Source organism: Euprymna scolopes, chromosome 43 (assembly GCF_053919585.1).
Source record: "Euprymna scolopes isolate OS-2025 chromosome 43, ASM5391958v1, whole genome shotgun sequence".
Classification (NCBI taxonomy): domain Eukaryota; kingdom Metazoa; phylum Mollusca; class Cephalopoda; order Sepiida; family Sepiolidae; genus Euprymna; species Euprymna scolopes.
Window position 1 is genome coordinate 11,023,561 of NC_136524.1, and position 285,025 is coordinate 11,308,585.

Below are 285,025 nucleotides of genomic sequence, written 5' to 3' on the forward strand. Positions count from 1 at the left end.
AGCAAAGACACTGAAATAAAGAACAAGATAGAAAAAAAAAGAGGGGCAAACGATAATATGAGAAAAGAAAGATGGAAAGAGAAACAGCTACGCAGACGATTCATACAAACGACAAAAGATGAGACTACCGAAAACACTTGGATATAACTACAAAACGGAAACCTAAACAAAGAAATTAATCCCTCATAACAGCTGCACAAGATAGCGTGACTAAAACAAACCCCATCAAAGCAAGGATTGACAAAACACACACAAAAAAACCCCAATAAATACAGACTCTGTAGACATAGGCAAAACAGTAAACCACAATAAGCGAATGTAACAAATTAACCTTCCAAAAATATAACAATGGACACGATTAAATGAGGAAAGCAGTACACTAGGAATTATGCAAACAAATGGTACAAGCACAAACCGGCAGCAGTACTTGAAAATGAAAGTCACAAAATCCTACGTAACATTCATAAATAAACTCATCCAAGCAAGAAAACTAAATGTTATAATAGTTAACAAGAAGGAAAAGTCCTACCAGATCACAGATTTTACCATTCAAACAGACAAGTGAATATCAAGGAGACAGAGAAGTGGAGCAAATAACCCGAACTGCCGAGAAAGAGCTGAAAGGGATATGAAGAAAGTCAAGATAACACTAATAATGGTACTCATGCACTTATTGATCCGTGCTGAAATAATAACGTTATTATTTAAAAAGCCATCCTTAACATGGGGAGGGGAGGGTGTTTTGTACCTATTCTGTACTTTAACCTTACAATTGAATAAAAAAAAACATATCATAAAACTTTAATTAAACTTGGAAATACGATTTAAAAAATAGCGCGGATCAGTAAGTGCATTAGCACCCCAAGGAGAACTACAAACAAAACTTTGAAAAACCAATGGGAGAGATTGGAATTAGAGTGATGGCTGAGAAGATACGACGGATGACAATGATGAAAACTATTGAAACATTAAGAAAACCCTTTAAATGTGGAGACTAATACATATGGACTGCAACAGGAGCAAGCCGGACATATAGAAACTGCTACAGATGGAAAATTCAAAGAAATACCACATAGAATCATATAATCCGAAACCTTGTAATTGTACATTACCATCCCTGCTTCTAATTTTTCTTTTGTGATGTCACCATAATCTGGCCCTACACCAAATAATTGAAGAGGGTCAAGGAGGATGGAAAGACCGAGGAGAGAGAGCACTAACCAGACCACTGGATGAGGGCGAAGAGGATTGTGACTTTGAGGAGGTTTATTGCCACTCAAATTCCAATGAAGGCCAATAGTTTCTACCAACGAGAAATCAATGATAAACAGCCATTGCAAATTAATTTGCAAAGGTTATTATAAGAAATACTGAGTATTGGAACTCTGGAGAGACTTGTTGTCACTCCGACTCCATGAACACCACAGGTTGGTTTCAAAAAATTCTTTAATGATGGCCTATGTTAAAACTCCTAGGCCTAGGTAGTAGTAGTAGTAGTAGTAGTAGTAGTAGTAGTAATTAAATGAATGAATGAATAATGGCGGCCATGCTCTAATAACCTGTTGACTCGACTCTTCATTCTATATTCTTCATTTCAAGCCATCCATGTGTAACACGTGAAAAAAAAATGGAACATGGCGTTAGAATTACAGAACTAAGACCACAAATCTAAAACAAAATGAAAATCACGGTAAGAAATGATATTTTAATCTATATATATAAAAGCGAAAATGTGTGTATGTATGTATGTATGTGTGTTCGCTTTTTGTGTATGTCTGTAAAAGGCTTTTTTTTTCTTCTACACCTCCAAACACCCGGCCAACGTTTTTTTTTTTTTTAAACAGGGTTGTTTTGATCACCCCCCCCCCTCAACACACACACCTACAAACACCCGGGCCATGAAATAACAAACTTTAGATCAATAACTTGCCTTTAAGTTATGTGGAAACTTTTTACTAGCATATTGTCTGACAATGTCTATGGTCATTTGGATCAAAACAATTTGATGCCTGAGGAACAAAAATTGGAAATTAAGGGAAGGATTTTCCAGGCGATAGTTTTCCCCTTTTTTTTTTTTGTCATCAGATTAATCCTTCTTTTACAGAATGTAAAAGCAGGATATAAACTTGGAAAAGAATTTCCTGCCATCAACCATCTACTATTCATGGATAACCTTAAAGTTTTTGGAAGGAATAAGAATCAGCTTGAGACCCTAATAAAATCGTTTAGTGATGATTAGGGCCATGACAAGAGAATATTCTTATCATTGTTTTGACTCTCAAATATATATCCAACACAGTTAGACACAGTTAATCAATTTAGAACCAAATCACTCTATATAAAAACATATAAGATATTAACTAAACGATTAAGCCCAGGTCTCCAACTTCCAACATAGACCCCCCCCCCATATCATATCTCATCAGGGGTCTACGTTCCAACCTTCCAGAGGTTGAAACCCAATTACAGAAGACTAAACCAGATCTATTATTCCTAAGCAAAACTGGCATTGGGCCGACTATTTTCCTAGGCAAGACAGATGATGAGGGGGGATTCTGTCATGATTTCTCCATTGCTTATGACCTCACTCAGATTGTTCACAAATCCACTCGTGTGCCTGATATTGATGGTCAATATGCAAGTCTCCTAGACCTTTTTCTCACAACTTGCTCTGAGCTATGTTCATCTTCGTTTTTGACTCCACTGGGATCTTCCGACCACTCAGTTATATGAGTTAAGATAAAAATGAAATGTAATAAGTAATTTGTGGCTGACTGGAATAGCTTCCGTACATTTATATTAGATCTACCTCTGTGTTCCATGTTTAAAAAGAATGTGTTCTCTATAGTATCAGATCTGACAGAATGGTTAATTGTAGGTATAGACTGTTTCATACCATCCAAAAATTCCAACAAAAACCTAACAGCCAGCCATGGTTCTCTCTGGAATGTGTTGCTGCCATTGCACATAGAAATCACTTTTTCCATTGCTTCCAACATAATAGATGTACTGGGACTAAAGCCGCTTTCAGGACTGCCAGCAACCACTGAAAAAGAATAATAAAGAACACAAGAGAGTTGTATATTCAGTATGTCAAGTCCAAAGTAGCTGAGCAGCGGCTTGGTTCCCACCAGTTTTGGCAAATAGTGAACAGGATCCTGAACAGAAGCATGTGCTCTATCCCAACTATCATCAATGGACCTGAGGTAATCTGGTGAGCATCAGACAAAGCCAAACTCTTTGCCAAGAACTTTGGAACTAATTCTACACAATGCGACCAAGGCTGCCAACCCCCTGCATTTCCCCCTGTATCAGAAAACATGCTATGCGACATACAAATATCTGTGCATGATGTTGCCAAGCAAATTAAACACCTTGATTCCAATAAAGCAACTGGCCCAGAAGGTATTTCAATTATAGTACTGAAAAAGCTTCAACCAGAACTAACTCCCATACTTACAAAGCTGTTTAAGCGTTGTCTGAAGGGGAATTGCTTCCCTGGAAAATCTCATCAGTATGCCCTGTATTTAAGAATTCAGGTGATCGCTCATCTCCCTCTCAGTACAGGCCAATAAGTCTTCTGTGCATCATGAGTAAGTTACTGGAATCTGTGTTAAATAGAGCAGTAGTCAACCATCTCAGCAAAAATAACCTTCTTAGTTGCATGCAATAATGTTTTCGTTCTGCTAGATCTACAGCAGATGTGCTTACAGTTATATCTCATAGGATTAGTGAATCTCTCGACAGAGGCTACCTTTCTATTTTTAGGGCAATTGCTTTTGACATATAAAAGGTCTTTGAGAGGGTATGGCATAAAGGTCTACTTCACAAGATCTCCAGCTATGGTATAACTGGAAATGTCTTCTCAATTATTAAATCATTTCTCTCTGATAGGTTCATAAGAGTAGTGGTTGATGGGCAAAAATCAGAAGCTTATAGTATTAATGCTGGAGTTTCTCAGGGGTTCATCCTGGGTCCAACTCTCTTCCTGATCTACATTAATGATCTTCTAAATCATATCCTTAGATCATTCATAGACGTTTATGCTGACAACACTACCATCCATGACAACACATAAAATGACCAATTTCTCTCTCATTCTCTCTCCTCTAGTTTTGAGCACGTGGTACAATGGGGAAAGAAGTGACTGGTTACTTTTAATACATCTAAAACCAAGCTTCTATCTTTACATCATCAACTTTCTGATCCTCATCTGGCATCAATTGAAATGAAGTCTTGGGGAGGCTCCAGGTTTTGACAAGCTTCTGGGTTTGACCTTTACTCCTAATCTGAAATGGAATACATACATCAAGTCCGTTGCTAAGGTTGCTGGAAAAATGGCGGGATCCTTCTATCGATCCAGTAGATATCTCACTGCTGATGCAATTCTTTATCTATATAAGAGCCAGGTATTTCCAAGGATGGAGTACTGTTGTCACATCTGCTTGAAAGACATTATCCTACCTTGATAGAGTTCAAAGTAGATTTCGTAGCCTTGTAGGGGGGTGTCCTTTTCTCTTCCCTGCAACCTCTTTCTCACAGAAGAGACATTGTGAGCTTGTCTCTGCTTTATCGTTTTTTTCATGGCAAGTGCTCATCTAAGCCCCATTCTATGGTTCCCCTTTGGCAAAAGTTTCATGAGAAACACTCATCTAGCTGAAAACACTATCAACAATTTCTCTGACTCTTTATCGGTACCTAAACCTAAACGTAGATTCCATAAACAAAGCTTCTTTCTTAGAAGTGCACACCTGTGGAACTGTCTTCCATTTGGCTATTCTCCACCTGACTACAATATGGTTGTCTTCAAGTTCAATGTGAACAAATTCTTGATGAGTCATTCCCCTTTAATAATCCAATTTACCAAATTTGCACTCATAATGCTTACTATGATATTGTCCCATTAACTACTGTACACTCTTTAACCCTTATCCTTGAGTGACCTCTGGGCCTTGATAAGTGGTGACTCCTATGTAAAAAAAAAACCCAACTGATATATACTTGAAAGTCAAAATAATGAAAAGAATATTCTGCTGTCATAGCCCTATGTGATGATGGAATTTGGCATCATCTTGTGATAAAAAGAGACAAGCTCGTCCATTAAGATGGCCTTGAACTTCCAACAGATCTGATAAATAATGTTGACAGCGAGAGAGGCTACAAATATTTGGGGATGCTGGAAGTTGATGAGATTAAGAATATGAAAATGAAAACCAGGTCATAGCGAATACAAAAAAAGATAAAAGGTTATTCTTAATCACACCTCCACAGTCAAAATATACTTGATTGGAATGTAAATAAAAAAAAATGTTTGGACGTAAAACACATAAAATGCTTATAATTTATCAGGCTTAGAAAGGAGATATATATTGATTGTATCTATCTGGAAAAGAAGGTGTTGAAGCAGGAAGTTTAACTAAATGTATTTCTGAAAGTAATGAAATTATTTTTAATGAAATGAAAAGGGAAAAGATACTAAGACCTGGCATTAAAATAAGTCAGAAGTTTCACAAGGTAAGGGAAAAATTATTTCAAAAGAAATTGCACAGGATATTCTTTAAAAATACTAACTTTAGAGATAATGACAGCTGGAATTGGTTGGTCAAGGGTAATCTTAAAAAATCTACTGAGAGCACTTTACTAGCAGTCCAAGAACAAGCCACTGGGTCCATCAAACACTACATTGACAAAACTGCACAATCACCGATGCACAGATTTTATATTGAAAGGGAAGAAACATTAGCACATATTATATCAGAATGCCCTATGCTAGTTCAACATCAATATAAAAAAAATGAAACAAAGAATGCTCATAAAAATTGCGCAAGTGAAGAGATATAAAGAGAAAAGTGAACAATTGAGAGAGAATAGGTTATTTAATCTGGACAAAAAGAAGGAATAGACGATCGAATTACGTAAATGAAGTAGCAAAGTCAGAAGAGTGCACACCGTTTTGGAGGGTAAAAAACATAATGGAAGTGTTTTGTGGCTGGAAGATGTGATGAATGAAATACAAATTAAATTAAAGCAACTTTAAGATGTTGTAAAAGTGAGCAAGGAGAAAGTGAATAAACAGAAAATTCCAAATCTCAGACCAAATGATGTAGAGGAGTATTGTTTAAAAAAAACTCTCACAACTTGCATGGAAGGATTGCATCTCAAATTGATGTTGCGAGGAGATGCAATTTCTGAATGAAACATGCGTAAAAGAACAGTGCTCTGCCAGAAGGATATTTCCAAAGACACTGCGGTTGATAACTATCAGCCTATCACCTGATTTCCACTGATGTGAAAACTACTGACAGGCATTTTGGTAGATGCGATTTACAAATATCGGAAACAGCAAGAAATCTTACTAAAGGCACAAAAGGGATGTAGACGAGGTATTAGAGTGACCAAGGATCAATTGCTTATTGATAGGACAATACTTTGGGATTGTAAGAAAAGATGCACAAATCTATACATGTGATGGATAGATTTGCGCAAAGCATATGATCTAGTTCTACGTAGCTGGTCTAAGGAATGTATGGAAATATTTGGAATAGCAACGAATGTGCGGGATTTATTAGAAAGAAGCATGAAACAATGGAAAGTGTCATTAACATCAAAAGATCTTGAAGAAGTTCATGTGAAGAGAGGTATTTTACAGGGGACAGCTGATCACCATTGTTGGTTGTTTTGAGTATGGTACCCTTGTCGTTCATATTATGAAAGGTAAATGCGCGTTATGAAAGGAGGAGTACCGGATAAACCATTTGTTATTTATGGGTCACAAATACCACCTAAATATACTTGTAAGAACTGTTCAAATGGTACCCTTGTCATTCATATTATGAAAGGTAAATGCGCGTTATGAGTGGGGGAAGGAGTACCGGATAAACCATTTGTTATTTATGGGTCACAAATACCACCTAAATATACTTGTAAGAACTGTTCAAATGGTACTCTTGTCGTTCATATTATGAAAGGTAAATGCGCGTTATGAGTGGGGGAAGGAGTATCGGATAAACCATTTGTTATTTATGGGTCACAAATACAACCTAAATATACTTGTAAGAACTGTTCAAATGGTACCCTTGTCATTCATATTATGAAAGGTAAATGCGCGTTATGAGTGGGGGAAGGAGTACCGGATAAACCATTTGTTATTTATGGGTCACAAATACCACCTAAATATACTTGTAAGAACTGTTCAAATGGTACTCTTGTCGTTCATATTATGAAAGGTAAATGCACGTTATGAGTGGGGGAAGGAGTATCGGATAAACCATTTGTTATTTATGGGTCACAAATACCACCTAAATATACTTGTAAGAACTGTTCAAATGGTACCCTTGTCGTTCATATTATGAAAGGTAAATGCGCGTTATGAGTGGGGGAAGGAGTACCGGATAAACCATTTGTTATTTATGGGTCACAAATACCACCTAAATATACTTGTAAGAACTGTTCAAATGGTACCCTTGTCATTCATATTATGAAAGGTAAATGCGCGTTATGAGTGGGGGAAGGAGTACCGGATAAACCATTTGTTATTTATGGGTCACAAATACCACCTAAATATACTTGTAAGAACTGTTCAAATGGTACTCTTGTCGTTCATATTATGAAAGGTAAATGCGCGTTATGAGTGGGGGAAGGAGTATCGGATAAACCATTTGTTATTTATGGATCACAAATACCACCTAAATATACTTGTAAGAACTGTTCAAATGGTACCCTTGTCGTTCATATTATGAAAGGTAAATGCGCGTTATGAGTGGGGGAAGAGGTATCGGATAAACCATTTGTTATTTATGGGTCACAAATACCACCTAAATATACTTGTAAGAACTGTTCAAATGGTACCCTTGTCATTCATATTATGAAAGGTAAATGCGCGTTATGAGTGGGGGAAGGAGTACTGGATAAACCATTTGTTATTTATGGGTCACAAATACCACCTAAATATACTTGTAAGAACTGTTCAAATGGTACTCTTGTCGTTCATATTATGAAAGGTAAATGCGCGTTATGAGTGGGGGAAGGAGTATCGGATAAACCATTTGTTATTTATGGGTCACAAATACCACCTAAATATACTTGTAAGAACTGTTCAAATGGTACTCTTGTCGTTCATATTATGAAAGATAAATGCACGTTATGAGTGGGGGAAGGAGTATCGGATAAACCATTTGTTATTTATGGGTCACAAATACCACCTAAATATACTTGTAAGAACTGTTCAAATGGTACCCTTGTCATTCATATTATGAAAGGTAAATGCGCGTTATGAGTGGGGGAAGGAGTACCGGATAAACCATTTGTTATTTATGGGTCACAAATACCACCTAAATATACTTGTAAGAACTGTTCAAATGGTACTCTTGTCGTTCATATTATGAAAGGTAAATGCGCGTTATGAGTGGGGGAAGGAGTATCGGATAAACCATTTGTTATTTATGGGTCACAAATACCACCTAAATATACTTGTAAGAACTGTTCAAATGGTACCCTTGTCGTTCATATTATGAAAGGTAAATGCGCGTTATGAGTGGGGGAAGGAGTACCGGATAAACCATTTGTTATTTATGGGTCACAAATACCACCTAAATATACTTGTAAGAACTGTTCAAATGGTACTCTTGTCGTTCATATTATGAAAGGTAAATGCGCGTTATGAGTGGGGGAAGGAGTATCGGATAAACCATTTGTTATTTATGGGTCACAAATACCACCTAAATATACTTGTAAGAACTGTTCAAATGGTACCCTTGTCGTTCATATTATGAAAGGTAAATGCGCGTTATGAGTGGGGGAAGGAGTATCGGATAAACCATTTGTTATTTATGGGTCACAAATACCACCTAAATATACTTGTAAGAACTGTTCAAATGGTACCCTTGTCGTTCATATTATGAAAGGTAAATGCGCGTTATGAGTGGGGGAAGGAGTACCGGATAAACCATTTGTTATTTATGGGTCACAAATACCACCTAAATATACTTGTAAGAACTGTTCAAATGGTACTCTTGTCGTTCATATTATGAAAGGTAAATGCGCGTTATGAGTGGGGGAAGGAGTACCGGATAAACCATTTGTTATTTATGGGTCACAAATACCACCTAAATATACTTGTAAGAACTGTTCAAATGGTACCCTTGTCGTTCATATTATGAAAGGTAAATGCGCGTTATGAGTGGGGGAAGGAGTACCGGATAAACCATTTGTTATTTATGGGTCACAAATACCACCTAAATATACTTGTAAGAACTGTTCAAATGGTACTCTTGTCGTTCATATTATGAAAGGTAAATGCGCGTTATGAGTAGGGGAAGGAGTATCGGATAAACCATTTGTTATTTATGGGTCACAAATACCACCTAAATATACTTGTAAGAACTGTTCAAATGGTACTCTTGTCGTTCATATTATGAAAGGTAAATGCGCGTTATGAGTGGGGGAAGGAGTATCGGATAAACCATTTGTTATTTATGGGTCACAAATACCACCTAAATATACTTGTAAGAACTGTTCAAATGGTACCCTTGTCGTTCATATTATGAAAGGTAAATGCGCGTTATGAGTGGGGGAAGGAGTACCGGATAAACCATTTGTTATTTATGGGTCACAAATACCACCTAAATATACTTGTAAGAACTGTTCAAATGGTACTCTTGTCGTTCATATTATGAAAGGTAAATGCGCGTTATGAGTGGGGGAAGGAGTACCGGATAAACCATTTGTTATTTATGGGTCACAAATACCACCTAAATATACTTGTAAGAACTGTTCAAATGGTACCCTTGTCGTTCATATTATGAAAGGTAAATGCGCGTTATGAGTGGGGGAAGGAGTACCGGATAAACCATTTGTTATTTATGGGTCACAAATACCACCTAAATATACTTGTAAGAACTGTTCAAATGGTACTCTTGTCGTTCATATTATGAAAGGTAAATGCGCCTTATGAGTGGGGGAAGGAGTATCGGATAAACCATTTGTTATTTATGGGTCACAAATACCACCTAAATATACTTGTAAGAACTGTTCAAATGGTACCCTTGTCGTTCATATTATGAAAGGTAAATGCGCGTTATGAGTGGGGGAAGGAGTATCGGATAAACCATTTGTTATTTATGGGTCACAAATACCACCTAAATATACTTGTAAGAACTGTTCAAATGGTACTCTTGTCGTTCATATTATGAAAGGTAAATGCGCGTTATGAGTGGGGTAAGGAGTACCGGATAAACCATTTGTTATTTATGGGTCACAAATACCACCTAAATATACTTGTAAGAACTGTTCAAATGGTACCCTTGTCGTTCATATTATGAAAGGTAAATGCGCGTTATGAGTGGGGGAAGGAGTACCGGATAAACCATTTGTTATTTATGGGTCACAAATACCACCTAAATATACTTGTAAGAACTGTTCAAATGGTACTCTTGTCGTTCATATTATGAAAGGTAAATGCGCGTTATGAGTGGGGGAAGGAGTATCGGATAAACCATTTGTTATTTATGGGTCACAAATACCACCTAAATATACTTGTAAGAACTGTTCAAATGGTACTCTTGTCGTTCATATTATGAAAGGTAAATGCGCGTTATGAGTGGGGGAAGGAGTACCGGATAAACCATTTGTTATTTATGGGTCACAAATACTACCTAAATATACTTGTAAGAACTGTTCAAATGGTACCCTTGTCGTTCATATTATGAAAGGTAAATGCGCGTTATGAGTGGGGGAAGGAGTATCGGATAAACCATTTGTTATTTATGGGTCACAAATACCACCTAAATATACTTGTAAGAACTGTTCAAATGGTACTCTTGTCGTTCATATTATGAAAGGTTAATGTGCGTTATGAGTGGGGGAAGGAGTATCGGATAAACCATTTGTTATTTATGGGTCACAAATACCACCTAAATATACTTGTAAGAACTGTTCAAATGGTACCCTTGTCATTCATATTATGAAAGGTAAATGCGCGTTATGAGTGGGGGAAGGAGTACCGGATAAACCATTTGTTATGTATGGGTCACAAATACCACCTAAATATACTTGTAAGAACTGTTCAAATGGTACCCTTGTCGTTCATATTATGAAAGGTAAATGCGCGTTATGAGTGGGGGAAGGAGTACCGGATAAACCATTTGTTATTTATAGCTCACAAATACCACCTAAATATACTTGTAAGAACTGTTCAAATGGTACTCTTGTCGTTCATATTATGAAAGGTAAATGCGCGTTATGAGTGGGGGAAGGAGTACCGGATAAACCATTTGTTATTTATGGGTCACAAATACCACCTAAATATACTTGTAAGAACTGTTCAAATGGTACCCTTGTCATTCATATTATGAAAGGTAAATGCGCGTTATGAGTGGGGGAAGGAGTACCGGATAAACCATTTGTTATTTATGAGTCACAAATACCACCTAAATATACTTGTAAGAACTGTTCAAATGGTACCCTTGTCGTTCATATTATGAAAGGTAAATGCGCGTTATGAGTGGGGGAAGGAGTATCGGATAAACCATTTGTTATTTATGGGTCACAAATACCACCTAAATATACTTGTAAGAACTGTTCAAATGGTACTCTTGTCGTTCATATTATGAAAGGTAAATGCGCGTTATGAGTGGGGGAAGGAGTACCGGATAAACCATTTGTTATTTATGGGTCACAAATACCACCTAAATATACTTGTAAGAACTGTTCAAATGGTACCCTTGTCATTCATATTATGAAAGGTAAATGCGCGTTATGAGTGGGGGAAGGAGTACCGGATAAACCATTTGTTATTTATGGGTCACAACTACCACCTAAATATACTTGTAAGAACTGTTCAAATGGTACCCTTGTCATTCATATTATGAAAGGTAAATGCGCGTTATGAGTGGGGGAAGGAGTACCGGATAAACCATTTGTTATTTATGGGTCACAAATACCACCTAAATATACTTGTAAGAACTGTTCAAATGGTACCCTTGTCGTTCATATTATGAAAGGTAAATGCGCGTTATGAGTGGGGGAAGGAGTACCGGATAAACCATTTGTTATTTATGGGTCACAAATACCACCTAAATATACTTGTAAGAACTGTTCAAATGGTACTCTTGTCGTTCATATTATGAAAGGTAAATGCGCGTTATGAGTGGGGGAAGGAGTACCGGATAAACCATTTGTTATTTATGGGTCACAAATACCACCTAAATATACTTGTAAGAACTGTTCAAATGGTACTCTTGTCGTTCATATTATGAAAGGTAAATGCGCGTTATGAGTGGGGGAAGGAGTACCGGATAAACCATTTGTTATTTATGGGTCACAAATACCACCTAAATATACTTGTAAGAACTGTTCAAATGGTACCCTTGTCATTCATATTATGAAAGGTAAATGCGCGTTATGAGTGGGGGAAGGAGTACCGGATAAACCATTTGTTATTTATGGGTCACAAATACCACCTAAATATACTTGTAAGAACTGTTCAAATGGTACCCTTGTCGTTCATATTATGAAAGGTAAATGCGCGTTATGAGTGGGGGAAGGAGTACCGGATAAACCATTTGTTATTTATGGGTCACAAATACCACCTAAATATACTTGTAAGAACTGTTCAAATGGTACCCTTGTCATTCATATTATGAAAGGTAAATGCGCGTTATGAGTGGGGGAAGGAGTACCGGATAAACCATTTGTTATTTATGGGTCACAAATACCACCTAAATATACTTGTAAGAACTGTTCAAATGGTACCCTTGTCGTTCATATTATGAAAGGTAAATGCGCGTTATGAGTGGGGGAAGGAGTACCGGATAAACCATTTGTTATTTATGGGTCACAAATACCACCTCAATATACTTGTAAGAACTGTTCAAATGGTACCCTTGTCATTCATATTATGAAAGGTAAATGCGCGTTATGAGTGGGGGAAGGAGTACCGGATAAACCATTTGTTATTTATGGGTCACAAATACCACCTAAATATACTTGTAAGAACTGTTCAAATGGTACTCTTGTCGTTCATATTATGAAAGGTAAATGCGCGTTATGAGTGGGGGAAGGAGTACCGGATAAACCATTTGTTATTTATGGGTCACAAATACCACCTAAATATACTTGTAAGAACTGTTCAAATGGTACCCTTGTCATTCATATTATGAAAGGTAAATGCGCGTTATGAGTGGGGGAAGGAGTACCGGATAAACCATTTGTTATTTATGGGTCACAAATACCACCTAAATATACTTGTAAGAACTGTTCAAATGGTACTCTTGTCGTTCATATTATGAAAGGTAAATGCGCGTTATGAGTGGGGGAAGGAGTACCGGATAAACCATTTGTTATTTATGGGTCACAAATACCACCTAAATATACTTGTAAGAACTGTTCAAATGGTACCCTTGTCGTTCATATTATGAAAGGTAAATGCGCGTTATGAGTGGGGGAAGGAGTACCGGATAAACCATTTGTTATTTATGGGTCACAAATACCACCTAAATATACTTGTAAGAACTGTTCAAATGGTACTCTTGTCGTTCATATTATGAAAGGTAAATGCGCGTTATGAGTAGGGGAAGGAGTATCGGATAAACCATTTGTTATTTATGGGTCACAAATACCACCTAAATATACTTGTAAGAACTGTTCAAATGGTACTCTTGTCGTTCATATTATGAAAGGTAAATGCGCGTTATGAGTGGGGGAAGGAGTATCGGATAAACCATTTGTTATTTATGGGTCACAAATACCACCTAAATATACTTGTAAGAACTGTTCAAATGGTACCCTTGTCGTTCATATTATGAAAGGTAAATGCGCGTTATGAGTGGGGGAAGGAGTACCGGATAAACCATTTGTTATTTATGGGTCACAAATACCACCTAAATATACTTGTAAGAACTGTTCAAATGGTACTCTTGTCGTTCATATTATGAAAGGTAAATGCGCCTTATGAGTGGGGGAAGGAGTATCGGATAAACCATTTGTTATTTATGGGTCACAAATACCACCTAAATATACTTGTAAGAACTGTTCAAATGGTACCCTTGTCGTTCATATTATGAAAGGTAAATGCGCGTTATGAGTGGGGGAAGGAGTACCGGATAAACCATTTGTTATTTATGGGTCACAAATACCACCTAAATATACTTGTAAGAACTGTTCAAATGGTACTCTTGTCGTTCATATTATGAAAGGTAAATGCGCCTTATGAGTGGGGGAAGGAGTATCGGATAAACCATTTGTTATTTATGGGTCACAAATACCACCTTAATATACTTGTAAGAACTGTTCAAATGGTACCCTTGTCGTTCATATTATGAAAGGTAAATGCGCGTTATGAGTGGGGGAAGGAGTATCGGATAAACCATTTGTTATTTATGGGTCACAAATACCACCTAAATATACTTGTAAGAACTGTTCAAATGGTACTCTTGTTGTTCATATTATGAAAGGTAAATGCGCGTTATGAGTGGGGTAAGGAGTACCGGATAAACCATTTGTTATTTATGGGTCACAAATACCACCTAAATATACTTGTAAGAACTGTTCAAATGGTACCCTTGTCGTTCATATTATGAAAGGTAAATGCGCGTTATGAGTGGGGGAAGGAGTACCGGATAAACCATTTGTTATTTATGGGTCACAAATACCACCTAAATATACTTGTAAGAACTGTTCAAATGGTACTCTTGTCGTTCATATTATGAAAGGTAAATGCGCGTTATGAGTGGGGGAAGGAATATCGGATAAACCATTTGTTATTTATGGGTCACAAATACCACCTAAATATACTTGTAAGAACTGTTCAAATGGTACTCTTGTCGTTCATATTATGAAAGGTAAATGCGCGTTATGAGTGGGGGAAGGAGTACCGGATAAACCATTTGTTATTTATGGGTCACAAATACTACCTAAATATACTTGTAAGAACTGTTCAAATGGTACCCTTGTCGTTCATATTATGAAAGGTAAATGCGCGTTATGAGTGGGGGAAGGAGTATCGGATAAACCATTTGTTATTTATGGGTCACAAATACCACCTAAATATACTTGTAAGAACTGTTCAAATGGTACTCTTGTCGTTCATATTATGAAAGGTAAATGTGTGTTATGAGTGGGGGAAGGAGTATCGGATAAACCATTTGTTATTTATGGGTCACAAATACCACCTAAATATACTTGTAAGAACTGTTCAAATGGTACCCTTGTCATTCATATTATGAAAGGTAAATGCGCGTTATGAGTGGGGGAAGGAGTACCGGATAAACCATTTGTTATGTATGGGTCACAAATACCACCTAAATATACTTGTAAGAACTGTTCAAATGGTACCCTTGTCGTTCATATTATGAAAGGTAAATGCGCGTTATGAGTGGGGGAAGGAGTACCGGATAAACCATTTGTTATTTATGGGTCACAAATACCACCTAAATATACTTGTAAGAACTGTTCAAATGGTACTCTTGTCGTTCATATTATGAAAGGTAAATGCGCGTTATGAGTGGGGGAAGGAGTACCGGATAAACCATTTGTTATTTATGGGTCACAAATACCACCTAAATATACTTGTAAGAACTGTTCAAATGGTACCCTTGTCATTCATATTATGAAAGGTAAATGCGCGTTATGAGTGGGGGAAGGAGTACCGGATAAACCATTTGTTATTTATGGGTCACAAATACCACCTAAATATACTTGTAAGAACTGTTCAAATGGTACCCTTGTCGTTCATATTATGAAAGGTAAATGCGCGTTATGAGTGGGGGAAGGAGTATCGGATAAACCATTTGTTATTTATGGGTCACAAATACCACCTAAATATACTTGTAAGAACTGTTCAAATGGTACTCTTGTCGTTCATATTATGAAAGGTAAATGCGCGTTATGAGTGGGGGAAGGAGTACCGGATAAACCATTTGTTATTTATGGGTCACAAATACCACCTAAATATACTTGTAAGAACTGTTCAAATGGTACCCTTGTCATTCATATTATGAAAGGTAAATGCGCGTTATGAGTGGGGGAAGGAGTACCGGATAAACCATTTGTTATTTATGGGTCACAAATACCACCTAAATATACTTGTAAGAACTGTTCAAATGGTACCCTTGTCATTCATATTATGAAAGGTAAATGCGCGTTATGAGTGGGGGAAGGAGTACCGGATAAACCATTTGTTATTTATGGGTCACAAATACCACCTAAATATACTTGTAAGAACTGTTCAAATGGTACCCTTGTCGTTCATATTATGAAAGTTAAATGCGCGTTATGAGTGGGGGAAGGAGTACCGGATAAACCATTTGTTATTTATGGGTCACAAATACCACCTAAATATACTTGTAAGAACTGTTCAAATGGTACCCTTGTCATTCATATTATGAAAGGTAAATGCGCGTTATGAGTGGGGGAAGGAGTACCGGATAAACCATTTGTTATTTATGGGTCACAAATACCACCTAAATATACTTGTAAGAACTGTTCAAATGGTACCCTTGTCGTTCATATTATGAAAGGTAAATGCGCGTTATGAGTGGGGGAAGGAGTACCGGATAAACCATTTGTTATTTATGGGTCACAAATACCACCTAAATATACTTGTAAGAACTGTTCAAATGGTACTCTTGTCGTTCATATTATGAAAGGTAAATGCGCGTTATGAGTGGGGGAAGGAGTATCGGATAAACCATTTGTTATTTATGGGTCACAAATACCACCTAAATATACTTGTAAGAACTGTTCAAATGGTACTCTTGTCGTTCATATTATGAAAGGTAAATGCGCGTTATGAGTGGGGGAAGGAGTATCGGATAAACCATTTGTTATTTATGGGTCACAAATACCACCTCAATATACTTGTAAGAACTGTTCAAATGGTACCCTTGTCATTCATATTATGAAAGGTAAATGCGCGTTATGAGTGGGGGAAGGAGTACCGGATAAACCATTTGTTATTTATGGGTCACAAATACCACCTAAATATACTTGTAAGAACTGTTCAAATGGTACCCTTGTCGTTCATATTATGACAGGTAAATGCGCGTTATCAGTGGGGGAAGGAGTACCGGATAAACCATTTGTTATTTATGGGTCACAAATACCACCTAAATATACTTGTAAGAACTGTTCAAATGGTACTCTTGTCGTTCATATTATGAAAGGTAAATGCGCGTTATGAGTGGGGGAAGGAGTATCGGATAAACCATTTGTTATTTATGGGTCACAAATACCACCTAAATATACTTGTAAGAACTGTTCAAATGGTACCCTTGTCGTTCATATTATGAAAGGTAAATGCACGTTATGAGTGGGGGAAGAAGTATCGGATAAACCATTTGTTATTTATGGGTCACAAATACCACCTAAATATACTTGTAAGAACTGTTCAAATGGTACTCTTGTCGTTCATATTATGAAAGGTAAATGCGCGTTATGAGTGGGGGAAGGAGTACCGGATAAACCATTTGTTATTTATGGGTCACAAATACCACCTAAATATACTTGTAAGAACTGTTCAAATGGTACCCTGGTCATTCATATTATGAAAGGTAAATGCGCGTTATGAGTGGGGGAAGGAGTACCGGATAAACCATTTGTTATTTATGGGTCACAAATACCACCTAAATATACTTGTAAGAACTGTTCAAATGGTACCCTTGTCATTCATATTATGAAAGGTAAATGCGCGTTATGAGTGGGGGAAGGAGTACCGGATAAACCATTTGTTATTTATGGGTCACAAATACCACCTAAATATACTTGTAAGAACTGTTCAAATGGTACCCTTGTCATTCATATTATGAAAGGTAAATGCGCGTTATGAGTGGGGGAAGGAGTATCGGATAAACCATTTGTTATTTATGGATCACAAATACCACCTAAATATACTTGTAAGAACTGTTCAAATGGTACCCTTGTCATTCATATTATGAAAGGTAAATGCGTGTTATGAGTGGGGGAAGGAGTACCGGATAAACCATTTGTTATTTATGGGTCACAAATACCACCTAAATATACTTGTAAGAACTGTTCAAATGGTACCCTTGTCATTCATATTATGAAAGGTAAATGCGCGTTATGAGTGGGGGAAGGAGTACCGGATAAACCATTTGTTATTTATGGGTCACAAATACCACCTAAATATACTTGTAAGAACTGTTCAAATGGTACTCTTGTCGTTCATATTATGAAAGGTAAATGCGCGTTATGAGTGGGGGAAGGAGTACCGGATAAACCATTTGTTATTTATGGGTCACAAATACCACCTAAATATACTTGTAAGAACTGTTCAAATAGTACTCTTGTCGTTCATATTATGAAAGGTAAATGCGCGTTATGAGTGGGGGAAGGAGTACCGGATAAACCATTTGTTATTTATGGGTCACAAATACCACCTAAATATACTTGTAAGAATTGTTCAAATGGTACCCTTGTCATTCATATTATGAAAGGTAAATGCGCGTTATGAGTGGGGGAAGGAGTACCGGATAAAACATTTGTTATTTATGGGTCACAAATACCACCTAAATATACTTGTAAGAACTGTTCAAATGGTACCCTTGTCATTCATATTATGAAAGGTAAATGCGCGTTATGAGTGGGGGAAGGAGTACCGGATAAACCATTTGTTATTTATGGGTCACAAATACCACCTAAATATACTTGTAAGAACTGTTCAAATGGTACCCTTGTCATTCATATTATGAAAGGTAAATGCGCGTTATGAGTGGGGGAAGGAGTATCGGATAAACCATTTGTTATTTATGGGTCACAAATACCACCTAAATATACTTGTAAGAACTGTTCAAATGGTACCCTTGTCGTTCATATTATGAAAGGTAAATGCGCGTTATGAGTGGGGGAAGGAGTATCGGATAAACCATTTGTTATTTATGGGTCACAAATACCACCTAAATATACTTGTAAGAACTGTTCAAATGGTACTCTTGTCGTTCATATTATGAAAGGTAAATGCGCGTTATCAGTGGGGGAAGGAGTATCGGATAAACCATTTGTTATTTATGGGTCACAAATACCACCTAAATATACTTGTAAGAACTGTTCAAATGGTACCCTTGTCATTCATATTATGAAAGGTAAATGCGCGTTATGAGTGGGGGAAGGAGTACCGGATAAACCATTTGTTATTTATGGGTCACAAATACCACCTAAATATACTTGTAAGAACTGTTCAAATGGTACCCTTGTCATTCATATTATGAAAGGTAAATGCGCGTTATGAGTGGGGGAAGGAGTACCGGATAAACCATTTGTTATTTATGGGTCAGAAATACCACCTAAATATACTTGTAAGAACTGTTCAAATGGTACCCTTGTCGTTCATATTATGAAAGGTAAATGCACGTTATGAGTGGGGGAAGGAGTATCAGGCAAACCATTTATTATTTATGGGTGACTTAAAGTTGCATGTAAAGAATGAAGATCAGCTACATATGACTGTTTAAATGTTTAGTAATGACATAAGTATGGAATTTGGCATAAAGAAGTCTGGTGCCTGGAAATTGAAAAAGTGAAAAGATTATTGAATTGTGGAATTAGATAAAATAAAAGAAACTGAAATGAAGGAAATAATAAGAAAAGAATACAGTTATTTCTTAGGTCAAGATTCTATGTGAAAAACAAAATATCTGCAGTAACATGGGCAGTTACTATATTTTGATATGGGGCACGTATTATTCAATGGAATGAAAATGAACTAAAAGATATGGTGTAGAATGAAGGAGAACGAAATAGTCTGAAAGTTTACATCTGCAACTGTAAGGAGAAGCTTTAAAAGGACGTGGAATAACTTCAAAAATTGCAAGAGAGCAAACTAGTAAGAAACAAGGAATTTAAGGCACTAAATGAACAAAAAATGAAAGATAAACGGATTGAGAATAAAATGCCATTTTAGTAGAGATCTACCAAAGGCAGTGAACAAGGGAAAAACCTGGCGATGGTTGTCAAAATGTGACTTGAAGGTTCAGACAGAAGCCCTAATATGTGCCGCACAGGAGCAAGTGCTCAGGATAAATTACGTGAAGTATCATATTGATAAAACGGCTGAAAATCCTCTTTTGTGTGGACAGAAATGTGAGAATGCACAACATTTCATCAATAGTTGTGAGAAATTAGCTCAAAAGGAATACAAGAGACAACATGACAGTATTGCGAGAAAGGTCCATTGGGATATATGCAAGAAAAGAAAGTTTGAATGCAGTGAAAAATGGTACAAGCATATTTCAAAAGAGGTAGCGAAGAGTGATAATGTGAAATTATCGTGGAATATGAATATCCAATGTGATAATGAGATATATGAATATCCAATGTGATAATGTGATATATGAATATTCAATGTGATTATGTGATTCAAGCAAAGAGACCAGATTTAGTTTTGTTGATAAAAAGACCACAAGACAATAATCATTGATATAACAGGACCAGTTGATGTGAATGAGAAGGAAAAAGAAAAAGAAGGGAGATAAAAAGATTGTGGAAATTGAAGAAGGTAGAAATTGTATCTATTGTAATCCCATCACAAAAAAGCCTTGGGGAGTTTAACAACAATATTTGATAAGCGGATTGAAAAAATTGGGATGTTCAAAAGCCTGTCTTGTTGGAAACCGCCAGAATCTTGCAGAAAGTTCTGAAAGACTGAGAGAAGAAGATGTTGATAGTCTATGTTCATTTGTTATGATCCACTTATCAGTATAAAATCGGCAATAACAATAGCAAGACACAAAATGTGAATCATAATAATAATAATAATAAATGTTGCAATATTTTAAATATAATATATAATTATATATAATTTAAAGGGTATTATTTTAACTTGCATCGCAGTATAACCTTAACATGCTTCAAGTGGATGTAAAAAATGCTTATTTAAATGTCTAATATGCTGAAATTGATATTACCTCTCCAAAAGGATTCAAAATGAAAAAATAAAATTGGGTATAGAAACTAAACAAATAGTTGTATGGATTAAAGCAACGTGGTAAAAATTGGAATCAAATATTTCATAATTATTTAATAGAACAACAATTAAAACAATGCCCAGTAGATTCCTGTTTGTACATTCAAAATTTAAACAATAAATTATGGATCATGGGTTGATGACATTTTAGTCAAATCTAATTTTAACACAGTGTTAATGGACTTTAAGAATGGATTAAATAAAAATTCAAAATGGCCGATTTCAGTCAGATATGGTTTCTGGCCATATAGTTTACTTATAAAAAGGGAATTAAGATGAATCAATTGCGGTTCTTTAACAACATCCTATTAAAGTTTGGAATGCAAAATGCCCAGAAGCACACTACACAGGTTTAAAAGGATATAAATAAAAATACAAATTCGGAATATGAAATAATTGATGATAAATTATGTCAAGAGATCATAGGAAGTCATGTGTATCTAATGGCAGCCTTATATATGTAACAAACCATTGCAAAAAGTATCAAGACTAACAATTAAGGATTTAAACAAGTCCTTCGTTATCTAAAAAGGGACTCAGGAACAATCTTTAGAAACTCTACATATCCCTAAAATTAGAAAGGTTTCTGAATTCAGATTCGAGAAACAATGTAGATTGAAAAGTACTCAGACGATCAAAAGATAGGCGTATTATTATCTCATGGAAGCAAAAGATTGCGGCACTTTTTACTCGTGATTCCAAATTTGTTGCACTCTCATATTCTGCTCATGAAGCGCTATTCCAAAGGACATAAACTAAAGACTATTTTAAAATCAGAATTAACTAAAGATCACATAGTAGTTAATTATGATAATGAATGACACAAAATTAAAATGGCTTCGTTTTTTAAAGTATAAATAAAATAAAACTGATTTCTTTTTACTTTTACTTTTTCACGAATACATACTTTCTTTTACACTTAAACAAAATTAATACAAAAAGAGCTTTCTTGTTTTATTCTTATTTTGTTTGTTTAATTTTGTTTATTTCTACCAAATTAAAACTGAAAGGACTTTTGTCATTATACTAAAAATGATGTTGTTGATATATATTAGTAGAATTAAAAGGGCATGATTACAAAAAATTTAAAAGTTCTATTTATAGACAGAGGTGATAAGACCTGACCAATCAGATAAAACCACACCCTTTTACCAACCAATCAGAAACCAAAATAACCCCATAGAATATGCTTAACCTCTTATAATTTCTGCACAAAACTTTTCGCCTGGACATGGGAAGGAACACTGCTATTTGTCTCAGGATGTGGAATTTTGTATGGAACAATATTTCTTTTCTCTTCTAAGCCTAAACCTCGATGATGGTGGTGATGATGATGATGGCGACGATCATCATCATCATCATCATCATCATCATCATCATCATCATCATCGTCATCGGCGTCGTCGTCATCATCATCATCATCGTCGTCGTCGTCGTCATCGTCATCATCATCATCATAATCATCGTCGTCACGTGCTTACCCACTATGTGGAAAATACTGACAGCACAATTATGGGAACAAATCTACCATTCTCTGTATAATAGTGGACTCATCCCCGAGGGCAGGAAGGATGCCAGAAAGGAAAAAGAGGAACACATGACACCTGCTATACATCAATCAAAATATCCTAAAGGAGGTAAAAAGAAGAAAGAATTTAACCATGGCATGGATCAACTACAAAAAGGCGTACAACAGGATCCCTCAACCATGGATGCTTAAAAATGTATAAAATACCAAGCAGGATCATCAATGTGATTGAAAATGCGATGAGAACATGGAGACTGGAATTGATAGCTAGTGGATAACACATAACAGAAATCAACATACAAAGAGGTATCTTCCAAGGAGATTCACTATCGCCATTACTGTTCATCATTGCCATGATGCCCCTGAACAATATACTGAGAAAGTGTCAAGCTGGATACAAGTTCTCTAACATGGAGGAGAAAATGAACCACCTGATGTACATGGACGATCTGAAACTTTTTGCAAGGACTAATAATGAACTAGAGACATTAATAAATACCACCAGGATCTTTAGCCAGGATATCCAAATGGATTTTGGTATGGAAAAGTGCACACTACTATTTATAAGAAAGGGAAAACTAAAGATGAGAGAAGGCATGGAATTACCAAACCAAAGGGAGATGAGGGCGCTAGGGGAACAAGACGCCTATAAATACCTAGGAGTACTGGAAACAGACACCATTAAAGCAACAGAAATAAAATAGAGAATTGGAAAGGAATATCTCAGGAGAACAAGAAAACTTCTTGAAACGAAATTATATAGCAGAAACCTAATAAAAAGCATAAATATATGGGCAGTATCACTAGTAAGATACTCTGGACCATTCATAGGATGGACTAAAGAAGAACTGAGACAACTCAATCAGAAGACCAGGAAACTCATGACCATGCACAATGCTCTACACCTAAAGGATAATGTTGACCGACTATGTAAAAAGGAAAGACGCTGGGAGGGGACTGGTTAATATAGAAGACTGTGTGAATGACAGCAAAAAAGAACTAGAAAAATACTTAATGCAAAACACTGAAAGAATAATCATAGCAGCAAGAGGCACGGAAAAAATCAATAAAATGGAAAACAGAGAGACAAAGGATAAGACAAGAAAAGAAAAGTGGGAAGAGAAACAACTACACAGAAAATTCATAAGGATGATAAAAGATGAAAATAACGAAAACACTTGAACATGGATGCAAAAAGGACACATAAGCTGAGAAATTGAATCCCTAATAACTGCAGCACAAGACAACTTGATAAGTGGACAAAGAGACGAGATGATAAACCATATAATAAGTGAATGCAGCAAACTGGCCCAAAAGGAATACAAGAACAGACACGACCAATTGGGAAGGGTAGCACACTGGGAATTATGCAAACAACTGCATCTCAAAAGCACAGACAAGTGGTACAAACATAAGCCAGCAACAGTACTTGAAAACGAGAATCACAAAATCCTATGGGACATGGACATACAAACTGATAAACCCATCCAAGCAAGAAGACCAGATGTTGTAATAATACCCAAAAAAGAAAAACCCTGCCAAATCATATACTTTGCTGTTCCAGCTGACCACAGGGTAAATATCAAAGAAAAGGAGAAACAGAGCTAGCCAGAGAACTGAAAGGGAAATGGAAGATGATGAAAATCAAAATAGTACCTATAATAGTAGGAGCACTAGGAACAATCTCGAAAAACTTTGAAAAAAGAATGGGAGAAATTAGAATCAGAGGAATAACTGGAAAAATACAACGAACAACAATAATGAAAACAGCTGAAATATTAAGGAAAACTCTTGAATGTGGAGACTAACACACGAACCATAAGCGCAGACCAGACAAACATAAAACACTACACGGAACCAAGAACATTGAAGTTGCATATCTCTAAGTTCTCTAACCCCACCCCTATCCCCCATAATCACATCACTGTTACCCCCCCCAAAAAAAAAAGAGTGAAACCAAATAGCCAAGTATTTAAAGAGGAAGGAAAGACTGAGGAGTGAGCACTGACCAGACCTCCACTGTATAAGTGCAAAGAGAACTGAGACTTTGGGAAGGCTCATTGCCACTCAAATTCCAGTAAGGACCAATAGGCACTGTCAATGAGAAATCAATGGCAAGCAGCTGTTGCGATAATGCAAATTTATTTGCAAATGTTATCGAAAGAGGTGGGGAGTGGAAAATCTGGGGAGACTTGTTGTCACTCAGCTTCCAGGGAACCCAACAGCAACAATTCAAGGACATTTTTGATGACCTATGTAAAAGCTCCTTGTGAGCCAATAATAATAATAATAATAATAATCACCACCACAATCATGATGATGATGATGATGATGATGAATAGGCATTGGTAGGATGTCGGTGAACTGCAGAGAGTGAGCCGGAGGCTGCAGAAGTAGGCTTCGGAGCTGCCGGAGTGAACTGGAAGTGCCGGTCATTGCAGAAGTGAGCTGGACTCGTTGGAAGCTGCAAGAATAACTGGAAACTGCAGAAATATGCTGGAGGGTCACTGGAGTTGCTGGAAATGGAGCAGGTTCAGGAACTGGAGTGGAAGGCTGTGAGGAGTTCCAGGAGGCAGGCAACAATAGAAAGTGGGGGGGGGGGCATCTCATTTTTCTGTCCTTGATCCCCACAGCAACTACTGACTTAATGAGAAGATAGAAATGCTCCTAAACCCCCCTCCCCCCGAGCTGAACTCAGTAACAATGCCTGAAGAACGAATATTGGCCATATTTGTAAAACAATTACTGAATATTACACAGTGGATCCCGGTAATTTATAAAGACTCTCAGAGGATAGATCTCTGCAGTTTTTACCTTTTGTGAATGAGTAAAATACTTTTTATAGATTGTCTTATAAACAGAAATGTTTTATTTATGTTTTTTTTTTGTTTTTTTTTTTTTGTTTTTTTTTTAATAAAACGTCTGTCTAAATTTGAAAGGGGAGATTAATCTCTTAAGTCCCAACCAACTAGTTTACAATTATCCGCTCCTGACTGTCGGAATTTCCTATATGTGTGGCTGTGGAGATCATTAAACAGCCTCATGGTTTTATTACATAGCTTTCCGAGCCATCTTGGCAAATTAACTCCAAAATATGATAATAAGGTCAAGATTCAATGTAGAGCAGGTTATTGTCACACGACTGGTCAGAAACAATTTAGAAAACTATTCAATTGGACACTTGCTTCAAGAAAGAAATATTTATTTAGTTGAAAATAGATGATGTCACAAAAGAGTTTTATTTTTCAAAAAATACCAAATGCTACTACTTATGGCGTCATTCGTTTTCAAGTAAATAATTTTTTTTTCTTGTATGTGTTTTTAATTTTTACTCATTAATTATAGAGGTATGTTTTAATTTCAATAACCAATCTATAAATAGTGAAATATAAAAATAAAAACAAGCAATAACCTACGTCACACAGAAACGCAATTACACATGAAAAGTTTTGGACGTTTTCAACAGTATTTTAATCTTGGTTAAACAGGAAGCTAGATTAGTTGTTTTTTGTTTGTTTGTTTGTTTGTTTGTTTGTTTGTTTGTTTGTTTGTTTTTTGGGTTTTTTTTTTAGCTAAGTTGGTTTAGATAAATTTGATCCGCCCTTGACCGTTCCAGTCCACTCTCCTCGTTTCTAGGCAATATTTTATATTTTTATGCAAATAAATTATTTTTGTGTATAATAATTTAACTAACCCAGGGAGTCACAATCAACAAATCGATTTTTAAATATATTGTTTTAAGCAAAAGCAATATTACGTACTTAATTGTCATGTCGAAATTAGTAAAATATCCAAAAATTACGAAAATTCATCATGTACAACTGCTGAAAAAAAAAGGTTATCGCTATTGCAGCCATGACACAAGGAATCTAAAATATTCTTTTCAGAGTTATGTCCCCTGCGTTTAGCATCCTCCTGCCTACTTTATAATGTCTAGGAATAATGCGATTTTACCCAATTTTCCGTAAAAATTACTTTGAACTATAAATTTCTACTCGATATTTTTTAATAATTTTTGTATATAATACTATTTTCGGCATGGCAATTAAGTACGTAATATTGTTTGTGCAAAAAAAAAAAAAGAAAAAAAGAAATCGATCTGTAGTGCACATACACCACACACCACTCACCACGGCCACCCACCGGTGATGATGTGATCTTACAGTTTATTTTAAAGGGTTGAAACTACGACTATATCTTGGTAGCTGTGTTGAAACCCACCTTCAAATGTAGACTACGACGTAAACATCGTGTGGGGCATTATGGTCGCTACGGCGGTTTCTTTGTGACTGTAGAAATTTTGAAAGTGATTTTGACGAAATTTTAGAAGCGGGGGCAAAACTATAGTTGGGTGTAATTGTTGATACTTTAGATCGTAGACAAACAGTAGTTTTTGAATGGGCGGTAAAAGGGAATCACCAACATTCAAGAAAAGAACTCAACAGGGCGTGTTACTGTTGTCATCTGACAACAAACGTTTCTTTTTTATAAACCGCCCAGTGTGTGTATGTACGTGCATGTGTGTGTGTATGTACGCGTATGTATATGTGTGTATATACGCGTATATGTGTTTCTGTGTATGATTCTTTTTACTTGTGATAAAAAAAATAAAAAACGATTATAACCAACTATGAAGCAAGTTTTAAATATCTTCACAGTGATAATTAAATGAAAAAAGAAAAAAAAAGAAAGAAATATAAGCACTAGCACTGGACCAATATTCTCTATAAAAAAATAGAATTATTCTTTAGAAAAAAAAAATTATAAGCAATGATGGAACGAGTTATTTTGATTAAAAAAATAAATTTGTTGGGTCTTTATTTTTTATTTATTTAATTTTTTTGCATGAAAAATTGGATTTTAGAGTTATCTCCTACTGGCAAGAAAAAGCGTCATCACGTGACTGTGTCCATGGCCGTTGTTGTTGTTGTTGTGTGTGTACATATGTGTGTGTATGTGTGTTTTCGTGTGTGATAGTGCGTGTATATTTCGTGTGTGTATGTTTGTATTTGTTTTGTATGTGTGTGTGTGTGTGTGTGTGTTTTCGTGTGTGATGGTATATGTGTATATTTTCGTGCATCTATTTATTTTTCATGTGTGTCTCGTCTCACTGTCTCGTTTGTGTATGTGTCTGCGCGCTTGCGCGTGTGTGTTTGTCGCCATCTTCATCGACGTTGTTATCTGGTCGTCATGCGTCCGTCGTCCAATCTTGTGTATTTACATCCACAGATTGGATAAGATGTCGCTATCGGTAAAAAAAAATAAATAAAAGAATAAAAATAAAGACCATGTCGTTCAGATTAAATATTTATTCTTATTAAGAACGAAAATGACACAAAATACTCACATAAAAAGAACACGCGCCTATAAACACACACGCTCACATATACCCATTTACAAATATATGCGCGCGTACACGGACACTATGAATGGGAGTGCGAGATATGGGGAAGGGGGGGTGGAAGCGATAACAACGGATTACCATCGACGTTTTTTAAATAAAAATTGGGAGGTGATAATTCTAAAATTCGACTTAAATAAATTACCGGTAAAAGGAAATTATTTTAACAGAAAGATAAAATTTTAAAGGCTTTCCTGCTTTTTTTTTTTTTTAAGAAACTGGGGGGAAAAAAGTACGTAGTAAATAATGCCAACCTGTTAACGTTGTTGACATTAGCAACGCATTAACGTTCGGAAAAGGAGAGAACACCTCCTTTGGTTCTTAATATTCGTTTTGCGTTCAGATTTCAAGTTCAAATATGAACTTTCAAAGACCTTCATACATCAACCTGCTTATTCGACAGCAAATGATTGTTATACCCTAAATGTAAGTGATATTAATTAAGTTTTATTAATCTTTAAAAAGAATAATATTAGAGAGGAAAGGTATTTTGTAACTTTTGTTCTTATATATATATATATATATATATATATATATATATATATATATATATATATATATATATATATATATATATATAATTTGACACCAAGGTTTATGTAATAGCTCAATAGTGTACCGTACCAGTAGAGCTCTAATTTGAACATTACATAAACCTTAGTTATTCAGAGAAATATTCCATGTTTCATACAAAAACACTTTATTGAAAAACAATTATTTTTGCTAAGTTTAGGAACATATATTTTTTAGGATATGCAAAATATCACAAATATTCATAAAGAGGCTCCATCAGTGTATAAATTTTCTACAACCAGAATGAAAAATTAAAATGTATTAGAATCACTAAATTTATAACTTTGATTTTTCATTCTGCCTTGAAGATGGGTGAAAAAGAAACATGCCACATATTATTATTATTATTATTATTATTATTATTATTATTATTATTATTATTATTATTATTATTATTGTAGTTGTAGTATTAATAATATATATATCATTATTATTATTATCATTATTATTATTATTATTCTAGTTGTAGCATTAATAATATATATATCATTATTATTATTATTATTATTATTATTATTATTATGATTATGATTATTATCATTATTATTTTTTATTATTATTGTAGTAGTAATAATAATAATAATAATTATATATATATATATATATATATATATATATATATATATATATATATATATATATATATATATATATATATATATATATATATATATATATATATATATATATATATATATATACCCAAAACCTCTTGATGGAGGAGAGACTAAAACTTGCTGCTATGGTTTCAAATGATCTGAAATAACAGCAAGAGGAGACTTGATTCCAAATATCTTTTAAATGTTATATCACCCCTCTTTTGGAAATAATGTACGATTATGAATATCTCCAGTATCAAATAATCCTTATACACTGTGAAATTTACTTTACATATGAAAACCAAAGGGTGATATAAGATATGAGAAATATTTGGAATCAAGTCTCCCTTTGCTGTTATTTCAGATCATTTGAAACCATAACAGCAAGTTTTAGTCTCCCCTCCATCAAGGCCAGAGATTTGGGGGAAATATCAGATATTTTGTAATTCATATGCCAAACTAAGAAAACAAATGACTATGATTGAAACACTTTATGGCTGTAAAAAAGTGCCAAAAATAGGCTCTGGATGATCGATTATCCCCTTATGGGTAAATATCACATAGCCCAATACACAATTATCTTTCCAACGAGCCTTCATTTGTTAAATTCTGATCAATAGTCGCTGAGATTTGAAACTTATATTATTACCTAAAAAGGTGTTGTAAGTGAAAGAAAATTAAAACTGTAAGTTGAACTTTACGAACAAAATTTATTGTTTGACTAAATACTCCAAAAAACAATTTACAAAATCCTCATTCTGCAGAGTTTCAAAGAATGCTATTCTTGTTATTCTTCTCACCAGAGGACATAAAAGAAATCAGCAAATTATATTCGTAGCAATGCTAGAATTTGCTAGTTAAGGCATTAAGTGAAACCACAATTAATTGTAGTTATAAATTGCCAAATAAAAAAGTGAAAAAATGTTGGATATGTAAAAAAATATATATAAAAACAAACTGCGCATAATATTTCAGCTTGCATGAAACTCCTCTCAAGTTTATCTGAACTGCAAAATAGTTCTTTAGATAGAATGTATTCCAAAATAAGTCCAGCATGACGATGCATATAATCTGATTGGAAAGTTTTCAAAACAGCTGAAATAATGAAAATTGTTTTTTTTCCAGGGAGTGCAGTAGCCCAAAGAGAATTTTTTAATTTTTGATTGTAAAGTTCAACTTAATAAGTTCTACTCTCCATTTTGTATTGAGTTTTTTAATTCAGTTGGGATTAAATTTTCTATATATGAATACTGTTATTTATATTAGTTTGAGATTTACCATTGCATATATCAGGTAAAGACTACATCCCTTTGTTTTCATTAATATATATATATATATATATATATATATATATATATATATATATATATATATATATTTCATTAATATATATATATATATATATATATATATATATATATATATATATATATATATATATATATATATATATATACATTCATAGCCAAATTGAATATTAAAATGCTCATATCTTTAATTCTATGGGACGAATCTACATGAAAATTTGCTGGCTTTTTGAAGATTATAATGCTATTCTATAGTAAAAATTTTATGACAATTGATTAAAAAACTATATTTTCAAACCAATAAAATATGCCCAAATTTGCCTACATTTGTATATATAGTGTTCTGCAAGTCAGCTTAGTTTTGCTACTTTAGGATGAATTTTGCTTAGGGGTGTTTTTTTTTTGTTTTCTTAGTTGTCTCCTCTGTGGCTTTCCCAGGCCACTAGATATATGAAATAATATATGTGTATGTGTGTGTGTGTGTGTGTGTGTGCACACACACACACATATATATATATATATATATACTTTTTGTATCTATTGTCAGTATTTATTCAACAGTGCTCAATATATTGTAGCTAGTTAGTATTAGATTGGTGCAAAAATAATGTCGTTTTATATATATATATATATATATACGAACGCAAAAAAACGACATTATTTTTGCACCAACCTAATAAGTTTAGAAAATATATTTATGGCAATTAAGCTATGCAATATTTTCTGTATTTCATCCTTATGAGGATTCATCAGGCTATGACATCCTCACGAGGATGAAATGTGAAAAATCCTGCATAGCTTAATTGCCATAAATATATTTGTCATCACTGTCTACGTCTGATTTACCTGTTAAACTAAAAGAAAAGAAAAATTATTTTTTTTTTCTCTCTAACTAAGCTTTACTTGACACTCAAAATTCTACTGTATTCTGTAAGTCTAATCCTCTTCTGAAAACTAACAATCTGCTCTACTCCCCAAGCTACCACTAACGCATACATTACACACGACTTGGATGGGGGTCATCAGCTATCAGCCCTTAACCTTCACATGCTGTCCGATTGGAAGTCATGATCACTAAACATCTATACATTTCTACTCCTAAGGCATGCAGTAGGTTATTCTTAACGAGGTAGATACTTACTAGCTACAGTCTGTATTTAGACTTACAGCTATCTATATTACATAGCAATAGCTGTCTCTTCCTTAGCTTTGCAATGTTAAATGTAAAAACTGAACCCATACTCTGTAATGAAAAATACAACCTCCTGATTTTTAAACGAAAGCTGAAGATATCTTCATTAGAAATGGAAACATACTTAATACCTACAACCTCCATATATTCGCATCTACTGGAAATCTGCCCATATATTTATTTACTTTATTATACATACTGAATACGCCATAGCTTATAATTTACTTCCTATTATACCTGTACTGTATTGTACTTCATATAAAAAAAATGACGTTACTTGTATCTATTGAATATACATCTTAATCCCTTCTGCCATCTAAAATATCCTGAGCTTGTACAACAAATTTTTTAGTTAATTCGTAATATCAAGCCATTCTGTAACGCATTAAGCCAACATAAAAAATAAGAAAAGGAAAAAAAAAAATTTTTTTTTCTCTTCTTTAATTAGGGAGTGCTTTGAATGCCGTATGCCAGTGCAAGTAGATTGGGTTGACCATCGTCTGATGGGTTGAGGGTACCAAATAGACAGTTCCTGGCTGCTGTTCCCGATTGGTAGTACAGGAGCTCCAACTCTTTGGTAACGCTTAGAGCGGCTGCTCCATCAACAGTTGTATAATATCGGGATGTTTGTAGTGCCATGTCGTGCATGGAAAGGGACCCTGCACTCATCCCGGTGGGCTATCCTGAGGCCACAATCCTAGTAGATAGAAGGTCAAGTGATGATCTGCTTGTGTTGCATGTCTAGTATTCTGCATAACCACTTGTTCAGCACCCCTTACCTAAACTGAAACTATTAAAAAAAACAAAATCACAGTACAATGACTACAATAAAAAATTACGCTAAAACCAGGCCAAACTCAAACAAAACCAACGTGCCTTCTACCTTGAAGCTTGCATTTACGAACATCCGTGGGCTTCGAACTAATTTAAATGATGGTGAAGCATTTCTCCTAACAAACACTGAGACTAAGCTACACTCCTTCATCCCCTCTAGCTACTTTAACATGCCCGGATATCTGCCACTCTGCCGTAAGGACTCTGACAGACATATGTAATCAATAGTTTTTAAAAATAAATCTATAGTTTTTATATAAAAATACTTTATATTTACATTTATAGAATATGATTTAGCATTGTATTCGTTTATTTTCAACAATTTATATATATATATATATATACACAAACATATATATACATGTATATATATATGTGATGTATATGTATATATGTAAATATATATATATGTATATATGTGTGTGTATCATCTCAGTAGCTTAATTGCCATCGATATATTTTAAAAACTTACTACCTAGCTCTACGCACGTATTAGGCACTGTTGAAGTAAAGACTGAAAATTAATACATAAAATATATTTCCTTATATCACTTTGTACATTTTATATGAATACATGAAACAATAATAATGATAATAATATATAATGTCAGCACCTTTAAGAAACTCGTTTTTTATCGTTGGGCACTTTCAATTGAAATAAAACATCGCAGAACATCATATAATGATTAGATCACTCTGACAGACATTCTTTTTGGCTCCTTACATTAAGTTGCTTCATGCCTTGTCTCAAGCGATTTACATAAAATAGAAAAATTAGACTCACAAGTGTTATTTTTGTTGTTATTATTATTAGTAGTAGTAGTATTAGTAGTAGTATAATAATAATAATAATAATAATAATAATAATAATAATAATAATAATAATAATAATAATAATAATATGTTGTTGTAAATTATTATTAGCATCAAACAACATGTTTATTATTTACTGCAATCTGTACTGGTGCTATCAGATCCAAAGATATCGGCTTCTTCACCAAAAATGCACTAAACTTTCTGTCTATTGTTTATTTCCTTCCCTTTAAAAAGCTTAATTATGATCTGCAAAACCAACTACAAAACAACAAAAAACAACTTGAAGCAAAGAACCTTTTGCCAAAATGGTCTTTTTCAATATAAAATAACCTGTAAAGGACTGATATGTTGTGTAAATAAAACAACCAAACCAAACTAGAACCTGTTGTCATGTATTTGAATAAATATATAATTTCCTTTGATATTGGTTGCTATTCATATTTTTACTATTTGCACGTATTTATTTGAAAATATGATGTTGCTTTCTTCACATTGAGAGTATCACATCTTTGGGAGCAGGATACTCTTTCATTAACTACTTTAAACTTACTTTGTGTCGCATTCGATCCTCATGGGGAGATAATAACAAGCATATTTATACCGGATGAATAACTTTCGTCAATTTTTGAAAAAAAAAAATAATAAAGCTGATTTTGTGAGGTTATTATTTTTTTAAATAAATATTTATATTTCTTTTTTGGTAATAACCACTCGTTTTATCCATTATCCCTCCCCCTCTCTCTCTCTCTCTCTCTCTCTCTCTCTCTCTCTCCACTCCCCTCTCCTCTTCTGTTTTCCTCTATTTCCACCCCATATAAACAGCTAAAAAATGTGCAGTGACAAATGAACAAACAACGTAACAAATAGACTTTGAAATTCCCTCCCTGTTTCCTGCTACATAACAAATATCATCATAATATTGGTATTATAGAGATTATTTTTGTTCTGTTTTTAACATGATGTTGTTAATGTAATGTTTTATTATGGTATGTGTTCTTCAGGATTGCCTGATCTTTCCCCTTTTTCCTTTGTTTCAGCTCGTTGATCTACTAGTCTTCATTAATTCATTGTTTTAACACTTCATTCTAATACAGTTTCCTTTTCTAGTAGCTTCTTTCCTAGAACTGCAATCTTGTGGAACTCTTTTCCTGTTTACTGTTTTCCTCCTACCTATAACCTTGATCTTTTCAAGACCAATGCGCATCTCCTGTCTTTGTAATAATCATCTTTTACTCTTATTAGCTCCTCATTAGTGGCTTCATGCCTTGTCTCAAGCAATTTCGATAAAAACATGATATAAAGAGGAATACAGATTACACTAGTGCAAGATAAAAATAAAAATAAAATCTCTAGACAGGCTCATTTCCTCAGATAGAAAAGCTTGAAATGAAAGGCCCCAAATACTGGAAAGTCACCTACTCTAAAAGTTTCTTCTTCTCTCAGACTTCTAGACTTTGAAATTCCCTCCCTGTTTCCTGCTTCCCTGATTGTACTAAACTGCTGAAGTTTGAATGTAATGTGAAGAGACATCTGGCTGCTCAACTCTCCACAGTTCCCTGTCAGACATGATCCAAATAATATGCCTTGTTTTCTTGGTGAAAATGAGTAAAAGGTTTGGACTCAGGATACCACATCAGCATCATCATTTATCATTTCTTCTCATGCTTTTTTTTTGCTTTTCTCTGTGAACTGAACCTGCTGCCTCAACTGTTCTATAACTGCTAAATCTGAGAACTCTCATCCATTCTTTCAATGTGACCATACCATCAAAGCCTCCTCTGTTCTGCACTCGTTTCTCTACACTTCAAATAAGAAGTTGCTAGTGACATGTAACAAATAAGCTGATCATATCTTGCTCTTTTTTTGTAGACTGTGAAGAAACAGCAGTTGTGGTTTGAGACATTTACTGTGTTTTTAATTAAGTGCATAATAATTTCTTCACTGTTGTATAACAAAAACTAAAAACGATTTATACTGTAAGTTGTTTTTAAAATTATTTTGTAAACAAAATAATTTTAACTGTCTAATAATCATAATGTTGTTGAAACGTTTGCATTTGATGAGATTTTCTATGAATTACTATTGTACAATTGAAGCTGTTAGCACTTGACAAGATATTCCAATGGTGCAATTAAACCACTTAACTTTGTACAAAGAGCAAGACATTCCAACCGTTTCTATAATACAATTGAACCTCTTAACTTAGTAGTGTATAGGGCAAGATATTCAAACTTTTCTCATAGTACAACTAAACCTGTTAACAGTAGTGCGATATTCCAATGTTCTTTATAGTACAATTGAACTCAACTTTAAGAAACAATATTTTGTTTGTCTATACAACCAATTTTTAGTATGATTAATTTTCTTAAGACTTTTTTCTGTTTTTAAATTTTTTAGATGATGCTTGATAATTTAATTTTTTTACATTCTTTCTACTACTGTTCTCACCTTGGATATTATTTTCACAGTGTAACTTCTGACTTTCTTTAGGTGTATCTTATAGAACTTACAAATCTTTTAATCACACTATATTGTGTGCTCATTGTCGAGTTTGATAGAAAGATTCCAGAGTGCGACGAAATACACCTGGAGAAGGTTGAAGGTTACATCAACCAAAACATTGTGAAAATAACACTCAAGATGAGGACTGTAGCCTAAATAAATCAAATAATACAATTACATCGGCCAAAACTTTGTGAAAATCAGGACAGTAGTCTAAATAATCCAAATAATCCAATTGTATATAATATGGTATGCTATGAATAATACCACTACACTATGGTTGGTTTGGCTAATGCAGCAATTAGCAAAGTCTTGGCTTTATTGTCTGTACACAATAATCTACCTCCCCCTTGATAGTGTGCTGCTATGCTTACTAAGTGAACTGTGTACTTTGTATATGGTAACAAAATAGTATCACTGATAAGATTTGTGTTAAATATGGACGGACCTGAAATAGTAGAGAATGAGAGAATGGCAAAATCATAGATCTGCATAAAGCATGAGACCAGATGTAATATGGTTGGCTTGGCTAATACAGTAATTCACTGAACTTGATGCTGTTTTTATTATTTTTATTCTTTTATTACAACAAAGCAATATTAGACGACACAGAAATGGAATGTGGATAATTCCATGACATTTTATTGTTTTTGTGTTTTGTAATAATTTTTTTACTTTTGTTTTTTGATGAAGATTAATAATTTGGATCAATTAATGGCTTAGATTACTGTTCACATGTTGGACATTTTTCTCACAACATTTTGATCTGTGTAACCATCGACCTTCTTCAAGTGCATCCTGTCAAACTCGGGAATCTTTCTGTTGAATCTGTACAAAATTTCAAATTTAATCCGGAGAGGTAACTTGCTCTCATTCCATCAGCTTTGATAAGGCAGAAGTCTTAAGTCGTAATTGTATTGTCAGATATTCTCTCCAGAAGACTGTCACTTAAAACTGATTATTATTTAACACTTTTATCTGGTGCACAATATTCCTTGCAACATGATGCACCTGAAAAAGGTTGGAGGTTACATCAGCGGAAACAGTAATCCAAATAATCCAAATAGTCTATTTTATTGATTCAGTTTTTAATTATATTTGAGTAATTGAAAAATTGTGTTTGTTTTATTTTCTAGAAATGTGTTCATTTTTCAATTAATGGGCTGACGACACTGGTTTCGTTATGAAGAACATGGAACAAGATGAAGTATTGCATCATTTAAATGATGAGAATTCTCTCAAGAAACTGGAGACTTTGAAACAACTTCAACTAACTGTAAAAAGAAATGGAGGTCATTTACCATGGGATGATCCATGGACAATTTTTAAAGGATTGGATGGCGCCTTATTGGATACAGCTTGGGAAGTTAGACTAAAATGCCTTCACTTAATTATTGATTTGATACCACAATTTGGCGCTAACTTGGATTCTTGTATGTTCTTGATTCTGAAGAATTTGATTCCTGCTCTTGGAGATCATAAACTCCCAGTTCGACGCTCGTCCATCCAAGCAATGCATTTATATTTGACTCACACAAAGAGATTTGAGAAACTGTCAAACGCAATTAAATTATATGGTCTTGAAAATGTTAGTGAGTCTATTCAAAGAGACTGCGTTTTGGCATTGCCAATTATACTTACGAAAGATTTCAGTGATCGTAACTTCTTTCCTCTCGTCCAGTGTCTAGCTAAAAAAATTTGTAAAGGCTACAATGAAACTGTTCAGAAACCAGCCTTCTTGGCACTGAAGAAACTTTGTGAGTTGGTTGGTTCTACGGAATTTAACAACTATCTTCAGCAACTGCCTGAAGACGTCAGGAAGGCATACTTGAGGGAACTTAATCCGGAAGCTAAAGAGCTTTATTCAGATTTGAATGACAGCATGGAATTCCCAACAATTCAAACAAATTTCCAGAAGATTGGTGGGCTAAGCGGCTATCACCAATGCCACGAGTACCACCATCATACACATCACCACAATCTGGGCTATAACGAAGGACTGTCCGACGTCCACATGAGCGGAGACTTAGAATTTGGTGTGTTCCCACAGCAACTAATTGTTCAAATAAACCGTGTCGAAGACGGATACAAACTACGTGCACCAGCAGTTGAAAACCTCCGGACGACTCTTTCTTCGTTATCAAAACATGAAATATCATATAACATGGGCTCACATATGTTATCGTTTATAGACTTTCTCGACAGCCTGTTAGATGATGCTAACTTTAAAATCACAACAATCGCCCTGGAAATTCTAGGTATATTCGTTGAAAAGCTTCAGGAAGATGTGCAACGCTTTTTGAAGCCGTTAGTCTTGATTTTAGCCAGACGGTTAAGCAACAATAAAATTGTGATCCGACAAAGACTGATGAGTGTGACGATGAAGTTGATGCAAAACACTTCACCAAAACTTGTACTCTCTGTGATGCTTGAGAATCTCCGGCACAAAGCATCGCGTGTGCGCCAAGAAATGATAAACGTAGTGATAGCGGCACTGCTGCTATTTCCGAGTGAAGAATTTGATCTCTGTTCCCTTTGTAAGGAAATTGTACCTTTGCTTAATGATCCAAAGAGAAATGTCCGACGTGCTGCCTTGGAATGCGTTGCTGTTATCGCACATGCCATGGGTCAAGGGAGATACCAACCTCTCATACAGGTATCAATATGTGTTCAATATATTCTTTGCTTGTATATTTGATTTTGTAAAATAAATATAAGCTGCATTATATATTATATTACAATATGGCAGCTTAAAGCCCAATGTAAACAAGTTCTTGTTGAGCCAACTCCTTAAATAATCCAAATTCTACTCAATCTCCACCATTAACGATTACTACTCTACCACATAACATTCATTAAGCCTTATCCTCGAATGGCGTTAGGGCTTTGATAAGTGGTGAATCCCTTGTAAATACACACGCACACACACACACAAACACACACACACACACAGAGAAATTTATGAATTATAATATGTAAAAATGTACGATTTTCCATATATTTTCTATTTGTTCTGTAAAGGAATCGTTTTACTCTAAAGCTCAATGTTTGTTAAGATATAACAATAGAGCATATATAAATTAACAACAATTTTGCTATATTTCAATGGCCAAGATTTTCATTTATTCATTGCAGACTATTATCCTCATCTTTCTTTTTAGTTGTTGTTTCATGACATTTCGGCCAACTATTCTTCTGGGCTTCGTAAGATGGTAAATGCGACTGCATAGGAACTCCGAATCTCCTGACTGCATCCTCAGCAATTACTGCCATCCATAGTTGCTTTGAGTTAGGAGATTGGGAGTTACCACCTGATGAAGGTCAGAGGAATAGTTAGCCGAAACGTCGTGAAACAACAACTAAAAATAAAGATGAGGATAATAGTCCGCAATAAAATCAATAAATAAATTAATGAATAATACTCATCTCAATGAATTCCAATTAATTAAATAATATGCCCAAGATTTTATTTATCATTCGTCATGTAGGCTGTATAAAAGCAAAAATCAAATATATTTTTCAAGATTGAACATATTTATTTGCATATTTTCTTATTATGTTCAGCTAAGAATTACTTGAATAATATATTTTTCATTCATCGTATATTAATACTCTATTTCTAAGATTAAGCATCTATTATTTTAGTAGGAACTTGTATCAGATATTCTTGGATATCCTTGAAAATAATATAATAAACATAATATATATATATATATATATATATATATATATATATATATATATATATATATATATATATATATATGTTTTTTATTATCATTTGGGGTAAACAGTTACATATGGTCGCTACAAATAGCCATCTGTTTCAGTCAAAGAGACTTCATCAGGCGGCCTGGAACCTCTCGATGCCAAAAAGAAAAATGAAAAAGGTATATATATATATATATATATATATATATATATATATATATATATATATATCAAATACTTATCTATTTATAGAGATCTCCAACACACGACACAGAGATTAAACCTCCTATATGTAACACAATGTAACTATAATTTAATTTAATATTATGATCATAACTTTTGTACCATTTAAAAGAAGAAGTGTCAAATAAACTAGTAATATTCTTTTTAAATTTTTACAGCATGCAAAAATAATGAAAATGCGAGACCAAAATCGTGTTTACATTATCGACGCTTTAAAACAACGTTCCTATGTAGCGATCATTTCGAAGATGTAAATACACCTATGTTTAAAAAATTTAGCAAAAATCAATTAATGGTCAGATTTTTATGAAATTCTCGATATTTATTTATTTTTAAATTAACTTATATTTTAAAAGCAGTTTTCGTTAAATATGAGGGGAAATATTCTTTTTAGGTGCTTCCTCCCATATTTCATGTTACAAAAACCAAACAAAATAAATAGTTTTTAAATTCGTTCAAATTTACTTATAGGTAAATGCATATTTTTTTTCTATCTTTATTTTTTTTATTGTTTGGAAAACATATAAACATTCGCCTATAAGTAAAATAATTTGAAAATATTTTTTTCAATAATGAAATAAATAAACAAAAGTCATAATTGTGGACTGGTACTGTTTTTGGTCATTGGAATGTAATATATATATATATATATATATATATATATATATATATATATATATATATATATATATATATATATATATATATATATATCCAGTAGAAGTTTACATCTACGGGGTTAAAAAAATCCAAAGAATCTTTACTGTATTAATATATGAGTGCTCATTAATAAATATAGGTTGGTTGGTTGGTTGGTTGGTTGGTTGGTTTGTTGGTTGGTTGGTTGGTTGGTTGGTTGGTTTTGTTTTACGGCATATCAACCCTTTTCGGGTTGCCGAATCCAAAGATTTTGAAGGAAAAAATTTTTTAATAGAATATATTTGTTATTTTCACATCGGTTTCTATTCAACCCATAGTTGGGACCCTAACAGGTACTACCACTCCGGGTCAGAGTGGATCTAGGAGCAATGGTAATTAAAGGGTGGCTCCACACTCCCCAAAGCCCACAAGCTGGGGCCTCACCACTGGATATAGTTTAAGGTCATATCTAGGACCCCCATTGAGGGACTTTTACCCTCTGCAGGGGGGGCAGTCGACGTATTCTAATGCCCTACCGACAGGGCCATTAATAAATATAGCTATTTAATCGCAATAATAAAGTTTTATTAAAACAAACATAATTTGGCTACACATTTGTTAAAAATGTTTCAGTCACAGCTATAATAAATCAGGATGTCCTTTTTATGCTTTAATTTCATGAAAACATGTTTTTAAATGTGTACACAATTTGTTTGCTTTCTTATTATTTTGTTCTAGATGAGAATCCGGCATCCTACCGAATGCCAGGCATTTAGATTTCTGCATGTTAGTACAGTCAGGGAAGCAGGAAACAGGCAGGAAATTCCAAAATCTAGTAGTTCATGGAAAGAAACTATAAGAGTAGGTTTACCGGAAATTAAGAACCTAAGAAATTAAGAACCTAAGAAATTAAGAATAAGTGTAGGTTTTCTGGAAATTAAGAATGGATGTGATTTTGTTGTTTGTTGGGTTAGTTGGGAATATTAAAGTAGAAGTGAGCACAAGTGCAAAGAGTTCATCAGAGCATTTCCTATTAAAGTACTTGTAAAGCAAGTAAAAAGGATACAACGTTGTGCTCATGAGACACAGGTTGGAGGTTTGTTTATAGTGTGAGGCCAACTAGATTGGAGATTCTGTTTTATTTAAGAGGAAGATATTAGTGGTAGATGAATCAGCCCAGATTTGGCAGCAATACTTTATGCATGGACGAATGATGGCTTTGTAGAGATGCAGAATATTGTCAGGTGTTAATAGTTGTAGTATGGTAAAGGGAGCCCAACTTCTTTGCTGCAGTGTTGGTAATGTCTTTGATATGTTTGTTAAATTTTGATGTCAAGGCGAGGGGTTTGAATGAAAAAGCATGTTCCTCCTTTTGATATTGTTTTTCCCTCTAGAGTATATTTGTGGTAAAAAAGTCACAAGACGACCAAAAATCATAGAAAAAAGTCCCACTTTTGTCTGGAACAAACGTTATAATTAATTTATAGTAACGGTTAATAAAATCAGATATTCATAATCAGCAGCAGCATATTCGGCTTAATGTACATTTTATATGGTGGCATGTGTTGGAGAGCTTTTACAAATTGACTTTCAAGTTAAACTATCTCTGACCAGGTCTTCATTTATTCCTCTTTCTCGTCCATCCTTATCACTTCTTTTTGTATTTTTTGTCTTCTTCTATGAGTTGATCCTACTACTTTAACTGTTCTTGGCTTAGGAAATCAATGTGGCATACACACGGAAGGGGGTAATATAGAAAGCTATTAAGAGGAAAAGTCAAGTCTAGAAAATAGAGTATCTATTATAAGAGTTATAGGTAGAAAGACTAAACTGAAAAAAAACAAAAGAAAGGAGCAAACTTTAGGCATGAGTTTTCTATGTATAAACTTATTAATGCTGGAAAGTTTTGAGTGAAAAAATAGGGGTTAAATTTTTAAATTACTTAGAGGCTAGAAAATTAATAGAATAATTATTTATAAATGCTTATTTATGCTGTTTATGGGTTGTTAAGTTTGACAAAGTGATTTCGAACCGAATTTGAATTTTTTCATATGTTTGCATTGCAAAATCAGTTCATTTTTTTTAGTTAATTATATTTTTGTCCTGAGGAGAAGTAATTATCTTAAAAACCTCCTAGATGTAAAGGTTTAAGAATTTGAAGAAATGGGGTGTATGATTTTAATTTATTTAGTATAGTTCAATTAATGGTGAAAAGAATGTTCTTCAATCTAAGATTTCTTATTAAAGTTATGAGAGGTGTTTATCTATACTATTAATAAAATTCTAAATGTTTATTTATCTATTTATGTGTGTATGTATATACCAATAAAACTTTCAGACGCATGCACCGAATTGAAAAATTCTTTTTCCCCTGAAAGGTGTGAGACCCTCCATTGTCCTTATCTATATATGGTTCGTAATGAACAACGCCATGTCACACAAAAAGCTCGAAATAAGGGTTTTTGGGCCATTTTGTGCAATTGTCGAAAAAGTTACCTGCCCATGTCAATGGAATTTCGCACTGTCTGTATACAGTCGTGGTAACATCTTTTGGCATATGGACAGAACTTGTCGTGCAATGGATAACACATCTGACTATGGATCAGAAGATTCCAGGTTCGGATCCTGGCAAGTTCGTAATAATTTTAACCATCATTTTATCCAATATTTACTCATTATCCTTACCCTTAGTTAGGGTATTTTTGTTTTTTCAATGATTTTGTTTTGTGCATATGGGAATTTCCCATACTCCGAGTTCACAGGGTAAGCGTTGATGGTAAGATGATGTTCAGTGTACACAATTTTGTGTTTGACTCAGCGTTGTGTGTGCTGACATGGCACAGCTGCTAGTTATTAATATTTGTTAAAAAAATATATGCAATATAGAAATGCATACCTTAATTAGTGTAGATGTGTTGCCAACATAAGTGTGGGATTTGAAAGGAGCCTGACTAACTTAGTGTGGAAGTTTCTGTTATGGTTAGAAGCAGGGTGAATATTTCAATTAGAGTGATTTTTAATAAGTGGATGTGGGTCAATAATCGGGGTGGGAGGATCATAGAGATCGCTATTGTTTGGATTATTAGGTAGATTGCTGATATTAATGTTTGAAGAATTTGATTCATTTACTGAAACTGATTAGAATTATTTGGGATTATCATAAGTGAATGAGTGGTTTGGTCTATTAGATAGGTACTTGCTAGTAACTTCATTACGGTACATGAATATATAACATCTTTATGGATGCAGTCATTTTTAATGGGCAATACTGCTTATTTTGGCAGTTGCAATTAGCTGTAAGATATACAGAAGAAGGGAATTGTTTGAGTTGTTTTAATTTTCCTATTATTATATGCAATAATTGTCTGTACCAGATTAGATATAGTTGAGTAAGAGATCTAAATCGATTTTTTTAATTTAGGTGTTATACCTATGTAGATATTTAAAAGATTTTTCAATAATCTAAAAAAATTCCTTAGATATGTTTGCTGTAAATTTTAATTTACAGAATTTAAATCCAATTATCCCTTGTACTGTGATCGTGGGGTCTTCGTTAAAACCAATACTAGTGTTTACTCGACCTATGTTCTTTCTGTTTTACTTTACCTATAAGAATGCTGGACAACATAGTGTTAGCACTTAAAGCAACTTGGCAGATTCCATCAGAAATGCCTCAGGTGAATTCATAATGTAAAATAGTGGTCACTGATACTTGACAGATACTAAAGAAAGCTGAGTGTTTGTGCATTGAAGCGATGGTGATGAGGAATCAGTTGCGCTGGTCATGTTGTTTCGATGGAAGATGCGAGGCTACCTAAACAGTTGCTTTATGGCAAGCTTAAAACTGGGAAACGTCCTTAGCATGGTCCAAAGAGCCGCTTAAAGGATTGCATAAAAGGCGATCTTAAAGTCTTCAAGATTCCTGTTCAGAACTGAGAAACTAGTGAAATGCCGGCCCGAATGGAGAAGACTAGTAAAACGTGGATGTGAAGTTTTTGAATGGAAAAGAATTGATCATGCTGAGCTCAAGAGAAACCCGAGGAAAGCCAATGTGTCAGTTTTACTTGATGTGTTGAACAGTTGGAAATGTGAGGCATATGATTGGATGCTTCTCGCAGAAATTGCTTACATTAACCACAAAAAACACATGCTGTAGACAGAGAGAGCAGAAAAGCTGAGGCAGAAGTAAAAGTTTCAATACTCAACCTTGTCTGCCACATATGTGGCAGACTGTGCAAATAAACCGCTGGCCTGAAAAATCACTTTTGATCCCATGGACATGGTTTGGGTGTCAGACAATTCACTCGGGAACTGCAGTGAAGATGGTCATGAACATTGGGATAGCTAGCATCTGTTAAGATGAAGTTACCATATATATATATATATATATATTATGGATAAAAAGATTATCCATGGACACGTGTTTTGATATATTTATGGCTCATCAACATGGCTGGCTATACTGAGGACAACTTCTTTTAAAAAGTCCCAGTGGAAGTAACTCATACAAAAATGCAAATATCAGCAGAAAAAACAGAAAAACTCAACACACACACACACACACATACACACACATATATATATATATAACTCTTACTTTTTACTTTTTAATACCTTTACACACACACACACACAAACACACATATACATATATATATATATATATATATATATATATAACTATTACTTTTTTTTACTTTTTAATACCTTTGCACACACACACACACCCAGACACACACACACACACACACACACACACATATATGCACATATATATAATTCTTACTTTTTAAAAAAATTTTATATCTTTATTAGATTATATCATAATCTTATTTGGATCAGTGCACACTGATGAAAGTTCCATATAATATATTTTAGAAACAATTCCTTTCGTCATGTATTCAGCCTCAATTCAAATGTGCGTATGTTGTGGCTCACAAGAGATATTCGGCAGAAACTGAAATGGATTTGAAAATAAATTAAATTTTTAAAAAATTGCTTTAAATCCATTGTTCTTAGTATTGATATTTTTAAATTTTTACATTTTTATTCATACATTTTTTTACATTTTTATTCATAAATTTTTTTACTTTAAACTTTTGTAATTTTTTTTATTTTACTTATTTCTGTATTTATTTTTGTTAAATTTCTCTAGTTGAATGTTTTCTAGAGAGGCATTGGATACCTGTAGGAGGGACTACGTAAAGGTTGCCAACATTCTACGTGAAAGTGTTTCTGTGGAAAGAACTGTATTTAAACTTGGCACTTGTTAGTCGATGTTGTTAACCACTGAGCCATGATTATCTTTCATATAGTTTTATGAACGCATTCAATCACGAGAAACAGCAGGTATTTGTGCTAGTTTATGATTAAAAAAAGAAACAAGGCATTGAAAGCTACAAGTATTAAGTATTAATCAGTTATACTAACAGTCTTTTGGAGAACAAAGGTTCAATTCTCAATATAGCATTACCAAGACTACAATTATGAATTACTTAAGACTTTTACTAAGTCATGGTTGATGGAACAAGATATCCCCATGGATTAAATAAAAGGTTCTGTACAAATTACTGTGTTTGACAAGATGCACCTGAAGAAGGTCAAAGGTTACATCAGGTTAAATGGAAGAATAGCATCCAAGATGAGGACAGTAGTCTGAATTATACAAATTCTTAAAAAATACCTATCTCAAAAATTCCGAAACATAACATATTTTGTCCCTTCAAAAACAGAAATGCTTCTTGTTAAACACTGCATTGGTAAAAGAGGTCAGTCTTATATAACATGTATCACAACAAGAGCTCTAATGGTGTCCAGGTGATGCCTGGCAGGGCCAACTCTTCAATTATAGGCCTTCAAAACTCAAGTACAATTTGTGGGAAATATGATGAGGAAGAAATACTTTTAATATTATTGGATGGCTCTTTCCAATTTTGATGTCAGGAGATGCTCCCGTCACCCACAATCCCTCTGTATGCCACTGATAGCTAGGAAAGGTAAATTTTCAATTGGTATCCCCATGGCAAAATACAGGCATCATCATAGGTATGTTCTATTTTTATTTATACTCTCATAGCTTCTTTAAGGATAAATCTAGAGATGCAAGAACACTTGCATCGTTTTCTCTGATAAATTTTACATAAGAATGCACTTTTAGATTTTATAATCTTTCTTTTTACAGGATCCGCACAAACATCATGCACATACACACAGACATTGAATTATATATATATATATATATATATATATATATATATATATATATATATATATATATATATATATATATATATATATATATATATATTATATATAGCTAGCATTTCAGCCCGCCATTGTCCGGGTGTTTGGAGTTGTATGCTGAGCAAAAAAAAAAAAAAAACTGTGAATTTTTTAAATTTTGACCCTATCATGACCCCTTAAAATTTATTGTTTTCGGCTCAAATCAAGTTATTAAGTTAGATCCATGTCCAAGGAACCAATATCTAAAATTTCAAGTGTTTAGACCTAAAATTGTCGAAGGAGTTTGGTAGAGTTCTCAAAGGTCAAATCGTTGAACTTTGACCTCTTAACAGCAAACTTTCTGGCCGAAACCCAAACACATAGATTTTCCCAAATCTCAGTACCCTGTATATCAAATTTCCAGTCTGTAGACTAAAAATTGACAGAGTTATTGCGTAGAGAAATGTACACAGACAAACAGACAGACAGACACACATTCACTTTTATATATATATATAGATTATATATTTATATATATATATATATATATATATATATATATATATATGATATAAAGCTGAACGTGTGTGTGTGTGTGTGTGTGTGTGTGTGTGTGTGTGTGTGTGTGTGTGTGTGTGTGGTCATGAATAGGCTCCTATATGGTTGACTATTTTAAAAAAACTGATTACATATAATGATAGAAGATGTATCGAGGATCAGGAATGGGTATGCTTGATCTGGCAGAACGGTGTTTCATAAAAATTGTGGGGTCTGCGTTCGCACCTGGCCCCCAAAGTATGGAAATAAAAAATGAAAAAAAAAACGTTTACAAGGGTTTTTGATATAAATGTACATAAGAATACTTTGATAAGTATGTTTTAACTTCAATAGGGATGGTTTAATAAAATTGTGGGGTCTGCGCTCGCGCCTGTACTCCATGGAAATATTGCACAAACTTTAACAAAGACTTTTCATATCTATTTGCGTAAGTATACTTTGATAATTATGTTTCAGTTTGAAGAAATATGGTATAATAAAATTATTGGGTGTTCGTTCGCGCCTGACCTCCATAGAATGTAAATATGTCACAAAGTTTAACAAGGTTTTTTAAAAGGGGTGAGGGTCCACAATAACACCTTAACTTTAATCTTAATTCACGTTAGCTTTTATTTATTTCTTTGAGTTGAATCATATTTTGTCGAATAAATTCACCTCATAAATTCACGTTCTTATTAAAGTGAAAGCCCCCCAAAAAAAGTCGGAACTTTAGACAATTCTCGACACAAATATCACATAACTCTATTTTTTTCCTTCTCCACTTGCACGTGGCACTCTTTCGAAAATAGATAAATACATAAATAATAAAAAATAAGAACGTTACTTGTTATCATGTCAAAAGAAGGAAAAAATCCTGCTCAAAAAAAAATTTACATAACCTTTTGATTTTTATTTATTATTTTAGCTTATTTTTGTTAGTGTACTAGAAGGAATTCAGTTGATTACAACCCTTTCTGCGTGTTCTTTACATTATAATAGTACAACCTTGAATCCAACGGCGCAATACTACACCGTTCAATACTGTAAAACTGAAATGAAGCTGTCCTGCTTGAAAAGGGCGCCATTTTCTTCTTATTCATATTTATATCGATTCTTTGCTTAAAAAAAACTAAAGTAATTACGTGTTTACTTTTTTGATATCCCATTTTGCTGTTTCGGATTATTTTACTAAAGTAAGCAAAGCTTCATTATTTTTCAAAACTGTTTTTGTTTCTTTGTTTTTCGATATTTCATCGATATTATTTAGTAAGAGTATTTAGCAGAAAAGCCAACAAATGACTATCCGAAAAAATAAATGTACAAGAAATAAACGTTACCATAGTCAATAAAAGTTCAGTTCATGTTTTTTTTTTGTTTTGAAATAGTTTTTAATGCTCTTTACTTGAAATAATTTCAGCGAACCGAAATTAAAACAAAATTTGAGGCGATAACTACTTAAATGAATTTTTATATAAACTACACATGCCATAATCAAATATTCCTCAAGCACAAAATAACGGAAAACATTAAAATATGTTTATAAATATTCCTTACGTTGATGGAACTCTCTTAAATTGTTAACACAGAATGCTCAGGTGCCCCTCCTTCAAATTGAAAACGGGGCTCTCCATTTCAAAGTCGCAGCCATTTTGATTGTTTTTAAACCGGTTTGTGAATTAAAAAAAAGATTTTTTACAAACTACTTAAAAATACAAACCAATGAACTTTTCTACTATAAAAGTAACTTTTATTGACTATGGTAACATTTATTTCTTGTATATTTATATTATTATATATATAATATTTTCTCTTTGTAAGGAAACATCATTTTGTTGGTCACTCTTGGCTACGAATGGAAACAAAGTTGATATAAAAAATATATGTTCGCAAAAATTATCTTTACTTTCATCATATTTTGCTTAGGGTAACATTTTTGAGTATCAAAACATATCTCTTTACAACACCCTCCTTTTCATAACCTATCATACTTTTATTAATCACAGTCCATTTTCTGTAGGCTTTTTTTGAACCCAGTCAACAACGGGTACATCTGCTAGTGTATATATATATATAAGATCTTATATTGAGATATATATATATATATATATAAAAGATCTTTTATATATATATATATATATATATATATATATATATATATATATATATAAATAAAATCTTATTATTGAAAATTAATTCAAATTTTCAAATAAAAACTTATAAACCTGTAAAAGAAGTATACAAAATTTTTAATTATCCAAAAAAGAGTACAAATAAACTTGAAAGCCCTTATTCCATGGAGTTTTGAAAAATGCAATTCTTTTCATCAGAGAAAAGAGGTTTGCAAAATATACAATAAATTTTGCAGGTTAATGTATTAAAAGACTAAAAATAAGCAGTAAATTTTGCAAAGAATAAAATCTGTCTTTGAGAAGTTGTTTAGTGGTCTTCTGCTATTCAATGAAACACATGTAAGTTGTATTTTATAATAAAAATAATAAGATCTTATAATGTGGATTAAATATATCTTCTGGTCTTGGAATAAATATACATGCTCTGAAAGTGAAAATTCACTTTTATTGAGCTTAATATTTGTTACAATTTGAAATATTATCTATAGAATACATACTTCAATAATATTATACTCTTATAACCATTATATATATATATATATATATATATATATATATATATATATATATATATATATATATATATATATATATATATATATATATATATATAAGAAAACTCTGTTGGTGAATTAAGTCAAATTTTGCCTAAATGTTGTTTCATTGGTTAGACCCAATATTTATTGAGCAATTTGTTATAAATGATTTTAGTTTTATTAATATAACTTATGATGTAAAAAGCCATGTTAAAAAATAGGACACGTTTACAAAATGAATATATTACAGGAATAGTAAACAGTGTTTAAATATTATTTATAGGCACTAGTATGATAGGTCTTCTCTGCAACCTTTCTCTCAGATGTGATGTTGCTATTCTCAGTTATTTCTACAAATACTATAATTGCATGTTTTCTTCAGAATCGTCTCAGCTATTCCCTGCTTCCTTTGTTTATTTGACTCGTTGGTCTAGTGGTCTCTATTAATTCACTCTTTTGATATTTCATTGTAATAAAACTTCCTATTCCAGTAATTTCTTGTCAAGAATTGCAGGCTTGTGGAACTCTGATAGTTTTTCTCCCATCTACGACCTTCCTCTTTTCAATGCATCTACTGTTTTTGCGATAATCATTTTTCGTTCTTGTTAGTTCCCTACATCAAGTGGCATCATGCTTTGTCTCTAGCGATTTCTATAAAATAAAGAATATGTATATATGGGAGTGATGAATGCAAAAATATTTTTGTATTCAATCATTTAGATATATTCCTTCTGAACTTATATTAATTTTACAACAGTCAGTCATGGCGAGAATTGTTTCCAGATTCTCCTAATGCGTTTCATCTAACCACCTCTGTCGAACATCATTACCAGAAGGTCGTCCAGATGAAATACAAGTAAATTAATATAGTTGAGATTTTTGAAATGATCTTTTGTCGTCTAATGAATTATTAGTTCTGACTTCCTTCCCCAGAAATGACCAGCAAGTTGAAGTCTTATCTCTCTTAGGAAAGTGTCCATATAGATATTCCTTCGTTGGGTCTTCCTTTCAGCTCATACCCAGTGCAACTCGTAACATCTTTGTATATGTTTTGTGAATAATGCCTCTTGCTGTTTCGGCACTGTCTAAATTGTTGAACCAAAGGAAAAACATAATAAATAGTTCTGACGATGTAACTGTTGGGATACAGTGTTTTTTTTTACAGTCCCATAATAAACACATATCCCAAACATATCTATCATTAGAACAATTAGTAGACAAAGTTAAGATCAAGTATTAAATATGTATTTACAGTTGACAGCATATAAAGGACAGCAATGTAGTATCATGCAAAATATGAAGTAGTGGTAGTTCTTTACTTATCAACGTAGGTTATAGATATTTGGTCAGGCCAGATATCCTCCATTCTGTATGTAGTTCATAGGATACAAATGATGTGGTGAATTCGTTTTACTCTCTGACCTTTGATGGGTATGACCACCGGTAACAACCCAGCAATGGCACTGAACTGGGCCACCTGAAAGAGATCGGTTCTAAGGCAAACTTAATCAAAACACCGACCATTCAATGGGGCATATAATGAAAAGGGGAAATAACCCAGTTGTGCACTTTCATTTTAAGCAATCTCTTTGCCATTTCTGATTTAGTTATATCTTCTCAGGTAAGAATGGACGATCCTTACCTTAATTAGAGGATTATCGTTAAGGCTTTGTGAGCCACAAGAAAATTACTTAAATGTTATTTATTGTTTTCCCCTTACAATTTTCATATCTGTTGCAACTTGCTTTTTTCTTTGTTTTCCTATGACATCTTTTATGCAAACCCGATTTCATATTCGCATTCTTTTCTCTTTTCTTCCTCTTTTCTTTTGTATATTTTCTTTGCTTTCACTTTTTCCTTTCATTCTTTGTTTTTCTTTTTTCTCTTTTTTTCTTTCACTCTGTTTCATTCTTTTTGCTCACATTTTCTTTCTTAACGCTTATCATTGTAACAATCCTTTCTTTTTGTTTCTCATATTTTCCTTTTCTTTCTTCCTCTCTCTCTCTCCCTCTCCCTCTCTCTCTCTCTCTCTCTCTCTCTCTCTCTCTCTCTCCTACTATTTCTCTCTTCATTTTTATAATCTATCTCATCATTTCGGTTGCCCTACACACAAAACAATATCCATTACTAAAGTATAAGGGGGAGGATTTGTGAGAATGGGTTTATGTTTTTATTTATTTTTCACATTTCAAGCAACATCAATTCTTATTTGCAGTCAAGAAGGACGTATTTAGCAGATAAGTTGTGAATTTGTAATTTCTTTTTTCTTTTCTAGATGCAAATGCTAATATTATATTTATTTCAATTTTTAATCGTTATCTTTATTTCATTGTTTTATTAATTGTGTGATAGGTTTTCTCATGCAAAATGTGCCGATTCTATCTGGCAAGTTCATTTTGAATATATATTATTGTTTTTTTTTATAATAGATTTTTCCCATCCATAAATGTTGTTTATTATATTTCCCAAGTTGATAGCATCAATAGATTAGGCAATTGTATTCATTTTCAGTTGGTGAGAGAGGAATCTTTCACAATACCTTCCCTCAAACACACCAAATGAACTTTTATTAAGTACAATACTTAATATTTTATTTTTTTACATTTTTATTTTTTATTTTTTTTAATGGAGAGTAGACAATGCATTGTGGATGCGTTATCGGCAGCTCCCATGACTGTTGCTTCTCTTTATCTGTCATTCAGTCCTCATTTTTTAATGAGTGATTTTTCTGACAAAGGGAGAAGAAAAAGCTGTATTCTAGGTTGGCAGTATTTTGCATGAACATCCGTCAGAAATCTTGGATGTCTATCCTTGTAGCCATGTCACTAGTAAGGGTGCTGGAGGTAAACGTTTTATCTGGGCCGACGTTATCCGCCTAATAGTCAGGGACCTGAACCTTGGATTAACCACTAAGGAGGCTGTCCTATCAGCAGGTGCAAAGTACTGGGACTCTATATTGCCATTTAGTGAATGGATTCTGGATCATGCAGTAGCTTCTGGTGGGGCTTCTTGATGCCATATTAGTGAGTAATTGTCATGGCTTTACCTTATCATGTTCTACAAAAAGAATATTTCTTTGTTTCTTTTTCTCTCTTACTTTCCCTCTCTGCCCTGTTCTAAGCAAGTCTATCGACCTAGTCCACAAACCACAAAATTCCATCATGAAAAGTTTCAAGAAAAAATACACGATAAAACCCGGATCTCCAACTTCTAACATAGACCCCCACTACCATATCTCCTTCTCGGACATCAGGGATTCACATTCTAACCTTCCAGAGGTTGAAACCCAATTACAGGAGACTAAACCAGACATATTATTCCTAAGCAAAACTGGCATTGGAATGACTATTTCCCTAAATGAGTTCGTAATTAAAGGATACTCTAATTTAACTTCCAAATCTGACCCCCAGGAGCACCATGGGCATGGAATATGTGCCTATATTAAAGATGGCTTTCCATGTGGTAAGGGCATTTCCAGATCAGAGAAGATCCTAACTTACACTGTATGTGCTTCTGGATTGCATTTGCGAAAACTACTGCATTTATATTTGCTCTCTATCGCCCCCACAACAGCGGAGTTACTATCTTTAAAAGCATATCTGAGAAAATTGACCACATCCTATCTGCTTATCCTTCAGCTAATATTCATGTCTGTGGAGACTTCAATGTTTACAATCTGGAATGGTTAACTCACTCAAACAAGACCGATGATGAGGGGAGGTTCTGACATGATTTCTCCACATACCTTACTTAGATTGTTCATTAACCCACCCGTTTGTATACTGAGGGCCAGTATGCAAGTCTCCTAGACGTTTTTCTCACAACTTGCCCCGAACTGTGTTCAGCTTCTGTTCTGTCTCCACTTGGATCTTCCGACCACTCTGTTATATCAGTTAAGATAAAAATGAAATGTAATAAATCTTCAGATGTACCTCTCCATCATACAGTATATTGATACGCTATGGCTGACTGGGATAGCTGCCGTACATTTATATCAGATCTACCTCTGCATTCCATGTTTAAAAAGGATGTGTCCTTTATAGTATCAGACCTGACAGAATGGTTAATTGTAGGTATATACCGTTTCATACCCTCGAAAAAGTTCTAGCCAAAACCTAATAGCCAGCCGTGGTTCTCTTCAGAATGTGCTGCTACCATTGTGCACAGAAATCACCTTTTCCATTGCTTCCAACGTAATAGATGTACTGAGACTAAAGCCGCTTTCAGAACTGCCAGCAACTATTATAAAAAAGTAATAAAGAACGCAAGAGAGTTGTATGCTCAGTCCGTTAAGTCCAAAGTAACTGAGCAGTGGCTTAGTTCCCACCAGTTTTGGCAAATATCAAACAGAATCCTGAACAGAAGCGTGTGCTCTATCCCAACTATTATCAATGCATCTGAGGTAATCTTGTCAGCATCAGACAAAGCCAAACTTTTTGCCAAGAACTTTGCAGCCAATTCTACCCTTTGTGACCAAGGCTGCCAACCCCCAATATTTCTTCCTGTATCAGAAAACACACTATGTGATATACAAATATCTGTACGTGATGTTGCCAAGCTAATCAAAAACCTTGATTCCAGTAAAGCAACCGACCCTGACGGTATTCCAATTATAGTACTCAAAAAACTTCAACTTTTTTTTTTTTTTTACTATTGTTGTTGTTGTTGGTGTTTTTTTGTTTGCTTGTCTCTAGTACATCTGAGGTTCTTAAGTCCTATGATCCCCAATATGGTCGACAAGTCATTTTCTTGTGCTCACAAAGCCATAAAGATAACTCTCTGATCCACTCTATAATAAAGATAAATGTGCATTTATTGCATTGTATATACTATAATGCAAAAGTTAACGCGTAAAACACATACGTTTTTCAGACAGACAGACAGACAGACACGTTCACTTTTATAGATATATAGATAGATAGATTACTAACTTAATTGTCAAGGACGTCATAGTTAATTATATCATGGGTTTATAGGTGTGTTATTGTCTATTTATCATATAATATCATGTTATACACATTAATTAGTATTGCATGGAGCTCAAATGTAGTTTCATGTGTTTGGCTGATATTACCAAATACTAGTAGTTTATCATAAATGAGGTTTGTTATTATAAGTAGCGAATGCATGTTAAGAGTGGTGTAGCTGTTCATGTGGTTATATAAAGAAGCTGCAATTTAGCTCCATTCCAGTTTATTTTAGAGTTGAATTTCTTTATTAGCACTGATTCTTTAAGTCTCAGATTACCTTGGTCTTTTTCTATGGCTAGTACTTTTATTTGTATGTCTTTTGTAGTATTGTGATTGTGAGGCAGGTGTTTATGTAATGAGGATATTTTGGTTGTAGTGGGTTCTTTTATGCATATTTTCAATGGCCTAACAATTCTAGCAATGTAAAATTCATTGCATATTTGATATATGGAATACATGCACCTGCATAATCCTTTATTATTGATGGGGCAATTTGGTAGAGTGCAAGAGCCGTTATTGGTTGTCTCAGTGTTGGTTTGGAATGTGTGTGTTGGAATGTGTGTTCTGGCGGTTCTTGCATCCCACCTGGCCTCCAGCTGTGTTGACCCTGTTCTGGCACTAGATCAGGCTGGTTGAGATGAGCGAGTGAGGCTGGCTTTGTGTAAACCAGATTTACTTTAAACAAACTTCCAATGCATGTCATCTGCCACAGGATGATCAGATTATGTTTCAGGCAGCATGAATGAATGCTGACTTTTTCTGATGAGATGAAAGTAATACATTCTCTTCAAGTGGGATGTAATTATCCAAAAATCAGGCGCAAGGATAGATCCAGCATTGCTGTAAAATACTGCAGCTCACGCAAACTATGAAAGATGCAGATCCAAATCGAAGACAGGCGATGTTCTATTGATGAGCCCAAAAGGAGGGTGAAACTCGCTTTGGACTTCTGATCTACATTTTTCATGGTTTTTGTGAACTGCAGCATTATTTGATTGTGGAAATATATATATATACCATCTCATATTAAAAGACTAATATATATATATATATATATATATATATATATATATATATATATATATATATATATATATATATATATTGTAACATTATTTCTTGTCTTTTTTTCTGTTAGGTGGTCAATCATACTGAAATCAATGAGAAATCAGAGAAAGGCCTGATGGCAGCTGTTCAAGCTCGACTGGGAAGACGGCACCTCCCCCGCCTGGATAAAGACGGGCTAGTTGAATATGCACTATCTGTACCTTCATCGGCAAGCCAAAGAAAAATGAGTGGATGTTCGCAGAATGCAGATATTGAGTGGATCGACGCTGTAAGTGGAAGAAGCAGCTCTGCTCGATATGAATCCACGGAGGATTCCACGTCTATCAACGAGAGCATAATGCACACTTCCCTTTCTGATGACAGGCAAAGAAGGTTTCTTAGTGCAGGTAAAGGTAAAAATAAATTACCTTGGGATGGAGATGAAGATGATATACAACATAACAGAGTATATGATGACTTACCTGGTTCCGCTCCTACACAGGTAATTTTTCTTTCATGCACCTATATTTCTTTATAGTCACATTTTTTCCCCCTCTAATTCATTTCAAATATGGCACATTTGCCACTGAGCTACTGTGAATTAGAAGCCATATCCATAAGGGAATTCTAAGTTAAGCAATGAGATGTTTGTTCACATTACATTTAAATTTCTGCATCTTAAACAGGGAAACAGGAAACAAGGAGAGAGTTTCAGAGCAGTTTAAGGAAAGAAGCCTTCTGGCATCTGGGGACCTTTACAATGAAGGTGTTGGATTTAGCTGATTGTCTATTTAGTCGAAGGTAATTACATTAAAAGGGGTACCAGAGCAATGATTTGATTGGAGCATATTCCATTATGCACAGAGATGCAACACTGCAGTGATGGGACAGGCGTTGGAACTTGGTCGACAGTGTGGGACCTATTAGATTGGAGGTTCTTTTTTAGACCCTGTCTCAGAGGGAAAGACTAGTGATTGGTGTACCAAAACATGTGTGACAGCAGTATAAGCAGGCCTCTGTGTATCTGGGGGGGGGGTGCAATACAATGTAGGGAATGAAAATAGAATAGGAATAATTTTCTGATTTTCTGAGTTTCACTCTATATTTGGGAGATTCTCTGTGGAACTCAAAGCTGAGGAAGTCAGTTGCTGTTTCTTTCAGTTGACTCTTTCTCACCTACCTGCTTTAATAAATCCTACTGTCCTAGAAACGTAAAATATGATAATAACTAGCATGGGTACCCTGCATTTCCCAGGTGGAGAAACGTGGTATACTAAGGCTACTGAGCAACCAGTCCCCAGCCCTAAAAAAACAACTTTTCTTCAATCAAAATAGCAGCAAGTACCCGTGCATGCACAAAAAAATAAATTAGCCGCAATAGCAAGGCTCAAACCTGTAGTGCAAAAGATGAAAAAGAGGTGAAAAAAGCAATGGCTACGGCAACTTATGACTTCATGGGTGCTCAGAATAAGGTTTTATAAAGGTTGAGATTGGTAGGTATATGACTTGCAAAAATGTCAACACAAAAACTGAACCCTCCTTGCAGTTGACCAGGACAGACTTATTCTTTTTGCCTAATGTTTACTTATTTTTTATCTAACGATACTGATTTTGTCATGGTCTGATGTGTTTGCCAAAAGTTTTAGGTAGACATAAAAACACCACACACACACACACACACACACACACAAACTAACATTTTTTATATAATAGACTAGCCTGGTGTTGACCGGGTTTTTGTAGATGTGTGTTGAGGGGAAAAAAAAAAAAAGTGGTAGTAGGAAGGCAGGCAGGCTTGAACCTGTGATGCGAAGGCGGAAAAGAAAGTGACAGAAAATCTGACGTCTTACCGCTACTCCATGATGTGACCAGAAGTGTAAAGCGTTCAAATTTAATGTAGTCAATCAAAAAGATGACTTGCAGAAATGGTGTTACTTTTAAACCTCCCACAAAGGTTGATTTGAATGTGGGGTGAAGAGCAGCTCCTCTAAAAAGGGGCGGGGGCACTCTGGCAGTTTCCAAATAAATAATAATTGTCTTAGTATGAAGAGTTTCCCCTACATTGACCAAGGACCAATTACAGAACAGATCTTACCCAGGTGAAGGCCAGGCATTGGCGTTTGTGTTCCAATAATTTTGCTTTATTTATACGAAACAGACAAACAAACACCTCAGAGAAAGGCATGGTGGGAATTTTGTTTAACTCGATCAAAAAAAAAGATAGAAACGACGTCCGTTTGCAAATCTGAGATAATACAATCTGAAGTATGCGAAAACTTCTACCGGAATCTAACCGACGTGAGAACCCCCACACGAAAAGCCTTTCGTGGACATACACAAATGCTTGCACCCATTTTGCTTTTTATATATTAGACTAGCGTGGGTGCCCGGCGTTGCCCAGGTGTTTGTCGGTGTAAAAGAAAAAAGTTTTGGGAGGCAGGTCAACTCGAACCCAAAACTTTGAAATGAAGGTGGAAAAAAAGTGGGAAAAAACCTGGCATCTTACAGCTCAGCCACGACGGGACAGGAAGTGAAAAGCGTTTTAATTTAACAATTAAAAAGTTAAGTGTTAGGTGCACAAATTTAATCATTCCAAAAATGCAAATTGTCACTGAAATGTAAACGACAATTATCTTCCAATGGCAGTCATCAGTAGTGACAGGTATAATTGTAGAATAATAATTCACTGCTCATTGGAGGATGACTGCATCTTAAACGCTGTATATGAAGCAACTATTTTTTTTCCAAAAGAGGATAAGAATAAAAGGAAGATTTGTATTGGAATTTCCTCTTGTAAATGGCAGCAACGCACATACTTTTCTTAAAATCCGAATTGAAGAATCAAATGGATTTGTCTAAGTAGCATTGATCAATAAAGTGGGATAATAATTGGCCGGTCCTATGTAAATTCAAGACTCCTAATACTTTCAATCAAAGATGTAACCTGTGTCTAGAGGAGAAGATCAGAATTTTAGAATATGAATGCAATAATATATTGAACAAGAGAAGAATTTGGTGGCATTCACACAGAAACAGGTTCAAAATAACAGATCATTAAGTGCCCTAAATACTTCCTCTGCCAAGTCAAAATAGTATTAGGCATATAACACGGTTTAATTATAATTGTTAAATCAGATTCAGAATAAATCCTAAATACGGTTAAACTTGAGTTTTGTCAATGTTATATCGCATATCCCTTCATATTTACGGATAATCCAGGAAGCAGCAGCAGCAGCTGCAACAGTCAATAAAACAAACACAATTAAAAAAAGCAAAATATAAGCTAATTTTAAATTTGCCCTTTTGTCTTCAACTACATCCGCATCACCATTATAAAAATGTGTGCAACAGTCAACACTGTCTGCTCGCTTTATCAACAACAAGTAGTCATCGCCGCCATCGCCACCTTCACCACCAACTACTATGAACCACGTTGTGAACACCACTCTATCAGCAACAAGTAGTCATCGTCGCCGCCGCCACCAACTACTGTGAACCGTGTTGTGAACACCGCTCTATCTACAAGAAGTAATCATCGCCACCACCGTCATCACCAACATCCTGACATGCCAGCAGTCTTTTCATGATCATTTAACTTTAAATTAACGTTTAAACTTAATCCCATTCGTTTTTCAATTTCTAGCTTATCATATGCTCAGTTCTGTTTATAACAACAGGTGTCAGAGCGTTTAGCAAGAAGAACATGAATAACTACGCTGATTTTACACGGTCTGAACTGTTCACGTTGATTAAGAAACAGCGGCAGCTTATTTTCAACTTGATCACCGGACCCACACAGCCTTTTGAAGATGCGCTTCGAGTTATTCAACTTGAGATAGACGACATGACAGCTGCTCTGAAATCAGCGGTGATAACAACCACCACTGTTCAGGCTAATGGCGATTACAGACTGCTCATGCATCAACAAATAATTCGAGATGCCATGCGACAGCAAAATACCTTCCACCCAGGAAACGACGTAAGTCAGTTTATCACTATGCTAAACAAAATATATATGATTCACGTCGCACCAGAACTACCATTTTACCTCAGCCTGGAAGACGAATTCATTAAGTCAGCAAAGGACTTGTTAGACCAAGGCATATTCCAGCAGATGCTCAACTCTGAGCATGATACAGCCACCTTCACCCTCTTAAAGGAGTATCTCCTGGTTACCCATGGCAGCCAGATGACCACGTTTCAACACGAGCTGAGCCTGGGACCTAGAGTGGCGAGAGGATGAAAAATTGACAGATTTTGCGGGCCAGCTTGAAAATATGCTTAGAGAAGCGGCCGTGCACATCAAGAGAAAATTTAAGAAGGACAAGAATTCTGAGCTATCTGTCAACGGGCTCTTTTCAATCATAGGTGCAATGCTTATGAGTGAAAAGGTCAAGGTATGGAACTATAACATCTACCCCCACCTTGTCAAAACAATGGACAGCCACTACAATGCAACGGGCATAGCATCGGAGGTCCAGAGATACCTGGATTGTGGCGTAAAATCCGACTCTGCAACTCTCCAGGACACTGCATTCCTCTCTCAGAAACACCACTTGAGTCAGAAAAGCCCAACAAACAAACACACCAGGCCCAACAGACACCCTCGCTCGAACCGTATGAGCACTAGCAAACAAATCAACCCACTTCGGCAACAGAATCGGGAGGCTGATCAACAACCGAAAAGTCCCCCCGTGTGCCAGAAATACCTCAAAGGCCGCTGTTTCAGATACAACAGCAGATATCGGTACCTGCCCCACAAACAGGCACAAGCCTTTGTCGCAACTATGAACGATGGCACACTGGAAGAGGAGGACCAGGATTTTCACTTCGGTCTGGTCGAGATGTGATGCCTCATCCGACCCAACTGAATAGCAGTCATCACATTTGCAACCTCCAAGGACACATTCTTCGTTCTCCTTTGGTCCATTCCACCTTCACCATCGGTGATACAAGCTTTTCCAATGTCGCGATGTTGGACTCGGGATGCTCAACCTGCATCATACCAATATCACAGATACCAGATGGGGCCAGGAAGTACGTAACCCATTCAAACTCCCAAATAAGAGGCATCAGTGGCAATGTCACTGTCCTTGGAGAACTCACCTGCGACATAGCAATTGGTGACCGGAATTTTTCTGCATTCAGAGGTGTTGCCATGCTAGTAACAGCCCAGATGACACCAATCCTAATTGGGCAGGGCAGAACGTGATAGGCCATGAGACGCTTAGTTCATATGCTATTAACAACAGACAAGCAACGGTGGAGTTCAGTTGCACACCCGCCCGGGGTGGTAAAACACACACAGCCACCATCATACAGACACTGTTACCAACCCACATCCCCGCCTACAACACCCACTTTGGAAGTGTGCAGGCTCACTAAGCTGTCGGATCACATCCTTAACCTTGCAGCGTGGAAGAAAAGCTATGACTGAAAGTCAACACAGGTTTTTTGCTGCCGGACCATCCAAACCATGAGGAGTTAGATGCCACTGCTAGCCTATTGATCCGGTATGCCAATATCATCGGTACTGAAAAGAATGACAAGGGCACATTCATCCGACGTGTCCGAATACTGACCAATGGCCAGTCACGTAGTCAAAAACAGCATCCAATCGCTCAAGCCCTGGAAGCGGAGGTTGACTCCAAGATCAGTCACCTGGAGGATAAGGTCGTCAAAGAAACCTGCTATGACCCCAATGGCTCCAACAGCCCGGTATTTGCCGTCTGCAAGAAGAATGGGTCAATTCGTATTGTTGCCAACTTCAAGAGGACACTAAACAAGGTGCTAATCGACCTGGACCCCTACCCAATACCCAGGATCAATCACCTATTTAACAAAATCAGCAAAGGCAACAGATACTTTGCCTCCCTTGATCTACGCAGCAGATACTGGCAGATCGAAATTGACGAGCAGGACAGGCATAAAACGGCGTTCACCTGGAAAGACCGCTGCTACCAATACACACACCTAGCATTTGGCCTTACATCAGCGGGACAAATCTTTTCTCATTGTGTAGCAGAGGCCTTGGATACAGTCTCGTTGCGCGACAACTTGGTGCACGCCAAGACATTCGACGACTACATCCTCACACTCGAACAGCTATTCTCTGTCCTCCAGAAGTTTGAACTCAAGCTGAACCCAGAGAAATGCTCATTCCTCACACCCAAGGCCAAATTTCTTGGCCGTATGATAACCAGTGTGGGGTTCAAAACTGACCCCGGATACGTTCAGGCCATTAGAGAAATGAAGCCCCCAACTACAAGAAAAGAACTCCAAAGCCTCATCGGCCATCTGGTATTGATCAGACAATTTCTCGAGACGCGCCTACATGAACAAGTCAAGTCGAGCATGTTCTCGAAGCTAATGGCCCCCATACACGAATTCAACAAGGCCAGGCCATTCCACTGGACAGAGAATGCTGACAGGGCTTTTAGAAGAATCAAGGACCGGTTGTCCTCTCACTGGTCATCTTGTTTCCTGAATTCTCTAAACCATTCACACTGACTACAAATGCCAGTGAAGTTGCATGTGGGGCAATTTTAATGCAGGAGAACGACAACGGGAGGAAAAACATCATCGGAGTCGCATCTCATACATTCAGCCCCACCGAACAGAATTGGTCCACAACGGAACGTGAAGTGGGCGATACTGAAATTCGACAATTTTCTACACAGCCGCCCCTTCATCATTTTCACAGACCACAAATCACTCACATACTTGGACCAACGGGAATTTAATAATGCCAAAATACGCAGATGGCAGGAGGAGATATCGTATTATTAGTTCGTCCTAGAGTATGTGGAGGGCGAGTCCAATATATGGGCTGATATGCTCAGCAGAGGTTGCAGAAAGAAGAAAACCAAGGCTCTGAGCAACCCCGAGCCAGCAGGGAAAACATTCACGCTAAACGATTCCAACCCATCATGATGCGTTGGTGACATCAACAGCCTACAACTCGTCCCCAACACACACACACACACTGCAGAACGTTAGCACACAGAAACGTATCAGTGATGCATTCTTTGCCTACCATGCCAACGCCATCATCCCTGCCGAAGAAATCTGCAACCACTTGGACATCGCAGCCGAACAACAAAAAGATGAGGCTCTAGCCAAGATTATACGTGCTCTTCAATCTTCCCAACTAAGATGCCCACAAATCGACTCTGATGATCATCGGGCCAAGCTGTTCAAAAGAAAGTTCCATCAGTTCTTCCTCCTCAAGCCTGGAACTGCCGTCTTAATGATAAGGGACCAAAAACATCCCCAAACTCCGACCCAAATATCTCAACTTGGCACACGACGCCAACAACCATCCGGGAATAACTCGGATGCAGGAACTCCTTTCTAGTTATTGATGGGAGTCCAAAAATAGCAACGTTCAAGCCTATGCCGACTCTTGCATGACATGTGCAAAGTGCAAGGGAAACTATGGCAGACACACTCGCTGGCACATGAGCCATTGTAAACGTGGTAAGAGACCATTTGACCTCATCTTCATAGACTTTGTCTCAATGCCCAACTCTAAGGGAAAGCGCTACATACTCACAATATTAGACAGCTTCAGCCGGTACTTCAAGAGATTGCGCTATCGATGCCGCCCGTGGATTATATCAATTTTTCCTGCGACACAGAGAGATACCATGCACGCACATCACAGGAGAAGTCTACCGATAATTCTGCGACCAGATGTCCATCACACAGGAGCTCCATTGCCCACCACACCCATAGAGCTTGGGGAACATAGAAAGACGGCACCAAACAATGAAAAATGCCCTTTACTGATGTATTATGTGAGGACAAAAACTGCGAATGGACGGACATCCTTCAATCCGTCATTTCGTCCATGAACGCCACAACCAACAAAGCCTCGGGTGTCTCCCCACACAATCTCAGGCCATCACCACAACATCAGACTCCCGACTCCTCACAAAAAGGAAATTAGGAGCGATGATCCAGGAGCATATAGCATGCAAATTAATGCACTATTGAGACAGGTTCACCAGCGTGTTGCTCTGGCTAGGGATGAGGCCGATCACAAAATGGAGAGCAACAAAAACCAGCCCTCTTACATGAACTCGCTCGAAGTAGGGGACAAGGTACTACTTCATCAGCCACAATCAGCCACTGCACAATGATTCCATATCCATTGGATAGAGATCTTTTCGATTACCAAAACAAACAACATGATGTATCAAGTGCAGGACGAGAACGGCGCCACGGCCTGGGTACACCGTGCACATATTCGGCGCATAGCCCCACGCCCTCCCCACCTTTCTACTAATGCTTTTCCGCCCCCACATTGCAACGTCAGTGGGCAACAGCCATCGCACAGCATTACACATAACGTCGAGGAGATTCTGGTGCCCGACTCACAAATGGATCAACCTAAGCAAGTCCCAGCAAGGACAACAAGGGAACAACTCCCCGCACAGTTCAGAGACTTTATCATGTAAATATGGTCGGGATCTGGGGGGGGGCATTGTTATATTCGCATATCCCTCTATATTTACATGATAAACCAGAAAGCAGCAGCAGCTGCGACAGTCAATAATGGTGACGGCAAGACAAAGATGTTCGTCGAGTGAATACAAATGAACTCAATAAATACACACATCAATTTCAAAGCCCATTCTCTCACATACACACATCAATAGAATAGCTTGCACATCACTTCAACCAAGAAAACCGCCAGATAATGATGCACAACAAAAGAGAAAACCAAAATGTAAAACACAAGCATCGCAGTAAACGCAACTTAGACAGCATATTAATGCAAATAAGTATTACACAAAACATTGCAACAATTTAACACCAACTAGGTTACATTCACAACTTTTTCAGCTTTAAATCAATATAACACATACATACATACACCAAACAGACGATTCCCTAAAACGCATCAAGACACAATAAATAAACACAATTAAAAAAAGCAAAATGCAAGCTAATTTTAAATTTGCTCTTTTGTTTTCAACTACGTCCATGCCACCATTATAATAATGTGTGCAACACTGTCTGCTCACTTTATCAACAACAAATAGTCATCACCGCCGTCACCGCTGTCACCACCAACTACTGTGAACCGTGTTGTGAACACCGCTCTATCAACAACAAATAGTCATCGCCACTGCCGTCGCCACCAACTACTGTGAACCGCGTTGTGAACACCGCTCTAACCAACAACAATAATCATCGCTGCCGCCGTCGCCACCAACTACTGTGAACCGCATTGTGAATACCGCTCTAACCAACAACAATAATCATCGCTGCCGCCGTCGCCACCAACTACTGTGAACCGCGTTGTGAATACCGCTCTAACCAACAACAATAATCATCGCTGCCGCCGTCGCCACCAACTACTGTGAACCGTGTTGTGAATACCGCTCTAACCAACAACAATAATCATCGCTGCCGCCGTCGCCACCAACTACTGTGAACCGCGTTGTGAACACTGCTCTATCAAAAGCAAGTAGTCATCGCCGCCGTCGCCACCAACTACTGTGAACCATGTTGTGGACACATTCTATCAACAACAAGTAGTCATCGCCGCTGTCACCAACATCCTGACACACTAGCAGTCTTTTCACGATCATTTAACTTTAAATAAATGTTTGAACTTAACTCCATTCGTTTGTCAATTTCTTGCTTACCATGCGCTCAGTTCTGTTTATAACATCATGGATGTGGATGCATATAATGATGGTGTTTGTAGAAAACTAGTATATATAAATCCTAATCCCATTACAAAAGAAAAATAATGAAATGAATGGAATGAAGGAAACAAAACTCAATTGCTGGAATAGATAAACGTGTCGTTTATTTACTGTTGAAAGAATGAATGTTTTAGATATAACACGTGTTCATGTCCACGCGGGTGTAACCATCATTTGTTGCGGGATTGGTAGTATAGAAGGAAAAAGGAAATGTGTGTTCATCTCACGTTCGGGTCACTATCGTTTGTTTGTGCGTGGGAAGAGAAGTGAGTGATGTAGTGGAAAATGGGAATGATAGTCCAGCGTGTAGACAAAGAAAAGGATAGAGGGTTGACATCAGTTAAACTGCGCGCCATATTAGCAGTCAGCTACGCGGTGGTGTTCTCTGGCACAAGTAGTAGATAGAGAGAGAAAGAGTGAGAATGTAAATCCAGTTCATGGAGAGAGAAAGTGTATAAAGTGTACATACTGTCTGTTGGCTTTTTGTCCCACATAGTAGCAAGTGGCGTGAGGCATGGTGCGCCGACCACTCACCTCGGAAAGCGAGTTGGAAAAGGGCTGGAAACAGCTTGTCTCTTGCTTTTATAGGTGTTTCCGGTGGTCTTTTGCGCATGTGTGGATTTTCTTTGAAAGGGGGAAGTGACGTTACCCATGTGTGTGTACATGTGTGTACGTTAGCGTGTGTGTATATACACGTGAATGTGAGTGTATGTACGCGAACGTGAATATATGTACGTGTGTGGACGTGGGCGCATATGCTTGTGTGCGCGTATGTATATGACAAGTAATATAGCTTGAAATGTGAACACGTGTTTTTGTGTGAGATTAGAAAAGGCTTGTGTAACTTTAATGGCCAATTCACCAATTATGAAAGCATAACAAATGCGCTGCTCTAACAAAAATAAGATATGAAGGAATAATAATAATTTTAACAGTATTAAGCAAAACAAAAACTAAACAAAGAAACAATGATCTACAAGTTTTTGGTTTTATTTTTTGTAAAAAGTTCAAAATAAACAAATAAGCAAAGTTTTCTTTTTAGTTTTTATGTAACAAAGAAACTTTTTTTTTTAAGGAAAAGATAAATTGATTACGTTTTTTTTTTGGTAATGGTGGTTCTTAACATGTACAGTTGAGGAGGAGTGTCTATTCAGAAAGCCGTTCTTAACATGGGGAGGTTGGGGAGGGGTGTCTATACGAAAAAAGCTGTTCTTAACATGGGGAGGTTAGGGAGGGGTGTTTATTTTGAAAGCCGTTCTTAACATGGGGAGGTTGAGGGTGTTTATTCCAGAAGCCGTTCTTAACATGGGAAGGTTGGGGGTGCACTGCATGCGCGTGCATCTCCATTCTTCTCATATCTTATTTTAGCGATGACGCACTTCGCTTCTCACCTCAGGAAACGCAGGGTTTTTTGGGTTTTTTTTAGCAATTAATTTTTTCTTTTTGTTTGACAATATGAGACTGCTTGTTCCGGCGTCATCAAATATTTTTCCAAACTGGAGATATTCACTTTTTGTTTACACAGTTTTCAGAAAAAGCTGTTACAGGTGTTTGCTGCTTAATGAATTTAATGAATTTTATTTCTTTCCAATTTTTGTTTCGATAAGTTCATCTGCTACTTTGCAGTGCATTGATTGGTTGATCGACGTCTTACATCACATTACAATCGAACCCGAGCACATGACATCAGGTTACGAGCAAAGCCGATTAGATGCTGAATTACATCTGCTTCAAATTATGCAACAGTACCAAAAAAGAAATTCTTTTCTTTCTCCTAACAAGATGATGGCACTAACCCAAACAGAATATCCTTTAAAAATCCATTGTTAAATCTTTAATTCTTACATTAAAAGTAAAGTTTAATAAGCATCTTTTGTCTTTTTTTTGTCTGTTTTTTGCATATTTTAGCATATTCATAATTTAGCATATTTCATATTTTTTAGCATAATTTAGCAGATTCATATTTTTTATATCACAGCATATTTTATTTTAGCATATTTTAGCATATTAATATTTTACCAAATTTTCGCATATACATTTTTATTCGTCTATATATATAAAAGCGAAAATGTGTGTTTGTATGTATGTATGTATGTGTGTTTGTATGTATGTATGTATGTGTGTTTGTATGTATGTATGTATATGTGTATGTATGTATGTATGTATGTATGTGTGTTTGTTTGTATGTATGTATGTATGTGTGTTTGTATGACTCACAAAAGCTTTCCACACGGGTCACGGATTTTTTCCAGATCGGTATCATTTTAAACTTCCAACCTTCGCCTGATAAATATCGAAAAATTGGCCAAAAATGTTAATTCCTTCACCCTGAAATCAACAGTTTTCTACAGGGAGGGGGGGGGGTCAGCAAAAACCGTCCTCTCATGACGAGTTTGCTTCTACGCATGCGTCATATGACGTCGTTACTTGATTTACTTTAAATATTTGAAAAAGCAACAGAATATCATGGATGTCATCTTAGCTCAGTTGCTTAGAGCGCAGCCTCATTATCTAAACGTTTTGGGTTCAAATCGTGGTGTGAGATGTCTTTTTTTTTTTCGATTTTTTAAATTTGAATATTGAAGCAGGGTTATTTAAGCCATTTTTCACGTGTTTTTCAGATTTTTTAAAATGTTCGTTTTTCTGTTTTTTTTACTTCGCTTATTCTTAGGTTTTCATTAATACCCCCACCCTCTCCGACCACACACACACAAAAACACCCGGGCAACGCCGGGTACCCCCCGCTAGTATTTTTATATTTTAGCATATTCATACTTTTTTGGAGATTTTAGTTCATTCATATTTAAGCATTCATTTTTAGCATATATTAACATATTTATATTTTTAGCCTATTTTTTTTTTACATAGGCATAACCACTTATCAAGGCCAGAGACCACTCGAGGATAAGGGTTAAGAGTGTACAGTAGTCAATTAGACAATATAGTAATCGTTAGTAATGGAAATTCGGTAAATTTCTTAACTTAAGTGGAATGGCTCATCCAGAACTTGTTTACATTAGACTTGAAGACAACCATATTGTAGTCAGCTGGAAAGCAGGAAAATGGAAGGCAATTCCACAGGCGTGCAGTTCTAAGAAAGAAGCTTTGTTCATTTAATCAATTATTGATAGTGTTTTCAGCTAGACAAGTGTTTCTTGTGAAAGTTTGGCGAGGGGGGACCATAGATTGAAGCTCAGTCGAGCACTTGCCATGAAAATAACACTAAAGCAGAGACAAACTCGCAACATCTCTTCTGTGAGATAGAGGTTGCATGGAAGAGAAAAGGACATCTCCTACAAGGCTACGAAATCTATTTTGAACTTTATCAAGGCAGGATGTCCTTTCTAGTAGCTCCTGCCCAGATGTGGCAACAATACTCCATCCTTGTACGTACCTGGCTCTTATATAGACAAAGAATTGCATCAGCAATGAGATATCTATTGGATCGATAGAAGGATCCCACCATTTTTCCAGTGGCCTTGGCAACAGATTTGATGTACATGTTCTATTTCAGATCAGGAGTAAAGGTCAAGCTCAGAAGCTTGTCAAAACATGAGGCCTCCCCAAGACGAGAGCCATTCATTTCAATTGATGCCAGATGGGGATCAGAACGTTGATGATGTAAAGATAAAAGCTTGGTTTTAGATGCATTAAAAGTAACTAGCCACCTCTTTCCCCATTGTACCACTTGCTCAAGATCAGAGGAGAGAGAATTGGAGAGAACTTGGTCGTTTACTGTCTTAGATGTGCTACCATAGATTGTAGTGTCATCACATAAATGTCTACGAATGATGTAAGGATGTGATTTGGAAGATCATTAATGTTGATCAGGAAAAGAGTTGGGTCCAGGATGGACCCCTGAGAGACTCCAGCATTAATACTGTAAGCTTCTGATTTTTGCCCATCAACTACTACTCTTATGAACCTATCAGAGAGAAAGAATTTAATAATTGAGAAGACATTTCCAGCTATACCATAGCTGGAGATCTTGTGAAGCATAGCATATTCATAATTTTTAGCATATTCTAGCATATTTTAACATATTCATATTTTTGGGGATATATTGGCATATTTATATTTGCACATATTTATATTTTCGCATATTTTAGCATTCATTGTTAGCATATATTAGCATATTTACATTCATAGCATATTTTAACATATTCATATTTTTTAGCATATTTGTATTTTTTGCATATCATAGCATATTTATCATTTTAAACATGTATTTAAACATTCATATTTTTAGCATATTTTAGCATATTCATACATTCTAGCATATATTAGCAAATTTACATTTAAAGCATATTTTAACACGTGTTAGCATATTTTAGCATATTCATATTTTAACACGTGTTAGCATATTTTAGCATATTCATATTTTAACACGTGTTAGCATATTTTAGCATATTCATATTTTAACACGTGTTAGCATATTTTAGCATATTCATATTTTAACACATGTTAGCATATTTTAGCATATTCATATTTTAACACGTGTTAGCATATTTTAGCATATTCATATTTTAACACGTGTTAGCATATTTTAGCATATTCATATTTTAACACGTGTTAGCATATTTTAGCATATTCATATTTTAACACATGTTAGCATATTTTAGCATATTCATATTTTAACACGTGTTAGCATATTTTAGCATATGCATATTTTTACTATTACCATATTTACATTTTTAGCATATTTTAACATACTCATTTAGCATATTCATATTTTTAGCATATATTTGCATATTTATATTTATAGCACATTTTAACATATTAATATATTTAGCATATTTTAACATATTTATATTTTTAGCATATTTTAACATACTCATTTAGCATATTCATATTTTTAGCATATATTTGCATATTTATATTTATAGCATATTTTAACATATGAATATATTTAGCATATTTTAACATATTTATATTTTTAGCATATTTTAGCGTATTTATATGGCATATTTCAGCTGATTTTAGCATATTCATCTTTTTTAGCATATTTTAGGTCATTCATATTTTAGCATAATTATATTTTTAGCATGTTTTAGGATTAATATTTTAGCATATTCATATAAGTATAATTTAGCATATGCATTTTGAAGCAGATTTTAGCATGTTAATATTTTTTATATTTTAGTATATTAGAGATTTTGGCATATTTATATGCTTTAGCATAATTTAGCATAATTTAGCATATTGATTTTTAGTGTACTACTATTTTTTGCATATATAAGCATATTCATATTTTTTAGCATATTTGTATTGTTTTATTTTTTTATATTCATATTCTATTTCATTTTATATTCATATTTATACCATATTTTAGCATTTATATTGGCAGATTTTTAAAATATCTATCTTTTACCATATTTTTGCATATACATTTTTATTCATATTTTTATGTTTTAGTATATTCATATTTTTACATATTTATCATATATTTTTGCATATTTTTGCATATTCATATTTTGGCCTATTTTAGCATTCATTTTTAGCATATATTAGCATATTTATATTTATTATATATTTTGGCATATTCAAATATTTTAGCATATTTTAGAATATTTATATCTTTAGCATATTCTAGCATATTTATTTTTATAGCATATTTTAATATATTCATATTTTTTGCATACATTGACAAATTTATATTTATAGCATAGTTAAGCATATTTATATTTTAGCATATATTAGCATTATTATAATGTAGCATATTCATATTTATTACATATTAGAATATTTATAGCATATTTTAGCATATTTATATTTATATCATATTTTTGCATTCATCCGATGTAAGCTCTGATCTTTTTCAAATGTGTTGTCAAACTCAGAGGTCTTTATATCAAAATTGGGGATCTGTACGGAATTTCAAAAGGTAGTTTATTTACTCATTCTCTCTGTTCTCTGTTTTCAATTTCTCTGAATAATCAAAACAAAACAAATTACCAATCCTCATGAAAAAATCAACAAAATAATCAGGATACAAGTAAAATATTATTTAATTTAAAATAGATCATTCTTTGATTTTTCAGAAGGTCACAAGTAACAAACCTTCACCTTTACCATTAACTGCAGGAGATACTGAAAAGTTTAAACCAAAGAAGTCAGGCTTTTTAGTTGGTTCCAAAGATGAAGAGAACGATGCAGGTAATAATCAAAAGTTTTACTGTATTTTTATTCAGTCGTACTTTAAAATAATATTTTGCATTTTTATAATAGAAGCTTCATTGTATTTTTATTTGATCGCCACTAAAAAAATGTTCCTTAAAATAATATTACAAGTTTTATTGCACTTAAACTCGCTTCAAATGGCAATATTAAGTTGCTGCCGCTGTTGCCAAGTGCTGCATACAGAAAGTGGTTGCACCAAACACATACATATGGCTTCAGGAAGGTGCAGCGTGTGTCACATCTTCAGGAAAATATTGATGACTTCATCAATCGCAACATCTGTTTCCTAACTCTCCTGATTGCAACTCCATAGACCATTGTGTGAAGTGCAGTCAAGAAAGTCACCAACCGTATCACCTGCAACACCAAGGATTATCTGTTTGATAGGATCAAACTAATCTCTTAAATGACACCGTGATGACAGAATGTTTAAGGTTCAATTCCTAGCTGGAGGCCATAGTGGAAACTCAGGACAGCTTCTTAGAGTGAACTGTATTCGACAAAGGATCCTCTAAGGTATACATTTTGATTTTGAAGATACATTAATTATTAGCCAAGATATATTTTTTTTCTTTCCTATCCAAAAAGTGACAAATTTGTACTGAGCACTATATAAGTCATATATAGCAGTATCACAAGTGAACTAAAAAAAACCAATAAAGTGCTCAATCATAGATTCTACAAGAGAATATAAAGTAACTAGGGAGGGGCGCTCAACTTTGCCTGGTCATAAAATACGCTTAAATATGATGTTTTAATTTGTTCAGATTTCATATAAATTATTATAGAGTCGTGACTTCAAAAGTAAAAAAAAAATAAAGTATTTGGGTGCCATCAGCTAGAATCGAAACCAAAAGCAAAACTGTAGCATTCAAAGCTGGTGATGTTACCACTGTACCAACGTGACATGCATATGAACTGATTAAAAATAAACTAAAATTAATGTACAAAATGTATAACGATTTTTTCAATTTTAACCTTGACCCCTTTTAAAACTATTTTAACCAGCTAAAGACCCATAAAAGAATGGTCTATAAAAAAATAAAAAAATCCAATCCTTTGAGGCCTCTATCGCCACTCTGCGACTTTTAGTTTCGGAAGAGATAGAGTTTGAAAATATGGAGGCAGACAGACTGACGGACAGACAGACAGACATATAGCCTTCTATATATTATACATATATATAATAGTGTGTGTGCATGCATATATGTGTATACACACACACACATATATATATATATACATATAAATACACACATATATATTTAGTATAATTTTTTTATTATATACATTTTTTTGCTACATATGTGCATAAATGTTTCAGCTACAGCCTTTTTTAAGCTGAGCCTCCTCAGGTCAAATTGATAAGAGGAAAATAAACTTAATATTGAGCACTACAATACAATAAGAATTACTCAAAATACTATATATATGTTTTGGTGCATTAGACAGCCATAGAACTCATTCGTCTTTTTTGCATTGCGTTTCATATGCTCTCATCATTCATATATTATTTTTTTAACAATTGAAGAAAAATGGTGGGATCCTTCTACCGCTCTAGTAGATATCTCACTTCTGATGCAATTCTTTACCTATATGAAAGCCAGGTACAGCCAGCGATGGAGTACTGTTGCCACATTTGGGCAGGAGGTACTAGAAGCAGCTTATCCTGCCTTGGCAGAGTTCAAAATAGACTTTGTAGCTTAGTGGGGGATACCTTTTTCTCTTCCTTGCAACCTCTTTCCCACAGAAGAGATGTTGCGAACTTGTCTCTGCTTTATCATAATTTTCATGGCAAGTGCTTGTCTGAGCTATAATCTATGCCCCCCCCCTTCACCAAACTTTCACGAAAAACACTTGTATATCAATAATTTCCCACACTCTGCCTAAACATGTAGATTTCATGAACAAAGCTTCTTTCTGGAACTCTCTTCTGTTTGCCTGCTTTCCAGCTGACTACAATTTGTCAGTGAGCAACTACTAATGATGGTTTGTGTGAAAACTCATAGTAAGTTGATAATAACTCGCAGGATCCATGGAAATTCCACAGTTCCATTCTTCATCTGTTGTACATTGCTGCTGTGCATTCTATTAATGTCCAGTGCAAATGTAGACCCCACAATATTATTGTACCACCTTTATTCAAACTAAAACATAACTTAAACTCAAACTAAAACATACTTTGGCCAATGCAGTTTTAGATTATATCTGATTATGGGGTCTATCTCCAAAATCTTTGTTGGTGACAGATTTTTATTCTATGGACATCTGACACGAACAGATACTGTGTCAATCTTAGCTGAAAGTGTATTTTAATTCTGGTTTCACTTTGACAAAAGAGCAACATCAAATGAATTTTTTTTTTTTATATATATATATTTTTTCTTTGCATCTTCAGCGAATTAGGTAATGCTACCTTTTATAAAAGGTAGCATTACCTAGTGTAATATGTACAAACATAAAATTGCTATAGCATGTTATTAAGAAAATAAGAGATTATAATGTTTTTACAACATTAGTTGTCCAAACATCTTGACTACATTTAAACGCTGTATATTTGATAATAGATATTTTTCATTTCATTAGAAGAGTTTCTCAATAAAATATGTCTAAAGCAAAGTTTGCTGTCTAAATATACGTGACTAAAATAAAATATTCCAAAATGTATTTTTCTTTTCATGTATTTCAGGATCTTATAAACAAATATATCGAAATGACAAACTGAAACGAGAATATGCATATCCAACGTTATCCAATTCAGATGCTAAAGGTGAGCCCAGGCAATTTTTTTAAATGTTCAATATGGCTTTCTTAGTTTACAGAAGAATTATAATGATATTGTAGAGATTAGTAGCGAGGTTGAGATGTTTGTTGAAGATGGCCATTTTGTAGTAGCGTCTCTATTCATTTGAGAAGAAGAAGAAGAAGAAGAAGAAGAAGAAGAAGAAGAAAAGTGGTCACTAGAGTTCCATTTAGAAAAACAAACACTTCTACATTTTATATTATTTTATACTAGTAAAGATAGCCACGCTTTGTGCAGAACTTTACACTTGTAGTAAATGGACGTCCTAAGAGCCGCACCAAATACAACTTTAACCTTTGATCTTGATCTTGAAAAATGGTGTGCACTATCGCTATGTTGGAGACCATCATCATGTCAGGTTTAGTCATGATCACTCCAGTAATGTGGGTTGTCAGAGTATATATGTACATATAGGCCATAACTTTGACCTTTACCTTGGAAAATGGTGTGATGCATCCCTAGATGGGGGACCATCATCATGCCAGGTTTGGTCATGATCGGTCCAGTGGTGTGGGCTGTAGGAGTGTATATATACATAATCCATGACCTTGACCTTTGAGTTTCATCTTGAAAAATGGTGTGTATCATCCCTATGTGGGGGACTATCATCATGCCAGGTTTGGTTATGATCAGTCCAAGGGTGTGAGCTGTAGGAGAGTTGTACACACAGACACACGAATGCAACTACTTTATATATAGAAATTATTTTCAGATGCTAATGCTAAAGATAAGTTAGGACTTTTTTTAATAATGTTAAATATAGCCTTCATGGTTTACAGAAGAGCTAACGTTAATATCTTTCTTGTGGTCAATTTTCTTTGGGATGGTCACTAATTCTGGACAATAACAACAAATTAGTTGGCCATATCGATTTATGACCATATCTGATAAACAGATATCAACAAAATTATATATTAAAATACTAAAAAAATTAAAACAGTTTCCGAACTTTGAACTTATGCAGATCGGTAAAAAATAAATTTTAATGCATTTTGTAAAAGTTATCTACTTTATATTTTATTTGTTCTAAATTTCTAAGCTGTTAACTATATTGCATGATTGTCGATCTTTGTAGATCTTTTTCAAATCCTTAATCTACTAATTTGAGATTAAAATAATACCTGTTCAACCCAGAACTAAATTTATACTTATTATTTGTTCAATTTAACAAATGATGCTTTATTTATTGTAAATATATTTAATCTTTGAAAAACGTAACAAATGATAAAATTTCCTTTTTTCTTTCTTCTTTTTTTAGAATTATTTAGAATAATTTTTTATTAAAATTAACTCTAAAAAGAATCTTCTTTTTTTAGAATTATTTAGAAGAATTTTTTTATTGAAATTAACTCTAAAAGAATCTTCTTTCTGCAAAAGTGCAGCTTAGTTTTATAACAAAATAAATCATTGTTGCTAAAACCGTTTCTGCACTAAAAGATATGTATAGTATATATTTTTAAAAGAAAGATATGTATAATATATATTTTTAAAAAGAAAGATATGTATAGTATATATTTTTAAAAGATATGTATAGTATATATTTTTAAAAGATATGTATAGTATATATTTTTAATAAGAAAGATATGTATAGTATATATTTTTAAAAAGAAAGATATGTATAGTATATATTTTTAATAAGATATGTATAGTATATATTTTTAAAAGATATGTATAGTATATATTTTTAATAAGAAAGATATGTATAGTATATATTTTTAAAAAGAAAGATATGTATAGTATATATTTTTAAAAGATATGTATAGTATATATTTTTAATAAGAAAGATATGTATAGTATATATTTTTAATAAGAAAGATATGTATAGTATATATTTTTAAAAAGAAAGATATGTATAGTATATATTTTTAAAAAGAAAGATATGTATAGTATATATTTTTAATAAGAAAGATATGTATAGTATATATTTTTAAAAAGAAAGATATGTATAGTATATATTTTTAAAAAGAAAGATATGTATAGTATATATTTTTAATAAGAAAGATATGTATAGTATATATTTTTAATAAGAAAGATATGTATAGTATATATTTTTAATAAGAAAGATATGTATAGTATATATTTTTAATAAGAAAGATATGTATAGTATATATTTTTAAAAGATATGTATAGTATATATTTTTAAAAGATATGTATAGTATATATTTTTAAAAAGAAAGATATGTATAGTATATATTTTTAAAAAGAAAGATATGTATAGTATATATTTTTAAAAGATATGTATAGTATATATTTTTAAAAAGAAAGATATGTATAGTATATATTTTTAATAAGAAAGATATGTATAGTATATATTTTTAATAAGAAAGATATGTATAGTATATATTTTTAATAAGAAAGATATGTATAGTATATATTTTTAAAAGATATGTATAGTATATATTTTTAAAAGATATGTATAGTATATATTTTTAAAAGATATGTATAATATATATTTTTAAAAGATATGTATAGTATATATTTTTAAAAGATATGTATAATATATATTTTTAATAAGAAAGAATTACGATCCATGTTTGCTGATGAATGCATTATAGATTTGCTTGATTTTATTATTTTATATTTTACTTTAAACAAATTTTTACACCTTTGGGCCGGGATCAAAGTGTAGTATCTGTTCTGCAGATGCTGCACTTAAGATAATTTGTACCAGTCAATGGAGAGGAAACCCTCTATACTGGGACAATTATTATTTTTGGTAACCAGAGTGCCCCCTTTTTGCCTACTTTTAGGGCAGCTGGTTTTTACCCCACATTAAAAACGGCCTTGTGCCTAATTTGCTTTGGTGGGGAAGCAAATAGATACATTAAACAAATTTTTACACAAAACAACCTACCAAATATTTTTATACAAAAAAATAAACGTTTAAAACCTTTAGCGAATATCAGAATATAGTATCTGTTCTATTTTCCAAAAGTAATAAAAAGTATGAAAAAAAGTAGAGCCCATAAGGCCTTCCTCAGAAAGTAACCCAAACACTTTCATTTTGAATTACAAACATGGATTGTTGTTGTTTAAATTAAATTATATTAAAATAAATTCCTAATATCTGTTGGTCAAAAATAATGATTTTATGAAATAATAATTATTTGCATTATTTGAATTATTTAGATTACTGTTCTCATCTTGACCTTATTCTCACAACTTTTCAATTGCTGTAACCTTGATTTTCTTCAAGTGCTTCTTGTCGAACTCAGGAATGTTTATGTCGAACTTGAACATCTGTGCATAATTTCGAATGATATTTAATCAACAGAGGTAGATTTCTCTCGATATTTCATCCATGTTCGGGTACAAGTTAACTGTTAATGATATTCTTTAAATCGCTTTTAACTGAAGGTTGATCCTTTGAACTTCAGAAGATAGTCGCTTAGAACTGATTAACTTAGCACTTTTATCCGTTGTTCCATGCATCAATGGGTTGTGCAATATGTAAACTGCAATGTAATAATTAATTCTAAATGACAGTTCAAGAATATAATAAAAGTTAATTGAGACTTATACACGATCATGACTACTGGAATGAGAAAAATCTATCCCTATAAGGTAAATAATGGCTCTGGTTCAAAATTCCACACAGGTTCTCGAGTTCAATATAACAATTCCAAAGTTTGATAAGATGCACTTGAAAAAATCAGAGGTTACATTGATTAAAACGTTGTGAGAAAAACATCTGAAATGAAAACAATAGTTTGAATAATGCAAATAATCTAAATTATCAATCCTCATTTAAAAAATTCAGAACATAAATAATAAAGTTGTTTTCAAATAGAGCTAAACGAATTTCTCTGTAGTTAATATTGACAATATGTTTCGCAATCTTTCAATGATATTGCCTTAAATTAATTGAATGTCAACATTTTCAGATTCCAAAGAGAACAGCACTGCATTATGGTCTACAAATAAGAATCAGGAGGATGGAAAACCAATGAGATCCAAACTTTTCCCGCTTAGCAGTAAGTTAAAACAACACATTTATTTTATAAAATCAATGAAGAGTTGATCCCTATTTATAATACAATTATCAAAATATTATCATTTCATTCTTGCGTTTATATAAATAAAATTGCATGATCATTTCTCGTGTGTCTGTATCGGGTGTTTATCACCTTTATGTGGCATATATACTAATTTGATTATAATAAAAAATACAAGGGCACAAAATACCAAAACAAACTCTTTAAACATCCCATTTGAACAAATATAATTTAATTACGAAAGTAAATCATTAGATTGCATTTCTTTATTTTCCAAACAAGTCAACCATTATATTTTGTTGTTAGTTAAAAAGAAACAAAAAGAATGCATTACTTTGTGGCCTTCTGAAATTTGAAAGGAATTTAAAAGCGTGTAAATTGTTAAAAAGATATTTAAGAATTTTTTTTTTTTTTTTGTTATATGCTGACTGCAAAGAATGGTGGATTAATTAAAAGGCAGAGATTAGGAATGATTGACAATTGTGGGGTCAGGAGGTGACTCCAGCAATTGAACAGAAGTTGGGATTCTGATGTCAGTTTCCCAAAGTACATTGTAGACTTTTTTTCTTGGCAGATAGCGAGCAGACATAAAAAGCTGGGGCTCATTCTAAAATAACAAGTGAACAATGTCATAACCTCTCTCTCTCTCTCTCTCTCTCTCTCTCTCTCTCTCTCTCTCTCTCTCTCTCTCTCTCTCTTTCTTGGTTGTGATGATAAATTCATAATGAATCACTCAATAAATATTGATCCTAACCAATAAAACAACTTTTAAGCAAAATTTTACTTTATTCATCAACAGTTTCCTTCTAGGGTGATGAATACTAATTTGTGCACTTTTTTAACAGTTAAATGCCCTTTTTTTAGAACGCTTTGTCTTTGGCTTCAAAGTACACCTCAGTTTCCAATATCATTTTTCATTGGAGTTAAATATTTTCCCTTGAAAGATTAATTTAAGATCCACAGTCGTTGGGGATGAGATCTAAAGAGACAACAGGGTAGCTGCAGAAGTGCAATTCATGTGATGTTGCCATCATTGCATCATCCACATTGATACACCTGGATTTTGGTTTTGATAATCAGATGTTTATTTTTCCAAACACATTTGGTTTTGATAATCAGATGTTTATTTTTCCAAACACATTTGGTTTTGATAATCAGATGTTTATTTTTCCAAACACATTTGGTCAGAGTTGTGGTCTATCCAATCCTCTTATTGATTTCATTTTCTGGTGAGAAGGTGTTTGTTATTGTTGAACCCAGGTACTGGAATTGATTTACAACTTCCAGGTTTTCTCTGTTGATGGATATAAGAGGCAGCGCTGGTGTTGCTTGGTCCAAAACCTGTGTCTTCTTTTGGATTATAGTCAGATTAAACAGATTAAATGCATTTATAAATCTATCCATTAAACTCAATTGTATCAAGCATGTGTCATCTGTACCTGGCAGAGAATCTTAGGTGACGTTTATCATCAGGAAAAGAAAACTATATGTTCTCCACATGAGATACCTGCACAAATTTGTTACACGGTTGTGTTTGTAAAACCTAACGTTCAATGCATGCTGATAGTTGGAAGTGGGTGTTATTGAAAATTGATGTTTGGGATTAGGGTTAGGGTTTGGGAATATCATTTGTTCAACTCTGGATAGCACCCTGCTCGTCCATTTTGTGACAACATGACAGAGATGCCAACGGCGATGGCAGCGAAATATATCTTAATGTGTTTGTTCAAATCAAAGTAAGCAAATGAGCATGCTTTGCTCAGGGCATCCTCGAGATTTTTTTTAGATATTCAGTGTGGTATTCAGTTCAGGATCACTGTTTGTTTTTTTTTTGTTTTTGTTTTTTGTTTTTTTATTAATTGATGTAGTTCATGGGTCAGGGCTGCATAGTTTGCAATAAATCATGCACCACAAAAGTTAGTCATCCCCAACAAGCTTCTGATTTCTGATGCATTTTTAAGGTTGGGTACTCTAAAGATTGTTTTTATTTTAAGGTTGCTTGAACTGATGTTTCTAAGGAATTCTAATGACTTCTTGTTATACTCACATTTGCCACCATTTCTGCAAAGTCACTGGAATATTGCATGGAGGTTTTGGTCATGGTCCTGCTGGTCTGATCTAAAACAAAGGATGGCATCACTGAAGTTGATGGCTGCTTAATCTCTGCAAGTGCTTGACTGATTTTTTCTTGGAAAATCTCACTGGCAGGGTTGATACCAAAGAATAGCTTATTGTACCTGTACAGACAGAGGTGTGTTGCAAATGTAGTTATGTGTCGAGAGTCTTCAGCTCGTTCCAATTGGTTGTAACCTTGATTGAGGTTTAATTTGCTGAAGCTGCTCCTGATAGAATGGTTTTCAACTCATCAAGTGTAGGAATTGGATGTCGTTCCCTTTTGATAGCCTTGTTCGCTGCTCTTATGTCGATGCAAACTCTGATTTTATTTTGATCTTTTTTTGGTACAACTACAATAAGAGATACCCATAGGGTCGATCCTTCCACTTTTTCAATCACATCCAGTTTCTCGTTTTTGTCTATTGATTTTTCTATATCTTTCTGCACATGTCAAGGGCCACCGTGGTATCACTGAGTGATGAGCAGCATGTTTTCATCTATGTGTCGGCAAACCTTTTTCCCTTTGAGGTTACCTAAGCACATGAATAGATTTGCATAGTCCTCCAAGAGGAGGAGGAGGAGGAGGAGAAGAAGGAGGAGGAGGAGGATCTCACGAAGAAACAAAGGAAACAAAATTCGACTTGGGTTTTTTCAGTAGTAAGAAAAGTCATTTATTGTTTCATCATCATCATCATCATCATTTTATTATTATTATTATTATTATTATTATTATTATTATTATTATTATTATTATTATTATTGTTATTTTATTATTATCATCATCATCATCATCATTATTATTGATATTTTAATCTTAATTTTTATTATTATTATTATTATTATTATTATTATTATTATTATTATTATTATTATATTTGTTATTTTTATTATTATTGTTATTAATATTATTATTGTTATTTTTAATATTATTATTATTTTTATTAGTATTATTATTACTACAAGTTAACACCAACTCGATGTAGTTTATGAAAGTGTCACAAAGAAACAAAGGAAACAAAATTCGACTTGAGTTTTTTCAGTAGTAAGAAAAGCCATTTATTGTTTCATCACCAAACTACTGACACGTATCTTCCAAGCCAAGGACAGTATGGTTGTAACATACAACATTACACTATTCTTATGAGATTTAAACCATATGTATAAAATTCTCAGGGGAAAATATTGGAATCTCTGCATGTACCCTATCTATAAGTAACCTATGGAGACATAACTCCCTTAAAATTTGTGTATCTAATTTTAATGAAATTTTAAATATATGTATAAAACACTAATTCGCAGTTTTCCAATGTTTCAGCAGTAAAAAAAAGTTATATTGTGTTATGAGTGAAAAAGTAAACAGTAGCGATCCTCATTTAATCCCGAGCAACGTCAGGCCTTCCTGCTAGTAATATGTAAGCTTCAGGTCGAACGTATAAACTACTTGTTTCTTTAAATTTGAACTACTATGTTGCATTTCTTTTATCTAATTGTTATTCCTTCGACATTTTCAAGCAAATTTTACCCGCTGAACCGTTAATAAAATTACAAACTCTTTCCGCAACACAACCATGTTTAGCACAAATGGATGACACATTAGCTTTCTTTGGTTTTTATTTTCGAAAAGTTCGATCTGAATACAGTCACATTTTTTTCTGCAAATGGGTGTAATGCTTTGTAATAAACTGTTTGTTTTAATCTATTTTTCGTTAAAAAAAAAACGCATTCTTCCACTTATGACTTTTTAAAATTATTTAGAAATCTTAATTTACCTGGAAATTGTTGCTTTAATTTATTTCGTAATTAATTTGCAAAACTTTGGTAGTGATTGTTGCCCCTTGCCCTGAATCGAGTTCTTTTAATAATGAAAATGTAAAATACAGAACTGTTATAAAAAAAATTGTTTTTTCCTATTAGTGACCGTTTTTAAAATTATTTAGAAATCTTAATTTACCTGGCAATTGTTTGTTGTTTTAATTTATTTCGTAATTAATTTATTACAAAAAAAAAAAAAGAAAACAATGCAAAGAAAGTGTTTGTTAAAAACAATTTCGTTTAATTCAATAAATGTTCCGGTAATTAATGCTTTCTCTTATGTAATTGTTTTAATCTTCAAAAAAGATTTTTTGCAAAACTTCTGTAGTGTTGCCCCTTGCCCTGAATCGAGCTCTTTTAATAATGAAAATGTAAAATACAGAACTGTTATAAAAAGATTGGGGGTTTTTTTTTTCCATTATTGACCGTTTTTTAAATTATTTAGAAATCTTAATTTACCTGTTAATTGTTTGTTGTTTTAATTTATTTCGTAATTAATTTATTACAAAAATTAAAAAAAAAAAAAAAACAATGCAAAGAAAGTGTTTGTTAAAAGAAAATTCTCGTTTAATTCAATAAATATTCCGGTAATTAATGCCAACTCTTGTGCCATTGTATTTGTTTTGATCTTGCAAAAATTTCTGCAAAAGTTCCGTTGTGATTGTTGCCCTTTGCTCTGAATCGAGCTCTTCCAAAAATGAAAATCTAAAACACAGAAGTGCCAACTAAAACTCAAAAACTCTAGCTTAAATATTTTAGCAAAGTAAAGAGAAAAAAAACTGATTTTAGCCAACTTTCGTTGTAAATATGGAATTGAAACATTACTAGTGTAAAAAAATAAATAAAAACAGTTAAAACGCATTAATTTTAAATGTTTATTGCCTCTTCTTTTGTATATCATTCTCGTTTCTCTCTTTCGTAAATTTCTTTCAACCATCCCTCCTTTCTTTTTCGTGTATCATTCATCTCTCTTGTGTTTCTCTCTCTCTCTCTCTCTCTCTCTCTCTCTCTCTCTCTCTCTCTCTCTCTCTCTCTCTCTCTCTATCGTTTTTCTTCTCTTTCGTTTTTCTCTCATCTCTTTTTCATCTTTCTCTCTCTTGTCTTTTTCGTCTCATCTTTTTCATCTCTCTCGTCAATTTTTGGCTCTCATTTCCCTCTCCCTTGTCTCTCTATTATTTCTTCCCCTCGTCTCTCCCTGTCGTCTCTCCCTCTCATCTTTTATTATCTAGCCATCTAGAAACTAACAGTTAACTGTCAGAGTGCCATCGCGTCTGGGATGTTCAATAGATTCCCCCCCATCTCACTTCATTTCCTGGCAGTTTTGACTGTGTGTGTGTGTGTGTGTGTGTGTGTGTGTGTGTGTGTGTGTGTGTGTGTGTGTGTAGGGGGGACAATCCATAGTATCACAGTTATTTGTGTTTGTTTGGAACAAACAAATAATATATATATTTGGGAGGAAAAATGCATGCTTTAAAAAATAACAAAAACAAATTGCAAGTAAAACACTACCAGGCAATGCCAGTTAGAGACAGCTAGTTTTATGCATGACTAGATTTAAAAAAAAAAAAACTCCAAATCGAAGAAATGATCTAATCTCAATAAAATTTCTAGTACTTATTCATTAATTTAATTTATGCCTATTTTATTTACTCACTCCAAGTTTTATACAAGTTATCAGTTATCGCTTACTGTTAATAAGTTGTGATCCCTTGAGCTTAAGTGACAGAAAGTCTCCCTAGATTAATAGTATAAATTGCATTCAAAAATTGTTGCATATGATTGTATTTTTGCGATAGACATTGACCATTGCTTTATTGCTGATATTGACCTCTCGTTTTTCTTTGAAATTTGAGTGACAATAAATATGTGACAATAAATATGTGACAATAAATATGTGACAATAAATATGTGACAATATGTGACAAATGCCCTAAATTCGAATGAAATGTATTATTTTACTTCAGAACAGTAACGAACCATTGATTTTGTACAGGCTTACTCCTCGAGACATGCAACTCTAAAGCAGAAATAATATTAAAAATATTAATTTATTACAAAAACTGTTATAAAAAAGATCTTTTTTTTCCATTAGTGACCGTTTTTTAAATTATTTAGAAATCTTAATTTACCTGGTAATTGTTTGTTTTAATTTATTTCGTAATTAATTTATTATGAAAATTAAAAAAAAAAAAAATGCAAAGAAAATGTTTGTTAAAAAATTTCGTTTAATTCAATAAATGTTCCGGTAATTAATGCTTTCTCTTGTGTTACTATAATTGTTTTGATCTTCTAAAAGATTTTGCAGAAGTTATGCCAATTTCATGATTGTCTCCCTTTGCCTTGAATTGAACTTTTTCAAAGTGAAAACCAAAAGAAAGCTAAAATGCAGAAGTGCTAAATAAACTTAAGTCTATACCTGACTTGTGCACTAAATTTTAGTCATGAATATCCAATATTAGTTACATTCTACAATTTTGTCTGTTTCCCATTGTGATAACTTCTGCTTTTGTTGTCTGCTAATTTGCTTGAACCACACTCATTCTCATGCAGATAAGTTGCAATGACTCATGACATAGCGATATGCAAATAAGTTAAAATGCTACCGTGACAACTGGGTATCGAGAAGTCAGTTTGATGCAATGAACGCTCTTTAAAAGTTAGAATTATCCCCCTTGAATATATCCATGTTTCAAGAAATTGGTTATACAACCTAGATGGCATTATTTTACTAATTTATAACGCAATAGTTATTCTGAGTGGATTTTCTAAGTAGTAAATAGATTACTTTGAAAGCCATAATCTCTATATAAAAATCCATGTGTGTGTGTGCATGTGTATGTGTTATATTTACGTGTATGTGTGGGTGGAGTTTACATGTATGTGTGTATGCTGTTTACATGTTAAAGAAAGGTTTGAGAATGTACAAAAATCTAAAAGAGTATTCTTATGTAAATTTTATTGAGAAAGATAATAGAAGTTTTTCTGAATCTCTAAATGCACCCCTGAAGGAACTATGAAGATAAAAAATGTATACTTTAAATATATACTATTGTAATGAAGCCACAGATACGTGCGTAGCAACAGCATTTCATGTATGCAAATAACCAAGTCATGATGCGAGGTGACGTTACAAGGGAAAAAGAGGAAGAAAGACTTTAACTATGTTGCAGTATGACAGGACTTTTAAGCACGTATTGGCGCAAGAGGAAATTTTAACAAAATTGTCAGACGACTGTGTGCTGTGGCATAAATTCCAGGCATAACAGCTGTTTGTGGCTGCGAACTGTGAAACTTTTTATTAACCATGAGAGGAAAAGCAAGGATGACACCTCAAATTGAATCCTTATTCTTATTACAGGGTGAACGATAAAATTGTCGCCCTAGAAAAGACAACATGATTCCATTTCCATTTGATGAAAGCCGGTTCTATTTTGTTGCAGACCATCTCCTAGCTGGTCACTTGTGTACGAATCTCAAGAGCGATAGGAGCCTTCTTTCTCTGAAAGTTCAACAAGTCAGATCGGAGATGCGTCGCTATACAACATGCTCTCTACCGATCCAAGTTATGACAACAGGGCCATTGCCAGCACCCTCAAAATGGAACGCTGGATTGCCATGAATAGCAGGGAGGTGTCCAGGGTGATGAAAACAAAGTTTCCAGCCATGGTTATGGTCTTTGGTGTGGTTTCAAGGGAGGACCACATCATGCCACCTCACATCTTCGAAGTCGGCTTGAAAGTCAACACTAAAGTCTACCTGGATGAGGTGAAGAGTGTGGTGATTCCCTGGTGTATCATGTGGCTACTGGCAGCCCCTGAGTGTAGCCATCCCACAAATCCAAAGAGACCTTGGCTTCAGAAGGAGAGCTACAACTTTGCACTATTCTCTCCTTGTCCCCCCCCCCGCTCCTTCCCCGACCTGAACCTGCTGGACTACTTCGTTTGGTCATGCATCGAGAATATCACCAACATGACCTCCCACAACACCAATGCTTCCAGTCTGATAGCCGCCATCTGCTGAGTATTTGCCGAGTTCCTGCCGGCACTTGTGGAAAAGGCATGCTCATAGTTCATAACCAGTATTGAGCAGTTATTGAGACTGAAGGCGGCTACATTGATAAGATGTTAGCTCTACTACATAATCAAGTTACCTGAATTGATTTTTTTTAATAAAGCTGTAGTGTTGCTTTCTTTAGGCCGACACTCTACTGTGTAAGTAAAATGAATTTTCAAACAATTTTTTTGTTTTGTTTAAGCACACAAGATGATTACATACTTTAGTGTCCATTGCACATACGCACCATACTGAGTCCATCGCTTTTTATTTGTGTTTTAGAAGTGCTGCCCAGGATGTTGCATGCTGATTGTTCAGAATACTGGTGTTTAGAACAATTTGTTGTGAAACAATTGAAGGTCTACTTGTTTAGTTAAAGACTGAGAAATGTTATGGAAAGTAAAGGTTTGAAAGTAAATGTTACCAAGACCAAAGTAATGATCACATGTTGTAAGCCCTCAAAAAGAGGAAAGGTCCTTTGTTCAGTTTATGGAAAAAGAGTCGATTGCAACTCAATTTTTATGGTACTTATAAAAATTGGATACACAAAAAGAATTACTCGTAGGTTGAAAAATGATAACCAACTTGTGTGCGAGAAGTGTAAGACAGTGGAGATGGATGAGAAAGTATATTTGGATGGTGAAGTTGTTCAGAAATTTTATTAACTTGGTTATACCATTGGCGCACTTGATGGAACAGGTGGTAATATGATTGTACAAGAAAGGAGTAAATGGTGTAATTACTAACCAGCAGAGCATTACCATTGTTAACCAGGAGAAGAGTTTATCAGGCATGTGTATGCAGTATGATGATGCATGGAAGTGAAACCTGGCTAATGAAGACATGTTTTGCATGAAAAGAAATGATATGAGAATGATATATTGGATGTGTAATGTGTTAAAGACAAGCTTAGATCTGATGACCTCAGAGGAAAATTAAATCTAGAGAGTGTAGAGAGATGTATGCAAAAGTGTAGACTTGTGAATTTATGACCACCTGGAAAAATGTGTGAGGGTTCTTGGGTTTGTAGGTGTAGAATAGCAAGGTTAGCTCAAATGGTAGGAGAACATGGGTAGAAACCCATGTTCTCCTACCTGTGATAAGGATAGACTTGAGAGAAAGAAGGATAAAGACATGGTCAGGGTTACTTTGAAAGTTAATTTTTAAAAACTGTGTAACACATGACAACATATATAAAGGATATTATACTGGCAATGATAATGACAATGACAATGCCGCCGACGCCAACGCCGCCGCCGACGACGACGACGACGACGATGACGATGATGATGATGATGATGATGATGATGATGATGATGATGATGATGATGATGATGATGCAATAAGTCATCACATGTAATATTATATTCATGTATTATATTCATGTGTATGAACCGAAACTTACATCTGCTTGCCTTTAGATAAAACTATATTTAAAAAAAATAGCTTTTCAATTTTTTTATTGGAGCACTAAGATTTTGATAATTTTAAGAATCAAATCCACACATACAAAATTAATTATTTTCAGGCAAATGACGTTTTATTTAGTTTTATTTAACTTTTTAAATATTTCTTTTTCGTTTTCCGTACTCCTTATTCTCGTAGTGTTTAGCCTTTGATTCCTGAAGAGTGCATTCTAATTTTAGTTATTATGGTCCAGCCAACCAGGAAACTTTCCTTTTCATCATATTCGTCTGCTTGTGATCATTAAATCGTATTAGGATCATTTGTTGCTTCGAGGCCTTTATTTACTTTTACAATTGGCATAGTAACAAACAGCAGAGATTAACGGCCATCTTTGTTTTGGTGTTGTCTTTTTGTTTTCGGCTTTCTCTTTTATCTTGAACAGCCGATATTCACATTAATGCCAAGAATAATGCATAAAACTTTATATTCGTACACGTGCTCTCTCTCTCTCTCTCTCTCTCTCTCTCTCTCTCTCTCCCTTTCTTTCTCTCCCTTTCTCTTTATCTCCCTCTCTCTTTCTCTGTCTCTCTCACTCTCTCTTTCTTTCTCTCTCTCTTTCTCTCAAATAATGCTGTCAAATGTCTCTCATTTTTTCTTTCTTTAATCCTTTATGATTTGAATAAATCAGTTTTTTAGCTATTATATAGTACTCTAAGTCCATCGATAATGGCAGACATTTTCCAAGTTTAAATATCTATATCTCTACTATTATATAAAAGTCATACTATGTGTGTGTGAGAGTGTGTAAGTTCCTCATAGGTTCCAAAACGGCCGAGTCTATCTTTTGCAAATTTCACACAAAGGTAAAGGTTCTTAGATATGTTTTGTACAGAAATTCATCAAAAATTAAAAATATCTGATCCAAAAATTGTCTTTATTAATTTTTTTTATTTTTTACGAATTAATCCATCATGATAAATAATAATCAATAGAGGATTTATTTTATAATAATACATATACAATTTGCATAAATCAAAATATCATAATTAAGCATATTGTAAGATCGGACAATGCCGGAGTGTATAGCTAATATATATATATATATATATATATATATATATATATATATATATATATATATATATATATATATATATAAGAAATTTATTACTGTGAGTCCAGAATGAGTTTACAAATTGTTTCAGCTAGAGGAAAATCCTCAAAAAGAGGAAAAAATCCAACTAGTATCGTCAGAATTCATAGATGGACTAAGTTATAAAGTCAAATAAGAATGGAAAAATCATAGATAAAGGGGAGTTAGAAAAGAAGGGGGAGTAGTAGGGAGAGGACGTTGGAGTTTAAAATAGTAGGAGTGTATTAAATAAGAGAGGGTTTATAATTAAATATTAATTATGTGTAAATTCTTATATACGTTTTTTTAACGGTTTAAACTTAAAAGACGCTACTTTTATTGATAACGGCAGAAGTAACAGTTAATTAAAAATATCACCATGGCAACAGGTTGGAGAGTTAATGTTAGTGAAGGAACGGGTTGAAAATGGGGTTTAAAGTAATTTAGCCGAGCGGGGAGAGATTGAAAGATATTTATTGTTTATAAAAGAAAAGGAAAAATAAGTTAATGAATTATACTTTACAGGTTTATTTTGATAATATAATGATATATATAATTAAATATAATATATATATAAATAAATTAGCGGGGCAGGTAGAAATTATACGTTACAGGTTTATTTTAATAAAATAAAATAAAATAGATGAAAGCTTAAGTAAGTAACTTAAATAATAGATTTAAAAAAAAAAAACATTTTTAATAAGTAACACACAAATACAAGCACACGCATAAATATGAACAGCAAATGCACATACGTAAATGGGGGAAAGCACATGCGTGATTACACATACATACACATATATATATATATATATATATATATATATATATATATATATATACATATATATATAAACATACATACACATACACAAACACATATATATATATGCACACATACACAGATATGTAAAAATACACGCATATATACATATAAAAACATGTATGTAAATACACATACATCCAGATGCACACACTTACACATACATATGCATATATATACATATACATATACATACATATATATATATATATATAAATATAAATTAGCTGGGAGGGGGGAGAATTGAAAAATATTTTATAAATAATTTTTAAATTTTCGGGCGTTGTAGTTGAAGGAAAGAGAGAAGGAAAAAATATAAATTAATGAATTATAAGTTACAAGTTTATTTTACTAATATAGAAATAGGTAAGAATATCCGTAAGTTAATCAAGTAATAATAAATTCATAAAATTATTAGGGAGATACACACCGAAAACACACACACACACAAATACACATGTAGAAGATACGCACACAAATACAAATACATATATATATAAACACATACATATATACACACATGTAGAAGATACGCATCCAAATACAAATACACATATATATACATACATATACATATATATATATATACATATACATACATACACACACATATACATATATATACACACACATACACACATACACACACACATACACACATACACACATACACACACATACACAGAACTATATATATATATATATATATATATATATATATATATATATATATATATATATATATATATATATAAATTAGCTGGGCAGGGAGAGATTAAAAAATTAATTTTTTGTTTTTAATTTATTATTTATAATTTTTTGAATTGTTGGGCGTTAAGTTGAAAGAAAGAAAGGGGAAATAGAAGGGTAAATAGGTGAATTATACGTTATAGGTTTATTTAATAAAGTAAAAAAAGTAAGGATATCAGTAAGTTAATTAAATAATAAAAATTAATATAATTATTAATAAAATGTTTATAGTAAGTAGATAACAAAAACACACAAATACATACACATGAGTACACATGTAAAAAATGTACACACATCAATGGGGAAGGAGCATGTGCTTGAGTATATGTACAAACACAAAAACGTAAATATATGTAAATAAGCTTCGTGTTAAAAAATATGATAATTATTATTGAAAGAAATAGTAAGAGGTAAATATAAGAGAAAAGTGTATTATATATGTTATATGTAGATGGTAAATTAAATAATTAATTAAAATAGAAGGTAAGTAAATGATTAGTTGTTAACAAGTAGATAATAGACCGAGAGGCAAGTAAGAGGATACCAATTGTGATAAGTACGTAATTAAAACATTAGAAATCAAGACCTAACCATGGAAATAGCCAATAAGAAACTATGCGGCGAGAACCTTTAAATAATGACATAAGGAGTGATTAAGGCAAAGGGGGTGTACAAAAATGAGTTAGGTAAAGAGAGATGCAGCTAAAAAGTGGTGGGATAAATAGGTGGGGGTTCTGTGGAGGGGTTCTTTTAGAATGTCTGGGGGACTATATAGTTTAGGTTGTAAATAGGGTGTGTGTAATTCGTAAGTGTTAGATTTTAGGGGTGGGTTATAGTTATTATTAGAAGGGTGAGAAGTTGCTTAAGAGGTGGAATTTATAATGTTTACAATTAAGTGAGGTTTCAGTTTTTTTATTTAGAAGTTTATCTCTATCTCTAAAATTAATAATCAGTAATTTTTCAGTTAAGCATAAATAACATGGGGAATTTAGTGATTTACAGGTACTAGCTCTATTAAGAATTTTCCAGCTAATAATTGGGGTGAGATTGTTTCCGGTAAGTAGTAGGTAGTGGTTAGTTAATGAAGTACTATTGGGGTGGTTGGGGTTATTTAGGGAGCATTTATGCACTCTAAATCTGTCTTTGAACGTAGTGCTTGAGAGGCCAATGTAAAATTTTTTGTTTTGTGGGTCTTCAGCAGGGGTAATAGTTGCTTTGTAAACCACATTTGTTGAGAGACAATTTTGCTGGAGCGGGCATTGGGGTTTGTTAAGGCAGTTACAGTTATTTTGACCATTGTTATTATAGTTGTGGTTATTTAGTATTTTATTGTTGTGTTTTTTAATTTTATTTTCTAGATTATTTGTGCAACTGTAGCTAAGGTTAATAGTGTTCTTATTAAAAATTTTATGTAGAATATTGCTAGGGGGGAAATGGTGATTAAGAAGCATGAAGAATTTTTTTACCTAATTTAGTTTTTATCATATTATTATAGGGAGGGTTAAACCAAAGGACTTTGCGGGATCTGTTATTCCTATTTGTATTGTTGGGTTTATTAGGGTCCAAGTATGAAATATTAGGGTTGGAATATCCAGATTCCTTTAAAGCATTTTCAAAGAAGGGTTTGTGTAGGTTAAAAATGCTGGAGTTAGATGAGTTTGTGCTAAGCCTTTTTTCTATTTTTATGTATCTGTGTATGTGTGCATATATATATATATATGTGTGTTTGTGTATATGTATGTATGTTTATATATATGTATATATATATATATATATATATATATATATATATATATATATATGTGTGTAATCACGCATGTGCTTTTCCCCCATTTATGTATGTGCATTTGCTGTTCATATTTATGCGTGTGCTTATATTTGTGTGTTACTTATTAAAATTTTTTTTTTTTTTAAATCTATTATTTAAGTTACTTACTTAAGCTTTCACCTATTTTATTTTATTTTATTAAAATAAACCTGTAACGTATAATTTCTACCTGCCCGGCTAATTTATTTATATATATATTATATTTAATTATATATATCATTATATTATCAAAATAAACCTGTAAAGTATAATTCATTAACTTATTTTTCCTTTTCTTTTATAAACAATAAATATCTTTCAATCTCTCCCCGCCCGGCTAAATTACTTTAACCCCCATTTTCAACCCGTTCCTTCACTAACATTAACTCTCCAACCTGTTGCCATGGTGATATTTTTAATTAACTGTTACTTCTGCCGTTATCAATAAAAGTAGCGTCTTTTAAGTTTAAACCGTTAAAAAAACGTATATAAGAATTTACACATAATTAATATTTAATTATAAACCCTCTCTTATTTAATACACTCCTACTACTTTAAACTCCAACGTCCTCTCCCTACTACTCCCCCCTTCTTTTCTAACTCCCCTTTATCTATGATTTTTCCATTCTTATTTGACTTTATAACTTAGTCCATCTATGAATTCTGACGATGCTAGTTGGATTTTTTTCCTCTCTTTGAGGATTTTCCTCTAGCTGAAACAATTTGTAAACTCATTCTGGACTCACAGTAATAAATTTCCTATATACTGCTCTGACTACACATTGAGCACTCTAGTCCGGTTTTTTCACCACTGGTAAATAAATATATATATATATATATATATATATATATATATATATATATATATATATATATATCTGTGTGTGTGTGTGTGTGTGTGTATGTGTATATATATGTATATATCATCAAGAATGAGAGTTCAATGGAAACGTTGTTTTAATTTGAATTTTTAAAAAAAATACGCATCAAGTGCGCTTGAAAGCCAAATCACAACAAAATATTAGGAAACTTAACAAATATTTTACTTGTTTGAAATTTATCACAAATATATTTCAGAGGTAGACTCTATCTTCAGTGTGTTCTTTTGTTTCTTTTTTTTTTCCTTTTTTTCTTCCTTGCCATGTTGTAAATTTTGAGAAGGAAGTCTGTTTGTAAAATATTTGTTTATTTTCCTAATATTACGTTATGATTTGGTTTCAAGCGCACTTGATGCGTATTTTATTATATATATATATATATATATATATATATATATCACTTGGGAGTCACCGCTTATCAAGGCATAAAGGCTACTCGAGGATAAATATTTAATGAATGTAATGTGGCAGTGTAGTAATCATAAATAACGTAAATTGAGTACAATTTGATTATTTATGGGGACGGCTCAACAAGAACTTGTTTACATTGGATTGGAAGGCTACCATGTTGTATTCAACTAGGAAGCAGGCCAGCAGAACAGTTCCAAAGGTGGGCAGTATTAGAAAAAAACTTTGTTCATGGATCTGCATTTAGATTTAGACACAGATAGAGAGTAGCAGAAATCATATGTAGTGGTTGTAGCTAGTCGAGTGTTTTTATGAAAGTTTGACAGTCGAACATTTGTCATGAAAATAGCGATAGAGCAGAGATAGGCTCGTGACGTCTCTCTTGTAGGAAAAAGGTTGCAGGGAAGAGAAAAGGGCATCACCTACTAGGTTTCAAAGCCGGTTTTGAACTCTTTCAAAGCAGCTCCTGGCCATATTTAGCAGCAGTACTCCATTTTAGTGTGCATCTAGATCTTATACAGGTTGCGTCGGCAGTGAGATACTTTCTGGAGTGATAAAGTGATCCCTTCATTTTTCCAGCAATCTTGGCAATAGATTTGATGTATATGTTCCATTTCAGATTAGGAATGGAGGTCAGTCCCAGAAGCTTATCAAGACATGGAGCCTCCCCAAGACAAAAGCCATTTATTTCAATTGGGGCATGATGGGGGTTAGAGCGATTATGATGAAAGGAGAAAAGCTTGGTTTTCGATGCATTAAAATTTCCCACCCACCTTGCATCAGAAGAGAGAGAATCAGAAAGATCTTGGTTATTACTGGCCTTTGAAGTGTTGCCATAGATTGTGGTGTCGTCTACATAAATGTCTACGAATGATTTAAGAATGTGATTTATGAAGATCAGGAAGAGAGTTGGACCCACGATAGAACCTAGAGGGACGCCAGCATTAATACTATGAATGTTTGATTTCTGCCCATTAACGATTACTCTTATGAACCTATCGGAGAGAAATGATTTAATAATTGAGAGGACATTTCTAGCTATTTCATAGCTGGTGATCTTGTGAAGTAGACCTTTATGTCTAAATCTATCAAAAGCCTTTGATATGTCAAGAGCTATTGCTCTAGAAACAAAGAAATGCACTAATCCTGTGTGATATATCAGTTAATATATCGTGTGTGTGTGTGTGTGTGTGTGTGTGTGTGTGTGTGTGTGTGTGTGTGTGTGTGTGTGTGTGTGTGTGTGTGTGTGTGTGCCCGAATTTTGCAAAAGTTCTGGGAATCATCTTTAAAAAATTTGAAAATTTGAGTAAACAGACAAAATGCAATTGAAATCACATTTAAGATACAAATATTTTTATGAAAAATCATCAGATTTTTTTATCGTGACTTTTTTATTATTAATTTCGAAGAGTAAAAAGAGAAATTGTTTTAAAACAGTTAAAATTATACATTTAACTTCTTATAATAAGAACTGTCTTTCCGTGTGTCTTTGAATAATATATATATATATATATATATATATATATATATATATATATATATATATATATATATATATATATATAATGCACTGTGCTTTTACTATAGGAGGAACGATCAGAGTGCTCAATTGCATAAATAAAAGCATTTTTTTTTCAAAGAACACTACACTTTAGTATATCAATAGCTTCACTCACCTGTTCTTCAGTCGATGTTATCATCGACTGAAGAACAGGTATACTTGGTATCTTTGGCTCTGCAGGCTAAGTTTCTACTGGTTTCATGAAACGGAGGATGTCAATGGACTATCAAACAAAGTGCTTGAAAAAATACATAGATTATTTATTTAAAAACTATACATTATATATTCCAGAGATGTACGGTGGTTTTATTAACATGGGCAAACTTTTACTGTATAAAAATCGTTCTCACAACCCATTCAAACATTGAAATGGAGACAGTTCGTAAAAATGAAAACCAATAATCACCGCTTTCATCACCTGGCAATTTCTCTCAAGTGTCTCTTTTGGGGATAGTCATGAGTTTATTGAGGCTGTCTATATGGATGTATGGACCTTAATTGTAACAGTATTATTTGAATATAACTTAATCACTGATTACAGATGTTCAGCGTATGTTCATCTGTTTCTATGGTATCATTTCTGATTACGAGTAGAATTTAAAGAGGCCAAAGTCCAGTTTAACAGAGCATTTCTTTATTACTATAACAAGGATAAGATCTGGTCCAAATGCTTTGAGCGTGTTGAAGTTTTTTAACCAGAACATGAGAAGGTGTAATCTAGTAGTTTGCAGAGACCAAGGTGGAGTTTACGGTTTACCGCTGGAAAAGTAATTCATACTTGTCTGTTGTTTTGAACACAACTTCATGGTGGTTGAATAGTGGGGGAATTATTGATTACCTAGTGTTCAACACATTATTATAAATTTTCAGAAATCACAAAATCCCTCATTTTTGTGATTTAGTGTGATTTCTACTGATTTTAGCATACCTACTCTTAGCTATTAAACTCCTACGCTGGTTTCCTGATGCAACAAAATTTTGCTTTGTATATTCATTTTTTTTTTTTTTTTTTTTTTTGCGGACTGTTATCCTCATCTTCATTGTTGTTGTTGTTTCACCACGTTTCGTCCAACTCATCCTCTGGCCTTCTTCAGGTGGTTAACCGCAACGGGATCAGAATGCTGAGTATTGTAATTGAGTCCTCAGTAATTACTGCCTTCCATTTATGTTGAATGTAGTAATTACTGGAGATATAGTTACAAGACTCATCATTCTTATCTCGTGTCAGTTAACCCTCTGAAGAAGGTCAGAGGATGAGTTGGGCGAAACGTGGTTAAACAACAACAACAACAACAACGAAGATGAGGATAACAGTCTGCAAAAAAAAAAATGAATTATGAAGCTTCATCTCAAAGGATTATAAAAAAATTTAAAATAAAATAACATAAAATTTTGCTTATTTTCAAATTACTTATGGCGGTTGAAACAGCAAAATGCTAGGCGCCTATATACAATAGTGACTGCACAGTTCAAAGTGAATACTTGCATAGAGTGATGTTCACTATAGAATTTACATATGGGAATAAATGCTTCTATGTCTGCTTTGTCTAATTCACTTACCGCCTCACATAGTAAAGAGAGAAACGTTTTACTGCATCTACAAGGAATTCCTAATCAGCATGTTAGTAATATTTTGTGGTTTTGAGTAATGGCACTTCTGTACAGTGCTACCAACTATTATTATGAGGTGATCAGCATTTCTGAGTGGGTTATGAATATTTGTTATACAAGCTTAAGACAGGGTTGTCAGGTCATGAGGCTTGGTAGCTCTCATGATTTGAGAGGCGGGTCAGGAAGGAGATGATTTGTGTAAGAGAATGGATAATTAAGAAGCTATATGTGTTATTGTTTGAGTCTTGAAGCTCAAAAAATCTAGCTAATCGTTTGGTGAACATTAAAATCCCCAAATTTGGCGTTTAGATCTGAGGAAAGTGGTGTGTCAATACTAGCAGAGATGTAATTAATATAATTAATTAGATCCAGTCCTGAGTGGTAGGTGAACGGTAGAGGATAATGTAGTAAATAATGGACAGTTAACGATTCCCCCACTATCCAACAATCATGAGATTGTTTGCACGGCAACTGAGAAAGTTAACATGCTTGCCCATCTGTTTGTCTCAAACTCTACTTTAGACCTAGCAAACCTCTCCCTCCCTGATTTTCCTTTGCAGACAGAAACCACACTAGATAATCTGAAAATCACTCTTTCTCAAGTACATGATATCATAAAAAACGTAAACACCTCAAAAGCATGTGGATCTGATCTTATCCTTGATTTATGATTAAAAAAATGCTCCACTGCAGTTGCTCCAGTTCTCTCCAAACTCTTCAACAAATGCTGTAATGAATCATGCTTTCCGGACAAATGCTGTAACGAACCATGTTTTCCGGACAAATGCTGTAACGAATCATGCTTTCTGGACAAATGCTGCAACGAATCATGCTTTCTGGACAAATGCTGCAACGAATCATGCTTTCCGAACAAATGCTGCAACGAATCATGCTTTCTGGACAAATGCTGCAACGAATCATGCTTTCTGGACAAATGCTGCAACGAATCATGCTTTCTGGACAAATGCTGCAACGAATCATGCTTTCTGGACAAATGCTGTAACGAATCATGCTTTCTGGACAAATGCTGCAACGAATCATGCTTTCTGGACAAATGCTGCAACGAATCATGCTTTCCGGACAAATGCTGTAACGAATCATGCTTTCTGGACAAATGCTGCAACGAATCATGCTTTCTGGACAAATGCTGCAACGAATCATGCTTTCCGGACAAATGCTGTAACGAATCATGCTTTCCGGACCAATGCTGTAACGAATCATGCTTTCTGGACAAATGCTGCAACGAATCATGCTTTCCGGACAAATGCTGCAACGAATCATGCTTTCCGGACAAATGCTGCAACGAATCATGCTTTCCGGACAAATGCTGCAACGAATCATGCTTTCTGGACAAATGCTGTAACGAATCATGCTTTCCGGACAAATGCTGAAACGAATCATGCTTTCTGGACAAATGCTGCAACGAATCATGCTTTCCGGACAAATGCTGCAACGAATCATGCTTTCCGGACAAATGCTGTAACGAATCATGCTTTCTGGACAAATGCTGTAACGAATCATGCTTTCTGGACAAATGCTGTAACGAATCATGCTTTCTGGACAAATGCTGCAACGAATCATGCTTTCTGGACAAATGCTGTAACGAATCATGCTTTCTGGACAAATGCTGCAACGAATCATGCTTTCCGGACAAATGCTGCAACGAATCATGCTTTCCGGACAAATGCTGCAACGAATCATGCTTTCCGGACAAATGCTGCAACGAATCATGCTTTCTGGACAAATGCTGTAACGAATCATGCTTTCCGGACAAATGCTGAAACGAATCATGCTTTCTGGACAAATGCTGCAACGAATCATGCTTTCCGGACAAATGCTGCAACGAATCATGCTTTCCGGACAAATGCTGTAACGAATCATGCTTTCTGGACAAATGCTGTAACGAATCATGCTTTCTGGACAAATGCTGTAACGAATCATGCTTTCTGGACAAATGCTGCAACGAATCATGCTTTCTGGACAAATGCTGTAACGAATCATGCTTTCTGGACAAATGCTGCAACGAATCATGCTTTCCGGACAAAAATGCTGCAACGAATCATGCTTTCTGGACAAATGCTGTAACGAATCATGCTTTCCGGACAAATGCTGTAACGAATCATGCTTTCTGGACAAATGCTGCAACGAATCATGCTTTCTGGACAAATGCTGCAACGAATCATGCTTTCTGGACAAATGCTGTAACGAATCATGCTTTCCGGACAAATGCTGTAACGAATCATGCTTTCTGGACAAATGCTGCAACGAATCATGCTTTCTGGACAAATGCTGTAACGAATCATGCTTTCTGGACAAATGCTGCAACGAATCATGCTTTCTGGACAAATGCTGCAACGAATCATGCTTTCCGGACAAATGCTGTAACGAATCATGCTTTCTGGACAAATGCTGCAACGAATCATGCTTTCTGGACAAATGCTGTAACGAATCATGCTTTCTGGACAAATGCTGTAACGAATCATGCTTTCTGGACAAATGCTGCAACGAATCATGCTTTCCGGACAAATGCTGTAACGAATCATGCTTTCCGGACAAATGCTGTAACGAATCATGCTTTCTGGACAAATGCTGCAACGAATCATGCTTTCCGGACAAATGCTGCAACGAATCATGCTTTCCGGACAAATGCTGCAACGAATCATGCTTTCCGGACAAATGCTGCAACGAATCATGCTTTCTGGACAAAAGCTGTAACGAATCATGCTTTCTGGACAAATGCTGTAACGAATCATGCTTTCTGGACAAATGCTGCAACGAATCATGCTTTCCGGACAAATGCTGCAACGAATCATGCTTTCCGGACAAATGCTGTAACGAATCATGCTTTCTGGACAAATGCTGCAACGAATCATGCTTTCTGGACAAATGCTGCAACGAATCATGCTTTCCGGACAAATGCTGTAACGAATCATGCTTTCTGGACAAATGCTGCAACGAATCATGCTTTCCGGACAAATGCTGCAACGAATCATGCTTTCTGGACAAATGCTGCAACGAATCATGCTTTCTGGACAAATGCTGCAACGAATCATGCTTTCCGGACAAATGCTGTAACGAATCATGCTTTCCGGACAAATGCTGCAACGAATCATGCTTTCTGGACAAATGCTGCAACGAATCATGCTTTCTGGACAAATGCTGCAACGTATCATGCTTTCCGGACAAATGCTGTAACGAATCATGCTTTCCGGACAAATGCTGCAACGAATCATGCTTTCCGGACAAATGCTGCAACGAATCATGCTTTCTGGACAAATGCTGTAACGAATCATGCTTTCTGGACAAATGCTGCAACGAATCATGCTTTCCGGACAAATGCTGCAACGAATCATGCTTTCCGGACAAATGCTGCAACGAATCATGCTTTCCGGACAAATGCTGCAACGAATCATGCTTTCCGGACAAATGCTGCAACGAATCATGCTTTCTGGACAAATGCTGCAACGAATCATGCTTTCCGGACAAATGCTGTAACGAATCATGCTTTCTGGACAAATGCTGCAACGAATCATGCTTTCTGGACAAATGCTGCAACGAATCATGCTTTCTGGACAAATGCTGTAACGAATCATGCTTTCCGGACAAATGCTGTAACGAATCATGCTTTCTGGACAAATGCTGCAACGAATCATGCTTTCTGGACAAATGCTGCAACGAATCATGCTTTCCGGACAAATGCTGTAACGAATCATGCTTTCCGGACAAATGCTGTAACGAATCATGCTTTCCGGACAAATGCTGTAACGAATCATGCTTTCCGGACAAATGCTGTAACGAATCATGCTTTCTGGACAAATGCTGCAACGAATCATGCTTTCCGGACAAATGCTGCAACGAATCATGCTTTCCGGACAAATGCTGCAACGAATCATGCTTTCCGGACAAATGCTGCAACGAATCATGCTTTCCGGACAAATGCTGTAACGAATCATGCTTTCTGGACAAATGCTGCAACGAATCATGCTTTCTGGACAAATGCTGCAACGAATCATGCTTTCCGGACAAATGCTGTAACGAATCATGCTTTCTGGACAAATGCTGCAACGAATCATGCTTTCCGGACAAATGCTGCAACGAATCATGCTTTCTGGACAAATGCTGCAACGAATCATGCTTTCTGGACAAATGCTGCAACGAATCATGCTTTCCGGACAAATGCTGTAACGAATCATGCTTTCCGGACAAATGCTGCAACGAATCATGCTTTCTGGACAAATGCTGCAACGAATCATGCTTTCTGGACAAATGCTGCAACGAATCATGCTTTCCGGACAAATGCTGTAACGAATCATGCTTTCCGGACAAATGCTGCAACGGATCATGCTTTCCGGACAAATGCTGCAACGAATCATGCTTTCTGGACAAATGCTGTAACGAATCATGCTTTCTGGACAAATGCTGCAACGAATCATGCTTTCCGGACAAATGCTGCAACGAATCATGCTTTCCGGACAAATGCTGCAACGAATCATGCTTTCCGGACAAATGCTGTAACGAATCATGCTTTCCGGACAAATGCTGCAACGAATCATGCTTTCTGGACAAATGCTGCAACGAATCATGCTTTCTGGACAAATGCTGTAACGAATCATGCTTTCCGGACAAATGCTGTAACGAATCATGCTTTCTAGACAAATGCTGCAACGAATCATGCTTTCTGGACAAATGCTGCAACAAATCATGCTTTCCGGACAAATGCTGTAACGAATCATGCTTTCTGGACAAATGCTGCAACGAATCATGCTTTCCGGACAAATGCTGCAACGAATCATGCTTTCTGGACAAATGCTGCAACGAATCATGCTTTCCGGACAAATGCTGCAACGAATCATGCTTTCTGGACAAATGCTGTAACGAATCATGCTTTCCGGACAAATGCTGCAACGAATCATGCTTTCCGGACAAATGCTGCAACGAATCATGCTTTCTGGACAAATGCTGCAACGAATCATGCTTTCCGGACAAATGCTGCAACGAATCATGCTTTCCGGACAAATGCTGCAACGAATCATGCTTTCCGGACAAATGCTGCAACGAATCATGCTTTCCGGACAAATGCTGCAACGAATCATGCTTTCCGGACAAATGCTGTAACGAATCATGCTTTCTGGACAAATGCTGCAACGAATCATGCTTTCCGGACAAATGCTGCAACGAATCATGCTTTCTGGACAAATGCTGTAACGAATCATGCTTTCCGGACAAATGCTGCAACGAATCATGCTTTCTGGACAAATGCTGCAACGAATCATGCTTTCTGGACAAATGCTGCAACGAATCATGCTTTCCGGACAAATGCTGCAACGAATCATGCTTTCCGGACAAATGCTGCAACGAATCATGCTTTCTGGACAAATGCTGCAACGAATCATGCTTTCCGGACAAATGCTGCAACGAATCATGCTTTCCGGACAAATGCTGCAACGAATCATGCTTTCTGGACAAATGCTGCAACGAATCATGCTTTCCGGACAAATGCTGTAACGAATCATGCTTTCTGGACAAATGCTGCAACGAATCATGCTTTCTGGACAAATGCTGCAACGAATCATGCTTTCTGGACAAATGCTGTAACGAATCATGCTTTCCGGACAAATGCTGTAACGAATCATGCTTTCTGGACAAATGCTGCAACGAATCATGCTTTCTGGACAAATGCTGCAACGAATCATGCTTTCCGGACAAATGCTGTAACGAATCATGCTTTCCGGACAAATGCTGTAACGAATCATGCTTTCCGGACAAATGCTGTAACGAATCATGCTTTCCGGACAAATGCTGTAACGAATCATGCTTTCTGGACAAATGCTGCAACGAATCATGCTTTCCGGACAAATGCTGCAACGAATCATGCTTTCCGGACAAATGCTGCAACGAATCATGCTTTCCGGACAAATGCTGCAACGAATCATGCTTTCCGGACAAATGCTGTAACGAATCATGCTTTCTGGACAAATGCTGCAACGAATCATGCTTTCTGGACAAATGCTGCAACGAATCATGCTTTCCGGACAAATGCTGTAACGAATCATGCTTTCTGGACAAATGCTGAAACGAATCATGCTTTCCGGACAAATGCTGCAACGAATCATGCTTTCTGGACAAATGCTGCAACGAATCATGCTTTCTGGACAAATGCTGCAACGAATCATGCTTTCCGGACAAATGCTGTAACGAATCATGCTTTCCGGACAAATGCTGCAACGAATCATGCTTTCTGGACAAATGCTGCAACGAATCATGCTTTCTGGACAAATGCTGCAACGAATCATGCTTTCCGGACAAATGCTGTAACGAATCATGCTTTCCGGACAAATGCTGCAACGAATCATGCTTTCCGGACAAATGCTGCAACGAATCATGCTTTCTGGACAAATGCTGTAACGAATCATGCTTTCTGGACAAATGCTGCAACGAATCATGCTTTCCGGACAAATGCTGCAACGAATCATGCTTTCCGGACAAATGCTGCAACGAATCATGCTTTCCGGACAAATGCTGTAACGAATCATGCTTTCCGGACAAATGCTGCAACGAATCATGCTTTCTGGACAAATGCTGCAACGAATCATGCTTTCTGGACAAATGCTGTAACGAATCATGCTTTCCGGACAAATGCTGCAACGAATCATGCTTTCCGGACAAATGCTGCAACGAATCATGCTTTCCGGACAAATGCTGCAACGAATCATGCTTTCCGGACAAATGCTGCAACGAATCATGCTTTCCGGACAAATGCTGCAACGAATCATGCTTTCCGGACAAATGCTGCAACGAATCATGCTTTCTGGACAAATGCTGCAACGAATCATGCTTTCCGGACAAATGCTGCAACGAATCATGCTTTCTGGACAAATGCTGTAACGAATCATGCTTTCCGGACAAATGCTGCAACGAATCATGCTTTCTGGACAAATGCTGCAACGAATCATGCTTTCTGGACAAATGCTGCAACGAATCATGCTTTCTGGACAAATGCTGCAACGAATCATGCTTTCCGGACAAATGCTGCAACGAATCATGCTTTCCGGACAAATGCTGCAACGAATCATGCTTTCTGGACAAATGCTGCAACGAATCATGCTTTCCGGACAAATGCTGCAACGAATCATGCTTTCCGGACAAATGCTGCAACGAATCATGCTTTCTGGACAAATGCTGCAACGAATCATGCTTTCCGGACAAATGCTGTAACGAATCATGCTTTCTGGACAAATGCTGCAACGAATCATGCTTTCTGGACAAATGCTGCAACGAATCATGCTTTCTGGACAAATGCTGTAACGAATCATGCTTTCCGGACAAATGCTGTAACGAATCATGCTTTCTGGACAAATGCTGCAACGAATCATGCTTTCTGGACAAATGCTGCAACGAATCATGCTTTCCGGACAAATGCTGTAACGAATCATGCTTTCCGGACAAATGCTTTAACGAATCATGCTTTCCGGACAAATGCTGCAACGAATCATGCTTTCCGGACAAATGCTGCAACGAATCATGCTTTCCGGACAAATGCTGTAACGAATCATGCTTTCTGGACAAATGCTGTAACGAATCATGCTTTCCGGACAAATGCTGTAACGAATCATGCTTTCTGGACAAATGCTGCAACGAATCATGCTTTCCGGACAAATGCTGTAACGAATCATGCTTTCTGGACAAATGCTGCAACGAATCATGCTTTCTGGACAAATGCTGCAACGAATCATGCTTTCTGGACAAATGCTGTAACGAATCATGCTTTCTGGACAAATGCTGCAACGAATCATGCTTTCCGGACAAATGCTGCAACGAATCATGCTTTCCGGACAAATGCTGCAACGAATCATGCTTTCCGGACAAATGCTGTAACGAATCATGCTTTCTGGACAAATGCTGTAACGAATCATGCTTTCTGGACAAATGCTGTAACGAATCATGCTTTCTGGACAAATGCTGCAACGAATCATGCTTTCTGGACAAATGCTGTAACGAATCATGCTTTCCGGACAAATGCTGCAACGAATCATGCTTTCTGGACAAATGCTGCAACGAATCATGCTTTCCGGACAAATGCTGTAACGAATCATGCTTTCTGGACAAATGCTGCAACGAATCATGCTTTCTGGACAAATGCTGCAACGAATCATGCTTTCTGGACAAATGCTGTAACGAATCATGCTTTCTGGACAAATGCTGCAACGAATCATGCTTTCTGGACAAATGCTGCAACGAATCATGCTTTCTGGAAAACTGTTTCTGTGCTACCAGTTTACAAGAATTCTGGCAAAAGAACTGGCCCATTAAATTATTGCTTCATTAGCCTCCTCCCTCTTTTCACCAAAATATTTGAGTCCATAATTAATCAAGCTCTAGTCCACCACCTTATAGCTACTAAACTTCTGTGCAACCAACAATATGGATTTAGGCAAGTCCATTCCACTGCAGATATGCTAACTGTAATCTCTGGACGTATATACCATGCACTGGATAAGACAGGGGAGGGGACAGCAGTAGCCCTAGATATATCTAAGGCTTTTGAAAGGGTATGGCATGATGGTCTTCTCATGAAAATCAGATCCTATGGTATTACTGGATGAATACTAACATAATTAAATTCTTTCTTAAATAAGAGAAGAATCCAAGTTGTCCTCGATGGTCGTACATCTAAACAATATGATATAAATGCAGGTATACCTTAGGGATCGATCCTTGGATCTTCATTATTCCTGATTATTCATAAATGACTTTCCTGATTAAATTGTCTCTGAAATGGGGATATTTGCTGACGCTGTTCTCTAGTCCTCATTATCTTCCCAAAAAAGAATTTTCTAATGCTTTTTAACAGTTTAAATGTTTTCAAGTTCCTTCCAGATTTCAGAGTGTCACAAAGAAATTCATTCTTTTCAACTATTAATAAAATACTAAAATGGCTTAATTGTTTACAAATAAACAGAAATGCATTTTGATGGATTTAGTTCCTTAAGAAATTATATCTCTAATAGTATTTGTAAAAAGTTCATTTTAGCATGATACTATAACATGATTTAAATCGATTAATAGTTAATATAAAACATAATAATATGTATGTCACATAGGGATGAGAAACACACAACTATTATACAATGCAAGAGAGTTTGTACAGTAACCAATAACAATGACTAAATAATTACATTTATTAATTTCATATACTCCAAAATACGCTGAAACAATACATTGGTTAATGTTGTCAGAAATCACGTTTCTTAAAACATCAAACTCCTTCCTTCAACGACCCAATTAGAGTAATTAGTCGCTGATTCAGTAATCCATTTTCTACCCTTTCCTCTTTCCCTTTCTTTCTTTACCTCCCTCTTCTTTCTAAGATAAGAGATGTAATGTATAATTTATTAATATATTTTTCAGGCAAAGAGCTGGACAATTCTCCAATTCAAATGAAACCAGCTTTGGCGCGTGGGTCAGCATCTGGACGTAGCGGCAGTAGCAGCAGCAGTAGCAGCAGCAGAAGTGAGACGCTCTACATTGCTCCATCAGATAGCGTGGATTCATTTTCTTACATTCCGTTTGCAAATTATAATGATGAAGTTAGTTGAAATTTTTATTTTTATTTTTGGTCAGATAACGAACAGTTTTATGAGTTTTTTATTTTTTTTTTAATTACATAGGCATCACCATTTATCAAGGCCAAGAGGCCACTCAAGGATAAGGGTCAAAGAGTGTACAGTAGAGTTTCATATTTCATTAAAATTTAATGTCTTTTTTCACAAGATGTGACAATTTGATTTTAAATAAAAACTCCCTAAATTCATTTCTAGAAAAAACATTCACGTATAAAAATAGTGGAATCAAGTGTGCATTCAATATCTAAAATTGTGCTGGCAGTTGAAATGAACGAGTTTGATACGACACTATATTGGATGTTTCAATGTTCCTAGTTACTTGCCTCCCCACGAGGGCAGAGTTAGACACAAGGTCGGTTTTTAATGTGGGGAAAATTCAACTCCCCAAAAAGGGGTACTCTGAATAGGAACAAAAATTTAAATTGTCTCAGTTATGTAGGATTTCTCCTCCACTGACCCAGGACAAAAAAAAGTGCAGCATCAGAACAGAACTGTGATGTTGACCCGATTGCATGCGCAATGCGGTTCAGCTCCAAGCCTTCTTACATCATCATCATCCTCATCATCATCATCATCATCATCATCATCATCAGCAGCAGCAGCAGCAGCATCATCATCAGCAGCATCATCATCATCATCATCAGCAGCAGCAGCATCATCATCATCAGCAGCAGCAGCAGCATCAGCAGCAGCATCATTATCATCATCATCATCATCAGCAGCAGCAGCATCATCATTAATATTATTGTTATTGTTATTATTATTATTATGCGGTTCAGCTCCAAGCCTTCTTACATCATCATCATCATCATCATCATCATCATCATCATCATCATTTTTTACATACTGCTATGTGTTAGTTGGCTTTAAGAAATAGACTTCCAAACCAACTTATGTCTGGCCAGATGCTTTATTTATCCCTTTTTCACTCAAATTCTTTTTTATCACTTTCTCCCGTGTTTTCCTTTGTCTTTCTCGTATGAACTTAACTTGCCTCCTCAACTGTTCTACATCTATTAACTCAAGAACTCTAATCCATTCTTTCCATGTGGCCATACCACCAAGGACTCCTGTTTTGCACACACTCTCTATACTGTCCAGATTTACTCTTCCTCTGAGGTCATCAGATCTAAGTTTGTCTTTAAGGCTCATATTATCCATCGTATCATTCTCATATAATTTCTCTTCATGCAATGTTGGCCAATGAGTGGCTTAGATAAGTCTGGCAGAATTACTACTACAGACAGAAGTAGCAAAGGTGGGTTATCTGGCGCCTGAAAACTAGTGTTTTGTGTAAATGGGTTATTGCTGTAAGAGACAACTCAATCTAAGAGAATAAAAACTCAGATCTCAATACCCACGAGCAAGAAAGGCTTCAAGAATTAACCTCAAGGCAAAATCCAGAGACAGATTTCCCAAGATAGTTTGAAGATGTATATAGCAACGTTCTGGCTACTTCTGTGATGGCATTGGAACATCGGTGCTTTCCCTTCTGATTGACCATTAATTAAAGAATCAAAACCTACTAATTTCTGTCATCAATGATAAACACGGTGTTGTCTCACCAGCCATCTGACATTCATTAACTCTTATCTTATTTGGCTCTTGATTATTCGTGGCACAATAGTAAAAAAAAAACAAAAAAACATTCCAATAACGCTTTTTTTTACCAATTAGTCACCATATATCAAGGTCAAAAGCCACTCAGAATAAGTGTTGATTGATGCATTTGTCAGTTGAATGATGAATTATATAATAAAAGAATAACTGTGCAGACAAAATGACTGAAATTATTCATTCAGCTTATGGAGAAGAATATGTCTATAAATTCAATTCTGTTCACGCAAAAAGTTTTCTTACCTGAAATAGGTCATTATTTATCTTTCTTTTGGGCCAATCATTATCTCTTCCTTTCATGTTTTCCTTGGTCCTCCCCCTTTTTAGAATCAACCCTGGGAAAAAAACCGAAGCTAAAAATCCCCAAGGCAGCATACAGCAGTGTTCTGGAACCAAGTCTGTTAGTGCTTTCTTTTACAATGGACCATTCCAATAATGAACAAAAAGGAACAGTTCTGTTGCATGTATAAGCAGTTCATTCTCTACGTTTACTTATCAATGCCTTATGCTGTGTAAACCTAACTCCAGCGAAGTACAACTTCATAGTTTTTTAGAGACTGAAGAACACCTATCTATTAACACACGAGCATTAGAAACTAACTGTCCCTACCTGGCGCTGCCCAAAAGTCTTTATACTTTTATTTTGTTTCACATTTTTGTGTAAACTTTGGGTTTTTTTTACACCAAAATATTAAAAGAAATTGTTAAATAAGATTTTTCAAGTTAGATTTAATTATAATATCGTTTCATCATTAAAGTACTAATTATACCAAATTGTTGTAAAACTATACTTTTCTCTGAGGACTGTTGTTTTAATGTCTTTTTGCAAAATTATTAAATTAAATAATTTAAAAAACTTTCAATATTTTAATTAAATGAGCATTTGCTAAGAATTTCAAGTCATTTCTGGGAAGCTATACTTTGATCAAAAAAACATATTTGTTCATGAAAAAATAAAACATTAAACGAAGGAAAAAGTATCATCGACCAGAATAGCTTTCTAACCAAAAACAAGATAAAAAAAACATAATTTATATATATAACTAGCATGGGCGCCCGGCGTTGCCTGGGTGTTTGGATGTGTATGTTGAGCAAAAAAAAAAAAAGTGGTAGTAGGACGGCAGGCTCGAACCCGTACCGCAAAGGAGGAAAAGAACGGGGTAAAACCTAACGTTTATGCTGTTACGACCACCGCCAAACCGGAAGCAACATTTTTTAAAATTAAGGCTAGACAATCTAAAGGAGAGGATAACTTTCAAAAATATCGGCGAAAAAAGTGACCCCTCCCCCTGTAGAAAAGTGCCTAGTTGAAGAGGAATATATTAATGTTTTTAGCTAATTTTTCGATACTTGTCGTATGAAAGGTCGAACGTTAAAACGATACTGATCTTGGTAAAATCCGTCGCCTCTATTGAAAGTTTAAGCCAGACATGTAAACATACAAACATACATTTATATATTGGTAACTAAAAATTTTCGATCCAAACTGATGAAAAAGCTTGCCCTATCTCTGAATACTCTTTATGTAAAATTTCAAATATTTAGACCAGAAATTGTTTGAGTAATTTGGTAGACACTACAGAGGTCAATTTATTTTTAACTTTGACCCTTATTATGACCCCTTAACATTTATTGTTTTGGGCTCGAATCAAGTTATTAAGTTAGATCCATGTCCAAGGAACCTATATCTAAAATTTCAAGTGTGTAGACCCCAAATTGTGGGAGGAGTTTGGTAGAGTTCTCAAAGGTCAAATCGTTGAACTTTGACCCCTTAATCGCCAAATTTCTGGGCAAAAACCGATCACATCGATTTTCCCAAATCTCAGTAATCTGTATATCAAATTTCGAGTCTGTAGACTAAAAATTGACAGAGTTTTTGCATAGGGAAATGTATACAGACACAGACACACAGATACACAGACACTTTCACTTTTATATATATATAGATTGTCAATGTTTGGATATGTGTCTTTCTCATTGAAAGAAAGGTTAAAAGATAAAAAAAAAATTAGTCTAGCCGCACTGAAGAGCGTTGATACAGAAAAACAGTGAATGAATGAGTACAGCAGAATCACATGGACACACCGGTTCCCACTGGATCACCAAAATTAAGCAATGTTGAGTCTGTTCAGTACTAAATGGATGGCCATTTGGGTCTTCCAGGTGTTGTACATGCTCTCCGCTTATCTCGGCATTGTTTCCAGTCGTCTTGGTCTTCTCCTTGCCACTGGACTCAAACAGTGTCGATTAAGGGAGGTGTGGTTGGAGGATTATGCAACCCTTGCCTCACAATATCACATGCACAGCTGCCCCCCCCCTTCGAGGTATTCTTTGTCTCTTGAGACTGAATGGAGGCATCGATATAAATATATATATATATATATATATATATATATATATATATATATATATATATATATATATATATATATATATATATATATATATAATGAAATATCCACTTATTTTGTGCTTCCTTTTTAAAATTAAATATATTTCTAAGTCTTTTTCAGAGTGTTTTTAAACTGTTTTATTAACTACTTGTCACACACACACACACACACACACACACACACACACACACACACACACACACATATATATATATATATGAACAACAAAATAAAAGAATTAACAAGCGCGTATAATATCTTTTAGTTAGTATTATTTGAAAGCTATTTTCTGTGTAACTTAATTGACATAAATACATTAACTTTTCAAATTTTACTACTTAGCTCTATTAATGTATTGAGCATTGTTGAAGTAAATAGATAAAATATTATATTTCCTTATAAAATTTAACATGGATACGTGAAGTATATTTATTTCTAATATATATATATATATATATATATATATATATATATATATATATATATATATATATATATATATATATAATTTTTCTCGGAAATAAAGTTTTTACATCACATATGTGAATGTCCATGTAAGATTTAAGCTGTGTTAAAGAGCTATTTATGTGTTCATGGCCGCACGCCAACCAATTGAAGATGATCTAATGATACATTGAAAGACTACACATCTAAAACTGGAATAAGTTTAAGGTTTCTGAAGTTTATACTATAATTGTCTGCAAAGATCTGTGGTGTAATGGATATAGATGCTAAGAAATAATCAGTTCTTCTAGAGGTTGATAGTTCAATTCTTAGTGCAGGCGATACTGAGAATACAATTGTGAATTACTTTATAATTCTAGCCAATCATGTTTGATGGGATGCGAGTAAGCTACCTCCATGGATTAAACAAAGGGTTCTGTTGCCATGGAGCACATTGCTCTGAGAACCTATAAAGGTCTCTGGATGAAATCCCTATGAGGTTTGATCAAATTATTACGTGCTATAATCTGATTGGTTATCATGCAACCAAACAACCTGACTGAGGAGACAAATGTCGATTATTATGATTGCTACATGTTTAACTTTTCCCTTGTTTGGGGGTGGGCCAAGTAAATAGGGAAACAGCTTTTCATGAAGTTGTTAATGTATTATTTTTCATGAAATTGTTAATGTATTATTTTTCATGAAGTTGTTAATGTATTATTTTTGTACCATTTTTTTATTCAAAAGAAAACAAAAAAGTCTAAATCTATTTTTCCTGGTCTGATATATTTCAGATGTGTATTGCATTGAAAAATATTAGGGACAGTGCATCAAAAAGAAGAGCTGAGAAACTGGAGAAGAGCAGTTTTGTTGGAGGCGATTCCGTGCGTTCCAGTGCACAATCTGTCCTCTCCAGCGACAGTGGACATTACTCCATATCTACCTTCCCAGATAAAGAGGACGAAACAGTGAAGAGAAAAGAAGTTTTCTCCAATAAAACGTAAGTATTAGAACCTCCACATGCAACTTATACATAACTATTGAGGTCACCTGGCGTTGCCCGGAATAAAAATGTAACTATTGAAACTTCTTTCTCCTACTTTTTTCCTCTCTTTCTTCTCCACCCAGCCCATTCTTCTCTCTTGATATATATACACATATAGACAGACAACTCTGCCTCATGTAGATTCCTGAGATATGAGTTGGCGTAAACGAATTAACTCCTTCAAAAAATAAGAGCAGAGTTTCTTCCCTTTAGTTAGTGGCTGAAACAAAGACCCTCCCCCCTTCCGATGAAATCTGCATCAGTTTAGGATCTAAGAATGAATAATTTTTTCTAAAGTTTAGATATTATTCATCCAGTGCAATGCTGATCAAGAAAATACCAACTTTGTTGGTGTTTGCTTTGTAGTTTTGTTCTTTTAGCCGGACATACGCACAGAAATATGCCCCTTATATAATAGACCAGCCTGGGTGCCTGGCGTTGCCCGGGTGTTTGGAGGTGTGTGTTGAACAAAAAAAAAAGGTGTAGTAGGCAAGCAGGCTCGAACCCGTACCGCGAAGGAATAAAAGAACGTGAAAAAAAAAGACATTTTTGTTCTTGTGTCCATCGCCAAACCGGAAATGGCAAAGTATATTAAGGCTAGTCAATCGAAAAGAGAGGATGACTTACGAAAATATTGTCAAAAAAAGCGACACCTCCTTGTAGAAAAGTACTAAGCTGAGGGTGAAGGAATTAATGTTTTTAACCAATTATTCTGTATTTGTCGTCAAAAGGATCGATCTTCAAAACGATACCGATTTCGTGAAAATCCATGGTCTCTGTCGAAAGTTTTAGGCAGATATACATACATACATACATACATACATACATACATTTAAACAGACAGGTGAGATTTATATTTTAGAAGACTACCCGAGTTATAAAAAGCTAAATAGAAGCTAAATAGTATGTGTAGTATCTTTATATGAAAACTTTCTCTCTCTCTCTCTCTCTCTCTCTCTCTCTCTCTCTCTCTCTCTCTCTCTCTTTCTAGCGCTTTCTTTATATTTCTCTTTTTCTCTTTCCCCAATTTTCTCCTCCTTCTCGTTCACTTTTTCTTTATCCTCCCTTCATCCATTCATCTTTATTTGCTGAACAAAAAAGTAAACTATTATAATTTATTTACTTTTTTTTATCCTTTCTTATTGCGCTGAGTAAAACAACAAAAAAGACATTCTCGGTCCCAATTAATTCTGTTTCCTCTTCTAGATAGACATTTAAACTACGTTTAAAATTCTTAACAAATATTCCTCAAAGTGAAAGTTTTGAAAGCTATGTACATCTAATAATTTTATCAATAAATATTAAAACAAAGGTCTCTTAACTATTTTTAGTTAGTTGCATAACACTTTGGTTCAATTACTGACTTAATAACCAAACGATGAATGCAAATGCAATGATCTGCACAGGCTTTTCATGTTCATATATATGTTATCACTAGGTACTGGCAAAAATGGATGAATAAAAATAGGGGAACATAGTTTCGAAAGGCGATTTATCATAATTTTTTATAGGTTTCCGACTACTTTTGGATTGTATTTGAAAGATTAAAGACTAAAGTTAATTTCCCAAAGGAAAAAAATATTTGTACACATGAAAAAAAAAAGTTTTCATGGCGAGCTAACCAATTCAATAAATAAATAAATTTATTGTAAAAATGCTTTGAAAGATAAATATTAGTTTCCTGCGTCTATTTCAAAGATAATCAGTAAAATAAAGTCATAAGATATTGACTTAAATTTAAAAAAAACAAACATCTTGTTTGTACAAAAAAATAGCTTCAGTAGCTCCTAAAAGCAAGAGATTCTTGCTTCATTCAACCGAAAGAACACAAATTCCTCGTCGCATAGATTATATGGGAGCTCAAAATTTCAGACAGTTGAAAGCTGTCTGATATAACGTAAGGTAGTTAAAGGAAGGTAGGGGTGCTGTTTTTTTCTTGTTTTTTTCTCACAGATGTGCATCTGTACATTACTATCATGAACGTTTGTCTAATTTTTACCATTTTAGAATCGTACATATAAAATTTGTGCAAAACCTGTACTTCAAAAATAAAAGTAGAAATATGTTTTGCAATTATAATTTTTTGATGTAAAAATATTAAATAAACAATGCTTAATTCAATGATAATATCGGTAATTCGAGAAATTAAATTTCCTTTCGAGTTATATCGAATTCATTAATACGGACTTTGGGGGGGGGTTATGTTCCTGTAAAAATTAATTTTTTTTATTGTTACAATTAACGATGATTTATTTTCATAAAAAAAGCAGAAATATATTCATTCATTTTTTTTTTTTTTTTACTACAGAAAACCATAACGTTAGTAAAGGTATTTTTTGTTTAAACAAAATAATACATTTCCACTAAGATTTAAGTAAAAATAATGTATTCATTATATTCCGTGATCATTATTTGATAAATACTGAAAATTTTATTAAAATTGGTTAATTTTTTTATTAAAATTAGTTAAGTTTTTATTTTGGGGGAATTTTTAAGTAAAGGCGGAGGTGGGGAGGGGCAAAATGTTTATACATTTTGATCCCCACCACCTCCGCCTTTACTTAAAAATGTTTATATATTTTGAGCCCCCACAAAATGAATGCCGATGCTCAAAATGTTTATACACTTTGAGCATTGATATTCATTTTGCACCTACCTCGTTATCACCTTTCTCACACATAAAATAAAAAAAATGAGATCGCCTGACAGTGATTAGTGATTAATCTGATGTCGTAAGGTAAAAAAAAAATCCGACTTCACCTATTTTTAAATTGATTAGTTAACATTTGTTTTTAATGCAAATTAATTTTTGCAGCTTCAGATTTTCACTCTTACTACAAACATGCATCAAATTATTTTGTTATTCATCTTAATTTTCTTTTAAAATAAAGTTGCATCCTTGTACTTATTTTATAAGTACTTCTACAAAAGTCAAGGATATGTCCTCAACAATTATTCCGACAGAGTTTGGGACATTTTGTGGCAATTTTTTCTGTTAAGTTGAAGTATGTTTTTTTGTAGTTCTATAAAGTCTACTTTCCCAGGCTTTACCTTCTCTGAAGTGCCTTTACTGGGAAATACCGACAGGGATTCTCAGGTATTTTTTGTAGGACAGAGTGCTTTACCTTTTGGGTGCTAGCTTTTCAATCCCCGCGTTTCGACCTTGTGTCACATGTTTCCGCAAAAGGTAGATACTAATATATTACATTTTTACTCCCATAAACAAAAATACCGCCGACCCAACAACCTAGCTGTTTACCCCCACTATTTAACTGTAGAAGTCCCACCAAATGCTGGAAGAAAACTTTCTACTCTAATAGCTTTTTTCCTCGTGCCACTTTTCTTTAGCCTTCCCTTCCTACTTGTGATAGTGCCAACATGCAGAAATTTAAATGTAGTGTAAGCAAACATCTCTTTGCCCTACACCCTACCCACGTAGGATTATGTCTTTTCTGAAGTGATTTTTTTTAAAATTAAATTATATAAATGTTAACAATTTAAAAGTATAAGCTTTTATTTCTTTTTTTAGGCCAACTGAATCACCATTTGGAAACAAACCAAATTTAGTGAGAAGTAATTCCTTGCGTAACAAACGTCTGCCAGATTTAACGTACGACACAAAAAAAGTAAACCAGTGGACTGAATTTTCTTCTGGAACTTCTCAAAACCAAACATCAGATGTGTGTGTCTTTGGAAAAGGTTACTTGGAAGACACTCCTGTGGATGGAAAGCCTGCAAATAACAAAATTAAGCATCAAAAAAGAAACAGCAAAGGTATTCATTTTATGTTTATTATTTTTTTTATTTTTTGCATATTTTTGCAAAGACTTGAACACACACACACACACACACACACACACACACACACACACACATGGATAGATTGATGTCGGGCGTCCATGTGCACATAGATCGCTCTTCAGCCCAGACGCACTCTTGCATAATCGTTCACAAACGTGGCAGGGGAACGTGCCAGTATTTGCTGGGCTGGTTTTTGTAGAGGGACTATCTTATACACCTTTGAGTGCCGTGTCAAACCGCTTGCAGAATTACATACCAGTCCTCAGATATTACCACAATACTTGGGTGGTCTGGGGGGAAACACATCCTTATAAAATTGTTGGTCTTGTCTAATCTTGTGTTTTTGCTTCTTTGTATACAAATGCATACATAAATTTGTCCCTTTTGACAGGGCACATGTGTGTGCGTGCATGTTTTAGGCAACATTTTCTTCATTTAAACAAATATTGTTTAAATGAAAAAAAATCATTTGCTTAAATATACTTTCTTTTTCAAATTTTCTAATATTATTTTTTTTTGTAATAAAATAAAAACAATTGATCTTTCTTCCATATGCATCACGGACGTTTTTTTAATTTTCCTCAATTCATCATCAGGTAAAAAGGTAAACGAACAAAGAAGCTGGGAAAAAGAAGAGAATTTCATGAGGTAGCTGTGAAATGGGTACGAGCAGTCAGTTAGATTTATAAGTGAAAGATTTCACACTGTCCCAGCCAACATTTAAATTCTATGATACAAAAAATAACGTTACAGAATAAAATAAATGTTCGTGATACATATGGAACATACATTAATTATTTTGATTTTAACACAAAAAAGATTATTAGAAAAATTAAAAAAATGTATAATTCAACAAAAAATTTCTATTCTTTTTAACAATGTTTGTTTAGAGAGAGAGAGAGAGAGAGAGAGAGATAGAGAGAGAGAGAGACAGACAGACAGACAGACAGACAGACAGACAGAGAGAGACAGAGACAGAGACAGACAGACAGAGAGGGAGAGAGAGAGATCATTGTATAACGATTAGATCACTCTGACTGAAGTAAAAAAAAATTTTTTTTTAATTTCAACGTTATTTCATGCGGTTAATGGTAGCCAAATGGATACGGTCTTTGCTAATCAAGCCAATCAAGCTTGTGTTGCCGGGTTCGAATCTATCGACTGGCGTTAATCGTGACATCCTGCACTGAAGATTCCCAAAAGGATGAAACACTAGTGTCTGCAGGTATTTAATAAATATATATATATATATATATATATATATATATATATATATATATATATATATATATAATTTAAAGGAGATTAGAATAATAGTCTAAAGAGCTAAGTGTATTTTAATGTAATAGTGAAATTACTAGTTTAATTAAAATACAGGAAATGCTCGTTGTATATATATAATAATAAGATATATAATAATAATAAGATATATAATAAGCTCGATAGTTAAATGTCCTAGAGCTAATTCAATATTAAGTAAAGTGATTTTCAATTTAAAAATTAAAAAAAAAATTTTTTAATTTACAAATCAAATTTTAATTAAATTAAAAATCAGTTTCATAAGAAGGAACAACAACAAAGTCAATTATCTGTACGATCGTTTCGGAAATCCGTGCTTTTTATTTGTGGTATACATGAAGGTATGTAGAACAATTATATATAGTTCTTTTGGTAAGCACGGTCTCCTCATCAGCAAATTTAGGAGGATTTTTATTGAATTTAAAAGACACTATAAATAAACCTAGCATTAAAAGTAAGGCAGATGAATCTGAAAAAATTGAAATAAATTTGCTGATGAGGAGACCGTGCTTACCAAAAAAACTATATATAATTGTTCTACATACCTTCATGTATACCACAAATAAAAAGCACGGATTTCCGAAACGATCGTACAGATAATTGACTTTGTTGTTGTTCCTTCTTATGAAACTGATTTTTAATTTAATTAAAATTTGATTTTTAAATTAAAAAAATTTTTTTTTAATTTTTAAATTGAAAATCACTTTACTTAATATATATATATATATATATATATATATATATATATATATATATATATAAGAAAGGTCACCAACAATTAGTATGTATTTTTTAACATTATTTTATTATTCCATGTTTTGATTTTCCCCTACGCACTCATTTGATCAAGTACTAACGTGTCCCTCACTTCCACCCAAGTAATAAAAAAAATAAATTTTAAAAGTAGTAAAAGGAGAAACAAAAAATGAGAGGGAAAAGCAAAAGACAGCAATGGCCATGGTCTGACCCCCCAATAAGCAAGGGTGGGAGTCGAACACACCCGTGAAGACCTTTAGAATTATTTATAGACATTTCCACCGCTCGGGAAACATGTAACCAAAATGAACTGCGAAAATGCTTTTATACATTCTAAACACATTTTAAATATATTTTAAATATTTTACACTTTGAATAATTTCTGAAGAGGACGCTACACAGAACGTCTGAAACGCGTAAAAAACTATTTCACTGATTTCAAAACATTATTACAATCATCTAAATATGATAACTTTTTAAATGAGAAATGAAAACACAGAATGATAAAATAATGTTAAAAAATACATACTAATTGTTGGTGACTTTTCTCATTTAAATATATATATATATATATATATATATATATATATATATATATATATATATATATATATATACATATATATATATACATATATATATATATCTTTTTGGCTATATACATATGTCTGTGTCTGTGTGTGATATTTTTCAATAGATATTAATAATCTTTTATAACTCCAGACATTAGTGCACCATGCTTTCATGCTTACGCAATTATCAGTGCAGGAATTATTGCTGATCAAAGAACGAATCTAGTCAACAAAGCCAACCTTGTCATAATTCAAACAGTGATAAGAATATTCAAACAAACAAGAAGTTTGGATATATATATATATATATATATATATATATATATATATATATATATATATATATATATATATATATACTAGCATGGGTACCCGCCGTTGCCTGAGTCAACATGAAGTTCTGTTTGGAACACACCTGCTATACTAAGGATATTTATCATTTTCATCATGAGCAACGTCGATAACCCACAACAATTTCAAAAATAAAAGTAATGAAAATATGTACATGTAATCGTCCCAAAAAAGAAGTATGTGATACTCTCTCCACCAGATATTTTGTCAGAAGGGCTACAAAGAGAAGAAACTATTCTCCGGATATTGAGCACTTTTTGTTCCCGTGCGCCGAAAAAAATACCCCCTCTCCAAAAAAAAAAAATTAAAATAAAAACAACTTTTGTTTCAATACAAATAGCAGCAAGTGCCCGAACGACCGGAAGAAAAAAAAAAAATAGCCACGTAGGCAAGCACGAATTAGAAATGCGAAAGAAGGGAAAAAGTAATTTGTAAACAATTTTGCCAACTGTACCACGACGACTTATGGCGTTATGACCCTGAAAAAATAACGTTTATAAACATTAACATGTGATTGACTTACAAAAAGTTTAAGAACAAAATGGATTTCCTTTCACTGGCTTGTTTTTTGTTTGTTTGTTTGTTTGTTTGTTTGTTTGTTTTTGTAAAGGCACTTTTCCCACTGGCTTTTTGTTTTCATAAATTTCGATTTGTTTTGTTTTTTGGGGGTTTTTTTCGGGGGTGGGGAGTCTTTTTTGTTTTTAAAAGTGTAACTTAAGTTTCGTTTCCCCGGAACATTCTGTTCTGTATAGCAGTTTCAAGAATAATTAAAACAAACAAATGGAATCCGTTCAGTTTATTCATAAGTGTTTATTTTTATTTATTTTTTGCTTGTTTAAATATTAAAAAAAAGCAAAACATTTTTCTGTTTAAACGGAATTATTTTTTTCACACTAGAAACTTATTGAGATTACCAAATTGTTTTATTTGGTGAAAAGGGTTTTTTTAATGTTTCGAAGCAATGACTCTAGACCCGTTTCTAAAAAATCAATATCGGAAATAATAATTCCAAATAAATTAAATTAAATATATTATCAATATAATTGTTATTTTTAAAGTTGATTAAATAACAATCTTCAATAGAACACTTAAAACAATTCTTTTGTAATAAACAGTAACTAACATACAGCTATTTAGTAAAATTGATTTTCCTTAATGTAATATGCAAATGAGGTGACCTCTTAATCGTATATTTTGCAAGAATCATACTATATATAGAAATAAATGAAAGAGTAAAGTAATGTGATTTCTAATCAAGCCAACGATGGGAGGTGACGTGTTGGTTTTTCAGTCCATCTAATTTCTTGAATCCACTCAACTATCTTTGGACTACTGCACTATCTGCAAAAACAATTTCCATGAATTTCAGCTACTTTGAAAATTGTCCAACCGGACTAATTGTACTCAACTGGATTTAAATTTTAATTTGATTCTTTCTAAAAAATTATTTTCGCCTTTTGGATTACCTTTGAAAAAGTCTTCAATTTTATGCCCAGTTTGTTTTTATTATTTTTTACATTTCCTACATATTTTCACTCGTTGTTTTTAAAAGAAAATTACATGTAATTTATGACTACAATAAATTGCAGTTTCATTTAATGCCGTAACCACCAAATTCTAGCATTGCTACAAGTATAATTTGCTGGTTTCTTTCTGTTCTCTGATAAGAAGAATAGCAAGAATAGCATTCTTAGAAACTCCACGAAATAAGGACTTTGTAAGTTGTTTTTTTGAGTATTCAGTCGAACAATAAATTTGATTGTACATTTCAACTTACAGTTTTAATTTTCTTTCTCTTATATATATATATATATATATATATATATATATATATATATATATATATATATATATATATACTGAGAGAGAGAGAGAGAGAGAGAGGGGGGGATCAAGGAAGTATATAAGGATTCTTTAAATGAAGACCATTCAATATAATAAAAAGCTCAACATGCAGGTGGAGCTTAAATACATTAGGAAAAATATAGATAATAGAACAATATATACTGTTGTATACAGGTTTATTGATCAATTTGAAACAAGGGAATATAATACAGTGTGTAGGGGTTATAAAAGCTCTTTATGCCAGGTATTTCGAAGTCTAATTTTTCTCATCGGAAAAGAAAAGGAGTCGCTAGGTAACAAAATAAGGAAATGTGACGTCTAGCAATTAGGGGATCTTGTATAGGTTGAATATATTAGAGGTCGGGGAGAGAGTTGTTTAAGGGATTCTTAGATAATTATGGTACTTTAAATATGTTAGAAAGGGGCGTAACTAAGGATTGAGTGATGAAGGATGGAGTATGCTTTAGGGAGTATTTACTATACGTTATTGGATTTCATTAATTAATCAATTAGGGTCCAATGAGAATGACATGTGCTGATCTCTACAAGTAAAATAATGAATAAAGATTAAAAAGAAAAAAGTGTGTGAAAGAATGAAAAAAATAGAGGATAAAAGTAAAAAAACAAGGAAAAGTGAAATAAAAAATAAAATTTGTAAGCGAGAGGTGAAAAAGGGATGCTGATTTGTGTTAAGATGGTGCTACATGGTAACAGGATAACCGGTGAGTTTGGTACATGTAGGACATATTCTAGTAAAGGCAGAAAAATATGGGGGTTCGGGTAAAAGCATTCATTTTCCATTGATTATTATCCAATATATAGTAATGATTTCAAAAGTTATTTAAAAAGTATGACTTTAATCTATGATGTGCAAAGGTAGCAGCAGGAGTAATATTTTATTCAACTTACCCTGCTAAGACCAATCGTTTTGTTTTCAATGTTGACCCATTAATAGTAATTTTTGCCGGCTAAAATCCAAATCAAAAGTGTGCTACAGGTTCAAATACCCTGTATCTCATATTTTCACTGTAGACCAAATATTTAAAGAAAGGTTTGGTATAGAATTTTTGTACATACACCAACAAAGTCAGCTATATATATATATATATATATATATATATATATATATATATATATATATATATATATATATATATATATAAACATTTCCGTGTGCTAGAATGTTTTGATCTTAAATTTTACACAATTTTGCAGATATAGAAACTACACATAAACAGAATTCAGCTTAATAGTAAAATGAAATCAATCATCCAATAAGAAACCATAAAAAAATGAATAAGTAATTAATTAACACTTGTTTTTTAAAGGAATATACAAATTAGTTGACGTTCATGTAGTCGCTCGTATATCTATGACTGAGTATATTAAGGTTCGTTTTAATAATGTTTTAATAGAAAAAGTAGGCTTTTTATATCAATGTCAGAGTGAGAAAATTAATTCAATTACATAGGTATATATATATATATATATATATATATATATATATATATATATATATATATATATATATATATATATATATTGAGTAAGATGATTGATAATTTAAAATCAAAAAGCATCATTTGGATGGTAAATGCAGTTTATGATAAACTACATTTACCATCCAAATGAATGCTTTGATGATGATACTTACGACTTTTAGAAGGCGAACCATTAAAAGATACATCTGCCTTACTTAAAAAAAAAAATGCTAGGTTTATTTTTTGTGTCTTTAAAAAAAAACTCACCCAATATTTTTGCTAATGAGAAGACTTTGTTTCAAAAACCTATATGACAAAATTATTGTCCAAGACTTATTGCCTATCTCAATAAAACATCGATTGTACAGTTTATTCATTTTGTTTGTTCTTCCTTATGAAACCGATTTTTAATTTTTATATAATATACTCGCTCTTCAGACTGTTGTTCTAATCCCCTTAATATATATATATATATATATATATATATATATATATATATATATATATATATATATATATATATATATATATATATATAATTATATATATATATATATAACTACTTAATTTACTCACATAAAATTAATATACGAAAGTATAGATTTCTGCGTAAACTTTAAGTATTTACTTAAAAAGTGCTCAATACGTAGGTAGAGCTAGTTAGTAATTTATAAAATATATATGGCGATTAAGCTACACTGAATATTCCGCGTTTCATCCACTCTAAGACTCTTCAGGCTTATGTGCGAATTCTGTGGTTGTTTATCGTTTTTATATGCTCCTCTTCTATTGAGATTTTAGTTAGCCAATCAGATTTCTAGTATCCACCGCGCCCTTCCTATCAGCCAATGAGCATGCATTTATCGAACAAAGGCCTATTTAGCCTCTAGTTGACCTGTTCCTTTATGTGTGCTCTATTTGGTTTCTTGATCTGCTTTAAAACTAGGTTAGTGTTTTTTTTGTTTTTTTTATTAATGTTAGTTTATATATAAATATATATATGTGTGTGCATACATATATGCACACATATATATATATATATATATATATATACATACATATATGTGTGATCGTTTATGTATATTCATGTTTATTTAATTTATTTATTTGTTTATTTTCTATTGTTTTTGCTAGTTTTAAAACTATTTTGTATCCTAGAGTAAATTTTATCTTGTGAGCACAATTATTTGCTATTTCTCTTTTACAGTTTAATAGATGTTGGGGTTCTTTACAGTACAGGATAGCAAATTTTTCATGAAGGCATAATCTACATGGGTCGTCTACACGTGGTAGCTTGTCTTATTATTTTCCATTTGACTACTGGCGAATGTCCGCTTTCTTTGAGTTCCCAGTATTTATTCGCTAGTGTTGTTTTCATACGGTGTTTTTTATTGTTGAATGTACTTTTGTGGTCATAGTATCGGGTTTTGAAATCTAAAGAAGTCATATCTACATAATATTTCTTGTTATTTGGGTTTTCTTTCGCAAATATTGTGGCCTGGTAAACTACGCTTTTGGTTAGACATTTATTTTGACGTGGGCAAAGTGTGCGGTGTCTGCAGTTGCATTTATCTTGTTCATTATTAGTATTTTTATTTTTAGTATGGTTGTTCTTGTCCGGGGTTGGTTTATTATTATTATTATTATTATTATTATTATTATTATTATTATTATTATTATTATTATTATTATTTCTGCTAGCGTTAGTTTTATTTTTGTCATGGTGTCTACTTTTTTATTGTTTATTTTGTTGTTGTTTACATTGTATTTATTTAATATTTTGTTATTATGTGCTTTAATTATAATCTCTAAATTTTCGCAACAACTGTAGGATAACTTTAAGGTATTTTTATTGAAGATTTTGTGTAAGGGGTTGGTTGCGGGAAAGTGTTTTTCAATAAGATCTAGAAATTTCTTGCCAAGCTTTGTTTTTAACATTGGATTGTATGGGGCCGTATACCAAATTATAGTTCTTTTTCGTCTATTTTTAATTTTATTAAATGCATTTAACAGGTCAACCAATATCTACGAAACGGCCCTAAAAAATAGTGGATACAAAAATATCGATATCAAATATAAGCAACAAATAACTATAATAAGATGTAGATTATGCCTTCATGAAAAATTTGCTATCCTGTACTTTAAAGAACCCCAACATCTATTAAACTGTAGAAGAGAAATAGCAAACAACTGTGTTGTTCACAAGATAAAATTTACTCTAGGATAGCGATACAAAATAGTTTTAAAACTAGCAAAAACAATAGAAAATAAACAAATAAATAAATTAAATAAACATGAATATACATAAACGATCACACATATATGTATGTATATATATATGTATATATATGTGCATATATGTATGTACACATATATATATTTATATATAAACTAACATTAATAAAAAAAAACACTAACCTAGTTTTAAAGCAGATCAAGAAACTAAATAGAGCACACATAAAGGAACAGGTCAACCAGAGGCCAAATAGGCCTTTGTCCGATAAATGCATGCTCATTGGCTAATAGGAAGGGCGCGGTGGATACTAGAAATCTGATTGGCTAACTAAAATCTCAATAGAAGAGGAGCATATAAAAACGATAAATAACCACAGAATTTGCACATAAGCCTGAAGAGTCTTAGAGTGGATGAAACGCGGAATATTCAGTGTAGCTTAATCGCCATATATATTTTATAAATTAATAACTAGCTCTACCTACGTATTGAGCACTTTTTAAGTAAATACTTAAAGTTTACGCAGAAATCTATACTTTCGTATATTAATTTTATGTGAGTAAATTAAGTAGTTATTTATATATATATATATATATATATATATATATATATATATATATATATATATATATATATATATATATATATACATGATTTTGTTATTTATATAAACATTTTTGGCTGTTTCAGTTTTAATCCCAACTAGAACTGAAACATATCTGTATATGTGTAGCTGAAAAAGTTACGTTGTATGTATAATAAATATTGACCATTGGTTAGATAGTGTTTAACAGCAGATGCCAGAACATTGCTTTTCACTAATACTGATAGCTTATTATAACCTTTTTTTTTAAAGGTTCAATCCTAGTTGAAAGGAGCTTATAACAATTTATAATAATATTTTGAGTAATAAATATTATTTTAACTTAGAGATAGTAGTGTTTCATACTTACGCAATAATCAGTATAGGAAGCTAGTTGAAATATTCGGACGTAGTCATAAAATCACCTTTGACTTTGCAGTCAGCGAGAGTTACAAAAGGAAATGAAAGAGAATTAAGTTCTATGTATAATGTCGAGACAAGCAGACCGATACAAAAAGCTAGCCAGGTAGTTTTCAACAGCAGACGCTGGAACATTGCATTATGTTAAGGTTGACATCATATTATAACTTTCTTAAGAGACCCAATCCAACGCACACACGTGTGTGTGTGTGTGTGTGTGTGTGTGTGTGTGTGTGTGTGTGTGTGTGTGTGTGTGTGTGTGTGTGTGTGTGTGTGTGTGCGCGCGTGTGTGTGCGTGTGTGTGCGTGGGTGTGTGTGTGTGCGTGCATGCGTGCGTGTGCATGTTTTATTTTTTACTTTCTAAAAATTAATTTTATCATCTTTTTTTCTTTCAGATATTTCAGCTGGAACACCTTTAGGCACAGCTTCTTTGTATGGTCACGGAAATGCAGAGATGAGGTCAGGAGACAGTGCACCAGGCCAAGACATGATCGGTGTCATAGGAAAAGGTTTTACCAATTATTTATAATTCCAGCACATTCCAGTTAACTTATGAATAGATTTAGTTTTGTTCATTCACACATTTTTATTCATAACCTTTAAAATATACAAATTTATATTTCCAGAATTTTATTAACCCTAATACTTTTTCTCTTAATACTATAAGAGCGGGCCAAGATCAAAGTGCAGTATATGTTTTTCAGATGCTACACTTCAATTTCTTGTTCTCTGTCAGTAGAGGAGAAATCCTTCACGACTGAGACAATTTTTATTTTTTTTATTTTTTCCATGTTAAAAAACGATCCTAGTGTCTAACTCTGTCTCGTGGTAACTAGGAAACCTCCAAATACTTTTTCTGATTATTGCTGAAAAATTAAGTTAATTTTGCTATTGCTTTTTTACTAGCAATAGTAAAGAAATTCACTTACCTAAGTGATACTTGCATACATTAAGTTGACCTTTTTATGGTACATATGTCATTATAATAATTTTAAGTACATACGTTGCTAATAGAGACAAGGAATCAACTCTGAAACTTTTTGCTCCTTCTGTTTCTCATAAAGTCAATTCTCTCCACTTCTTTAAATTTACTATCGAACCGTGTATGTATCGTTGTAAATCTGTCTAATTTAAGGGTTCTTGATAAACTTCAGAAGCGTCCCTGTAACTTGATTGACATTAGCATTTCTTCTTCTTTACAACCTTTCTCACAGACTACTTTTAATCTTTTTCTTATCATGTGTTCTTCAAAATTATCTTATCTATTTTCTGTTTCGTTTGTTTGAGAGATCGTTTAACTCATTAGTGAAGTAGTTTAATTGATTCACTGTTCCGATATCTTATAATTCAGCTTCTTATTCCAGTCGCTTCTTCTCAAGAACTGCAATCTCATGGAACTCTCTTCCTGTTGACTGTTTTCCTCCTATCTATAGCCTTGATCTTTTTAGCACTAAGATCAATAAGCATCTCCTATCTTTGCAATAATGTTTTCGTTTTTATTAGCGCTTTACATGGAGTGGCTGCATATCTTGTCTGGAGCGATTTCCATTAAAAAAATATTCTCATCTTGGTTTTTATTTTCAAAAAGTTTCAGCCGAATTTAAAGAAAAAATGTGTCCTTTGGTTGTTGCTAATTCTGAGGTGCCTCAAATCCATATTGAGTCTTACAATTTTATGCTTGGAAGCCATATTCGATTTAGTATTATTAAAGTGAAATAGCACCAAATTTTGTAGCACTGAAAACTTTTCATTGAGTTTTATTACTTTTTAATTTATAAAGCATTATTACAAGTAAGACGTCTGCTGGTCTGTTGATAAATTAAACAGAATGCTTTAATTTACTATTTTTTTTTCATTTCTGCATTGTCACTGATATAAATTACTGCTATGAAAACAACATTATATGATTTTCAGGAAATTTGAAACACCTATCATTTGAAAAAGAGGTATTACTTTGAAATATCTTATGGAACATGATCACACATATATATCATTATGTAGAAGGTTTGAATTAACAATTAAGATTTACTATATTTTTTTCATTTTTTTTAATCAGTTCGATTTTGTCCTCCTTCTCAACACTGACATAGTTCCATTTCTTGCATTGTAATAGCCTTCTATGACTCCTCTATATGCATATTACTCGTAATGCTTCAAATTACATTTTTATATAAGTTTTGATATATATTCTTTTTTTAGGCTTAAATCCATCTGACACAAATTCAAACAATCAGAATACTTCCAGCCCAACAGAATGTTTCAACATAAAATCTGATATTGGTGATATGTCAGATGGAATTCATGGCTTAGGACTCTCAAACTATTTTAAAGATAAACAAAATCCATCAGAGAACAATGCCAATTCCAATGCAATTGATGATGTAAGTATTCATTTTTTGGTTTTATAAAAATGGCTACTCGGTTCTTTGAAAAGCATCATTTATTACTTTTGTTTTATTTCTTTTTTTAATTCATAAATCTTCCGTAGAACCATGCTCGTTCTTTGACCACTCCAACACCCATTCCTGTGTGCCATGATTCCATTTACCTTTTTCTTCTCATTCTCATTTTGACCGTGTTGTCTTGGCACATACATTGATTCATAAGGACACAAAAACGAAACAACAAAGACTTACAAGAGAAAACACAAATTCAAATAAATCGCTCATAAATCAGTTATACTCCAGGTATAACATCACCATGGAAAGGAACCTTTCAAATGCCAACCTCCATATCTCAGCCAAGTTCCAGTATATCAGCTAAGACTCAACTAATTTGTCTCTTGAGGCATCATTGTTGTTCAGTTTTTAAATTTTTTTTTACAATGGAGTCACCACTTCCCAAGGCCCGAAGGCAATTCGAGGATAAGGGTTAATGAATGTAAGGTGATAGTGTAATAATCGTTAATGATGTCAGTTGGGTAGAATTTGATTTTTTATGGGGACAGCTCAACAAGAACTTGTTTACATTAAACTTTAAGGCTACGATATTGTGATCGGCTAGGAATCAGACCAGCAGAACAGTGTTCCACAAGTGGGCAGTTCTAGGAAAGAAGCTTTATTCATGGAATTTGCATTTAGATGTAGGCACTGGTATAGAGATTGGAGGAAATTGTTGATAGTTGAGTGTTTTTTTGTGAAAGTTTAGCAAGGGAGGTTGATCAGCTTATCTCATCATTTGCTTGTCCTGATCTACCCTGATCTGATCATCTGCTCCCCAAGCCACAAACTGCCATAAACTGCCTCGAACATCTCTGGCTATTTAATATGTTAGCTTATGATAAGAAATCCTAAATGTCTGATCTTTATTTCAGAGAGACTGATAAGTGGAAAATGATTCACTCTCTCAGCCACTTCCAGCTGACTATGTATCCTACTTCTGATCGCCTTTGTGTGCTTTGATCAATCATTTCCTCACATTGTCCATGGTCTTGGCTCAGGGAAGGGAGACGTCCATAGTATTACATGTCTCTATAAAGTTGGGTATGAGTATCGTGAAGCTATTAAAGTTTTGTTATTTTGCTGATACCAATGGTGCACAGGGTGGAGCAGATGTTAGTCTGATTGCAAAAGTTAGGAAACTTCTGTCATTACTAACCAGCAGAGGGTTATCACTGTAACAAAAAGAGAAAAGTCTATTAGTCATGTACATGTGATGATGTATGAAATTGAAACCTAACCATTGTTTCATTACAAAAATAGTTATTTGGTTTTGTTTATTGAAAAACATCATTTATTGCACTTGCTTTATTTTAATTTTTAATGTATAAAGTTAGGTATTTGTACAGCAAGAGCATGATATATATTTTATTTATATACAATTAAAATTTTCTCAACTGAGATGTGGTTTTTGTGAAGTGACCATCAACTATTTAGAAAGAAAGAGTTACAGGTTAGCTATTGGCTTTTTATCTGCAGCCAATGACAGATTTAATACTTTCTTTCTAGTCTCCTGACTAGTTGATGGTCATTTCGTGAAACCCGGTTCGCATATGAGGTTTGGTTACTTTATTTTATGACATATCAATTCTTTTCGGGTTATTTAATGCTGAATCCAGTTATTTTTGTAAAAGTTTTGTGCTTTAAATTCTTTATATCTTCAAATATTTATGCATGGTGTTTGGTTTGGTTGATTTGTAGAGGAAAAGTGTTGTTTTTATTTTTGACTTTGCAGAACATGATTGAGTTTTGTAAATAAAAAAATAACATCAATAATTGGTGCATTTTTGATCAAGAAGACAGTATCTTCAGATAGCCCGATCTGGTAGTACTAGATTCTATATGAGGAAATTATTATTTTATAGTATATATATATATATATATATATATATATATATATATATATACTAGACTACCCGTAACCCGTTGAGTCAGTATATGTTATAGCTAGCTATGGAATAGTGAGTATACAAAATTAATGTATAAACATGCAAAAATTGAATGCATGCGTGCGTGAAAACAAACGTCACAACCAGTGAAAACAATACATAATTTTGTGCACGCAAAAAATTTGATGCACGTGGCACAAAAACAAACGTGGTGACCATCAGTGAAAACAATATGGAATACATCATAGGTCTTAACATCATTGCCCTTAAATTAAATGGAAAATCCTTCATATAAGAGGGGTGTAATCTGTTGAAAAAACATTGAAAAGAAAAATAAAACAAAATGAAAAAATATAAGGAGGGAGTGTGCAATGTACAGGTCCACCCTAGTTGTTTTTTTTTTGTGTGTGTGTGTGTGTATGTGTGTGTGTGTGTGTGTGTGTGTGTGTGTGTGTGTGTGTGTGTGTGTGTGTGTGTGTGTGTGTGTGTGTGTGTGTGTGTGTGTGTGTGTGTTAATAACCTTAAAAATATCAGGAAATAATAATTAACTGATTAATATTTAATGGTGAAACCTTTTAAAATCAAATCTTTAAAAAAAAATGAAAAGTTTCCCTCACACACGTTTTGAAGTGTTTCTACGTATTTTGAAAATGTTTGGAACTTATGACCCCATCCTCAACCCAATTGCCTCTTTCTGCCCCCATTAAACTTGAAAAAAAAATTTTTTTTATTACATTTTCACCCCAAACAAGACACATTGCCACTTTGTTGTAGGGGGCTACAATCAGGTGTAGGGAGTTGGGCAGCAAGATGTCAGTTCACGTTACACTTGAACTTCTGCATATCAGTACAGTTGGGGAAGCAGGGACCTGGAAGGGCATTCCAAAGTCTAGCTGTTATGGGGAAGAAACTACTGGAGTAGAAGGCTTTCTTACATCAAGGGATCTCTACCATGAAGGGGTGGGATTTAGCTGCTTGTCAGGTTTGTCGGAGGTATTTACGTTGAGGAGACACAAGTGCTTGTAGTTCGTCAGAGCATTCACCATTAAAGTACTTGTAGAACAGGCAGAGGGATGCAACATGTCGTCGATGGGAAAGAGGTTGAAGTTTAGCTGACAGTTCAGGGCCTATCAGGTTTTCAACTCTCTTTTGAACCTTGTCTAGGAGCGAGAGATTAGTGGCAGATGCACCAGCCCAAATATGACAGCAATACTCCATACATAGGCGAATGGTGGCCTTATAGAGGTACAGAATACTTTTGGGTGTTAGTAGCTTTCTAGCATACTAACAATTACATGTCTTGTAACGTCTCCAAGAAGTGGGGTCTTATTTTACGTTAATTTTATATAAAAAAGTCATCCCCCTTGCTAAAAATGTGAAATGTTCATTATTTAACAAAAAAAATCCTTCTTTTATATTATCTTTAAAGGCCGTTGAAAAGAATTAACCAAAAAAAAGTAAATTTTAATTTCTTTTTAGGAGGTAAATTATTCTGGGTTGGGTCATAAAAACCCAAATAGTTTTTTTTTTTTTTTAAATATGTAAATTTATCAAGTAATTTTTTTGTTTCGTTTTTTTTACATTAGAAAAACATATTTGCCTCGTTTTTTGTTTGAAAACAATTCCAATTTGTAATGAAAAATACAAATAAAATAATGGTAAATGAATAATTTTGGACAAAAAAACATATTTTTTATTAAATCAAGTTCTAGTTTTAATCATGCACAACTTGCGTAAAGAAAATATTTTAAAAAATATGTAGTTGCACCTGAACAATTTGCATCCACCTTACAATTTTTTTCCTTTTCTTCTTTTTTCAACTATTTCTGCAGATTATTGGACACTAAGCAACCAGATTATAAAAAAAAAATGAAAAAAAAATCAATATTTAAAGATTTGGAAGGGGGTTCAGTTTTACATACAATGTTCTAGTAAATTGATCCATCATTTTCAGAACCGATTTACAGCCCTGATTTGTTGTTGGCGCCTTCAGTGTCCGCCCTCACCATTTTTATTTTTGTTTTTGTTTTTTCTTTTGTTTTTTTTTTTGCATCTTTTCACTTAAAGAAAAGTTTGGTCTGCCTTTGCATTTAACAACCAACGCTATTTTTTAAATAGTACTAGTCTACCTGTTGGCTCTTAAAGGGTAAGATGAAAGATGTTCAAAATAAAAAGTGATTTTGAGATTATATTGTCTTTCATTGTCTTGAGAAAACTTTTTTTTAAGTGATGAGTGAAAAAAATAAAACTCAGGAAGCCTCCAGAGCACTACTGCAAGCACTAATTAAAATTAAGGAGGCCCTACTAAAAGCACTATTAAAACCAAGTTTCTACCTCCACCTCTCTTTGAAGAGAAAATATTTTTTTAGTAAATAAATCATCAGAATCCACGGGAGCTCTACTAAAAGCAGTAAATATGGTTATAAATCTGATTATAGTTATATATTGTATATTTATATTTAAATCAATTTTTTTTAAACTCAACGGAGTTTATTGTTAGGTATATGTGCATGCTTATATGTTTGCATGCATGGGATTCACTTCTAGCTTAACGAAATCATCATGAATTTTGGAAACTTTGGAACACAGCTTCTGAGCTTAAGAGTGTGTAATGTGGGCTATATTTAGTTTAATTTAAGTAAATGCAAAAGGAGTAAAAGGGGAAATTTTTCATACCTCCGATTTTTGTGAAATTTTGATAGTTATTAGATATCAATTAATAAATATTCATCAAATTTCAAAGGATTTATTTTATTTTAATTTATTTCTTTTACTTTTTTTGTCCAAAACGATGCTTGTCACTGAGAGGTAAAGGCTATGCGATTAGGGGTTAGATTTATAGAAAGCATCTTAAGTAGGGAGTTAGGCAGCAAGATTTTGTTCACATTACATTTAAATTTCTGTGCGTTAGTACAGTTTTAGAAACTGGGAGGAAAGAGGGAATTCCAAAAGCAAATGGTTTGAAGAAAAAAAAACTGTTAGAATAGAAAGTTTTCAATTATCTGGAGACCTCTTCATTAATGGGGGTGGAAATTTGCTGCTAGTCGGGTTTGTCAGAGGTATTTACATCGAGGAGGTGCAGTAAATTCGTCAGAGTGCAAAGTTCTCTGTCCACTAATCCTGGGACAAATTTGAAGCATGAAAATTTGTCCCATTTTGCAGGAACCAGAACTTTGCAATAAGCGACTGGTACAGGGTATGCAGTTAATTTTTATGCATTGAGTATTTTCAGATTGCTGAACTGACTCTCTCCCGATATTGAACGCTACTTAGGGTATTCAGAATAGCTTGGACAGCTGTTAATGACTGAATTTAGGTGCTCTACTCTTCCATAGTTCTCAAATGCCTGAGTTTGTTTGTTTGTTTTATTGTTTTTTTTTCTTCACATTTGAAACGATGCATGCAAATGCATTTTTGTAGACAAGCTCACCTTGTAGACATAATTGATGCAAGGCATACTTTGCTAGATCTTTTATTGAGATTTAGTTGTGTTCATAGAACTTAGAACTTATTTAATTTCTTAATTTAGGATATCTAAGTTAAAGGTCAAATGCCAAGGTCAAAGGCTAAAATTAAGATCACAGAAAAGTAGATTGAAAGTTATACTTTTTGTAATAACTTTGGTTCTCTTCATAATAGAGACTCACTATGTGGCTCATATTATAGCCAATGATGTCCCACAGCTTATATTAGATTGATCTTAACATTTTAGTTTCACATTGAAAAACTTGATTTAGTTTGATATTTAGACAAAATTTTAACTTATGTTGTTTTGCAGAAATATGCTTTCTCAGTTTGTTTGTTTTTTTTTTTTAGGATTTCATGCCGATATCAAAAACAATGAGAGAACGAATGTCCGTCAGACGGCGTAAAGGTGATAAACAAAAGCCCATGGATAATAAACTTCCACTTGAAGGTAAACAAAAACAAATTCCATGAAAGACAATTAAACAAAAGTGCTAAAAATATTTATCAGTCACTTTATTTTTTATCTTCTTTCACTTTTGAAAGTTTTGGTTTTAATTTCAATTTTTACAACTTTTTCCAAATTTATAAAATCATTTTGGATTTTGGCCAAACAAATTCAATCTTTACAATTGTGGTTTCTGGCTGTTCTTTTGGTTCTTTATGAACGCACTTTTCTCTTCCCCACCCCCTCCTTATCACAGAAAAAAGTTGCAATTTTTCCCTTTACTCTATCGTTATCTTCATGACCTGTGCTAGACTGAGCTTTAATCTGTGGTCTCCCCTGTAAAACATTCACAATAAAAATTTGTCTAACAACTGTTAGTAATCTCTCTCTCTCTCTCTCTCTCTCTCTCTCTCTCTCTCTCTCTCTCTCTCTCTCTCCACATATATATATTAGTGTTGGGATGATTAATCGGAATTGGAATTGGGAATCAGAAAAATCGGAATTTTTGAGGGTATCAGAATCGGTATCGGGAGCGGAAAAATTTGTGCCTAATTTCAGATTCCAAAATCGATTCTTTTAATATTTTTCAAACTTAAATTTTCATTGCTTTCACTGATGATAAATCTTTATTGTTTTTAAACTTTTAGTAAAACTAAACTCTATAGATCATAAAAACATCCAAATAAAATGTAATTTCTTTATTTTCATAAAATAAACAAAACAAAACTTGAAACTTTGCTAAACTTCACTCTACAAGAATGTAGTTTATTTACAAGGTATCGAAAAAATTGTTTAAAATTAAAGAAATATTTTGTCATTATTGCTAATAAAATAAAAATAGAATAAAAAACGTGTTGTGTTTGTAATATTTAATTTATTTATTTTATGAGTTTATGCTTTTGTCCAGTTTGGTTTTGTCCGGTAGGTTTTTGTCTGCTCCCTCACTCAGCATTGACAAATATGACAAAGAATGGGGAAAAAAGGTTGTGAAAAAAGCTTAGCTTTGAATTGAATTTGAAATGAATTTGTGAATTTTCATAATTCCGTGTGAAAAACTTTTAGCATCAAATTTTCTTTGATACTGCAGTTATCATTTACTTTTATGCTTGGACTTAGGGATTTCTAGGCACCAGATGCCGTCTGAAGCCTGATCAAATATTCAAGTATTTTTTGGAATCTATTTACCAAATGTCTAGATGACACTTCTCAGAGAGTTCACAGTTAAAATATATAAAGGGAAAACATTTACAAGTTTGTCAAATTAAAAAATGAATTATATCTACATTTAACCCCCCCCCCATTGATAATCTACTTTTGGGGTGATATTTGTAAATTCATAAAAAACAAAATTATTTTAGCATTTAGGATGGATGGTTAGTAGCACATATAAATTTAGGGCAATTATTGAATAAATATCGATTGAAAATAGATTGTTGTTCAAGAGTCTTATTAAAAGGCGGCTACCCTTTCCCCCTAAATTATATTTTAAAAAATATCTTAAAATGTTAAGGTTCTTTAAATCCAAATAAAATCGATTTTGAAACAAGTTTCGTACTATTGTTCTCATGTTGAGTGTTCCTATTTACTTGCCTCCCCGAGAGAGTAAGGCTAGGCTCCAGGTTGTTCTTTTGTAATGTGGGGAATATCCAGCTCCAAAACAGATACTACATTTTGTTCACGTTTTGATCGGTGTAACCTCCGACCGAAATTCTGTGCAGATTTCCGAGTTCAAGAACACAAAACACAACAATTAGTATATTAATATTTTTTTTTTTTAATTGGGATGAGGGATGGGGATTGGAGGCCCTCTTCTTAAAAGAATATCTTCCGCAAGAACTGTTCTAAAATTTATTTTCAATCAATATTTATTACAAAATTGCCCTTTTTCTCTTGCTGGCCAAAATAACCATTTTTCGTCGCCCTTCCATTTTTTTTTTTTTCTGTTTAGTAAATTCATGAATTACGCATAAAATGATCACATGCAAAATGATCACACACATAAAATGATCACACGTAAAATGATCACACACATAAAATGATCACACATAAAATGATTACACATAAAATGATCACACGTAAAATGATCACACGGAACATGATCACGCATAAAATGATCACACATAAAATGATCACGCATAAAATGATCACGCATAAAATGATCACACATAAAAAATGATCACACGTAAAATGATCACAAGTCAAATGATCACACATAAAATGATCACACATAAAATGATCACACATAAAATGATCACACATAAAATGATCACACACATAAAAAGATCACACGTAAAATGATACCCCACATAAAAAGATCACACATAAAATGATCACATATAAAATGATCACACGTAAAATGATCACACATAAAATGATCACACACATAAAATGATCACGTAAAATGATCACACGTAAAATGACCACACATAAAATGATCACACGTAAAATGACCACACATAAAATGATCACACATAAAATGATCACATGTAAAATGATCCCACGTAAAAAGAACACACCTAAAATGATCACACACATAAAATGATCACGTAAAATGATCACACGTAAAATGATCACACGTAAAATGATCACACATAAAATGATCACACATAAACTGATCGGACCTAAAATGATCACACATAAAATGATCACACATAAAATGATCACACATAAAATGATCTCACATAAAATGATCACACCTAAAATGATCACACATAAAATGATCACACATAAAATAATCACACGTAAAATGATCACAGGTAAAATGATCACACATACAAAGATCACACATAAAATAATCGCACATAAAATGATCACATGTAAAATGATCTCACATAAAATGATTACATGTAAAATGATCACACGTAAAATGATCACACATAAAATGATCACACATAAAATGATCACACCAAAAATGATCACGCATAAAATGATCACACCTAAAATGATCACACATAAAATGATCACACATAAAATGATCACACATAAAATGATCACACGTAAAATGATCACATGTAAAATGATCACACATAAAATGATCACACATAAAATGATCACACATAAAATGATCACACCAAAAATGATCACGCATAAAATGATCACACATAAAATGATCACACATAAAATGATCACATGTAAAATGATCACATGTAAAATGATCTCACATAAAATGATCACACATAAAATGATCACACGTAAAATGATCACACATAAAATGATCACACATAAAATGATCACACCAAAAATGATCACGCATAAAATGATCACACCTAAAATGATCACACATAAAATGATCACACATAAAATGATCACACATAAAATGATCACATGTAAAATGATCACACATAAAATGATCACACATAAAATGATCACACATAAAATGATCACACGTAAAATGATCACAGGTAAAATGATCACAAGTAAAATGATCACACATAAAATGATCACACATAAAATGATCACACATAAAATGATCACACATAAAATGATCGCATGTTAAATGATCCCACGTAAAATGATCACAGGTAAAATGATAACACATAAAATGATCACACATTAAATGATCACACATAAAATGATCACACGGAAAATGATCACACGTAATATGATCACAGGTAAAATGATCACACATAAAATGAATCACACATAAAATGATCACACATAAAATGATCACCCATAAAATGATCACACGTAAAATGATCACACATAAAATGATCACACATAAAATGATCACACATAAAATGATCACATGTAAAATGATCCCATGTAAAATGATCACACCTGAAATGATCACACAAAAAATGATCACACATAAGATGATCACACCTAAAATGATCACACCTAAAATGATCAACCATAAAATGATCACACCTAAAATGATCACACATAAAATGATCACACCTAAAATGATCACCCATAAAATGATCACACGTAAAATTATCACACATAAAATGATCACACATAAAATGATCACATGTAAAATGATCATATGTAAAATGATCACACATAAAATGATCACACATAAAATGATCACATGTAAAATGATCCCAAGTAAAATGATCACAGGTAAAATGATCACACATAAAATGATCACACATAAAATGATCACACGGAAAATGATCACACGGAAAATGATCACACGTAAAATGATCACAGGTAAAATGATCACAGGTAAAATGATCACACATAAAATTATCACACATAAAATTATCACACATAAAAAGATCACACATAAAATTATCACACGTAAAAGATCACACATAAAATGATCACCCATAAAATGATCACCCATAAAATGATCACACATAAAAAGATCACACATAAAATGATCACACATAAAAAGATCACACATAAAATGATCACACGTAAAATGATCACAAGTAAAATGATCACAGGTAAAATGATCACACATAAAATGATCACACATAAAATGATCACACATAAAATGATCACACGGAAAATGATCACACATAAAATGATCACACATAAAATGATCACACATAAAATGATCACATGTAAAATAATCACACATAAAATGATCACACATAAAATGATCACACATAAAAAGATCACACATAAAATGATCACACGGAAAATGATCACACATAAAATGATCCCAAGTAAAATGATCACAGGTAAAATGATCACACATAAAATGATCACACGGAAAATGATCACACATAAAATGATCCCAAGTAAAATGATCACAGGTAAAATGATCACACATAAAATGATCACACATAAAATGATCACACGGAAAATGATCACACATAAAATGATCCCAAGTAAAATGATCACAGGTAAAATGATCACACATAAAATGATCACACATAATATGATCACACATAAAATTAATCACATATAAAATGATCACATGGAAAATGATCACACGGAAAATGATCACAGGTAAAATGATCACACATAAAATGATCACACATAAAATGATCACACATAATATGATCACACATAAAATTAATCACATATAAAATGATCACACGGAAAATGATCACACGGAAAATGATCACAGGTAAAATGATCACACATAAAATGATCACACATAAAATGATCACACGGAAAATGATCACACATAAAATGATCAGATGTAAAATGATCACACATAAAATGATCACCCATAAAATTATCACACGTAAAATGATCACACATAAAATGATCACACATAAAATGATCACACGTAAAATGATCACAGGTAAAATAATCACACATAAAATGATCACACATAAAATTATCACACGTAAAAAGATCACACATAAAATGATCACACATAAAATAATCACACATAAAAAGATCACACATAAAAAGATCACACATAAAATGATTACACATAAAATGATCACCAATAAAATTATCACACATAAAATGATCACCCATATAATGATTACCAATAAAATAATCACACATAAAAAGATCACACATAAAAAGATCACACATAAAAAGATCACACATAAAATGATTACACATAAAATGATCACCAATAAAATTATCACACGTAAAATGATCACCCATAAAATGATCACCCATAAAATAATCACACATAAAAAGATCACACATAAAAAGATCACACATAAAATGATTACACATAAAATGATCACCAATAAAATTATCACACGTAAAAAGATTACCCATAAAATGATCACCCATAAAATAATCACACATAAAAAGATCACACATAAAAAGATCACACATAAAATGATTACACATAAAATGATCACCAATAAAATTATCACACGTAAAATGATCACCCATAAAATGATCACACCTAAAATGATCACACCTAAAATGATCACACATAAAATGATCACACATAAAATGATCACACATAAAATGATCACATGTAAAATGATCACAAGTAAAATGATCACACGTAAAATGATAACACGTAAAATGATCACACATAAAAAAATGATCTCACATAAAATGATCACATGTAATATGATCACACGTAATATGATCACACATAAAATGCTCACACGTAAAATGATCACACACATAAAATGATCACGTAAAATGATCACACGTAAAATGATCACACGTAATATGATCACACGTAAAATGATCACACGTAAAATTCTCACACGTAATATGATCACACGTAAAATGATCACATGCCATTCTAATTATTAACTGAATTGTTTACTACTGACCCTCCCTTCCTGCCTAATCGGTAAAATCATAAAACCACAAGTAATCACATAATTTTTCATGTTATCACTCGGACTTCGTAGTAGGAAGAGGTCATGTCTTTTATGACTTTGAACAATAACATATTTTATACTACAGTTTGACCAGGAACATAACAAGATGCGTTACCCGTTCTTAAAACATGTCTGGTTCAAAAACGGTGATCATTTTATGTTAAATTCATATGCAAGCTGTTTTTCAGGTTGTTTACATGCAATGTCTTAAAAAATCGAATATCGAATTTTTCTTTTCGCAACAAAAATTTATAATTGCAATTGGCGAAAAATGAAAATGGAAGAAAAAACACCAATAATTTCATGAAAATACCTGAAATAAAAACATTACCTATAGACACTCATAATGATAAACAAAGTAAGAATTTATTTTAAATTAAAAGTGCAGGATCAGTTTCATTCATAAATTTAACGTAAAATAAGCGTCTTTTTCCGATACATTCTTAACCAAAAGCAAAATATTTTTTCTGTTAGAGATAAATTATGTACGTTTATTTGGGGGATTATTTTAAAGCGATTACGCATGTTTTTACAATTTTCAATCAATTACAAGGAAAACATTTGAGAAAAGATTATATGCGAAAATTAGCAGGGTTTATGTAATAATTTTAAAATTTACACAAAACAACAAATCTCTAATTAAATATTTATAAATTTTAAAAGACTCGAAATCTGAATCGGGAGTTCTATCGGAATCGGAAATTTAAAATGGAATCAGTAATTGTATTGAAATCAGGAAAAATTTTGGAATCGTCTCATCACAAATATATATATATATATAAATTACAATAAGTTTACCAAGGTAATCAAAATGGTAAACTTAAAATATATTATAAATATTAAAGAATTAATATTTACAAGTAAAGTAATCTCAACCAGATGTAAAAGCTCAATAAAACCGAAAAGGAAATAGAGCTTATATATATATATATATATATATATATATATATATATATATATATATATATATATATATAAGTTGAATGCCCGTATCTTCGTGTTGGTATTTCAAGGATATGTGCTAGTGTTGTCATTCGCATGCGGGGGAACTCTTCAATGGGAGCTACTTAAGTGTGTGGTAATCCAGTATTAATAAAATTGGCGGAAACTTTTAAAGCACCATTAATAAAATTAAAACTTTAAAATGAACAAATAAATTGTTTTGATGACCACTTGAAGGTGCAAACATTTTATTAAATGAGAAAAAAATCATTTGATTTTTTCTTCTTTAATTCTTACGTGGTTTTTTTCTCTTTTTTAATTGAATTTTAATTTACAAAAAGAGAAAAAAAATCAAAGATGTCATCTTCTATAATATAAATCTCCCCTGTATGTATGTATGTATGTATGTATGTATGTATGTATGTATGTATGTATGTATGTATGTACAGCTTAATCATGTTGACACACCGGTTCTCGTCAGGTCACCGAAGTTAAGCAATATTGAGCCTGCCTAATACCAGATGGGTGACCATTTGGGAATTTTAGGCACTGTATGTGCTCTCCGCTCATCTCGGCATTGTTTTCAGTCGTCCTGAACGCAGTGGCGTAGCATCAGATTTTGCCACCCGGTGTGGTCATAAAATTTGCCGCCCCCTCCCCCACTTGCATATAATTACCTACCCCCCCCCCTCACTGGCATATAATTATATGTTTTGCCTCCGCCCCCGCTGGAATATGATTACCTGTTTTTCCACCCCTCTCCTACTGCTGGCATATGGCAACCTGTTAAAACCTTCAAAATTCCAAAAAGCCCTCAAAATATTTATTTACATTGAATTTTATTTGCACAACGTTTTTGTAAACTCCGACTTTCTTCAGATGTTTTTGTCGAACTCGTGAATTTTTTTGTTAAATTCAGGAATGTTTATTTAATCCGCAGAGGTAGCATGTTCTCATTCAGGCATGGCTGGGTAAAAATCCCAAGTAATTTGCAATTTTATTTTTGAGTGATGTCTGCACTGAAAATGTAACCTTCAACCTCCAAAAGAGTGTAACTCACAACAGAGTTTTTACAAGTGCTTCATGGGTTCGTGAACAATCTGAGTGAGGTCATAAGCAATGGAGAAATCATGACAGAATCTCCCCTCATCATCGGTCTTGTTTAAGTGGGTCAACCATTCCACATTGTGAACATTTAAGTCTCCACATACGTGAATGTTAGCTGAAGGATATGCTGATAGAACTTGGTCAATTTTCTCAGATATGCTTTTAACTCTGCTGTTATGGGGTGATAGAAAGTAAATATAAATGCCGTAGTGTGAGCTAGTGCTACTCGGAAGCACATATAGGGTAAGTTAGGATCTTCTCTGGAGATATCCCTACCACATGGAAAGCCATCCTTTATATAGGCACATATTCCATGCCCATGGCGATCTTGGGGGTCAGATTTGGAAGTTAGGTTAGAGTATCAAATTTACTTGCAAGATTGTGAACTTGTTGAAATCTGCAAGATATTTTTTCAGTCAACATGTCTATGACAGACAGCATTCCTCATCTCAACTCAGTATCAAACCCCAGTGCGGCATCAGTTAATCGTTCACCGCCCATTCATTTCTTTTTGCGGATACGATGCTCCATGCTTATCCCCATTTCAGAGCAGAGTTTTTTTGACTCGTCTATTGCAGCGTCCACCATATTTTCTCTATTTTGAAGAAGGCAATCTCTCAACGCCGTCCGCCTGACAGAACTTTGTTGCAGATCCAGTCCCTTTTCTTGAAACTTCTGGACATCATTGATTTCTGGGAGAATAGTTTTCCAAAGGCTCAGAAATAAAAGAAACGGAAACGACAATACCGAGTTGAGAATTAAAGATGCATCTGATCTTGTGGTTGCATTTTCTCCTTCTTCTGTGAGCTGTTCCAGGGCAATGACGACTTCCAATAATTTTTTTGCCACATCATTTACAGCATCTGTTCAACTACTCCATCTAGTTTCCACAGTCCGCTTGATACTTAGACCGGTCAACTGAATCAAGACGTCTCAACGATGTGTAGATGCAGAAAAGAACAAGAATAACCGATCCACTATGCTAAAAAATGTAACCGCGTGAACCACTACAGAAGCGGCATATACACAAGCCAGATTTAATGAATTGTTAGTACACGGCACAAATAGAGCTTTTGGGTTGATTTCGGAGATTTGTTTCTGCACATCCGATCAGTGGCGTGCCATAATAGTAGCTTTGGTCAAATGCCTGACCAATAGAGTTACCAATCTGAATCCCATGGTTCTCTAGTTCTCTCAAAATCAGTTTAGAAATGTCCTGCACGCTTTTATCTTTTGTCTCGATGAAGCAGAGAAACGACTCACTTTATTTTCGTCAATTTTTACGTAGCGCAACACCTCACTCATCTGGTCCTTATGAGATACATCAAGAATACTATCAAAAATTATACAAAAATATTTTCTTTCCTTGATCTGATCGATGATTTTCTTTCTCACCTGCTTTGCCAAAATGCTTACAAATTCATTTTGAATTTCTGGTGAAAGATAAGAAGTAGCGATTTTCTTTCCCAGGTTAACTTTCACCAAATGTTCACAGAATACAGGGTCATACTTGGCCAATAAATTTACCAATTCTAAAAAATTTCTTTTGTTTTCTTGATCTTTCATCATTATGGATGTCTTCCCGGTGACCCCGTAGTGCCAGATTCTGCTTGATAAGGCTTCTTTGGAAGGAGAATACACCATCCATGTTCTCCAAATTTTCTCATCGTTGCACAATTCCCGGTAGAACCATTTTTTAGTTAGCATGTTTTCGCGCCATGATTGCCTCCGCAATTCTTCAACTTCAGGCGCATCACCATCATTGAGAGTTTTTGATGTATCAACACTGTCAATGTCGACTTCCGAAATAACTTTATAAACGTTAGTAATATCAGCTTCCTCTTCGGTTTTAGCATGATTTTCGATTTTCGTTTCGCCATTTATAAGCACCTTCTTGTGTTGTTCCATACTAGTACCACAAAAGGTGAGATACACCCCCATAAAATCATTTTTCTGAGACTTAACCCTAATATATATATATATATATATATATATATATATATATATAGAGAGAGAGAGAGAGAGAGAGAGAGAGAGAGAGAGAGAGAGAGACAGAGACAGAGACAGAGACAGAGAGAGAGAGAGCCATCACTACCCCGCCCCCCCCCAAAAAAAAAAGAAAGAGTCTTTCCTTTTATTTTCTAGTTTAAATGTTATATATGTTTTTGACCACTTTTCCATTCTGTTGAGTATTTTCTATTTTTGAGCGGTTCAGTTTTCACACATGTGCGCGAAAACAAATCTGAAAACGAAGCTCCTCTTTCCTACCTCACGAAGACGAAGAGGGGGAATGTTTCGCCTTTTTGAATTCTTACGACTCTTAAAAAGTTAATATTTACGATGAAATAAAGAGTGTTTAAAATTACTTTAAAAAACCAATAAACGATTCAGGTAGGTTGTAAAGTAACTTTTATAGCCAATGGGAACATTTATTTGTTGTTTATTTTATTGTTTTTAACACTTTTTCGAATCTCTCTGTATTGGAAAGCAAATCCAAAAAAAATAATTAAAATAATAATTAAATACTTTTCAAAGTATTTCCTTATTTAAGAAAATGTTATAGAAAAATACAAGGAATGGGCAATCTATCTATATATCTTCTTTTTTTTTTTTTACATGGGGGGGGGTCACCACTTATCAAGGCCCGAAGGTCACTCAGGGATAAGGGTTATTGCGTGTACAGTAATCAATGAGATAGTATTGTAGTAATCATTAGTATTGGGGGTTTTGATAGAGTGTCTTACTTAAGGGGGCGGTTTGTCAGGAGTTTGTTTATGTTGGACTTGAAGACGTCCAAGTTGTAGTCAGGTGGGAAACAGGCAAGCAGCAGAGAGTTCCACTGGCGTGCAGTTCTAAGAAAGAAGCTGTTCTCATGGAATCTACGTTTGGATTTAGGCACAGATAAAGAGTGGGGAAATTATTGACAGTAGTTTCAGACAGATGGGTGTTTCTTGTGAAAGATTGGCGAGGGGGGACGAGGGATTGGGGCTCAGACGAGCACCTACCATGGAAATAACGATAAAACAAAGACAGGTTCGCAACGTCTCTTCTGTGGGAGAGAGGTTGTAGGGAAGAGAAAAGAGCATCTCCCACTAAACCACAAAGTCTATTTTGTACTCTGTCAACGCAGGATAGGCTGTTTTTAGCAGCTCCGACCCAGATGTGGCAGCAGTACTCCATCCTATGCAATAACTCTGTCAATTTTTAGTCTACAGACTCGAAATTTGATATACAGGTTACTGAGATTTGGGAAAATCAATGTGATCGGTTTTTGGCCAGAAATTTGGCGATTAAGGGGTCAAAGTTCAACGATTTGACCTTTGAGAACTCTGCCAATCTCCTCCGACAATTTTGGGTCTATGCACTTGAAATTTTAGATATAGGTTCCTTGAACATGGATCTAATTTAATAACTTGATTCGAGCCCAAAACAATAAATTTTAAGGGATCATAATAGGGGTCAAATGCGGTCTCTTCCAAATTACTCAGACAATTTCTGGTCTAAATATTTTAAATTTTACATAAAGGGTATTCAGAGATAGGGCAAGCTTTTTCATCAGTTTCCTCCTTTCCGGTACGGGTTCGAGCCTACCTTCCTACTACCACTTTTTTTTTCTTTGCTCAACATACACATCCAAAAACCCGGACAACGCCGGGCGCCCATGCTAGTATATATAAGTGAACGTGTCTGTGTGTGTACATTTCCCTATGCAATAACTCTGTCAATTTTAAGTCTACAGACTCGAAATTTGATATACAGGATACTGAGATTTGGGAAAATCATTGTAATCCGTTTTTGGCCAGAAATTTTGCTGTTAAGGGATAAAAGTTCAACGATTTGACTTTTGAGAACTCTACCAAACTCCTCCGACAATTTTTGGTATAAACACTTGAAATTTTAAATATAGGTTCCTTGGACATGGATCTAGCTTAATAACTTGATTTGAGCACGAATCAATAAATCTTAAGGGGTCATAATAGGGGTCAAAGTGTAAAAAAAAGTTGATCTCTGCGGTCTCTACCAAATTACTCAGAAAATTTCTGGTCTAAACATTTGAAATTTTACATAAAGGATATTCAGAGATAGGGCAGCTTTTTAATCGGTTTGGGTCGAAAATTTGAGCTACCAATATATAAATGTATGTATGTATGTATGTTTGCATGTCTGCCTAAAACTTTTGACAGAGGCAACGGATTTTCATAAAATCAGTATCCTTTTGAAGCTCAACCCTTCAGACGACCAAAAAATTGGCTAAAAAGATTAATTTCTTCACCCTCAACTGAGCACTTTTCTACAGAGAGGGGTCGCTTTTTTCGCTGATATTTTCGAAAGTCATCCCCTCTTTTCGATTGTCTAGCTTTAATTTAAACCTACGTCACTTCCGGTTTGATGGTGGTCGTAACAGCAAAGACGTCATGTTTTCCCCGTTCTTTTCCTCCTTCACAATACAGGTTCGAGCCTACCTTCCTACAACCACTTTTTTTTTTTTTTTGCTCAACATACACCTCCAAACACCCGGGCAACGCCAGGCTGAAATGCTAGTCTTTACTAAAGTCGTACGCAAGATGATGGATGCGAACGGATGTAAAATATTGAACAAAACGCAAATTTTAGTGAAACGAAATTAGCGAGTCGACTGTACAGTGTACAGTCTAGCAAGACAAAAAATAACATCAAAAACTCGACTGTAGATGACAAAAACTAATATTAAGCGTGTTATAATTTTTAAAGATTTGTTTTTAAATTGTTATGAATATGTTAATAATGTAATGAATTAACGAAGAAATGTTTTTGTTTCAACTAGACTGTAGTTTCACATAATATTTTAATAAACAAAATACACAGCAAAAATTGAATTTTATGTTTTTTTTCTCTACATTAATTATCAAAACAAGACAATGAAACGAAAAATAAAACAAAAACAATGAAATGAAATAACTAAAAAAATAATGTAATCTTCCAGAATATCAAAAAAAATATTTAATTTATTAAATTTATTTAATTTATTAATGTGTTTAATAAAAGTAGTGTTAGAAAATGTAAGTAAATTAAAACACAAAAAAAAATCTTATTTATTAGGTAAAAAAGTAACTTAGCTTGCCTTTGGTAACATTTGTTTTTGTTTAGTTCTTGTTTCAGCCATTTTGGAAAAAAACGACAAAAAATGTTTTAATTTTTTTTCCATTTCATTGTTTTGTTTTTATTCTTATGCAGAGGAAGGATGATGAAATTCAATTCAAGAAATATCTTCCGGTTTCTTTGGTAAAATCAAATTCGTAAATTTTGTGTTTTCATCCGTACCCAATTTCTGAAGTAGGAGTGTGATTGTTTCCTCGTCCGACCATTTCTCACATTTTTTTTTTTATTACATTTTCAACCCAAACAAGGCATATTGTCACTTTGTTGTAGGGGGCTACTATCAGGGACATGGGCATTAGGGGTACTGTGTAGGGAGTTGGGCAGCAAGATGTCGGTTCACGTTGCACTTAAACTTCTGCATGTCAGTACAGCTGGGGAAGCAGGGACCCAGAAGGGTATTCCAAAGTCCAGCAGTTTTGGGGAAGAAACTACTGGAGTAGAAGGCTCTCTTACATCTAGGCATCTCTACCGTGAAGGGGTAGGATTTAGCTGCTTGTCGAGTTTGTCAGCGGTATTTACGTCGAGGGGGCACAAGTGCTTGCAATTCGTCAGAGCATTCACTGTTAAAGTACTTGTAGAAAAGGCAGAGGGATGCAACATTTCGTCGATGGGACAGGGGCTGAAGTTTAGATGACAGTTCAGGACCTATCAGATTGGCGACTCTCTTTTGAACCTTGTCTAGGAGCAAGAGGTAGATGCACCAGCCCAAATATGACAACAGTACTCCATACATGGGCGAATGGTGGCCTTATAGACGTATAGGATATGTTCGGGCGTTAGTATCTTTCTAGCACAGTAGAGAGAACCTACCTTCTTCGCAGCAGTCATGGCGATACTCTCAATGTAATTGTTCCAACTCATGTTTCCTAAGAGCGTTAGGCCGAGGAGTTTAAAGGATGTACTTTCAGATAAAGAGTCATTGGCCATTGCTATTGGTGGTAGAGAAGGTTTCTTGTAATTATTGAAGGAAACGAGTTTAGTCTTGGCAGCATTGAATGTGACCATCCATTTATGTCCCCATTCCACTACAGATCGGAGGTCATCCTCTAGTGCTTCTGCCATTTCTTTAGATATGTGTTCGTTTGTTTTCCTGTTGTGTCTGTTATAGAGTGTGGTGTCATCAGCATATATACCCATCTAACAGGCAATTTTGTCAGGGAGGTCATTTATGAATATTAGGAATAATAGAGGTCCCAGGATAGACCACTGAGGCACTCCCGCATTTATATCATATTGTTTAGATGTACGACCGTCGAGGACAACCTGGATTTTTCTCTTATTTAAGAAGGATTTAATTATGTCGTATTCTACCAGTGATACCATATGATCTGATTTTCCTGAGAAGACCTTCATGCCATACCTTGTCAAAAGCCTTAGATATATCTAGAGCTACCGCTCTGCCCTCCCCTGCTTTGTCCAGTGGCTGGTATATACGTTCTGAGATTACAGTTAGGATGTCTGCTATTGGATGGGCTTGTCTAAATCCATATTGTTTATCAGTCAGAAGTTTAGCATCTGTAAGGTGATGGGCTAGAGCTTGGTTAATTATTGTCTCAAATGTTTTGGCGAAAAGTGGGAGGAGGCTAATGGGGCGATAATTTACTGGGTCAGTTCTTTCGCCAGAATTCTTGAAAACTGGTACTACAGAAGCAGTTTTCCAGCAGGCAGGAAAGTAAGATTCATTAAGGCATTTGTTGTAAAGTTTGGAGAGAACTGGAGCTACTTCAGCGGAGCACTTTTTTAATAGCACAACCAGGATGAGATCAGGTCCACATGCTTTTGAAGTGTCAAAATTTTTTATGATAGCATGCACCTGAGAAGGGGTGATTGCCCCTATCTTTATCGTCCATTTTTGTCCGAGTGCATCTTTTATAAAAAAAAAAGAAGACAACCTGTCCGAATTAAAGGTAAAATTAATTCCCTGAACAAAAATAATGTTATGTCTGATGAATTAATTTCATTATTAACTAATAGTATTATCCACCAACAATAATAATAATAATAATAAGAAGAAGAAGAAGAAGAACAACAACAACAACAACAACAAGACCAAAAACAATAATAATAATAATAATAATAATAATAATAATACCAAAAACAACAACAACAACAACAACAACAACAATAATAATACCATCAATAATAATAAATACCAATAACAACAATAATAATAATCATAATAACAACAATAATAATAACAACAACAACAATAATAATAATAAACTTGAATCTGTTAAATATTGAATCGTACAAACTATTTTTTTTTTCATTGAGCATTTTAATTCAAAATGAAATATAGCCATTTAAAAATAAATTTTAAAAATGTCAGAATCATGGTTTAATATTCAATTAGTTGTTTAACAAATAAATTTAAAGTTTTAAGACATACTTGGGCTGACCTGTGTATACTCTAAGAGAGCTTCACTAATTCTTGAGAACAAAATTCCACCACTTATCATTGTTTTGAGCCAGTTTTTCAGCTGTTAGGAGCGGCATGCCAGTCTTATCATCTTCTTGATCTTTCTTCGATGAAATCTTCGTATAATTTCTTTACATTTCTCAAGTCAGGAAACCAAGAAACATGTCCAAATCACGATAATCTATTTTTCAAATAATGTTGTTGATGGAGCTTTTAATGTTAAATATGTTACAGGATTATCTAAAAATCTAATCCATGAGTTAATGGCTTTTTGACGTTTTTATACTTTTTTTTAATGACAGAATTTTGGAAATAATTTAATTAAGAAAAGCAAAATAAAACAAAATAAAAATTTCTTATATATTCTTGCGTATTTAAAATTCATTTTAATCTTATTTTATTTTAGTTTTATTAGCAACAACAAATTGTCCGGCCACAGAAAAACCTGGAAAACCCCCAATTGGACCAAAGATTAAACCTAAGTAAGTGTTTTGGGTTTTTTCCTAAAACATATTTTTGTTCTTGTCTTCTAATTTAGAGGAAGTTTAGCAGATAACTTAATAAATCCTGGACCTGACATATAATAAAAAAAAAATCACATGATTTTCAGAAAGTATTAACCTTCAAATTGCATGGGTCAACATTTGAGTTCAAGTGCATTATTAGTTTAAAAATTACAGTTAGTTAAATGAAGCCAATATTGCAAATTTTCATAACAATTGAAAAATCTGAATTTCATGTATTGATAAAGTATTACTCTCTGATGAGAAAAATATTATTCAAGCAAAACGGGGGTTTGATAAATGTTAGTGCAAGTGCTGATTGTTTCCAGACCTCAAAAGAATGCTTCAGGGTAAGAGATTTGGCTCTAATGAAGAAGTGATATAAAAAACAAAGGCGTATTTTGAGGCCAACAACAAATAATTTTACACAAGAAGGCATCAAATTGTTAGAAAAGTGTTGGAATCAATGTATCACTCTAGAAGGAGACTATGTTGATGAATAAAGTCAATTTTTTTCTTAAATGTTGTTTTATTAGTTAGGAAAAAATACTGTTGATGCAAAATAATTATTCAGTCTTTGCTACATCTAAAGTAATAGTTTAGAAGTGGAATATCGACTTAAAACATAAATGTACAGACACAAATGATGCTGAACACTCAGGTCAACTAAATTCAGTTGTCCTGGAAAACAGTAAAAAAAAAATAGTCCACAAACTTATTTTGGCTGATGGTTTTCATGAGAGAGTAAAGTAGTTGAAGATATCAGAAAGCAGTGTGTTCAGCATTGTTTGAACATTTGCTGATGCGGTGTTCAAAGTGAATTGATTAAAAATAGCAATATGTCTGCTTCAATGGAACAAAAAGAAAGGACTTTTGTATTAATAATTGACAATAGATTAAACATGGAGCCACAACTTTACTCCAGGGTCAAATCGATTTATTTGGAAGAAAAAATTGCAAAAAAAAAAAGGTTAGCGATGAAGAAAAAAGTGCTTTTGGTAAAAAACAATGCACCATGTAAAACAATGGCAAAACTGCATGAATTGACCTTAGCATTGTTTCTATACTCTCCCTATTTTGTTTCTATACTCTCCTTATTTTGTTTCTATACTCTCCTTATTTTGTTTCTATACTCTCCCTATTTTGTTTCTATACTCTCCTTATTTTGTTTCTATACTTTCCCTATTTTGTTTCTATACTCTCCTTATTTTGTTTCTATACTCTCCCTATTTTGTTTCTATACTCTCCTTATTTTGTTTCTATACTCTCCCTATTTTGTTTCTATACTCTCCCTATTTTCCAGATATGATGGTTAGTGGCTGTTTGCATATCTCATAATGCTCCAAAAAATATTTTAGCCCCAATGAAAAATGATATTGGAAATTGAGGTGTATTTTTAAGCCAAAGACGAATCGATCGTTCTACAAAGAAAAGCATCCAACTGCGTTCAAATTGGTATTCAACCTAAAATGAAACTCTGTTGATGAATTACGCCTGGGACTTATTTAGTAATGCGTTATCTATCTATCTATCTATCTACTAAAGATCTGTGGATATTACTTGTTTGTCTCTGTGCACAATGGATGACGTTACAAAGAGATAAGGTCATCGATTTAGACAGTTGCAAGACACTGAGCATGTTCTTTAAAATATCATTCATTAAAACAGGACATAGATGATTGTAAAAAGCAACTGAATATATATATATATATATATATATATATATATATATATATATATATATATATATATATATATAAGCAAACATTAAAAATAACAGAAAGCTTCTGTTCAATTATACCTTTTTTATTTAAAAAAATGGGAAAAATACTAGACCTTGGAATGAAGAGGAGACTGAGACTATACAACAGATAGCAATAGTGAAAGCATTTGAAATCTAGAGGAAAATCCTAGAATGCAGAAACCGACCAACATAACCTACAGATAGTAACCATCTATATAGAATTTTACAAAAGAAATGAAATAAAAAGATGCAAGTAAATTGGACTGCGAAAAAAGAAAGCAGGTAAAAATGGAACAAATAAAAAATATTGATGAAAATCTCTTAGATACAATACATAATGGAAAACATTAAAGCGTTTGTCAAATTAAAAAGAAAATTATATTTAAAAGTAGATCAGGAATCTCTGCTTAATCCAGCCTTCCAAAAACAGTGAAATTCTATTTTTAGACGATTTTAGAATCGGTATTGTATTGGAATTAGGAATTTAGAACAGACTAGCAATTCAATTGGCATTGGGAAAAATTTTGGAATTGTCTTATCACTTGTTCAAACTTTGATGAATTAACGGAGCTCTGTCCCAAAGTTGGACTCATCCATTTTTCTGTACAAATGAGCAGATCAAAACATTTTTCTTGCACGTTTCTCTTTAAATGGAATGCAATTTGCTACCAGGTGGTGGTGGTGGTGGTGGTGGTGGTGGTGGTGGTGGTGGAATTAAAAATAATCCTGGGATCATATTATTTTATTTTATATTTTATTTCAGATTGCATCCTGATAATGGTCAACTGTCTGGGAATTCAGCTCCAGATCTAAATAATAATCCAGAAAGTCTTGCTTCCATTCCAACTGGTGGCCTGGAAGAATTGCAGCGTAAACTAATTCAAGATGATTGGTAAGAATTGCAATAATACATTTTCTACTTGGTCATAATGCTATTATTTGATTCTGAACTTGGTGTGTTGATGAAAAAATTTTATAGGAAAAGAGTTTATATCATCTCTGAAACAATCGTACATAATTCTAAGTTATTGTTTTGAATTATTTCAACATATGTAAATGATCTTGTATTAATATCGTTTACCTCCTAATCTTTTTTAAATATATTTACTTATGATTCAATATCTTAAGATGAAAAGAAATAATAAATGCGTGAATATTTAAATATTTATTTAGATATTTTTTTATTTAATTTTACAACTTTTACTTTTTTTAATTTGTTTTATTTCCTTATAGCTTTTTATGATTAAGTGTTTTGCTGTATTCATTAGCATCAAATTATGCTATTTTTTTGTTTTAATTCTTCACACAATTATCTGCATCTTACCATAAAATAATCATCCGCCAAATATTCAAATCAAGCAAACCATTTTTAATGTATTTATTTAAAGTTGTACTCATTTAGTCAGCAGTACACGATAATTCGATTTTGAAATAATTCATTTTAAGGTGGTAAATTCATAAATTTTTACTTTAACGACATATGTGTGTGAACATTGATAATAGGCATACAAATATGAAATTGCCTCAGGATATTCTTATATAGTTTGTGAAGAAATAATTCTTATTTATTTCCATTTTTCCTTAGCTATATTTCCGTCGTTTCAAAAAGAGTTTGCTCGGTGTTTTATCATTTTTTTTTTTTTTTTTTTTACCTTGTATTTTGCAGGAAAGTAAAATGTGAAGTTCTCCATCTCATTCGACAACTGGCGAAGTTTCATCCAAATATTTTTGATTCTGGACTCCATCCATTGTTATTAGCAGTCACCAAAGAAGTAAATATTTTTATTGTCCCATTATGGCTTTTGCTATATAGATTGTTTCGATGAGAAAGGAGCCAGAGGTAACTCTAGAACGGAAGTCAACGAAACCACATGATGTCCGCAGGGAGATTTTCTAGCTTTTTTAGTCGTATTTTAAGTAGAGTGGATAAGTAAGTATTTAGGGTGCTATCTCCAAAGGGGGATTGAGTGTGCATAATATACCTAGGTCTAGCATAACAAGTTATCTATCTATCTATCTATCTATCTATTTGTAGATAGGTCAAAACACAAATAATCACAGTCGTAGTTGGTACATCCTTAGGAAAACCCTTGATCTTTGAAGCTTCTGGTTTGGAGCCGGGATTGAGGGGAATCCTCTGGAAATGAATTCTATCTCTTTTCAGGGAAACATTGATAAACGAATTTAGAAGGAGAAGAAGAAGAAGAAGAAGAAGAAGAAGAAGAAGAAGAAGAAGAATTATTATTATTATTATTATTATTATTATTATTATTATTATTATTATTATTATTATTATTATTATTTACTACTACTAATGCTACTACTATATATTATTATTCGCCATTTTATCTCATTCATTCATTCTTATTTCATTTCTAAATGTCATTAAGCCAGTCTTTTTATATTTACATTTTGTATAATTCTGGCCCTTCTACTCTTCTGAAAGAGGTATTTTCTTAATTTTCCCCTTAACTTTTCCTTATTGTTCTGATGATATAATAAAGTTATATATAATTTTTGTTCCTCATCATTCATTTAAATATTATCTATCTAGCTAGCTAGCTAAGCCAAAATGATGACCCCGAATCGGCCACGCTTGAAACGCATCAAACCCCTAAAAACAAGGTTTGAAAATAATTGGTGTCGCTTATTTCTACCTTTTCAATAACACGTACAAATTTGTACAAATTAAAAAAAATGTCTTAAAAAGATAACAGAAAAACAGTGTTCTATCATTTTGATTTTATTGAATTTATGATATGCATTTCCACTTCATTTCCTTTTATTCAAAAACTAAAAGAAAAAGACACCAACATTTAATTTGTACACCATTTAGTGTCCATGTATTTTTATATATTATTTTTTGTTCAATTAAAAATTGTTACTCGAGCCAGATGCCACTCGAGTTAGTGAAGTGGAATGGTTGTTGGGGCCAAGTTTGAATATTTGTTGGGACGGTTCTAGTTAGGAATCGGTAGACATTGGCTATGTGGATGATCAAGTAATCTGTGGGGAAGTAATTATTTGGTAATGTGTTCCGCAGAAAATCTGTTTATGGAACGTTCGCTTGACGTTAATCAGGCTGAGAAAGAATAGAAAGTTTTTCTTTGATGTAGTAGAACACAAGGAGAAAGGGTCTGTAAGAAATGGAAGCGATAATGCCCACTAGATTTCGAATACGATTCTGAATTTTGTCAAGTCAATTTTTATGTTTAAAAAAAAAACTTTAAAAAAATTGATGAGATTTATATTGATAAAATTACTTAATAAGTGACTCTTTTGTTTTGCTTGTAGTTAAACAACCTCCGATCGCAAGTAAAGAGGGACGCCATCCTTTGTGTAACAGACATGTTTCTTTATTTAAAAAAAAGAATGGACCATGTATGTATGATTTCACTATTGTCCATTTTTAGGTTATCTTTATATATTTATACTTATGTGTTATAACGATTGAAAGTAAAGAAAATGGGATTAGAAAAATGTTCAAAAAGGTTTTCAAAATGAATTAAAAAATAAAGTTGAAATTTGTATCATCTTATTTTATATGAATTTGTTTTATTTTTGAACTTTGAGCATTTTTATAATCCCATTTACTTACATATATAACAAACATGATTTTATTTTTTTTTTACTGCTAGAAAATGTTTTATGCAAAATGTAGAAAAATGAAAACCTATTGAAAATGCTTGAAATATGATTACTACCGGTACAACCACATCACAATTCCCTTAACCATTTACTTCTTATTTCAGTTAATTTTATTTTGAAATGATATGTTATTTACACTGTTCACGTATGTTTACTTTAATACCATATTCAATTCAGATAGAATTTATAAAGTGAACATATGGTTTATTAAAATGTTATAATTAATTTATATGCACAAAAGAATTTATAACATAAATCGTGTAGCTAATTAAAATATTATTTTTTTAAATAATAATTTTAATAAATTATTCATAATTTCTATTTGTTGTTTTTATTTTGATATATATTATAATTTTTTTTGATATATATTATAATTTTATTTTGATATATATTATAATTTTATTTTGATATATATTATAATTTTATTTTGATATATATTATAATTTTATTTTGATATATATTATAATTTTATTTTGATATATATTATAATTTTATTTTGATATATATTATAATTTTATTTTGATATATATTATAATTTTATTTTGATATATATTATAATTTTATTTTGATATATATTATAATTTTATTTTGATATATATTATAATTTTATTTTGATATATATTATAATTTTATTTTAATATATATTATAATTTTATTTTTATATATATTATAATTTTATTTTGATATATATTATAATTTTATTTTGATATATATTATAATTTTATTTTAATATATATTATAATTTTATTTTGATATATATTATAATTTTATTTTGATATATATTATAATTTTTTTTTATATATATTATAATTTTATTTTGATATATATTATAATTTTATTTTGATATATATTATAATTTTATTTTAATATATATTATAATTTTATTTTAATATATATTATAATTTTATTTTAATATATATTATAATTTTATTTTAATATATATTATAATTTTATTTTAATATATATTATAATTTTTTGAATGAATTTTAAAAGAAAGCAATAAAACAAACTATTATCACATGCCGGAATTTTTTAGATGTTGATTGATTATTTGTATTATTTGGATTCTTAAGGCTACTGTTCTCATCATGAGTTTTATTTTCACAAAGTTTCAAGATCAGAACAGTAGTCCGAAAAATCAAAATAATACAAAACGTCTACTGTATTTAGTTACATTTAGCAAATTTTACAATGAAATAGAAGTGAATGGAAAACTCATCGTATCTGTTCTATTATTTAAATAAATTACTTGAATTGCTTTTTTAAATGACGCAATTTAAGATTTAAATAAATTACTTGAATTGCTTTTTTAAATGACGCAATTTAAGATTTAAATAAATTACTTGAATTGCTTTTTTAAATGACGCAATTTAAGATTTAAATAAATTACTTGAATTGCTTTTTTAAATGACGCAATTTAAGATTTAAATAAATTACTTGAATTGCTTTTTTAAATGACGCAATTTAAGATTTAAATAAATTACTAAGAACGAATGATAGCAAGTGTTGTATTCACCATTTACAAAAACAAAAACACACATATTTTTTATGAGTCAAACGATATTACTGCTGCAAATCATTATACTTTGTAATCACTTTGTTTAACTAAAAAAATGATTTTGTGCAGATTATTTTTTATATTTATTTTTATATTTTATGTATAAATATTTTTTGGATATAAATTAAAAAAAAAATAATAATGGTGACAATAATTAGCATTATTTTTCGAAAACAAGTTTCGGCATAGATTTACGAAATTTTCTGGTTTCTGTTTAATTCTTCGGGTTATAACATGAAAAGTTAATATTCTACTGCTATCCTCTCTTCTTTTATCTGTAGATCCTTTAAATGCAAACCCCCTCCCTCACAGTTATACAACTGGGTTTGTTTTTGGTTAATAACTTAATTGGTATTTTATTAGACTTTATTAGACGTCTTCATTTTACTTTGAACTTAAATCTCATCATTTTAGTTTTCGATTCTTAAATCATCATGAAACTTTGGGAAAATAATGTAGGTAAATATTTGTTAACATACGTCAAATAGGGGAAGATTTCACGAAAAAAAAAATTCCAAGAGAAATGCAAATCAGTTTCATATTATTTGTTCTAGTTTGCACAACTGGCACCAAATAATCGATTATCATTATCTGTTATATACTTTACACGATTTTGGATTAAACAATCGATTGCTTATTGTTTGTTATATATTTTGCAGGACCTAGACCAAACAATTGATAGCTTATTAGCTTTGATGGCTGTCAGCCAAGAATTTATCAGGAATGACGTTGAAAAGGCTTTTAATGTGATGATAGATAATGTGACCTGCTCGAAAGCTTTGCCGATTCTCATAACCAAAGGTTTGAAGTAAGTTTAACCCTTTTTTCTTTTACATTTTGATCAAGTCGGAAAAACGAAAGCATATGCATTGCATCGCTGTTTTATCCGCATGTTTATAAGCGAATTAAAACTTTATGCTGCCGAATAAACGAAAATGCTATTTGGAACACAAACGTTACGGATAAACAAAAATGCTATTTGGAACACAAACGTTACGGATAAACGAAAATGCTATTTGGAACACAAACGTTACGGATAAACGAAAATGTTATTTGGAACACAAACGTTACGGATAAACGAAAATGCTATTTGGAACACAATCGTTACGGATAAACGAAAATGCTATTTGAAACACAAACGTTACGGATAAACGAAAATGCTATTTGGAACACATTACGGATAAACGAAAATGCTATTTGGAACACAATCGTTACGGATAAACGAAAATGCTATTTGAAACACAAACGTTACGGATAAACGAAAATGCTATTTGGAACACATTACGGATAAACGAAAATGCTATTTGGAACACAAACGTTACGGATATACAAAAATGCTACTTAAACTTAATTGAAATAAATAAGCAAAAATGCTACTTTAAACTTAATCGGACAAATTACCGAAAATGGAAAATAGTAAACAGACTGATTTACTTTTGGCAGTTTGTTAATTCTTGCTTCCTTTATTTTGTCATTTAGTCCTCATATTCCATCAGGGATGTTTCTGACAGAGAAAAGAATTTCTGTTTCCTGCGTTGAAATCTATCTGCCTAAAACTTATTGACTAGTTTATTATTTTTTCGGTTCCTTACATCAAGTGGCTTTATACCTAAAGGGATTTCCATTAAAAAGAGTATCTGAAGCATAAGCAAGGCGGATCAACAGAAATGCTATGTCAAAATTAATCATAACAGATAAACCAATGACAGATTGACCAATGGATCAAGCTATTAAACAACTTAGTCTCTTAGGTGGGCATAGCAGTGAAAAACGTGTGATCTGAAACGATTGTTTCTTTTTGCTTCATATGTTATAATCGAATATGGTCAATATTATGCACAACACCCAATTTTTTTTAAACAGAACCTACTATCAGTATAACATAATTTCAGGCCTTTTTTATTGCGATAAAAACATTTACTCTCAGTAAAAAATAAACGTTTAATAAAATTTTCATGTTTTGCCAAATAATTATTGAATTTATGTGAATATTTTATCGTTTTTTAACAATATACAAGTATAGTTTGTCATTCAAAAACGTTCAAGTAATATTTACTATTCAATAGCATTCAAATAATATTTAGTATTCAAGAACATTCAAGTAATATTTAGTATTCAAGTACATTCACGTAATATTTTGTATATAACAACATTCACATAATATTTTGTATTCAAAAACATTCAAGTAATATTTAGCATTCAAAAACATTCAAGTAATATTTAGCATTCAAGAACATTCACATAATATTTTGTATACAATAACATTCACATAATATTTTGTATTCAATAACATTCAAGTAATATTTTGTATGCAATAAAATTCAAGTAAAAGTTAGTATTCAATAACATTCAAGTAAAATTTTGTATTCAATAACATTCAAGTAATATTTAGTATTCAATAACATTCAATTAAAAGTTAGTATTCAATAACATTCAAGTAAAATTTTGTATCCAATAGCATTCAAGTAAAAGCTAGTATTCAATAACATTCAAGTAATATTTTGCATTCAATAAAAATCTAGTAATATTTTGCATTCAATAACATTCAAGTAATATTTTGTATCCAATAAAATTCTAGTAATATTTTGCATTCAATACCATTCAAGTAATATTTAGTATTAACTAACATTCAAGTAATAGTTAGTATTCAATAACATTCAACTAATATTTAGTATACAATAACATTCAAGTAATATTTAGTATTCAATAACATTCAAGTAATATTTAGCATTCAATAACATTCAAGTAAAAGTTATTATTCAATAACATTTAAGTAGTATTTAGCATTCAATAACATTCAAATAATATTTTGTATTCAATAACATTCAAGTAATATTTAGATTTCGAAAGCATTCAAGCAGTATTTAATATTCAAAAACATTCAAGTAAAATTTAGCATTCAATAACATTCAAGTAATATTTAGTATTAACTAACATTGAAGTAATATTTAGTATTCAATAACATTCAAGTAATTCTTAGTATTCAATAACATGCAGGTAATGTTTAGTATTCAATAACATTGCAGCAGCATTTAGTATTCAAAAATATTCAAGTAAAATTTAGCATTCACGTAATATTTAGCATTCAATAACATTTTTATAGGACATTTTTAACAGTTTTTCACATATCCTTTTTGTACGTTTTTATGTGACGTTTTTAACACTTTTTAATGTGGAGTTTTTGACGTTTTTTATGTGACTTTTTTACATTTTTTATATGACGCTTTTAATAGTTTTTATGTGACGTTTTTTAATGTTTTTATGTGACGTTTTTGACATTCTTATGTGACGTATTTGACGTTTGTATGTACCGTTTTTAACGTTTTTATGTGACGTCTTTTACGTTTTTTTATGTGTAGTTTTTTGACGTTTTTTTATCATTTAGGCACCGAAGTGTTGGAATTAGAAAAACTGCTTCATACTATGTGTTGGCAATAGCAAAAAAGATTGGCCACCGTAGACTTCTAAGTGGTGCAAAAGATCTAACAGATAAAATTCTTCAGGCCACATTGGATTGTCTTAGAGATGCTTCAAAAGAAGTAAGGTAAGTCAGATATTTAAATAAGCAGAAATGTTCAGGAAATAAACTATTAATGAACATTTATGAAATGCTTCTTGTTCAAATACAAAATAATGATCTACTTCTACTAGATGAGGCTGTATGAAGATATCAGCGTTCCTGGACTAAAATGCACCAAATATTGATGCTATTGTTTTTTACCTTTTGCAAAATTAAATCATGTTCTGCGAAGTCAAAAACAAAAACAAAAATTTTCCTCTGCAAAACAACAACACCAAACTTGATGAATAAATATTTGGAGTTATAAAGAACTTGAAGCATAAAACCTTTTTTCTAAAATGATTGGATTTGACATTAACTAACCCAAAAAAGGTTGATATGCCATAACACAAAACAACCAAACAAACCTAATAGACTTGCCTCTCAGACATTCACATTTCTATAATGTGCCTAAAGTACTTTGTATTAGGTTGTTTTTCTATATTTTCTTTAATTACTTAAAGTAAAATAAATGAAAATATTTTCTTTTTATCTAAATTTTTGAACTTCCATATAAATGTATATTACAAACTTAGAATTATATAACAGTACGGATATTATTATGAAACTTTACAGAAAAGTATTTTAATAAAGCACAAATAAAAGGATTAAAATCTGTGTAAAAGTACATTTTAAAAAAAAAAATTTTTTTATTACATTTTCACCCCAAACAAGGCACATTGCCACTTTGGTGTAGGGGGCCAGTATCAGGGGCAGCAACTACTGAGGCATTATGTTGGGATTTAGGCAGCAAGATGTCGGTTCACGTTACACTTGAACTTCTGCATGTCAGTACAGTTGGGGAAGCAGGGACCTGGAATGGAATTCCAGAGTCTAGCGGTTCTGGGGAAGAAACTACTGGAGTAGAAAGATCTTTTACATCTAGGGATCTCTACTGCGTGGGGGTGGGATTTAGCTGCCAGTCGGGTTTGTCGAGGGTGTCTACGTCGTGGGGGCACAAGTGTCTGCAGTTCGTCAGAGCATTCACCATTAAAATACTTGTAGAAAAGGCAGAGGGATGCAACGTTTCATCGATGGGACAGAGGCTGAAGCTTAGATGACAGTTCAGGGCCTATCAGATTGGCGACTCTCTTTTGAACCTTGTCTAGGAGCTAGAGACTAGCAGCAGATGCACCAGCCCAAATGTGACAGCAATACTCCATACATGAGTGAATGGTGGCCTTATAGAGGTACAGGATACTTTCAGGTGTCAGTAGTTTTCTTCTTCGCAGCGGCCCTGGCAATGTTTTCAATGTAATTGTTCCAACTCATGTTTGCTTGAACGTTAGGCCAAGCAGTTTGAAAGATGTACTCTCAGATAGGGAGTCACTGGCCATTGCTATTGGTGGCAGAGAAGGTTTCTTGCAATTATTGAAGGAAACCAGTTTAGTCTTGGCAGCATTGAATGTGACCATCCATTTTGTCCCCATTCCACTACAGATTGGAGGTCATCCTCTAGTGTTTTTGCCATTTCTTTAGTTATGTGTTCATTTGTTTTCCTGTCATGCCTGTTATAGAGTGTGGTGTCATCAGCATATATACCCATCTCAGAGGCAGTTTTGTAGTGGAGGTCATTAATAAATATTAGGAACAATAGAGGTCACAGGATAGACCCCTGAGGCACTCCCGCATTTATATCATATTGTTTAGATGTACAACCGTCGAGGACAACCTGAATTTTTCTCTTATCTAAGAAGGCTTTAATTATGTTAAGTATTCTACCAGTGATACCGTATTGTCTAATTTTCCTGAGAAGACCCTCATGCCATACCCTGTCAAAAGCCTTAGATATATCTTGAGCTACCGCTCTGCCCTCCCCCGCTTTGTCCAGTGAATGGTATATACGTTCAGAGATTACAGTGAGGGTGTTTGCTGTGGAACGGGCTTGTCTAAATCCATATTGTTTGTCAGTCAGAAGTTTAGCATCTGTAAGGTGACGGACTAGAGCATGGTTAATTATGGTCTCAAATATTTTGACGAAAAGTGGGAGGAGGCTAATGGGGCGATAATTTGATGGGTCAGTTCTTTCGCCAGAATTCTTGAATATTGGTACCACAGAAGCAGTTTTCCAACAGCCCGGAAAGCATGATTCATTAAGGCATTTGTTGTAGAGTTTGGAGAGAACTGGAGCTACTTCAGCTGAGCACTTTTTTAATAGCACAGCTGGGATGAGATCTGGTCCACATGCTTTTGAAGTGTCAAGGTTTTTTATGATAGCATGCACCTGAGCAGGGGTGATTTTTAGATCGTCTAGCATGGCATCTGTCCGCAAAGGAAAGTCAGGCAGGGGGTGGTTGGAAGGGTCCAGTGTGGAGTTTGAGGCAAACCGACTGGCAAGCATATTAGCCTTGTTGGTTGCTAAGAAAACAACCTCGTGATTGTTGGTTAGTGGGGGAATTGTTTATTGCCCATTATTTACTACACTGTTGTAGATTTTCCAGAAGTCACGAGTTCCTAATGTTTGTGCTTCGATGCGTTTTTTGGTGGTTTCAGTAAATTCTCTCTTAGCTGTCGTTATTTCTTTCTTACCGTTACTTCTAGCTTCTATATACTTCTGTCTGTTTGAACTGGACTTATGTCGGTTAAATCTGCGATATGCATGCTGCCTTTGAGCAATGGCAGTTGCGCAAGTAGAAGTAAACCATTGGGGAGAGTGGGGCTTGCTATAAAATTTCCGCATGGGAATATGTGCTTCAATTGCTGTTTTGAACCATTCAGTGGTCTCATTTGAACACTGTTCAGCAGGAAGAGAAAAAATATTTCCCCATAGGGCATCTCTGATAAGATCTCTGATAGCTTCCCAGTCAACCTTTTTATAATATCTCGTTGTTTTGAGCAGTGGCTCTTCAGTTTTGGGTCTACAGTTTAGGGTGATTTCGACCATTATCACTGCATGATCAGCGTTCCCGACTGGGCTGTCAGCATTTGTTATACAATCCTCGGGAACTGATGTCAGAAGCAGATCTAGAAGTGATGCGTGTTGTTCTTGCTGGTCAGAGAAACGGGTTGGAAACGTAACCATTTGTGATAGGGAATGAGATATAGCAAAACTATGTGTTGTTCTGCCCGCTGCATCTGTGTGAGTAGAGAATCCAAGCCATTTTTTGTGGTGAACATTAAAGTCACCAAATACATGTACTTGTGTGCTAGTGTCGAGGGAGAGTGCTGTGTCTATGCTGTCAGAGATTTTGTTTATTATGGTGCAGTCCTGGGTCGAGGGAGAGCGGTAGAGAAAATAAAAGTAGCTAATGTTATGTTGTATGTTTAGTTTAAAGCACATAAAAGCTTGATCATCCGTTTATAGGTTCGTTCCTCTAGTCGGGGGAGGGTGTTACGAATGTAGACTCCAAGTCCGTGTATATGTCTGTCAGAGTGGGAGATAGCCAGGCATGTTAAAGTAGAGGGGATGGAGGAGTGTAGGTTAGTCTCGCTTAGTGCTAAGATATCCGGGGTATTTGTTAGGAGAAATGCTTCAACATCAGCTAAATTAGTTCTAAGCCCATGGATATTAGTGAATGCAAGCCTCAAGTGAGGAGGCAAGTTCGATTTGTTTGTCCCTAGGCCTGGTTTAAGCTTATTTTTTAATTGTACTGTCATCATGTTTTTAAAGAGTTTCAATTAGGTAAGGGGGAGCTGAACAAGAGGTTATGCAGGGTATCAGACATGCAACACAAGTAGACTATTAGCTGACCTTTCTTCAACTAGGACTGTGGCCTCAGGAAAGCCCATCGGGGATGAGTGCGTGGCCCCTTTCCATGCGTGACATGGCACTACAAACATCCCGATATTATACAACTGTTGATGGAGCAGCCGCTCTAAGTGCTACCAAAGAGTTAGGGCTCCTGTACTACCAGTCGGAAACAGCAGCCAGGAACTGTCAATCCGGTACCCTCAGCCCATCAAAAGAAGGTCAACCCAATCTAATTACACAGACATATGTGGTACTCAAGCACTCCCAAGTGCCCAGTTTTGAGGGGTGAGATGTGTCAAGAGTGGGGAAACGGCATTCCTTGCCCTAGACAAGAAACAAGATCTACCACTAAGTGTTTTGTCGATTCACTGTGATAGTGTCTCTGCGCCTGACTAATAGGCAAAGAAGGAGTATGGAAACCGGGCGATAGATAGATAGAGCCTATCTACTCCTTAAGCAATTTAGGTTTGCAGACCGGTAATTTGTTTGAGTCACCAGCTCTAGCAAGGTTGTCATCCAAGACTTGAGAGGCCTCTCTCCCCTTAGGTTTAGTTTCAGAGTTTTCCTTCTCCTAGACGGGTGATCTGGGAAGATCTACTGGGTCCATCAGCCCTGAGAGGGTTTGCTCCATGCCTGGGTTCAAATCCAGGTATTTCTGTGACCCTGCGTGGTTAGTTAATGTTACAGGGTTAGTTTGTAGAGGTTATATATCTAATGAATAGTTACACCCCTCAAAGTGATTTAGGGACATGCAGTGGAAGCAGTTATATGAGCAGGCTTGTTAGAAAGGCGTTAGTGCGGATTAAGACTTTTACCTTTACATTTTTCCATTTTTTCAACTTTATGTTAGTTTAGGTACAGGATAACGTTATAGTGTGAGTAGGTATTAGGAATTTAGCTAAGAATTTTGCCCAGTCACTGTATATTTAGATTTAGGAGGGTTAAGATGTAGGTCCAGTACAGTAAGGGTATAACTGGAGGTACACTTTAAGTCATGGCGTATTCTGTATTTATAATTAAGTAAATAGATATTTGGGCAAGTTTTCAGTCGATGCAAATAGATAGAAGTTGTGTTAGTGTTTCTACTATGGAAGGGAGATAATTTCCGTTTTCGTTTAAGAGTCATCGAGCGTTTTGCATAACAGGGAGTATCGGATTTGGTTTAGTATTGTTCGTTGCCAAACCATCTAGGAAGAGGCATTGTTATGTAATGAAGATCGCTTTGCATCCGAGTGCATACTTTGGCTGGTAAATTGGATAGGAATGAACTCTAATGCATGTCAAAGGTAGAAATGTATAGATGTTTAGTGATGACTGTTAGGCGGTTAGCATCGGAAAGTTAGGAGCTGGAGGCTAAGGATTCCACTACTAAGGCATGTGTAATGTAGGGTTTTAGTGGCAGCTAGAGGGGGGAGCAGATTGTTAGCTTTCAAGGGTCGGGGTTATTAACTTACAGAATACAGTAAAGTTTCATTAGGATTTAGAGTTTCAAGTATTGTTTTAGCTTGAGAGAAAGGAATAAAATATTCCCTTCTTTTCCCCTATTTTGCATGCAGGTTAGACATAGGCAGTTGTCTTGGAGGTAAAGAGAAACAATTATTTTGTCGTGATTCGGAATTCATATTTATAGGCAGTCATTAAGGTTGGGGACAAAACATTGTATCTATTCAGAAAAAAATCCTAGTGACGCAGCTAAGATCACTGTAGATTTCAGTTACAATTATAGTAATAGTTAATTATAAGCTATATCCAGTGGTTTTGTAGAGATATCAATGAGGCCTCTTTATTAACACAAGCGAGCATATGGTAATTGTAGATATTAAATATATTACTTAAATAAAGTTCTTCTGACTTCTACGGTAGGAAAAATAAATCCACGTTTGTGCTAATTTCGGAAAATTTATCCTGTCTAAGGTATTTTATCTCTAGCTTTAGTACAGAGCGTGGAATTAATCATTTAAGCTGGGAGAGAACATGGTTGGTGTTTTGCTGGGGAGAGGGAGATTTAAAACTAAGCAAAGAAAACAAAAAGACAAATGCATATATAAATAATTAAAATACACACAATTACAAATTATAAAATGAAATAAGAAATTTAAAAGAGAAGAAATAACAAAGTATTTTTTAGGACTAGGATGATTTAGGATAACACTTAACTTGCTCCGCGCACCAAAGCACTTCCAGTAGCACGGCTAACCATATTTGGAGGAGGGGGTGGAGTGATTTCTTTGACCGGATATTATACATGTTTGTAACTAATTATATCTTCCAAATTCAATGCACATGCGTGCATATGTTAATTTTACGTTTTTTTTTTTTAGCTTTAGTTCTTCTAGCTTCGAAGGTAGATAAAATAAATCCATGTTTGTGCTAATTTCGGAAAATTTATCCTGCCTAAGGTATTTTATCTCTAACCTTAGTACAAAGCGTGGAATTAATCATTTAAGCTGGGAGAGAACGTGGTTGGTGTTTTGCTGGGGAGAGGGAGATTTAAAACTAAGCAAAGAAAACAAAAAGACAAATGCATATATAAATTATTAAAATACACACAATTACAAATTATAAAATGAAATAAGAAATTTAAAAGAGAAGAAATAACAAAGTTAGTATTTTTTTAGGACTAGGATGATTTAGGATAACACTTAACTTGCTCTGCGTACCACATTTATGGTTTGAATTTTTTTCATCTAGAATCAAACATGGGTTTAAATATCCTTAAATTCGTACTGGAGACTTTTATCCAGTCGTGACTGATGAAGCTAGAGCGTGCTGCCCCCATGGATTGAATAAAGGATTTAGTTCAAAATTCTGTGCAGATTCCAGAGTTCAACAAGATACATCTGAAGAAAGTCAAATAACAATGAAGATGAGAATAGTACTGCGAAGAATCCAAATAATATGAAGTATATTTATGTTATCTAAAATAGCTCAAAATCAAGAATTCTTAAAGATGTATGCCGATGTTGGACAATTCAAAAATATTTAAAACCTGTAAACTTTTAAAGAACTTCTTTAGTCCAGGTTCCGAGTGGTGGCATGGGAGTGAGGGTCAACCCATGGATTGGGGGTGGGGCCAACCCATGCATCTGTAGTGATAATTTGTTACCCATACTTGAACATGCATACATAAATAAAGCTTTAAAAAATTTATTGGATTTATCAAATTAATAATGGGTTTGTATTTTGCTGCTAAAAACATGATGGAAAACCTGAAAAAAATATCCAACTTTGGATCGATTATACAAAATTGGGCACGTATTAATCTGTACTGGGTTAAAATGTATTATTTGGACACGATTAAGCTAGAATCAAGTGAAAGAATAGAATTTACGAATTTTTTGCATGCTTTAGGGCACTTTATAGTGCAGATTAAGGCCAAATTTGGTGCGATTCTGTTTGCTCTGTATTTTATATGCATGAGTTTTCTGATTGACTTGCGTTTTGATATTTGAAAAAAAAGATTAGAGAAAAATAATAAGTTAAAACATGTAAGACACATTTGGCAAAGGGAGACAACCTATGCATGTGAACATATGAAGTGTCAGAAAAAAATTGTTGAACTTGTCAGGATTACTTATGGGTGGAATTTTGTTGATAAAAAAGATACATGCCAGAAAATCTGCTGAATACTTAAAAAACGACCAAACAAATTGGGCATAGCTTATTCTGGAATGAGTTAAAGGACATTGATTGTGACATGGTTAAAATAAGTGAAAAATAGAATTTACTCATTTTTGCATATTTTATGTTATTTTATAGACCAAATTTAGGCAAAAATTATAACGATTTCTTATGTTCGCTTTGATTTCTGGTTTTATCATTTGTTGTGTAATTTGACTTTCTGTCTTGTTATTTTAACAAAAATTAGAAAAAGATCATTTAAAAACACATAAGAAACACCTACAGGAGTATTTTTTGCAACATAATGTCTAGACCCATAGAGGTATACATCAACCAAGCAATATTTAAGAGATCATATTTTCAAAATCTTAAACCTTAATATCATCAGTAAAACTATCATCCAATTCGGCTTCTGAGTCGTCATCATAAGTGATCATGTCATCGACATTTACATTGACAACGTTTTCATAGTTTTTACATTCATAAAGGTTGCTGCAAAGAATTGGTATTGAGTTAACTTGCATCTCTGCATGCAGAGTTGTTAGTAGACAAAGATACCAGGGATCAGCTTTCAACAAATGATTCATCTCCTAAAAGGTCAAATTTCAAGATTACTTTAAGAAGGGTTTAGCTTTCTCCCAAGTTGAACTTGGTTGGAACGACCCCTATGTTCCCAATAACACCACAATGAACAGAACTCTCTTCATCTTGTCCCTAATGTTACTCATGGAAAAAAGCTAATATTATTAGATTTTTGATGATGCTGCAACAGAAACAACAACTTCAATAAAAATTAAGCTCTGAAAACAGGTTGAAATAACCCATAAGAGAATCGAATAAACCTTTTTTAAGAAATTACACCCTTCACTGTAGTAGTCTACTTTCCGCTTCTTTCTACAGATTACTTGACATTGGAATTCCATCCCTGACCCCTATTTTCCCAACCAAACTAACATGCAGAAATTTAAATGTAATATGAACAAACATGTTGTTACACAACTCCTCACTTAAAATGTCACTTACACATCTGTCCACTATCAAAGTAGTTCTCTACATTTCGGTGGCAATAAAAAAATTTTTTTTTTTAAATTTCTACTGAAAAGGCCCCAAATTAATTTTATCAAACAATTTTAATTCCTCATTTAGAATCCATGTTAAACAAATGCTTTATCTTTATTGGAACATGCAAAAACTTAAATGTAATGTAAACAAACATCTTGATGCACAACTTCCTACTTAAGTTGTCCTTTATAAATCTGGACCCTTACGTCTTAGTGGTGATATGCTTTGTTTTTTTTTTATTTTAGAGAATAAAGTTTTTAAAATGATCACCTCCAAATAATCTTAATTTAACAATTTGAATTTCTCTTTCAGAATCCATGGAAAAGAAATACTTTATCTTTTATTGGAAAACCCCAACCTAGATCAACTTCTTGAAAAATATCTTCCTTCTGAATCTGTGGCACCAGTGAGAGCACACATGGAGGTCTTAAGCAAAAAGGTGACTTAGAACCATTTAAAGTTTCAAACACAAAACATCACTTAATGAATACCGGACCTAACTTATAAAATAACAACTTTTATGGACAATTCAACTTTATTCATCAACATTGTCTCATTCTAGGGTGATTACTTACCCCAATATTTCTCTCACAATCCAGTGCCTTTTTTGTAAGATGATTTGCCTGGAGACTAGATCTGAAGAATAGGCTGGGTGCAAAAGCAAGGTAAAGTGCAGTTCACGTCGCTTTGCTGTCGTAGCAATCGACTTGTGACATGATGCTTTATTTTACTGAAAGTGCACGTTTTCTTATAGCCGTGTTTTGGAGATTTTTTCTTCAAACAAGAAATAGGACAATGTAATAATAATGATATATAGTATTTACTATTGATGGTTCTTTTTTTTATCAAGGTAATCGATGAACAAAATACCTTATGTATTCCAAAATATTGGGGTCAAAACATTGCCTACTGATTTTTGTATATTTGATTGTTTTGGACCATTGAGTGATGTGTTAATATAAAATTTATATTTGCTATATATTTTTGTTGGTTTGTTGTTTCATACTTATGCTATTTGTATGATTAATTTTAATTTGCATTTTCCGTGTTTATTTTTTGCCGAAATTATCAACATAATGTTGAGATTATGTCCAATTAGATGTGGAGTTTATAAATATATGGGATGAGAGACACTGGCGTAGATAAGGGGGGGGCGAGGGGGGGCCGCCCCGGGCTGCACACCTGAGGGGGGCGGCATTTTGAGAGGGTAAAAATAGAAAGTAGAAAAAATAAATAAAAATAAACAAAAGTTAACAAAAAATATGAAATTTTATACCAAAAAGTTGTAAAAAATCGGAATTTTGGGGGGTATCAGAATCAGAAAAAATGTGTCCCTATTTTCTGAGCGTCAGGGGCGGCGGCATGGGGGCGGCATGGGGGCAGAATTTTGAGATGGTAAAAGGGGAAAATCGAAAAAAATGCTAACAAAAAATCTGAAATTTTATATCGAAAAGGTTGTAAAAAATGGGAACTTTTGTAGTTATTTGAATCGCAAAAAGGTGTCCCTATTTTGCGAGCGGCATATGTCAGGGGGCGGCATTTTGAGAGAGTAAAAATAGAAAGTAGAAAAAAATAAATAAAAATAAACAAAATCTAACAAAAAATCTGACATTTTATACTGAAAAAGTTGTAAAAAATCGGAAATTTTTTAGGTATCAGAATCAGAAAAATGTGTCTCTTATTTACGAGCAGCACATGTCAGGGGCGGCATTTTGAGAGGATAAAAATAGAAAAAATATATAAAAGCTAACAAAAAATCTGAAATTTTATACCGAAAGTTTGTAAAAATCTGAAGTATTGGAGGTATCGGAATCGGAAAAATGTGTCCCTATTTTACGATTCCAAAACCGATTCTTTTAAAATTTTTAATTTAATTTTTCATTATTGGTACTAATTATAAATATTTATTATTTTTAAATTATCTCTAAAACTAAAATGAGAATAACCTCAAAATACGATGTAAATTTATTTTATTTGTAAAACAATTTTTTAAATTGCATAAATTCTCTATGTAACCTTTCAAAGAAAGCAGTTGCTTTACATGTTCTGAAAAATGTTGAAAAATCAAACAGCAACAGTCTTTGCAGCCCGCAGCGATCGTAAGATTTGCCCCCCCCCCCACCGCATTTGATAATCTGTTAACCTTCAAAATTCCAAAAGCCCTCAAAATATTTATTTTCATGGAACTAATGTTAGACTGCAGCTATTAGTCCTAGATTTTCATCGTATTACAGTACTCGTCAAAGAAGACCAAAGATTTTTCAAAACAATTATATAATTTTCTTCGGATTAATGTTCACACAATTCCCTTCAGATTAATGTTTACATACTTATTATTATTGAAAAGAAATTGTTAAATTAAATTAACTGGCTACGTAATTGTATACGTAGCCAGTTAATTTAACAATTTCTTTTCAATAATAATTGAATATTATTATAATAATAATTGAAATTTCTTTTCAATAATAATATATGACTTGGGTGCCATGAGCTAGAATCGAAATCAAAACACAACTCTCCACCCTCATTCCCTAGCCTCTGAACCACTACAGAATAAATGTTAACTTAATAATAATGGACCAGTATTCCTACCTAGCAAAAAATGGACGAATTTTCCATGGAAGAATTATCCATGGACGAATTTTTCAGGGACGAATTTTCCGGGCACCCAAATGCCGGGGGGGGGGGCAATTTTACTACCGCCCCGGGCGGCCAAAGGTCTAGCTACGCCACTGATGAGAGATAAGGATAGAAGAAAAAAAGAAACACAAAACCCGACGGTTGACATTTAAATGCTTTTATGTAATACTAGCTGGCTTTGCCTGCTTACTATCACTTCATGAAATTCACGATTTTAAACATTAATTTAAAATTACAAACATTTCATTCATAACTTAGTTGTAAACACAAAATAAAATCTTTCTCAATTATTCATATAGATAAACATTAATATTTTAGTAATTTTGATACAAATTTATTTATCTTAAAAGATTTAATAAACATTATTATCTATTTATCTATTTATAATTATGCTAATTCGCTTTGGCCGTTATCATCCTGAGCACCCCTTAAAAGGAAAGTGGAATATTCCAAAAATTCTAAAAAGAATTTTTTTAAAAATCAGTGTCACTTTAAAGGCAAAACTAATAAAAATGATTTGTTTTTCTACTACAATATTTAATGCAACAAAGTTTTCATATTATGAAAGTGTCTGGTAAAAGTCACTTCTAATTAATTAAAAAAAATTTTGGAAATGACCCTTCTGATTAATTACAAAATGCTCTGAAAAAGTCCTATCTGATTAATCACAAAATGCACTGGAAATGTCCCTTCTGATTAATCATAAAATGCTCTGGAAATGTCCCTTCTGATTAATTACAAAATGCCCTGGAAATGTCTCTTCTAGTTAATTACAAAATGCTTCTTCTGATTAATTATAAAATGATGATAATGCTGCAAGATCAGGATAAGATCAGAAGAGTTCACCAAATTGATGCAAGATACCACGACCTGAAGATCCAGAGCTTTGTGATGTTATTGCCAGTCAATATCTGAGAGACGATCATAACACATCACACACGACAAACTATGTTACACGTTGAACATGGTGAACATCTGTAGTATTAAAGACACGTCACATGCTGTTGAGTAACGGTCATATTATACGCACTCGTTTATACACAACATTAGTGTAAGAAATGGGTCTAACTTTTGCATTTATTCATTTGGATACGCCAGAGAGAGAAAGAGATAGATATGTTGTTGCAAATAACTGATATTACAGAATGAAGGCGTTGATATCTTCATCCGAATAATAGTTGTTAAAGTTCTGTAAGATATATACATGGTGAAGAGAAGTGAGTGTGGAGAAAATATTTTGGTGGCTAATGCTGTTTCTTTGCTACATCTGTTCTTGGCTTCCACATGTGTTGAACATCTGTAGTAGTAGTAGTAGTAGTAGTAGTAGTAGTAGTAGTAGTAGTAGTAGTAGTATGAAAAGGGACAGATATTTGGAAAAAGTTAGAATCGAACTCAGTAAGAAAAGTTAAAAAAAAGAATACATATGTAAATCCTAAGAATGCAGAACGATTGTCATGGTTCTCGCAAATAACTAAATATTATTTATAACAGAGATAGATATTTATCCTAGGAATTCAGTCGATTGTTCATTCTTTTAGAAATAACTGGATATTAAATATGTCAGTTAAAAGAATGGATAATATGAGTTTATAAATAATGATTAACAAAATATTGAGCAATTCAAATTTGGAATTCTTTGTTTGCCAAAACGTGTTTGGACATACACAGGTAAAATCTACATGAATAAATTTCATGTGGCGAAGCAAGCCTCTGACGTCATCAACAAAGGAGATTCTCAATATATTGAGACAGGGTTCGAGGTTAGAGGTCACAGACAGTGAGAGATAGAGCCAGAGAGAGCTCGAGTCGGCCACACTGGGTACTGACTGTTGTCTTCGTCTGTCATCATTCCAAGTAAAAGGAAAAGGTGAATGTGTTTTGTCTATCATCTTGTAAACAAACTCTGTATAACTCCTTTCAAGTGTTAACTGTCTGTTCCTCCGCCATCATCATGTGAAGTATCTCCCCCCTCTATCAGTGTCAACAAGAACTGTTGCATAAATGTCTCACCTCCGTATTATAATATGATAAAAGAATTATCATCACAGTCGTCGTCACGATGTAAACAGTATGAAAATGTCATTATCATCCTTGTTCTGAGTCCCCGTTATATGTTTTCTCGATATTTCCCCCAACTACACAACAGTAGTAGTAGTAGTAGTAGTAGTAGTAGTAGTAGTAGTAGTAGTAGTCCTTACGAGCGTCTGCGAGGCCTGTTTGTTTCTTTGAAACACCAGAACAGAACTGTAGTCCAAACCTAATTTTGCTGGGCTGCCTGTGACCGTTCTTTCCCAACACACCTTAGAGTTATTAATGCCTTAATAGTTTTCATAATAAAAATGTATATATTTCACTTTAAAATGTAGAAAGTTGAGTTTTGGGTCCGGAGATCAGGAAGAACGATAGCTCACACATAAGGATAAGATTAAACATTATATATGTGTGTGTGTCTGAGAAATAAGGTGTTCATCTGGCCTTGCATGATGTTCATGATTTCCAGTCATTTTAACACTATTGACTGTGTTAATGTTGTGACTGTTTTGGGTATTTATAACTATTAATTTCCCTTAATTCTCATGGTGGTTGATAGTGCCCTGGAGGCGACCAAATGGGATCAAAAGTGGGTAGCTGGGTTTGAATCCCCCAACCAGCAAGAATTGTCACTTTCTGCACTGATGGTTGTTTTTGTTTTATGGCATATCAACCTTTTTCGGGTTATTTAATGCCGAATCCAGTGATTCAAAAGAAAAATTTTTAATAGAATACATTTGTTTTTTAAGTCGGTTTCTATTTAACCTATAGTTGGGATCCTAACATGTACTACCAGTCCGGGTCAGAGTGAACCTGAGAGCAATGGCTCCACATTCCCCAAAGCCCACAAGCTGGGGCCACACCACCGGATATAGTTTAAGGTCATATCCAGGACCTTCTGCACTGATGATTGCAAAAGCATGAAACATTAATGCCTGACACACACACACACACACACGCACACACGCACGCACACACACACGCACATATATATACATATATAATTCAATGTCTGTGTGTATGTGCGTGATGTTTATAGAATAGACATCATGCACATACACACAGAATCTATGTAACATCTAAAAGTGCATTCTCATGCAAAATTTATCGGAGAAGACAATGGAAGTGTCCCCAGATGTCTAGATTCATCCATAAAGGAGCTGTGTGAGCATAACGTTTGTCAGGAATGTGGTATAAAAATAACGTTTGTCAGGAATGTGGTATAAAAATAACGTTTGTCAGGAATGTGGTATAAAAATAACGTTTGTCAGGAATGTGGTATAAAAATAACGTTTGTCAGGAATGTGGTATAAAAATAACGTTTGTCAGAAATGTGGTATAAAAATAACGTTTGTCAGGAATGTGGTATAAAAATAACGTTTATCAGGAATGTGGTATAAAAATAACGTTTGTCAGGAATGTGGTATAAAAATAACGTTTGTCAGGAATGTGGTATAAAAATAACGTTTGTCAGGAATGTGGTATAAAAATAACGTTTGTCAGGAATGTGGTATAAAAATAACGTTTGTCAGGAATGTGGTATAAAAATAGCTAGACTGGATCTCAATTAAAGTTTTGTTTGGTTAGTATGATTTTGTTGTTTTAATCATTGTTGAAATCATAATGAAGATTCTTTTTTTTTTCCTTTTAGGGTTTGATGGAAATGTCTTATGATTCTTCTGTCCCTCATTCTGCCAAGTCGTTACCCTCCTCACGGGGTGGGTCAGCTGGAAGGTAAGTCTAAAGCTTTTTATGGAGGGGGTATGCCTTAAAAAATCAGAGTAACTGATATCATAAACAATTTCTTTTGATTCTAAACAAAAAGAAACACGGTTTCCCCTTTAACGTAACCCCATTCTAGTCTGAGGAACTTTCCAACATTAAAATAATTCTTCGTTTTTGTGGTCCTATTGCTCCTCTTCACACCTTCAAACGACTCATCTTGTGATTTTCTTATATTTTAGGAAAAGAACAAAAATCACAAGAAGCAAGAGCAGGTGATTAGGGAGGTTGTTCCAATACATGTGATGATTTTCTCAGTCATTGCTAAGGGAATCATAGACAAGGGCATTCTTTCTATTTACTTGCCTTTCCATGAGGGCAGAGTTAGATACGCGGTTAGTTTTTAATGTGAGTAAAAATCCAGTTCATTCCAATAAAGGGAACATTTAATTAAGACATAAATAAAAAGCCATTAATCTATAAGGATTTCTCCTTCACTTACCGTGGACCAAAAAGATGAAGTGTAATATCAAAACAGATACTGGTACATCTGCAGTTTACAGACAGTGCTAACATAATAATGTCAATAGTTAGAAATCCACTCTTAACAAAGGGGGGAGGCTTTTTTCTCGAGGATAAGGGTTATAAAGGGCTTTTATTAACTATTCTGTATTTTCACATGATAAAAGATCTCATAAAAATTGAATTTAAATTGAAAATACTAAAAAAATAGCCTTGTCTATAAACTGCAGAAGTACCTAGATATTCCACTTTGACTCCTAGCTAAAAGGGAATGCATTGTTGTTGTGAACAAAAGGATGTGTTAATACAAGCATGTTGGAGCAAAACGCTAAGGTTCACAGTTATACATTTCAAAGATAATAACACAATCCGTTTAGCATTCTTGCTCCCATAGCTCACACAGCATATCAATTACTATTCAAACACATCTTGCAGAATGAAAAAATAATTCATCAACATCATAATCATCATATTCGGTATAACATCCATTTCACATGCCGGCATGTGTTGAATGACTTTAAGAAATTGACTTCCAAACTAACTTACAATCTCTGGCCAGGTTTGTATTTAACCCTCTTTCTATCAAAGTCTATCTTTATAACTTCCTACCATGTTTTACTTGACGTTTCTTTGCAAACTAACTCCTGTTATCTTAACAGTTTTACCTCTACTAACCCAAGAACTCTCATCTATTCTATCAATATGATTGCATTGACCAAGTTTATTCTTCTGCGAATACTGCTCAGGTTTAACCTCTCTTCAGGTTCATCAGATCTAAGCCTGATTCATATTACATTTAAAATTTCCAAAATTGTTGATATGTCATAAAACATAAAACCTTATTAAATAAAAACAAACAAAACAAAACAACCTAGTGTTTTAAATTAAATCTTTTTCCTATTTCATTTCTGTAAATTGTCCGAAGAAAAGAAACTTTTGCAAGTGGACTCTCTTATATATATATATATATATATATATATATATATATATATATATATACACATATTTTTTCTCCACCTCCCTCTCTCTCTCTCTCTCTCTCTCTCTCTCTCTCTCGTTCTCTTTCTGCAGATCTTTTTCGATTCAAGCAATGCATCTTGTCTTTACTTCACCTATAGAAGAATTTCCCCATAACCCAAATCCATCTCTTTTATATCTTCTAAGTTTTGGCTGAGAAACGGGAATCTTGTGCTTCCATCAGCCTCGTTTTGCTAATAGCGCATGCATTGTGTCATCTAATTTTAGCTTTGTGGATGTTTGCTTCACAAGTTTGTCATGTTCACAAGCTTGTCATGTCCAGAAGCATATATAATCCACCTTCTCACACTACCTCCTCATCACAAATAAAACATCCAGGAGGCATTTCTCTTTTAGAGGGTACTTCTTTAAAAGGAAACAACACAGTCCTTGTCTTCAAATAGATATCATCTGAAGTTTCCTCCCGTGTGAGTCAGAATTGTCATTTGCTAGACTCGACCTCAAATAAACTAACAGATTATTCTCCTCTTTGTCAGTTGGATCACTTACTAAGAGATATTACCCAAAATATGCTCATGGGTCTGTAGCGGTCTAGGGTATAGAAGGAAATGCGTGTTCATCTCACGTTCGGGTGTCGCCAATTTGTGGTGGATTGGTGGATATATTATATATATCCCCCAGTCATATAAAATAGGAAAAATAGGAGAAATGAATTGCTTTGAGGAAGGAAAAATGAATTGCTTTGAGGAAGGAACGAACAACGCGTTTACTTGAATTAAACGAACTAGTATTTATTTTGTGAAGAAACACATGAAAGAAAAGGGTACAACACGTGTTTAGTTTGGTGTGCGTCTCTCGCTGTTTACTGGTGAGAAGGAAAGTCTATTGTAGTATAGAGAGAAAGAGAGAAAGTCAATCCAGTTTGGTGTGTGTCTCTCTCGCTGTTAGTTGGTGAGAAGGAAAGTCTATTGTAGTATAGAGAGAGAGAGAGAAAATGAGAAAAAGTCAATCCAGGCCATGGAGATAGAAAACGTGTAAGGTGTACGTACTGTCAGTTAACTCTTGCCCCCACACATACGGTAGCAAGGGACGTGATGTGCGTGGGCGCGCACGCCCCAAAAGGGGCGAATGGTTCATCAAACCTCTCCGCTCGGAAGCCGAGTTGGAAAAGGGTTGGAAATAGCTTGTCTCTTGCTTTTATAGGTGTTTCCGGTGGTCTTTTGCGCATGTGTGGATTTCCTTTGAAAGGGGAAGTGACGTTGCCCATGTGTGCATATGTGTGCACATACATGTGTGTACGTTAGCATGTGTGTGTATACATGTGAATGTGAGTGTATGTACGCAAACATGAATATATCTACTTGTGTGTACATGTGCGCGTATGTATATGACAAGAAATATGGCTTGAGATGTGAACGCGTGTTTTTGTGTGAGACTAGAAAAAATTCGTCTGTTAGTCATTTAATGGATATGTTTTCAAGGTAAGTTTCTGCTAGGGTGTAACAAGCAAAACTGATTCTAAATGCTCTTTTTTTTCCTGTTTCTTTTCCCAGTCTATTGAGCGCGCAGATAAGTCCTAAACGGCCAGTATCCTTTAAAAATATAGAATCAATACAGGAAGAAATAAAGAAGATGGGGAACCTTCTTTCGGCAAACGATTGGCGAACAAGACAAAAAGGATTGGAAGCTTTTAAAGAAATGTGTGAAATTCAACCAAAAATTGTTATGACGAATATTACCCAGGTGAACAATTTTTGTAATCATTATTATTAACGACATTAATTATTTTAAATTAGATACCATTGGGAAATTGAGCAAAAACAATTTATTTTATTTGTGACCTATTTGTGTTAAAAATTTAATCTATTATGTAAACAGCAGTTGTGTGTGTGTGCGTGCGTGCGTGTGTGTGTGTGTGTGTGTGACTAAAAATCCAAAATTATGAAAAAAAAAAAAAAGAAAGCACAAGAGAAAAAAATATTTATTCATTGACCCTTAACTGGCACATAGGAGTTTTGTTTTTCAGACATTTTATGTACTAACTTAATTAACTTAACTAACTTAACAGTAACCCTGATTTTTTTATCTAGGAGTTACTTCCCTTATGTCAACTCAGGAATTGTATGCGTGTATGTTTTCAGAAAAAGAAATCGGCTGGGTGGAGGAGAAAGAGAGGGTTGGGGAGTAAGAGTTGCCCTAGGTGAATAATCAAAAATTTAGAAGAAAATTATTTATTATTTGATCCTAAACTGGTGCAGATTTCGTAAGGTTTTCAAAATTTTATGTACCAAAGAAAAGAAACTCTGAATTTTTAATCAAGTAATTAATTCCTTTATGTTGACTCTTTCCTGGGGGAATTTATATAAAGGAGAATTGCATATGTGTACATGAGTATGTGTCCAGAGAGAGGAATGGACTGGGTGGTGAATAAAGAGGAGGGGTAGGGAAAGTGGAAAACGTGGAGTGGGAAAGAGAGGAAGATAGAGAGATGGATAGAGAGAAGTAAAGTGATAGAAGTTTTATGCTACACTTTTTGTCCTGGGCAACACTGAGTTGCTCTGCTAATTATAAATGAATATTATACTCCTATTACAAAATAATCGATTAGTCGATTAAATTCCTTTATTATACACACACCGTATATACCCCATTTAAAAACAATCAGAAAAACCCTTTTATAGTTATTGAAATAGATTTATCATCAGCTTCAACAAAACAAATTATATATAATTATAATCATGTTCATATAACAAATCTCGTTTGGAGCTAAATAAATGAATTGCAACAGGTTTGTATTTCCAGGATCCAAAAACATCATTAAAGCTGAACCAAAATATTTCGGTTACTTTATCCAACCATATTTATTTGTCAGAAAGGTTTTTTACCAAATGAATATCACGTATTTACTATTCCATAAACTAAATTTCTGTATGCGTGTGTGTGTGTGGGGGGGTCTGTCTGTGTATTTATAGATTTATAAAAGTTTCAGAATAAAATGTCTTAAATTATGAATTTTCCATATATTTCAAGAGGAAAAATTTAATAGTCTACATAAATGAGTTCACATACAACGCAAGATATAGTAAAAAGTCATCCCTTCTCACCAGAAAAGTATATTTGGTCAAAATATCATGCAATGAAACACGCACATAAAATCACATAAAATAGTAAGAGAAGCAATATTATAAGACTAACAATTGGTAATCCAAATCGTATGGTTAACTATCCGTGTGTAAATGAAAATATTGTGCGAAATTTCCTTGTCATTGTATACTTCTCATATTTGCATTCTTCTCATTCTCTTGCTTGAATATCTTGATATACCAGTGACAAGACCATTCTTTGTTAAAAGAAGAATTAGATGAAACCAGAACATTTAATACAAACTGCTCCACCTAGAATTTTAATTCATATTTTTTACCAAAGTTGCAGAGTTTGGCGATATAAGGTCGGACTCTGACTTTGACTCCTATTATTCTAAAGATTTTGACTCCAACAGCGACAAGCAAAATTAAAAAATATCTAACTCCAATTTTTTATTTTAAAGTCTTCCAATATCTATTGATTCTACAGATATTAAAAATTCTGACTTTAACCGTTAACATTCTTACAAGACCGACTCTGATTTCTTCCAAAACTTTCAATTACCTCTGATGCTGGCTACAGATGGTAGAATAAGGTTTTTACAGACTTAATCAACTATAATTGATGCATGTTGGATAGTGAGAGCCTTGTTTCTCAAGCTGTACCCAAATGCCTGATATCTACATCTTTTGCCTAAACCTCCGACTTCTCTGACTCTGCAACCCTACATTTTAGCAAGTATTCTTTTTTTATATATTTTTTATATATCTCTAGACTTTAGAAATCTAAAATCTTCACAATCTTCAATACAATGAATTCTGTAAATATCTAGAAATAAAAGAGAAGAAAAAATGACATTTTTTCCTCGATCCCAAAGTCAACAGAGCCCAGGTCATTCTTGAAACAGCTTTTTCTCCTGTTGATTGTGATATGTTGCTGGCCTTGTACAGTTCTAGGAGTTCCACCCTTCCAGGCCTCGCCTTCTCCCTTTGAGAAGTGGTTAGTTAATTGCTAATCACCTGAGGTACTCTTACAAACAAATGCTGATCAGACTACCCAGGCATTTTTTGCAGGCACACCTGCTCTTTCTCTATGATGCTGGCTCTTCAATCCTACATTCCGACTCTTTTTCAAATAATTTTAAAGGTCATTTTACTTTTTAATCAATGTCTGCAGTTTAAAATCTGTGACGTGCTTTATTTATTATCTTTTTATTCCTGTAGGTATTTGATAAATTTTTGCCTCGTCTGAATGATGCAAATAGTAAAGTGAATTTGTTGGCTTTGAAAAGTCTTCACGAAGTCATCCCAATTCTTCACGATTCTATGGGTCCAGTTGTTACTTTGACTGTCAATTCTGTCGCTTCAAATTTATCATCAAAGAATATAGAAATACATAGCACAGCCGTTAAAATTATCGATTCACTTGTGAAATATATTGGTAAGTACATTTCATATATTTCCTATTATTTTTTTTAGTAGTAGTAGTAGTAGTAGTAGTAGTAGTAGTAGTAGTAGTAGTAGTAGTAGTTCTCACATCAGCTGTTTACCAGTTATTTCTCATTGATATCAGCCATCATTTTATTTTCATTCTGGAATCTGAGCAATAGAAAGTCTCTCTTCAATATTTCAGTAATCTCCATTCTCTTTCCAGCCAAATTCTAGATGATTCGAATGTCATCCCTGCTCAGCCTTTCCATCCTTTCAGCTGCCACTTGCTATAGTACCAACAACACTTATTGGCACCACTTCAGTCTGGAGAGAGACAGAAAGTATTATTAATATTATCTAACTCACTAGGTGTTCTCACGCAGGTCATCATCATTGACAAGAACTAGTAGTGTTTCCTTGAATCTGGGTGACAACAAGAATTTGGGTGGAAATAAACCTCCTTAAGGTCCCAGTCTTCTTTACACTCATCTAATGAGGGTCTGGCTAGTGCTTTCCTTCCTCGGTTTTTCCATCCTCCTTTATCCTTCACAACTATTTGGTGTGACACCAGTCGATGCCATCATCATTTGGGCAGGGGGGGGGGTTATACTTAACTTACAATTTTGCAGTTTCAGTTTTCTTTGTTCCATGTGATGTTCCTTTATTAGTCAATCTAATAACCGAACAAATTTTTATAATTAGGATAAAAAATATGAATTGATAGAGGGAAGGCACAGAACAGTATACACCCTCACCTTCCTGCCCATGTTAAGAATGGTTTTCTAAAAAGTAATATTATTATTTAGAAACTCATTCTTGACATGAAGGAGCAAGGAAATCAGCTCTATTCTTGAAGAGCTGCACGTCAAAAGCTGTGTTCCCTTTACCTCCAATTGTTTATCTTGTCCTTTGCTAACATAGGTCCTAACTTCTACTTCCGATCTTTCATCCACATTTCTTCTGCATGTTGAATTCGAACTTCTCATCTCCTTGACAACACTCACTTCTTATCTTCGTCCTTCAAAGCCACCTTAATATATAATACGAATGAATACTTTTACGATGTTAAATGTTATAAATTACATCATGTTTTTTATTACAGAACCATCTGTTTTACTTCGGCCATTTGTAAATCAAGTGACTTCAAATGCCAGACGATGCCCTGAAATTATACCAAAGATTACAGGTTAAGTAATTTTTGATATTGGTTAATTATTGATTAAATATTAGTGAAGTGTTTATCAAATATTGATTAAGTGTTCCTTAGGGGTTGACTTGGTTTTATATATTATTTAAATATTAATTACATATTTAAGTATTGAATAAGTATTGTTTTTTTAATATTGTTTAATATTGTTGAGTGTTGATTAATGATTGATTAAGTATTGATTTTGTATTTTTTTAGGTATTTCAAGTATTCTATAAGTATTGATTAATTATATTTCAGTATTGATTAAATATTGTTTAAGCACTGAGAAGTTATATGAGAATAATATGATGGTATGATGGGTGTGTTATGCGAGCTGTAAAGGCAGGCGTAGATCTTATGACAATTAAAGAGGTGAACAGAATAGGAAGATGTGTGAAGAACAGATTTCAATGGCATGGCTACATTGAAAGTATGGAAAAGAGTTCTTTGGTCAGTAGATGTAGAACAGTTGAGGTAGCAGGGTCAGTTGGCAAGGGAAGGCCAAGGAAAACATGGAAGAAAGTGATCTGAATGGACTTGGAATAAAGAGGAAGAAATAAAAAATTGATCAAATATGGATTAGTTTGGAACACATGGCTTTGTAATAAAAAAAATACATAATTTGTAAAAGCCGTCCAATTCATGCCAATCTTTAAAACAGACATTAAATCGATGATGGTGGTGGTGGTGGTGGTGGTGGTGTTGTAGTAGTAGTAGTAGTAGTAGTAGTAGTAGTAGTAGTAGTAAACGTGAAGATGGTTCCTGCAAACTAATAAAATGCACCACGATCCCTCACTGCAACCAGTAATCTAGATCTCATGTTCAATCGCTGCATTTGTGTCATAACCTGATATGTGTTCTGGTGGTTGACATGACGTCACTGACTTTAGTTGTATTCTCAGGATATTAGCCTTAATGAAAATTTCCACTTGTTGGCTTTGAAAAAGTCTGGTACTCTCCCAGCATCTTTGATGACCAGGCTAGATGATCTTCAATGGTCAAGTCCGGAACTGAGGTCAGTCAGAGAAATGGACATCAACTGAGGAATGAGAAATACACTTAAAACAAGCGAGGCACAGATAACCTAACAAAATATTCTTAATATAAAAATAAGAATTTGTGAATTCTGTGAAAATTGTACTTAAAAGTTTGTTGCTTGTGTTTCTGAGTTAAAGTCTAACTCCAACTAAGTTACTTTACAGTCAAGTTAAGACTTTTGGGTTCTACTTCTCCGGATGAATTGAAGACAATTCTTATTGTATGGGCAAACTCTGCAAAAACTTTTTGTAAACTGAATAAAATCGAAAATAGCCATAAATTATATAAATGGGCAAGGTTACTCGGCATTGTCAGGTCAAATTCCATCTACTTTGCTTAGAATCGTTTCCCTTTAATTTACCAGAGTCCCATCCTCTGTAAGTTTCTCCTGTCAATCAATGTGAAACATTCCCAGTGATTTGCAAGGACCTAACTCCATGGTTTTTCGTCAGCTTCTCACAACTGCATCCCTTAATTCCATCCAGGCTTAGTGTAATCTCATCTAATCTCAAAACTAAGACGGCTTCTAAAATTAAAATCTGAAAAGTTTTAATAAATTTATTTTATGTAAAAAAAAAACAAAACTAATTAACAATATGATGACATTTGAATATGAAATGCTTCTTATATTTTCATTGTTTGATTTTTTTTTTTTTTTAGAATTTGTGGAACGTGAATACAGGTTGAAGCCAAAACAAATTGAGATGCACATTCTACCGATGTTGGTGCATCTTTTGAATTGCGTCAATGGCAGCGGCACTGTACAAGGAGGGAGTAGTAGCATACGACAAGCAACCACAAACCTTATATGCGCCCTCAATCAACAAATGGGGCCTTTATTAATGGAAAAATTTAGTCAAATGGTAGATGTCAAACCGAGACATCAGCAGTACCTTCAAGACATCATGAACCACACATGAGGTTTCAATTAATTTATAAATGAAAATAAAATAAATATTATTATTAAAATAATTTAGGCAGTGGAAGATACTCAACATTTTCTGAGAAACGGTTTAGTCATTGTATAATTTTGATTATTCAGACCACTATTTGTTTAGATTTTCAATGTTTCAGCCGATGTTACTTCCAACCTTTTTTAGGTGCATCTGTTTGAACTTGGGAAACTTCTAGTCGAACACGGGACTCTGGACAGATTTCATGAATTCTGTATTTAACTCACGAGGGTAGATTGTCCCCATTCGGTCAGCCGTAATCGAGTAGGAGTGTTTATGTTATTCTTAGTTATTTTTGTCTGTCGTAAGGATTGAACCTTCAACCTCCAGAAGGCTGTCGTTTAGACTGATTGTTAACCAACAATCTTTACCATTTAGCCATGGGTCCATATAGATATTTTTACTATGGATTTTGGGAGATTTAAACCTAATTTTGTCTAGCTGTGTATTGACATTATTTTTTTACTGTTACTCACATTGCAATTATTTCTAATTATTTATTCTCATAATGTATTCAGTTCTGTGCTAGGTCTACATAGGAGGCCATTGTCGCCCATCATATGTGTTGCTTCTTTGAATATAACAAAGATGAGAATGGTAGTCCTAGATGTTCTAATTTATTATTATAATTATCGGTTCCCATAACATATTTACTTCTATGGTTGGTCTACTTTGGAAATTATTCTCGTCCAATGTAGGCCATTGTTTACTCTCTACAAATCTTCTTTCTCTGGAATTTTTTCTTTATTGTTCAAGGGCAAATAATTTTACCCTTTTACCTTGATGTGGTCAGCTATAACTGATTACTATATTTTTATAGTCTGAATAATACAAATTATCGATTCTCATCTTCAATCATTGTCTTTACATTTGACGACATCAGTTATTACAATCATTATTATTATTATTATCATTATTATTATTGTTATTATTATTGTTATTAGTATTATTATTATTATTATTATTATTATTATTGTTATTGTTGTTGTTTATAATATTAACTTTATTATTAATGGTAATGTCAGTAGATATTACTTTATTTCAATATCTTCCTCTTATCATTGTTATTGTTTCATCTGTTTTCAAAATTAATATCATCTACTTACTTATAGTGTATTTTTCTAAAGGTCATCATTTGGACAGAAAAAAAAAAGCAACGATAGTTAGCAAAAATATAAGTTTTGGCCATTCTCAAACCAAGTTAAAAATTGATTTTTGATTGACTTAGAAAAGTGTCCTGTCCCTCTTTGCACACACACACACACACACACACACACACACACACACACACACACACACACACACACACACACACACACACACAGAGTTTTTTATTTAACTTTTGTTTTGCTGAACAGTTTTTTGTTTATTATTTAAAATCAGGATTTTAAATAATAAACACTTCATTTATAGCATTGCTGTAAAGACAAAAATTTCCAATTTATTCATATAAATAGATAAAAATGAACATTTTCGTAATTTTTATACAAATTTATTTATCTTTTAAATGAGACTGTAAAAATGAAAAGAAAGAAGAAATGAATTTGACTAAACGATGTGTGTGTGTGTGTGTGTGTGTGTGTGTGTGTGTGTGTGTGTGTGTGTGTGTGTGTGTGTGTGTGTGTGTGTGTGTGTGTGGTTTCTCTTTTGAAAACGATAAAAGAGACGATTTTGCATCGCTAGAGAAAGAGAGGAGGTGAAGAAGATTGAGGGAAATGAGGTGGAGCTGAGGATGTGAAAATGATGCCAACTTTTATTTTTTTATTGTTTTTAAAAGAGCTTCCTCCCTACATACACACTAGAGAGAGAGAGAGAGAGAGAGAGAGAGAGAGAGAGAGAGAGAGAGAGAGAGAGAGAGCAGTCACCTCTCACCTTTCTCTATGAGCCTTTATGCCTTATTGGTATATCTTTCTACTTAGCTAAGATATATTAGTTTGGTTTAAATTATCTGCTTTGATAATTAATGAACATATTTTAAGAAAGATTTTCGTAATTTTTTTTTTATCAAATCACTTTAATTATTTACTTTTAATATGAATGAAAATATTGCAGATATATATAGATAGAACAATATCATTACAAATTAATAACACCAAGCACCAATTATTTGTCTGTATTTTATATACAATATTTAAAAAATATTATGCTGTATTATTACTTTAAATACCAGTAAGCTGTTTTATAGGAATATACATGAAAAAACAAAGTGTATTATTTTCAAAATGTTCGAGATGGTATTATATGCTGAGCAATGCATTATGGTTATTAATATTTTCTTTTATTTAAACAAATACATTTGTTAAAAATAAAATTAAAATAACTAAATAATTACATAAATTTTATATTTCCGCAAATTTAAAAAAAATTAAATTAGAAACTTGACTTTTTATGAAACAATAAAAAAAATAATAAACTTTTATTTTTTATATTTCTAAACTTTCATACTTTACATTTCTATAAATAATTTTCTATGGAAGGTTTAAAAGCCAAGAGCAATGCGGAAAGGATCAGAATCACAAGAGGAAAGAAAGAAAAACAAACAAATAGACAGGTATGTTCGAGTAGAGAAATGTCTAACTATTTATTCATTTATCAATCCTCCCCTCATTACATAATTATTTGCAACCAAGTTGTTGTTATGTCTGGTGTATATAAAGTCCATTGGTGGTATGGAACTTTGATTAATTTCGGGAGAAATACCTCCCCTTTTCAAAAAGAAAACAAGAGCATTTTCTTAAATAATTTTCTAAATATTGAAAATATATTCAAATCCAAAACAAGATTTTTAATTTTCACAAATTTTATCAGATAAAATTGTTATAAATAATGTATATATCTATAAAGTGAAATTGTGTGTGCGTGTGTGCATGCGTGCGTGCGTTTCCCTACCAAACTACTCAGTCAATTTTCAGTCTATAGACTCGAGATTTGCCATAAGAGGTATTGAGATTTGGGAAAATCTTTTTAATCGATTTTCGGCCAGAAATTTGGCTTTTCAAAGTTCAATGGGTGTAAACACTTGAAATTTTAGATGTGAGTTACTTGGAAATGGGTTAGACTTTTTAATTGTATTTGAGCCCAAAACATTAAATGTCAAAGGGGTCAAAATTGAGGTCACAGTTTAAAAAAAATCGACTTCTACAGTCTCTACAAAATATACTTAGCCAAGTTTTAATCTAAACATTTTGAATTTTACATAAAGTGTATTCAGACATAGTGCAAGCTTTCTTTATAGGTTTTTGGCCGAAAATTTGGCTGCCAAGGGGTCAAAGTTCATAAGATTTCACCTTTGCGGTCTCTAGCAAACTATTCAGCCAATTTTTGGTCTAAACATTTTAAAATATACATAAAGGATATTCAGACATGCAGCAAACTTTATAATCAGTTTTTGGGCGAAAATTTGGCTGCCAAGAAGTCAAAGTTGAAAGAGTTGACCTTTTCAGACTTTAAATCTCCTCCGACAATTTGGATCTAAGCACTTGAAATTTAAGATGTAGGTTACCTAAATTTTTAATATATATATATATATATATATATATATATATATATATATATATATATATATATATATATATATATATATACATGTGCACATAAAGTTACAAACAGTACATAGGGCCTGAGCAGCTGGGCTGAACTGCTAGTGTATAATAAAACAAAGAACTACCTTCAACTGAATTACGAAAACCGAAACTTTTTTTTAATAACAAAAGAAGTGTTAATAAAAAAATTTCACGCATTATTTATGACAAAAAATTCTGTGATAAAACTTGTAAAAAAAACAAATATATTATTTCAAAAAGACATCATTTATGTATAATGTCAATAATAAAAATTCTAATTAGTTTTTTTTGTGTGATAGAGCACAAGTGTTAAAAAAATTATAGAAATGTAAAAAGAAATTAAAGTTTATTATTTTTTTATTGTTTCACGAGAGCATAAAAAGTGTTAAAACTCAAATAATTTTTTAAATAAATTATTTCCATATGGTTTCGTATTTTGTTTCTGTTTACTGACTTCCATTCCATATTTTGGTAAACCGAGTCCACTTCCGGCGTCTTAATTTTATGTACTGAATTTGTGGACATAACCTGTCAGAAATAGTAATATATCCAAAAAATATGAAAATCACTTTCTTTCTTTCTTTTTTTTTTTTTTAAATGCTGGCCAATTTTTAAGAAGGTGTCAAAAGAAAACTCTGTGTTTTGGGGGGATGGGGATGGTCTACAAAACGATGGCCAATGTTTAAAACGTTGGCAAACAGTTACGAATTAAGGGGGAAAACATAATTATAATCGAAAATAATCATAATGTGGTGATTTTAATGCAAAAATAATACTTACATAGTTTATGGATCGGACTAAAATAATGACATTGTTATTTAGAAACCCATTCTTAACATCTGGAGAGAGGGTCTTTTTAACTAGTTTATACTTTCACCTAAAAATTGAATAAACAAAACATACCATAAAAAATGATTTACTAAAAAAATCTTTTAGCTAAGAAAATGCTGAACAAAAAATTACATTTTCGAAATCTTTTAGGTAAGGATAGATAGTTTGCATTATTTAGATTTTTATGACTACTGTTTTTATTTTGCATGTTATTTTTACAATAATTTTCGAGCTATGTAACTTCCGACCTTTCACTGGTCTGTTTTGTCAAATTCAGAAATCTTTATGAATTTTGAATGGAGCCATTTATTTAATTCAAATTACCCCACTCTCCGATTTTAATTGATTATTATTTAATGAAATAAAACACATTTCCTCAATTCATGCTTAAAAATAAGAAAATAAATAAACTGGTATATTTGATTAATTATTGATTATATGCATTCGTTAATACATTTGTGAGGGGTGGGGGGGGCCTTTTAAAGCATAAACACAAAATAAAAAAGTTCTTTTAAAGACTTGCAGGGTTACTTGGCGTTGCCTGGGCAAAAGAATAATATTAAAACTTATATTTCTGTATCCCTCTTTATCCGTTTCCTTCCTCCCTCTTCTCAATCCTATCTTTCTCCTCCACTCAGCCAATTTCTCTGTCTGGACAAACATACAAACATATATATAAAAGATTCCTCTCGAGGAATGATTTGACATTTCCTTTCTAAATCAGTGCATAATAGGATTGAAAATGATTGAAAAACCGACCCCCACCCCTCTTTCCCGACAAAACCTGGCCTATCTGACTCAAAGAATGACTTTTTCCTATTTTTAAGTATCTGGAGCAATGTTGAATTGTTGATCAAGAATATACTAACTTTGTAGGTGTTTGTTTTGTAGTTTTTAACTTCAGTCCAGACAACTGGCCTTTATGCAATAGATTAGCTTCTTTCCTTTATTTATTCAGCTATTTAGAATCTTGCACCAGTGTCAACATAAAAAATAATGTCTTCAAATTATTAAATAAAACACTGGAAGAGAGGATGGGGGCGAGAGTTCCTAATTGTATTCTGTACTTGTAAATAAAATATAAGCATGTATAGAAGTTGATGATTTTCAATTAAACACATCAGTTCCATACAATGGTTTCATCTGCAGACAGTTTTGCTGTGTCACAACTCTTTAGTGCAGCTAGTCTAGCGCACATTCCAAGCCAGGAATCGATCCTACAACCATCTAGCTGATAGTCAGCACTTCTACAATATCTTTATACAAACATTAACTGCCACATTTACAGAGCTTTACATTATGCTAAAAGTTGATAATTACACAGAAATTAAAAGTATATTCCAAAGGAAGTTAAAAGTATATTCTAAAGGAAGTCCAGGCTCGTTGAAGAACGTTGAAAAATGTTGTACAATCCAAAGAAAATGTTAATTATTTAAATGTATAGATGCACATAAACACGTTCAATAGAAAATGTAATAATCCAAGTGGTTGAAAGGTAAAGTTCAATTATTTTTCGAATTCGGGATTTTTTGTTGACAGTGATTGATGCAGAAGTAAAAAATATATATTTTGATTGGATCTAATGTATTATTTAGAAACTTGGACTCATTTAATTAGAATATTTGCTAATGGGTGTGCAGACTACGGTTCAATTCTTAGTTATATCATACGACAGACACAAAAATGGTGATTGATATTACTTTCTTAAATAGTCAATTTTATAGAGTGAAATATTGTGTAGTAATCTTGGAAAAAGACTAGTGCCCTTTCCTATATTTTGGTATAAATAATGTATCATAAAACAAATTCAATTAAATTACATGACTTAATGAAAAAGGAACCTTTAGGTCACTCTCGACTATGATCGACCACTTCATTTTATTTTAAGGCCCTTGGTAAAAAAAAAAAAAGAAATGTCTTTGTTAACATTTGATTTTTATTTATAGTTTACAATTTAATGGTGGACGGATCAACACATATCGGTGCAAACTGCAAAAATATTTCTTTAATTTGCAGACAACTGTCAAGACGGTCACAGATAATAATAATAATAATAATAATAATAATAATAATAATAATAATAATAATAATAAATACACACACATGCGCGCACATATCAATATGATGAGTAAATGAGCCAGTAAAGTTTTGCATATGACCCTGCGAATAATATTCTTCCATATATATTTATGTATATGGCATATAGAACAACAACAAAAACAACAATAACAATATACTTATCTGTGCAAGTTTATAAATATATTAATGCAATCACATCTTTTCTACTGCATATGTGCATTAAAATGTCCAATATTTTGAATGTCATACATGTTGAATTTGAATGAATATGATCTTTTGATCACCATTTTTTTCTTTTTCTTTCTTTCTTCTTTTTTTTTTTTTTTTTTTGGCTCTTTCATATTAAGTAGAATAACTATGATCTTTTTCCTTTAAATAGACAAATGAATATCATTGCAGTTTCAATTCTTTCAAAACAGTTGTATTTCGGTATCACTTGATATACACTTTTCGGTGAAACCTTAAAAATATGCTGCTCGCGGCACTATTTCAGATGTTAAACAGATGATGATGATGATGATGATGATGATGATGGTGGTGGTGGTGGTGGTGGTGGTGGTGGTGGTGGTGGTGGTGGTGGTGGTGGTGGTGGTGGTGGTGGTGGTGGTGATGATGGTGATGATGATGATGATGATGATGATGATGATGATGATGATGATGATGATGATGATGATGATGATGATTTAATCAAATATAATTTTGCTATTCCTGTTTTCAATTTCCCTTCCTATGAACGATGAGATAATTTACTAAAATAGACCCTGGCTTATATGAGCTATATGTATTATACTGTTGGGACCTGTCCACGAGTGTCACTAGTGGAAAAACTGAAGAACCCAAGAAACTTCTGCTACTGCACACTGCATCCGATATTAAAATTGAGTATAATTTTTCTACTTGATAATAAATAGTTTTAGTTCTGATACATAACTTGATAGAAAAAACATTTAAAATCACTTAAATCGATCAAGTATTTCAGATCAGATTTTATGACTAAACGATGGACCGACGATCTCGTGATACCATTTTGAAATTCATCACCAGTTACCACCTTCCATAAAACACTTCAGAAATAATTTAGAATCAGAATTGTACATTACCGTAATTCCTATGAATTCTCATTAATCGATTAAAAATAGTTTTTCCCAAAAATAAAACCACTTCATCAATTTGGATAATTTTTAGTGTATGCTATTTTTCCATCACGGGTATGTACGTCATGAAGATTTTTCTATATTTTTGTTTTTCCTTAGGAAGGGTAGAGTTATGGACAAGCACTAGTTTTGAAATAGTGCTGCTGAGCGGTACTTGTAGCATTATTATTATTATCATTATTATTATCATTATTATTATTATTATTATTAATACTAAAATAATAATAATAAGAAGAAGAATATTAATATCAATAATAATATTAATATTAATAATAAACTTAATAATCTTAATAATAATATTAATAATAGTAATAATAATAATAATAATAATAATAATAATAATAATAATAATAATAATAATAATAATAATAATGGTAATAATAATAATAATAATAATAATAATAATAATAATAATAATAATAATAATGGTAATAATAATAATAATAATAATAATAATAATAATAATAATAACAACAACAACAACAGCAACCAGCGTATATAATAAAGGTAGAATATTTTATTCTAACCTTAGCTAAGAATTCACTCTCACACATGCATGAAGAAGAGATGATTGAAATTAAAGGAATATCGACGATGTTTTGACTGATTTCTTTCGATGAAAACTTTATCAGAAAAATATAAAATTTTAATTTTGAAATTAGACAATTGTCAAAAAAAAAAAAAAAAAAGAGAGAGAGAGAGAAGACGCCCAATGAGGAGATGAACAGGTGCTTGTTACTTTTAACGTTATGCGTGATTTGAACATTTTCTTCTGAAACTTTCTGATATTTGGGTTTTGTATTCATTTTTTTTTTTTTTTTATTGGTTTCTGTTGAATAACCCAAGCTACCTCCTCAGGAATATAATGGACTAATCCAGTTCTATATACGTGACAGTAAGGAGTGTCATATTTAGTATTTGGTACTGCCTTAACTCAGCCAGATTTTCCCCCTACGGCATCAAAGCCAACAATGTTGAGATGTTCCCTCTAGTCCTATGCAGTTCTAGGAGGCCCAACCTCCCAAGCTTTGCTTTCTCCCTTTGAGAAGGGGTTAGTTTGTTGCTAATCGCCTGAAGTGCCCCTACTGAAAAAAGCCAACAAGGCATTTCAAGCATTTTATTATTATTATTATTATTATTATTATTATTATTATTATTATTATTATTTGCCGGCTCTTCCTCTCGGATGCTGACTTTCCAAATTCCATGTTCTAACCCTTGTGTCACGTCATCTCACTATGGGAGAGAAATAAGTATCGTTACTACTTCAACATTAACTATTATTGTACGTTACTAAAAACCCTTTTTACATGTATCAGTATATCTGGTCAGATACATTAAAAATGTGGCTCACAATCCGCATGGTGCCTTTCCCAAGCATACTTGCGGCCAAATAAAAGATACTGAATTTCATCATATAATGACCAAAATTTAAGCATTGTTCACTGGAAAACGGTGAGCTTTTCTTTATTCAAAACATTTTTGATACTGATCTAGAACCTGACCCAACATCACATTGGCATCATCTGGTACCTGGAAAAGTTGCTGGGAAAAGCTGTGGTAAATACTACAAGACAATTAATTTAAAATGTTGAAAACAAAACTTTAAAACAAGAAGATAAGACTAAGTGTAAATTTAATTATATGAAAAATGTTGTTTTTTTTTCAAAAATAATATTTGCTAAAAAATTTCAGTAATATTACTGAAATTTTTTAGCAAATATTTGAAAGGAATGTTTTTGTTTTCTTTTGTGAGATGAAAGCATGGAAATTATGAACAAAAATCAAATTTTTTGTTTTCATAAAAAATACATAAGAATTTTTTTTTTTTTTTTGCAAAACGTTTCAATAAAATGAGTATGCTTTTGTTTTATTTGGGTTTTTGTAACGACGAAAACATTTTTTTAAGGAAAAACTGATTAAAAACAACATTTTTTCAACAAAAATATCAGGAAAGTATTTGTTGTTTTTTTTTGTCTTGTTTTTTTTGTTTATTTTTGTATTTTTCTTTTTTGCTATTAACGAAAACATCGTCCGCTGATTGCTGATTGTCTAATCGTGAGGCATTTTTCCATCTGTTTTTCCAGCAGCTTACCGTAAACTTCCAGAAGATGCCAATGTGACCTTAGGTCAGGTTCTGAACTAGTATCCATTTTTTTACACTTAAAAACGATATTGATCACATTTTATCGATTTCAATATTTATTTCTTGTAATTAGTGTTGAAAATTTCATTATTTTTTCCATCATGAAAACTATTTCGTTACTACTTTGTTACGTTTTATATGTGTGACTAAGTCCTTTGTTTACACGTTGTATATTTTCAACTTTAACTAGCAAAATACTCTGCAGTATTTTTATTAAACAACTTCGATGCTTTACATAATCTTACATTACAGCACAAATAGATTCAGATAGCTCTTAGGGAATCCTGAGTTTGATATGACTGATATAGGCCATTTGCTTGTAGGTCAGCCATTTTTTTAATCCATTTGAGAATATGTCTTGATTTGGACCGACTATAATGAGTCTTTCCTCATCAAATGGAAATCTTACACTCTGGAGCCATTGGAGTGAAGCATTTCTGTCTATATACTCCTGGTTAAGGTCCTCCAGAAACTCCACTGCTCTCTTATGTTGTTTCCACCCTTGTTTTCTTGTTTCTATCTGTGCATTTCTTTTTTTCCTGTAATCTGTGTTGCTTGTCCGTCATATACCTCAGCAGTATTCTCCAGTAAGATACCCGCAAAGTTTTCAACAAGCTTTGTGATTGAGATTTCTTGAGATGATTCATCACCATTCTCATTGACATATCTGTTGAAATTTGGATGTACTGCAACACGCTTACTATGGCGGCTCGATATGCATGGTCTGTGTGTCTTTTTTTTTTTGTGGCTAGCGAAGACATTGATTTTTCATTTAAATTGCCCTCCTTGAAAAATCGATGAATTCCTTGAAAATCAATTCAATATTTTAATAAAGGTTTTTTTAAAATAAATTTATTTAAATACTATTAACATCAACAAAACTATTTCATATATATAGGGAAATAACAATAAACTTGAAAACATTAATTATAAACTGTTTAAAAAATAGTTATGCTAATTAGGTATAAAAATAGCTGTGTCTGGGTCTTTGATTCCAACTATCTATACAGTATTTCAAAAGATTATGTTGTATTATTAAATTTTATGACAATATAGGTACAATAAATTACAAATAATTTTTGCATCTCTTCATTGAGATAAGTGCTAATCCTTTTGAGTTTTTATTACCGTAGTACATATGATACCCACAACAAGAACAAAAGAAAAAAAACGAAATGAGTTTGAGTAATATTTGAACCGTTGTTTAGCTGTCAAAAGGCCTAACCTCATTGTGATCGATACTTATTGAAAAAGAAAAAACATCTGTTTTGTACAAATATGTTTGCTTTCAAAATAAATTTTATCATTTTATGATGAAGTTTTCATGTAATACAATGTGTCAAAATAGTCACTTGTTTTTTTATTTGTTTGTTTTTTATTTGTTTTTTTTATTTGTTTGTTCTTTTTTTTAATCATTTTCTATTATTATCAATTTTATTAATTCCACAATTGTATTTGTATGCACCAAAAATATTTTATATATCAAACCAATGGAATATTTAAAAAAAATGTTTTCCTTCAAAAAAAGAAAAAAAAGAAAAATTGTTACTTTTTAGCAGAAGACATTTTTCTCCCGAATATGTTATATCAAAAATGACTTAATTGTGAATTCATATCCTTGACTTTTTTTCTTCGTAATTTTTTCATTTTTTTTTATTGATTACTGTTAGTTTATTTTTCTTAATTAGAAACAATGATCATACCACTGATTATAAAAATGGGCATAGAAACAATGATCAGAACACACAGTAAATCGTTTCTTGAATTCAAATGTATATAGACTAAAAAAAAAGAAAAAATTTAAAGATTATATATATATATATATATATATATATATATATATATATATATATATATATATGTACCTTTTTATTATAATATTTTTCTTTGTTGTTATTTTTAGTTTTTCTTTCTTGTTTTGCTGTGAGAGTTTACTTTTTATTTTATTTTTTTCTTGTAGTTTAAATTTTTCTGAAAAAGTTTTTTTCATTATTTTATTACTTTTATTTATTGAAAAAATAGTTAATAAAATATGTTGTTCATTTTAGTATCTACATACATACATATACATATGTATATATACACATTCACACACATATACGCATACACACACACACACGTATATACACATAAATGCTCACACTTGTATATATGCACAAATACATACACATGTATATAGTAACAATTAAACACACATGTATATATGATGCAGCCAGGGGTGAAACCGAATTTGGAAGTTTTTAAAGAGTATGACGTCAATTTTTTCTATTACTCTTAATAATTGGGAGCACAAAATATGAATCGAAAAAAAAATTATCACTTACAGACTATCTATTTGCAAAATAATATCTGCTTACAAAATAAATAAAACTTTGAAGTATGAAAATATTTACCAAAATGATTAGAATTAGCATAAAAAATAACCTGAAAAAAGGTAGATGTGCTGGAATAAAAGACAACCAAACATTATATATAAGAATTTCTCTAGTGACTTTTTATAATTTCATATTGTGTTGAAAAAAGGTGGAGAGAGTTGGTCAGAAAATTCCAATCCAACAAGGGAAAATAAAATATAAATGAAATGAGCCTATTTACAAGCCAAAAAATAAATAACATAAAAATTATAAAAAATACTTATATATATATATATATATATATATATATATATATATATATATATATGAATATATATATGCATATATATATATTCATATATATACATATGCATATATATATATGCCTATATATACATATATATGCATATATATATATATATATATGCATATATATGCATATATATATATGCATATATATATATGGATATATATATATATTCATATATATGCATATATATATAGATATATATATAGAGAGAGAGAGAGATTGTTGTTGGCGTTTTTGTTTTAGCGATATTAACAACTTCGAAACGCTGTTATTTTTATTTTTTCCGCTACCTTAGCTGTTTTTAAGAACTATGAGCTATTTTTGTTATTCATGTATATATATATATATATATATATATATATATATATATATATATATATATATATATATATATATATATATATATATATATATATATATATATATATATATATATTTCTGTGGTCTTGAGTTAATCAAACGATCTTCTTCAATGACATGACCCAGGACACATTTACTAAAATGAGCCGGATTTTATTAACTGTTTAAAAAATATTATTAGCCACCATGTTTAATTTATTTTTTTTATTTTTTTTATTTGTTTTACTTTACTCCAAGTGTAAATTTCTGTTCACTTTCATCTTACCCACAGCACAATCACCGAGATGAGTAAATACTTGATGATTAACATCATTGTCTATATATTAAATGTAGTTGTTGCTACCTGTGTACCTACCTACCTACTTACAGCTGTCAGAATATAAACGATTTAATACATACTACAATTCGAATTCGTCCTCACTTTTTTTTTATTTAAGCTTATAACATAGATAATAGAAACAGAAATTGATACCGATCCCTCAAACTTATACGTCTCATAACTAATACTTTTAAACATCTAATATATATATATTTATGTATATATTTATATATATATATATTTTTTTACTTATATATATGTTTATATATATATTTATATATATAAATATATACATTTATTTATATGTATATATATATATTTATATATAAATATATATGTTTATATAATATATATTTATATATATACTTATATATAAATATATATATATTCATATATATATATTTATATATATATTTATATATAAATATATATATATATTTATAACTACTTCATTTATTCACATAAATTTAATATACGAAAGTATAGATTTATGCGTAAACTTTAAGTATTTACTTCAAAAGTGCTCAATACGTAGGTAGAGCTAGTTAGTAATTTATAAAATATATATGGCGATTAAGCTACACTGAATATTCTGCGTTTCATCCAACTATAGCATAAGCCTGACGAATCCTATTGTTGGATGAAACGCAGAATATTCAGTGTAGCTTAATCGCCATATATATTTTATAAATTACTATATTTATATATATATATTTATATATAAATATATATATTTATATATATATTTATATATATATATTTAACAACTTTTTGGACACGGAATATTAATTATGTTTTATTTTTGCGATTTTTAAAGAAAATTACGGTTCATGATATGACTTAAAATAAACACTGGCTTTAAACAGTTGTAAACAACTATAATACTTTTGGAAGGTCTTTATTTGTAACTTGATTTGAAAAATGTTTTAATCATATATACGAGAATAAAATAGAAAAATTATATATAAGAAATTATATATATATATAATAAAATAAAAAATATATATTTATATAACAAAACAGAAGCAAAAACACATGTTCTTTTTCAATTTTTTCACTTTTAATAAAATGAAATATACCAAAATAGAAAAAAAATATATAGAACAGCATCTAAGTTGATTGAGTCATTTTAACTATAAATGTCACATCGTAATTTTAACTATAAATGTCACATCGTAATTTTAACTATAAATGTCACATCGTAATTTTAACTATAAATGTCACATCGTAATTTTAACTATAAATGTCACATCGTAATTAAAAAAGAAAAAGAAAAAGGCGCAATAATGAAAATCACGTGATGTCATAAGATTTTAATTATTTGCTCAACACAAAAATAATAGAAATTGTTTGAAACATTTGTTAACGTAGGTACATAGGTCAGTAAGGTAGTGGCAACAATATTAGTATACTGATACCTTATCTCCAGAGAATTTCCAAGGATATAGTTATTTGTTAATAATTATGACTCATATCCTTTTTTATGTAGTAATAATAATATGATTATTCCATTCTGCACTAGTCATTGAATGGTTGTTATTATAATTATTAATATTTTTTTGTTATTATTATTATTATTATTATTATTATTATTATTATTATTATTATTATTATTATTATTATTTTATCATTATTATTATTATTTTATTATTATTATTATTATTATTTTATCATTATTATTATTATTTTATTATTATTATTTGTTAACTGTGAAAAATGAAAGAACTATGGAAAATGGCATTGAAAGAGAACTTCTGGCGGCCAGCCTCCAGGATTTTGCAGAGAATAAAAGAATCAGGATGATAAAAAGTGATGGAAGCATGTAAAAAAAAAAAAAAAAAAAAAAAAAAAACAAGTCTCAGCACGTAAACTATTTTTCTGATTGGAATCGGATGACGGTGTAATTGTGGAGATGATGCTGATGATAATAAATTGTTTTGTTTTCTAAAATTTACTTTTTTGTTTGTCTTCTTTTTGTATTCATTTATTTTTTAGATGTTCCTATGCAGGACATAAACCAATACAATTCTATTGTCAAAGATAGCGTCAGATGCCACGCTACAGTTGAAATATTATTTGTTAATTGTTAATTCTTTGGTGTGTCATAGCATTGTTTAAGATGACATTTTCACCAATTTATACTGTTTGTTTTGAATAGAAGTCTCATAAGTATGTTAGACTTTAGTTTGAAATAACATTTTGTCTGGTCAAGTATCATATTTCATTTTTATACAACCATAACTATAATGTTATATACCATTATTTTCGTCAAAATTGGAAACATTTTCAAATTTTCATCTGCCTTGTGGGTGCCTTGGTAAAGACAAAGGCAAAGAGAGTAAACCCTGACAAAAAAAATCCGGTTTGGAGTCCCGATATTTTTTTTTTTTAGTCACGATAGGCAGATAATGAATCACTGCAACACCTTTCCGGCAAGTCCTGCAACTGCACTGGGACCATATTGGCTTGCCTTTCCATCAGATTTTGTCTGCAGTGCCAAGAGGGGAACCCTGGTAGCTGAGCAGACCTAGGTCTGCTCATCACTCGCCCAAGCCCGCATTCGGAAAAGCAACTGCAGCTTTGACTTTATAGCCACAGCAGCCGCTGCAGTGTACCATACAACATGCAAAACGCCATTGTCTCATTAGACTAAATGTTACCATCAAGTATCATATTATATTTGGACATGATATTTTCATTGTCGTCTCATACTTTACTTCAAAACAACAGTTTACTTTATTTAAATATATATTTTCATTGTTTTATCATTAGTTTAAAATAGAATTCGCATTAGTCATATTTTTTATCAAAATAGTATTTTTATTGGACTGCCATACTCTAGTAACCTTTTGGGTTCGTCCATAGTCATAGCCTTTACTTTCTTTACAAGCACCCATCTTTTTCTCTATCCTTTTATTACACCAAAACGGCAAAATGAAGTTGTTTTTAATAGTAGAAATGAACTTCGTCTCCTTTTTCTAAACTACCATAGACCAAAATAAAACTTTAATCAACATTTTAAGCAGATGATCATTTTATGACAATATAACTAATTCTCCATAAGAACAAACGACAATCTCAAATATTTTCTTTAAAAAAATGAACAAACATTACTGCATTACTACTACTACTACTACTACTACAGTTATTTTCCTGTAGAATGACAAAATCCTAACACTCGTGCTACCATGGACCAAAACTGAACTTTCATTAACATTTAAAAGCACACAACCATTTTATGACAATATAATTATTTTTCCATTAGAACTGATGACAATCTAAAAAATCTTTCTTCAAAAACAATGACGAACAAATATCCAGACATCACTACTACTACTACTACTACTACTACTGTTATTATTATTTGGAATGACAAAACCCTAACACCATGAACTAAAACTGAACTTTCATTAACATTTTAAGCAGACGATCATTTTATGACAGTATAATTATTTCTCCATAAAAACAAACGACAGTCTCAAATTTTTTCTTCAAAAATAATGATTACCAAACATCAAGACGTTACTACTACTACTACTACTACTACTACTACTACTACTGTTATTATTATGTTGAATGGCAAAACTGACACTCGTGCTACCATAGATCAAAACTGAACTTTCATTAACATTTTAAGCAGGCGATTACTTTGACAATATAATTATTTCTCCATAAGAACAAACGATAATCTCAATTTTTTCTTCAAAAACAGACAAATATCAAGACATTAATACTACTACTACTACTACTACTACTGTTATTATTATGTAGAATGACAAAACCCTAGCACTCATGCTACCATGGACCAAAACTGAACTTTCATTAACATTTAAAAGCAGACGACCATTTTATTTGTAATAATTTTAGAAAATAAATGAACATAGCAATCAGTTAAAAGTTCATTCTGTGTTTGTCCGTTTTTCCTCATCATCATACACTTATTTGTATGAAAACTATTTTGAATTGCAATTACTTTTTTTTTTCTAATTTTTTGTTCACTATAAACAAAGCACACCACTACTGAGATCTAAAAAGCTGAGATATGAATTAGAAGCATCCTAAGTGAGGAGTTGGGCAGCAAAATGCTTGTTCACTTTATATTTAAACTTCTGCATTTTGGTGCAGTCATGAAAACACGAAGCAGGAAGAGAATTCCAAAGGGTAGCAGTTCAAAGAAAGATGCTATTATCTGAGAACCTTAACAGTGAAGTGGTGAGATTTTGCTGACTGATGGATCGAGGTTATATTTCGCATGGGGCTATCAATGCAGCAAATTCCATTAAATAAAGTACTTGTTAAGACATTTTTTTGCATAATCCTCATCTTTGCATCACAACACAATCGTTTCATCTTGTTCGGTACTTTACTAATATCTCCACCATTAACATGGGAAGCTTTACATCATTGCAAATCTAGCCAGTCCAGTCGGTTTAGAGTTTCTACCACGATGTCTTTTACAAGAAAATTCTTCCTTGTACGCTTGGTATACATTACTTTCAATTCCTCTTCTAATCACGTGACCAAATTAGTACATTCTTTTTTTTTCTTGATAATCTTGTTGACATCATGTAGAAACCGGAAAATTGCTTTAATCTGTGTTATCTTACAGCAATTCAGACAGGATTTTGTCAAGCAGGATTCTCAAACTGCGTCTTGGCTACTATCTATAACCACAAGGATTATAGGTGGTAGAATGCAGCTAGCAAGCCACAGCAAATACAAAAATCGCAGCACATCTGTCAGACTTCAATCCAATAACAATGTCTTCTGGCATGGCGAGTATACATCCAATCTCAAACAAAAACTAAGACATCATCACTTCTTGTATGGTCATTGACCTAGGTGACAGGTTCTCCTCTTTAGAAAAAGGGGAAAAATCGAAACTGTGAATTAAAATTTACAAGGAAATTTATTGTTCGACAGAATCTCACAGATTCCAGCAACTTACACATTACACACAGAAGACTGATTGGTCTGTATTAAGAGACAGATGACTGATCTCAAGAAGCTTTAAACATGAGGCAGACTGAAGTTTTCCAGGGTGTTGGGAAACATTTCTCCTTGAGGCTACGTTTAAACAGCTTTTTAAATATAGAAGCTAGTTCTTTTTGAAGCTTTTTGATAAGCTTAGCAACATCATGCACAGACATTCGTTTATTGCACATTTTAAGACACAGGAGTGCGTAGACAGCTATGATCGAAAAGGATAGAATTTGTGGCAAAGAGTTTTGTTTTGTCAGATGCTGGCAAAATTACCTCAGGTACATTGATGATGGTTGGCATAGAGGACCTTGTTTATTATTCGCCAAAACTAGTGAAAACCAAGCCACTGCCCAGCTAATTTAAACTTAACATACAGAGCATATAAGTCTCTTTACGGTACTTACGGTCTTTTTACGGTACTTACTAGCATTCCTAAATGTGAATGTTAGCAGATAAGCAGACAGAATGTGGTCAATTTTCTCAGAGATGCTCTCAATGATAGTAACTCCAATAGAGGGCAAATATGAATGTGGTACTGTGAGCAAGTGCTATTCTGAAATATATAGGGCAATTTAGGATCTTCTCTGGAGATATCCCTACTACATGGAAAGCCATTTCTAATGTAGGCACATATTTCATACCCATGGCGATTTAGAAGGTCAAATTTTGATGTCAGGTTTGAGTATCGTGAACTAATCTAGAAGAATAGTTGGTCCAATGCCAGTTTCGCACAAAAACAATAGACCAGGTTTGATCTCCTGTAATTCAGTTTCAACCTCTAGATGGTTGGAATGCAGGCTCCTGATGTTAGAGAAGGAGACCTGGTAGTGGGGGTCTACATTAGGAGTTGGAGTTCTGGGGTTAATCTTGAACTGTTTCTTGAGATTTTTCATTTTAGAGTATGTAGAACAGGTTAGCAGAGTTATTAGAGATGAAAAAAAAAAAGGAATGAAGAAAAATTTTTTTTGCCTTTTTCTCTCTTATTTTCCCTCTCTGTCTTGCTCCAACCAAGTCTACCGACCTGCTTCACAAACCGCAAAACCTCAACAATCAGGTCTCCTTCTCCAACATCAGGAGTCTACGTTCCAACCTTCCAGAGGTTGGAACACAACTACAGGAGACAAAACCGGACATATTCTTTCTAAGTGAAACTGGCATAGGGCCAACCACTTCTCTAGACGAATTCATAATTAAAAGATACTCCAACTTAACATCTAAATCTGACCCCCCGAGATCGCCATGGGCATGGAATATGTGCCCACATCAAAGATGGCTTTCCATGTGGTAGGAATATCTTCAGAGAAGACCCTAATTTACCTTATATGTGCTTCCGGGTTGCACTAGCTTACACCACTGCATTTATGTTTGCCCTCTATCGCCCCCACAACAGTGGGGTTACTATCTTTAAGAGCATATCTGAGAAAATTGACCACATCCTGTTTGCTCATCCTTCGGCTAACATTCACATTTGTGGTTACTTCAATGTCCATAATGTGGAATGGCTGACCCACTCAAATAAAACCGATGACGAGGGGAGGTTCTGTCATGATTTTGCCACTGCCTATGACCTCACTCAGATTGTTCACGAACCCACCTGTGTGCCCGATACTACTGGTCAATATGTAAGCCTTTCCTCATAACTTTCCCTGAGCTGTGTTCATGTTCCGTTCTATCTCCTCTGGGATTCTCTGACCACTCTGTTGTAGCAGTTAAGATAAAAATGAAATGTAATAAGTCTCCAGACGTACCTCTCCACCATACTGTATATCGATACTCTATGGCTGACTGGGAAAGCTTCCGTACATTCATATCTGACCTACCTCTGCATTCCATGTTTAAAAAGGATGTGTCCTCTATAGTATACGACATGACCGAATAGTTAATTGTAGGCATAGACCGATTCATACCATCCAAAAATTCCAACAAAAACCTAACAGCCAGCCATGGTTCTCCCCTCAATGTGCTGCTGCCATCGTGCACAGAAATCACTTTTTCCATAACTACCAATTTAATAGATGTACTGAGACTAAAGTTGCTTTCAGGACTGCCAGCAACCACTGTAAAAGAGTAATAAAAAATGCAAGAGAGCTATATGCTCAGTCCATTAAATCCAAAGTAGCTGAGCAGCGGCTTGGTTCCCACCAGTTTTGGCAAATAGCAAACAGGATCTTGAACAGAAGCGTGCGTTCTATCCCAACTATCATCAATGGACCTGAGGTCATCTCGTCAGCATAAGACAAGGCCAGACTATTTGCAAAGAACTTTGCAGCTAATTCTACCTTATGCGACGAAGGCCATCAACTCCCTGTATTTCCTCCTATAACAGACAACACGCGATGCAACATACAAATATCTGTGCGTGAGGTCTCCAAGCTAATCAAGAACCTTGATTCCAGTAAAGCAACTGGCCCTGACAGCATTCCAGTTATAGTGCTGAAAAAGCTCCAACCAGAACTAACCCCCTTACTTACAAAACTGTTTAAGCATTGCCTTAAGGAGAAGTGCTTTCCAACACCCTGGAAAACCTCATCAGTATGGCCTGTATTTAAGAATTCATGTGAAAAGTCATCTCCCTCTCAGTACAGACCAATAAGTCTCCTGTGTGTCATGAGTAAGTTGTTGGAATCCATATTAAATAAAGAAGTAGTCAACCACCTCAACAGAAACAACCTTCTTAGTGACATGCAATATGGTTTCCGCTCTGCAAGATCTACAGCAGATGTGCTAACGGTTATATCACATAGGAATAGTGAATCTCTTGACAAAGGCTTTCTTTCCAGAGTAATTGCTCTTGATATATCAAAGGCCTTCGATAAGGTATGGCATAAGGGCCTACTTCACAAGATTTCCAGCTACGGTATAACTGGAAATGTTTTCTCAATAATTAAATCATTTCTCTCTGATAGGTTCATAAGAGTAGTGGTTGATGGGCAGAAATCAGAGGCCCACAGTATTAATGCTGGAGTCCCCCAAGGGTCTATCCTGGGCCCAACTCTCTTCCTGATCTACATCAATGATCTCCCAAAACACATACTTAAATCGTTTGTTGACATCTATGCTGATGACACGACCATCTATGGCAACACATCAAAGGCCATAAATGACAAAGTTCTCTCTGATTTTCTCTCCTCTGATCTTGAGCGCTTCTAACTTTACATCATCAACGCTCTGATCCCCATCTGGCATCAATTGAAATGGATGACTCTCGGGAAGGCTCCATGTTTTGACAAGCTTCTGGGTTTGACCTTTACTCCTGATCTGAAATGGAACACGTACATCAAACCTGTTGCTAGGGATGCTGAGAAAATGGTGGGATCCTTCTACCGCTCCAGAAGATATCTCACTACTGATGCAATTCTCTATCTGTATAAAAGCCAAGCACATCCAAGGATTGAGTACTGCTGCCACATCTGGGCAGGAGCTACTAAAAACAGCCTATCCTGCCTTGATAGAGTACAAAATAGACTTCGTGGTTTAGTGGGGGATGCTCTTTTCTCTTCCCTGCAGCCTCTCTCCCACAGAAGAGACGTTGCGAGCCTGTCTTTGTTTTATCGTTATTTCCATGGCAAGTGCTCATCTGAGCTCCAATCTCTCGTCGCCCCTCGCCAATCTTTCACGAGAAACACCTGTCTGGCTGAAACTACTGTCAATAATTTTCCCCACTCTTTATCTGTGCCTAAATCCAAACGTAGATTCCATGAGCAGAGCTTCTTTCTCAGAAGTGCACGATTGTGGAACTCTGTTCCGTCCGCCTGTTTCCCACCTGACTACAACTTGGATGTTTTCAAATCCAACATAAACAAACTCCTGACAAACCGCCCCCTTAAGTAAGACATTTTATCAAATCTCCAATACTAATGATTACTACGATACTATCTTATTGATTACTGTACACGCAATAACCCTTATCCTTGAGTGGCCTCCAGGCCTTGATAAGTGGTGACCCCCATGTAAAAAAAAAAAAAAAAGAAGACCATGTAGAGCCAGAGGTTGCTGCATGATCCAGAATCCTCAGTACTTTGCACCTGCTGATAGGACAGCCTCCTTAGTGGTTACTCCAAGGTTCAAGACCTTGACTATCAGCGGATAATGTAAGTTCACATAAAACATTTACCTCCAGCAGCCTTATTAATAACATGACCACATGAATAGAAATAGGAAGTGAAAATAAAGACATCTTAAGCAACTGCCGATCTAGTATACAGTTTTTTCTTCTTCCTTTGTCAGAAATATCACTCATTGTAAATAAGGACTGAGGGACAAAATAAGAGAAGCGAGAGTTTTGGGGCTGCCAAAAAACGTGTCCACAATGCAATTTATTTGTAAAAAATTATTATAAATGCAAAAAAAAAAAAAAATAAATAAATAATAAGACTAAGTATTATACTTAATATAAGTTCAAATAAGGTTTCTATTTTTATGGGGAAAGAATGGCGATGTGTTCCCCCTCTCAATAAAAGACATTTTAGGAGAAAAGATGGGTTACAGATTTCAATATATATATATATATATATATATATATATATATATATATATATATATATATTAATTTGCTACTTAGAAATAACTGTTAGGATTAAATTGTCTGATTTTTCTAAATATCTTATTAAAACATGCATATATGTATAAACAACTAAAACTTTTCTAGAAAAGGTGCACGTTATTCACTCATAGAAATAAGATTAGGTTTTATTTATTTATTCTAATGAATTGCAACTGTACAATTAAGATATGAAATGTTTTATATGTGAGAATAACGACAGGACACTTCATTTCAGTAATAACTTATCACATGAGTAAGTGCCTTTATTAAGGTCGCCATGACAGTTACCTTCACCCAATGTCACAGTAGCGAGTTCCTATCAAGAGCACCTAATTCGGGTATTATGTTAACATGTATCTTTTTTTTTTTAATTTTATTAAAAAGAAAAAGAGAAATGTCATTCAAGTTCGAAGTCCTTAGATCTAGCCAGTAGTCATTTGTTATGGATGGCTCTAGACCTAGTTTCTAGTTCTTTGTCTTGTATTTTCTCTGCCAATGCACTGAAGCTATCTCTGTCCAACTTGAATACCTATCAGTATATTTATATATATAAAAATCTAATTCTTTGTTCGTTAGTTATCACTAAAACGATATTTCTACATTACCAATTTAACTGAAATTTTCAGACAGTCTATCCTTAGAGTCGAGGAATGTTTTATGTTATTAAAATAAATCAAAATTACAAATTATAAATTATATAAAATAAAAATATCTTTCATAAGCCAATTCTGCGGGACTGTTTTCTGGTAGAACTGAACTTCTGTTCCAATTCGTTTCATACACCACGATTTGACGACTAAAATTACAAGATTTCATTTTCTGTTTACTTGATAAGTAAAAAAAATCCCCTACTTTTAAAATTTAATTTATTTGTTTATCTTCTCAATTTTTTAATTTAAATTTTTTTTTGTTTGTTATATCAGGCAAAAAAAAGATATTCGCCAGAAGGTGCGTTTTGAGTTAAAACATGAAAGTCGAATATTTCGTTATATATGAACATGAGATGGGCCTTAAAGTAAAATAATACTGCATTTTTGGGGCAGATTTGCCGTTTAGTTGTATAATATTCTCAAACCAGGTAATCACTAAAAGGGACTCTTAAAAGTCGTCACCTGTATCGAGCAAAAGTTTAAAACCACTGATTATATGTCAGCCTATGTCACAGTAACATATATTGAGTGAGTTCCTAACAGTATTTTATATAGTTTTTTAGTTTAAACTCATTTTCCCAAAATTTCCCCAAACTTAATGTGTTCGATACAGTCTGCCGCCATTTGTATTTTTCAAATATACTGATAAACACTGCATGTTTTTGAACCGATTAAACATTATACATTACATAAAAACACTACAATCTTAGCCAGTTAGGTAGAACATTTACTTTTCTTGCCTTTGATAACATTTATTTGTTATATATTTATTTTATTATCTGTGTTTAGTAATAAAAACCCTTTTCATTCAATGTAACGTTTAGTCGGCTCAAAAAATAGTGTTTATCGGTGTATTTGAAAGATACAAATGGTGGTGGACAATGTTGAGTACGTTAAGTTTGAGAAAGTGAGTTAAAACGAAAAAAACTATACAAAATAGTATCACAAACCCACCGATTATGTCAGCCTATGTCATGGTAACATATATTCGGTGGGTTTTTGACATTGTATTGTATAGTTTTTAGTTTTCAACTTACGTTCCCAAACTTAACGTATTCAACAGAGTCTGCAACCATTTCTGTTTTTCGATTAAGATATGAAATTAAAAAATTGAGAAGATAAACAAATAAATTAAATTTTAAAAGTAGGGGATTTTTTTTACTTATCAAGTAAACAGAAAATGAAATCTTGTAATTTGAGTCGTCAAATCGTGGTGTATGAAACGAATTGAAACAGAAGTTCAGTTCTACCAGAAAACAGTCCCGCAGAATTGGCTTATGAAAGATATTTTTATTTTATATAATTTCTAAACAGTTGTTTCTATATGAGAAAATATGAACTTTTTAATTATTAAAACTATAAATTGTTAGGTGAAAGTACAGGTTTCTTTTGAAGAAAAGTTACGGTTTGGTAACGTGCTGAAATAATAACTTTTTTAAATTTTTTTTTCAGCCATTCTTACCATGGAGAAGGGAGGATGTTTTGTAACTATTCTGTGCTTTCAACTAACAATTTATTATTAAAAAACAAAATATTGTGAAATTATAAAAAAAAACTAGCTGCATCGTGCCATGCGTTGCTGTGGCTCAAATTGGTGTAATGGAAAATTCTAATAAAAAGAGAAAATGCATGTTTCTTATATTCTTAGTACAGCAATCCACTCCAAAAAGTAAAAAGAAAAGGTGAAAATGAAAAAAAATGGTACTTTTGCAGAATTGGATCCTGATCCTCGGGATTACTGTCAATCATGGCTTGGGCTCGACCAACAATCAGTGGATAAAGCTGAACGTGGCAAAAATGTTGAAATGCTAAATGTTTTTTTTTTGTTTTCTGTATACAAAAATATGAGTTAGTAATTAATATTTGAGTGATGGGGGGGGGTTACTATACACAGATTCGTAAAAGTTGTCCAAAAACAAATAAATGAAAGCAAAGGTAAGGTAAGTTACGTTTCTACCTAACTGGATAATTGTTTAGTGTTTTTATGTAATGTAAAATGTTTAATCGGCTCGAAAAACAGAAATGGTTGCAGACTCTGTTGAATACGTTAAGTTTGGGAACGTAAGTTGAAAACTAAAAACTATACAATACAATGTCAAAAACCCACCGAATATATGTTACCATGACATAGGCTGACATAATCGGTGGGTTTGTGATACTATTTTGTATAGTTTTTTTCGTTTTAACTCACTTTCTCAAACTTAACGTACTCAACATTGTCCACCACCATTTGTATCTTTCAAATACACCGATAAACACTATTTTTTGAGCCGACTAAACGTTACATTGAATGAAAAGGGTTTTTATTACTAAACACAGATAATAAAATAAATATATAACAAATAAATGTTATCAAAGGCAAGAAAAGTAAATGTTCTACCTAACTGGCTAAGATTGTAGTGTTTTTATGTAATGTATAATGTTTAATCGGTTCAAAAACATGCAGTGTTTATCAGTATATTTGAAAAATACAAATGGCGACAGACTGTATCGAACACGTTAATTTGGGGAAATTTTGGGAAAATGAGTATAAACTAAAAAACTATACAAAATACTGTTAGGAACTCACTCAATATATGTTACTGTGACATAGGCTGACATATAATCAGTGGTTTTAAACTTTTGCTCGATACAGGTGACGACTTTTAAGAGTCCCTTTTAGTGATTACCTGGTTTGAGAATATTATACAACTAAACGGCAAATCTGCCCCAAAAATGCAGTATTATTTTACTTTAAGGCCCATCTCATGTTTATATATAACGAAATATTTTATTGTAGATTTCAATGTACTAAAAACGAATCTGCAAACCATTTCTGTCACAAAAAGTTTTCATGATATGAAGAAATTACGTTTTCGAACAGTGGGTGATCACTTTTCAATGTAAATTTAACTTAGAATGAGCACCCACTTTCTGGCCACCTAAGAGAGGGGCATTTTCTGTGTATTTCTTGGCTAAAAAGTTTTTTTTTTTATTTCTTTTGCATGGTAATAACCCCTGAACTCTGGGACTATTTTCCATTTCACAGGCGTAGCCTTTGTTTATGCTACGCGCGAACATAAACGAAAGCTGTTTAGCCAATAAACATGGGAAAAATCCCCCCCCTCTTTCAGGTGGCTAGAAAGTGGGTGCTTATTTTAAGTTAAATTTACATGGAAAAGTGATCATCTACTTTTTGAAAAAGTAATTTCTTCATATCATAAAAACGGAAACGGTTTGCAGATTCGTTCTAAGCAAACCGAAATCTACAAAAAAAATTTTTGTTGTAGACGAACATGAGACGCACGGCCCTTTATGGAAAATTATATCAAAAATCCGGGAGAAAATAGTTTTCAATAAAAACAGCAAATGAATTCGATAGAAAAAAATCGATGCTATTTTTAAAAAATTTTCTGTGTGTTTCTTGGCTAAAAAGTTTTTGTTTGATTTCTTTTGCATGGTATTAACCCCTGAACTCTGGGACTATTTTCCATTTCACAAACGTAGCCTTTGTTTACGCTACACGCGAGCATAAACGAAGGCTGTTAAATATGCACTTGCGTACCAAACTGCCTTGTCAAAAAACCTTTAAGCCAATAAACACGAAAATAAATGCCCCCCTTCCTCAGGTGGCCAGAAAGTGGGTGCCCATTTTAAGCTAAATTTACATGGAAAAGTGATCACCCACTTTTCGGAAAAGAAATTTCTTCATATCATGAAAACTATTTTTGGTATTCCTTGGGCGTTGAGTTCCATGGCGACTTATTTAATGGTCGTTCCTTAGTCCCCCACCCCTCAGTCAAGGCTAACGCAGGCGCACGTAATATTTTCATTATTTATTTACTTATGTTGCCTTTGGCACTTTTACAAACATTACTTACGTTGGCTTAATTCTTTTCATAAATAATAAAAAAAGTAACTAAACCATTTATTGATAATTTGTCACGTGTACAAACATTTATTCATTTATTTATTTACGTTGACTTAACTCTTTTCATGACTAAAAAAAAGTTTTACTCCTTAAGAATAATAAAAGGAAAAAGTTACTAAACATTTATTAATAATTTCTCACGTACTTACTCTTTTCATGAAGTATATAAAAAAAAAAGTAACTAAACCATTTATTGATAATTTCTCACTTACAAACATTTTTAATTTACATGAGCGGATAAGTCTGCTGGTCGCCATGGAACTCAACCACCACCCAAAAAAGTATTTTGTTATATACGAACGTGAGAAAATGGAAAATTTTATCAAAATTCCGGGATGCTATTTTTTTTTTTTTTTTGGTAAATATGAAGAATTACTCCACCCTCAAAAATTCCTTTAAAATTACCACTCTTAACTGTTTCCGGGGTCGCTGAAAACGAAAATAACGTTTAAAATGACAGCAAACGAGTAGTTTCCAAGGTATGAAGAAATGTTAGTTCTAAAAAAGTGAGGGATCACTTTTCTATCATAATTTAACATAAAATGATTTGGGGGGGAGGGACTTTCTTTCCACCCTCGGAAAATCCTTTAAAATTCCAGTAAACATGTAGTTTCCAAGATATGAAGAAATGCACTCACTGGTATTATTTTTTTTTCTTTTTAGGAGGGAATTGCCGGTTTGTTTTTCGTTCTTTTTTTGGAGAGGGATATTCAATTATAGAATTTGTATAGTTTTTTAACAGGTGCTTAGGCAGTTTAACTGTTTTAACATAAATAACGTGCTAACATTAACCGAACAGAAGAACTGTTTAATATTTTACAAAAATTCTGTTTAATTTGGTGGGAGGCGGTGGAGGGGCGGGGGGGGGGGATTGACGGCCGCGGTTGCCAAAACACCCCCTGCCCCTCCAACCAATTTAAGCAGGTAATTTTAAAGGATTTTCCAAGGGTAGAAAGAAAGCCCCCCCCCCCGAAAAAAAAAACGTGGCCACAAAGTGGGTGATCATTTTACGTTAAATTATTATGGAAAAGTGATCCTCCATTTTTTTAAACTAACATTTCTTCATATCTTGGAAACTACTAGTTTGCCTTAATTATAAACGTTATTTCCGTTTTCAGCGATCCCGAAAACCTATAGGAGTGGTAATTTTAAAGGAATTTTCGAGGGTGGAGTAATTCTTCTTTTTTTTTCCAATAACATAAGAAATTAAGAATTAGACAAATTTATTTTAGGTAGGCTTCGCCAGGAAAGCTTTTAAAAATAAAAAATTAAGATAAACAAATGGTGCTAGTGCACTTACCGATCTGCGTTATTTTTTAAATCATATTTCCAAGTTTAATTAAAGTTTTATGACGTTTTTTTTTATTCAATTGTAAGGTTAAAGTACAAATATATATATATATATATATAAGTAAATTTTTGGTACAGCAAAAAGGAAGGAGAAATTTCAGAGGAAACATAATTTAATTCAAATACCAAAAAACAAGAAATGGGCAGGTGAAATTATTAAAAATTTTTTTTTTTTTTTTTTTTTTTTTCCTTAAGGCCTTATCGTCTGACCCTCTAAGAGGAAACGTCAGAATGATAAATTAAAAACTAAGAAAACGAATGAGGGAAGAAGGGAATTTTGGTTTCAGTTGGAAGAACAGTGGAAAAAAAAAAAAAAAAAAAAAAAAAAAAAATCTCACTGTTCAGGTGGTTTTAAATCAATGAATATCTCCAACTGATGTTTCAGAATCTTTTGTCTACACAGGCTAGGTCGAGAGTTGTTAATAACTAACGCCTCAATGATATTGAGATGATAGTTCGACCTAGCACTGTATAAAACAGAAAACCACCCATCGGAATATTGATTGGCACACCTATTTATACTCAACAGGTGATTGCCAATGGCGGACTCATGAGCTTGGGAGTGCCCGGATGTTCTCGAAACCTGGTGTAGTCGAATATCCCGAGGGATATGTTGGGATATTCTCATTTCTAATCTTTGGGATGTTTTGCCAACGTAGTCAGCTCCACACTGACAAACGAATTTATAAACAACAGAGTTCTTTTGAATGGTTGGCAAAACATCTTTACGAAAAGAAGAGAAAAAGGTTCGAGTTGTGTAAACTACTCTAAGCATAGTAGCTGGAAAACAACGTTGAGTAGCAGAAGAAATCCTTTCAACAATATGAAGGCCAACAGGACCCAACCATGGTAATTTTAAATAAATGGGACAACGTGATGGACCAATATGTTTACCACTATTAAATGTAGTAATTTTACGTTCAATAGTAGATTTTATTATATTAATGGGATATCCATTATTAAGAAAAATATTTGTAATTTCCCCAAGTTCCGTATCAAGACGGTTTGGTGAACAAATCATAAGTGCACGATGCGTAAGGGCGCTAATGAGGTTTATTTTTCTAGACTGAGGGGCAAAAGAAAACCAATTAAGATAGAGCCCTGTAAATGTAGGTTTTCTATAAACAGAGGTCTCAAACGTAGTACCAACTTTAGAAACACGAACGTCGAGGAATGGGAGAGAACGTCGAGGAATGGGAATATTCCGATGGGTGGTTTTCTGTTTTATACAGTGCTAGGTCGAACTATCATCTCAATATCATTGAGGCGTTAGTTATTAACAACTCTCGACCTAGCCTGTGTAGACAAAAGATTCTGAAACATCAGTTGGAGATATTCATTGATTTAAAACCACCTGAACAGTGAGATTTTTTTTTTTTTTTTTTTTTTTTTTTTTCCACTGTTCTTCCAACTGAAACCAAAATTCCCTTCTTCCCTCATTCGTTTTCTTAGTTTTTAATTTATCATTCTGACGTTTCCTCTTAGAGGGTCAGACGATAAGGCCTTAAGGAAAAAAAAAAAAAAAAAATTTTTTAATAATTTCACCTGCCCATTTCTTGTTTTTTGGTATTTGAATTAAATTATGTTTCCTCTGAAATATATATATATATATATATATATATATATATATATATATATATATATAATTTAAAAAATAGGGAATTTTTTATTTTTTTTACCCATCTATTAAATAGATAGTTAAATGTTGTAATTCGAAAGTCGTCAACGTGTGGTGCACATGAAAGGCTCATTTCTACCGGAAATTAGATGGCGGACAGTCTCGCAGTTACAAAAAATATTTTTATTTTATTTAATATATTTTTTATAATTTGCGATCTTAATTTATTTTAATAACATGCAAACATTCCTTGACTTTACAGATAAATTTTCTGAAAATTTCAATTAAATTGGTAATGTAGAAATATGGTTTTATTCACTTTGAACGAACCCAGAATTACATTTTTATATATATAGATAGAAAGATATTGTGAAACTTGAATTTAACTTGGAAAAAAAAAAACCGTGAACGGCGAGTTCAACATTGTAGCCGGAGCCAATTCAGCAATAAGGTCCGATTTGTATACGTTAGTCAATTAATGTTTTGTTTTTGCTTTTTTTTTTTTTAACCGTAAATTGTTAGGTTAAAGTTTTTTTGTTTTTTTTTGGGGGGGGGCGGGTTCAAGAAAACCTTTTTTAACAAAATTGAAAGTACACTTTTTTTTTTACAGAAGTTGTTTTTATATAAGAATGAATGCTTTTCTTTATTAAAGAAATTGTTAGGTGAAATACAGAAAAGTCTCTACCAAGAAAACCGTTATTTTTTTAGCCATTCTTACCATGGGAAGGGGATGGTGTTTTGTAACTATTCTGTCCTTTCAACTAACAATTTTTTAAAAATACAAAAGGTAAATTTTCACATTAGGTCCACCTCCACAATTTTTAACATGGGTAGGTTGGGGGTGTTTATTCTGAAAACCGTTCTTAACATAGGGAGAATGGTGGTATTTATTCCAAAAGCCGTTTTTAACATGGGGAGGTTAGGGGTGTTTATTCCGAAAGCTGTTCTTAATATTGGGAGGTTGGGGGTGTTTATTCATGTCCGCCAGTGAATTATAGTGCATTATATCTCGAAAACTACTTGCCTGTGCAAATTTTAAATGAGATTTTCTTATTCAGCATAGTCGAAAACCTTTAAATGTAGTCATTTTAAAGAAAATTGTCGAGGTGGACCTAATGTAAAAAAAGAAATACAAAAAAAAAATAAAAGATATTGTGAAATTTAAATTGAACTTGAAAAAACTATTTTAAAATAGCGCGGTACCAAAAATAAAAATAGACAGAAAAATACCCCCTTTGGGTTTGTATTTGTACAAAGATTTGAAAAGTTGTCAACAAAAACAAATATATAACAAGTAAATGTTTTTAAAGACAAGATAAGTTACTTTTCTACCTAACTGGATAATTTTTAGTGTTTTTATTGGGTTTGTATTGTTGTACACTTAGATTCGAAAAAGTTGTCAAAAAACAAATGTATAACAAATATTATCAAAGGCAAGATAAGTTACTTTTCTACAAAACTGGATAATTTTTTAGTGTTTTTATTTAATGTAAAATGTTTATTCGGCTTGAAAAACACAGCGTTTACGGCTATATTTGAAAATAACAAATGGCGGCAGACTCTGTGTTAAACCTTTTAAGTTTGGGAAAATGAGTTAAAACTAAAAAAAAATATACAAAATACTGTTAAAAAAAACACCGAATATATGTCGGTCTATATCATGGTAACATATATTGAGTGAGTTCCTGACAGTATTTTGTATAGTTTTCAGTTTTAACTCATTTTCCAAAACTTAATGTGTTCAACACAGTCTGCCGCCATTTGTATTTTTCAAATATACCGATAAACACTGCATGTTTTCAAACCGATTAAACATTTTACACTAAATAAAAACACTAAAATCTTATTCAGTTAGGTAACTTATCTTGCCTTTGATAACATTTATTTGTTATATATTTATTTTTCGACAACTTTTTTGTATCTGTGTTTAGCAATACAAACCCATTTTATTTAATGTAACGTTTAGTCGGCTTGAAAAACAGTGTTTCTTGGTGTATTTGAAAAATACAAATAGTGGTGGACACTGTTGATTATGTTAAGTTTGGGAAAATGAGTTAAAACTAAAAAACTATACAAAATACTGTCAAAAACCCACCGAATATGTCAGCCTATGTCACAGTAACATATATTCGGTGGGTTTCTGACACTGTTTTGTATAGTTTTTTAGTTTTTAAACTGATTTTCCCGAACTTAAAGTATTCAACAGAGTCTGCAACCATTTGTCTTTTTCAAATACATCGATAAACATTGTGTTTTTCGAGCCGATTAAACATTTTACATTAAATAAAAGTACTAAAAAATTATCCAGTTAGGTAGAAACGTAATTTACCTTACTTTTGCCTTCATTTATTTGTTTTTGGACAACTTTTTTGAATCTGTGTATAGGAAACCCCCTCTCCCAAATATTAATTAAAAACTCACATTTTTTAATACAAAACAAAACAAAAAACTCACTTTAGTGTTTCAACATTTTAGCCACATTCGGCTTAATCCACTGATTGTTGGTCGAGTCCAAGCCATGATTGATGGAAACTCCCAAGGATCTGGATCCAATTCTGCAAGAGTACCATTTTTTTCATTTTTGCATTTTGTTTTCACTTTTTGGAGTGGATTGCTGTACTAAGAATATAAGAAACATGCATTTTCTCTTTTTATTAGATTTTTCCATTACACCAAATTGAGCCACAGCAACGTGTGACAGAGAAGTATTATATATTTTCGACCAGCTACGTTGAAGATATCTGTGACTGTTGACTGGCAGGGGTAATCTGGGTTGACAGGTGGGAGTATGGGTTCTTTATGGTTTGATGGGGCAATATTGTTGCAGTGTTTGCATTGCTTATGTCTTTCTTGCAATTGTACACCCATACCAGAAACGTTGTTCAGTATTGCTTCTCATGCTATTGACCCCTTGGGGGCCATTATGAAGCTGGTCAGTGAGTTCACAACGTAGTATCTTGGGGATTAATATGTGGCCTTCCTTGAATACTAGGGATTGAATAGTGTAAAAGTCATTCCACATATTCCAGAACTCCAGATGATTTTTATGTTTAGGGAACCTATTTTCTATCGTATCTATGAGGCTCAAGTACTGCTGATCTACCTTAGTGTCTCGTTGTATACATGCCATTTTGATGGGTGATGCTTCCTGGTTGTTTTTTTTTTTTGTTTTTTTTTACACAGTGATCACCACTTATCAAGGCCCGGAAGCCACTCAGGGATAAGGGTTATAAGGGTTGTACCAAGATTCTATTCCAGCTTGTAATACTTTGTCAATGTTGTCCAATTTAGCTTGTGTGACTTTGGTGATAGGTGCAGGGATGCAAGACATAGCCTTTGCCCCACCATTTAGCATTGCTTGGTATGGACATGGCCTTGTATCTGTACCTCAGTGGTTGCTCTTTGATGTCCAATATCCTGTTTTTTTTTTATTTCGTTCAGATCATGATCATTGAATATTGGCATGAGGGGTTTGTGGTCAATGGCGAGTATCAGGTGGGGGTAGCCCAGAACAAACATTTCGCAGTTTTCCAAACCAAACTTTATGAGTAAAGCTTCCTCTTCAATTCATGCGTAATGGCTCTCAGCAGGCTTAGTGAGTCAGGAGCCAGAATATACAATCTTCCAGTGTCCTGCCCCACTGTGGATGCACACTCACAATGTTTTTGGAGTAGAGTAAATCCTATCTCTGTTCAACTCCAGTTTGTAGTCAGGTGTGTTGGACGATTTATTTGTGGAATATTTGAACGCCATCCTGGATGCTGTCTACGATTTTATCTTTAGACTGTTGAAAGAGTTGTTCCAATGTATCATCCCAGTAAAACCTGCTGTTATGTTTAAGCAGTTCCCTGAAAGGTGATATGACTGGTTCTTGTGCAAACACATATGAAACCCGGTTAATCAGATCGAAGAAAGATCTGATTTCTGTTATATTTTTGGGGGATGGAAAGTTTCTGATACCCTCAACCAGTTTTTGAGACGGTTTATACCCTATTAGGCTGATGTCAAAACCGGCAAACTCCACATTGTCTTTTGCAAAATGGAATTTATCTGGGTTGAATACGATCCCATTTCCGGCACAAAGCATGATGTATCTAATAGTGTGCCAAAAGGATGTTGCCATATCATCATCCCATAAAATCGAATCGTCCACACAACGGGTTACATGAAGAAAAACTTCCGTAATGGTGTCGAATCTCTTTGTGTAGCCATCATTTGATGCTTGAAAACCTTGGGAAGTCCACAAATATCGGTCTCTGCCCCATTCAGTTATGAAGGTGGTGGCATCCCGGGTCGACACAGCAAGGGGAACACTGTGATATCCATTCCATGCATCAAGGTTGAATGGAGAGGGCGTGTGGTGTGTCTGCCGTCTTGTTGTTGCATTCAAATTCTGCAGGGCAATCGTTCTATGTAGGCTGCCATCTTTTTTGGGAACTGTGATCATTCTGGAATACCACGTTGTTGGTATCCCGGCTGGCACTGGTTCAATCATGTTCATTGCCATGTCAGCATCCAGCTGGGATTTGACAGCTTCTTTCCAGTGGTGGGGTACTGGGATTGGCTTGTGAACGGCTTTGGGTTGGTAGTTGTCTAAAAATGTAATAGTGAGTGGCTCGCCCGTCATGCTCTGCAACTTTTAGTGTGTGCATGTGTTGAATGCACTGCTGACAAAGCGGGGCATTGCCTGCGACTCTTTGGGTGTGCTCTGTGACTTTTTACATTTGTTCTCATTACTCGGTTTATTCTGTGGCAGTAATTTTTGTGATGATGCAGATCTGATTGGGGTTATTTGTGGGGTCTCAGCTAGCTGGAAGTGCTAGATGCTCCGGCAGTAGACTCTAGAATCAACAAGTCTTTGAGTAGGTCGCTTAGCTTTGGCAGGGAATTAATCTGTGTCAAAATTTTGCTTTGATGGGAGATGTCCTGTAAGCCAGCACCAATCTGGAATTTGATCATATCCTCACAGAATGAGATTGTACATTATTTGTTACTGCAACCACATTGTCCTTTGAAAGCACAGAGCATTGCTTGCAACTTCAATCGGGAAATAAAAGATGTTATAGTTTCCCCATCACCTTGCTTCATGACGAAAATTGTTACCTGTACACCTCAAGGTGGACCGACTTCACAGCAACAGATTTGATGAATTCTAGCAGCTGTTCCTCTGTGGCATTATTTAAAGCATCTGAACCAATAAAATTGAACAATATTTCGTTAATAGACAAACATCATGCAGGCCATAGCTCGTTTCGGATTTCCGTGAAGTTGGGGAGTTGTGTCATCTTTTGTAACGGAACCATATGTCTTTGAAGATGATCAATTTATTGTCTGACGAGTCTGGTTCTATGACTGGGCGGTTGGGTTTAACGCATAGATGACACAAAAATTGGTATGGATGCGTGTCGCTCGGTAGGTAATAAACGCGCCATGATTTGTCTCATTTGCATGGCGGCTGCTGCTGCTGCATTTGCATCATGAACGCTACCAGGTCAATTCCACTCTGTTTTGATGCGGGTTCGCTTGGATAGGCATATTCAGTAGTTGTCGTATGTCAAAATGTGTAAAATGCATGAGGTGTTAACAATTTAGGTGTAAATTTAGGGGTAGGGGGCTTAAAAGGTATTCAAACTCACCTACGTGCATCCGTTGTCTTCTTATAATTTTTTCTCCATTCTTGACTTGGGATGGGCTGTTCTTTTAACAATTTATTTATCTATTTCTTACATCACACTCCTGACACCATGTAAGATACCGTTCACAGGACAAAGCAGGGGAGGGTAGAGCGGTAGCCCTAGATATACCTAAGGCTTTTGACAGAGTATGGGACGATGGTCATCTAAGGAAAATTAGATCATATAGTATCACTGGAAGTATATGTATGATGTAATTATGTAATAGTATCACTGGAAGTATATGTATAATGTAATTAAATCCTTAAGTAGGAGAAAAATCCAAGTTGTCTTCGATGGTCGTACATCTAAACAATATGATATAAATGTGGGAGTACCTCAGGGGTCTATCCTGGGACCTTTATTATTCCTGATATTCATAAATGACCTCTATGATAAGATTTTCTCTGATCATGACACCACTCTCTATTGCAGGCACGAGGGGAAAACAAATGAGCACATATCTAAGGAAATGGCAGAAACACCAGAGAAAGACCTCCAATCTGTAGTGGAATGGGGACAAAAATGGATGGTCACATTCAATGCTGCCAAGACTAACCTGAAAGTACTTACTTCAAACTCCTTGGCCTAAGGTTCACAGGGAACATGAACTGGAATAGATATATAGAAAGCATTGCCAAGGCTGCTGTGAAGAAGGTGGGCTCTCTTTACCATGCTAGAAAGCTACTCACGCCTGAAAGTATCCTGTACCTCTATAAAGCCACCATTCGCCTATGTATGGAGTACTGTTGTCACATTTGGGCTGGTGTATCTACTACTTGCTTCCAATTCTTGGACAGGGTTCAAAAGAGGGTTGCCAACCTGATAGGTCCTGAACTGTCAACTAGGCTTCAGCCCCTGTCCTTTAACGGTGAATGCTCTGACAATCACAAGCACTTGTACCCCCTCAATGTAAATACCACCGACAAGCACCTAAATCCCACCCCTACACGGTAGAGATCCCTAGGTGTAAGAAAGCCTTCTACTCCAATAGTTTCTTTCCCAGAACTGCTAGACTTTGGAACTCCTTTCCGAGATTTTGCTTTCCTAACTGTACTGACATGCAGAAGTTCAAGTGTAATGTGAACAGACATTCTACTACTCATCTCCCTTCATAATATATCCCTGCAACTTATGTCCCCAATAGTAGACACCTACATCAAAATGGCACTGTGCCTTGTTTGGGGTGAAAATTGAATTTAAAAAAAAAATAATAACAACAGAACACTTCATTTCAGTAATAACTAACTATGCAAGTAACCTTCACTTGGTGAGTCCCCAATGCCAAGGTAGCAAGTTCCTATTAAGGGCACATAACTCGGGTATTAATGTTAACAGCAACTTATCAAGGATAAAACACATTCGAGGATAATGGTTAATGGGGGTGTTTTTATTTACACTAAATAAAGTGCGTCTTTTCTGGATAAGTTTTAGTTTTTTCCTAATGAGTCGTTAGTTATGAAGGATTAAACAAACTCGAGGATAAGAGTTAATGAGGAGTTTGAGCGAAAAATTAGGTAACGCAGGAGTCTGGATAAGTTTTAGTTATTTTTTTTGTTTTGTTTTATCGTGTGTCTGTGTTTTATCCTTGATAAGTTGACACTTTAGAAAAAAACTTATTTGGAATAGACTTACGTTTTTAATTTTACAAGTGAACAAAGTGTGCCTTTTCTAGATGAGTTTTAGTTGTTTTGTTTTTTTTCCTTTTTTAAAAAAAAAAACGAAATTAATTTCCAGTTTTTAAAAAATGTGAATAAAAACTTGTATGAATTGGAAAAGGTAAATATTATTTAGTTTTTAATTATACTTCATCACAAATCCGAATTCGACGGCCAATAAATGGAGAATAGGTAAATGTGTAGTTTAGCTGCGTAGATTATTTGCCAAGCAAAAATTTATAAAAACTATTTATTTTTATATAAAACACATTATTAGACCCCAAAAAAAACAGAAAAAATTAATTTTCATTATTTTTTTCATCATTTTTTATTAGACTAAATGTACGGCAATCGAAGCCGCTGTATTTCTTTTAAAATTTGGCCTTTCTAAGGTTTGATAGATTGGCCTTTTGAAGGGTAAATTTGGCCTTTCATGATAAAAAAAAAAAATATGGCAGCTAAAAACTGCGTGAAAGAACATAAAAAAGACCAAATTTGGCCTTAAAAAGGCCAATCTGTCAAACCTTTAAAAAGGCCACATTTTAAAGGCCTCGATTATCGTACATTTAGTTTAATAAAGAATGTTGAAAAAAATAATGAAAATTAATTTTTTTTTTGAGTTTTATTTCAGCCTAAATGGTCTAATAATGTGTTTTCTATAAAAATAAATAGTTTGTATAATTTTTTTGTCTGTCAAATAATTTACGCCGCTAAACTACACATTTGCCGGAGAATATTTTTGTTTGACACCGGCCACAGTTTTCTAGCAGAGCTTGTCTTTCGCAGTGGAAAAATGCGGCTAAAATCTCAGACCCCCACATTAGACAAGAAGCAGTAAGCACCCGAAAATTATGTACACACAGCAGAAATTTTCACCGGTCATGTGACATGTTGGTAAAGAGATGTTTGTACAGTAAGTCAGCGAGAAAATAAGTAGAACGTTATAAGGAGAAAGTAAACCCCTTCTTAAAAGTCATTATTTTTTTTTTCAAAATTTTTTCTCTGTAATCTATAATAATCATCGCAAAAAAGTGTGGGGGGAGGGAACAACGCATTTTTAACGGGAGGGGGGGGGGCACTTTATCCGCTGATTTTTATCAGCTACTTAAGTAAAACAGATTTAGCTCCTTTAGAACAATAAGGTTCTGAATTGTCAGATAAATATTACTCCAGCTCCCCCCCCCCACCCCAACCGGAGGGGGGGGGTATCTCTAAAGTACGGAAAGCAGACTGAATCAGATTCGTCAGCGATCGGCAATAATCCATCTCCCGATGGAGGTAGTAATGGCTGGGAGGATGACTTCCAGAAACCGAACAGAAGTATACTTCACTTTTAAACATGCCCGAAAACCCATGTATGATAGGTATTTTGGAGCTGAATTTTCCGTTAAGAACAAATGATCAATTAACAATAAGGTTGGCGTAGTTGTCTCCCTTGAATCATTTGCAGGCTCATCTACAACCGTATAATATGCATAATGTTAAATAAAGTGTCTGTGTTATTAGTTTGTGTGAAGATAGTTTTATCTTAAGATTCTAAGGCATAATAACTTTTGTATAATCTATTTATGTAGTTTTTTTTTTATCACTCCAAATACATAACTTTTAACAAAGATAATATTACCTAAAACTCCGTAGTCAGATAAAATGAACGTGAAATAAAACTATAATCAAAATATTTATATTTTGGGAGTAAAGACTACCGAATTTATACATTTTTATTACTTAAAAATAATTTAAACAGACTACTCAAGAAGAAAATGTAAAAGGTATTTGCTTTTAATTCAGTGGTATTTAGTTTTAGTAGTTAATAAAAATGAATATGCAAATAGCCAAACTTTTCAAGTATAGTATAGATGATATGGTATATATTAAAACGCGGTCCTATATAAAACACTATATGCTGACCAAGCATTTAGAGAGTAACAATTTAGAATTTTTTGAAGCCCCTTTAATGGGCTTAAAATTAAACAAAAATCAGACACTCAAAGCGAAAATAGCCTGTGGCATTTTTAATAATAAACATTAAAAGTATACATGTGAAATGATTTTTTTAAAAAACAATACAAATTATTTCCTCACGTTAGTCGAGTCACTAGGAAATTTTATTTTAATGTGTTTTGTTGTTCTGTTAATGAGTTCTCAAGCGTTTACTAAAGAAAGCTGACCGATTGTTTGACCTAATTTCCGTTTTATTTTTAAAACAACTACTATTAAGAATAAAAAAAAGGTATCTTGTTACCTCTACCCTGCTTTAATTTGTTTACTAAACTCTAAGAGAATGAATATTAGAATTGTTGTTGTTGTTCTTCTTCTTCTTCTCTAAATATTTTGTGTTTATTTCTCACAACGAGAAAATGTGACATAAAGTCAGAAAAGTGGAATTTAAAGAACCCTAACCATCCAAGTACTCTGCTTAATAAAGTTTCAGAATATATCTGCTTATGGGAGTTTATCTCCAAAATCATGTAGAAGTTTGTGACATATTTCCATTTTATTGACATCTGGTATGAATGCAGACTTTGGAATAGTATTGTACTATTTTGGATAGAACAGATACTACACTTTGAATTATTTATTTGCTAAAAATAATTATAGTGTAACAAATTAGGCGCAAGGCCATTGAAGTGTGGAGAAAATGGGGGTCGCTGGTAATCTTTGGTCGACAGTTATAAAAATATCATATTCTTAACTAGAACCATCTCAATCACCACAATATCATATTTGCCAACCGTGGTACAAACCTGAATGTGACACTGCTATTGCACAGAGAAATCACTATTTCAATTGCTTTCAACAAAATAGTTCTTCAGAAACTAAAGCCATCTTTAGGATTTCCACTGCAAGCAAATACAAAAGAGTCTTTTACTCAGACTGTTAAATCTAAAGTAGTTTAGCAGAGGTTTGATTCCCACAAGTTTTAGCACATTAAAAACAGGGTTCTCCATCCTAGCCATCATCAACAGACCTGGGGTGATTACATCAGCATCCAACGAAGTCAACCATTTTGGGTTATCTTAACTAAGAAATTTGTATCAAACTCCACCCTGTGTGATCAGGGCTGTCTACCTTCTGAATTTTCTCCTAGGACTGAAAATACTCTAAGCAACATCCATACATCTATCCGAGATTTTGCTAGACTTATTCTGGTATGATTTTAGCAAAGCCATTGGTTGTGACGACATTCCAATCATAGTGCTCCTATAATAATAAAATGTTTAAATGCTGTCTAAGGAGAGATGCTTCCCAACATCTTGGAAATCTCGACAGTGTATCCAGTATTTGAAAATATGGAGGTTCAGTCTTCTGCATCATGAGTAAATTGTTTGAATCTGTGATAGAAAAATTGTCAACCAATCTACTCAGTGACAAACAGTATGGTTTCCATTCTGTGAGATCTACAGCTGATATGCTGATGGTAATACCACACAGGGTCAAAGAATCTATTGTTTCTAAGCCAATAGCTCTAGATGTATCTAAAGTATTTGGTAGGGGTTAGCATGAAGGTGAACTTTGCAGAATTTCCAGCTATAGATTAGCTGGAAATTTCCGCTCAACCATAAGATTCCTTATCCCTGATAAGTATATTATCACGAGCAGAAATCTGAAGTTCACAGCATTAGCACTAGTATACTTGAAGGATCCATCCAAATTAAATGTTTTTGTTTTTCCTTTTTTCTCCATTCTCTTTTTTTGTTCAACAAAATTTTTGCACATAAATAAAAAATAAAATTTTCAATAAATTTTGGGTTATCTTAACTAGGATGGCCCCTAGAGTAAATGTTTTTTTGTTTGTTTGTTTTTTTTTTACTTAGGGGGTCACCGCTCATCAATGCCGGATAAGGCTTAATTAGTGTTAGGTAGGTGGTGAGACAATACTGTGATAATCGGTGATGATGGTATATAGTTAGGATTTAATTATTTAATTAGAGGTCTTTTTTAGAAGGCTGAGAAAAATCACTGAACTGAAGAAACATTTTGGGTGTGGCTCAGCATTCTCTGAAACTTGCAATTGGCCCCTCAGCCTGTGACAGCCCTTGACCAAAGGAGCAAGAATGAGGTTAAGGAAGGTGTTCTTGGAAGTTAGATTCGATGCCGTCCTGGTTCAAAGGCCAAGAGTTTCACGTTTAGTGCAACAACAACATCATTTCTAAAATTAATTGTTGCATCTTGTAAACATGAAATTGCCTTAGTCTATTTTTTTTACAAGGGAGTCACTGATTATTACGGTCAAAAGGCCACTCGAGAATAAGGGCTAATGTGTGTCAGGAGTGACAATAGATCTTCCATTTCAGGTCACAGGTGCAATCAGTCCCAGAAGCTTGTCAAAGTAGGGTACTTCTTCAAGATGAGATGATCCGTTAATTTCAAGATGAGGCCAAGTGGGGATTAGAATGTTGATGGTGAAAAGGTAGAAGTTTGGTTTGGAATGCATTAAAAGATAAAATGCTAACTTTTACCCATTGCACCAAGTACTCAAAGTTCTGAGAAGAGGGGCTCAGAAAAATCTTGGCTCAAAGTTCTGAGAAGATGGGCTCAGAAAAATCTTGGTCATTGCTAGTCTATGAAATATTGCTGTAGATGGTAGTGTTGTCTACACAAATGTCAATGAATGATCTAAGAATGTGATTTGGGAGATCAGTGGTGAAGATCAGGAAGAAAGTTGGGCAAAATCATTAAATCAAATTCTGTCATTAAAAGAATTTTGGTGGTTTTTGTTTTTGTTACATATTATTATATGAGTTAAAATCTATTGAGGAATACACACTTTGAATATGTAAACATTAGTTCAGGTTATCCAATATGGTTCAAATTGTCAGCCGTTTTAAATAACTATTCAAATTGTCGCCCATTTTAAATAACTATTCAAATTGTCGGCCATTATAAATAACTATAACTAGCTAATTCTTTAGCTGATATTTATAAAATGGTGATGTTTTGCGAATGGGAGGGCATCCTACATATGAAAAAAATCTTTAAAAATCTGTCATACTTCAAGTTAGGTAGCTTAGCTAAAGAGAGAGTAGAGAGAGTTGGTTTGGAAGAAGTTAATTCTTAAGAGCTGTTGAACGCATGTAAAAATGACGTTAAAATAAAGAAGAAGAAGAAGAAGAAGAAGAAGAATTAAATTATTAAAGAAAAACAATTGATTTGCAGATCTATAATTCAATTTAAAAGTCATATTGCCTCAATGCAAATGATATTCAAGAAGAGGTGTGAGTTTTCAGTGGTTTTTGATTACTTCAGATGAGAGTATCTTCAAGATATTCTGCTCGGTTACTCATTTACATTTTCTTTTTCATGGAAGTCGCTTCAGAAAATGCATGAAGTCACTTGATGTAAGGAGCTAACAAGAACGACAGATGATTATTCCAAAGACAGGACATGCCTAATAACCTTAACCTTGAAAAGATTATAAAGAGACACAGTGAGCAGGATGTTGTATTGCCCACCTTACAGATAATAAACCCATCTCTTACTATAAAAACCAGTAAAACAATATTTCTCTCAGCGATTATTCACAAGTTGCGCATATTTAGCAGTCGGACTGACGTATAACCATTTTCTTTATTTGCTGTTTTTGTTTACTGTGCAATATATTTTTTGTTTCCTTTAAATACTGAGGCGTGTCTTACTGGTTCACAACACAGGAAGAGAGTTCCACAGGCCACTAGTTCTTGGAAATAAGCTATTTTTTTTTCTTTTAGAGTCGTCATTGCATGAAGGCCACTCGGAGATAAGGGTTAATAAATGTAAAATGATAGTTTAGCAGTCGTTTAAAAGTTTAGATTTGGTAGAATTTGATTATTTATGGGGACAGCTCAACAAGAAGTTGTTTACATTGGACTTGAAGACTACCATGTTGTATTCAACCGAAAGCAGGCCAGTGGAACAGTGTTCTATAGACGGCCACTTCTGGGAAATAAACTTTGTTAATAGATTTAGCATTTAGATTTAGGGAGAAATTGTATGTAGTGGTTGTAGCTAGTCGAGTGTTTATTTTGCAAGTGAGAACACTAGATTGGAGTTGTCGAGCACTTGCCATGAAAATAACAAGAGAGCAGAACCAGGCTCACAACGTCTCTTCTGTGATAAAGTTGCAGGGAAGAGAAAAGAGCATCACCTACGAGGATTTTGAAGCCGATTTTGAACATTATCAAGGCAGGATAGGGCTACTGGAATATAAAGGTGTACTACAAATGAATGAGAGTTATGGACAAAACTTTTCAGATCATATAGAGATTAAAATGTGATGTAAATGAGATGTGAGAAGCCAATGGGAAAAAAGCTTGGGGGGGGGGATAGAAAGAGACAGAGAAAGAGAGGGAGAAAGAAAGACAGAAAGAAAAGAAGAGAGAGGGCAGTACAGACACACACACACACACACACACACACACAATAACACTTCTTTTCTAAACAACTTCAATCAGAGTTCTGACTTTTTTAGGTGACGGCTGATTATTTATATAACTTATATTGATTGGACTATTATTTTCATCTTGAGTTTTATTTATGCAACGTTTAGGTTATGGCGCAATAACATTGATACACTGGCTCTCGTTAGATCATCGACGTTAAGCCACGTTGAGCCTGGTCAGTACCAGATGGGTGACCATTTGGGAAGGCAAAGCGTTGTATGTAGTGCGAGGTAAAATACCAGGTTAAGAACCTGGCGTGGTTTATCCTTCAAACGAGTGTAGATTGGACTCTCTTAGGCACCCCGTTTAGTTATGGCATCATGAAAAACTTACCCTGACTAATAAAGTGTGTTTCGTTTCTCTGGCCATTTGGCGTAATGGTTTGAATGTTTACTAATAAACCAGGAAAACAGTATTCAATTCTCAGTCAAGTCATACCAAATAATCAAAAATAATACTTGATGGCTCTTTGCTAAACACTCAGCCTTATGGAGCAAGTGTAAGTAATTTAAGGAAAGCAGTAGTATCCTCCCTTACATCTCAGCAGTCTACTTTTGGGTTACCCTCGATTAGGCTTAAATTATTTATCTGCCTTTTATGTATTCTGTTGCTTTTTTTGTTGACAATAGCATCTGTGTAGGTAACATCATTAAAAATATTTAATTTAGTCCATCAGACTAGCAATAAGTAAATGAAACTTCAACGTGAAAAATGAGTCTCGTTTTATGGTTTGCTTCATTTATTTTAAACTCAGCGGAGAAATTAAAAAAAAAAACAGTAACAGCAGAAGCAGAAGCAGCAGCAGAAGCAGGGAGGTGACGTTTGCTCAGTGGTTAACAACACAGTCTGACAACCTGGGTGTGTCAAGTTCGAATCCAGGTTGTTTCACGGAAGCATTTTCTCTTAGGGACGTTGGCAACCTTCATGCAGTCCCTCTTGTAAGAACCTGATATCCTTTTAGAAAGAATTCTTAATAGAAACAGCAGAAGCAAAAAACATCATCATCATACTACTAATAATATTTTTTTCTATTTAATTTAACATTTGTTTTGTATTATCATTAAGAGTTTCAGTAAGTCTGGATTCATCATCATCATCATCACCATCAGTTTAACAACACATGTTGGCATGTGTTGGACAGTTTTTAGAAATTGACTTCCAAACAAAGCCATCTCTGCCAGGGTTTCATTGATCGCTCTTTTTCCCAAAGCCATTCTTATCACTTACTTTCATGTATGTCTTGACCTTATCCCATGAACCGAACCTACTACCTCAATTATTCTGCATCTACTAACAGAAGAACTCTCATGCATTCTTTTAACATGGCCATACCATCGAAGTCTCCTGTTCTGTGCAGATCTGAACCATTTATTCATGTGTATTACTTACAAAAACACAAGTGTCAAAAACAAAACAAAAAAACAGTGTGATGCATGATATAGTGTTAGAAATAAATTCTAATGTGAATCAAGTGTTAAACATGAACCCTTTGCTACAGTTATGTACAATTTATTTGTGCATTTAAAAATGTGGACAGTAGCATGAAAGACTAGATGAAATGCTCTTGCAAAGGCTCATGACAACTGCTCAACAAGTCCGTGCATGAAGACAACATTAGTTCTGAGCAGGGGACCTTCACATTAAAAACATGTTTTTGCATGGCATCAGCTGGCCAATAAGTCGCAATAAGAGTCAGTGTTTGCACTTGCTATTTTTTTTTTTTTTTTTTTTTTTTACAAAGGCATCACCACATTATCAAGGCCCAGAGGCCACTCAAGGATAAGGGTTAAAGAGTGTACAGTAGAAATTGGTCAATATAGTAATCATTAGTAATGAAAATTTGGTAAATTTAATAACTTATATGGAACGGCTCATCAAGAACTTATTTACTTTAGACTTGAACACAACCATATTGTAGTCAGCTGGAAAGCAGGAAAACGGAAGACAATTCCACAGGCGTGCAGTTCTAAGAAAGAAGCTTTGTTCATGGAATCTACGTTTAGGTTTAGGCACAGATAAAGAGTGGGGGAAATTATTGATAGTGTTTACAGCTAGACGAGTGTTTCTTGTGAAAGTTTGGCGAGGGGGGACCATAGATTGAAGCTCAGTTGAACACTTTCCATGAAAATAACGATACATCAGAGACAAACTCGCAACATCTCTTCTGTGAGAAAGAGGTTGCAAGGAGGAGAAAAGGACATCTCCTACGAGGCTACGAAGTCTATTTTGAACTCTATCAAGGCAGGACAAGTCCTTTCTAGCAGCTCCTGCCCAGATGTGGCAACAGTATTCCATCCTTGGACGTACCTGGCTCTTATATAGGTAGAGAATAGCATCAGCAGTGAGATATCTACTGGATCGATAGAAAGATCCCACCATTTTTCCAGCGGCCTTGGCAACAGATTTGATATACGTGTTCCATTTAAGATCAGGAGTAATGGTCAAGCCCAGAAGCTTGTCAAAACTTGAGGCCTCCTGAAGACGAGAGCCATTCATTTCAATTGATGACAAATGTGAATTAGAATGTTGATGATGTAAAGAGAGAAGCTTGGTTTTAGATGCATTAAAAGTAACCAGCCACTCCTTTCCCCATTGTACTACGTGCTCAAGATCAGAGGAGAGAGAATTGGAGAGAACTTGGTCGTTTACTGTCTTAGATGTGCTACCATAAATGGTAGTGTCGTCAGCATAAATGTCTACAAATGATGTAAGGATATGATTTGGAAGATCATTAATGTAGATCAGGAAAAGAGTTGGGCCCAGGATGGATCCCTGAGGGACACCGGCATTAATACTGTGAGCTTCTGATTTTTGCCCCTCAACTACTACTCTTATGAACCTATCAGAAAGAAATGATTTAATAATTGAGAAGACTTTTCCAGCTATACCATAGCTAGCGATCTTATGAAGTAAACCTTTATGCCATACCCTATCAAAGGCTTTAGATATGTCAAGAGCAATTGCCCTAGAAAGATTGCCACCGTCGAGAGATTTGCTAATCCTATGCGATATAACTGTAAGGACATCTGCTGTAGATCTAGCAGAACGGAAACCATATTGAGTGTCACTAAGAAGGTTATTTTTGTTGAGATGTTTGATTACTTCTGTATTTAACACAGATTCTAGCAACTTACTCATGACGCACAGGAGACTTATTGGCCTGTACTGAGAGGGGGATGAGCGATCACCTGAATTCTTAAATACAGGGCATACTGATGAGATTTTCCAGGGAGATGGGAAACTATTCTCCTTAAGACAACGTTTAAACAGTTTTGTAAGTATGGGCGCTAATTCAGGTTGAAGTTTTTTGAGTACTATAATTGGAATACCATCAGGGCCAGTTGCTTTACTCGAATCAAGGTTTTTGATTAGCTTGGCAACATCACGTACAGATATACGTATATCACATAGCATGTTTTCTGATACAGGAGGAAATATTGGGGGTTGGCGGTCTTGGTCGCAAAGGGTAGAATTAGCTGCAAAGTTCTTGACAAAGAGTTTGGCTTTGTCTGATGCTGACGAGATTACCTCAGGTCCATTGATAATAGTTGGGATGGAGCACACACTTCTGTTCAGGATTCTGTTTGCTATTTGCCAAAACTGGTGGGAACCAAGCCGCTGCTCAGCTACTTTGGACTTAACAGATTGAGCATACAACACTCTTGCGTTCCTTATTACTTTCTTACAATGGTTGCTGGCAGTCCTGAAAACGGCTTTAGTTTCCATACATCTATTACGTTTGAAGCAGTGGAAAAAGTGATTTCTGTGCACAATGGCAGCAGCACATTCTGGAGAGAACCATGGCTGGCTGTTAGGTTTTTGCTGAAACTTTTTAGAGGGTATGAAATGTTCAATACCTACAATTAACCATTCAGTTAGGTCTAATACTATAGAGGACACATCCTTTTTAAACATGGAATGCAGAGGTAGATCAGATATAAATGTACGGAAGCTATCCCAGTCAGCCTTAGTGTATCGATATACTGTACGATGAAGAGGTACGTCTGGGGACTTATTACATTTCATTTTTATCTTAATTGATACAACAGAGTGGTCGGAAGATCCAAGAGGCGACAGAACAGAAACTGAACATAGTTCAGGGCAAGTTGTGAGAAAAAGGTCTAGTAGGCTCGCATACTGGCCGTCATTATCGGGCACACGGGTAGGTTCCTGAACAATCTGAGTGAGGTCATAGGCAATGGAGAAATCATGACAGAACCTCCCCTCATCATCGGTCTTGTTTGAGTGGGTCAACCATTCGACGTTGTGAACATTGAAGTCTCCACATACGTGAATGTTAGCTGAAGGATAAGTAGAAAGGACTTGGTCAATTTTCTCAGATATGCTTTGAAAGATAGTAACTCCGCTGTTGTGGGGGCGATAGAGAGTAAATATAAATGCAGTAGTGTGAGCTAAAGCAACCCGGAAGCACATATAGGGTAAGTTAGGATCTTCCCTGGAGATGTCCCTCCCACATGGAAAGCTATCTTTAATATAGGCACATATTCCATGCCCATGGCGATCTTGGGGGGCAGATTTAGAAGTTAAGTTAGAGTATCCTGTAATTGCAAACTCATCCAGGGAAATAGCTTGTCCAATGCCAGTTTCACTTAAAAATAAAAGGTCTGGTTTAGTCTCCTGTAATTGGGTTTCAACCTCTGGAAGGTTAGAACGAAGACCCCTGATGTTGGAGAAGGAGACATGGTAGTAGGGGTCTACGTTGGAAGTTGGAGAACCGGGTTTAATCGTGTATTTTTTCTTGAAACTTGTCATGATGAAATTTTGGAATTTGTGGACTAGGTCGACAGATTTACTTAGAGCAGGACAGAGAGGGGAAATTAAGAGAGAAAAAGAAACGAAGAATTTTTTTTTTATTTGTAGCTAATGATAAGGTAAAGCCGTAACAATTACCCACTAGTATGGCAATTTATTTATATCTTCTGTAAGAGATTATACACAAGGGCATGTGGAGTTTTGAAAAGCCAGCATATTAGGTGAAGTACACTCTGGTCCACAAAAATATGCCTAAAGAGCTCTTTCAGCATTCCCTGATAGGGGCGAGTCAGGAATTAACAATAAATTTTCTCAGAGAGAAGTTAAAGCCTAGGAGGGTGGACGTACAAGGACAAAACAGAACCATGCATCAGCAACAAAGCCTTCAACTTGTTATCGAGGGCATATCCCCGACTGGTATGAATAACGTGTGTGTGTGTGTGTGTGTGTGTGTGTGTGTGTATGTGGTTACTGAAAATTGCTCCAGACAAGGAATGAAGTCACTAAGGACCTAAATAAAAAAAATATTAAAAATTACTTGCCAACAATAAGTGTTGGATGGAATAGATTCTGACTCAGAAAAAAATTGTTCCTCCTTTGTCAGAAACATTGCTCATACAATGTGAGGAGTAAATGACAAAATAAGGGAAGAGAGAGTTATGAGACTGCCGATAGTAAACCCACGTTAAAGAGGGAAATAATACTTGGAAGGATTGTCTCACAGGATGATAGAACAGATACTACACTATCTGCCTCCCTATTAAAGATAGTTCATTTGTCTGAAATAGTACACTGAATGTAGAATTATAGTAATATAGTTTCGCCTTTCGACTTATATACCAAATCTCTATTACTTTATTTATATATATATATATATATATATATTACTGTAACTATTAACATTAAAGTATATATTTAATACATGCGGAAATTTTATAGCAAGCCCCATTCTCCCCAATGGTTTACTTCTACTTGCGCAACTGCCATTGCTCAAAGGCAGCATGCATACTGCAGATTTAACCGACATAAGTCCAGTTCAAACAGACAGAAGTATATAGAAGCTAGAAGTAATGTTAAGAAAGAAATAGCGACAGCTAAGAGAGAATTTACTGAAATCACTAAAAAACGCATTGAAGCACAAAAATTAGGAACTCGTGACTTCTGGAAAATCTACAACAGTGTAGTAAATAATGGGCAATAAACAATTCCCCCACTAACCAACAACCACGAGGTTGTTTGCTTAGCAACCAACAAGGCTAATATGCTTGCCAGTCGGTTTGCCTCAAACTCCACACTGGACCCTTCCAACCACCCCCTGCCTGACTTTCCTTTGCGGACAGATGCCATGCTAGACGATCTAAAAATCACCCCTGCTCAGGTGCATGCTATCATAAAAACCTTGACACTTCAAAAGCATGTGGACCTGATCTCATCCCAGCTGTGCTATTAAAAAAGTGCTCAGCTGAAGTAGCTCCAGTTCTCTCCAAACTCTACAAGAAATGCCTTAATGAATCATGCTTTCTGGGCTGTTGGAAAACTGCTTCTGTGGTACCAGTATTCAAGAATTCTGGCGAAAGAACTGACCCATTAAATTATCGCCCCATTAGCCTCCTCCCACTTTTCGCCAAAATATTTGAGACCATAATTAACCATGCTCTAGTCCATCACCTTACAGATGCTAAACCTCTGACTGACAAACAATATGGATTTAGACAAGCCCGTTCCACAGCAGACATCCTCACTGTAATCTCTGAACATATATACCATTCACTGGACAAAGCGGGGGAGGGCAGAGCGGTAGCTTTAGATATATCTAAGGCTTTTGACAGGGTATGGCATGAGAGTCTCCTGAGGAAAATTAGATCATACCGTATCACGGCTAGAATACTTAACATAATTAAATCCTTCTTAAATAAGAGAAAAATCCAGGTTGTCTTCGACGGTCGTACATCTAAACAATATGATATAAATGCGGGAGTGCCTCAGGGGTCTATCCTTGGACTTCTATTGTTCCTAAAATTTATTAATGACCTCCCCGACAAAACTGCCTCTGAAATGGGTATATATGCTGATGACACCACACTCTATAACAGGCATGACAGGAAAACAAATGAAATGGCAAAAACACTAGAGGATGACCTCCAATCTCTAGTGGAATGGGGACAAAAATGGATGGTCACATTCAATGCTGCCAAGACTAAACTGGTTTCCTTCAATAATTACAAGAAATCTTCTCTGGTTCTGAATTAGACGTAACGTATACAACAGTTTCCAACTTGAGAGAGACTGGAAAGACAAAGAATTTGATAAATAGCTGCCTCACGAATTGAACAAACAAAATAGACACCATTATGAAGTGTTATCTTCCCTTCTTTTATGCAACAAGAAGGGCTTGTTTCTCAACCAGATTGTAACTTGTGATAAAAGGTGTGTTCTTAACAACAACGAGCAATGCTCAACTCCGTGGTTAGACACTGATGAAACTCTATGACACTTCCCGAAGACAGAATTTCACCAAAAGAAGGTCATGCTTGGTGGTCTGTGATCAGTCTCATCCACTAGTTTATGGCAGAGAAGTATTGTCAACAAATGGATGAAATGCATCCAAATCTTAGATAACATTCAGCATTAATCAACAGAAAAGGCCTAATTCTTCTCCATGACAATACCTGCCTGTACGTTGTTAAACCAATCCTGCAGAAGTTGAACAAATAGGGCTACGAAACTGCCTCATCCACCATACTCTCCAAACTTCTCACCTACCGACTACCACTATTTTAAGTATATCAACAACTTCCTACATGAGAAATGGCATAAATAAACTTGTTTTGCGTTGGCAAAAGTGTGTTGATTCTGATGGTGCTTATTTCAATCAATAAATTCTTGCTTAAGCCGATATATGTTGATCTGAATTTAAAAGTTAAAAAACACAAAAATATTCTTGTCAACTTGATAAGACATTTTCTTGTTTTTCTATACCCAATTTATACATTGTTTATTTTTTCTAGTGTAAAACATTTTTTCTGCTTTCTTGTTTTTTTTAACTGCCCTGAATCAGAAGTTATCTATTATAAATATGAATATTATGCGAACACAAGCAAAGCATAATAATAAAATGGCAAATTCTTGGATTATGATGTCCTTTGATTTACAACTGAGTCACATTGCACTTAAAAAAAAAAAAAAAATCGGTAACATACAGAAAACTTGCAAACATTAAAAGATCACAGCCAGAGCAGAGTACAAAAAAATTCTGTCCAAGCATAGAAAAATAGTTTTGTTTTTTTGTAAAATAATAAACGAGGAATCATTTTGAATTAAAATCCAGAAATTATGTGAATAATCGAAATCAGATGGCGACCAAATCTGACCTAATGTCATGTGATTTCACTTAATCACCATAAAGGTATCCAGGCAGGTATGTATATATAAATATATATATATATATATATATATATATACAGGGTGACCCAAAAAAACAAAAGCTAAATGGAAGCCATCATATGCTGTACAATGGAGAAAAAAATGATGTGATGTTTTGAATATAATAAACTAATTATGACCAAAGTTTCATTTCATTCGGACAAAACACTAAGAAACGGGGCCTAATTAGAGTTGGGCCCGTTTTTTTTTGGGGGGGGGTCGCCCTATATATATATATATATATATATATATATATAGTAATGTAAAGGTTACGAGGGTTTTTTGAAGCATGAAAAACGATGGTACTTTTTGTATTTAATATTTTTATTGTTATTTTTTATATTTCAAGCGGACCTCCGCTCTTGGTCACAAAAAAGTATCGAAATGAAAAAGAGAAAGAAAACCGTTGAAAGAACTGGAGATTTGTAGCGTGGACAGCGTTCATTCCTAGCAATCATGTTCGAAAAAGTTCACGTGAATCATTTTAGCCGTTTGTGGAAGAAGATTGTGTTTTTTAATATTGCAACGTAATTCAAACGGCAAAAATGAGACAATTGATTTCAATATGTATAATGGAATAGAAATGAAATTGTTAAACAGTAAAAATAATGTAATTAATAGTTATGAATAATAATAATAATAATAATAATAATAATAATAATAATAATAATAAAACTACTGAAGAGGGCAGAGTAAGAAACAATGTCGGCTTTTTTAATGGTGAGTAAATTCCGTCTCTCCCTCAATAAAGATGGGGCGAACATAGATAAATAAATAAAGAAATGAATAATAATAATAAAATCAATAAATATTAATATTAGTAATTAAATGAGAATACAAATAGTCTCGGTCCTGAAGGAAAATTGTCTCAGTCCCGAGGGAATTCTCATACACAGACCGAGGATAATATCAGAGCAGGTACTTAAATGTATGTGCTTTTGGCTTGAAAGTCAGTGTGTATCGATAATAAAGACAATATTCATAATAAAATAACAATAATAATAATAGTATAAATAAAAATATTTATATTTAAACCATAGACCAATAATAGCTTTTACATAAAAAACATGTGCATAAGGGTGCAGGTATATATATATGCATGCACAATTAACACCTATATATACGCATACATACCAATACAGTCATATTCAACAACTATATGTATATAATATATGCCCCCCCTCATACATATAATGCATATATAAATAATAATATGCATAAACATACCCATATGTGCACATGTACACATATACCATATACACACATAAGCACATACACGTGAATATATATATATATATATATATATATATATACACACCCACATATACATACATATGGAATATATACATATACATACATATATATATATATATATATATATATATATACACACATACATACATATGGAATATATACATATACATACATATATATATACACACACATATACATACATATGGAATATATACATATACATACATATACAAATATCTATATATATAAAAGCGAAAATGTATGTATGTATGTATGTACGCTTTTCCTCGATGTCCACAAAAGGCTTCTTTCAGAGAAGCGCTCGCTCGCTTCGCAACTTCTTAAAACTTTTTATATCATCCATAAATTGTAATATCTCACACTTAACCACGGAGCTCGCCTGTCTATTTAATTTTATTGACTTTCAAACATTAATTATTCCACATTTCCCGCATCGGCACGCGTTACATTTGGTTTTCAGTATAAAAAAAAGCAAAACTCAACTCTAATCACAGGTCCAGAGCCAGTGAACGTTTAGTCAATGTCGACTTCGTCATATCAGACGGGGGAGCGGGTTTTTAAAAACAAACAAACCGATTTATTGACCTCATTAAAAACTGTCCTGCACAAAATGCTAACTGCTGAATACCTATCGCCGTCACGTCAATCAAAAATGCACACCTGTTTTTTTTTCACACTTTACTATTTTCCAACTGCGCATCGTAAAGGCTTCATTTTTTTTTCACGGGCACCTGTTTTTTTTCCCACACACTTACAAAATCCCCGGGCAACACCGGGTACCTCTCGCTAGTATAAGCATAAAACAAAGTACAAGAGCATGTAAGGCAGTACAAAGATGTGCACATCAACATAATTACGCATTACATGGACAGGAACGTACATACACATATATATATATAAACAATATAAAACCATAAATGTACAGATATATGTATACACATCCCCATATATGCACATACTTATATAGTCAAGCACAAATATCAATTACTATTTAAAGACATGTATAAAATAAAGTGAGTGAATAAGTAGGGATATGAAGTTAACGATGTAAACATACATATATATATATATATATATATATATAGGAAAATGGTACAGATAGAAGGTTAGGTATAACAAAAGTAATAGTAGTAATAATGATAATAATAACAGTAATAATAATAAAAATAATAATGAAGATAAATAAAGTAATAAGAAGAATAACAAGAAAATAATGCATGTGTTAGCTATAAAATGAAAAGATGTAATATACATATTGAAATCAATATAGAACAAGAACAGGTTAATACATACGTATAAGTATATATGTATGAGTAGGTGATTGTGTTACTTAATTATTTTTTGAAGCATTTGAAGAATTTAAGTTGGCCAAGGTCTGTGTTAAGAGTTGTCTTATGAGTGTTTAGTCGGATGATCCATTGTATTTCTTTCTGTTTTCATATTTTTATTTATTAAATTTGAGTCTATTAGAAGGCATCTAATATTGTCTATAGTGTGTCCAGGTAAATTGAAGTGGTTTGCTAGTGGAGTGGGAGATTTTTGTCTGATTGTCGTCTTATGATTGTTTAGGCGGATTCGAAAACGTGTCAGAGTTTTGCCAATATACCCTCCATTGTTGCAAATGGAGCAGTATATGTAATATATCACATTAGAACTGTCACATGTTAGACGCAGAGTGTTACATTCAGGTATATTGAATAGTGGTTTGGTATTTAAGTGTATGCATATAAGGCATCGCGGTTTATTGCATCTATAATTGCCATTTTGTTGTGTGTCTTGTATGCGTTTGCAGGTGAGTATGGCTGAGAGATTGGGAGGTTGTTTGATCACATTAATTGGTGGAAGATATAGACTTAATAGTGGAGTTATTTTTTAGGTTGTTGTAAGTTTTTTTTAGGTGCGTTGTAATTATATGCATGTGTTGGCCGTGGTTGAAAACCATTGGGATGCGTTTGTTAATGTTTTTTTGTTTGTACTGGAGAAGATGGGATCTTTCAATGTTATTAGTTTTTTTTTATGGCTTGTTTAATATACGTAATGGGATATTGATTATTGATGAATTTTTGTGTAAGCTTTGTGATATGGTGTATGTAGTCTAGGGGGTCGGAGCAGATGCGTTTTATTCGTATGCATGAAATGTAAATAGATTTTTTTAGGTTTAATGGATGGTTGCTATAGAAATGGAGGAATGTCTGATTGTCAGTGGGTTTAATATAGAGGGACATAGATAGTCTATTGTTATGGGATATGATAGTGACATCCAAGAATAGGATGAAGTTGTATGAGTGTTCCATTGTAAATTTTATATTGTTATGTGAATTATTGATGTATTCGTGAAAATTCTTTAGGTTGGTTAGTTCATGGGGCCATATGAAAAAAACATCAATTTATCATTTAATAATGGGCCGGTTTGAGGGGGAAGTTTTCAAGGAGTTTGGTTTCTAGCATATGCATAAAAATGTTGGCATAGCTAGGGGCCATTTTATTATCGATACACAATGAGTGACTTTCGAGCCAAAAGCACATACATTTAAGTACCTGCTCTGATATTATCCTCGGTCTGTGTATGAGAATTCCCTCGGGACTGAGACAATTTTCCTTCAGAACCGAGACTATTTGTATTCTCATTTAATTATTAACTAATATTAATTTTATTATTATTCATTTATTTATCTATGTTCATCCCATCTTTATTGAGGGAGAGACAGAATTTACTCACCATTAAAAAAGCCGACATTGTTTCTTACTCTGCCCTCTTCAGTAGTTTTATTATTATTATTATTATTATTCATAACTATTAATTACATTATTTTTACCATTTAACAATTTCATTTCTATTCCATTATACATATTGAAATCAATTGTGTCTCATTTTTGCCGTTTCAATTAAACGCTTTAAGTTGCAACATTAAAAAAAATATTAAAAAACACAATCTTCTTCCACAAACGGCTAAAATAATTCACGTAAACTTTTTCGAACATGATTGCTAGGAAGGAACGCTGTCCACGCTACAAATCTCCACTTCTTTCAACGGTTTTCTTTTTCATTTCGATACTTTTTTGTGACCAAGAGCGGAGGTCCGCTTGAAATATAAAAAACAATAAAAATATCAAATACAAAAAGTAACATCGTTTTTCATGCTTCAAAAAACCCTCATAACCTTTAAATCACTATCCTAGAAGCATACGTGGACTTTTAACATATATATATAGGGGGGGGGGGAAATGTGGTTGCCTTTAGTGATCAGATTTTCTAGACTGTTCTAACGTTTCCTGTTTAAAGCATAATTGAATCGTGATATTTGCGTTTGCATTTTAAACTTTAATTCAAGTCGTCATTACATATAAAAATAATTTTATAAAATAAACCATAGGTTCTTTACAGTGCAATACAAACTACAATGTATTTTGTGGACTAAATCACTGCAGGGAAGCATGGAAGCTTCCTCCACGCGCACAACGATGTGTTCTCAACTAAACTAGAGCACGTAATTATTTTGATTTAAAAAAAAAAAAAAAAAAAAAAAGTGCGATTTCATCGATTTTGATGAAAATAAAATATGGGAACGTGAAACATTCGTTGATCATTATTCAACCCCAGGCAACATCAGGTTTCTCTACTAGCACTAATATATACTAGTGAGATAAAAATGTACTAAAAATGAGGTGAAGCAACAAAGATTAATAGACTAAAATTATGAAAAAGTGAAACTCTTCTCATACAAAACTACAACAAACAACAACTCCAATGCTCGCTCTCAGTTGCCCAAAATTCAACTGTTTTCCACAACTCATCCTTTTTAAAGTAATTGTCCTTTAGTAAATGGCTTTTCTAAACTCCATTCTATCATTTCCTTGTTTAACTGGTCTTTGTCACTAAAGGACTTGTCAAAAGACTACAAAAGGTCAATGCTCCAAACTATATTATCAGCTCTCATGATTGCCAAGTTTTCTCAGGCTGTTTTAAAATCTGGTGTTGGCAGAAAGTATGCGTTCACAAAAAAATGCAGTAGGTTTGAGGAAGACTAATCCTACCAAAAACTGGAAAATGCATTGGTATAATGTGCCCAACTAGATCTGCAGAAATTAGAAGTTGTGAACTCCTTCAGCTATTTGGATGATATGATGTTGGTGGGAGGACGCAAATTAAGTTTGATTTTACATGTATGAACTGCATGGGGCAAGTTTCATGAACTTCTTCCCATCCTAAACTGTTCATTTTCACGTGTTAATCAGGGTCAAGTTTACAATGTCCATAATGTCATGATAGATGTGAGTGAATGTTGGGTTCACACTAGATTAGTCTTGCTGAGAATAAAGAGGAATAACATGGCTATAGTTTGGTGGATTTGTGGTATGTGTCGTGACGATAGTTCAGACTCTCTGCTATCAAATGAAGGTGCTCAGACTAGAGTTGACTCAACATTTCAAGCACCTATGGTATTATGCACATGTTGAAATAAGCTTTGGTTAGGTAAACAGACATATCCACATTACAGTTAGCAAAGGTAAGCAAGGAAAAGGCAGGCCAAGAAAGGAAATAAAAGCTAGCAGCTTTCACCTTATGCAGGTTGAACTGGTTTCCTCCAAAGGAGGAAGTGTCTAAGAAATATCAAATTCACAAGTGGTCCCCCAGTCACATGTATCAGGCCAAGAAAGATTTGAAACAATTTGATTAAAGATGATCTCAAACCATCAAAAATGATAGTTTCATGGATAATGTACCATCATGGTTGCTATGCAACCAACAAGATGCAGAAGAGACACATCAAAATAGGATATGAAAACCTAAGTAAAAAAGAATTTAGTTATTTCAGTAGAATCTGTTGAACCAGAAATTATCTTAGTACTTCCATCAATTGACAGTTATTTAAATTACCCTCAAGACTATATCTCTCTCTCTCTCTTACGCAACGTAGTGTTGCATTTTCATGAATGATTTTCAACATTTTGCTCAGTTGAAACCATTGTGATAAAAACAATGTTTTTCATTGCTTTTGATTATCTACAAATGATTACCTATTCGCTAACTTTGTCTCTTACTAAAAAACTTGACATTTTTGTGGTTTAAAATGTAAGTGAAAATTAAATGTTACCTACAGTAAAAATGGAGACGAAAATGAAGGGTTACCAACTTTGAACTGTTTTATATGTTAGATAATCCAACGTAAACAAATTCCTGATGAACCGTCCCCTTAAGTAGACACTTTATGAAATCTCAACACTAACGTACAACGTAATGTACATACAATAACCCTTATCCCTGAGTGGCTTCTGGGCCTTAGTAAGTGACCTCCTTGTAAAAAAAAAAAATAAATAAATAAAAAAATAAAATAGATAATCAATTTTCAATCTAAAAAAAAAACAAATCTCATGCTTGTAGTTGGACTTTTCTATAGGTAGCATTCATTTGCATACAAGAAAACAACTATGAAGGCTACTCCAAAAGTAATGCCTCCTATTTTTTTTTTTCATCCATTCACACAGAATTACTTAACTGAAGAGTTTATCTAGATCACCTTATATGTGAAACTATTCAAATCAAATGTCAGAAGAAAATACTTTTTTTTTTTAACTCTTTCTTCACTCGATGTATTGACATTTGGAATATAAGGAGCTATTTGTGATTGTGTCTAACAGGGAACTGAGCAGCAAGATGTCTGTTCACATTACATTTAAACTTCTATAAAGTTAATACAGTCAGGGAAGCAGGAAATGGGGAGGGAATTTTAGCATTCCAAGGGAAGAAACTACTGGAGTAGAAGGCTTTCTGGTATCTAGGAACCTCAATATTGAAGGGGTGGGACTTTACTGCTTGTCAGTTAGTCAAGAGTATGTACATCGAGAAGGCACAAATGCTATAAGTTCATCAGGTTATACTAGATTTTTATCTCCCACCTAACATCCTGTCTCTGAGCTTTCTTATATTAATATAAGAAAGCTCAAAGACAAGATGTTAGTTGGGAGATCATATTTCATCTAAAGAAATGACACTATCATCTATGGTAGCACATCTAAGACAGTAAACGACCAAGTTCTCTCCGATTCTCTCTCCTCTGGTCTTGAGCATGTGGTACAATGGGGAAAGGAGTGGCTGGTTACTTTTAATGCATCTAAAACCAAACTTCTCTCAACGTTCTGATCCCCATCTGGCATCAGTTGAAATGAATGGCTCTTGTCTTCAGGAGGCCTCAAGTTTTGAAAAACTTCTGAGCTTGACCTTTACCCCTGATCTTAAATGGAACAGGTACATCAAATCTGTTGCCAAGGCCGCTTGAAAAATCGTGGGATCCTTCTATCGATCCAGTAGATATCTCACTGCTGATGCAATTCTCTATCTATATAAGAGCCAGATACGTCCAAGGATGGAATACTGTTGCCACATATGGGCAGGAGCTGCTAGAAAGGACTTGTCCTGCCTTGATGGAGTTCAAAATAGACTTCATAGCCTCGTAAGAGATATCCTTTTCTCTTCCCTGCAACCTCTCTCACAGAAGAGATGTTGCGAGTTTGTCTCTGATGTATCGTTATTTTCATGGAAAGTGTTCGACTGAGCTTCAGTCTATGGTCCACCCTCGCCAAACTGTCACAAGAAACACTCGTCTAGCTGTAAACACTATCAATAATTCCCCCCACTCGTTATCTGTGCCTAAACCTAAATGTAGATTCCATGAACAAAGCTTCTTTCTTAGAACTGCACGCCTGTGGAATTGTCTTCCGTTTTCCTGCTTTCCAGCTGACTACAATATGGTTGTCGTCAAGTCTAACGTAAACAAGTTCTTGATGAGCGATTCCACTTGTTAACAAATTTACCGAATTTCCATTACTAACGATTACTATATTATCCAATTTCTACTGTACACTCTTTAACCCTTATCCTCGAGTGGCCTCTTGACCTTGATAAGTGGCGCTGCCTAGGGGGGGGGGAGAAAAGGAAAAAAAAAAAAAAAAAAAAAAAAAAAAAAAAAAAAGAAAATTTATGTTTAAAGAGATATTTAAATCTTGAATCTTTAAATTAACTGCCCTTGCAAGAGATATGGAATCATAGGATGGAAATTCCAAAATGGATATCATCCCAGATTAATTCTCCATTATTTTAATAAATTATTTTCGAAGAACCATTTCCATTACTTTCTCTACCACCACATCACAACAAATTCCTTATATACTGTTTAGTTGTTACTGATTTGAGAGGCATTGTATAGGAGTGATTTTACTAAGCCTAACCTGTTAAAGAGTCTAAAAAGTTGGTACTGAAAGGGGCAGTGTTAGTCTACCAACTTGAAGAAAATCCATCTCACATTAATTTTGACATTAAAGAAAAATAATGGGGTGAAGTATATCTTACTTTTGCAGTTGAGCAATTTATAGTGGTTTTTGAGTGTCATGAATATAATTGTTAAAACTAGTGTTGGGACGATTCCTAATTTTTATACGATTCCGATTCCAGGAAAATATTGATTAACGATTCCGATACCAAGTACGATTCCGATTCCGATTCCTAGGGAATTATTGTTTTGAAATATACCAGGTAGTTTTATACTTATGGTTGGGTAGTTCCCAAATATGTTTTCTAACTTTGGAAGAGATATTTTATGCCTACACAGTCGTGTTTTGGTTTAAATAAAATTATTATATAGTAAACTAAACGGAAAAATTTGCAAAATTTATTTTACAGAAAATTTATTTTACTTAATTGGAATACAGAAAAAAAAACAAAGAAAATAGAATTAATCCTTCAGCGCAAAAACAAATAAAATAGAATTTATATAACAGAACAAAAACAAGAAAATTAGAGAATAAATTAACACAATTCATTATTTTGGTCCTCATAATTAACAGATTTAATGAATTAAATAAAAAAAAAATATTGCGGAAGAGAAAGAAAATATATACTAATTAAATATAAAAAAAAGATAAATATTTAATTTAATAATTTATAAATGAACGTGCATAATTCACAAAGTGTAGTTAACACCTATTGTTTTTTCTTACTTTTTCATTGCTTTTACACGTTGGTTCTTACGTAAAGAATAAGTTTAGCCAAACTAATTTTGAAATAGGGTATATCAAAGGAACACATATAAAAACGATACCACTATAAAAACAAATGAAATACTAGATAAAATTGAGCAAAAATAATTACCAAAATTACAGAAAAAGATAAAAGAAAAACAAAACAAAAAATGGTGAAGTTTGTTGAGTGAAATGAATTATTGAAAGAAAATTAATTGAACTAATAGAAATGTTAAAAAAATGTCACATTTCAATATTTTTTTAATAATTCTCAGGGTTGTCGAAATTAAAAATTAAGTGATTTTTTTTAATTAGACTTCTTTCGAAGCTTGTTACCTTGAAAAATACATTTTAAACCCTGTTTTTTTTTAAATAAATTGAAAATAAAACGCAATTAAAAAAATTTAATTGATAATTGAAACTTTAACATATTAAACATTGAAAAATTACTTATCTCACAAATTAACGTCCAATAAAGTAGATCCAGTCTTCATACAGGAATTCGGTTATAATAAATATATCTTTCCCAAACCTTAAAAATTTAATTTTTTTTTTTTTTTTTTTGAGAGAGAGTTCTTTAAAATCGCCGGGGAATGCCGCCTAAAATTTTAAAGAAGTAAATTTTAGGAGTTTAGTGCCTTTCAAAGACGGTTATCATAATTTATTATCATCATTTAATTTCCTTTTTTTCCTCCCCCCCCCCACACCTTTCCACGTGGTTCAGTAGTTAACCAGTGCTCCTGTTGCTGTCAGTCAGCTATCTTTACCTAAGTTTTAATTTCTAGTTAAAAGAATTTTTCATGAATAGAATCAGCATTTTTAAAAATTATTTTTTTAGTTGTATATATTGTATTTACTCTTTGAAGTTAAGGAGGGTTAAAAAAAATTGGTGACACCTAGATGGTGACTTAGGCAAAAAAAAAAAAAAAAAAGACACTGCGATTTCGACCCTCACTAATAAAACTGCTCTGAGTGACCAGTTGGTAATTTTGCTAATTTGCAGATTAAAAACCGACATTGTGTCTAACTTTGTGTCTAACTTTGCCCTCGCGGGGTGAAATTAAATAAGAACCTTTAGATAAACAATGCTTCTAAACTGAGGTAATTGTAATTTTTTGTTCCGATCGAAAATGCCCCTTTTTGGGGAGCTGGATATTCCCCAGATTTAAAACCAACCTTGTGTCTAACTTTGCCCTAGCGGGGGTGCAATTAAATAAGAACCTTTAGATAAACAATGCTTCTAAACTGAGGTAATTGTAATCTTTTGTTCCGATGAAAACTGACCCTTTGGGGGGGGGGCTGGATATTAAAAATCGACCTTGTGTCTAACTCTGCCCTCGTTGACGGCAAGAAAATAGGAACTTTTACAAAACCCAAAATGAGGTTAGAATTTGGGACCCCATAGCTTCAGTAGCACCTTTTGGTGCCATTTTTACCTAGTTATTCACTTGTGCCATTTTTACCGGTGCCATTTTTACCGAGCACCATATATATATCGTTTCTTTCTCATTTTTCCACAGTTAAAAAAAATGAAATGTCATCAACTGATTTCATAAGTACAAAATTTTTCAATAAAAATCGACAAAAGGTTTTGCAATGACTAATTTTCTTAAGAGTTTATAATATTCTAAAAAAAGATTTTAAATTAAAACGTAAAAATTCCATAACATATAATAAATAAATTCTATTTTCGCACCTAAGCTTGGCTGAAAAAATTTTTTTTTGGAGGGGGGGATTGTCACCCCTCTATGGCTGTCACCCGGGGCTGACCGCCCCCCCCCCCTAGCTACGCTAGTGGGTATGAGCCTCTGAACCCTCAGACTATTTTCGGGCATTTTACAGCTTTCGTTACGGTACGCTCGCGTGCACACTAAGGCTATTCGTGTGCCATATGTGCACCCACACTCGTATTAAAGTGACATAAGCGTAGTAAATCTTTCGCGGACAATTTAAAATTAGATGGAAATTAATTTTTAAAAATTGCGGATAATTTTGGAAAGGCAATTCTTTTTTTTTTTTGTAAATGTCGATAATACACTACCACGACTTGCCTTTAAAATCTTAATTTTCATATAATTTCGGGTGTGTTATAAACAAATATTGCATTCAAAATTGGGGCCGGCAATAGTTTTTAAAATATGGAAGGAAGCATCTAACACGTGTTTTTGATTGTTTATAAAGTTCATGGTGTTTTTTTTGGGGCGGGGGGTACAAAAAACATAAGCCCCATGTCTTTTTTAGAATAAGTTTTATTTTTTCGGGATAAAAAGAAAATTCGAAATAGGTATTTTATAAAGAGTTACTCGAGAATGGAGTGGCGTTTTCAGCACACCTAAATCTACTTTCAAAAATATATTTTTCTATACGAACGTGAGACGAGCCCTAAAGTAAAATCATACCAAAAATGTTATTCAATCTAAATTAAAACCAATATTTCTCTGAAATTTGTAACGCTCAACTTGGATTCAGCCATATTTTATTTGGGGGGGGGGGGATCTTCAAAGAAGTTCCAAAAAATATATCTAATTGTTTCATGAGCTGAATATTTTAATAGAATGTAAATTTAAAAAAAAAAATATTTAAAAATTGACTTACCCAATAGTAGCTTAAATTAAATATAAAGCTGTATTTAAGAGATAGCAAAATAATTGTTTTTGTTTTTTCATTTTCTGAAGACCTTAACCGCAAACCACCACTTAGCATGTGTAGTTCTAATGTTATTCCAATGATATTCTTTTTGAAACTTCAAAAGAAGCCGACTACTGTCAAAATTTTGCGAAATAATACGTGATCAATTTCATTTTAGAGATATTTCTTTCAAAAGCCTTATTTGAAAAAAAGTATATTGTTCTATTAAACCTTTTATTGTTTAAATAATTTGACTTTGCTCGTTTTATTTTAAGAAAATATAAGTTGAAAAAGCATTTTCATTCACTACTAGAAGATTTGTTAGTAAAAAAAAAAAACAGTCGCCAAAAAGATAAGCGTATTTTTTAAAATTTTTACTCGCAATGTAGAGCCCTGCATACTTCTTTTCAAGTTAACTCTTTTGTAGTTTTGATTACAATAGATCTGAATGAATGAATCTTGTAAGGGAGGGGGCACTAAGCACTGCCCTGTTAATAATGAATTTCTTTGGTTTCTTTTTATAACATGCTACATTTCTCTCTTGTGGTTAGAAATATCAGGACATTTTTTTCTTTTTTTTCAACATCAGACTAAAAGAATCGTAATGAAGGAATCGGAAAATTAAGGTATTTTTTAACGATGCGATTCCGATTCCGATACCTCCCAAAATACACGATTCTTACGATTAACGATTCCGATTAATCGTCCCACCACTAGTTAAAACCATTTTGACAGAGTTGTAATAAAGTACTGCATGGCTGAACAAGTAGGAGCTCAATTGTGAAGTCATGTACGTCTCCCTTGACCACCAATATTTTAGTGTAGTTTTCTATTAGTCTTTTGTTCTCATTCTGGCAGTGTCATCTTACCAATCACCAAGAATGCAACTACTAGGTTATAAAAATTCAAAAATGAAACAAACTCACAAGAGAAAACAACTCTGCACATCATAAATCATTCGTGCTCAGAGTGTAATTAACAATGAAAAAAATTAAATTGCGAAAAATACCTTTATAATGAATGGCACACATAGAAAGAGCTTGATGAGCAAAGAAAGAATCTTTAATTTTTTTTTAATCCGATTAAAATTAAAGAAGTTATAACTATTTAATGGTAATGTAATTTTATATAACTTTAAAAGTTGACTATATTCAAAAGAATTTGGAGTCATAACTGCTTTAAAAGGCAAGAATGGTTGGGAAATGGAAATCATTATGGTATTCACACATAATCGCCTAAAAAAGTAGAATCTCATTTACTTTATTTTTTATTGGCAACCTAGAAAGTCATTTACTCGTACAAATAAAGTCCAAAAGGTTAAGTATAAACACATTTTTCTTGAAAGAGACACTATTTTATCAAAAAAATCACAAATTGCATTAAACAAACCAAAAAGTGCTTCTTTTATCCACAATAAACTTGTAAACACAATTTACAAAACTTGTTGATTAAACAGTAAACAAACGATAGTTGCTGCTGCTACAGCTTATAACTGAGCTGTTTAAATGGAGCATTCAAGTCAAATTGTTTACTTCTGATGAAAAGGTGTTAATATTTTGTGGGAGAGGTTAATTAAAAATTGTTGGTATCAAAGAGAAATTAATATAAAATTATCATTTAACGCAGGGGTCACCAAATTACGGCCCATGGGTCGAATCCAGCCCGCAAGGTCAGTTTATTTGGCCTGAATTTGCTTGATAAACCATATGGAATACAAAACTTTGTGATAAAATTTCTATTTGAATATTATGTTTAGAATCCTAAATTTTCATGCTCGCAGAGAATTCCTGATTGCTTTGTTTTTTAAATTAGGCATTTTATTTACCCCAGCTCTTCCCTACCTCTGGTGAGCCCTAAATCCTCTGCTTTTCTTCTGTTTCAACAGGGTTTTATTACGTTTCTAATTCAATGTCTTTTTCAGATTCTGTTTTCACCCTTTGTTATGGCTACTAAAAAAAAGTTTCACAAATCTCACTAACCTATTTTGCTGCTTAGTTTGTAAGATTCGGATATGTGCACATGTATGTCTGATGTATATTTTTGCTGTTGTTGCTTTCTTTGATAACTTTTTAGTAAATAAACATTGGTTGCTTTTGTTTTTGTTCATTGCATGGTCACCACCCATGATTAACATGGAATGCTAAACTTAGTTTTTTGTCTTTTTTTCCCAGAGCTTCCGTTCTGGTTTGCAACTATTGAATAGAATGATTATGCGGCCCACGTTCATCATTCTTTCAGTTATCCGATCCGTAGTGAATAAATTTTTGTGACCGCTAATTTAACACATAAAAATAAAACATTATTTTACTTATTAGTTGGGATAAGAAAAATATTTACTTGTTCGCGACACATCATGTTAAAGTTTTATTTTTAAGATGGCACAACAACAAATGGATTAGTTCATTTTGCACCCCAATAATGTGAGATCTACGTTTTTTTCTGATTGTTTTCTAAATCAGATGACAAAATTCATCACAAGGGAGTGGTATCAAGCTTTTAAGCATCACACAGGTAAATAAAAAAAAACAACTGACACAAAATGGCCATTTCATAGAGCTGACATTTTTATTACTTTCCTAAAAATTCTTAAAAAATATTTAGATCATTAATTTATTAAAGCATATGAAATGATATTCATTTCCAAACAAAATGGTGGTATTTTTTGAGAATAGTTTTTAAAATATGACTTTTTTTATAAAACTACCTTGAAATTTGTAATTATCCAAAGCAATTTATGGTTAATAGGTATTGCTAGATACCTTGTCTGTTGATAAGTGTTTGTCAAACTTCATATGCAAATCAATGCCTTTTTTAAAACCACAATGTTAAGACTGACGGTTTTAAAAAGTCAAATAAAAAATGGATAAAAATAAATAAAATAAAGTTTTGTTTATTTTTTTTCTATTATTTTTAGTAGGTGGCCAAATAACAACCTGTTTGTTTTCATTTTTTTAATTACCACTTTTTTCCTTTTATTTATTTAGAGATTTCATCATAAAATTCTTTAAAAGTACAATTTATAAAATTTAAATAACTAGCTGGATTTGTGTACATTCTTTAGGACAATGCATAAAATCAAAGATATGTACATATATAAAAGTAAAAATTTGTTTCATATTCATATAACATTTTTTTCAGAATGTTCATACAAATTTAAATGTAAGAATTTTCTCCTTCAATAATAAAAATTAATTTCATGAAATCCTTGTCCCCATTATGAAGACATTTTCGGCAGTATGTGTTTTCATAACCTGAAAAAGAGGGGGGGAAAGTGAAGTTAAAATTTATAATCATTTGGCATCAAACAATTGCTATACCAAAAAATTCAGTTTTAAAAAAAAAAAAAAAAATCAAAGCATTTTATAAAAAAATTTTTAAAAATATATTTTCTGATTATTCTAATTCTAAGTAGGAAAAGGTGCAACTTAGCTAAGGGTAAAATAGCTGGTGACAGAAAGACTCAACGCTGTGGGTTAGAATTAACAGCACATTTTTTGAAAGCTTTAATATTAACGTTGGAGTAAATAAGAGTTTTGTACTGAATCTATTGTTTTGTTTTTTATAAACGTGCTTTGGAAGTGTTGTTTGTGTAGTTTTGCACAGATTGTTTGAAAGCGATGCTTTTCATACTGATGCTTTAATACTTTGTGAAACAATGGAAAATCTTCTTAGTTGAAGGATTAGTGTGAAAAGTAAAGGTCTGAGAGTCTAAAGATTATCAAGACATGCCAGAAAGAGGAAAGTTCTGTTTGCGGAAAGGTAATTGGTACACAAGGAATGCAACAAAATTACAGGTGATAACCAGTTTGTGTGTTCATGAAATGCAAAAAAATGAAAATAGATGAAAAATCAAATGTGGAGAAAATATATTTGGATGATAAAGTTATTGAGGTTGTTTGGAATTTTTGTTACCTTGGTGATACCATTGGAGTACAGGGTGGAGCAGGTGCTATCATGATGCAAGAATTACAAATGGAGGGAATAAGTTCAGGGAATTTCTGTTATTACTAACCAGCAGAGCATTACCATTGTCAATCAAAGGAAGAGTCTATCAGGCATGTGTATATGCAATGCGATTATATTTAACTCCATTTTCTTATACCTTCGTAATAATGTCGATAATAGCAGTGATATCTAGTTTCTAAAAGGAAAACTACTAGATGAATTTCTGTAATTTTTTGTGACAAGTATATTTTTTTTCAAAAGTACATCATAAAAGGTTGATGCTACTTTTTTTTAACATCCATAATCAAAGGTGAAACCATGGAGAAGCACTAATCTTTTCTAGAGACACAAGATTTCCATTGTTGTCCATCTGATGTGTTCTTTTCCACCAACAGGATATCCATATCTTTACATTTATACCATCTAATCTAAAGGTGGTCTCTCTGGAGGAAAGCAATCTTTATAAGATCTGTAAACATCCAGTCTTCAGATGAAACATCAAATGGATTAATCTCCTTACTGTGTTAATTATATGAAACTTTCACTTCAAGTTTCTTGACACTCAATATCGGTCTTGACGTATACATAACAAAACTAATAAAAGTTTATGATTTTTATGTTGTACTAAACTTCAAATGGCACATGTTCAAATTTGTATAAAATCGGATTATTAGTTTAGAAATAGTTTTTCTAAGTAAATCTACTATTGCAAATATTCAAAACCATGAAAAAATCTGAATTTCATATTTTGATTAAGCATTACTTTTGGAGGGGAAAAATACTATTCAAGCAAAGCATTATTCGGACTCTTTGTTGAAAATAATGGTTAAAAAGTAGTATGTTGACTTTAAATGTGTCCATACAGACACAAAATTTCAATAGTTATTCCAGAAAACAAATGTATCATGAGTTAACAAGGCTAAAAAACACTAGAAGATAAAAGTTAATGAGATTGACCAACTGATGATTGAAAATCTCTACATACCATTTACTCAAAACAGATGGCCCACAAAACAGCACTTATTCCCCTTTTGTCAGAAACATTAGCAATAGAATGTGAGGATTTAAATGAATTACAAAACAAAGACAAATATAAATCAACTTACCATTTGATTTGGCAAATAAAAGTTATGGTCAAATTCCATCAGACTCAATTTGCAAAGAAAGAGAATTCAAATGCATTTTCGATAACTGTAAAAGATAAAAAGAAAGTTTATAAATACACAAGAATACTCATCCCAGAATAAGTAAAATTAATTCATCAAACTGTATAACAGTCTTTAGTGTTTTTATCTACTTTTAATAAAAATGTTTTGCACCACTTTTATGTCATCTTATGAAAATTAAAATCAAATATTTATATTTAGCCTTATGTCTAGAATCCCTATTTCAATTCAAAATATATTACATGATTTTGATTCTAGAAAATATCTAAAATGGCTTATGCTTAAGCATAAGCCATTTTAGACATTTTCTAGAATCAAAATCAAGGGCCTTAAAGAATTGAAATTTAAAGAATTTTGTTTAGTTAGTGCATCAAATTCAATGCAAATCTAAAATATTTGAATTCAAAAAACAACATTGTATGCATATTACAACACCTAAAATCCCTTCAAAAAACTAAAAAAAAATGAAATTGGAGGAATATTCATTAATTGATGTCTAATTCATATTTCACAAAAATGAAAGATCTGAATTTTCACAAAAGGCATCCACGCCATTTGCATAAAATGCCAATAATACAATAATTTGCAACATTCCATTAGCAATGCCACATCATTTTTTCTTTTCATTAAATCAAGCATTATTGAAAAGAGCATAAAAACAAAGAAATTATCTTTAGTTTTTTAAAATCGGACCATTAGAACTGGAGTTATGACCATTCAAAGTATCAAAAAATGTGCAGTTCACTGGACATTTTGTCTTAAGTCAGTCCTATTCAAATGCATATAAACTTGTGACTGAAAATAGTAGGAAATTCGTACAATTTACAGACTAACTCATTTTTAAAAAACTGTATCTTCAGATCTTTTTAAGATATTATGATGAAATTTTGAACATTATCATAATACCATGATGGTTCAGTTGGCTTTTTTTTTTTACACAGTGATCACCACTTATCAAGGCCCGGAAGACACTCAGGGATAAGGGTTATTGCAAGTACATTACGTTAGTGTGGAGATTTGTTGAAGTGTTTAATTAAGGCGGCGGTTCATTAGGAATTTGTTAACATTGGTTCAGTTGGCTTTTTTTTTTTACACAGTGATCACCACTTATCTTGAAGACATCCAAATTGTAGTCCGGAGGGAAGCAGGCAGACGGAACAGATCTTTTTAAGATATTATGATGAAATTTTGAACATATCATAATACCATGATGGTTCAGTTGGCGTTATTTACAACCATCTTACTTGGTAACTAATAAGCATACTAATTAGCATATTTCAGTTTCATTTTAACGGCTTTAAGTAGAAACATCATAAAAACAGCTAAGAAAAATGGCAAGGCTTTATCATCATAGGAAGTATGGATATTATCATTTGTCATTATCATATCATGAAAATTCAAGATGGCGACTGTGAAATCCAAAATGGCCACCATGATACAATTCAAAGAAATTAAGAAAATTTGGCTTGTAGCATATCAAATTAAAGGAAAGTTTGTACAGATTAAAATTATAATTTCAAGTAAATTAAACTAATTATCATAATTAAATTTCATTTTAACAACTCTGAGTAGAAACTTCATAAAAACAGCTAAAAAAAAGTGAGATATAGCTTTATCATCATGTGAAATATTATTCTGATATAGATATCATTTGTCATCAGTACACCGTGAAAAATCCAAGATGACAACCAGGAAATCCAAGATGGCCACACGACACGATTCAAAGAAATTAAAACATAGTTTGTGGGATATTAAATAGGGAAATTTTGTACCATTATAATGTTTTCAAGTACATTAAACTAATTAGGATAACTAAGTTTCATTTTAACGGCTTCAAATTGCCGTGACAATTACTAGGTGGGTTTCTAACACTATTTTGTATAATTTTTTTTATTTTTAAGTCATTGTCAAGACTACAAAGATTTCAAGAGACATTGTGGCCATTTTTTCTTGTTCTCATGTAACACTCGACACTATTTGTTTTTCGACACGACACACAAAAATTCTCATGTAACATGCATTTGTCACCATTTTTATTGATGCGTGCACAAAAAGTTTTTGTCCAATTCTTTTCAAATTTTAGGACAAAAAAAATTAATATATTCACTATTAAATAGCGTTTGAACACAGATCCTACCTTTACTTATCTTCGTACTACAAAGCGTCAATTTTGAGGTACTCAAACTTTTGACTGGAAACACGTACGTGTTGTGTTCAAATTCCGTAGCAAAGACAATTCTTTTCCTTGATTAGCTAAAGCAACCTGAAATGTTGTCGACGGGTACAACTTCTACTTCAAGTATTTATGTGAACACGCTTCAACCGCTTATTTGCAAAAAATGATCTACCGCCAGCAAGCATGCTATGCTGGCATGTTTTTGTCGTCAATAGTCGGATTTAAATAGCAATTTCTTCAAATATACAAATCACAACAAAAATATTAAAATACCATTTTAAAGTAAATTTTATTGTGAATCCAGTTATATAAATTATATTTTGATGAAGGTAGAAGAAATGTACTTATTACTGATTTAAAGACTATAAGTGTCAAATTAAGTAGGAATGTGCACCTTGTCCAGCGCTGAACGTTATAGTCTGGTATTGCTAATTCTAAATAAACTTGGAATTCCAACAATACAAACCACATGACAAACTATAAAACAAACAAAACATATAAAAAACAAAAGAAAACACATCTAATGCAGGTGAATATACAGTCACATGCAATAATTGTGATCAGATACATGTTGATGAAACTCAACATGAACATTAAGTCTTGAAGAACATAAGATTATATATATATATATATATATATATATGATTAGTTTTTTTTGGAAAAAGAATTCCAGCAGAGTGCTCAATTAAAAGGAAAATCCAAATTTTAAGAGCGTACTTATATTTTGTGTACAGAAAGTTGTTAGTTGAGACAGGTCATTGGTACCGTCGGTTTCAAGCCCGATAATAAGGCCCGTTTAAGGTATCCTTATCAAGCTCTCTTCAGCCAATATTCGTCTAAGGAGACGAATATTGGCTGAAGAGAGCTTGATAAGGATACCTTAAACGGGCCTTATTATCGGGCTTGAAACCGACGGTACCAATGACCTGTCTCAACTAACAACTTTCTGTACACAAAATATATATATATATATATATATATATTATACAAAAAGTAGCAATTCCCAAAATGCACTATTCTCTCATGCATTACAATATGATCACTTGTTTAACTTTAAACAAGTTTAACTCATTAAATTCATTTTAAACAAATCTCATCAAAAACTACTTGAATCAGCACTCATTATAAACTCGGACACAGACAACGTAATAACATCTACAATATATTTTCTTTAATCAGCAAACTTATATTAACATTATATATATATTTTTTTTTTATTTAGATTCGTTAAAAAAAAAATTAAAAAGAAAGAAAAGTACCTGTTTTTCGGGAGATTTCAAGAGAAGTCTATCAAGTTTCCCTTGACTGAATGTTATTTCTGGTTTTTCATTTTGAAGATGTTTATTCCATAGACTTTTATAATTATCTTCTATGCTGCTCCAAACACTCGGGTGATTAATAACTGAAGAAAAAAAAAGCAAATATCTGCACATTTATTTCTACTGTTTTGCTGATCAGAGTTATGACGATTTATACAACTCAGTGTTAGAAAGCTACAATTAACCCATGCATGGATTATTGTTGTCACATCTGGGCTGATGCATCTACCCTTAACCCTAACCCCTAGTCGCTCGCTCTTAAACAGGAGACAAAAAAAATGTCAGATCTAATTCTGCACTGTCAGTCAAGCTCCAATCCCTGTCCCATTAATGCAATGTTGCATCCCTGTGCCTATTCTATAAGTATTTTAATGAAATGTGTTCTCATTAACTTGTGCTCCTCCACACTCTACGTAATTATTACCGACTGACCTGATTAGCAGCAATATCCCACGGCTTCACTGTAGAGGTTCCAAGATGCCGAAAACTTTCTACCCCAACAGTTTCTTCCTTTGAACTGCTAGACTTTGGAATTCCCTCCATGCTTCCTGCTTCCCTGACTGTACTAATATGCCGAAATTTAAATGTAATATGAAATTTAAATGTAATACGAAATTTAAATGTAATATGACCTCCTTCATACTGCCCCTGTAAACAGGGTCCCAAATAGTTGGCCCTTATATCCAAGTGGCAATATGTTTTGTTTAGGGTAGGGGTGAATAAGAATACAACAGCAAAAATCCAATTCAGGTTTCCATTGCAAATTTCATTTCACTAAGCTTCTATTTTTTTTAATGCACTAAATTACTTTCATTACACTATTTCAAACAATTCATAAAAGATAAGTAATAATATTTAATATAAAAATATACAAATGATGATTACTTTAAAACAGCATGGAAACTTTAAAAGATCCCCCCCCCCCAGTCCTCACTACCTTAAAAAAATAAAAACAAGCTGAACTCATTATGAATCAATTCGACATCCATTTTATATTCTGGCATGCATTTTAAGAGCTTGTAGAAAATCATTTCATGTCTGACCAGATTTGTATTTCCTCTTATCACTTTCCTTCAAATCTACTTTTATTACTTCCTTCCACATTGTCCTTGACCTTCCTGTGCAAATTTACCCGACTACTTCTACATCTAAGAAATATTTTTGGGACAATTTAACTGGCTATTCTAGATTTTGAAAGAAATTTTAAAAACAATTTAAAAATTAGTCTGGACACTTATTTTTTGGCCATAGCTTCATACAAAACAGCTTGGGTAAAATCATATCCTTAACAAAATAATGGAGAGTTGAAAAAAAACAAAAAAACATGTACACAAATACCTAAAATCTTAAAGTATACATAAGATGCTGAAAATTTTATTATAGAATTCATTTTTCCGATTGTTCATAAATTATTTACATCAAATATTTAAAAAAAAAAAAAAATTATTTCTATCTGCATGTCACCAGTATATTTAAAAAAAAAAAAAAAGAAGCATATTTTACAAACAAAAAAAAGAAAAAAAAAACTTACTTATTTGAATAGCCAAATGTAATATAAAATCTTTGAAATTCTTCACAGTTGTAGAACTTCTGTCCTGAAGAAATAAAATAAATTTGAATAAATATTTCCAATTCAATTGTCAATATTTTTTTAATTAAAGAAATTAAACATGTTTCGCTAAGATATTTTATAAAATATTTTTTATCTTATCTAATTTTTTTTTTTTATTAATGAGTCACCATTTAACAATGTCAAAAACCACTGAAGGATATTCGTTAATAAGATTGAATGAACGATGAATATTATGAGAATTGAGATGAACTTTATGGTTCATAAATTATGTCATGGGGATGGTTTATGACAAGAATCAGGTAACATTGGATTTGAAGAAAACCATGTTATTTGCAGTGAAGCAGTCCTGAGATAACATGCTTCACTGATAGGATGGATGAAGGAACATGACACCATTATTTAATCAAATAATCAACTTCCCTACTCCCTCCATAAATTGCTTGAAGTTGTAGCCTTCAAGGCAAAATTAACACTTTCAGTTTTCAGAGAGAAAAGTCATGAGGGAAAATTCAGTTTCTCATTTTATGACATATCCATTTACATAATTAATCATCTATTTTGATGCTAATTTATATTTCAAAATAGATGAGACACCCTATATATATGTCATCCACAGAACTGATGAAACATCAGTGTGGCTACATGTCACTGTATGTTTGGTGGGGGCGGCTTCTTCCTTAGTCTTAGTGCCAAACCATAGCGACCCAAGCACAGATTTCAGTCGTCCTTCATGATGGCCATTGTTCAGGTCGCAGCAGCTATACACCAATACACTTGTACCACTTAGACAAAAAGGATTATAATCATAAATTAATTCTTCCTTTGAGTGATGAGCTACATTCTTAAATGATTGAAGCTGTACATATGTGTAAATAGCATTTTCACATTGTTTTGCAAGAAAATAAAAAAAACTTTGTTCCACATACCTGACGTCCAGATAGCATTTGATTTGCTTTCTCAAAGGACAATTTTATTCTTTCAATATTTGGAAAAGATTCCTTCAACAAGATTTGTCGAAGAATCAGCTATAAAAAATAATTTAAGATTTTCAATTATTTTTTAATCATTAGCATAAACGAATAATACATAACAACATGTTAATATTGACTTGGAATTTATTTGCTGGGGTTTTATTAGTTTGAGTCATGTGAGACATTAGCTATTTTATTAGCCGACAGATTAAACCAAGCATTTTAAGCAGTTATATTGAAACCGTTAGTGGCCTAAATTTTAATCTTTGTCTGATTTTCCACGTGGTAGTGGGCTAAATTAATTCACCATATACATTTTCTTTATTTTTGCAGATTTTTTTGTTTTTGTAAATATTAATTAGTTAACAAATAAAAAAAAATCCAAAAGGTTTTATTTATTTATTTATTTATTTAATAATGAGGCATTTAATGTATTGCCAAATAAATTGTTTTATGCATCAGCATCAGAGAATAGGTATTGCCACTGACTTAGGGTTAGTGATAGAATTAAGGGAGAGTAGGTTTTGTTTTGTAAGAAACAAATAAAACCAAACAGAAATCCACAAAAATCAGACAATAAATACGGTAGATTCATTTGTTCTGTCACTACTTAGAAAATCATACAAAATTCATCAATAAACCGTGGGGAGCTAACCATCTCAATATAACCTTTTAAGCTATAGAATTGATAGTAGGAGACTGACAAATTGGACATAATCTACTTAAGTTTCTAAACATGAGTATTTAAATATCCTCAACAAATGGTCATTAGAATTGCTTTTGTTTTTTATTTGAATTTCAATCATTATTTGATTTTTTAAAATGATGTAAATAAGAAAATATATTTTATGCATGAAATCTTATGCAGTAAAACCCCAGTATACGGCATTAATAATGAGTAACAAAATACAGTATATAATACACATGCATATAATCAAATAACATAATAAATAACACTGCAAAGTGGGGCAAATACCGTAACCAGAAAAACATTGTATTCCACATCAGAACCTGAAAAAAAAAAAAGCGTATTCTAGGGCCACCATATCCTGGGGTTCAATTGTATAATAAAATAAAAATAGCTATTTTAATTTTCAATTCAAAACATTAAATTTACAATTAAATAGTTTTATATTTATCATGAAATAATATAGTAGAATCCGTTACTCTGTATGGTTTTAAGTGACGTCTGTTGAAGGAGGCAAAAAAGAAGAATAACAGTTATAAAGACAAAGATATCGAATCAGTCTTCAGGTCGGATCAAACTCAAACATCACAAAATGTTGATATTTATCAAAATACCAATCACAAAATGAGACTGCACACAAACGATAACACTGTTTAAAAAATCGGATTTCAAACAAAGCAGTTGTAACAAAAGTGGTTGGATACCCTAGACCAAAGTCTCATTCTGATGAAGCCTTTGACCACAAATGGTTAAAAAAGAAATCCAGTGTGTGGCTATGTTACATGGAAAAAATAAAATAGAAAACAATAAATACTAGATACTTCAAACTGACTTGTTCGTGCTGCACACTGAGTAAAAGCTGTGGAAATTTCATAACATTTAAGTTAAGATATCTCAGTTATTTTTTTTAGATTATATGCATGAAATCATTATTTAGATTATATGCATGAAATCATTATTTAGATTATATCCATGAAATCATTATTTAGATTATATCCATGAAATCATTATTTAGATTATATCCATGAAATCATTATTTAGATTATATCCATGAAATCATTATTTAGATTATATCCATGAAATCATTATTTAGATTATATCCATGAAATCATTATTTAGATTATATCCATGAAATCATTATTTAGATTATATCCATGAAATCATTATTTAGATTATATCCATGAAATCATTATTTAGATTATATCCCTGAAATCATTATTTAGATTATATCCATGAAATCATTATTTAGATTATATCCATGAAATCATTATTTAGATTATATCCATGAAATCATTATTTAGATTATATCCATGAAATCATTATTTAGATTATATCCATGAAATCATTATTTAGATTATATCCATGAAATCATTATTTAGATTATATCCATGAAATCATTATTTAGATTATATCCATGAAATCATTATGCAAACAAAATTTAATTTTTCCACTTTCTGATCATTTTTTTTTCTTGTATGATTGCTTTTTTGTTGTTTTTTTAGCAGGTTGATTTGAACTATGTAACTATTTTAACGACAAATACGTTCCATTTTTTTTCCCAACTAAATTTTTAGTTCTGTCTTAATACCCGAGTTGATCACATGATCTAGTTTGAAAAAAACAAAGTTGATCACAAAATCTAGTTTGAAAAATAATTCCATGAAATAAAGATTATTCTCCACGTTTATGATAAGAACAAATCAATTAGAAACCACAATTGCTGTACAAAATATAGTGAAAGTCTTTAAATATCTTAAGCATTTCATTTTAACACGAGAGGAAGACTACTGCTCGCACTATCATTCTTTATATGGAATTCTTTACAATTTAAAGCTTCTCTGACTGGATTGATACTAATTTTTGCTTAAGATAACAGCATTTAATAGTTTCAATTGGATAATTTTCTTTCACCATCCCTTTTGGGATTATTTTTTTTTTTATTACAAAAACAGCTCTCCATCAAGAAACTGTTTTCACTCTTGAATGTGAACATTAAAGCTCAAGTTCACTTCATATGAAAATAGTAATCGCTTTCTTGGTTAAGTAAAAAATAATGTGGCTTCAAATCACTGCAGGTTTTCTTCTTTTCAGCAGATTTCAGGCACTAAATAATCTATGGTGGTACCAGATGAGGTAGACTAAAACTACTCATTTCCTGACCTAAAATGCACCAAACATTGAGGTTATTGGGGGTTGTTTTTTTTTTTTCATTTTTCTTTGCAGAACGCAATCATGTTATGCAAAACCAAAAACAACAATGTTTCTCTACAAAATAAGCAAACTAAACATCATGAATAAATATTTGAAGATATAAAGAATTTGAAGTATGAGTACTTTTTTCCAAAATTACCACATTCAGCATTAATAACCCGAAAAAAGTTTGATATGCCATAAAACAAAGCGACCAAATTAAATAATCCCAGCAAAATATTGGGTATGAAGCAAATCAGAGCCACTTTCACTACTACAACAAAAAATGTAAGGAAAAAGGACATTTACCTTGATTTCTATTAAGATTTCTGATGGGCAAGATGAACTTGCGTCATGGTAATCAGGAAGATGAACTTCAGGCGTAACTTTATTTGGTTTTGATAATTTTGTCAATTCTCTGTTCATTTCTCTTATGAATATACCTGAGTAGAAAAAAAAAACAGGTTTGATTTCTTCACATAAGATAATATAGAAAAATAAAAAAATAAAAAATTGGTAATTTACTAGTTAAGCTCTTACAATACAGTATAGAAAGTTAAAATGATTTGGAAATTTTTTTTAAATATTTTACAAATTGGTAAATATAAAGTTTAGATGATGGATAATTGTTTTGAAAAGGTGATACACAGTATCTCGAAAATGATGTTTAATGCCAATATATTCAACATGTCACAATCTTCCATAAATATGTACAATCTTTTTATCTACTACATACCACCTGTATGATAAAAATCTGTCATCAAAACTTCATATTTACAAAAAAATTGAACATACAGATGGTGAATCATACAAAAAAGAAAAAAAATTAATAAAATGTAGCCATTTAAGAAAAAGTGCAATATGATAAGAAAGACACCAATGTCAATCGTTTTTATTTAGAAAAACATTTTGAAATTATTATTAGTATTATCTATAGTTTTTGTTTTTTTTTTCAAATTATGAGTTTACATGCACTATTTGTTATAACTAAAATAAACATTCAAAAAGTATTTAAAATAAAATGCCTCTAATGAATTTCCAGAAAAATATTTTTATTTAAAAATAATCAAATCTAAAAAGAAAAGAAAAAAGGAAAAAAATTGATCAGTGTTGGCCTCCATTGGAACGCTTCTAACTAAAATTGACTGTCTTCAACTGTCAGGCACTGACATCCACTGGTTGTCACTGGATGCTTGCAGCGAAGAGTTATGACCACTGGTAGTTAATGTTGTATTGAAGCATTTATTGGTGGACCTTGGATGCCTTTACAAATGTTACTGTCGGTTCCCAGAAGGGCCGCTGTTAGACGGCTTTAAAATGGAATTGAAGTGGTTATTTGTGTTTACTGACTGGCATTAGCTTCCTCTGCAATTATTGATCATGAGTAATGTAGTGCCCCATTGGACTGCTCTGAAATGTTTATAGTTTTGATAGGGGCGGGCATTGGCGGGCACATCACTTCTCTTCAAATGTTGGGCCTTGTCATCCAGCAGCAGGCACTGTCATTCATGGTGGTCATTGCTCATTTAAGGTGGTTAGTGTCATTTTATGACAGGTTTTAGGCTGTTTTGCTTTGTTGATGACTACATCCGATACTATTTTCTTTCAAATTGATGTTACAATTAAATGTAACATTATACGGTATAATAACGTTACAATGTTTTTATTAAATTGTTAGGTGACAGTAACGGATAGTTATTAATATCCTTATCCATATTCCACAGAAGCACATTTTGAACAAAATAGAACTGTAGTTTTATCAAAAAACCTAATCAAATTGGAATTTGAATATGCTAAAGTTGTGTTCAACAATACAGTATTATATTTTTGTGTTCAACAATACAGTATTATATTTTTGTGTTCAACAATACAGTATTATATTTTTGTGTTCAACAATACAGTATTATATTTTTGTTTTGTGTTCAACAATACAGTATTATATTTTTGTGTTCAACAATACAGTATTATATTTTTGTGTTCAACAATACAGTATTATATTTTTGTGTTCAACAATACAGTATTATATTTTTGTGTTCAACAATACAGTATTATATTTTTGGAAAAAAAAATAAGACAAATGCAAAATTATTATGATTAAAGGTTTTTAATATTTAAAAAATCTGTGCTATTAATAAAAACTATACAGTACTTGTGTATGAACATTTCTTTTTTGTGTTAAATTACGTAAAGCCACAAACCGAATGGTGTAAATAAAGAAAGCACATAAACATGGCTGCCAACAATTATTAACAAAATAGGGACTCTGGTTCTCTAGGATGAACATGTTATTTATTTGCTTATTGTCTTCCAATTGTCCAACTAACTTCATTGACTGGATCTAATTTGACTATATCTTCATATTTGGACATTAATTTATATATAATCTATATATATAAAGTAGTAGCATTTGTGTGTGTGTGTGTGTGTGTGTGTACAACTCCCAATGACCAAAGAAATATAAAGCCATATATGTGTACACCTCTCCTGGTCAAGAAATATTAACATCCATGATAGGATACTTCTGTCAGAGATATTACATTTCATACGTAATTTCTATATATAGCATTCTTCAAACCACATCTACATTGATTGAGTTACGGTCATTAGCATATCACATTAAATTAAATCTATTTAAACAATCAGCTCGATGATATTACTTATTCGACATAAGAGCTTTGTTTTAACTGTACTAATTAAAATTTTTTTAATAATTTAGTTTATTTAAGTTTATATTTGATTTAACTTATTTTATCTGAAATCTGAAATCGTTTAATTTTCAAACAAGAAAACCAAAGGGGAAATAACTGTGATAGTTTAATTGAAAAATTGATTTAAATGGAGCATGTTATTAAATATTTTCTGTAATAGATTTGTTTTCATTTCGAAATATTCTTCTAAGCTGAATTATTTTTATTTCGGAGGAAATTTTTTTTCGCTTATTCTTAATTTTTAAGTAAACATTTTTATATGTTAGAGAAAAAGGTAAATATGAAGAATCACTTCACCCTCAAAAATTCCTTTAAAATTACCATTTTTAAAGGTTTTCGGGGGCGCTGAAAACGAAAATAACGTTTAAAATTACAGCAAACGACTAGTTTCTAAGATATGAAAAAAAATGTTAGTTTCAAAAAGTAGGGGATCACTTTTCTATAATAATTTAATGTAAAATTGGAACCCACTCGGAAAATCTTTTAAAATTACCACTAACATTAAAAATTCCAGGAAACAAGTAGTTTATAGGATATGAAGAAATGCACCCACTCATTTGCCGTAATTTTAAACGTTATTTTCGTGTTTAACACCTCCGAAAACCTATGAAAGTGGTAATTTTAAAGGAATTTTCGAGGGTGGAGTAATTCTTCATATTTACCAAGAAAAATAATTAAAACTAATGTCCTCATTTACTTGCATGCCCATGAGGGCAGAGTTAGTCAGACAAAGAGTTTTTTTTTTGTTTACAAAATTTAATCAGTGTTGCCCAGGATTTTATTATAATAATTATGCAAGTGTGTTTAATTGTCTGCGAAACAGATTTTCTTTATAATTTATTTAATATCTTAAATTAAAAATGGTAAATTTTTATGACATGACCCAGCGTTGTTTAACCCCTAAAAAAAATAAAACCCTGCTTTTTGGGGGCCTATTACGTTAAAGCAGTCTTTATAAATAATATGAAAGAAGAAATTTGGAAAAAAAAAACAACAAAATTAACATTTTTGCGTGGGGGATAACTTTTCTATATAAATTTAATGTAAAATGAGCACCCACTTCTTGGCCACAAAGCATTCAACCAGTCATGTCATCTCTAGCATTTTATCAAGGTTGGCAATCGAGGGGCAGGGGTGGGGGAGCGAAACATCACAAATCCAATTTTTTTTGGGGGGGGGGATTACATTTGAAACATAAAATAACTTAATTTTTATGAGACCATTCTGTACTTTTACCTAACAATTTTATAAACAGAATGAACCTCAAAATATGACCAATTCATTAGGGGGGAGGGGAGGTTTAAATTAGAAATATAAAATAATGAAAAATTGTTTTTGGAATTAATTTTTGGTAGATATTTTTTTTTTTTTTTTGCGATCGCACAGGCATTCGTTGCTATTTTTAATTGAAACAAAAGTTATAATTTATTTTTAATTATTTTTGGGGGGGTGGGTGGGGGAGGGGGTGGGGTCTTTCCAGTACTTAATATCCGGAGAATATTTTCTTCTCTTTGTAGTCCTTCTGCCAAAATATCTGGTGGAGAGAGTATCACATACTTCTCTTTTTTTGGGGCGATTACATTTACATATTTTCATCCGTTCTTTTATTTTTGTTGTGGGGGGTATCCACGTTGCCCATAATGAAAATGATTAGTATACAGGTGTGTTTCAAACGGAACTTCATGTCAACCCAGGCAATGCTGGGTACCCATGCTAGTATGATATATAATACATGTGTATATATTATATGATATACTAGTCTGGGTGCTCGGCGTTGCCCAGGTGTTTGTAGGTGTAAAAAAAAAAAAAAAGTGGTAGTAGGCAGGCAGGCTCGAATCCGTGACACAAAGGTGGAAAAGAAAGTGAAAGAAAACCTGACGTCTTTCCGCTACGCCATGACACGAGCGGAAGTGTAAAGCATTCAAATTAAGCAATAGTGAAATGAAGGAGTAAATCTGATTGTAGGCCAGTTAAGCTTTTGGCCGTATTTATTTTCCCACGATGTTGGGGAAAATCATACCTTCCAAAAAGGGGGATCTCTGGCAGTGTCCAAATGAATAGCAATTGTCTGATATGAAGGGTTTCCCCACATTAATCAAAGTTAATTGCCTTCAAGACGTCCCAGTCCAGAAACACTTGTGTTTACTTTGATCAGTTTTGCTTTATTTATACGAGAAAAACAAACAAACACTGGAAACGAGGGATTTTTTAAAACTCAATCAAAAAGATAGAGACGACGTCCGTTCGCAAATCAGAGATATTACGATCTAGGAAGTATAAGGAAACTAATGTAAGAAGGCCGATGAAAAAAGACTTTCTTGGACATACACGATCGCTCATTTTGCCTTTTATATAATAGACTAGCAGGGGTGCTTGGCGTTGCCCGGGTGTTTAAATTTAGACGGAACTAAAGAATAAGCGAAGTAATAACCCTGTTTTAAATACTATGAAATAAAATTTTAAAAAAAACAATGTTAAACTTCTTTAAAAAAAATCGGAAAAACAAAAACAAAAAAAAACAGCGAACATGATGGGAAAAAAAACGTATAAGTGAACGAAAAAAAAAAAAAAAAAAAACAGGGAACGTGATGGAAAAAAACCCCTGTTTCAATATTAAAACTTTAAAAATGCGAAAAAAAAAAAATAATAATATTACATCACCGTTCGAACTTGCAACCTTAAGATAATGATGTTGGTCGTTTACCCACTAAGAGCGCGTCAGCGAAATTGGGTCGGTTTTTATAAACTTTAAACTAATTCAAGAAAGAACCTTTTTTGCGCATGTGTATTTGGCTGTTTTGTCATGAAGGAACAAATTTTTGCTACCCGTCCCTGTAGAAAAGTGTCCCGTTGAGAGTGAAGGAATTAATGTTTTTAGCCAATTTTTCAATATTTGTTGTCCGAAGATACTGATCTTTTGAAAATCAGTCACCTGTGTAGAAAGTTTTTGCGAGACATACAAACACACACATTTTGCCTTTTATATATATAGACAATACATGTGTATCAGGGTTCGCATAGATTTTCAATGTCCATTTTCAAGAACTTTTCAAGGCTTTTAAAAGTTTTTCAAAGCCTTGTCCAGACAAAATTTAAGTTTTTTTAAAAACAAAATTTGGGATTTGTTTTACAATCCACAGTGATTCGAAAAAGTGATCAAAAATAAAAAATACAACACATAAATGTTACTTTACAATCTACTATATCATTTTTTGGTGTTTTTAATAGTTTTCATTATATATTTCAATCTCAAACATTAACTCTCTTTACGGTTTTTAAATTTCCAACCAAGATGGCTACTGTCTTGTTCATTTTTTTTCGGCCTGGCCAGCCTCATTTTCAATTCTCATTTTTTGTGAGTCCCTTTGAGAAGGCAAGGAAAGTTTTGTTTTTTGTTTTTTTAGAGGGAGAGAGTCATTTTCATTTATAGCGCTCTCTAAAAAAAAAAAAAAAATTAAATTATAAATGAGACTAAAAAAAAGGGGAAGATTCAAATCCACCTCTCCTACAAAGAAAGTGAGAAATAAAAATGAACTCCCCTCTAAAGAAAACAAAAAAAATTTTCCTTGCATGAACAGGACTAATTAAGAATCCCCCCTCCTCACCAAAATTGTGATAATCAAAAACAAGGTTGGCCAAGCCACAGCAGTTATCTTACTTGGAAATTTAAAAGCCGTAAAGAGAGTTAATATTTGAAACTTTTATTGGCTATTGGTTGTATATTTGATATTTGACCATGTTTTAGCATTGCAGTGGATTGTAAAACAAACCCAAAATTAGATATAAAAACAATGATAATAAACCAAAAAACTTAAATAACAGGAAAAGTCATTTGGATTTATCTCTTTATTTCATGCAGTAGTTTTAAAGGTCACACAGTTATTTACATGAAGTCTCTAACGCACAACAAAACTGGTCAATTATTTACAGCTTTCATTTTGTATTTAGTGTTAGCCATGTACAATTTCAAGGCACTTTCACACATTTTGCTAAAAACAAATGCCTTTTGACATATACAATACTGTCATATTTACATTCCTTGACCCACTTATATTTGGCCAACAAAGCACGATTAAATATTGTTGTTGTTTTCCCTCGTTGTAGATTGGTCTATGCTGTGTTCATTTTATTTTTAAATTTTGAACTTCCGGAATTGTGAATACAAGAGTTACATCCCTTTATCACGAAACCACTCAATTTTATTATATGGAAAACATCAGATGGTTTTGTGATAAAGGGACATTACCCTTGTATCCGCAATAATACAATGTAATTTCAGAATAATGTGTTTAGATTTTATCTCTATATAAATAAAATGAACCCATTTTTTCCGTCGGATTTTGACCTTAATAGGATTAAAAATCAAGATATTTCATGCAAATATAATATGCACAAACGGCAGAACAATATCTGAGGTGTGTTATAGGCTTATTATTTCTCAAATTCCTCGATAATCTTAGATTTCTATACTTTTTCTGCTGAGAAGTCACGGCCAAAATCGGTTAAGATTAATGGAAGTGGTAAAATATTTTCTCTCTAATAAATTCCTCCTCCCCCTGCCACCACTTAACACCATTTGGGGATCGTTCACAAGGAACAGTTGAGAAGAGAACACCGGTTTGGCTTCGTAGTTCTTTCATGTGAAGTTATTTAAAATCACTAAACTAAGCTGCAGTGCTCTGTGGCGTAGTGGTTAGCGTGCTGGACAATTCACATTATATTTTCACGTTCGCGCCGACCTACCGTAGTCGGTTTTTTTTTTTTTTTTTTCCCTAAACAACTGGAATGGACTTTTCTTGGTGGCCGAACTGTTAACATTGCAGATGTTTTTTTTTTGTTTTTTTTCACACTTTATTTTCCTACTTTTACTCATGACTCCGGGTTTGATCCTTCCTACTTACCTACCATAACATTTTTTAAAACTCCCCCCCCCCCCCGTCCTGGAAACAAACACTCGGGCAACGCCGGGTACCCCCGCTAGTTTTCAATATTTAAAAAATATTTTAATGGTATTATTATATTTTTATTAATACTTGAGAAATAATTTAATAGTATTCATTTTGATTTTATTTTTAATTTTCAATACAAATTTTTACTGGACATGATTTTCAAGACATTTAGATATTTTCCATATTTTCAAAGATTTTTCAAGGTAATAATAGAAATAAGGCCTTTTTAAGGCAAAAGTCAAAATTCAAGGACTTCTCAAGTCTGTATGAACCCTGTGTATATACATTATATGGTATATACTAAATGTGTATATATTATATAGTATACTAGCAGGACCCGTTAACCAGTGTTGCCTGGTGGTAGCACCCCATCCCCCCCCCTCCACCGCATAAAAATTTAAAATACAGCTGTTGCTTTGTTTTTGCTTACCAACACCCAACCTCCTCATATTAAAAATGGCTTTTGGAATAGACACCCCATTTTATGCCTGAGGGTGGGGTTGTCATAAAATTTGCTGGAAGGATAAGGGTATGATTCAGGGTAAAGTTCAGGGCAAGATATTTTAGTTGACAAGGCTGGAGTTATGGTGACAAAAAACTATCGAACCGTGTCCTTTAAAGTGAACTAAATTCCTGTAGTCACGTGCACGTTACCAAATATAAATGTAAACGCTATTTAAGAAACTAACCATTTTAAGTAAGCTATAAAAGTAAACATTAAGAACAGAACAGTTTATTTCAATAACAAACAATAGTGAATCTGCTTCTTAAACTTTAGATGGGTTAAATTTAATCATGATATTATTGAAAATGTAATCATGCGAAAAGCTGAAATAATTAGGTTATTAGTCTGAAAGCCATTCTTTGCATGGGGAGGGTTGTTTAGTAACTAATGTGTGCTTCAGTCTTACAATGTAAGAAAATAAAATATCGTAAAACATGAATTTAACTTGAAAAAACTATTTAAAAATTGCGCGATGGTGTCACGTTCAGCCATCATATGTATCCAAGATCGATATCTACTTTAAAATTTGGTGCTTATGTATTTTTGATACAACGTTATTTGTAATTAATGTTTTCAGGTTAAATTCAACTTTCACGCTATTTTTTTTTATTCAATCATAAGGTGGAAGAATATTTACAAAATACCCCCCCTCCCCAATGTAAACATAATTAACCAAAATTATATTTTGTATTCAACACTTTTAATTATAAATCATAAAATGATACACCTTTACTCATTGTAAAACTTCATCTTGCATTATTTCTTTTTTGGTGAATATAAAGAATCTATCCACTCTCGAAACATCCTTTAAAATTACCACTTTTAAAGGTTTTGGGGATGCTGAAAACGAAAATAACGTATAAAAATCCAGCATACAAGTAGTTTCCAAGATATGAATAAATGTTAGTTTCTAAAAAGTGGGGGATCACTTTTCTATAATAATTTAACGTGAAATGAGCACCCACTTTATGGACACATTTTTTCAGGGAGGGGGAGGGGTAAATATACAATGAACACAATTTAACATGAAATGAGCACTTTTTTTGTTTCGGTGCACATTAAATCGATTATTAATGCACAAAAACCTTTTTTGCAACTAACATTTCTTCATAAATATTGACAGAATTTTAAACGTGATTTTTTTTTTACATCCTCACATGTGTAATAATAGCGTGATGTAATCTTATGCATGTATAGTTTGTGTATATAAACAAACATGCAAACATAAATCGAATTGGAAACTCAAAAACCAAATGTAACAAAATATTATCCCATGCGTCCCCAGAAATACTATTGCGGTATCTTTATTAATAAAATAAAAGGTTAATTCAAATTAATTGTCAACCCCATTTAAAATGTGAAATAATAGCGTTATTTAATGTTAGCCATTTATAGTTTATGAAGCAGTTATAATGTAAACAAACATGTAAACTTATAAATCAAATCGGTGACACAAAAACAAAATGAGACAAAATGTTTTAATAACTGTTTAGTAAAAACATTAGTCTCATTCATTGTCTTCATTACTAAAATAAAATAAAAAAATAAAAATTTATTAAAAAAAATAAATAAAAAAGATGAATTAGTCTACAATCAAACATTACAAATAAGTGGTCTCATAAACAAACTAATTTAGTTTAATGCATAACTATATACAATATTGGGGCGTCAACTTAATTCTAAGCGGTTAATGCCGAAAACGAAAAATAAACAATGGTACTCATAAATATTAATGTTATGTTTCAGGTTTTTTGGGGGGAAGTGGAGGAGAGAGCTGTGCGATATTAATGTGTGCATAGATATAGAAAAAAAAACGAAACGCTCAGTTATAAAACAAAGTAAAAGAAAAATACAAAAAAAATAACACTTGTCGGTTCGTTAAGAAGTAAACAATGCTAGCCGTAAATATTAAATATTAATGCTATGTTTTGGTGTGTATAGGTATAGGAAAATTTTTTTAAAAAACATAAGGAAATGCCCTGTTATTTATAAAACAAAGTAAAAGAAAAAACAAAAAATAGCATCATTCTCGGTTTGTTAAGAATCGAAAGTGAAAAAAGAACAATGCTAACCATAAAGATTGTCTTTTTTTGTTTCAGAGATTAGTGTTTTGTAGAGGAGGGGGGGGTAGTTGTGTGGTGATGATGTATGCATAGATAACTGTAAGAATATCAGTACCTAAATTTATGATTATGAGCGGTTAATATTTTTATATTTGGTTTAATATTTATAAAACGACTGCCTCGTGTAACAAGAGATGCCATATTTGAAAAGGTGTTGAGTGTTCGTTTATAAAATAAGATGTGTAATCCAGAATAATGGATTTGTCAGCTCTCAGCCAATGAGAATTAGTGGAATTTGATAAGGGAGAATTTACTATTTTTGAATTGGGAAATGGACAAATAAGTCTTAGAGTTTACAGTTACAATATATGTATAATGTGTATATTTCCTCCTGATGATAACTGGTGGGGGGGGTAGGAGGACTTTAGATTTAGAGTGAAATACCGGAACTATTTCCTCTAAAGATGCTGTGATTGTGATGGTGTTGCTCCTAGAATGCAATGTAGGATTTTATTATACCGAATAAACGTGTCTATAATGTCGTTCTAAAGTTACAATAAGATAGTGACTAATAGTCTAGACATAATAAATTTGCATGTGCCATCTGTTGTTACAACCCTATGGTACTTTGGTCCAGAGGAAAATTTCTGCAATCAAAATATAATATAGGAAATTATATATACATGTGTGTATATATACATATATATATATATATGTGTGTGTGTATATATATTATGGCATATAATACATATGTGTAGATAATAATATATAGTATATGTGTATATATTACATGATATATATATACATGATATATATAATGCATGTTATATATACATCTATATAGGCAGCTACATAACCTTAAAAAAATTCCAACAGAAATCGAACAGCCAGCCTTCGTACACTCCTGAATGTGCTGCTGCCATTGCACACAGAAACCACTATTTCAATTGCTTTAAACATAATAGTTTTAAAACTAAAGTTGCTTACAGAACTACCAGCAAATCACTGCAAAATAATTATAGAAAATGCGAGAATGTCATATGTTCGATTCATTGTCATATGAGGACATTTTTTCCTCTTAAAATATGAAGAAATTACAATTTCTTACACAAAATATAATTCACCAAAAATAATTAATACATATAATATATAATGAAAATATTTATTAATATAATTAAATATTATGATATAATAATACTTGAATATTATATAATAAAATTACATATAAAATATAATACAAAAATAATATATAAATTAAAATAATATATAAGATAATATAAAAAATATTATGTTAATGAAAATATCCTTTTAAGTGTTTCTGGAGACTTTTAAAATATAACTGAAAAAAGTATTCTTTTTTCATTGGTTCCAAAAACTAAGTGCTCTAAATTATTGAATTCTGGAACATTCTCCAACAAATAGAAGAGTATGTGTTTGTAAAATCAGTTATTGATTTATACACCAAATTGAAAGGGACGTGAGACGACCTTCTACTAAAAAACTTTAAAACTAAAGTTGCTTACAGAAGTGCCAGCAAATCACTGCAAAAGAATTATAGAAAATGCGAGAATGTCATATTTTCAGAAGTACAAAAGCTTGGTTTCCATGAGTTTTGATGAATAACAAAGTTTCTAAATTGTTGCGTCAACATCTAACCCGAACATCATCAATGAGTCATAAGTGATTTTGTCAGCATCTAACAAAACCAAACTCTTAACCAAGAACTTTGCAGCAAACTCAACCCTATGCAACCACATCTCCTACCTCCTGAATTTCCATTCAAAACAGAAAATAATCTGAGTGACATCCACATATCTGTTCATGATATTGTTACACTCATCAAAAATCTTGATGCCAACAAAGCAACTGGTCCTGACAATATTCCAGTTATAGCCGCAAAATGCTGCAACCGGAGCTAGCACACATTTTTGCAAAGCTGTTCAATTACATAAAGGAGAAATGTTCTCAACATTTTGAAAAACATCATTAGTTTGCCCAATATCTAAAAATAGTGGAAATCAGTCTTCTGCATCTCAGTACAGACCAATTAGTCTTCTGTGTGTCATGAGTAAGTTACTTACTGAAACTGTTAAATAAAGTTGAGAAGATGTTAGTATTTTTATATATGGAAATTTTGTGATCCTATTTTCTGCTTCTATTCAAGCCAGCTCAGTCAGACGAATACAAATGTTGCTACAAAATGGCTATCTTCAATTTTCAACAAACATCTGATTACATACACCAGAAGCGTTTGAACTGCCTGCTGTATTTCTAAGCGAGTTTTTTTAACATGCCTGTTTTAGCCAACAAAACCACAAACAAATCACCACAAAAGAGAAATCGTTATTTTTATATGAACATAAATCTGTTTATGTCATGCTGGTCTGCTTGTTTTGCTGGTCTAAAGACATTGCTAGATTCCGCAATGCAGTGTCTACTGCACGGTGTCGGTTAGTGCTGGAATTCTTCTTCTAAATAAAACCACAATCCCAGCTTAAAACAAAGTTTTTTTTTTCTTTTGGACATTACAATGATGAAACTCATTGTCTTCTATTGAACAACAGACTTACCAATGAGAACTCTTAGTCTAACCAACTGAAAACAAGTCTAATAGCTTTGAGTTGAAGGTTAAATATCTCCTTGCAAAGCACACAAAACCAACTGACAGACATTGAAAGCTCACCCACCCTCAGCTAAAATATGAGAGTGAGAGAGAAATAGTACCAGGACAGAAAGATCACTTGTGATAATGGCCAGTTTTAGCTATGAACATAATAAAAGCTATTATTTTTTTTTATAAAAGAGCAGAACCATAATAAAGAATCTCCTATCTGAAGGAACATTATTTTCTCAAGTGGACAAACTTAAAATAATAAATATTTTCTATATTTTGGGTGATTTCTCTTGATTAAATATTTCTCGCAGCAAATCTGAACTTTTAAACCATTTAGATTTGTACTGAACTAAACATGCCTCGTGCATGTTTACATAAAACAGTTTTCATACTAAAGTACAACCATTTTTTAAATAAAAATAATGTAACAAACCTTTGGTAATCTTAGCCATCATCCATTGTCGAACTCTTTCTTCAGCCAAACGTACAATAATTCCAACTATGATAATCTTTAAAGTATCCATTTGTCCTGGCAAAAACACATCGATGACTTTTTTTGCATGTTTTTGCACATAACTATAAATAAAAAGAATTTCAAACATCAAATATATATCAGCAGCATCCCATGAAAAGTCCATCATATTTTTTATTATCAATTTAGTATTTTTAGAGAAACTTTTGAAAATTTTAATTCATTAAGTCTAACAATGTAAGAATTCACCATGAAAAAAAAAAATAAAACCAAAGAAAAATCTGTATGATGTATGTATCCATGACAGAAAGAAAATGTTGTACACCAAAACTCAAGTACTTTAATTTTTTATAAAGAAAATCATTTTTAAGCAAAGTTGAATTTTCTCAATACACCCTTCTTTCTGATATTAAGAATAGCTTCCTAAAATCTTGCAAAATTATTTGGAATTATCTCCCTCTGTTTTCAAGATGACGTCACTAGATCGTCATCTGTCATTTAGCCATAAAATCTGATTTTTTTATATTCTTATTTAATTTTTAGACATGTGTAATCAATTTTGATCAAAATTGAAATAAGGATTGTAAACATAAGGTTTAGTATTATCATATCTTGATTTCAATCTTTGTAAGGAGACATAAAAATCATACAAAACTGTTCTGTTATGGAAATTAATTTTAGCCACCCAGAGATGCGTATTCTTTTTTTTTTTTTTTTTTTTTCATCTTTTTCTTCTAGGGGGTGGGACATTCAACCAGATGTCTAATATTTACCCCTATTTTAGTGAGTCCAACCAAGAGATCTTTTTAGGATTCTAGCTGCCCCTTTCAGTGCAATCATTTGTATTTCACTTGTACTTGGTTCACTGGGTATGCTTGCTAAATATAACTTATTCTTCTAGTGTGTGTGTGTGTGTGTGTGTGTTAGTCCATCACGTTCAAAGAAGATTCTTTGTAAAATTCTTTTTGATGTGAAATCTCAATCATGTTCAATCTCCTCGCGATATTAACCTAATGCCATCGAAATGGTTTTGCAATCCTCAACATAAGTGATAACCTAAGGGAGCTAAGTCAAGAGAATATGCAAGACAGAGCAAGATTTCCCAACCAAATTCTCATTGATCTTTGGTCAATAGTGTTGTGTAAGGACAAGTATAATCAAGGTAGAAGATGACTTCTTTTCTGTTGACTAAAGGTCGTTTTTGGGTCAACATGGGTTGAACATTGCAGAAAAATATGAATAATTTGAAAAAGTTATAAATTAATCATGGGAATATATTTAACTAATAAAAATATGCATAAAATAAATTACAATGGTTTAAAACGCTCCTACAAACCAGGAAAAATTTTTGCACCAACCAAATACATATATATTACATTTTTTTTTGTCTAAAGAGAACAAAAACCTTAAAACTTGAATTACTTTATGACCTGTAGAAATTTGAAAGCACTTTAAGCGTTAAATAGAAAGTTATTTAAACCGACTTTAAATAAAAGGATTTCAAATTTTGGAAACTAATTTACATCCAGTCATTTTATAAATTAAATACAACATTATATTAACAAAAACAGTCAATGTTTTATAAAAATTTGGTTCTATTAATTTAATGATGAAATGATATCGTAATATTTAGAAAGTTTTTTCAAATGAAAATAAAAAACAAAAGGTAAAAAGACTCTTGCAAAAAGACAAAGATTGAAATATTGAAAACTCACCTTTTTAGATCATTCGATAAAAAACTTTGAACATCAGACATGAATTCCTTTGCATAAAGTTCGATTGCATTAAATTGTAATTCCTGAAATGATAAAAAAGTATATAAAATAATTAAATTAATTTCTTGGCTTCCTTACGGACACCAATTTGTGAAATGGTAATTACATAGGCAAAATTATATCTATTTATAAATTAATTGCATTTTTTCTTATAAAATTATCTTTCAACAAACATTGAGAATTACAGGATAATAGTATCCCTAAATAATCCAAGTGAGACAAAAAATTTTATATTATTTGTGTCATTCTAACTACTGTTCTCATCTCAAATCTTCATGTTTTAGCTTTGACCTTCTTATAATAATCCAAATCATCAATCCTCATCTCAAAGATTCAGAAACATGATTTTTCATTAGGTTTCGGAATTTTGAAGATGGGCAGAATTTGTTTTATTCAGATTATTTTCTCATCTTCAGTATTGTTCATCAGCTTAGACTTTAATCAATGAATTTTGTTCAGCTCCAACTTCACAACCCTGAAACAAGAGTTGCTTTTCTTTTACTCATAGCTTTTGTGTGTTATTAATGAATATGTATATAGCTTTCCAAATAGTATTTGTAGTTAACAAATTAGAATCAGATTTGGTGCATCTACAGAATTTGAATCAAACCAGATTTTTGCCAAACTAAACCTAAAACTTATGTTGAAATTTAAAAAAAAAAAAAAATGAATATTTCAGATCAAATTCTGTAAAAGCACCTTTGATTTTCATTCAATTTCTTGAACCACAACATTATTTGTTAGGCCATTCATTCAATGGCAGTTACAACATCAACTGACCACTTACCTTTAAATTTGATTCATTAGCATTAATTTCTGTGAACTGGGTGATTTTATCACAGCCATTTTGGAGTAATTTTACAAAAGTAATGTTCCGAAACTGTTTGATAAAATTTGATGCAGTTCTTTCGGCTACAAATTCAGCTGTTCGTTTCAATGAAGCTGGATGATTATGGAAAAAATTGTCTTCTAGTTGTAGCTGAAAAAAAAAATTTTTTTAAAAGTTTCAATCATTTTAGATGTGCATATAATCTTCTCCAAGCTTATGATTCAAATATAGCCATTTAAATAATTGCAAGAACTAGAGATTTTAAATTTTGCTTCAAAATGTCTCGAGATCATTTTTTATCATATATATTGAATTCTATTTTTATTTCATTATAGTCATTGATAGTCATAATATACAAATGTCATAAATAGTTAAATGCAGCTTTAAGGTTATCAAAGACAAACAATTTAATCAAAGAAAGATAGCAATTTTACAAATAATTGCTTATAAAAATTTATCAAAAAGTTTTCATTTTGCATAATTGAACCAATGTATGATATGTTTACTTTTTGTTGTAATATTTTTTGGCAGTATAACAGTACTGGGTATGATCACAACAATTTGGACAATTATATTTATAACAAGAACGAACCAATCAGGTAACACAATCATTGTATAAAACATTGAATCCCTTTGAATTTTTCAGTCATAGCTTTTCGTCTTGACAAGAAAACCACTGTCGATTCTGATTGGATTAATACTACCATTTTTTATATAGAACTCTTTACAACTCAAAGCTTCTTTGATACAATTGATAATACTAATTTTTGCTTGGGACAACTACATTTAATATTTGCAATTGGATAACTTTCTATTCTTTAAGATGAAGTTATTGCTTTTGCCAGCTGTTTCTAGATGATTTTTCTATTGCAAAAATTACTTTCTACTTGAGAATTTTTTTTTTTACCTGCAACTGCCTTGTGGTTGACAACTGTGGAGAATTGTCAGCTGCTACCGGTGTAATTTTACGGAGTGTACTTGCTTTTGTACTGGACCCAGAGGCAAATTCAAGAAGCAATGATTTTATTGAACCTGTAAAACAAATGATGCTAGTTTAGCCATTAAATAATTACAAAGGAAAGTGCTTCTGCATGAAAATTGGATATCTAAAAAAATAATTTTTTTAATGTGTTTAAAGTAAAAACACTATTACATAATTACATTTTATATTGAAATTAGTAAATATTATTAAAAAAAAAAAAAAAGAAATCAAGATGTACTAAGAATTATTTTTACAAAAAGCATTTCCTAATTTTTAGTGACAGTTAGGCATAAGCAAGGGAGATAAGTCAGTTTGTCATACGAAATTGGTCGCAATAGACTAACCCGCTAAAACTACTTTATTTGATAAATTTTATTTTTCCTTATAATTATTTTTTACTATCATTTTTTATAATTTTTAAAACTTTTATTAACTTCAGCATGACATCCACACATCAAGAAACTTCGGACAAAATGCAATCAGGCTCTACAACTACTATGTGTGGTGGCTCACACAAAATGGAGAGCAGACCAAGGAACCCTTTTAAAACTTTACAAAGCAATAATAAAATCTAAATTGGATTATAGCTCTATGATCTATAGATTAGCCAGAAAGTCATATCTACAAACATCAGGGTCAGAGATTTGTGCAGCATTTTCGCCACATCTTCACTAGAAGTCTGTATGTAAATGTGGATGAACAACCATTAAAATGAAGACAAGAAACGCTCACCATGCAATATTTTATTAAATTAAAATTCTGTAACTTGAATTCAGCCTATAACTGCATACTAAATCCAATGAGAATAAAGACATTTGGGCTTTGAATGGATCAAACTATTAAGGAATGAAATATCCCACTAAACAAAATTCATAAAACCAAATTAATAGATATCCCTCTATGAACCCTATAAAAACTAACAATATTGAACCTTAGTAAATTCCCATTCTACTATACACCTGGAAAAGGCATCAAAGATTAGAGAAAAATTCCCAAACCATCTAAGTATATACATTGACGGCTCTAAGGACACTAAAAGCTCACTTGGAGCAAAAACTATCAAATAAAAGAAAAAAGGATTACCAAATGAAAAAAATATTACTTGTCATAGAAATGACACATGATATCATAACAGAAGACCATAACTGAAAATTTATTATCTATTCCGACTCATTGTCTCTCTAAATGGCTCTAAAGGAAAAGAAAACTAGAATACCCACTAATAACAATCTAAAAGAAAGAAAGCAAATTATATTTTGATGAATACCAAGTCATATTGGAACAAGAGATGACAAAGACGATCTAGCAGTAGTAAAATTATCCCTAAAAATGACTATCAATAAAAAAAACAAAAAAACTCTAAATCTCCTACATAGAGATGAAACCAATAAATACTTTAAAGTAAAATAGCAACAGTCATGGGAACTGAACAAAGCAAGTTTTTCAAAATTACACCCACTCTAAAAAATAAATTTTTAAATAAACACAGGTAAAATAACATAAACAGAAAAGAAGCCATATTAAACTAACTCCACATAACACATTCAACCCACAATTCTTTATTAAAACAAGAACAATCAAAGTGCTAATGTGGATATATACTAACTATAAAACATTTTTGAGGATTGTAAAAATACAAATTGTTTCAGAAAATATTTCAACGAAAGAAAAATAGAGATCATGGACTTCCTTAAAAAAAAAAAAACGAAATAAAATTTTTTTTTTTACCATGAATTACCTCTAAATACACATGGTAAACAAAACATAATTGTTATTGAATCATAAAAACACAAATTAATCTAGATACACATACAAGTGTCTGTGATGTGAGTATCCAATGGCAAAATAAAAAGTTGAAATCAAAGAAAGAAAGAAAGAAAGAGCGAGCAAGTGAATGAGTGGGGGGGGGGGGCAAACAACTAAGAAAGTTACAACTAAGATACTGAATGTGCATGTGAGGGAATGAGACAGAAGGTCATTCTTTGATGAAAAAATTCATCAAACTCCCCTCTGCATGAATCATCTTAAGTTTTAGCTTTTATTTAAATAAAAAAGGGGAGGAGTGGTCAAAAAGGCAAGAACTTTCATTTATGAGAAGTCATCACAATGTAAGCAAAAATTCACCTTTTTTGAATAAAAAAAAGAACAGAATTCCACTAAATATTGGAGAACTCCTATACCTGGAGTGTAAATTAAAATGAAAAATATTTTACAAAATATAATAATTAATTATAAGAAAATAAATATTTTAATTGCAGAAGCTGAAACTATTTTGTTCAAGGGAATAAAATGTCTAACAGCATTCTTAATCAAGTACTTTCAGTAAAAGAAAACACGAACAAATAAATGCCAAAAATAGGATAAAAATAGTCTGAATAAAATATCAATATGTCAGACAGATTATTGTTAATTGGATCTAACTTTGAAAATTTGACAGGATAACTTTGTTAGATACATATATGTGAAACGTATGTAGGGGTGTGGCAAAAGAAACCTAATCAGTCAAGACGAGGACAAAATCCAATTATGTGGCAAGTAGTAACTGTGTAACATAAAGTGACCTGATCTCACAAACAGACCACACATACCCAACAATTTTTACACTTTTTTTTAGCAAATTGGGTTTAACTAGAGTATCATGTGATTATTACATTATTAAATGAAACAAATTATGACACATTTACCAGATTATGGAAGGTAAAGATGATTGAGGATTAAAAACATACTAAGGATTTGGGTGTGCCAAGTTCTGAATCCAGTTCGTTCTACAGAAACATTTTCGTTTAAGATGTTGACAACACGGTCCCTCTTGTAAATATCCAATTTCTTTCTAGAAAGAATTCTGACTAGAAACATATCTGGGAAACAATGCCAACAGTAAAATCATCTGACTCATATGAAATGAATGAATGGACAAACCGACAAACTACCTCATAGATGATGTAATGAGTTCAGTTTGAGATGCTGTATAAGTTCTCTTTTCTCTACAAAGTTTGGTTAGATTTTTTTTTATGCTTGAAAATATGCATCTAAAAAATGACACTGGTTGAAATGTTGTACAAATAACAACCAAGATGAGAATGGTAGTCCAAATAATCCAAATTATAAACCTTCATCTCAAAAGTCCTGAATGAAATGAACATGAGTCTTACCAAGATATGGACAACAAAGATAAAGTATTGACTGATCAATCAAGTCCATATTGTCCTGAAGGAAGAAAAAGTAATATTATTAATATCACAAACACAGAATATGAAAAGATTTACATGAAAAAAAAAAAATAGTTGAGGTTTATTTACTGAATTAAAATTTACTAGCAAATTATTTTATATAAAAATAAATCATTCATTCAAATTTCAAATGTCTTCCTATTAATAAAATTTCTACCGGCAAGCAGTTTGGAAGAATGGTGCATGCTTGACTATACAATAAGCAATGGACTAGATAAAGAATTTTAAAATACAAATATGATCAACTGTTGTAAGAATGCAGTCATGTTATACACAAAATTTGTATTGCATTGTATGGTGAGAAAGGGAAATCAATTAAACCACCAAAAACAAGAACAGTGGGAGACAGATTTAAGAAATCTATATATCTATAAAAGTGAAATTGTGTGTCTGTGTATACATTTCCCTACAAAACTATTCTGTCAATTTTCAGTCTACTGACTAAAGATTTGACATAAGGGGTAGTGAGATTTGGAAAATCTTTTTAATTGGTTTTGGCCAAAAATTTGGCTGTCAAGAGATCAAAGTTCAATGATTTGATCTTTGAACACTCTACCAAACTCCTGTCAATTTTGAGTCTAAACACTTGAAATTTTAGATGCAGGTTACTGGGACATGGGTTAAAGATTGTAATTTGATTTGATCCCAAAACAATAAATGTTAAGGGGTAATTGAGGTCAAAGATAAAAAATTTTTACCTCTGTAGTCTATCAAACGCCTCCGCCAATTTCGGATCCAAACATTTGAAATTTTAGATGTAGGTTATCTGGACATGAGTCAATCTTTTAAATATATATGCATATATACATGCATATATATATATATATATATATATATATATATATATAAATATATGCATATATACATGAAATAAATATGTTCCATTGAATAAAAACACAAAACATATATACAGTTTGGCAGAAAGTAATTTATCTTGCCTTTGATAACATTTATTTGTTATATATTTGTTTTTTGACAACTTTTTCGAATCTATGTGTACAGTAATACAAACCCGTTTTTCTTTTATTAATTTATTAAATGAAAGTACAGATAACCCGGTCGGTTTCTAATGTGATGAAAATCTAGCCCCCCACCCCCCAAAAAAGGGGTACTCTGGATAATAACAAAACATTAAAATTGCCTCAGTCTTGAAAGATTTCTTCTCTACTGAACAAGGAAACAAACGGTGAAGTGTAGTTCACCTTCTGTTTCTCTCCCCCTCTCTCTTCCTCTCTTAATATCTCTCTCTATCCATCTCTCCCTTTCCCTCTCTCAATCTATATTTCTCTCTATATCACCCTCTCCATCTCTCTTTGAGCCCCTTTCTCTAACTCCCTCTATCTCTCTCCTTTCCTCTGTCTCATCCCTCTCTGTTTCTAACTCTCCTCCTCTCTTTGTTTATCTATCAATCCCTTTATCTCTCTATCTCCTTCTCTTTCTCTATTATCCTCTCACTTTCTCTTTTCTATCTATATATCTTCCTCTCTATCTGTCCATCTCTAATCCCTCATCCTATTTTAGTCTCCTAAATTAATTACAGTGAATAAGGCATTGTCAAAATATGGATAAATCCTATTTTAGTCACCTAATTTACTGACTGTGAGAATAGGAGTTATTTAGAAATTACTGCTACCTTGAACAGCACCAGAAGTAACTGGTAAAACCTTTCTAATTAAATTGATTTTGGCAGCCATTTGGTAACAAAATGACATAGCCTTAGCCCTTGCTGCATGAGGAATACCTGCGACCTTGCTGCCAAGTAGAAGAATTATTTATTCTACTTTAAAACATTCAATTTTTCAAAAATCTCATGTTCGACATCTCCAAAACATCCAATATGGGGAAAAATATTGCAGAAATGCAAAGTTATTGTTTAGGATGAATGCACAATGGTACGCAAAAAATCACTTGAGGCTCTTGGTCGATCCTTGCAAGATTTGCGTGGCAATGTCAGACCATTTGGGAATGCAGTAATATTGCTTGCAGGAGATTTCAGACAAATGTTACCTGTTATTCTTCAATCAACACCAGCAGATGAAATAAATGCTTGCCTCAAATACTCTACTTTTTTGTTCCATGTGAAGACATTAAACTTAACTCAAAATATGCATATCCAGTTGCAGACTGTTCGATCCGCACAAAAACTTTTGCATCACTTGTGGGCACGAAAAAGTGCCAGCTGATCAGAGTTAAGGGCAAAATTCTTTGATTTTTAACTTCTGTAATTTCTGTAATTTTATTTCATCAAAAGAATAGTTACTTTAAAATGTTTTTGCAGATATTCAAATTATAAGAATTCCATTTGACTGAGTGAATGAGCTATTCTTGCAGGTCAATACAAAGATGCCCATGAACTTAACGCTATTATTCAATGTAAAATTCCAAGTGAGGTAGTCAAATACAAATCCATCGACACTGTTGTGAAAGCAGATAAAGTGGTTAATTATCAAACAGCTATATTTGCCAGGGATGCCACCGCATGTATTGCAACTGAAATTTGGTGTACTAATTATCATGTTGTGAA

General features: G+C 33.1%; 2 protein-coding genes across 3 annotated transcripts in view; one reads left to right on the forward strand and one right to left on the reverse strand.

Moving 5' to 3' along the window:
- The first annotated feature begins 28,168 nt into the window (after positions 1 to 28,168).
- On the forward strand, positions 28,169 to 184,372 carry LOC145268182 (TOG array regulator of axonemal microtubules protein 1-like). Its single transcript, XM_080123413.1, has 24 exons — positions 28,169 to 28,329; positions 36,863 to 38,382; positions 55,852 to 56,262; positions 71,524 to 71,638; positions 74,352 to 74,432; positions 78,350 to 78,439; positions 106,226 to 106,404; positions 111,692 to 111,897; positions 115,472 to 115,716; positions 125,679 to 125,792; positions 127,483 to 127,664; positions 133,427 to 133,526; positions 149,746 to 149,821; positions 152,350 to 152,478; positions 153,253 to 153,358; positions 154,881 to 154,967; positions 157,452 to 157,600; positions 160,178 to 160,336; positions 169,038 to 169,164; positions 175,048 to 175,130; positions 178,172 to 178,361; positions 180,926 to 181,142; positions 182,235 to 182,318; positions 184,020 to 184,372. The coding sequence occupies exons 2-24, from the start codon at positions 36,910 to 36,912 to the stop codon at positions 184,277 to 184,279; spliced, it is 4,863 nt and encodes a 1,620-aa protein (XP_079979539.1). The 5' UTR covers positions 28,169 to 28,329; positions 36,863 to 36,909; the 3' UTR covers positions 184,280 to 184,372.
- Positions 184,373 to 251,220: 66,848 nt separating this feature from the next.
- The window catches only part of LOC145268184 (codanin-1-like), an 84,085-nt gene continuing 50,280 nt past the window's right edge, over positions 251,221 to 285,025 (reverse strand). For both annotated transcript variants that reach the window (XM_080123414.1, XM_080123415.1), the window contains 11 exons: positions 282,424 to 282,478; positions 279,197 to 279,321; positions 278,248 to 278,439; positions 277,401 to 277,483; positions 275,647 to 275,789; positions 262,684 to 262,817; positions 259,452 to 259,550; positions 258,484 to 258,547; positions 256,893 to 257,035; positions 253,398 to 253,482; positions 251,221 to 251,597 (listed from right to left, as the gene is read on the reverse strand). In XM_080123414.1, coding sequence (XP_079979540.1) covers positions 253,426 to 253,482; positions 256,893 to 257,035; positions 258,484 to 258,547; positions 259,452 to 259,550; positions 262,684 to 262,817; positions 275,647 to 275,789; positions 277,401 to 277,483; positions 278,248 to 278,439; positions 279,197 to 279,321; positions 282,424 to 282,478 — 1,095 coding nt within the window. In that variant the 3' untranslated portion in view covers positions 251,221 to 251,597; positions 253,398 to 253,425. The remainder of the gene's footprint in view (positions 251,598 to 253,397; positions 253,483 to 256,892; positions 257,036 to 258,483; positions 258,548 to 259,451; positions 259,551 to 262,683; positions 262,818 to 275,646; positions 275,790 to 277,400; positions 277,484 to 278,247; positions 278,440 to 279,196; positions 279,322 to 282,423; positions 282,479 to 285,025) is intronic.

Coding starts and splice junctions, on each gene's coding strand:
- LOC145268182 (XM_080123413.1), top strand. CDS start 36,910: ATGAAGAACATGGAACAAGATGAAGTATTGCATCATTTAAATGATGAG. Junction 56,263..71,523: donor CTGGTTCCGCTCCTACACAG/GTAATTTTTCTT, acceptor TTGATTTTTCAG/AAGGTCACAAGTAACAAACC. Junction 153,359..154,880: donor TATTAGCAGTCACCAAAGAA/GTAAATATTTTT, acceptor TTTTGCTTGTAG/TTAAACAACCTCCGATCGCA.